General features: G+C 41.8%; 9 protein-coding genes across 15 annotated transcripts in view; 3 read left to right on the forward strand and 6 right to left on the reverse strand.

Annotated features, from left to right (window-relative positions):
* The window catches only part of st6galnac5a (ST6 (alpha-N-acetyl-neuraminyl-2,3-beta-galactosyl-1,3)-N-acetylgalactosaminide alpha-2,6-sialyltransferase 5a), a 39,116-nt gene extending 22,824 nt beyond the window's left edge, over window positions 1-16,292 (forward strand). The window contains exons 3-5 of the mRNA XM_080440049.1: window positions 877-1,289; window positions 12,054-12,161; window positions 15,022-16,292. Of these exons, the coding sequence (XP_080296175.1) occupies window positions 877-1,289; window positions 12,054-12,161; window positions 15,022-15,289 (789 nt within the window). The 3' untranslated portion in view covers window positions 15,290-16,292. The remainder of the gene's footprint in view (window positions 1-876; window positions 1,290-12,053; window positions 12,162-15,021) is intronic.
* Window positions 16,293-19,861: 3,569 nt separating this feature from the next.
* On the reverse strand, window positions 19,862-58,454 carry pigk (phosphatidylinositol glycan anchor biosynthesis, class K). Its single transcript, XM_080441179.1, has 11 exons — window positions 58,329-58,454; window positions 58,035-58,088; window positions 55,293-55,384; window positions 54,675-54,810; window positions 54,010-54,121; window positions 53,046-53,142; window positions 51,924-52,041; window positions 48,690-48,800; window positions 45,559-45,731; window positions 39,719-39,800; window positions 19,862-21,656 (listed from the first exon to the last, which is right to left on the reverse strand). Exons 1-11 carry the CDS (start codon window positions 58,392-58,394, stop codon window positions 21,540-21,542), a joined length of 1,158 nt encoding a protein of 385 aa, XP_080297305.1. The 5' UTR covers window positions 58,395-58,454; the 3' UTR covers window positions 19,862-21,539.
* A 2,762-nt stretch (window positions 58,455-61,216) lies between these two features.
* Window positions 61,217-136,236, forward strand: ak5 (adenylate kinase 5). The gene is made up of 14 exons (XM_080441012.1): window positions 61,217-61,508; window positions 63,343-63,529; window positions 65,338-65,505; window positions 68,768-68,940; window positions 75,163-75,276; window positions 95,342-95,533; window positions 100,565-100,655; window positions 105,287-105,366; window positions 108,269-108,314; window positions 109,603-109,647; window positions 125,750-125,913; window positions 133,483-133,599; window positions 134,680-134,880; window positions 135,085-136,236. The coding sequence occupies exons 1-14, from the start codon at window positions 61,449-61,451 to the stop codon at window positions 135,148-135,150; spliced, it is 1,704 nt and encodes a 567-aa protein (XP_080297138.1). The 5' UTR covers window positions 61,217-61,448; the 3' UTR covers window positions 135,151-136,236.
* On the reverse strand, window positions 128,262-128,762 carry LOC308092784 (riboflavin kinase-like; the record flags this gene model as incomplete). Its single annotated transcript, XM_080438884.1, has 1 exon — window positions 128,262-128,762. One exon carries the CDS (start codon window positions 128,760-128,762, stop codon window positions 128,262-128,264), a length of 501 nt encoding a protein of 166 aa, XP_080295010.1.
* A 1,946-nt stretch (window positions 136,237-138,182) lies between the features above and the next one.
* Window positions 138,183-160,043, reverse strand: zzz3 (zinc finger, ZZ-type containing 3). The gene is given in 13 exon segments (XM_080439425.1): window positions 138,183-139,957; window positions 140,140-140,240; window positions 141,641-141,775; window positions 143,251-143,400; window positions 143,571-143,666; window positions 144,354-144,455; window positions 145,289-145,360; window positions 146,227-146,339; window positions 146,461-146,608; window positions 146,863-147,001; window positions 152,619-153,277; window positions 153,279-154,390; window positions 160,022-160,043. Coding segments are annotated over 13 exon segments (2,985 nt in total). The 5' UTR covers window positions 160,035-160,043; the 3' UTR covers window positions 138,183-139,812.
* A 514-nt stretch (window positions 160,044-160,557) lies between these two features.
* Window positions 160,558-185,262, reverse strand: usp33 (ubiquitin specific peptidase 33). Of its 2 annotated transcripts, XM_080439017.1 has the most exons (24): window positions 185,098-185,262; window positions 181,590-181,688; window positions 181,282-181,335; window positions 181,014-181,076; window positions 177,117-177,266; window positions 176,666-176,774; window positions 176,220-176,289; window positions 174,502-174,615; window positions 174,057-174,135; window positions 172,245-172,686; window positions 171,575-171,715; window positions 170,573-170,688; window positions 169,846-170,018; window positions 169,432-169,502; window positions 169,278-169,311; window positions 169,113-169,158; window positions 168,802-168,982; window positions 167,230-167,356; window positions 166,864-167,033; window positions 164,286-164,367; window positions 163,696-163,804; window positions 162,861-162,963; window positions 162,438-162,506; window positions 160,558-161,792 (listed from the first exon to the last, which is right to left on the reverse strand). In XM_080439017.1, the coding sequence occupies exons 2-24, from the start codon at window positions 181,671-181,673 to the stop codon at window positions 161,635-161,637; spliced, it is 2,745 nt and encodes a 914-aa protein (XP_080295143.1). In that variant the 5' UTR covers window positions 181,674-181,688; window positions 185,098-185,262; the 3' UTR covers window positions 160,558-161,634. The 2 variants fall into 2 exon arrangements, with proteins under 2 accessions (XP_080295143.1, XP_080295144.1); XM_080439018.1 differs by lacking the exons at window positions 160,558-161,792; window positions 162,438-162,506; window positions 162,861-162,963; window positions 163,696-163,804 and adding an exon at window positions 165,909-166,021 and having other exon boundaries at window positions 164,291-164,367.
* Window positions 185,263-187,735: 2,473 nt separating this feature from the next.
* On the forward strand, window positions 187,736-204,141 carry miga1 (mitoguardin 1). Of its 2 annotated transcripts, none has more exons than XM_080440934.1 (16): window positions 187,736-187,849; window positions 189,367-189,529; window positions 191,610-191,778; window positions 192,740-192,864; window positions 194,184-194,316; window positions 194,518-194,672; window positions 197,272-197,398; window positions 198,240-198,340; window positions 200,540-200,658; window positions 200,887-200,959; window positions 201,104-201,190; window positions 201,308-201,406; window positions 202,485-202,619; window positions 202,864-202,917; window positions 203,077-203,193; window positions 203,589-204,141. In XM_080440934.1, the coding sequence occupies exons 2-16, from the start codon at window positions 189,431-189,433 to the stop codon at window positions 203,805-203,807; spliced, it is 1,812 nt and encodes a 603-aa protein (XP_080297060.1). In that variant the 5' UTR covers window positions 187,736-187,849; window positions 189,367-189,430; the 3' UTR covers window positions 203,808-204,141. The 2 variants fall into 2 exon arrangements, with proteins under 2 accessions (XP_080297060.1, XP_080297061.1); XM_080440935.1 differs by having other exon boundaries at window positions 194,518-194,654.
* Window positions 204,142-208,262: 4,121 nt separating this feature from the next.
* Window positions 208,263-217,212, reverse strand: fubp1 (far upstream element (FUSE) binding protein 1). Of its 5 annotated transcripts, XM_080440930.1 has the most exons (20): window positions 217,071-217,212; window positions 216,345-216,468; window positions 215,761-215,796; window positions 215,349-215,394; window positions 215,196-215,242; window positions 215,033-215,104; window positions 214,880-214,937; window positions 214,586-214,748; window positions 214,186-214,284; window positions 213,802-213,990; window positions 213,572-213,674; window positions 213,192-213,431; window positions 212,797-212,957; window positions 212,454-212,623; window positions 212,197-212,279; window positions 211,904-212,029; window positions 211,556-211,630; window positions 210,810-210,872; window positions 209,723-209,889; window positions 208,263-209,366 (listed from the first exon to the last, which is right to left on the reverse strand). In XM_080440930.1, exons 1-20 carry the CDS (start codon window positions 217,158-217,160, stop codon window positions 209,358-209,360), a joined length of 2,121 nt encoding a protein of 706 aa, XP_080297056.1. In that variant the 5' UTR covers window positions 217,161-217,212; the 3' UTR covers window positions 208,263-209,357. The 5 variants fall into 5 exon arrangements, with proteins under 5 accessions (XP_080297056.1, XP_080297059.1, XP_080297057.1 ...); XM_080440933.1 differs by lacking the exon at window positions 211,556-211,630 and having other exon boundaries at window positions 216,378-216,468; XM_080440931.1 differs by having other exon boundaries at window positions 208,263-209,889; window positions 216,378-216,468.
* Window positions 217,213-219,065: 1,853 nt separating this feature from the next.
* The window catches only part of slc25a24l (solute carrier family 25 member 24, like), a gene marked incomplete at both ends in the record, with an annotated part of 8,939 nt that continues 504 nt past the window's right edge, over window positions 219,066-227,500 (reverse strand). The window contains 8 exons of the mRNA XM_080439895.1: window positions 219,066-219,247; window positions 219,646-219,784; window positions 219,861-220,028; window positions 221,038-221,148; window positions 223,620-223,757; window positions 225,128-225,280; window positions 226,149-226,260; window positions 226,610-226,697. Coding sequence (XP_080296021.1) covers window positions 219,066-219,247; window positions 219,646-219,784; window positions 219,861-220,028; window positions 221,038-221,148; window positions 223,620-223,757; window positions 225,128-225,280; window positions 226,149-226,260; window positions 226,610-226,697 — 1,091 coding nt within the window. The remainder of the gene's footprint in view (window positions 219,248-219,645; window positions 219,785-219,860; window positions 220,029-221,037; window positions 221,149-223,619; window positions 223,758-225,127; window positions 225,281-226,148; window positions 226,261-226,609; window positions 226,698-227,500) is intronic.

A 227,500-nucleotide genomic window follows, 5' to 3' on the forward strand; every position in this document is an offset into this window, starting at 1 on the left:
GCACACACACACACACACACACACACACACACACACACACACACACACACACACACACACACACATACACACATACACACATACACACACACACACACACACACACACACACACACACACACACACACACACACACACACACACAGTAAATACAGTCTCTTTATTCTTTATCTGTCTTGGTCTTACATTAACTCTATGAATTACAATGGGCAGCATGGTACATGTGTGGAATAATTCATTAGCTGCAATGTGTGTGAACATACAGTACAGGCATGAGCGTATATGTGGGAGAGAGTTTCTGAGGCAAATCCTCAGTAAGACCCAAAAGCCATATCTCCCACCAGTGAGGGAATATGACAAGCCACATAAACCTGAGAGCCATAGCATCGCAGCAAATTTGTCAACAAAGCATTTTCCTCTTTACACACATTGTGAAGCATTCCCTCTCCCAAAGGTGTGCATTCTGTCTGCTCTGCATATTGTTGAATAAACCAAGGACAAAATAGAATTTTGAAAATAGATTGCTGCAAAGAAATTAATGGAATAATACATTTTTAAAAACACGTTTGAGACTCCCAAAGAAAACTAACATGAAAAGATGTATCCATTGGGGATGAGGAAAGCAATTATTTATGAATATAACGATATAAATATTTAATTTGTATTTTTACAGACACAATACTTTTTTGTGCCAAAAAGTTTTCGTTTTTCTCTCCTTTTGTTTGCCTCTCCCTCTAAACTTTTTCTGCCTCCTGGCCTCTCTTTGTCCATCTCTTTTTCTCTTTCATTTCCATTTCACATACTGTATCTATCCGTCTCTATGTGTCTGTCTGTCCGTCCGTGTTTCCAAACAACCATCCCATCTCTGCCTCTCAGCCCCTGAACATGCATTGTCAGACGTGTGCCCTGGTGACCAGCTCGGGCCACCTCATTGGTGGCGGGCGCGGGGCCGAGATCGACCGGGCCGAGTGCGTCATCCGCATGAACGACGCGCCGACGGCCCGCGGCTACGGCCGAGACATGGGCCAGCGCACCACGCTGCGGGTCATCGCCCACTCCAGCATGCAGCGGGTGCTGCGAAGCCGCCACGAGCTGCTCAACGCCAGCCAGGACACGGTGTTCGTCTTCTGGGGCCCGAGCAGCTACATGAGGCGCGATGGCAAAGGCCTGGTCTACAACAACCTGCGACTGATGAACCAGGTGCTGCCCAAGCTCAAGGTGTACATCATCTCCTGGCAGAAGATGCTGCAGTTCGACGACCTCTTCAAGAAGGAGACGGGCAAGGACAGGTGAGTCAGGGAGAGGGATAATGGGGCAATGGATCCCTTGCGGTGCATTATCACTGGATCATGCTCCGTGGACAGTGGCGGACAAAGTACTCAATTCTAGCACTTGGGTCAAAGTATAGATACTCTTGGTCAAATATGACTCAAATACAAGTGAAAGTTGCTCTGTCAAATTTGTTCTGCAATAAAGTACTGGAGTACATGCTTTTAAAAAAGCATGTACTCCAAAAGTTCTGTCTTCAAAAGTAGGAATTACAAAGTACCGTTTCTTTTTAGTATCAATGCATTACTGTATTGAAATTCCATACATTAAAAAAAACAAAACAATTGTGACAGCTTGTAGATCTGCTATTTTCACTGTACTTGAAATAGGACTGAAGTGGTTAATTGATAATGTACTTTTTCCATTCCTAAAAATATGGGGGAGTCAAAAGTACAACATTTGTCTTTGAAATGTAGTGTAGTGAAAGTCATAAGTATGCAAACATAATAAATCAAGTAAAGTAGAGATACCGGCGCTCGGGTGGCGTGGTTGTTGGTTCGAATCCACCGTGCTTCACCCCGGCTTTGTCAAGCATCTATACGAACACAATTGGCCTGTGTTCGGGGGGAGGGAAGCCGGGTGGGGAGGGTGATTAGTCACTATTCCTACAGGCTGGGGTGGTACCTGTCAGCAGGGAGCGTTGGGTGGGAGGCGTAGGACGAAGGCTCTACGTCCTCCCGGTGGAGGCTCCTCACTGGCAGGTGAGTCAGTAGGAAACAACAGCAGTGACAGCACTGCGGGGAGGAATCAATTGGCATGATGACTAAATTGGGGAGGAAAGGGGGAAAAAGAAAAGAAAAGAAAAAAGAAATGTAGTGGAGTGAAAGTCACAAATATGCAAACAAATACTCAAGAAAAGTATAGATACTCAAAAAATGGTACAGTACAGTACTCAAATAAATGTACTTTGTTACTGTCCACCACTGTCCGAGGACAATAAATATAGGGTGCACTGTCCCTGCAGTGTACACTTGTGCATTCTCTTTTAGTTGGTGAATGAATTGATTTCTGTGTGCAATGAACGTACGTACAGGAATAGGCCCGCGAGAAAGATTCCTGCATATTTACTGTGCTTGGTGAATAAAATGTTTCCGATATTCAGGCATCACAATGTGTCTGTGAGGAGTTAGTTTATTCATAAGCTTTGGTTCAGGCAGGTTATTTCATGCCCAGTGATAACATAGTGATTAGGGCCATGTTTCCTCATCCACTTGTACCCCCTCTGGTTATCTCCGCCTGGCAGAGATAATGCATTCACCCCTGTCTGTATGTCTCTTCATTGATCCCTGTGGGGAGATCCAGGTGTCATAGCAGCAACAGCAGTTATCATGAAACACAAGATAGGTACAGTACAGGTAGGAGCACAGAAATACAAAATATGAGTGTGTGTGTGTGTTTGTGTGAGTCAATCTGTCTGTCCACATCTAATCTCGTAAACTACTTGCCCGGTCAGCATCATATTTGTTGTGCGTACCGCCAGCAGGCCAAGGACCTCAATTCCCGGATAGTTTCCAAATTGTTCAAGGACAACTCACGTCATTTTTGTGAAATGATAATCACAGAGCAATCGTCCCTGCAGAATATGGATGAAGTGTCCCTCTACCTCATGGGATGTAGTGGAATTAGCCCATTGCAGAATTTGCAGACATTGAAGTCTGCCGGAGCAAGCCCACAATTGTGGTGTTTCATCCGATCTACAGGCTCACAAGTGTGAGCTTGTGAGTTTGTAGATCGGCTATTTTTGGAAAAGATTCGGTGTAGACAGAAAAAAAGCAGTCCAAGAAGAGAGCCAACTCAGGTCCGTTTTAGTAGTTCTAGAGAGGGTTCAAGTGGTTAAGATGAGAGGAGACTACCCACTCTACACTCATATAGCCACGGGGTAAGGGCACTTTTATTACATTACATTTCTAACAGAAGAATTTCTGAAGAGTCTCTGGTTCAGTATAAATAAATAAATGAATGAATGAATGAATGAATGAATGAATGAATGAATGAATGAATGAATGAATGAATGAATGAATGAATGAATGAATGAATGAATGAATGAATGAATGAATGAATGAATAAATAAATAAATAAATAAATAAATAAATAAATAAATAAATAAATAAATAAATAAATAAATAAATAAATAAATAAATAAATAAATAATCAATCAATCAGTTTCTTGTTGAGTTATGAGAGGTTGGAGGAGTGTAATTTAGAGAGTCAAGTTCTCACCCTAGTGGCCATTAATGCTTAATGAATACACTGCTATGTCAGAGTCTTCATTCAGGGATGTTAGTGAAGATTGAATCTGACTTCAGCCAAAGTAAGACGTCACAGGGGAAATTACTGGGGAGAGGATTTGGCGAATAACTTTGACATGCATCCTGCAGAATCTCAGCCTGTGATCAGCTGTTGTTTATAACAAAGCGAGGGCTGTGCTTCAGTGATGTGTGATACAGAACCTCCTCTTGTCAGTGTATCTCATCAGTCACAGTTCTAGGCCTATACTGCAGCAAAAAGTATATTTATGAATTTTGTTTTCTAGTTTTATTAGATAGCGGTGCTATCAGATTGAGCTATGTTTCAACCGTTTCAAATAAAGCGAGCCTCGAGCCACCAGGGTGCCCCTGTGGGCAGGTTTTCATTTATGGCGTGGCACTGTACATGACCAAGACAGGTCTGTTTGTCTGTGCATTACGTGTGTGTGTGTGTGTGTGTGTGTGTGTGCGTGCGTGCGTGCGTGCGTGCGTGCGTGCGTGCGTGCGTGCGTGCGTGCGTGCGTGCGTGCGTGCGTGCGTGCGTGCGTGCGTGCGTGCGTGTGTTTCTGTGTCGGCTAATCTCATAAACCGCTCAGCGCCAAATTGGTTGTGCACGCTGCCAGTTGGCAAAGGAAGTAAATCCCAGATTTTCACATAATGGTTTATACATTTTGAAATATTTAACTTTTTAAAACTTGAGTTTCCATACAGGAAGTCAATGGAGGTTGGATTTTGCTGAAAATTTGAGATTGTTCACTCATAGTGGTGAAACATTACTGTGGTGGAAGTTAATCTATTCTATCATTTAAAATAGACAGTATTTCAGCATCTTTATAATTAGACTGCAGCAATACAGGTAGGACCTGTGGACAGTGAGACAACAAACTGACAATATTTAGATAATCGCAAATTATCTGGCCTTAGCACACTATTGTATTTTTTATTTTACTTTAATAGTTTTTTTATTATTGTACTGCTTTGCACAACATTTGTGAGCTGCGTGATCCACTGAAACTTAGAGCCATTAAATACTTCTCAAAAGACTGCTTCTAGCGAGACCACGGACCAAAGCACTGGCTAAAGTTCAGCCGTCGTAGTCGAGAAAATGTAATGTTTTGCAAACAAGTCAAATTTATTTAATGTACCTCTGTATGAACGGCATTCAAACCAGAGTGTCTCATGTACAGCTTAGTGGCAGTTATGAGAACATAACTTTTGTAGGACTAAACTCAGACAGGAGGATATGCACAACGCAAGTGCACAACACACAAGCTCACAAGGGAAATGTATGAGATGCAAATGCAACAATTATTTAAAGTTAAAAAAAATTATAATTGATGAAATATTTGTATGCAGGATGTGCTACCTCTCTTTACCAGGCCCCCAAACAATAACACTTTGATCTCAACACTAAAATGAATCCTATTTACTTTGGAGATTTGGAAGGCGGTATGAGAAGACCCTGGTAATAAAGACTACGTGCTATCAGCGATGAGCACTACAGCGCTGTAATTCTGTAGCGGCCCATTATCAAGTGTGTCATTTCAGTAACGGTAATTAAGTGTGTGCGAAAATAACATCCAACCATTTTGATCACAGGAGCAATGAGAAACATGTGTCCCTCAGAAACCACTGTACACAATTACTAAGCTTGAATGAGCCTCCGGTGGTCCTTTAAAACAAACTAGATTTTGATTTAGGTTTATTCTTTCTTCTTCTTTATTGTGTTAGTTTTGACTGGCCTACCTTGTTGCTATGCAACCGTTCTTATGGTTAAACAGCACTTTTATAGGCCAATAGTTGTATTGTTTTGGTGGAATAAAGCTGAGCAGGTGGCGTGGTCTATAGTGCCTAGAGAAACAGTAATGCAAGTCTGTTTAGATGCCTGCGACAGTCATTGAGACCCTTTGCATTACAAGTGCTTACCCATTGTAAGCCATGAAAGGTAAACATGTTCAAACAAGAGTGTGTTCTCACTAGATGCACATGATGAATAACTAAAGAAAGGGCAGTAAATAAGTAAGAAAATACAATCAGTAGGTCTCAGACCTCTGCCAAGGAGGCAACTTGTTGGTTCCATGAACACTGCCATTTCCTATTTTTACAACAAAACACTTAATTAAGTTTTGTGTGTGTGTTTTTTTTGCTGGCCCACAATAACCTACCTGACCTGGCGGAGATCTTTTTCTAGCCATGCTAGCGATGGCTTTCTTGCAGTTTTCTAAGCAAAATGTACTCAGGGAATTTTTTTAGGCAACTAAGAAATTGCTGCACATGGCAAATCAAAAGCTCAAAATAGTATTATCTTTCAGTTACCATAGACAATTTAAACAATCCTAGGAAATGCTGGAAAGCCATCAAATATTTATCTGCCGGTAGAAACTATAATGAGTTATCTCCTTGCATTGCCACAGACTCTGGCACTATAGATCTACAATGTTGGAATTGTTTTAATGAGCATTTTGTGTACTGTGGCTCACTGTTTGATTCCGTCTCCATCTCTGCATCTGTAAACACCACGGTTTGTGATGAGGATCAAAATGGCATTCGTACTGTAGATCAACCTTTCAATTTCTCTCAATGTTCTGTATGTGAATTATGCCTTAGGCAAGTTAAAAATAAAAATAAAATAAAAAACCTGCTGGTCCAGACTTAGCACTGTTCTTCTTAAAGATAGCTGCAGATTGTATTAACCATATTCCTTCCTTACAAAATAATATATTCATGGAGGGCATGAAGGCCATGGCCGCCGTGGCCCCTCAGGTTGGCCTTCTGCCCTGAGTGGCCTTGATGCCCCACCCGCATTACCCTAGCTGATTGTACCATTCTCTCCTCTAACTCTTCCCTGTCAATGTGTTTTTTAGACACCACTGTTGAGATTCTTATCCTCCCCAACTTTTGACTCAGTGGTTTTTACAAATACTAGTAATTTGTAAATACCAATAAATAATAAAACTGCTTTTTTTTATTATCATAATGTTTTACTCATAGTTATACTATGTATGGATTTTATTTATTTATTGTTGTTTTGTATTGCTATTGTTTTTAATTAAATTCATTATTTCTGTGGACTTAAAATCATTGATTTATTTGATGACCTCCCTGCTTTGGTTATTAGTCCTTTGTGCCCTCAAATAATGTACAACACAAAAGGCCAAAATGTTGAAATTCCAGGCCTGGTGCATACAATCTGAAATTATTATTATTATTATTATTATTATTTTCAAACTCACCCTATAAGGTGATTCCCAAAATATGGAGGTCAGCACACTGTATTTTCTCGCAGAAGGGGGGTGAGTTAATTAAATAATTATAGGCCAATTTTTAAGTTGTCAGTCCTGGTTAAGATCCCTCAAAAGCGTGTAAGTGAACAAAGGAGTTCTTATGTAAAAATGAGAACGTTAATCTGTTCCTCCTTGCCCCATGAAAAACCTTTCAACAAAGTTTCATCCATTCACATTCAGACATTTTGAGATATCCTGTTAAAACTTAAATACAAACAATTCCGGTGAAAACATAGCGCCCTGGTCTGTCAAGCTACAGATCAGGGACACATGAATGATTCACCTTCACATCCATAGTTATTACCTTCCATAGCCTTCCATTCCTGTGGAGAAGGCCATAGTTACAAGAGTCTGACATTTCACACTACATTATTCATCAGCATGTCCATAAATAATTAAACGAGTAAGGGTTCATAAGTGAAATTATTCACGCTTTAAGATGAAAAGATCCCCATGTCCAGCTTCAAAGATTGCTTGATGTCAATATGTTGTTTCTTTGAAACTTTTCCAATTTACAAAAGGCCTGGAGGGGGGTAAAATACTGACATTTTGTTTGCATATTGCAACAAATCAACATGTTCCAGACAACCACAGGTGTCTTTTTAATTAAAACGACGACAAGCATTTCTAGTTCCCGGCAGTGATGGGATCAGATTGGGTTGACACGTGACAGTCTAATACATTGTTCTTATTTATCAGACTGAATGCGGACATTGTGGACTTGACTGATCCTGTGTGTGTTTAGAAATACTGTAGCAATGTTTGCTCCTTTGTTCCACACAACAGGAGTATGACAGTGATCATGTGTGGCAGCTATGTAGAAATGAAAACCCCTGGGAAAATATCACCAGTGGTGGACAAAGTACTCAACTACAGTACAAGTGAAAAGTTGCCCTGTCAAATTTGTACTTGAGTTAATGTACTGGAGTACTTGCTTTTAAAGTTTTTAGCTTAAGTACAGATTACAAAGTACATTCAGTTTTTAACATCAATGTATTAATGTATTTAAATTTAGGTTTCTGGAAGGTTTTCCAGAAATGTTCAAAAAATATCAATAATAGTGAAAATATCCGATCGACAAGCTCACATTGCAACGTGGCGCGTAGTGAGCTTGTCAATCTGATATTTTCACAATATTTTCATTTGGGCTTAAGTGGTTAATTTATAATGTACTTAAGTACACTTGAGTAAATGTACAGTACTTAGTTACTTTCCTCCACTGGGTGCAAGCAGGCACAGGGGTGACGAAGAGCATCACCCAATAGCTAACCTTAAATGACACAGCATGCCCTCCCATTTGCTCCATGTGTACAGGAACCCGTTACGCTCTCTGACACAGAGGACAAGTGCTGGGAACATTCTCTACCTCCCCTAAGGCGGGCAGTGGCGATGCTTCTGTATTCTGAGGAGAATAAGTATTCAAAATGCAAATGTTCATCAGGCGCTTTATTTCAGCATTTGTGCCGGACATTATCACCCCTACTCTGTTTGCTTTGAAAGAAAGAAAGAAAGAAAGAAAGAAAGAAAGAAAGAAAGAAAGAAAGAAAGAAAGAAAATAAAACGAGAGGGAGAAAAAGCGTTTTAAGAAAAATCCTCCCCTGAATCGGTCATCCCATCAAGCAGAACTGAGCAGTGCTTCAAGGTGAATGTCTGCTTGCTCTTGTCGAGGTAGGCTTTGCTACCTGCCTGTGTGCTGTTCTCCGTTTTACTGGGGACGAAAACACAGCTGCATTTTTTTATGTAGATTTGTGGCATGATAAAAGACTGAACTGTGATAAGAAGCACTGCTGTATTTGCAGTTTTATGACTATTGTTTTATGATTATTTTGCGATTCTTGCTATATTTTATATTTCTGTCCACACTGGTCAAAATCTTTTCTGGTCTAAATTACATTAGACTGTTATTAGATGTATATACATAATATATGTATATATAATATAATAAATACGTCTAAACCATATAGCTCAGTGTGTGGATTCTATCCTATCCTTGAAAATTATGTTCTGTTCTTAAGCCAGCACCCGCTGTCTACAGTATGAGCATAATAGTTAGCCCTTCATTACTGCCTGCAGTGTTGCCACAGCTGCTTACAGTATATTGAAAAGTACTTAAAATAAACAGAATACAAACATTGACAGCAGTATAAATTATTCAGCCATAAATAAGATTCTATATTGTAGATTAACTCCTATATGGCAGCGAATGCTGGACCCTGAAACCAACCCTGCAGAAGTCTCTAGACGGGTGCTACACCAGAATGTTGCATGCCGTACTTAACATCAGCAAGAGTGAATAAATACTTGTTGAATAAATACATAAGTGCTTCATGAAAAGTAATGGGTGGGCTCAATCAAGTTTCTCTACAGCTCAATCTGCGAATGAATGAAGTGTGTGTTATTTGGCTCCAGAGAGCCAGCTTCTCTTTGGACACCAGCAGCTAAAATCTTGGGTTGTGACTTGTAGTGATTATAGACACAGCAATAGACCGATCCACTGGAGTTATGAAGTTCCATATTGCTGCTGTTGCGAAAATTGCTGTTGATAATATTCCCTTATATTTATTCATGTATTTATTTGCTTGATTTCACTTGAAGGTTTAGACAGGGCTTGGAGAGACAGGGCATTTATTATTGCTTCAGGGCCCATGGAACCAATTCAGTATGAGATGGCAGAATGTCTTAAAATGTACGGTTGTTGGTGTGAATATTAAAGGCTGCTTCTCTAAATCCGTTGACATATTTCCTTTATGTCAGACATAAAGCTGACATATTATGAAAGAAGTGATTTTGATTGGAATGTAGTGCAGGACTCTGAACCGGTTCAGCAGCCAGGCTGTCTTTCTGTGATAAAGCCACAGATATTCCATCATTATCTGTTCACATTAACCCAAAGGAGGGTCTTATGTTTGTGGGACATCTAAATGAGTTGTAATTTTTTTTTATCTAAGAAAAAAATGGGCTGATGTATTTGAATATATTTTTTTCTTGCAAACGGTGCATTCAAGCTTATGGTACAGTATGCTGAGTTTGCATGCAAACATACAGCATACAGTACACTGCTGTATTCTAAAGAGGGTCACAGGATATGTCATGTATAAAAGAGCTTAATTATTATTAGTTACACCTCAACTACTACAGCACTGTGTGTGTGTGTGTGTGTGTGTGTGTGTGTGTGTGTGTGTGTGTGTGTGTGTGTGTGTGTGTGTGTGTGTGTGTGTGTGTGTGTGTGTGTGTGTGTGTGTGTGTGTGCGTGCGTGCGTGCGTGCGTGCGTGCGTGCGTGCGTGCGTGCGTGCGTGCGTGCGTGCGTGCGTGCGTGCGTGCGTGCGTGCGTGCGTGCGTGCGTGCGTGCGTGGTCTTGCTGCTTTACCTTTCCATGTTGATTTGCCTCGAATACGAAACATTTCCAAACAGCAGTCCTGCTGTTTTATTTTTCAATCAAAACCAGTCATGGAAGCAACACCGTGACAAAGCCCAAAAAGTATTATCAAGTGAAGTGAAGTGGAGTAGAGGGGTGGAGGAGAAGAGAGAGGAACACAGGAGGAGATGTATGTGCGTGCGTGCGTGCGTGCGTGCGTGCGTGCGTGCGTGCGTGCGTGCGTGCGTGCGTGCGTGCGTGCGTGCGTGCGTGCGTGCGTGCGTGCGTGCGTGCGTGCAGACAAATCATCGAATCGTTATATTGAACTGCTGAATCCGATTTGACTAAGAAAAGTCTGAGTCGGACACAGACGATTATTAATGATAGCATATTAAATTACATATAATTTAACTCCTCCAGTGGAACTGTACTTTGACCAATAAGACTGTTGATGTACTGGGCAGCTCCCAGGTATGAATGTGTATACTATGACTGTGAAGCAGCACGTTGCTGAATAAGAGCATTTGTTCTCAGTGAACCTACACAGGATAGATAACAAACAAACCCAAAAACAATATGGGGTCTAATAACAACGTGGCTTCCATGTCGATCTCGGACTTCATGTGCATGGTCAGTTGTCAATGATATGTCATACATGACATATGATATATAATTACATATAATTTAACTCCATATATCATATAATTTAACTCCATATGTCATTTTAACTCCATATGTCATACATGACATATGACTCCATATTTGGGCAAGGTTTCAGCCAGATCCTAGACCCACTGACTTCCATTATAAAATTTTAAATATTTCATATGTAAAATAAATGTGTGGAGGTTCTTCCTTGGCCTAATGGCAGCCCGCACAAAACGATTGTTAACTTATTCAACTTTCATTTCATGATGGAAGTCCCTGATCCACATTGGACTCCAGAGATGATTTATTATTATTATCATTACTACTACTACTTTTTGTTCTAACCTGTTTAGGGACGTTATGTTGGAGTGGAAAGAAAATAAAAGTTTAAATATTGGGTCTGTTCGGAACGAACTGACTGGATTTTTTAAAATTAGTTTCCAAGCCCTGTTAGTGAATAGCTTTTTACCCATCTTAACCTTCCATTCCTTTTTCATTATTACACATTTTCTGCCAACTTTCATTACTTCTCGCTGGCAAACCCTAAGGATCGGGCAGCCTTATAATAGATGGATCATTGAAGCGCTGAATCCAAGTCATTTGCCAGCTATCTGCACTGTATGCAGACCATGACTTCTCTCTGATTAAGACTTTGATTATTTGACAGGGTTCATTTGTATCCGTCGATATGTGCGATGGATTTGTATTTTAATGAAGACGTGAGGGGAACTTGAATGATCTTGCAGTCTGAAAAATCGACCTCTGGATTTAAATAAATCTTTATTCTGCCCATATTTATCTGACAAGATTTTTCATAAAATTTCATAATAATTATGCAAGAAATGGCAATTATGGCAAATGTGGCTTCTCAGGTTTCTCCTACTATAGCTGGACCCTGTAGTACTCTTTTTCATTCCTTCCTTATGTCTTTTCTTTCTTTCACCTTCTGGCTTTCTTCCTCTTCCTCCCTCCTTTTCTCCTATCCTCCCTCACCTTTTCTCTCTGCATTCCAATCCTTTCTCTCCTTCTCACCCTCTCCTCTACTCCACTTTGCCCTCCTATCTCTCTGTCCCTCTCTCCCCATGCTGTCCTCCTTCTATATGTTCGCTTCATACTGTACTGTACCTCCTCTTTCCACACCTCACCCCTGTCTCAACAATTCTCTCTGTCTCTGTCTCTCCTATGTGCAGGCGGGTGTCCAACTCATGGTTGAGCACAGGCTGGTTCACCATGACCATAGCCCTAGAGCTGTGCGATAGAATCAACGTCTACGGCATGGTCGCCCCCGACTTCTGCAGGTGAGACAATGTCATCATCAGCAAGCATAATTTAAAAAACGTATATTGTATGAATAGACAGACCGCAAAAAATTGCACTGTACTGTATTAATATTGCCCACTGCTCCTAATATAGTTGGGATGGGTAAATGCACAGAACAAACTTCACGCATGAGCAAATATACTGTGACAAAAATATCCCAAAGGAGTGGGAGACTAAATTATTTTTATCATTACTTACATGTGACTTGGCATCAGAAGAGCAGCAAGGAAGCAAGACAAATGGGGGTCACATCTAATAATTATAACAGTCCCATTTTGTTTAAAAAGTCAAACTCTTTTTAAACAAAATTAGGTGAATAGGTTGGTAAGACCTCCGCCCTGAGGGGAGCAAATTTCCAATAAGCTTTCTGAGCTTTCTGTGCGGCTCTAGTTTGGTACAGGTGAGGTAACAAAGATTGTTTCGATTTTCACCAGTGACCTTATGGAACACCTTCACAATTTTACCCAGCGTGTTTTTGATTGAGATTTCCAAACCAACAGATCATGACGATTGTTCAAACTGACTGCACAAAGTAAAAAACACTTATTGCTGAGACTCTGGGTTTGCCTTTTTACAAATAATATCAGTCTAATCAATCTGAATGAATAGAAAAGCCAGTGAAACACACCATTGATGAGATACCACAAATCTATTAAACACACATTAAACACGCTTTTTCAAGGTCAATGCAATGAGCGGAATATAAAATAGTGGTCAATATGGAATCTGAAACTGATAGGAGAAAAGGGGCTAAATATTGAATCTTTAAAGCTTTTTTTTTATTGATTGACGTTTGTTTTGACAAAAATGCATACGTGTACATACTGTATATTTGTACATATCTGTTAAAAGGATATAACATTTCCATTGTGGTCCCTTAAGTGCAAATCTGTGTGTGAACTGAGTGCCATGCCAAACATGTATTGTGGGGTGGGGGGGGGGGGGGTGTCTTTTAGGGTAGACAAACAAAAATGTAATCAATAATAAATACATTCATAAAACTTACTAAAATATCAACTCAACTGAGGGTTATAATTATTTCCAGCTGACATTCAGCCAGCCAGGAAAGAGGGGGAAAACTTAACTAATGATAAAAACAGGCTGACACAGTAAATGATATACTGCCAAGCAGACCTGTCGCTGATTCTGGTGGATCTCACCCTGACACCCCGGGTGCAAACCAAATACATATATATTTAGGGGTCCTTGACATGAAAACGTTTGAGAACCACTGGTTTGTAGCACCGCCAGGTGAGGTTCTCTTGGTCCCATGATTCAATTTAATTTGGTCTGCACATTCCTAACTAAATCAATCTATCATTCTAGCAGGCAGAATGACTCAGTAGCTTATAGGTCACTCAGACTCGGCAGGAGTCCAACAGCAAAAAATACAAGAGGGCTCTAAGAGAGAGAGAGAGAGAGAGAGAGAGAGAGTGAAATTTGGATGCAGTATGATTTTAACCTTCAACCAAAAGTGGAGGATCTGGTCATTTGCATATGGGCCTGTCTCATCCTACCTACCAGAGAGAGGGGCAGAGAAATAACACTGTGGACTGCCAACGTAAATTCAAATTTTCTATGAAATCAGATGCTTGTATTCAAATGTTCATAACTATCATATTAAATATACAGTATGATATATTTGTCAATTGTGACTTCAATGATGCCTGCAAACATAACATACAGTACACAAAATGTATTAAAGATTATTAGAACATACTTCGCCACTGACACCACATTCCTGATTAGGATATAAAGGAGAAGTCCCTATGTGTGGAGAGACTCATATGGTTGTAAATCTCAAGAAGGCTAATGTTGGACATTACTCCTTTCTGATATTGCCTGGTTCCTTGAGACTCAGGCAGTTTATCAGATAAGAGCAATAAACAACAAAAACAGAGATGGGCAGAGACAGTCAGGCGTCCTTGATGGGTTTTCATAGCGCAAAAAAGCACATCGTCTAGGTAGAGTCAATGGAGTTATTCAAAAGGTTGCAGAGGACTAGTAACTAACACAAGAGTCTTATGTTAAACTAAATACAGGATAACTGGTTAATTGCTTGGTGTTCAAACTACCCGGTAAATCGCTCAAATGCATGCTGATCGGATTTTCTGTGCCTGGATAATTAATTCCTTATTTTCTGAGCAAAGTTATTTTCCCTCATAACTCAGACTGTAGTCCTACTGTGCATCATGTTGTGCATGCCTTCTGTAAATGCAAAGAATTGTGGGATATATATGAATAATTGACCTTTCTTGTATTTTGCTCCTAGCAGCTAAATCAGCCAGCCTCATTAGTAGAGTTTTACCGAACGAACCACAGCCCACATCTGTTCCAACTCAGCCAACACTTACATTTTATTATGGGAAAAAAAGTAAACTCTTACATACTCTTTCCGTAATGTGAACTCACTGTAAAAAGAAGAAATCAATACAGCTTTGTTGCAGGCCATAATTGAGAGCATTATTTCACATTCATTGTTCAGGCAGGCAATAATTCAAGTGTGCATGATCATTATCAAGAAGGAATACCAGTTTATTCCTCCTGAATAAAATCATTAGTGAAAGTTCTCATAATAACCCGACATAATGACTACAACACGAAAATAGATATTAGCAGGCAAAACAAAACAGACAAGAGTCTGAGGTATAGCCTACTATAATAGTATAGACATTTACAACTGATGAGCTACATTATAGTCATCAGTCATCAGTTAAAATAAAAATAAGAAGCCGTTCAAAACTATCTAAACAATACAATTGCTCATTCTCTCCTTTCTCGTTCTTGTCTTGCTTTCTCTATCTGTCTGCCCTCTGTCCCCCCTCTGTCCCCCCCCAGAGAGGCCCAGCACCACTCTGTCCCGTACCACTACTACGAGCCCCGTGGGCCGGACGAGTGCGCCATGTACATCTCCCACGAGCGTGGGCGGCGTGGCAGCCATCATCGCTTCATCACGGAGAAGCGGGTCTTCGCCAACTGGGCACGGACGTTTGACATCCACTTCTACCAACCCGACTGGAGCCCCCCGCCCCTCCCTGCCAACTCCACCTCCCTGGAGGTGGGCAGGGTCACGGCGACATCCCCACTGGTACCCCGGCAGACGTGACCGACAGGAGGCACGACGGTGAACGCGGAAGAGGTTCTTCCTCGGAAGGGTCTGAGGATTGTTTGGGGATGGAAAGACCATGCTGGTCCTCTTGTGTTCAGAGCTGATCCTGTGTACGTACAGTATATAGGATGGGACGTGTGATGGCATTGGATGCGGAAAAGACTGGTTTGTGTGAAATTGTGGACCTGGATGATGTCAGAGGCGTCATTTCAGAAAAAAAATTAGGGTGGCAAAAAAAGTAACCACTTAAGCCCCATATAAAAAATAGCTAAAATAGCAGACCTGCAAGCTCACAACGTGTCACGATGCAACACGATGTGAGCTTGTAGATCTGCTATTTTTGAAGGATTTCTTTTTTTATGTTTTGAAAATGTTCGCCTAAAATGCATGGCCAAAATAGGGAAAGCAGGTTGAAAGTGGCTAATGAATGTATGATTACAGACAAGAAAACCTGTCTATAACATGTGTCACATGTAACAGGCAGACAGGTGTGGATTGAGATGCACTCAGTGCTATTCTAAGGTGGAGACAAAAGAACTGGATTTGAAGTTAAATGTGACAATTGCCATCCCCTGGGACCCCAAATGACGCCGCTGATATCATCATTATCATGGATGATGGGAACCTTGAGCCAAGTCTTGTTTTGTTCTGTTGAGCCGGAACTGGTTCGAAGTGAAATGTCCCTGTTTTGGACTGTTTGGACCGTCTTGAACTGGTGTGTTGTGAGTGATACCGTACAACCTGCATAAAACCATTGTACATTCCACACTTACTAAATGCATGTTACACTGTGGAAATCTTCAAGGTTGTGTCTGTGTGCCCTACAGATACAAGTACAGTACCGTGTGCTCATGTACAGTATGTGTCATGTACTGTACAGTTACCAGAGATACCACAGAGTGAACAAACTTTTAGTTTGGGCTCATCACAAAGCCTGTGACACAAAAGGATTCGGAACACGTAGCTACAAAGGGATTAATAAATAAATGCATTGCCATGCTGCAGTACACTGTAATTTAATTCAAACATGGTCTTATTTGACATCCTCCCATTGAGAATGTATGAATTATCCATGCTCATACATTATGTTGGTCGGAGGGCTTGAAGGAGAGGGTGAAAAGGACAGTCGAGTCCATGGACCCTGGTGTAGTGTGACACCAGTTCACACTTGTCAATGACGTAGACATGAATCATTTAGCCGTCCCTCTATAGCTGCCTGTCAAACATACATACTGTATGCTCGACACATTTCACATCACGAGTCAAACTCTGCCAGAGAGCGCTTGTATCATAACACAGGGACATGTCACGCACGTGCTACCGTGTGTGCGTGTATGAGACGGTGTCATCCTATCTGCACCTACAGAAGCTAGATGTATGTGCCGTGAGGCTTTTGTCAGATCCTGTCAACAGCTAATGGGGAAATTTATATAGCTACCAGCTGGATTGTCGTGGAAATGCAGCGCCATGTCACACAAGACAAGCAGGAGATTAAGATTGAGAGTGCGGACGCCGCAGGGGCATTTATCCAACTAAATTCAAGCCGCTGTCGTGTCAGTGCCTTGCAGGGGAAAGGCGTTCTCCTGCAAGGAGAACGCCATTTATTGCAGGACAGAATTGTGTTTCTTTCTTCTTTTTTTAGACGCTTAGATTGATGACGATTACAGGATCTGTGCACCCTCCTCACCTCTGTCCCTCTCATTCGTTCCTCGTATCTTGTCAGATGATGAGAATGCTATCTGTCTGCCCTCTCTCTCCATTTTCTCCATCTCTCTCCCCTTTTCTCACTCTCTGTGGATGTGTCATCTTCGAGCTCTACCCCGCCCCAACACCCCTTTTTTTCCCCTCTCTCTCCGAATAAGAATCAAGTGTCAGTCAGGAAAAGGGATGAGAAGCATCGTTATCTTAATGATATTTCCCAGTGCTCGGGCCCCATTGATTTTACTCTCATCTCTGTAATGTGAGTAACGCGAGGTGAGGTGCTTTGGGTCACACGCATCTGTGTTTACACGCAGGGAACATGATTTACGTTGTGATCCCATGCTTCACAACAGCACCATATTTCAGATCCAAGCTCGTCTTTTATTGGCACGGGAGTCTCAATTCATTACATTATGAAACATTTAGGGTGGGAGGTTGCTCATGTGAGATAAATCCACTTTCCAAAGAACAAAGGGGATTGTCGTTTGAAGGATATGTTTCCTGCTTCCTTTCCTTTCTTCTCTACTTTGAGATAGACATGCATCTCACGTAAGCTACTTCAGAACCTTATGACAGTAAACAAGTTTAGGATTTAATGCAACTCATAGATCACTAAGAACTGTGGGAGAATGCAGCCTTGCTTAGAGTCTCTTATTTCATCTCTGATTCAGTAAAGATTTTATCTCTTTCATAAACACAAAAGTTATGCAATGAGTTATATCGGCAAAGTGAAATAGCACTTGAGCATTCAAGGTTTCTACCTAAAATAAGTGAACAAGATCACAGTATTATCAAGGCAATTTGGTTAATCCTCCTCCTCCTCCTTGCACTCTGAACACTTTAGGAAACTGTGTCAACAGGTTAAATAAAATAAAAATGTTGAACCAAAGGATTGCAGTGGTTCATTGCTACAGTACACTGGTTTCAGAAAACAAGATGGGTCTAATAACGGCATGGCTTCCCTGTGGATCTCTGACATCATGTTGATGACTCCAGTCTTTCCCAAATATGGAGCTGTGGATGTATAGATACACAAACACTCTTCTAGATGGCTAGCCCCTGAGGCGCCAATCCATAAAATGTGGTAGAATATAAATATTTAGTTTAATGTAACGGTGGGTGCAGACCCTGCCCACACCAACATATCTTGTTCTGTCTCTTATTCCTGCCCGCCTTGACCTATTTGACCCATAAGTAACTTCGGATCATTAACACCTAGTTTCATGAAAATCCTCCCAATCCTTTGTGCGTTTTCACCTATTCCTCATTTTGACCTTGACCCTTGAGACCCAAAAGTGAATAATTTCTTTCCCTCCAAGCTTCATGAAAATATGCCCATTGAATCTCAAGTTATCACACACAGACACACACAGATAAGACCAATTACAATGCCCTGCCCCGCATTGATGTTGGCAAGGTAACACAGATTGATACTGTACAGCTTTAGTGAAATAGGAGGCCACTGACTCACCCTCACCTTCAATTGATGGCCGCACCTCCTGACATTTTTCCTCGGAGCATCTTTCTTCCTGTCTGGATGTAACAGCATGGTGCCTCACTGAAATAATAATGAAAGAGAGGCCAGGGCTTCTCATCAACCCCACAAGCTAAAAATAGACCTCCTACGGGTCTTACAATTGAATGAGTCTTCTAGCACCCTTTGAGCTCAGCAGAGGCTGCATTGGAAGCACCTCTCATCACCTGAAGAATATGCACATAATTTGTGGTAATGGTGTAAGCAGCTATGAGGGACACATTTTCTATTCTATAGGGGGAGTTCAATATCATGCCCACATAAATCACACATTGGCTTGATGTTTTCTTTCCTCCACATCAATAAAAAACATGACATATAGGTGCATTATTAACCACTTAAACCCTATAGCTGACCGAATTCTCAAGAGCTCTATACTAGCCACCCCCCCCTTTCGCTCTACCCTAAATATATTTTCCAGTGCATATCAGCGCAAATTGACCAATGGTTTCGGTTGTGATTGAATGACATCACAGGGTGATAAATTAAGATGCTTCTTAAATCTGGTGGCTTGCCACATGTGGGGCTAATGTCAGGTACAAAGTCATGTGTATCCTTTTCAAATAAACAAACAAATAAAGTGTTGGTCAGTCGTTAAGGGACATTGATAATTCTAGGCCGGCTCCACAGTCTGGCAATCTAGGCAAGGACCCAGTTCAAATTCAATTCTGTCTGAGGCCAGAAGCATAGAGGAGATGGGAGTCAATTCTGAAGTGGGGTTTAGAACAAACAAATCCATCTCTTATAAGGCTGTTTTCATTTTAGTATATCTGCTGTCAGGTATGCTGTACATGCACAGAGGGAGGCAATGCTGAGACTACAGTAGTTGCAAATGGGATAAGATTCTGCATTGGGTATACAATATACAGTAGTAACAGATAAACCGGTGAATTGAATTGAAATCTCATTAGACTGATGCAAATGTAACTGCGAAGCATGTGCACAAATGTAACCCAGTAGCCTTGTCTCTTTATGTTCTGAAGCAGGCTCATCATCAGCTTTGCCAGACGTACAGTACCTTCAAAAGGTTGGCCTTGTAAAAGCGGTTCCATCTTCAAAAAGCAGTCAGATAAGTAATTAATGCTCTGTGAAATCTCTTAAAAGAGATGAAAACCATGAAGTTCAGGAGTCAGAATACATCTCTTAGATCCAAACTTTCATCTTTAATAAGGACAACTGAAGCTCTATCAATTAAACAAACTATAAAGTAATATGTAGCTACTACCCCATACAAAAATAAAAGATTATAGCTGCGCAGCAATGGTTGTTGCCAGGCAATTTATTTGTGGAAAAAAATAGCAAGAGGAGGAATACAAAGGAGAAATACAGGAAGGTCCATTCAAACCATTTTGTTTACTGAGGGCATCACACCATACTAGTTATTGAATTTAATGAAAAGAAATTAAACCAAGCAAAAATGTATTGTTTAAGCCAGGGAAGCTTTTGCAGAGTTGTACTTTCACTTAATGTATAATTCCTACCAGCTCAAAGCATATTCTGCTCACTTGGGACTACAGTTTGGTGAAAGGTGCAAAGTGACAGCATTTGTTAAGAATTTTTAAATGTAGATGGCTGCTGTAGCACCACCATCAGGACTATTAGCCCACCCTGCCAGTTGTGGAAGTCTGGCATACAGCTGGACCTACAGATTTCCTACTAGAAGAAGAATCAGAATCAGAAATACAAGAGCCTCTAATAAAAGTTGCATAAATAATGTATAAGCAAGCATGGTGGCTGACACAGCAGCAGCTTTCCCTTACATATGGCTTCATATCCTGACTCCATGCATTTTCAGTGGCAGTGGAGCCCCGATGGGTGTCTACCTATACCAAATGTAGCAAAGATAAACTACCACAGGTTCAATCCGGATGATTTGACCATTATTCACTCCCTCTCTCCCAATAATGAGGCTAACTCAGAGTCGGTGATTTGAGGAGAGAGAAGGAGAAAGAGAGCAAGAAGAGAGAAGGAAAATGCATCCAACGCGTTGCATGAGTGACTCATTTGAGACGGGCTAACTGCTTTTCGTGTTATCACACATCACGAAGAAAGGCGCTGAAGGAAAATAGCTGCCCATCATGCGGGATATAATGGCAAAAGTGCTGGTCTTGAGAGATAATGGATGGTGCCATGGGGAGGGTGATTTAGCAAATGGAAATTTGAAGGGTCCATCACGCAAGATGGGGATTATGTGATTGTTGTCCATCAAAAGTCCGGACTGTAAGTGATGAGGGTCATGTGGTATAATGTATATGGCGGTGAGGGGGGCATTAACTTGCCACGCCGCTCTCATGACCCATGGCACGTTGTTGTGCCCACACTTTTGACCGCATCGCTGGCCTGAGTAGCACAAAACAAAAGTGCTGAAATATGTAGAATTGCATGCTCTCAGAAATAAATGTAATTCTTATCTGCCGTCTCAGTTCAGTGCATTTTCAGACAAATCAACTCAATTATAGTGCAGGCTGAAGAAACAGAAATAAAATAAATATACAGCATGACAAAGGCACTGACGAAAGGACCCAGGAAAGTAGCTTCAGGTCTAAAATACATTTTCCAAGTAACTGCCCTCGTCAAGATTCAGCCATTCATTGAGATGCATTCATTCACCAAGAAAAAACATGTATAAATTAAATATAAATGTATATAAAAACATCAGTTAGAGCCTGTCAGCACACCATAAAATCGTCAGTGTTCATTTAGCTCTGCCTGTCTATTTGGGTCTAAGTTTTTTTCACGTGTTTTGCTGTGTAGTTATCAATCTTTCACAAAGTTGTCAAAACTGTACCAGTGAGAGAGCGATGAGGGCTAACAACCATGGTACGTTATAGCTCTCTACTAGCCAGTCCTGTGTTCCCAGATCATGTTTGGCTCAAAGTGAAATACCCAGCAAATAAAAACTTCATTACTCATTCTGCGTAACTGAAACACATTCTGGTCTGCAGCGCTGGCTGGGGCCTTTATTATAAGTCCTTCTGATTTATCCGGAGGATGAGCGTGGCTGCGAGGTCTTCAGAAGATGTGTTTGAGGTGCTTGATGCCATAGGTCTTGAAGAAGACGAGGATGATGAGGGTCCAAAGGCCCAGGATGAAGCCATCTGGAGGGTGCCAGTCCTTCTGCTTGGGTTTCTGGACCAGAGGAGGGGAGAGACAAAATAAGGAGAGAGTGGAGGAACAAGAGGAGAGGAAGATGAGGAGAGGTTCAGAGATAAATGAGAGGAAGGAGAGAGTGAAGAAAATAAAGAGGGGAAGAAAATAATGTGATCCCTCAAATTATTTTCTTCCCCTTTCTTTTCTTCACTCTCTCCTTCCTCTAATTTATCTTAGAGATGACAGGAACAATAAGAGATGGGGGGTGTCATAATAGTGAGTACATTTCTGCTGCTCAGGCCTCTACTAGTGATGAGCGGGCCGACCCGTAACCCGCGGGTCCCACGGGTCAACCCGCTGCGCGGGTGGTCGAGTCAGGATTTCAGAGGCAATTATGCGGGCTGCGGGTGAGTGGGTCAGCCGCTCTCACACGCAAAAAGATTAAAATAAACCCTATTTTGAACAACATGCTTGTTTATTTAGTCCATGACAATGTTGTGCTATTGTAGACATTTAAAGCAACTTTGGGTACTTAAAAGAGCGCTATATAATATATATATATATATATTCCCACCGCGGGTCGCGGGGCAGGTTGAGCCATAGATTTATATATGGGTTCGCGGGGCGGGTTGGGTTCCGTGGCGGGGCGGGTCATGAAAAAACCCGACCCGCACATCACTAGCCTCTATAGATGTCACTCAACCAATCAGGCAGGGACAGCATTTCACATGTGCTGTACAATCAGTTTCAACATTCTACTGTGTGTGCACATATTCTTATCTATACTTTATATCTTGCTCACACACAATAGCTAATGTCTCTCTCTCTCACACACACACACTCAATACAGATACACAGGCGCACAGGGCCACAAGCTGTACTGTATGTGCCCGCGTGAGGACACAAACGTGTGCACGCACTCAGGGCAGCAAGTGTGCCGAAGCTCATCAGTATACTCCCCCTGTCCTGCATTTGCCCAACTCACTGCCACATCATCACTTTATGTATGATTAGACTTTTAAATCTCGGCGGTATTAAACATGCATCTCACAAGGAGCGCATTTATATGCTAATGCGCCAGGAATATTCCAGGGAGAGATGAGTTTTAACCTCTAGAAAAAATCTTCATAACTCCTCCGCAGGCGACAATGCCACAGAAAGCCTCTGAGGGATACACTTAAGAGATTTGTGTTATCTCTCATTATACAAGCTGCCATTATCCAGCCAGGACATCACAAGTCAGGGGAGGTGGCAACCAAGTTGTATGTTTAGACTAACTGAGTCATTTCCTTTCTTCGGCTGTTAATTAATAAAAACATGGCTGTTGTCTGCAGGCAGACATTTAATTGCCAATTAATCATCATTAATAAATACTACATTGGGCTGTGTCATGGCAAGCATGGATCAATAATTCTGAGCCATTGCTAAAACAGTTAGTGCTCCCCCGCCATACAGACACACACAGTCACACACACAGAGAGACACATACACGCACGCACGCGCGCACATACGTATGAGAGAAGAGGCAGGCTGACAGCAGATTGGCAGGTCCCTGAGGAGGAGCAGCCTGGTGTGAAAGCCAGCCCAGAGTCATTACTGGCAAACACAAACACCATCTCACTACTGCCAATAGAGGACTATGCTGCAGGATCATACAGGGGATGGAGCAGCAATTTCTGCCTTTATTAGGCATTGCCATTGTTGTAGCAAACTGATGGTTCAATGCCACTGTGTCATTATCATGATGAATGGCCATTCTATTTGTACTACTGTATAATAAAGTCATAAACGCAGTGCTCATCTCCTTTAGCTCCTTTCTGAAAAGTGCTGAACCTGTCTGTTGAGGTGGGAGTTTCGCGTGGAATTATCTCTTCTATAGAGACTAGGTCTATTTGGGGCCATGCATTTCGGGAACGATGCAAGTTGTTCCATTTATACTGCTGTGCGGCACAAATGTTGTGCGAATCTCGGCCAGTCAGTTAAGCCGACGGGTCGGGTTAGCCAATCAGGGACTGGTTTAGCGGCAAAAACGTGACGCTCCATCACTCCGCGAAGCCGGCGGTTTGGGTTGGCCAATCATGTGTTCTGCATACAATCTCCAGAACACATGGAGAATTTCTGCCTCTTTCTCAGTCCCACGGGCCGACAGATACAGATATTCATGGTTTTTCGGTTCTCGGAAAACGTTGGGTCTATCCGAATTGACATTTGGCTCTGCACACCTCTGGGTTATATGAGACACACACGCCAAGTTTCAGACCGGCCGGTCGGACGATGTCAGAGTTATGCCAGGGACACATTTTGTGTGACACACAGACACACACAAGAGATTCCGTGAATTATAGTACAGATGAAGGTGCGTGATGTACATAAGAGATGTCTACCCGCAAGATTTATGTCCAAAATCCAGGTAATGTGAGGACGCAATTAATTTTGAATGCAGAAAAACTGAGGCCAGCGCTAAAATTGGATTACGTCTGACTCCAAATGTATTTAACAGCTCAATCAAGCCAAATCAATAGAGAGCCCCAGCCATCCAGAATGCTAAAGCAGACACACAGTGAGCTGTGGGTCAAGCTGAGAGAGCTGCCCAACTCACTGCCACATCATCTAAAGAGCTAAAGTATATACAAATACAAAATACAAAATATCCCTGTTGACACATCAGTGCATTCACGGCAACGCTCCCTCATACCTCAAGGACCTAGTCTCCCTACAACCCTCGACCCGCAACCTCCGCTTTTCAAACACCAACCTCCTCAACACCCGCAAGGCCAATCTACGCACCATGGGCGACCAGGCTTTCTGCTCGGTCGCCCCCGAACTGTGGAACGCCCTCCCTGTCCACCTGAGAGCACCAGGTCGGTCGACTGCTTTAAGAGAGGATTAAAGACCTACCTTTTTAGCAAAGCATTTTTTTAGCTGGTTTTACCTCTAGGCTTTATGCCCCCATGTTTTAATTGTTTTGTTCAGTTTCTTAGTTGTTGTTTTCTTTTATTGGTGTGATGTTTCTGTTTTTATGTTTTGCCTTCTGTAAGCACTTTGAGATTTCTTGTAAATGTAAAGTGCGTTATAAATAAAATCCATTATTATTATTAAAGAGATAACAGTGTTTGTTTGAATCTGTATGTGAGTGTGTCATGTCTGTCATCATGTAAAATTGTATATTACAGTTTTAGTGTTCACAAATAACCCGACATTTGAGGACAAGTAATACTTTATGTAATTGAAAATATATATTTATAGAAGCCGGCTCCACTTTTGAAATAATTGAAAAAAACAGTTTTTGTGAGCCGGTTTTATTGTGATATATAATCGATTTATTTTAAGTAAGCCATTTGGTGTGATAAGCAAAATGTTACACAGTATGTATAATAAGCTAAATGTGTATGCATTAAGCATACAATTCTTTTGGACAGACTTGAGAACTGGGTTGGTCTTTCCGGCACAGTTTGAGCGGTTCAGATCGAACCTAACTGGTTGTGAGTTCCTAGTGGCATTTGGTGACTGAGTTGAGCTGACATGTGGTGTCCCTCAGGGCTCCACATCTAGGGCCCCATTCTCTTTAACTTATGCATGCTACCACTTGGCTCAATAATCAGAAAACACAATATAAACTTTCATAGCTTATGCTGATGACACCCAATTATACATATCCATATCCCACAGAGGATCTTAGTCCAATTGACACCCTAGTCAACTGCATTACCGATATAAAAACATGGATGTCAGAGATTTACTTAAATTAAATGAAGGAAAAATAATAATTCTTCTCATTGGGGCAAAGGACCAGAGGGAGAAATGTACAATCCAGGGCACTTAACACGATCAAGCATCAAGTTACTCTGATTTGAACATATCAGAAATGTCACAAAATTATACTTTTACGACCTAAAAAACATTGCCAAAGTCTGACCATTTCTCTCCCAGGATTACACTGAGAAATGAATACATTGTTTTATCACTAGCAGGCTTGATTACTGTAATGCTCTCCTGTCTGGTCTACCAAAGAAAAAATTGGTCGGTTACAACTTACGTTACATTACGCCTATTTCTAAGTCCCTGCATTTGTTGCCTGTCAGTTTTAGAATAGATTTTAAGATCCTTTAACTGGTTTCTAAATCATTCAATGGAAATGCACCTGGCTACTTGTCTGCAATGCTTCCTAAGTACGTGCTCGGCAGGGCCCTTAGATCCTCTGGCTCTGTTCTCTCCTAACTGTTACAGAGACTAGAACAAAAAAGTATGGAGAAGGAGCTTTTAGCAATTATGGTCCCAAGCTTTGGAACAGCCTGCCGGGGGATAAGCGGGTTTCTGAATCTGTGGACATTTTAAAAATAAATCTTAAGACATATTTTTAGCATTGCTTTTACTTAGATTGCTGTATTTCTCTTCCTGCTTTACTTGTTCTTTTAATTTATTTTTGAGCGGTGTAACCGCTCCTATAAGAGGGTTTAGGACCCATCCGTGGTGAAAGTTTTTCTTTCCGTCGTGAAAATTTGTCTTTCGCTGTGACGCCATGCTGTGGAAAACACGCCCATAGGCTAAGCTTTGCAGGACGTGCTGTGATTGGCTAGCGAGACGCATGATGAAATTAACTTCAAACTTCGCAGACTCGCTGTGATTGGCTAGCGAGACGCATGATGAAATTAATAATAATGTATAAAATGTAAGCACGTCACTTCGCAGGACGTGCTGTGATTGGCTACCGAGATGCATGATGAAATTAATAACTCATAAATAGCATCGCTCACATCACACTGGGTGTGATTATTATGTATTTGCATGCATCTCTGCGTTTTTTTACCCTCTCCTCGTTTTAAGTCCTTTCTTTAAAAATGTACTACTAGCCATAGCCGCTGGCTGCGCCCCCCCCATTGCGAAATGGCTGAAAAAAACGAAACAAAAAACCCCACCTGATTTACAAGTTCACAACACATCGCATTGCGACACATTGTTTTCTTTTCTTTTCATTCTCCTTTTCAATTGCCCCCCCCTGGCACCCCCTCACATCCCTCTTTGTCTCCACAGCGGCCCACTCTTTGAAAACCTGTGGTCTATCTAGTCTTGATATTCTATGAATCCACAATGCCCCAACCCTTTAATGAAAATGGCTATGCCGACTCCAAACAGCCCAAAAGACACGATGCCAGCACTATGATTCCGAAAATAGAAATTAAAGGAGGCGGACTGTTTTCGGCAATACAGATTTGCTTGCCAGGATGTGTCCTCCCCCCTTTTCTCAGACCAGGTGAGTGGTAAATTAAAACAAGATTCAACAAGAATCTTTGCAAATACAGTACATCCTAACTATGTCCAGATCAATATTTCTGGTTACTTCAAGATGCTCCGTGCTCGTATTCAAGGCTGAAAGAACATTCAGCCAAAGCTTTTTAAGGGCGCTTGTTTTCATTGTGACATAGGCTATTCTGTTGATACAGACACAAAATACTTAGTTATTTAAATAATGCTGTTATAATGTCAATATGCCAAATTTTCATTGTCTATTTTGCTTCTTTCCGCAAGCTTAGCGGAGCAGCGCAGAGAGCCACTTCTGGGCCGCTTCTCAAAATGTGTCTGGGGGAATCACAAGCATTGTCTAGAGCGGCTGCGATCAGTTCCAGTGGTCACGTCACAGCTGGAACGTAATGAAGCCACGCATGGCGAAATCCAGGGGTTAGAATTGTTTTTAGTGGGGCTAAAATGTACATAAAATACTGTTTACTGGGTCAGTCCGGGGACTAGTAATCTTTATCTCGACATCTAGCAAAACACTTTAGCGTTATCGTTTTAGCTGTGGCCATGCAGCCCAGGGCTTGTGCTGTAAGTGTACTGTATGTCAATGAGGGTTTGTGATAATGAATTGGTAGCTGGTAGGGCAGGTGGTGCCTGATGAAAAGGGATTGAGGATGTAGCTGTACCTAAGATAGTGGGTACCAAAGATAGGGGGTCTGAGATGACAACAGGCCAGGGGGGTGCTGATGGGAGTGGAATGGCAGCGTGTGGCTCTTGGGGAGGGTTGACCTTTGGTAGACGTGCACATTGGCTGGTGTGTGGGTGTTATGTGCGTGTGACTGAGAACCACCCCCTGGGTAAAGAGGGGTAGGAGCGATGGATCGATTGCGACAGTGGGCCACGTCAGCACACCGAGCACACAGGAGAGGAGCATATGTCAGTAGATTAGAGGAGAGACACACACACACTCACATGGAGAGGTAGAGTTGCAGAATGAGGAGACAGACTGAGGTTGACGACGGGGACAAATGCACGAGGGAGACAGGTTTTCCATGCATTTTTTGCTGATTGAATTCCAAGTGTTGTGATCGTGTGCTTTCAAGGTTTCTTTATTGTTACATCTTGTGTATGGGTACATAAGAGTACAATTTGTTTTGCTAGTTCCTCAGGCATTGTAGCAGCAATAATAAGAACTAGAAGTTATATACTATTACCCAAGCCAGCCACTTATTGCAACGGTGAAATGGCAGTATAAATGATGTGTGGGGCGCCTGTTAAAAGATCAGCCGGCCAGGGTGGCGGCTTGTGTTGGTAACCGGAATACTCGCCCCAAAACATGCTTGTCCCCATCGCTGACCAGCAGTTCTTGTATTCTTGTATTTGTTTTACTGAGGATAAGGTTAGAAATAAGTTTACGGTTAGCCATACTGTAGTTTCACTGAGGTTAAGTTTAGGAATAAGGTTAGGTTTTGGCACCGTTTTACTGAGGTTACGTTTAGGAAAACCAGGTGAAAACCGCCGGATTTGCCCCTGGGCGACCGTGTTTTGGGGCGAGCGTTTTGGTATTCCTTGTGTTGACAAAGACATTAAGTAAGTCGAGGCACCCACACATACACAGCAGAGGAAAAGTTATAAAGAGTTAATATATCGGGATAAAAACGTCCATACAGGCTTGTGCACACACACAATGTCTAGCATGTGACCCTAGTAACGGTAACTTTGCAAGTGAGACACACACACACACACACACACACACACAGCGAGAGATTGCACACACACACACACACACAACAGGCTGAATAAGCAAAGTAAGGAGTGCAATTTCTTAGCAAGTAGAGGAAATAAGGCGACACAATTAAATAATCAGCTGTTGCAGCTGCTCGAGGCATGCGTGGCGTCTCTTGTGCGAAAGTCCAGTAATGTTTTTTTGCGTGTGTCCCATGGCTGGTGTGTATAGAGAACAACAGAGTGCGGTGAAACCTTAAGTTGTGTCTGTGATGTTATTGTTCCATGTCCACCATATGTTTGCACATTAGTCCATAAACTGCCATTGAAGTCTGTCCGCATCCGGGTGTGTGTTGCTCTTGCTCTACAGTACGTGCGTGTGTGTGTTATCCTGTCCACTGTGTGTTATCCTATCCACTTATGGTTCTGTGGCTACAGAGCCACTTGACACTTGTCCTTGGTTGGAATGGCTAGGAGCTTTGCTGACAATGCTATCGTACAGTATGTGTCCTGGATTGACATAATAGGTGGACCGCCTCCGCATTGCTTTTCTGTTGAGGTCAGTATAATTCACATACCAGGCAGTGATGCAGCCAGTCATGATGCTCTCAGTGGTATGTAGAAGGCCCGCAGGACCTTGAGGCCGAATTTGAAGTCAGTGACCCTCTCCACTGAAAACTCCTGATACTGCACCATCGTCACGCACACGTGAATTAGCATCACCTGCTTCACCACTGGTTACCTCACGGACTGCTGGTGGCGTCACTCTCAGCGCGACTGAATATCGACGGAGGCAACTGTAGGTCGATGGGAGTGGGGAGGGTGATTTTGATTATGTCCGAAGTTTCAAATCGCCCAGACAAGTTGTAACTTGTCTGGGGGAGAGGACACTTTCACACTGCTTGTAGTGCGGGTTCAAAGTCAGTAACGGTGTGTAAGCTGTTCCAAAGACTTTTGCTGTCAATTTCCTAAGTGCATAACGAGCACTCTTTTTATCTTCCTCGTTCCCCGACGCAAAAGCAACATCTCGCCGCCTAAGCGCTTCTCGCATGGTGCAGTCTATCTATTTTTGTGGGGACTCTTGTCATCCAGGCACTTTTTAATAACTGATAAGATGCTATCAACATACTCATCTTCAGTACGCCCCCCTCAATTGTGGTAGGATTTTCCAAACGGTGCATGCAGGACTGATTTATAAGTGCTTCAGAAAGGTGTATTGCATTTTTAAGTATTAACGGTAATGTGCTCATACAATTTCTGCATACTTTCCCCAGAGATGCTTGATTAAAATTGGCAACAATATGTATGCATCCCTTTTTTTTTACTCTAATAAAATAAAAATACAAGGTTATAACAAAAACATCATAAATCGGCAACAATGACAAAAGCACCAATTATTATTGATGACATCTTGTATTATAAACCCTGTCAGTGAACCAAATTTCCCTTATGGGACCGTGACGATTTGACAAATCCATGACTGTTCCAAGTCCGACATAATGGTGCAATTTCTTCAAACACATGCGCTTTAGTACTGCGTTCATTAATGAAGTAGTGAGTGGTAGGTGTTCTTTCATGGCATCAGTGGTTGAGAATGTACAATTTATTAATTCAAAGACAGACACATAATAGGTAATGTTGGCCATCATGGAACAGTTATATTGTAGCTGATATTGTCTGTTCTTCTAAACAGCAGGTGTTGCCGTTAGTGTTAAAAACATGCTTGAGGTTGTTCTGAGGTCTTAACCTATGACCTATCTAACCTATCTTACCCATCATTGGCTAACAAGCCTGCTATAATCGTGTATTTCAGGGTAACAATGGGGAATATATGCCACAAAGGGAAACAATATAAATTATTTTCTACAGTCGTTTGTCAACTAATGAGTTTAGTCTTCAACGACAAACGTAATCTTCTTAAAAGAAATATGATGTATGTCCCCCTCCAACACAATTTTGCACAGTGGTGCTATTTTCACTAAAGCTATTTCAGTGTAAATCCATAGGCAATAAAGACAGAAAGTCCAGATATTCAGAGGCTAGTCGTGTCCCTTTGGTGTGTTATCTCCTCAGCATAGATAAGTGTCAACCCTTGTTGGAGGTTATTACACAGGACAAAGGATTATGATAACTGTTAATAGGTTTGCAATATTCCAGATTGGACACAATGCTGTGGTTGACAGATTAATGTATGGTCCAATAAGTGTGTATTTTCCAGTTTTAGCTGTGAATAGCTGTTCATATCTGGGTTGAAACAGAGAATATTGGCTGTCTTGTGCTTGTATTCTCAACTTCTTAATTACATGTTTTAATAATAATATAAAACACTTTTATAATGCGTATCTTTTGCATTAATGCACTTGTCTTATTGTTGAAATATGCAATACAAATAAACTTGGGTAGTAGTAATGCACTGCAGATATAAAAACAAATAATTGAAGGCCTATATGTCAAGTAATACATAAAAAGAAATAAATGACACTTGTGTCCGAAATAATAGGATGTTCCTAAATATAAAAAAACATGCATAAACATACACGCATGCATATCTCCTTGAGATAGAAGCAGAGAAAAAGTACGGTGGTGAGAGAGAGATGTAAAGAAAGGACACTGGCAAAGTAATACAGAGAAGAGAAAGAGTGAAGAAAGATGCTGTAAGAAAGCGATTGCTCACTGACCTTTCCTAACAATAGACATTCACATTTCATTGCCAAGGACAGGGACCTTGGCACAAAAAGTCTCTTCCCTTGCTTTACATGTGCTCTCTGTTGCATATTAAATTCCCAGGCAAAATCAATTTACGGCTACCCATCTGATTGATTGGAGCTAATTAACAGTGCCACGCAGGGTGCTAATGGTCGTTAAGGGAGGTCTGAAAAGCCCTGCCAAACACAACCCCTCCAAGGTCAAACACCACAGCAAATTGTTCTAGAGAGCCAGATGACAGAGTGGTCGTCATTGTGCAAAGCAAGGACCAGTAGGCAGACTTCGCCTTTTAAGCCCTCAGCAAAGTAGAAGTCAAGGTACTAATGTCCTTCTGCTTTCTTCACCCAACGGTTGTCAGTCGTAATGAATGAGCGTGGGCAATGCGGCAAAGCAAATTCTAATTGACATTTACAGACAAAAAAAGGGGGTTGCATGTTTGTTGGAGGTTGATTTGGCCTGTGAATCGGGCACATCCTCCCTGACACTGCAGCTGCGAGATGGAGGAGAGAAGAGTGTAGCACTGGGGTGGGGTGTTGGGGCGGGGGGGGGTTGGTTTGGGTTGCAGAAGGGCGGGACATTAATTTCTGCCGTTTCCATTTTCAATTCTCCAGAGCCATAATGTGTGGTGTCAAGCTGGCAGGAGAACAAATAACAATTTTACGCCAGAGACCAGGAAACGACCCGTCAAGGAACGCAAACAAAATACACAAGAAAAGATAGGGGGGGGGGGGGGCACTAATAAAAGAGCTCCAGTCTCTCATTTCCAGAACATACTATGATCAGGCATTGGCATGGGGATGTGTGATGAGAGGATGAGAACTGTCGCATGATGAAGGGGACTCACCCCATCTCCACCTCTGAGACAGCTGCCAAAGGTTGACAGGACATTAATCAACTCCCAGATTGTGCACAAGCACTCACTTTTCCGGCACTGGCTCACATGTGCACAGAAAAGTGACTGCACCCACCCACCCACCCCCTCTTTGTATAGCCTTTCCATGCAGAGTGCGCTGCCTTACATATTCATTGTCATCTCATATTGGAAGTGTTTGAAATAGGGATGACTAATTGCACTGGCATTTAAATGATGCCATTTAACTGACTACATGACTAGTCTAAATTTAAGCGAGCACTCAAAAAACAAAATTGAGCACATTTTGATCTATAAAGGTTGCAAATACAAAAGCCATTTGTTTTTAAGTAATGATTAATATAATATTAAAATAACCATATATTAAGTTAAATGCCACACAACTGTAGTGCATTTTGTGACCAAGTGTCATGGTCATCCTACCAAAAAAAAGCATGAAAAGAAATTAGTTTTTGATTTGTCAAAATGGTTTCATTTCAGACAAAAAATAGGAAATCAATGCATGTGAAATCCTAATGGAAAATGAAAAACCATGGTTCATATCATTATGCTCCAGTGAATTCTAATGTCCAGCGTCCATGCTGTTGTGATTTTATAGAAGAAGGTACTTTATAAAGTGTCAAACTACATGAATGCTGCCTTAAAGATGTGGGAAGGTAAATAAAGAACCTTGAGCACTAGAAGGATCAGCATGGACAAGCCATGACTGCAGTGGGAATTGTATTTTAAAACAATGTCTTTTCACAGAAGTGTTTTAAAATAAAATTACGATAATAAATCCAAAAAGAGAGAACTAGAACAGGAGAGAGGGAACGGTAAGTATGAGTTGGAACTTATGGGATTTGATAATTACTTGATATTACCTCTCTAAATCAGCCCATTTGATCAATAGAGTACAGAAGTCCTGACGTCACTCGTTCATCCCCTGGTTCGTAAAGTAATTTCTCTATGGAGAATAACATTGGGTCATCTTAGAATCGTCTTATATAAGAATTGTGGTCCAAAAATAAACAAACTGTCTCGTCAGGGAGGAGGTTCTGTATCGTTTATGATAGTCAGTCACTTATATTTGATAGTCTGTTTCTGGCGAAAATGTAACTAATTCGGCGGAAGTAACATTATCATTTTCTCACCGTCAGTTGATGCATAAGAGTCAAACCGCCGGGATAATTTTATTTTGGAACACAGTTTGACACAATATTAAAGACGTCTATGGGAATTCAGAACGTGGGTGGAAAACCGCGAACCAGGTAGGATGTATAAATTACGTCAGACTTCGGTGCTCTATGGCTGCAGAGAGAAAACTAGAAAAATTGCTCCGCGGAGCACAAGTCTCCGCCAGGTCAGGTAGGTTATTGTGGGCCAGCAATGTTCGGTATTCGCCAATCAGGATGGAATATGAAAAATCTAACAGATCATGTGGACCGATAAATTATGCGTGAAATTTGGAAAAAATCTGAAGGAGTAATATATCATCAAATGTGTTTTACATACAGTAAGTCAGCTTCCTGGTGGCGCTATAAAAGGCAGATGTGATAAATGCAGGGCAAACAGGTTTTTTTTGGCCTCTAGGGAGTGCGCATACAAGTTTTACACAGATCGGTGAAGTTATAGGTAAAAACACAAATTAGCCTGTTATAGCGCCGCCATGAGGCTGATTTGAAAAATATCAAGTGACAGTTATTCCTCATCCTAGTAGGAATGTGCGTGCAAGATTTCACGGAAATCGCACGCTATGTTCAAAACGGAGCACTCCTGCAAACTTTGGAAGCCAATCTTAGCCAATCAGGATGGAATATGAAAAATCTGAAAAATGGTTTTGTTTAACACATCCACCGCCAGAGGTTAATCTCATAATGTACTCACCAGTGCCAAGGTGTTTTTGTTGTTTTTGTTTTTTTCATGTCGCCATAGATCTTGTTAAAATCCTTAAGATTGAGCCGTGAACGGTCTGTTTACATCCGCGAGATCTCCCTGTATCTCCCAGTGAAGACCGCATGTCAAACGGACTTCCATGACTGTAGTTAGAGCGGATTACGTTAAACAGTGAAATGCGAGGAGAAAAAACTACAGGAAGAGAATTGAGTTTCAGTTTCGTCTGTAGAATGGGAGCGGGCGTGATCGTCGAAACCGGATCCCAAATAATTCTATTTCCTGTCATCAAACCGGAAACGGAAGTGGATCAAAAAAATTCCGAAAGTGCACCCGGACCGCGCATGCGCGAAAAGACCGCAGCCCGTAGGACTACGGGCTCGGCGCTTAACCGTTGGATTTAACGGCCCGTAGAACTACGGGCCCGGCGGTAAAGGTGTTAATGACACTAGAGATACTGTGTACCGATTTTTGTGACGTTTGGACAAAATATGTAGGAGTACCGTCAAAATGTGTTTCGCAAAAAGCGGCCTCCTGGTGGCACTATAATAGACCCATGTGAAAAGTTTGGGGCAGAGGTTCTGCATTGGCATCCAGGGAGTGTGTGTGCACAGTTTCGCTGCGATTAAGCCAACGGTGCCGGAGATTAGCTGTCCACATACTGACGGACACACGGACGGACGGAAGGACAGGGTGCAAAACAAAGATCAGTGCCACTGCAACAGCAGCACCAAACAAACACGTCTTGGAGTAGCACTCATATTCAGTGCTGCACATACCTAATGTGACAACTAATCAACAGGCACAGTAAGGCGACAACAGGCCTGATGGACACTGACCAGTCTGCTACTGCCATGGAGATGGACCGCTGAGGGTGACAGGGAGTGAGAGATGAGTCAGTCAGTCAAAGGTTACACACCCATCTTCACCCCAGCAGGACCATGAGGCGATAATCAAAATCTCTGCCAGCGGTCCCCAGGTTGATGACACACATGTACCTTATGTGCAGTTTGTGCACGTGTCTGTGCTGCCTGTGTGTTTAGAATGCTTTTTGAGACAGAAAGAGACAGAGGCAGTGAGAGAGAGAGAAAAGGAGAGAGAAAAAGAGAGAGAGAGAAGTCCACATGACACAGGGAAAAAGTTCCTGCCAACCACGTGGAGTAGACTAAAAGGCCATTATGCTCTATTTTTGGAGAAGGGAGAATGCAGGGAGAGACGGGAGGGATATCTAGCCCCCGGCAGGAGAAATTATCCATCCACATTAACACCAGACCTTAACTTAACATATGAACTGAGGCAAGATATAGCCTGGAAACCAGACGAATCTGCCAATGCAAAAAAAGAAGCCCTCGGCAGATTAGGTCTGGCCCCGCTCGGTTGTGCTTAGATTTTGCTGCCCCCGAAGTTGTGGGGCACCAATCAGGGCCCAGTATGCAAATATGGGGTGGGTTTATCACCAGAGGATTTTTTTAATCCGCCCATTGGAAATGCAGGTTCCATACAGAGATTCCAGACTAATATCTACGCAGTGATATTAGCCTGGCCATGCCAGAGTCAACTGTGGGGGCAGTAGTGATCCCCTACAAGATGGACACAGCAAACGATAGTACACAGCGAAGAAGAAACTAGAAAAGTGCACTCCTCTGAGCACAGATCCCCGCCAGGTCAGGTTGCCCACCCAGGGCCAGCAAAGTTTGGAAGACAGATGTCGCAGGTTCCATTCCAATTGGCTATGACTGACTGATACATCTGGATCACAAGACAGAAGTTGTAGTATTTGTAGTAGCAAAAAGAAAACGCATAATAGCTGAAAATGTAGTCTGGCACAAATGGCCCGGGGCCTGTGAGTGGAGTTGCTACATGATCCGAGGAATCCATGGAAAAAAAATATTTTGATTGTTCAAAGGTTTGGGGTGCCGGTATTAGCAGTGATAGGGACGACGATGTGTGGAGGAAATTGTGAAGTGGCATAACGACTACATTGGGAGAAAAAAAGGGAAAAAGAAAAACAGAGAAAAGAGAAAAGAGAGGCGAGAGGGAGCTAATCGAGACATCGTGTCAAGCATCAGGCTTAGGACTCTGCATAAAATGTGTGTGGGTGCATATACATGAGTCTGTGCTCAAGTGCAAGCACTCCTGTGCATTAAAGATTATGGCCATGGTTCACGGGGAAACTCTAGCACGAACAGTGTTCAGTGAATCTGAAACGAGCCCGTTTTGGTCCTGGAGGCAGGGCTTCTGTTGATTTCCCAGAGTGCTTCTGGATGCAGAGACTTGGCCCTGTTCCTGTCACATTGCTCAGCAGGCCTTTGGCAGGGATCAGGGCTATGTTCAGCCTCTGCTCTCTGGGGCCAACAGGCTGGAGCCAGAAAACAACAGCATTTGACCTGCCTAGGGCACAACAATATTCTTGTTCTTGTAGGCTTGCAAAGGCCCTTAAGGCCCTTGCAATTTTTGGGTGCTTGTACAGCATCAATAGCAATTGATGGGCAGTGTGTATGGGAAGCATAGTAGTTTTGCAAGCTACGAATTAATTCACACCGGAACAAATTGAACTACAGCAAAACTACCATAAAGAGAAATCTAGTTTAATTAACGAAAACTACTTAGAAATAGTTGATTAAATGCATGATGAATGCATTGCCTGGGCATGCCTTCAAATAGTCAGCTCAGATTAAATAAAAAGTGGGCGGGGCTGGTCAAAGGGGCTTCAATTACAGTAGAGAAGCAATGGTGTAAAAGAGAAAAAGAAAGAAAAGACACAAAAAGTAATTTCATGACCTGAATCACTATGAACACATGAATGCAGTTGAACTACGGCATGCTAACTGCAAAATATAGTTAAACTTCTAGTTTAATTAAATGTAGTTAACTACTTTGAGTGGGAAAAACTGTTTATGGGACACGCAGGTCCTTTCAATGGATATGAAACAAGCCTTTTGTTAGCCAGCCCATTGGCACATTCCTCTGTTGATTTCCCAGAGTGCTTTAGGGCGTGTGGAGCCTTCTCTTGGTTCCTGTCATGATGCTCTGTTAGACCTTTGATAGGGATCAAGCCTGTGCTCAGCCTCCGCTCTCTGGAACAACTGACTGGAGGCCTTCTGTCCATTGTCAATGTCAGGGGCAATGATACTGTAGCCCTACTGATTCAGCAAAGCCTGTCTGACTGTTGTTCCTTTGTTTATCCCAGTGTCACCGATGTTCACTGACATTTTCCTCAGAACTAAAAAGACATGCAATTTATGTCCTAGGCTTGAGGTCCAATGTCTAAAATTGCTTTCTGCAAAATCCTGAGTGTTAATTCAACTGAGAGTGTACACATTGACCCATTAGCTGCACACTATTATGTTTTCACTTTATATAGTCTTGACCAAAGGTTGTTGAGTTGCAACAAAAGTTGTTTGTTTTTCCAGTGATCCACAGTGGTAGCTCTAATGCAACAGTTTGGGGGTAATATCATGGTCAATTAAAAGCTACTATAATAATAATACAGAACTTGTTTTAATGAATAAAATGCCATTTTAACCAATCTGCATGGTAGACTATCTTAATACAATATGACTAGCACACCTGCATTGGTTGGAGGTGGCCTCCCTACTCGTCCATTGAGAAATGACACCCTGGTGTATTTGAAGCAGACTGGATTGGATACTTTCTGTGCCACCATCTTAATCATAGTTCAGATATTGTTGCAATTACTTCTCCGTCAGGAGATGGAGACAGCGGACATAAAATATACGGATTGTAGTTTTAACCACATGAACCCTAGCGTCCTTATTCTGGTGTGTCATAATAGAACACTTGGCAAAAATAGGTGAACATTCGGTGAACATTGCAGATCTACAACTTGTGATGCATTGTGAGCTCATACTGTAGATCGTTGTGAGCATGTAGATCATTTGAGCTTGCAGGTCGTCTATTTTTACTATTTGACATACAAAGAAGAATATAGGGTTTAAGGGGTTAAGCCCCTGATTGACTGAAGTAATAATTCCATCTGTAGGAAGACAATGCAAAGTTTTTTTGGGGGGGGCTGTGTCTCACAGCTTGCAATGAGCAGATTTACCTTTTGCTTCACTAAGGCACATCTGTAGCTGTAACCAGCTGTAGCTAACTAAACTAGAAATGCAATTTGCAACATTATGCTAATTGTTCCCAGTGTAAGGTCACAACAAGGGGAAATTCTCAACAGCTTGATCAATAACAACTCTGACAGCAGAACACAACCCAAGAAGACCAGACAAATCTTGTTTACCATAATACCCATTTAAAAAACAAAACAAAGTAGGCTCAAGGCGATGACTCAGATCCCTTGTTCCTAGTTTGAAATGGGTTCCCCTGGGAGATGGCATGAGGCACCATGGGAAACTATTAATGTCTACAAGAATCATTGCGTTCAAGTGCGTTCACTTCCTAATTTGTTTAACAAGCATTTAATTATATCCTATTTTGATTGGTTAATACAAAAAAAAAAGTGGCTTTGCCATATTCAAGGTTACACTTCAGGTGTCCAGAGACCACGGCTTAGCTTTTCAGGGAAGAATTAATACATTGCAGATTTACATGAAGGCAGCTTCACAACAGTGCTTAGGAGTTTAGTCAAACAAACAAAAAACATAAAATGACATTCAATTTGGTGGAAGCTTTTATCTACAGTGCCAATCCATATATTTTCTTTTTAGCATGGATGGGCCCAGTGGGACTGTAATGCCAGCAGAGATACATGTCCTAGCGATGTTTCTTGCTACCCATTGAACTATACACTCTACTCACAGCTACACACAAGGAACACTGACAGCTTTAGTGCCACAGCCAAACAAGCCCAAACATTAACAGACCAATATTTCCACTCACCCTGATAAAAACGAAGTGTGTTATGCTTCTGTAGCACAAATACTATTATGTGTAACTTTTATGGGTTGTAAATGTTTAGTTTTTTTAAATGTGATACAGGAGTATTCCATAAATGATACAGGACATCGGGTGCAGCGGTTTGAACGCAAAACACGAGTTTCAGAAGTGGAACGGTGATGGGCATTCTTTTACTGAAGGTCATTCTAACAAAGCCTCTATTGCGTTCAGCGGCTGTGGGAAACACAATTCCTCCCCTTAACCACTCCATTCTGTTGGATTTCATGGTGGCCTTTCCGCACAGCGGCCGGTACGTGCTTGCATTTCACACTCTCAGCTGTTGCTATAGAAACCGTACAAACACATCTGTTTGTGGACGCCACGCGCAACTTTTCTGCTCTGCTTTGAAATTAAGACTGACACGGACACGTCTCCGATGACAGAATTGGAGGAGGTGTATGAGGCGTCTTATGTACGCACGCACACACATACAGAGGCAATTGTCAGGGAAAATATGTCTCAGTGGAAATGTCATGATGATATACTAATTAGAGACTAATTTGTACAGAACTGTGCTATGAATCAGCAATGTCCTCCACTGACCTGTGTGTGTGTGTGTGTGTATGTATATGTGTGTGGGGGGGTGTGTGTGTGTGTGTGTGTGTGTGTGTGTGTGTGTGTGTGTGTGTGTGTGTGTGTGTGTGTGTGTGTGTGTGTGTGTGTGTGTGTGTGTGTGTGAGACTGCATGCATGCCTGAGGTGATGGATGTGTTCCGAGCTACGTGGTGAATGGGTAATGTCCTAGACTGATCCCTTTGTGAATGTATGTGTGATATACATACCTGATGAATGATCTCAGACACTGGGAGCTGGTCAATGTAAGACTGCCTTTCCCTCTTTCCCTGCAAATCTCCATGCATAGGCCTGTTGAGAAAGGAAACGTCTAACTTTAGAATCTATAGCAAGACATTTTTAATACATACTGTACAGGCTGAATCCTCTGAATTCTAAACGATGATCTTCAGACACACAGTCAACAACACATCATTAATTACCCATGTAAAGCCCCTTTCCCACTGGACAAAAAAAACACTAACACCCACTTACATGGGGCTTTTGTCTTTACTGGGAATGGCTTCAATCAGCAATCATTCCCGGGACAAATAACTCTAGGTCTGCCGTAGTAGTCAACAGAATTTATTGGCTCCAGCTCCCATCAGTAGTGATGGAAATGAATGACACGCGGGTATGAGTGCACATCTTCGACACTTTTCCGGCATGATGCTCTAAGAGAGCTTCACCTGATTTGAGGTGAAGAGAAAATAAGGAGACCATGGGCTCCACATTTGCCTTAGAAATAGATGTGTGCGAACCGGAAAAGTTGTTTATAAAGTAAAGATTACAACTTGCCTAATCTTTTTGATCCAAAGTTAAAGAGAATGTGTTCAAAGTAATTCAAACTTTTTTGTAATCAGAATCATCCATCATAACGTCCCCAGCCCCCAGCCTTTTCATAGTCGCAAGCAATAGTTGTAGAGCGTATTGCCTCAGGACAGCACGCACCGCCCGAGAAGAAGATAAAGAGAGGGCAAACTCATGGACTGGCAATGGGAAGGAGTCAATCGCCTATTTCTTGCGGGTTTAATAAACCTGCATATGTCACTCGTTTTGGTGGAAAAAGCATATTAAGTGAATTTTGCCCTGCCTACACTTTTTTCATGAGGGACACCATTATGCTGTAGTGAAGAAGGAAGCTGTCAAGGAGAGGATTCTACTCAAGAGTTTCTCTTGCCAGATGGTGAAGCCTTGTGACTGGCACATCATTTATGAACCAATACTTTTTTTTCCCCTCTCTTTTTTTCCCCCTTTTCACCGACTATAAATTACAGCGATTGGTTAACTAATGCGCACTTTCTGAAATCATGCTACAGACAATCACAATTAAGGCTGGTGTTGTGTCAAAGTTTGTTCCCCAATCAAGATGTGTTACCCTGTGCGAGATAAACAGATGGTAATAAAATGGCCATCTCCAGTGGATAATGCTAGGTTTACTTTGTTTTTCTATGACTTCAACATGGATTTGTTGTTCACAATGTAGCATTATCGGGGTAAAATTAAATAGGTTGCGTCCCCTGGACGCATCAATTAGTGAGTTTACTAATTTCATAATTTAATGCCTCAGGGATGCAGGACAAGTAACAAGTAACATCACTGTGGTGTGCCCAGTCTTGATAGATGTGGGACACTAGAATTTACCGATGGCTCTAGTTCAATGATCCATCCGTGATGGGAGGTGCTCTCTAGATAACTGCAACGACACAGCCACACTTTATCAACCTCCTATTCCGGGCCTTGTTATCAACCTCCTATCCCTCCAACATCCAAGCCAGTCTCTTACATACTGTATCATGTATTGATAAACAACACAGGGCAAGCGGAGTGTTGTGTAAGCTCTAAGTCACTGTTAACTCATTGACTGCCACTGACGAGTACACTCTTCTGGAGAACAGTAGACCCGGAAATAATGTGATCACAACAAACCCAGCCCTGTCCAATCAAATGTTAAAGGATTTAGAAAAATCTAATTTTCTCTGACACATTCACTCCAATTTTACTCAGGGTAATTGTCTAGGTCAACAGCCTCCAGCTCACTGTTGATTCAGCTGAATGCCTCTCTTGGTAACTGAATGGCCCTGCCAGTCTTATCACTGACAAGCATGTTGCTAGCATCTTATCCAAAAGAAAAGGACCACAGTTTGCAAAACTCTGTTAAGCTAGATAACTGATAGAGCCTCACAAATAGGCCTGTCTGAAAAGGCCCAAACAAATGATACTACAAAAAAACTATTGTAGAAATAGGTTCAGTGCAGTTACAAAATAAAATGTATTGTAATGACTTGAATGACAAAGCACTGTGTTAAATTGTGTGAACTTAAGTGCGCATCTTCACCAGGCAAAGACACGTATTATGGCAGTGTGGTGAATCACCACGCTGCCTGATGTACATCTTTGCCTCCAGGTTACTGTCGAGTGGAGGCTGAACTGAACATCTCTTTAAAAGATGCTCCTACCAGCCAGTAGCCTTGAACATGTTTTAGAGGATCTTTAAATTTCCATTGACCACTTTTGGGGGCATTTTGACATAACAAAACATATTTTTGGGGCTTTACTGCCTTTATTTATGGTGAAGATAAGAGAGGAATTGGGGAAAGAGTCAGGGAGTGACACGCAGAAAAGGTCTGTCAGGCTCGGGAATCGAATCTGCGACTCGCTGTCAGGCTGCAACAGAGCCTATATATGGTAAGCACCTTAACCACTAGGCCATCGGCGCCCCAGATTGACTATCTTCTATATAGACGGTAAGGCATCTCTCACCCTACAGAGCACTGGTGAATGACAGTAAACAGTAAAAGTGTTTGGCTCTCTGGCTGAAGAGAACCTTCACTGATTAGCCAGTGGACAGGGCTGTCGGTTCCTGCATGTCGGCTCACCACTGCGACCCTCCTCCATCCACCCCTTACTGAGTGAAGCAGTCTGTTCTCTCTGTCGCTCCCCATTCTCTCTTCCCTACCGCATGTGCATTTCTCCATCTCTCAACTTCCCTCTGTGTCAGACCCCCCCCCCCCTTCTTTGTCTTTACTACCCTGTAAGTTTGTATGTTGGCAAGTCCCTGTCTTCTCTTCCATCTCTCTGTCCGTCGTTTGTGTGCACGCACTAGAACACCAAGTTTCTTTGCCTGATAGGGGGGGAAGAAGACAGGAAAACAGACCTGACAGTCGGGAAGACAGTCTACCGCTGAACCTTTCGACATACTCTAACCTGCGTGGGCATATCACATATGTGAGAAACCGAGTGGCAGGGAGGTGAGAGTGAACAAGAGAGACATTGCCTGCACACAAATCTCTCCCTCTCTCACTTAGCAGGAGGATATGAACTCAAATTAAATTCGAACAGCTGTTTTACATAAAAGGATTTGCAGTGAGGATTTGTCAATCGACTTACTCCTCCAACCAATACTGGTGGTGCCCGTGACTCCAGCCATCTCAAGGTCAAACAAAATATTCATTTGAACACCTGTTCAGCTAATGGCCTGTTTAATTCCATATCGACCTAAGAACATGTTTCCCCCTTTCTTCCTGCAATCTCTCTCCAGTACCGCAGTGTGGCCACATGCGTCGCGTGTTATTTAATTACGTTTACTCTTTGATGCAATGAGGTATGAAATTCACTTCTAATTTGATAGCTTCACCTCTATTCCAAATTATCTCGGGTGCTGCGGCACGCCCTGTAGGAGCATGTATTTCAGCCAACAATAGGCAATGGCTCGAAGGGAACCAACTCATTGCAGCATAAGGTCCACAGGTCATGAAGGAGACCGGGGAGGTCCATTAAAGTAGCTTGTGCATCCCGGGTAATCCACTTAATGGAAGGCCCTGTGACTCCTCCAGGAAAAAACAGCTGTTTAGTAATGAGTGAGGAGGGGGTTGGAGATGCAAGTAAGACAGAGAGAGACCGAGGAACGTTGAGAAAGAAAGAGAGAGAGAGAGACACACAGGGCAAGTGACGTGTACACAGTGCCACTAAATCTCCACCTCCACTTGTCTGAATGGCTGGCTGAGCTTGCGAAAGTGAATTAAAACTGCACTATGTTTAATCACAATTTGTTTCAGAGGGCATCCGCAGTCCTCTCCGCGAACACCAGTGGCACTGGCGATAGCCCATTGTCAGGGCTTATAATGTAATGCTTACCAAGGGCTTTCGGACAGAGCTCTTACAGCCCTACCATTTCAGGCATTTTTCAGTAATGATTTGTCTTATAGTTGATAACAAAAAAAAGACTTCTGGATATCTTGCCATAACCACTTAACCCCTACGGGTATATACTTTAATGATCGAGTTCCCCCAGGGGTCTGTACTTATCTTGACTGAAAATAGCCAATCTACAAGCTCACAATGCATCACATTGAGATGCACTGTGAGCCTGTAGATCTGCTGTTTTTGCTGAATGTTCGCCTATTGGCAGTCTGCAGAATAGGGACACTAGGGTTACGGCTTCATTACAGCCACATTCCCCAAGTCTCATAGATGAAAACACATCACATCATAACATACGCAATTTCAGTCTTCACTGGACCTTTGAATGTTGGGAGCAGTCTTTTGTCCTTAATAAAATGTGTAAGATATGAGTCAATTCAGTGCATCAGCAAATCATGCCCCATTAAAAAAAGATCACATGAAAGGGATATTGCCACTTTCTTACATCATAATTGGTGAAAACGCCTCTAGAATTAGGGCAAAAGCCTGCTCAATTAAACTGATCACATCTTTTTTTTGTGTGTGCTGGCTGGAGGCTGGTTCGACCAGCCGTATTTGTTGCTAATCAATATCAAAGTAATGTGGGAAAGGTTGATGGAAGTAATGACTAACTAGCCCAAGGCAAAAGCAGCTAACTGGACAGCCGATAACTGAACCTCAATGTGTGCCAATTAGCTCCAATTGTGAATTAGCATTAGAATTGGATTCCTTTTTGCTATAACCACACAGTGGCTCAATTAATAGGCCTGCTTGATGAAATTAATAAATAGGTAAGTGGGAACCTAAGTTTTCATTTCCTTCGCATCTGTTTGTAGAGGAGAGCAATTTATTGCCAACGTGAGGCCTAATGAGCCAATCGTGTGATTGATTGTTTACACTTTGGTACATTAGCTATGGGTTTGCTAATGCTCTAAATGAGTGTCCTTATTAAGGGATTATAGTATTTGGGGAATGGCCAATATCAGTGAGCAGATGATGTTTACCCAAACACAAATGAGGTTACGCAGAAAAATCAACAATGATCGATTTGATGGGGACTGACAGCTCTCTACCCCCATCTAGTGGTCCAGCCAATTATTACACCTAGTTAGTATGTACTGTATGTAGGGGGGATTAATGTTGTGTGTGTGTTGTGTGAAGTGAGAACTGTCAAATTTACACACAGAAACAAAGAGGAGAAAATGAGTTAGTTGTTCTTTCCATAAAATAATACAGTATTTGCATGACATGCAGGGATCAATCACATCAAGTCTTCCATCATCCACGGGGTAAGCATAATGACCTGCAGTAGGCGTATACAGACCATATTCCATCCGCAGAGTTCACGGAGCAGATCATTAATAGAGGAATCAATGTAACTAATGAGGGGAGTTCCAAACGGCAACCAATGCCGTATTGTGTCTGTAACTAAACAACATCAGAGAATTTGTCCCATGGTACTGCCATTAAAGACAAAGGCAAAATGAGCTCAATCCGTGTTTGTTTTTTTTACCCCATCCAGCTAGACCTCGAAAGAGGACAAACTCACTACACTTGCACACTGTAATGTTGGTTCCGATTCAGAAAACGGCCTTTCCAAAGATTTGGGTTTGACAATAATAAGCCTCTAGTCTAGAGTATGGTGCTATGGTTTGATATATGCACTATAATAATAATAAATAAATGCTGAAAGGGTTTTAGTGGAGTTAGCAGAGTAATGTTTGATTCACAGATTTTTTTATATATATGTTTCTTATTTTTTATTTTGCAAGCATTTTATAACTCATCAAATGTACTGCCTTGTGGCTGTAGCAATATAATTTCACAATTGTGATTTCAACAATATCACTCTAATACCGTAAGTTATAATCAATAAATATCGGCTTACCTCTCCTCTACTGGCTTTTCGGTAATGGTCAAGTTGATGGTTTCTGTGGTGAGCTCCACTTTGCGGACACTGCCAAAGAAGTCGGTGATGAGGACACTCCCCGGGTCTCTCAGGAACAGGTCGGTGCGGTGGCCCGGAGTGGACACACACTGGCTCTTAGGGCATACCTTGAACTAGAAGAAGGCACAATCAATTAACGTCAGATATTCAGAAAAGTGTTTGCAGCGCACCCATCTGACACGGCTGCCGTGTTAAGTGGTCAGATGGGTGGGCTGCTTGTCTTTTCAGAGCATGTTTATTTGAATGATCAATCAATCTATGGTGTTACGGCTTGTATCAATGGAGCTAACAAAGTAAACTAAGTTCTTATTTATCAGTATCACAATGAAAACACATTTTTCATGGTTAGAAAACGTTTTACGTATTATAATTACTATATATTGAAGTTATAATAGCAATACAATTTTAGTGTTTTGCCAATTATTTGGCAAAACATCCTCACGGCCCACAGGTTGAGAACCACTGGTTTAAGTGGACTGGTATGGCTCAACTATACTCGAGACTCCCAGGGCTTGTGGTTCGGTTACCATTGGGACCAATGGTATGATTAAAGCATGCACCCCGTGGTACGGCAATGCACTTAAGAAACATCCATCACGCTGTGCATGGCTCTTTAAAGACCACAAAACTTGCAGCGGCTAATAAGCTGTCATGACTCGATGATGTGGATCAAAGGCCAAGAACACTGTTTTTATCCCTCATCTTACAGACTTACACAGTAAAATTCTGTGTTAATTTTTCCATTTGTAACTCCATGAGTGTACAAATGTTTGTACACTCATAGTTAAATTAACACTGAGGATTTTACTGTGTATTAATATCACAGCTTGCCAACAGTATCTGACATGGCCAGAGAAGTGTTCAAAGTGAGTACTTAACTATGGTGCACACTTGTCCTTCACATAATCAGTACTAATAGCATCGAACAACGTGTCGCAAAGATCACGTCTGCACAACTCATCTTCTGCATCAAAACTACTGTATCAAGAGGCAGAGCAACACTAGTCTCTCGAGATTCGAGACTGTATCACTAAGTTTTCAAATGCTTCCGCCATACAGTCTGTACAACGGAAGCGCTGAAAAGGTTCAAGGCTGTAAGTAAAGCAGATGTCTGCCCCCCTTTATCAGTACTAATCCATACCCACCGATGTCCATGCCTCAACTATGTGCAGACTGAAGACTTGGGACTACAGGTCCAATAGCCCACTAAGCTTCGTCAGTTGCTGCATGTGCCAATGGCCAATGCTCATGTGCAATTTCAGACTGATTGACCAACGCACTGAGGAGAAAAATGCATGAGAATGGCCACATAACGGTATGTAAATGTCCCAGAATGCCCATTGGTCATGATGTCACCCTCAGCCAGCCAATTATCATTAAAACCATGGCATGGCCGTCTGTCCTGCCTGTAGGACTGTGAGGTAGCCTGGTAAACCAAGAAAGAAAGACTGATCGTCAATCAACCAATTGAAAACAGAGCGGACAGCGGATTCTATCGACATCATCAGAGCACGAGTCTAAATGGGATGGGATTTAACAAAAAAACAAACAAAATTCTGGCACCAACAGGGAAATCCATATTATTGATCCTTAATGCTGCAAAAAGAAAAGAAGAAAAGCCTAGAACAAAGAGTGCATTTTCAGAAACAGGTAAATTGAAAAAGAATAATATGCATTAGTCGGAGTGTATTGATCGGACTAAGGCAACCGAGTCTAGGATTGAAGTCTTTGACTGAATGCCCTGGGAGAGTGGGTGGGGCCCCAGGTATGGGTGGGGGGGGTGGCCTGAGGTGGCAGTTTATCTCGGTAGGAGTGTGAGGCTCTGAGCAATAAAGGCAACAGGCCAGGTCACCAGAGCATAGTTTTCTCTCTCACACACACACACACACACACACACACACTTTCAGCGTGGGATTAGACAAGCTACTGCACAGCTTGAGGACTGGCTGGCAGCCCCTGACGCTTTCATCCGAGCCCTGTGGGTTCTTTTACGGACTAGCCAGTTTATATAAATTTTGATAATGCGAGAGAGAGAAACATAGTCTGCCTCACTATTTGAGTTGTAAGAGTCACAAAGTCCTTTTATAGAAGCCAAGTCATTGCCCCTATTGTTTACAACCATTAAAAAACAGGTCCTGCATTAGTACAGTTAAGCTTAACAAAGGCACTTTGTTGCCAAAGCATAAATCAGGCTTAACGTCTGGATCCACATAGGAAACTTTGTCCTAGAAACTCACACCACTGCTTCTCATAGGTTAGATGAGGATAAATCACTACTTGCAGTAAACCAGACAGTGGTGTAGTCTTGGTATGAAGTAAAGAGCATACTGTCAATTTACCATGCCCCCCTTCATCCCCACGCACCACGTCCCCTCCTATGCATGCACGTGGGTGCACATTTACACATGTACAAACATGACTAGATTTTATAACATATGGCAACATTAAGGTGTTGTGTTTTCAACCTATAGTCCTTTTTAACCCATTTAGACCTGAGGCCGATTCTAAAAACGGCTTCTAAATCCTGACCTAAGTTTTCTGAAAAACTTCAAATATGTATTCAAAAATCACATAAAATGTATGTTGCCACACTGTACTAAATAGGGGTTCCCGCCCAAAATGGGTTAAATAAACCATACTCAGTCTTCTTGAAGTGGACCAACAAAAAGGGTTATTCTTGCGTTCACATTATCAGTTTTGAAAGGAGAACTCAGTTTCTGGTCAACTTCTGCTCCGATTCGGCCTCAGTCCTGTTTCTGTTCAGTCACACTATAGTTCAATGTTAAAGCTGGCACAGGCGATCTGTCTACGCTCTACACAGCAACTTCAGAGGGCTCAAATATAATGGCAAAGGGCAGGATTTGTATGCTCAGGGTCTTGGAAGAATAGCCCAATAGAGCAAAAAGAGATCCATAATAAAAACAACAATCATCTCAGATAGGTGTCCCTGAGACTAAGTCTAATAATGTGTGGTGTATTACATTTTGAGGGTCCTCGACATGAAAAGATTTTGAGAAGCACCGGATACACCACTGTAGTAAACCCCAAAACACACACACACAGCTCCTCACCAAGTCATTCATGTTGGCAGTGCTGGCTGGGTGGATGTCTTCCAGGAACTCCAGCAGATAAAAGGTGTAGCGGTCCATCAGGTGAACACCTATAGCCAGGTCTGGCTGGTGCTGGAGATGGACAAAACAATTACTTATTATACTTACATAGCAGTTATAATTACATTACAGTTATGCTTTGGGGTAATTTTCATGCTTTGGTTTTAATATTTGCTCTTCACCCTTGGTGCAGTTCCAAGTCATCTTTTAATACAGGATCTTGCTATACTAAAAAGGTTTTAGAATCATGTTGATACTTCATCATAATAAAAACACTAATTAGTAACTCTGGGGCTGCAATTCTTCTTCCTTTAGAAGTAAATTAGGCTAAATTGCTGCACTGCCAAATGAATACAGGAGAGACGTTCTTCCTGACACATCACTGTTTGACATAACAATTTGCAGTGAAATCAAGTCCTCAGACTGAAGATGACTTTCTCACCAATTAGTGAGCACATGTACAGTATAAAGGCTTTGACAGACAGAAAGTGCCAGACGCTCGGCTTGTGTCAAGAAACAACCATTGTTTTCAACGGCTGTAGACAAACCGTAGGCATCGAGTGGGCGAGTCGAACTGGTTGACGCGTCTTTCAGAGCTCGATTCTATTATCGACACGGGGCACAAACCACCAGAACACAATGGGCCCCCTCATTTATCCAGCTTGCGTGCAACCAAAACGTGGGTGTCCGCTCATTTCAATGCAATGCTTGGCATTTATCAATCTGTCAATTTGGTAGCCGACAATCAAAGCTCACGTCAGCGTCAAGTCTCAGCTCATGTATGCACATGTTTGTCATGGCACTTGGGGTGCAGGGCAGGCAGCATAGTCGGAGAATCTGACAGGCATCTAAACATAGGTATTCCCTCAAAAATATATACTCTATGTCAAACTAGTCTATTTAGCAATGGACTGTATGAATCATATATCCCCAACATATACAGGCATTTCCAAATTGTTTAAAAAGGATTCGCACACACATCCAGAGGTGAAGAAGCAGGTCCCCACACTGTAGCTCCCTTTGAGTAACTTCATTTAGGTAACAAACCTAGAGTGATGTTTCAAACCAATGGTCTACTTCAGACACAGATGAAAAACAGTGCTGGGGTAAAGTTGGATTACTGGTTGCGATTAAGATTCGCTGCGGTGGTGTTCAATCAGCTGTGTCTGAAAAAGAGCATCGACTCAAAATGTCACTCTATGTTTCTTACCTAAATAAAGTTGCTCAAAAGGAATTTACAATCTGCAGACCTGCTTCTTTACCTTTGATCTCATTTCCAAATTGTTTACAAATTGTTTTTCCGTTTTTCCGTACGTCACAAAGAACCAGGAGATAACATTTTCCAAAAAGTTGCTGCTCCATTCACTTCAATGTTAAAAAATAAACTGACTAAAAAATAAAAATAAATCTAAGAACTAGCTTAGAAAAGTCTGGCTGTCTGTGAGGGTAAAAAAAAAAAACTCTGGCAGTTTAAGAGTTAAAACCATGTTTAGTCAAATATCTTTTATTTATGATGCACGTTTCAGGTTTTCATTTATGTCTGTCATTGATGGCTAAAAGTGAGCCGTATATCTCCGCCGCAGTTGACATCAGTGTTGTCGTTTTTACAGACCGCATTCTTCTGACATCCTTTGATGCTACATTTTGGTTTACCAAACAGGACAAATTGGTTAAAATATCTATCCCATGTCAGAGACGTTTCTGTTCTTGGCTGTATTCCGCCTCTGCATGTCAAACAAGTGGTATTTTAATGATGATTTTTGTTCAGTCTCCACATTTATCAACACCCGACCATTCTCGTAAATCTCAGGTGAACCCTGTCGTGAGATGATTTCTGTGGTCGGATCTGCACTGGTTTCTACAGTATTAGATTGATAAATGAGAGCCAAAATGTCATCAAGGCATTGCTGAGTTTAAACTTGTATTACAGTGTGTACAGTATGTACTATGTTTGTGTTTTCACTTGTTTGACCATTCTAAATTCTCTTTTGAGAAACATAAATCATTTTTTTAACTTTATTTGCACGTAATAGCTGGTGATGTTAGTGCTTTAAAAAGTCACATATATGACTAAGAGAAGCTCCTTAAAGATGTAGTAACCTCTTCTATATGACGGCAAACTAGCCAAGTACTGTATAAAGATAAGGATGGTTTGGCACTTCAAATTCACCTTCGATGTGAACAAGTGGCCTAACGTGATGCGCGTCATTGCCGCTCTCTATCAGAGCCTTTAGTAACAGCCTACTAGGTTCTCATTGTGAAATGAATGAAAGAAAGAAAATGTAACCCTAAGTAATGTTATCGCTTGAATAAGTCCCGAGCAGCCCAGAGTACAAAGGTAGTTATGCATTATGATTTATTGTAACTATGAATGACCAAGTTTGAATTGGCTTCACATTGAACTCCATTCCCAACTCAATACCTAATGATGATTGATTATAAACATGTTTTGTTGGCAAGGGATAACAATTGACACCTTCTGATGAATAACTATGTTTTCCCCCATTTTTTTTTAAAGCCAGTGGACTTACAGTTGTACCTTCAATCCATTTGTGTAAATGTCAAACATCAGCTGAAAGTACACTGCCTGTACCACGTTCAGCTATAAACCAATACACTGTCAAACTCGATGAGAATTGAAAACAGAAACCTCATCTGAAAATCTAAAACAAGACTTGTACAATTCTTTACTTTGCAGTGTCACTTCCTGGACACTGCAAATGTTGCATTGCTTATATTAAATATTAAATAACCAATATTATAATGATCTTTATGATTTTGTATGCCAGTATGGCGTAACAAATAACGAATTAATTCTGTATTTACAGGTGGAATGTTATTTTAAAACGATATTAAATTTTTTTTTGTCACTTCATTTCATGTCTGGCTGCACAACAGCAGCACAACAGCAGCATAGATTATTTAGGAGGCTGTCAGGAATGTGTCTCTCTGACAAACACAACTGCATCCTTTTGACCTTTGGAGCCTGCAGTGCACATTACAATCCTGAGTGTTCAATTAACTCTGAGAGGATCCATTTGGACACACACACGCTTAAGTTAACTCTCCGGAAATTAGCTGTGCGTACTTGCAGTATGCAGTAGTAATGTTGAGCTTCTGTGTTTTGTGCTTAAGCGAGCAACCCTTTATGTATTTATATTCATGTTGAGTGCAGGAAAACGTCAGGTGACTCACAGACAGCGAGTCCTCTCCGACTTGGCTGCTGGCCAGGGCCATGAGGTTAGGAGAATAGAACCTCTCGTACATGGAGGCTCCTTGGCAGGTGTCAATGATGAAGAGTAGTTCATTGTACCTGAGCACACACACATACGCGCACACACACACACACACACACACACACACACACACACACACACACACACACACACACACATAACAAATATCAGATCTATTCTCATTTCTTAATCAAGGTGATGGAACACAGCTGCCATAACACACATCCATCTGATTCTGTGGTAATCCTCTGATTCGAGTAACCAACATTTGAAATCAATCAACCCCCTAAAACACTGGTTCTCAATGTGTGGGGACCCCCAGGGTTCTTGAGGTGGTCCCCAGCTAAATAAATGATTTATAGTTAGAGACCAAATGGACTCATACAAGCCTGTAACTCAAAAGTGTGTACAAATGGAACCCTTACAACTACATTTGTTTTCATTTGGAATGCACACTACAGCGTTTTCAATCACTGTTGCGTCTCTGTGTAAACGCAAAATGAAAAGTGAGAACGCAACAGTGCTTCGTCGTTTTCGATTCTGATCGTTGCCGTGTAAACGTGGCCTAAGTAATACATCTTCGTCTGTCCTTCCTTCCTTGATAAAAAAGGGGAAGTTTCAAGGCAACTTCATGTCTGCCTGAGATCCTAACACTGGAGCCAGTTCACTGAAATGTGGAGGACAGGAGGAGAACTTTAAATGTCTATTAATGAACGGAATATAGTCTTGGAGGATACAAAGTTACTAAGGAAGCCACAATTTGGTGGCTCAAGCTTGCAATAATCACACCACGTCAAGGCTGGTGTCAAGCTTTTTATCAAGCAAGCCAGGGTCTCACTGGCAGCCAGATGATCTGTTCTGACAAGCGGGTCAAGGTCTGAAAGACAATAGGGACACTGCTCTCCAAGGACTGTTCTGCTTTGAGCACTTGGAAAAGTGCTATAAAAAAGCAATTCATTATTATTATTACTGTGTGTGCATCTAATTTGGTACTATAAAATTCACTTTCTGGTCTGGTCTTATCAAGTGATGTTAGCATGTGTCAGATATTTTGTAGTTGTTAAAACAGAAATTAGCGTACCGTCTTTTCTGCCACATCTGCTCAAAGGCGTCTGCCAGCTCTACGTTGCTGATCTCCTCAGAATCCTGGAATTTCAGAAAACCGTTCCCACCATGTCCTGTCAATACAATCATAAAAACACATAGATCCATCATCATGGATCATATCTAATCTTGACTCAAAGGAGAAGTTCAATTTCAAGGTGCTCTTTTTTTAACATATTTTTAGCATATGAACCAAGCACAAGTTCACAACATGTCACAATGTGACTCGTTGTGAGTTTGTAGATCATTTTCAGCAGAGATTTGGTGTAGAGGGAAATACTAGCAGACCTAGTATAGAGCCCTGGGGGAACCAAGTATAATAGGGTCTAAGTGGTTATGGGTTAACACATAGCATAGACAAAAATAATCTATATGATGTCAGTCCATATGTATTAATTAGTCCATAAACTGAAAGCTTTTTTAATCAGTTTTATTTTTCCAAGAGAAGGGTGCCTTGGATGTTTCTTTTTCAATTGAGACACCTAATTATATTTACTTATTTAATATTTGTATAAAATGCATTTATAATATAATTGTGCAAAATCATTATATTTGAAAACCAGACTCCTGCTCATGCGTTTTGGCATGGACTTTTCACATCCGCTCACATGCTATAGCGTGTAAAACTGAACAATCCCCAAGAACAACTTGTAAAATCTGAAATGATGCTTGACTGCACATTTTACGTCAACCTTCTGGACTCTATTAAAGGAAACCATAATAGATCTCTGGGGGACCAATGTACTTTTACTGTAGTAAATGTACTCCTCTTCACTACCTTTAAATAGGCTCAACTCACACACCTGCTGAAACAAAATTGTCCTGTTCTAAAATAGCTACAGGATTAGACTGCAATTGTATGGAGCCCTCTACTATGGTGTTAGTCAATGGTGGGACTAACGAGGGCTTATTAAAAGTATAGACAGGAGGTGGTGAGGTACCAGTAAGATATATAAGGATGTTGCTGTGGTCATCAGAGAGAAGGCGTTTGGAGCGTGGGGTGCTCGGTGGCATCCTGCCAGTCAGAACTCGCAGGAAGTTCTCCACAGTCACCTGAAACACAGATACAATTCAAAATGGTGACATTTAAACCACTTGAACCCCAGCACCCATATTCTGAGGGGAGCATTAGCCAAAAATAGACCACAAAGAAAGTTCACAGCACGCTGCGACGCGTCATTTTGGCATGAATAATTCCAAATGTTTTGCCTGTGCCATTAAAAGACTTCAGCATCTTCACAGAATGATGCCAAATATGCTTTTATGCATTACTGCATTCTGTATTCTTATTGTAACCAACTGAGTGATGAGAAAATACTGTAAAACAAACTGTGATAAAGCACAAAAAGAACGGGGTTTTTCCATTAGAAGCAAAGGGCCCCTCTATCTCAAGATGTATGAATAATATGAAGTCATTTCCTGGTAAACAGGATTGGTAATTATACTGAACAATCGGTGCAAGCGACAGCTACCCGCCCCCCCCCCCCCCCCCGCTCCACACACACACAACCTTGATTCACCCACACACGCCCTGCTGCCTCTCGGTGGGATGTCATTGTGCGTGTGATTGTGTGTGTTCCACGAGTCCACGACAACATGAGCTAACCTCGTATCCACGGTAATCCACCTCCACATCATCTCCATACACGTTCAGCTCCATGTTCTTGTGGCTAAACACTGTGGCAGGCTTGGGGTTCCTATGGTTACAGGCCATGTCATCCGCCAACATTAGAACTATGCGACTGTGAACACAAAACGGATTGGGGAGCATTATTGATTGAACTTTACTAAATGTTAAGGAATGGTGTTCAAATATGAGTTATGTACAAATTTGTATAGTCGAGTAAAGAAATATATATAATGAAAATTTACAAGCTCACACTATGTCGCAATGTGACACATTGTGATCTTGTAGATCTGCTATTTTAACAATTCTTTTCATTATTTGTAATTGAGGAAGAAAAAAATATATAATTGTGATATTGATTTGAAGCCAAATCACTCAGCCATAATCTGGACTCTTCTACCTGATACAACACAATAATGCGGTGCAATGCAATAACGTTTATGAGAGGACATCAGTAACTCAAATGCAATACAAAGGTCAAATCAAGACATATGAGAAACGGACAGAAAATCTAACTATCAGCCTCTAAAATCTACAAACGAGAATACAAAAATATTTAACGCAATATACTGCGAGGCACAGTTTTATGTGACTAACCTGTCTGGAATGCCCAGTCTCTTGACACTTCTGTACACAGACAGCGTATTGGCCACATGGCGATAGTTGAACCAAAATCTGGATGTGCATACCTAAGGAATATAGAGGACACCAGGGAAAATGTGTTATTGACATAAAAGGCAACGAATGTTTAATATGAATCTTTTGTTATATGTGGGTGGATGGAAGGATGGCTAGTTTTGAGACTGACTGCTTGTAAGTGTAAATGCGCTTGTCAGACACCTGCAATTCAACCAAGTCCAAATGGTTTTCTGCTTCTTTCCCTCATGTGATTTATTAGTTGTAATCTAAAGTTGTTGCAGACCGATCAAGTTTAATTTGATCAAGAGTATCTGCCTGTAGTCCCAATTAAATTTTTTGTTGTCTATATAATACAGCTGTGCGGTGCAAACTTCACATTAACAACTGTAATTTAGGTAAGCTTGATGCCCCATTGTAACACTGCCAGACTGCTGTCACTTTCGATCATTAAATTACCCAAAACATGTTACTATATTGTTCATGCTTGGTCTGCAATGCTACGTGCCTATATTTCAAGACATTCTGTCTTGTTATTTTGCATGCAAGCATTAAACTTGGTTGCACTGAATGCAATGGTAGGTTGTCAGCACTGTAAAATAAAGAATCAGATTACTATTATTATTATTATTTTGGTCAGAGACGATCGCTATGGTTAGAAAAGAAACATTAGGGTTGAAAATGAAATTGGACTGAAGCATCTACACTGCAAATAAAAGCAGCTGCTAGTAAATAAACAGTAAAACCTAATTTATACTCTGTACTACAGCAGGGTCCTTACAATGGGTTTCATCTTGATGTGTTTTTAGCTTGTAGTAGATCTGGTGTGACAGGGCAGGCATAGAAACTTTATGCAGTTGTTTAACAGCAGAATATAACTTTACTGCCCTGTTTTTAATACAGATACTCGCATAACTTCTATAGCTACAGAAGTTATCTCCAGTGAGTCAATGACAGCAGAGGAGGCGACAGACTAAAAAGATTGCTCCAAAGAGAAACCTTTTGGATCTTTAAAAGCCACATTGTTTCCAGGCTTAAATGATGAGGTCGATTACTTGCCGTTTCTCCGATGTCCGTTTTGATTACTGTGTGATCATGTTTTGGGTTTACAGTGTAAATATTTACTATACTGTGAATATATTTACTCTTGTTTTCCCAGTATGTTATTTTAATTGTTTATTTGGTGTTGTTTTATTTTTATTTTATTTGGGCATTTGTGCTCACTTGAACAGTTATTTAAATGTCATAATGACGTAATAACGTACGGACATGATTGGAACATCACCCAAGGCAACATCAACTATCCTGTTTGTGATAAGTATGGACAGGATTGCAAAGTGCAGTCATGGATAAGAGGGTCTACAGTTTGGTGAGTTGAGGATTGCATCACTGTTTTTTTGTAGTTGATGTGGTCCTGAAGGCATCATTGGTCTGTGACCTCCAGCTCTCACTGGATCGGTTCGTAATTGAGTGTGAAGCAGTTGGGATGAGGGCCAGCATCTCTAAATCTGAGGCCATGGTTCTGAGCAGGAAATCGGTGGGTTTCCCACTTCGGGTAGGGAATGACACCTTACACCAAGTGAAGGAGTACAAGTATATCAGGATTTGTTCACGATTGAGGGGAGGAGCGCTGTACCACAGTGTTGTGACGAAAAGAGAGGTGAGCCAGAAGACAAAGCTCTTGATATACCATGTGATATAAGTGTGACTGATTAGCCAAAACGTTAGACAGACCCTGATGAAGACCTTCTAGGTCGATACGCGTTGGTCATATTTTGTTGCCTTGCTCTAAATAAATCTATATATTTTTTCCTGAGTGCCTTGGAATTATTTTCTTTGCAAGTCTGCAGTTCACACCTTTTTGGAATCAAGCAGTACTTCTTTGAAAACCCTTTTTTGTTCACTCGCAGGAACATGTTAATACCTTCAAATTTGCTATACAACAAAATAGGTCAACAGTGCCCAGAAACCCCAGTCCTGAGCTACCGTGATGAGGGAGGTCACAAATGGGGCCGTACACACACTACTAGTGTAGTGAACACCCAATTGATCGATCGATCATTTAAATCAGGGGTTTTCAACTGGTGGTCAATGAAGGTTTTGCATGTGGTCCCTGACCATAATTATAATTGGGTCACCGCTCCTTTGGGGTTATTTTTTCACTGTAAATGTGCATATATGTCCTCTGCATTGACCCATCCTAACCATTAGGAGCATGGTTAGAACAGCGCTCGGGGAGGAGTTAGGTAGGGGTTAAGTGTCTTGCTCAGGTCTACACAGATCATCTTGTTTCCCAGAGGGTCTCTCTTCCCATTCAGCTATTGTTCATGCATCCAGTAATGTAGGAAAATTTGTAAGTGACATGTTTGTTTGTATTTTTATTTCTTCATTATTCCATTTAGGTGAAGCTTAGACCATAAATGTTGGTATAAGTGGGTGTTTATTTCTATTCCACCCTGAAATACCTGAAGAGGGTAGGGCAAGCAAGGTTTGAGCCAGAAAATGACATGAGCCTCTGCCTCTTTCCAACCATATCCCCACCGTGACCTGACACAAAAGTGGTCCCCAGGTTGATCACAATTGTCACATTGAATCAATGTGACAATGTGATCGCCGATTGTGACAACCAGGCTGTCACAATAATCCGTTGAAACCCCCTTGTTTAGACAGATATACAGATAGATATTCTCTTTGAATACTCACCAGCACAGCCCAGTTGTTGGTATGGCCACTGCTGAAGAACTGTGCTGCTTTAGTCTTAGTATCAGAGGAAGAGGGAAATAAATCAAATCATATGATGCAATATATCTAGTTGGGTGTACGTTTTCATATTTACAAAACGACTTTCCATTAACAAACCCATGTAAGATAGATACACAGGCAACACAGGTTGGTTAGCCAAGCTCGCTACATGATAGCATGTTGCTAGTGTAAAATGCAGCGTGACACATATAGTTTGAGCACAAGCAGGTGCGTATTATGACGACATGTACTCACCTCTATGTTATTGCTCCATACTACCAAGCAGACAGAAAATAAGCACATTAAACTTAGTAGTTTCATTGTGCAGTACCTAAGAATACTGGCCGAGGAAGTGTAAATATTAGCTGGCCCCGCCCAGTGCCAGACCGGACAGACACTTCCTGATCCACACATTTCAAAATAAAAGCTCGTACATTTTCTTGTGCTTTTTTTCATCAACATCAACAACAACAACAACAACAACACTTGAGTTCTTTGTTTTGGGTCAGTGGTGGAAAAAGTACTCACATTTTTGCTATTTTGAGCATCACAAGAGAAGGCTATATCTTATCTATCACATTTTTAAAGAGTGAGTTTATTCACATACACAAATCCTGACTAATGGAAATGGATTACATTTGTAACTTTTAAGGTGTGTATTTTGCCTTGAGGCTGAGTAGGCAGAAAAAAACATTGTGTTCTTCATATTCTTTGCATATTTTGGACACAGATCTCACTATTAGGACAGGTATGAGGCGTACCATGAAGACATTTCCACTTGGAAACAGAAGGTTAGATATAGGTTAATAGTCCCTCCAATCAGTTCTGATTCAGCAGCAGGGTTCCTATGTTGGTAGAAATAATATGAAAAGATATGAAAGAAAAAACAAAGATGAAAAATTACAGTAGGTCTATCAAGTGACATACTGTATGCATTTGACAACTTCTCCTCATACTCTGACACCCCTACCTGCCATTCATTTCTCACAATAATAATTGAAATGGGGCTGAAGTGAAATGTAGTGGAGTCAAAAGTACAATATTTGTCTTTGAAATGTAGTGGCGTGAAAGTCAAGTATCCTAAAATACAAATACTCAAGTAAATTTCTTACTGAAATGGACCTTGGACTGCTTTTTGAGGTCTACACCAAATATCCTCACCAAAAATAGCTGATCTACAGGCTCACAACGTGCTACTTTAGATCTGCTATTTTTGGCTTATGTTCCCCCCAGAATAAGGATGCTGGGGTTCAAGTGGTTAATAGCAGGGAGTAGTGTTAAGCAGCTGTTGGCCATCATGAATGAATGCTATTCTGCCAGACAGAATGAAAATCATTGTTTTTTTTAGCACAGATGGCTTAAGCTCTCAAGCTTTTTTGTGTTTTATTCTTTTGTTTTTTTTATCAATCAATCAATCAATCAATCAATCAATCAATCAATCAATCAATTGATGCAATAGCTCCATGTTTTAGAAATAAAGATTAAAAGGTAGTGTGATTTTTTTTGTTCAAACAAAAAGGGTTTTGGTAAAAGGTTAAAGTTATATTCTGATAGTAATCATTGCTAGTAATTATTGTGTTTGTTCAGTTCCAGCCTGAGTGTCCCTGTCTCTCCAGCTCTGAATTAATCAGAAAATACATTTTCAGGTGGGTTACCAATTTCAGCCAATCAAGACAGATTAGCCTACCAGCTAGTTCAGCTTCAATTGTATAGGTTTCAATTCCCAATTTTGTCTGCTCACTTTATGTCATCACTTCCAATGTAACTTAAAGGGGTAGTTCACCCCCAAAATAACTTTTTTTCTATTGATTACTCACCCCATGGAGCCTTGAATTCATAGATATTTTTTTGTTTTTCTCACATTCCTAAGCCAATAATTTGATTATAATAAATTTGTCCCCATTGATTCCGGTAGGAGACACAAATGCATTTGTGTCTCCTACCGGAATCAATGGGGCTAAATTTATTATAATCAAATAATAAAGGAAGGAATGCGACAAAAACTAAAAAATATCCATGAATTCAAGGCTCCATGGGGTGAGTAATCAAAAGAAAAAAAGTCATTTTGGGGGTGAACTACCCCTTTAATCCTGTATCCTGTATGAGCTCTCTCATACAGGATCCAATCTCTGATTGGATAAAATTGGTATCCCGACCTGAAATTTTATTTTCTGTTTACTAAAGAGCTGGAGAGAAATGGGGAGACTGTACACTATAGCAATGATGATTACAATCAAAATATTCAAAAATAAAAGCTATACACTTTTTTTTAAACTAACAACTAAACAAAATAAATACATACATACATACATAACGATACAAAAAAATCACCTAGGCTATTGCTTCTTTAACAATCTACAGTAGGCTGCCTATAAATTAGCTCTGGTCGAGAACTCCTTCTAACCAACGCTATGGACCAGAGCTCTGAGCTACCTATAAATCAAATGTATGAGTATGAATCAAAGATACCATTATTTCCATTCATTACAGCAGCGCCCACCACTTCAAAAATGCACAAGACAATGGATTCATCCTGTAATGTATCAAGTTTTCAAGGTTGTGTTCGTTGCTGTGCGCTGATACAGGAATCAGGATATTTCGGCACTTGGGACATCTGGGCACCTCGTAAAATGTCTATTTTGTCCAAAATGTTAAAAAATGATCTTAAGTAATGTAAACTAGTATACATGATTTGAACATGCACGGTACATCACAATCAGACTTAATTGTATCCTAACTTCTTGTTTATGCCTCAAAATGACTGGATATAGCTACAGGTTTTGTACCTATTTGTAGCAAATGTAGAAATATTAGACCTTAATTGTCGATTGTTTAAGCATGTTCTAATCATGTACATGGCAGGCTACTATACTTTTAAAACATTTTCCAAATATATATATATTTTTTAGCATTTTGGACAAAATAGCCAATTTTACATCGAGGTTGGCAGGTTCCAAGATGTCCCTAGTGCCCACCTATCCAGTGACCCTGTGCGCCATTTGGATACAGCGCGCAAACTCGGTGCCACTGACTGCCAACGTCAATCGCATGTCGCCTGATGGCTGCTCCATGCGCTAGAAGAGCAGACGGAGCAGGATGCTGTTGCTGGACGAAGGAAGATAGACAGACAGACAGACAGACAGACAGACAGACAGACCTCGCATCATCGCCGAGGCGAGGGTGGCTCGATCAGTGGCATTGCCTACAGGAATCCATTCATATAGGCTACCACAAGGAAACATGCGTTGATGATGGTTTGATCCACGTTACTATTGAAGTTCCCGTTGTTGCCAGATAATATCTTTAAGTGTAAAGTCTGCTTTTGGAAAACACTCTCTGGACAAGTTGTGATTATTTCAAAGAACATCTGGAGGGATGAATACCAGCGATGCCAAGGAGTATCTGGCAAGACGTGAGATACCACAACTATTTGAGGTGAGGCGATAGTGCACTTCGAGAGCTTGCTTGTGCGAAGTCTCATAAAGATGTATTGTAGACTAGTCAATGAAATAATGTGATCAGTGTGAAAATGCGCTAATTGTAGATGGCATTTGCGCGTAGTTATTTGATATGTGCATGTTTTTCTTTATGGCCCAACTAGTGTACAATTCTTCATATAAGAAATAAATAACTCACTAAATGTGTTCAATTTAATATTCTCAAAGGACTTCTTGCAGTGTTTAATTACATTTGAATATGAAAATAGATGTGAAAACAATCAAACACAGACATTTTCCCCGACCCCTCATACAGTATATTTCAAAGTATAACATCAGATGGTTCTCTAACATTAAATCAAATGGTTGTTTACCGCCACAAGGGAAGGACACACAGCAGCACTGAAGCTACACAGATCACATTACATTATCATTAGAAATGAAGACAATAAGCAGATGCATACTGCAACCAATCATATTTAATTAACCAATCTTATTCATTTGGCTGACTTCCAGAGACAGGTAATGTGTCAGCAATTACTGTGTCTGCCTATACTCAATTACAAGCAGCTATTTTCATTACAGCAAGTAAAGTGCAATTACAGTTAGATTGGAATTGATAACATCATTATGACCAGCACAATTTCTAAGTGAGCAATATTGTCCCTTGATACAAAAACACATTATGATCAAATTGTTGAATTATGCTATGTTTAATTTCATTATTCCCTACATACAAAATATCTAAATGCTACAGTAGTTACCATTTAGTTGGAAAGACAGTAAAACTTTGTTTTTGTGGGCGGTAAAGGTTGCTAATGAAGTGGGTGGATATGAAATTGGAAGGATGTCTTGGGTAAGACATCCTTCCCCATGGGGAATTCATTGTTTAAGAACATTCAGGGTCAGAGGGCCAGATCTCATAAACACTAGCCTGGTTTCTCTCTTGGCATAAAAACACAGTTCTCACATTTGTCATTCAGTTCCTTTTAAGCAAAACTGGTCATTTGACTTTCAAGTTCAGAGAAAAGCTGACTCTAAATTGATGGTTATCTGGCTTTGGCTTTTATTCACCCTTCCTGTTGTTGTTTTTTCACACAACACTGATACAGAACCAATACATCGTTACAAACGTAATGGTGAGACTACACACTATAATCAACATATGGTGGGACCACACACTCTGATCATCAGTGATACTTTAACTTTCAGTTATCACTTTGGATTTTATTGTGTATGGCAGGAACCTCTCTCTCGTTCTTTCTCTAGCTTAGTGGTTCTCAAAGTCGGTCTAGGGACCCCCAGGGGTCCTTGAGGAACAATTTAATTTCACTATTATTTCACTGGCTAACAGTTTGCCCAATGAGAGAATTATTATAATGAATATTTACAGCATAAGTTTCACTGTCTACACTGTTATCTCCCCATCTACAGTACAGAGACTATTCTGTAGGTTTAACTCTAGTCTATACTAGAGTCTATAGTATAGACTGTATACTAACCTACATACGGATTATATTTCATACATATATATATATGAAATCTAATCCGTAATCTAATTCTGTACTTAATCTTATCTGTAATCGAATTCTGTATTAAATCTAATCTAACAACAAAAATCCTTTCCGTGTCAGGGGATCCCTTGCACAAAACCTTTTCAAATGGCCTAATATGTATCAGTTTGGGGGTTTTGACATGAAAATGTTTGAGAACCACTGCTCCTATAGTCTCTCAGTGCCACGTGGATAAATCAATCTAATATTCGGTTATGTGCGGGAAGGAATTAGTACAATGGCCGTTCTCATTGTGGTGTTGTTGTTGTTGTTTTCCAGAGCCTGCTAACAGGGTTGATGTACTACCGGCCAGATGACCCTCTTGACTACTTGGAAGGCTGTCTTAAAAAGGTGAGGGAGATGGGAGGAACAGAGAAGGTGCGGTGGGACACATTTGTGGGTCAGGAGAAGAAGTCCCTCCCTCCCCTCAATGGGGGCCAATCACGAAGGTCCCTCTTCAGAAACGGTAAGCATTGAGGGTCAGGTGGTTGAGCGTCACAAGAAAAGTCTATTCAACAAAAATAAAATAAAATAATAATAAATATAAAAATATCCTCACTGTGGAATATATTGCCATTCTTTCCAAGCGGTATTCTGTTTTAGGATAACCCAGTGGCTGGTTTAGAATTACATTAATAATGGACTGTTCATGAATTTATATGCCACATATGAAAATGTGTTTGGAGCAACCCAATAACACACTGAAGAATATAAGAAGAACAGACAGAAATACATGGGAAACTAAAACTAGAATGTCCAGACAGCTATCGCAGCCGTTGAGGTAGATGCCGATAGATACAGTTGCGTTTCCTGAAGGAATGAATGATTCAAATGACTGGTACAGCTGATAATGATCCAGGTTTTACATACAGTAAGAATTGTTCTATGCACACATCAGTACACTCTAGTGGAGGCTAATGATCTCATCATTGGCCAATTTTACAACACTCTTGAGGTTTTATATATTTTGAATGTGCACGTGTAATCATTAACCTGGCACATAGTGCAGACATAAAAGGCTACCAGCGGTGGTGGCTTAAATTTTGTCTCAGCTCCAACAGATAAGGAAATACTGTAGGTGCAAAGTAGGGCTTTAGGATTTGCAAAACAAAGTAACAGATGACTAATATCAGTACCAATAATACCAATATTCTATTGCTATGTTGTTTGTGTACGTATGTTCCTTAGTTCACTGAACATCACATTCTTTTGATGATGTACCTCATGCAAATGTGCATATGAAATTAAATTCACGTTTGTGTAACTACACATTCATGGCTGAGTAAAATAGAATACCGTAGAATATTCTACAGTACTGTCTGCATGTGGAAAGCTGCTTACAATCACACACCACACAGTACAGACAATATTTAGAACAGACAATTCTTCATGTGTGGACTGAGCAAAATAAATTGGGTGTGGTCGGATGGTACTGTATACTGTCTTCTGTAAAACTAAAGACTCGTCACTCATCCATCTTGCTTGAGAATGTGTAAACTTTGCAGCTGCAGTAATTAGCTATAGGAAGTAAAACCTAATCAGGGATGGAGATTTCAGTGCCTGTGCACTGCAATTCCCCTCCTGGCTGACAGCGGAAGTTCAAATCTGTCATGTTTGTGTAATGTTGGCCAGATGGGAATGCCATCTCTCTGTCTGCTGACAGCTCCTACAGTGTACATCGTTTCTCTCTCAGCTGGCGTTTCTCTCTCAGTGCCAATCTCTCATTCCCCACTTGAATAGGGTGGAATTGTAGATGACAAAAGTTCAATATCCAGCCAATGCTCAGAATTGATTGATTCATGACCCTTTTGATTATGCTTGTTCTGTATCGTGGGTGTGTTAATTATGTTCTCAGTCTTGATGAATTATACTCATACATACATTTGATGAAATGGCAAGAATAGACTATCTTTGTAATTAATCACAAGAGAAAAATTGCTTCTAATTATAACTTTTGTTTATTTGTTTCTCTGTGTGTCTCTCTGTGTTAATCTGAGTTTGGTTCCTGTGTTTGTCTGTGCACAAACATACGTGTGTGTGTCTACGTGTGTGTGTCTGTGTGTTTGTGTGTGTGTGTGTGTGTGTGTGTGTGTGTGTGTGTGTGTGTGTGTGTGTGTGTGTGTGTGTGTGTGTGTGTGTGTGTGTGTGTGTGTGTGTGTGTGTGTGTTTGCGTGCGTGCGTGCGTGCGTGCGTGCGTGCGTGCGTGCGTGCGTGCGTGCGTGCGTGCGTGCGTGCGTGCATGCGTGCGTGCGTGTACTGTGTGTGTTACCCCAGTGTTGCCCGACAGTCCCAATTTCCCTTATAGACGGTATGAACGCCTACCACCCATCAGTCAGTTCTCCATCGAGAGTGACTCGGACCTGTCAGAGACTGCAGAACTCATAGAGGAGTATGAGGTGTTTGATCCGTCCAGACCTCGCCCCAAGGTCATCCTTGTCATCGGTAAATGCCACAAAGTTTACACCATAAAAAAGATGAGCATTAGTCAGTGGTGCTCTATGTGTTGTTGTTACTGTTGTGAGTGTTTTTTTTTTATGAAAGAGGGATAGACACGGACAGACAGATAGACAGACAGACAGGCTGAGCGACAGGTGCAAACATAAGAAAAAGAGCATAAACTCACCTCTCTTTTATCCTTGCTCACCTCCTTGTTTGTGGTTTTTAATTTGTTTTACTTCATAAATATTTACTATTTATTATACTTATTATACTTGTACTTTTTAAATCTCTTATGTCCATTAAATCTTCTGTGTTATTCTGAATTCCTGGATAAAGTCTTCACAATATGTGGTCTGGATGCAGCGGCCTGACAAATTAAATAATATTAATGATTGCAAATAGGCGTTTACATTTGGTTTGCAAAATGTTCTCCGGCCTGTGTATGTTTGATATTTGGGGGACTTGTTGTGCACTGGTATGGGAGGAGAGGTGCAGTAGGTGGTGTGTTATTTGCAAATCAGCAACAGCTACACTGCAGGTTCACTTTGTTATGAATCCTTCAAGCTGGAAAAATATTTTATTATGTTTTTTATGCATTCTAACCCACAAATGGTTAAATGCTAGCCTGATTATCCTACTGAAGCTGGCGATTACATGGGGGAGGGGATTCGAATTGCCCTAAACCAATCACAAGAGATCCACGGATCCGCCTACATCTGACGTCATCGCACAGCTTGATTTAGCAGATATTCGCTGATTGGCTTGTCGTTAGACCCACCCTCACCTCCGACTCTCATTGGACAATACATTTTTGTACCAAATAAATCCTAGGTTCACATTACAACACCAGACCAAGAGAGGCAGTTCACTCAGAGAGTGGGCGGGGTCTATGGTCTGGAACCAGGCTAGTTAAATGCTTGTGTCCAACAAAACAGTTGTGTGTCATAATGCACAATGAATATTTAAGATATTTACACATACAGTTCTGCCATTGAACCGTTTAAGATCCTTATGTAGTGTTTAAACAGGGAGCAGACAACGTACATGGATGGAGTCTAGTGGACTGTCCGTGGATTTTGTCCTTTCATAGTTTATTGTATCAGAGCGTACCAGACCCATTTTATGGACTGATGGATAGGTCACATGTGCAGATACAATTATTGCTGCACGAACCTCCTAGGGGGACATCTGCTCAGGGTCCGCTGTACAGTGTGTACATGGGGACCCAAAGTGGACCTGTTACAGATGATCGCCTAGGAGGTCCACGCAGCATTCATTTTACAGATGTCAGTCGACATAGTTTATTTGGCGAATAGCAATTGGGCTTAGGATTTGGCATTACACTAAGGATCAGTGTCAGACGTATTAACGGTATTTGCTCCATGACTCTGTGAAAATTATCACTCCGTCATTGGGCAGAGTGCAGCGCACTGCTCTTAAAAGTAATGAAAACCAATCATTTGATTGGTCATGATTGAATCCACCTGCAACATACCCACCCTCTTTAATTCCTGCCGGCTGCGGTTGACATTTTCACACATTTTCCAGTTTTACATGTTTCTTACCCCTTTCTGCACATCGTATCCAAAAAGCAAAGCAATTGCGCCACTCTCTCAGATGTTTTAAGCGGAACATAACAGCTTCCAACGTGTTGAAGAAAGTATTTAATTTGCCTCGGTTTTCATCCGGTTACATGTTTTTAAGACATTGCGCAAGAGTTGCGCCCGTTGAGATAACATTACTGATTACCCTACTGGTCAAATGTTGAATTGCATCTTCTAATGCAAAATATTATGGAACCGGATGAAAACCGAGGCAAATTAAATACTTTCTTCAACTCGTTGGAAGCTGTTATGTTCCGCTAGAACTTAAAACATCTGAGAGAGTGGCGCAATTGCTTTGCTTTTTGGATACGATGTGCAGAAAGGGGTAAGAAACATGTAAAACTGGAAAATGTGCGAAAATGTCAACCGCAGCCGGCAGGAATTAAAGAGGGACCTCATCTCGGAGCTACTTAGCGGAGGGAGAGGTTCCGTAGGGGCTAGCCTTGTTCAACAGTCTGATGGTAGCCGGGTAGAAACGGTTCAGAAATCGTGTGTTCGCACTGTATATGGCGTGAACAGATGGGGTGGTAATTTTCCTTGATGATATATTGAGCTTTGACCACGCACTGCCTCTCATACAATCCCTGGAGGGAGGGCAGCTCATCTCCCACTACTCGCTGCAGCAGTCCGCACCACCTAGGTTTTTCTGTAGGTTTGAAGAGTAGTTCCTGTCGTACACTGTGCCGTATATTTGAAAGAAAATTGAAAAACAGGATGGCATCAGCTTAGCTGTCATTTCTCCAAAGGATCATGGCAAACCTTTAAAGGAACCAGACAAAGGAAATTGTGTTATGAAGCCTGAGCCTGTAATGAGGCCTGTGAGTAGCCATGAAAATATCAGATGAAAGATAATGGATAGACGCCACATGTTCCGGTAGACCTCTCTCTGTTAGGCAAAGCTAAACTAACCTAGCATACAAATTTACAATACTACCCCAGCATCAACTAAAGTGTTGTTCCTTCGCTGTCAATCACCCCCTGAAACAGAACGAGGGAACAGCAGGACAAGAAAGCGAGAGGTGTTGTTTGTGTGTAGGAGGTATGTGAGAACACATACCTGTTTCTTTCATCTGGCACCCCACTCCTCTATGCATGTCAATTACAGTACATAATATCCACACACACTGAGACACACTGTATCACACGTCTGCGACCGATCTTTCCACATGAAAATCTGTTGTTAAGCACACTTTTACTCTACTGTACATTCACACATTCACACACACACAGATACCTAGTCCCACATCTATTCAGTTGCACACAAACAAACAAACACACACACACACACACACACACACACACACACACACACACACACACACACACACACACACACACACACACACACACACACACACACACACACACACACACACACACACACACACACACACACACACACGAGCGCACACGCACACACACGTCCTGTCCTAATACATTCTCCTAACAAATTCTCATGCCCTCAGGTACACTACACCTGCGGTAGTTGCATGCCTGCATACAGTACGTAGACTACTAACAGACACATTACCACATAGTCATACAGTACACTTGCACAGAGTTGAGTGCACTCACACACAGTATCACACATGCACTATCCTCCACCGCCTTGTCCATCCCACGCAGACAGAACAAACAACGGCTCTTCACCCTTTCCCCAGGTGGGCCCGGCAGTGGCAAGGGAACGCAGAGCCTGAAAATTGCGGAGCGCTACGGCTTCCAGTATGTGTCTGTGGGAGAGCTGCTGAGGAAGAAAATGATCCACAATGCCACCAGCAACAGGAAGTGGAGCCTCATTGCTAAAATCATCACCAATGGAGAACTGGCACCTCAGGTAGGATGGTCAGGGGAGTGATGGGGCGAGCAAAAGAGAGAGATAGAGAGTGTGTGTGTGTGTGTGTGTGTGTGTGTGTGTGTGTGTGTGTGTGTGTGTGTGTGTGTGTGTGAGTGTGAGTGTGAGTGTGTGTGTGTGTGTGTGTGTGTGTGTGTGTGTGTGTGTGTGTGTGTGTGTGGGTGTACTAGTGTGTGTACTAGTGTGTGTATGTGTTTTTCAGTTTTTTTGTGTCAAGGATCCACCGCATAGATGCATTTAAAGCTATGTGCCACCATTTTACAAGATGGTGTCTTGGGTCCCCAAAAAATTCAGACAGGATTTAGTATTGACTAACTTGACAAATGTTAGATGGGGAGAATATCGCCTGAGACCAGCTGAAACCGCCAAAAAAGACTCCTAGTGATCCGCTGAGAATTACCATGTAAGCCGGCAAGGAGGGACTGTGAGAGAGAGAGAGAGCTGTGCTTCACAAAAAAAAAGAACACTTACCTTAACACATATTTTTGAAGGTGTCATATTTGTTTCTGTTTTAAATCTGCTACAGCGCCAGTCTGGTGAAACTGAACCGGTACCTGGGACTATAGTTACATGTATAGCCAAACAGGATGCAGCAATGTTATCTACGGAGAGAGAGTGAGAGACTAATTATAGGTCAAAGTATATGCAAATCATAAGTAAGCCTTGCCAAGCCAAGTGGCCCATAGGGCAGGAGCCTATCTCCTGTTTCTGTAGCCTGAGGCAGCTTGATGTACAATAATATCCCCCAGCCATGATGTATAAGTGCACCCCCTGGACATGATGCTGGTATCGGGCAGGAACCTACCTCCAATCCAAACCTTACTGAGTGCCAAGCAGGGAGGCTTTGGGTCCCATTTTTATTGCATTTGGTATGACTCGGCCGGGTATTGAACCCCGACCTCCCAAGAAAAAAAAAAGAGGAGTTCTTTCAGAGAGTAGGCTCATAGAGACTAAATGCAAATTCACCCGATTTTTCATTTTTCAGCAACTACACCATTGAGAGTATTGTAGAGCGTAGTGCTCCTGTACAATCCTGTTTTGTATTGGGAGCTACATGAAGTATAGGAGTAATATGTTCAGGTTTTAATCAAAGGAAGGAAGAATAACTGCTTTAAGTGTGTTCACTTGGTCGTAGGATATTATCACGGCATAGATGTAACAAGAGACTAATTAGTAGAGTCCGTATCACAAGCGGGCTGGAGGAGCCAGTGATTGTAAAGACAGAGGCATGCCATGTCTCGGAGCTTTGTGGTTTAATCACCGTTTCTAATTAAGATCTTATCCTCGGTTTGAAGTTTTGTAATCTGTACTAAAGCCATTAGAAGTGACTTCTTCAAGGGTCATATTTACAGCGTTCCTCCATTCATAATTATAACTACAAGTGGCGACTAGGGGTTTCAGGCCAAATGGAAGATATCCCTCACTCAGACAGAAAGAGCGCAAACATTTAATATTATGAACTTAGAATCAACAAAACAGAGTTTTTTCAAAGAAAAAAATTAAAAGAAGTTGAACAATGTGGTTGTTCACAGTGAGATATCACTGCAGTTATCACAATAGCCTATGCCTTAATGAGTGCATGGCTTGAAAAAGTGGAGCATTTTAAAGCCTTTTTTGTGGTATTAATGTTGAAGAATATCTTTTTGACACTAAATTATAATTGACAGAGAAGTCTTCAAAGAACAGATATTGCAATTGATAAACAACATTTTTAGGCTTTCATCTGCATCAGCATTATATTATCTTATCTTGTTTGTTTGTGTGCTTTGGTTGTCAGGAGTCTTACAGCATGCAGACTTACAGCTTCCAAACTTGGCACAAATATCATTCATATGGTTATTGGGCAGACTTCTTTTGCCCTTTTTAATTTATATACAAATTGTGTAATTTGCTAAAATATGGGGGGGGGGGCTTTCAGGTAGGACAGGGCCAGACACCCTTTTTTCTAGTCTTTATAACTGTAAAACTCAGTCCTCAAACAAAGTCAGTGCATCTTCCCTGCCTGCTCTACAATAGACTTTGTGGTGTTGGGTTGCAGAAATGCTTTCAGTCAAGAGAAAATAAGAAGTGTACAGCTCACAATACCTTGGCAAGGTGTGTGTGTGTGTGTGTGTGTGTGTGTGTGTGTGTGTGTGTGTGTGTGTGTGTGTGTGTGTGTGTGTGTGTGTGTGTGTGTGTGTGTGTGTGTGTGTGTGTGTGTGTGTGTGTGTGTGTGTGTGTGTGTGTGTGTGTGTGTGTGTGTGTGTGTGCGCGCGGGGGAGAGGGGGCTTTCAGGGAGGATGGGGCCAAGCGCCTGAAGGCCGTTTTTTTCCACGGAACCGAGCGCCTTCCCTGCCTGCCCTTCTCTGCAATAGACTTAATGCGTTACAGAAATGCTTTCACAGTCAAGAAAAATTTGTTTCACGTCTAAAGATATTTCTGGAGAGAGATTATGTAGCTTGGTTGAACGCTGTCTGGATATTAACCCCTCTTTCATTTAGCTCACCTTTCCTTTAGCACACCTTGGCGAGCCGTGTTGTGTGTTTTGGTTGGGTCTTGTAGTGGAGAATTCATGTACTGTAAGTCACATCAACAGTCTTACAGCAGACCAGTAGTTCAACTGCTTCCAAACCTCATACTACTTTTCCCCTTTTAATTTGCATACAATTTGTATAATTTAGTTATTTTGTTAGTCAACAGGACTTTCTGGTAGGATGGGGGCCAAACACCCAAAGGGCACTAGGGGCATTAATACAATATGTGCTACAATGTACGGTTAAAAAGTTATGAAATGTATATGGACTATGAGGAGAAGGGATGGACGAAAGCTATACACTAAAAGAAGCTCCACATAGGAGCAGGCCTAAGTGACAACAATTCCCTTAACACCACTCCTGGGGGCCCACAACTGACCTTAATGTCCAACCAACTGAACAATCGTCATTGTCATCTCTAGAGCAGTTCTTCTCAAAGGTTTTCATGTTAAAGACCCCCAAATGAATATGTTTATTTGGCCACAGACCTCCACCTGAAAATATTTTGTGCCAGGGACCCCAATACAAGATTTGTGTATTTTTCAAAGGTAGCACCATTAGCTAATGCCATTTTTATTTTATATTATTTATTTATTTTCAAAGAAAAGCCCAGTGGACAGAGACTTACCCCTCACTTACTCACTAAGTGCTTCCAGCAACAGGTCTCCCTTCAGGCTTTTCGTCATAGCTGAGAGCTTTGATTCAAAGCTGAACAACAGTAGCCTACAGAGACAATGAGGAAAAGTCCCTATACTACCATGACTCAACAAGAGTGGTCAGAACAAAAGACAGATTCGATATTTTAAGATCAACTGTGGTATTAATACAATCATGTGCTGTTTTTAGGTATTTAATCCCAAACCATAATGCATTTAAATCTCAGTGGAGATTTCTCTCATGTTCTTGTTTTTGATGAGACTGAAGAATGTAAACACTTATTGATGGCCTCTGAGGAACCGTTTTAAGTGCTTGCCAGGGTTGGTGTTACTCCAGTTTTTAACACTGGCTTTGGGAAACACGTACTGGCAGAGCGTTTGTTCTTTGGTTTATGTATTTTATCGGTCCCTGGGTAGTCATTAATTATGATATATGTCTAATGATGTGGGGTATTATTATTATACATATTTTAAAGACAGTGGGCACTACACTGCCCCTGGTGTTCTTCATTTTATGGAGACGGACAGCAGGAAAGCTACAATTATAATTTTGGCATTTAACAGACACTCTTATCCAGAGAGACTTACAAAATGCAAGAATGGAGCAAAGCAGCCCCTTGCATAAAGAGTCCAGTTTGTTCGCACGATGAAAAAACGCATGACCAAGTAAACATCAGGTAAATATCAAACAATCAAAAATAAATAAAATATAGAACTTTGTGGACACGTAAACACTATACAGTATAGACAATTAGACATATTACAGTATGTCTATCTAAAATGTAATAATACACATTGCACATAACGAACAAACATCTGTATAGTATTACTAGCATCTATCCAAATAGGCAACAAGATGTCATAAAGAGTTAATAGTGCTAAGAGGTGTGACTGTGAAGTAGAGCCGGAAGAGGTGAGTTTTTAGGAGAAGAATCTAGGATGGCTGGAGTGTTGGCCAGGGTGTTGTAGGGAAGGGTAGGACAGACATCCAGCGAAGGAGGGACACAGGAGAGATATCTCTGTCTGGGATTCTGTCCTACGCATATAGGGGCACTTGTGGATTAATAGACGGGAATTAGAGGGTATTATTATCTCTAGGGCCCATGATGTGGCACGTGTTTGTGTGTACTTTCTTAAGGCTGAGAATGACTGATGCCTGGACTAGAGCTCAGACATACAGTCAGATGACTCAACAATCAAAGGGCTTTTCTTAGCTCAGCTTAGTTTGATTCATGAACATTCTGCTATTTCTACACATATACATTCGATTTTAATCTCCGTCTGGTCTGCCAATTGCCAGCAGAACATTCTGTAAGTAGTTGTGGAAAAGTACGTATAAGTTGGTCATTGTTGGACAGAACCATGGTCATAGTAGTTATTTTTAGATGCACACATTACACTCATACTCTATTTAGCTGATCTACAGAATGCATTGGCCTTAAGAAATGTGTTTGTATATGCTGACCTCCTCCGAGCCGTGTGGAAATAGATGATGCTAAGACAAGCTGGCATTCTGTGGCCCTGGAAGGCACACGGAGACATGCTGCAGCTCTCAGAAGTAATGCCAAAGTTTTATAATTATACTCTAGAATCCACCAGAATATAGAATTCACATTTGACCTTATGGTATATTCACAAAATTACCATGGGGACTATTAGAGTGTGGTTGCTTCAGCAGGTGTTCAATTATTGTGTAGCTGTTGTTTAGCTATTAAGCGATTAGTAAAAGAATTAAACAGTCCCCAGATTGAGCCCTTTTCCCCATGCAATGGCTTAGCCATTGATTAGTGTACAAAACTAGCACACCACTCAAAATAAGGCTACAGTGTATGAATCTCACCTTTACAATTCCACTAAAACTAGCCTACATACCAACTTTTCCTCATGGAATTACTAAAAGGTTGTCTTTCCTATCCAACTTTTAAATAAAAAGATTAAAATGTTATGGAGCAAAATATGTATGTGTGGTCCCCACTATGGGTAGAAACCAAAGCACCATTTGCTCTTCAATATGATATTCAAGTTTGGGGTTCATCGGACGATGCATTCAGTAATTATGCCAGTTTTGGTCAAATAGGTCCCTCTCACAAAATTTGGATGCCAATTGTAGCGAAACAGTTGAATATTTTTCACACTCATTATTACATAAGTCCAGAAATCACACATTTTGTGAAGTTTGGACAAAACCTGTAGGAGGAGCAAGTGGTTTTTAAAGACAGTTTTAAAAATGGAAAATCGTCGCATGTAGTATGGGCCGTTATTGTGCCACCATGAAGCAGATTGGTGTAATCTGGCCGAAAGTGTAGCCAAGATTATGTTTTCGCTCCCGTTCGTCCGTCCGTGTGTGTGTGTGCATGCGTTTATCCGTCCGTCAGTGTACAGCTAATCTCCACCAGGAGGCCGATTTTTGCTAAACACATTTTTTTATATTACTCCTACAGATTTTGTCCAAACATCACGCAAATCTGTACACATTATCTCTATAGTCATGTGATCAAGACGGATCAGGGAATTGCATGTCAGCTTTTGCATAGAGAAATTACGCATGTCTTTAGTCACATTAATTACACGTTATTTACAACCAGCTTAGCGAATCAGGCCCATTATCTCTATAGTCATGTCACCAAGACGGATCTGTCCTATTTTTCATTTTTCATCCTGATTGGCTAAGATTGACTTCTACCTGACCTGGCGGAGACCTTTCTAGTTATTTTTAACATGTACAGCTTGCTCTAGATGCTGTAAACCAATGTGGAAATCTAAGTGGGTGATGCGCATGGGTACTAGGGGCAAAATGTGCTCCTTGTGAGGAGTGGGACCCATGTACCATATTTCATGACTCTTGGTCAAACGGTGTACGGGGCATGAACTTTCAAAGCCTATGCAAGAAAACTGGAATGTTGTTGTTGAAATAACCAAACTAATAACAAATGTTTATGTCTGCTGTACCCCTAGATAGCAAATGCAATGTCTTATAATCTCATATTACTGTATGCAGGCAAAATCTGAAGTTTGCCCTCACTGTGGGTTTCTAGGAGACCACCATCACTGAGATAAAGCAGAAGATCATGAAGATCCCAGACGCTAATGGAATTGTCATAGATGGATTTCCCCGCGATGTTGGACAGGCCTTGTCTTTTGAAGACCAGGTGAGTTTCTGCCAAGAGTATAAAAGGGTTCTGTTACATAATTACATACCTAAGTCCATTTGGAGGAAATGAAACAAAACACTGCCCGATATTAATTTGTTTAAATTCAATTAGGGGACAAGAAACTGAGCAGATATAACATTAAGAAGCAACAAGTAAAGTAGTCAACCAAAAATAGTAAGTATACACATGAGTGTTCATTTGATCTTGAGAGTTAAATCAACACTCGGATTTTGCTGTGTACTATACTGTAGATACTGAGAATAAACATCACACGACAATCGTTCAAAGACAAGGACGATTCTGACCTCAAGAACTATTTTGTAAGACATTTAAGTAAGATGGCTGGTTTGATGTGGTTGGGGAGTGCATTCCCAAAGGGAGGAGGCAGTAACAGAAAAAGCCCCAGGGTTCGGTGCTTGGTCCTGGGGACCACCAGGAGGTTGGCGTCACCAGACCTGAGGGAGCGGGAGGGGACATGAGGGTGGTGAAGGTTGGAGATGTAGGGACCGGGGGGTGCCAGTTAAAGGAGTGCCTTGTAGGTGGTGAGTAGTATTTTGAAATGGATTCTTTGTTTGACAGGAAGCCAGTGTAGGTCATAGAGGACTGGTGTGATTATGGTCTCTCGAGCAGGTACTGGTGAGCAGACGGACAGCTGAGTTCTGAACATGTAGGACTTTGGAGGTGATGCCGTGGAGGATACTGTTTCAGTAATCGAGCCAAGATGCAATGAATATGTGGATATGTGTTTCACTGCAGAAAATGACAAAGTGTTTTGAAGGCCGTTTTGGAAGAAGGCTGTTTTGGTGACCTGGTTTACATACTTAAGTACCATACTTGAGTAAATATACTTAGTTATGGTACTTTACATCACTGAGTAAGGGTGCATTTATCTCTATAATGTGTAGTTAGGTACAGTATAGTACATTTGATTAGGTTTATATAAATGTACCGGTAATGTGAATACAAATGATTATACTTTAGTAATCAATGAGTTGTCATAAAGATCTTATAGGATACCATAGCCATTATGTTTCATGTTTCATTTTATAACCTTTCATGCTAAATGGGTAGACCGATAAAGAGCAATTGTGATAGTTTACCTTATTATAGCGTAACTTATAATGCCTTATGACTGTTGATATAAAACCTCCTAAGGCATTATGAAGGCTTATACCAACTGTAATAACATATTATAGCTGCTTTATAATAGCTGTATTATGAAGGTATTTCATATTTAATTTTAATTGTAGAATGGAAGTCTATGGGGTTTGGTCTGGACTGAAACTTTGCCCAAAAACAAAATGTTCTGGTCTGATAAAACCAAGATTGAACACTTGCCTGAATGCCAAGTGTTGTGTCTGGAGGGAACCAGACACTATGGGGATGTGGGACGGCCTCCCACTCTGTCTGCCAGCGCTTGTGATCTGGAGCACAGTCCAGTGCTCTGAGGGCTTTAAAAGCAGTCCTCTTCCTTTCAGATTTTCTCTCATTCTCCCCTTGCACATTTTTGATTGTTTGCATCCACCACCCAGCGCCATACTTTACATACATCCACTCACTTCACAGACTAACACACTCCATAACTAAGTTGTTTTTGTCATTATTTATCTATTTATTGTCTCCGCCAGGCCGAAGGCATGACGAGAGTATGTTTTACCCCCTGTCCGTCCGTCCGTCCGTCCGTCCGTCCGTCCGTCCGTCCGTCCGTCCGTCCGTCCGTCCGTCCGTCCGTGTGTCATTCTGTCATTCTGTGTACAGCTAATCTCCGGCACCATTGGCTTGATCGCAGCGAAACTGTGCACACACACTCCCTGGATGCCAGAGCAGAACCTCTGCCCCACATTTTTCACATGGGCCTGTTATAGCACCACCAGGAGACCGATTTGTGCAAAACCCATTTTTTAATATTACTCCTACAGATTTTATCCAACCATCACGAAAATCAGTACACAGTATCTCTATAGTCATGTGATCAACACGGATCTGTCCGATTTTCTATATTCCATTCTGATTGGCTACGGTTGGCTTCCAAAGTTTGCAGGATTGGTCCGTTTTGAACATAATGCCTCAAATCATGAACGCAGCTTGCGATTTCCGTGAAATTTCACACGCACATTCCCACTAGGCCGAGAAAGAAATGCCACTTGAAAAATGTTAAATCAGCCTCATGGTGGCGCTATAACAGGCCGATTTGCGTTTTTAACTATAACTGCACCGATCTGCGTGAAACACTCCCTAGAGGCCAAGGAAAAACATCTGCCCTGCATTTGCCTTTTATAGCGCCACCAGGAGGCCGACTTATGTAAAACACATTTTTTGATATTAAGCCTTCAGATTTTATCCAAATTTCACGCAAATCGGTACACATGATCTCTATAGGCGGAGACCTGTGCTCCAAGGAGCACTTTTTCTAGTTAAATCATGTTTTTAAGCTATCTGTGTATCCCTCTCTTTTGTCTGAACACTGAGCCAGGTTCATGACAAAATGGGGGCTCGTCTTGAAACATTTTAGCAAGCAGTTGGTTTGGTAAAATATGGACTTGGTTTGGGTAAGCATTTTACATTTTGTTTATGTTTACTTTATTTCTGGGTTTTGGTTTAGTTGTTTGTTTGGAGTGATACATGGGTAGAAGAAGTAATTGATTTTTGAGTAGGATGTATTTTTTCAGCAGCTGCAACTGGGAGACTAGTCAGGATTGAGGGAAATATGAATGCAGCAATGTACAGAGAGATCCTTGATGAGTGCTCTGGACCTCAGACTGGGGCAAAGGTTCACCTAACAGCAGTGATGGAAGAAGTACTCGCATGTTTTACTTAAGTAAAAGTATCAATACTGCATTGTACAGTAGATATACTCTGTTACAAGTAGATGTCCCGTATTCAAAATGTGCTTGTGTAAAAGTACAAAAGTATCGGCATCAAAATATACTTAAAGTACCAAAAGTAAAAGTATTCATTGTGCGGAAAGTCCCATTTCCCAAGTTCAAATTGTGTTAAATCTTTTGAAAATAGCGGATCTACAAGCTCACAATGCGTCGCATTGTGAGAAGGGCTGAAGTGGTTATGTTGTTTTGTAATAGTCAAAATCTGCAAAGTAACTAGTAAATTAAGTTTTCATATAATTGTGGTTCAGTGTAGTTCAAAAAGTACAATATTTTCCTCTGAGATGTAGAGGGGTAGAAGTAAAAGTATTGTAAATACTGAAGATACCTCAACATTGTACTTTAGTACAGTACTTGAGTACATGTACTTAGTTACTTACACCACTTACACCACTGCCTAACAGGACAACGACCCTAAGCACACAGCCAAGATAACAATGGTTTCCCTGTAACATTTTATTAAAAGCTCATTTGACTGTCTATCTCATCATCTCTTCAGCCACATCATGTAAATACCCCTGTAATGCTAGCAGCTTTGTCCAATCTGATGGCTGAATTGAGTCTGTCTGCTCTAGTCCCAAAAGTGAATGAGGGGTCGACAATGGCAATCTCTAAAGTAGTCACTGACTGAGGGGAATCAGACCTGTAAGACCTGCCCCTCCCTCCCCAACACCTTAAATAGGGTCTAGATGGTGTATGGAATTGGCTGTATAAATGAGTGTTTGTATATCTAAAGTATGTATATTTGAATGTGTGTTTATGGGTATATATCATCTAGATTTGTGTGTGCTTGTGTGTATATGTGTGCAAGTCTTGGATGTAAATGCGGAATATTTTTGAGTGTTCGTTCATTACGAACATTGTAACCGCTATATGAACTGAATGACCGGTATAAAGGATAGGCGTAAATAAGCTTTGAGCTTCAGCCTATGCCTTTTTGATCAACCAGAAAGAAATGTTAGATTACAGTGTGTGATGTTTTGTGATACTGTTGATGAGGATCACAATAATCTAAAAATAGATCGGAAATCAAAATTAAAACAGTTTTCTTGAGGAAGTAAACAAATACTATTTATAATATGTAATAACATTCATTACAAATTTCTCCCTGATATGTTGGCTATAACGATTTCTGTGGAGCATTTGAATGTTTTTAACACAAAATAAATACGGCTGGCCATAACATCTTGAATTTGTATTCACTGGAGGATCTAAGCGGTTCTGTTTTTGAATAGTGAAAGGGATGGACATTGGTCTTTATTAATTTTGAATGCTGGCGTTTTACTGACCTCCAGCGCTCCTCCACAATACTTGACTAGACATAAGGAGAAGTTCAAGTTTATATTTTTTGCATTTTAGATGATCATATCGAAAATGTACTTTACGCAATCTGTGATGATTTGATTTAACAACACACAGTGGGCGAGTTTCCCCTGTAGAACTGTGGAGGGCTGAGTCTGACTTGATACATTGTACGCAATATTTACAAGCTGTCAATAAGTCAGTTCTGACTTAATGGTGAATGATAGTTAATGAATTAATGAGTTAATTTAGCTCAGCAAATGTAAAAACAGACTTCACAGGTCTATATTCTTGCACTATCAGGAGTTGAATTATCGCTGAGGATTTTGCTGCACACAATCACACACCCACCAAACGTTTGAGCCATTACTATGGTGATTATCAGTGATTCCAGTCGTTTCGAACACTAAAGAGATTAGATGTGATTAGATGTACCTTTCCACTCTCTCCGCACAGAGCATCCATAAATACACAGCGAACTCTCGAGTGTTTAATTTAACTCTGAAAGACATTTTTACAAACCCAGAGCTAAATTAACACTGAGTATTTTGCTGTGCAGGGGGAATGAACCCAGGCGACTATCTGACCCACATACAGTACTGTGCCAGTTTCTATGAGATCACAAGCATGGGGAAACATATTCCCTGTCAAAGGATTAACAAGGGTCCTAATACAATTTCAACATTCAGTGAGCTTGGGCTATCTCTCACTGTATTATTTTGTTAAATGCAATTTCAAATTAAGCAATAATTTGATTCCTGTTGAGTCATTGAATTGCCATGTGAAGATGGGTTATCAGGCTTCTGTAAAAATGGAACCAAGCTTCAGGCATGAGGAAGTTCACTGGAGGTGAATCCCGAAGGTAGCAGCTATATTTTGTTGTGTTTACAACTGTGTCCGGCTAACCACTTTAGATATCGCTCATTCAGACTCACATGGTGCTTGATTTGCTGCTCACCTCAAAGCCAATAGGGAGAGGTTGCAGTATGTATTAATTAGGTGACAACTACAGTATTAAAGGGCTTTGGGTGCATGTTCACGAGCTAAATGGGGTAGCTCGTGGGATAACAGTTGTGTACATTTGGCTGGCTGCATACAGTATCATTCAGTCCATATCCGGAAAACACAGCATAGTTTGCCATTTATGCTTGCAGGAATAGAATTGTAGGTTAGATGCATTAGATCGGCAAGTGCAGCAGATTAGGATGATTAGGATGATTTACATAATGTTCTTGTCTCCAACAACTATTCCCCTTCCTTATTTATTGAGATTTACCCTAAAGAACACTAAGATGGAAAATGTATTGGAGAGCAAGAATGTCTTCTGTGGCGTTTTCACTCTATTTCTGTATTTATGACATGCTTAAGGACTTAATGGGGAGAGAGAGAGAGAGAGAGAGAGAGAGAGAGAGAGAGAGAGAGAGAGAGAGAGAGAGAGAGAGAGAGAGAGAGAGAGAGAGAGAGAGAGAGAGAGAGAGAGAGAGAGAGAGGAGAAAATGACAGAGCGCACGCTGCGATAGAAGATGAAGGGAAATGACAGATGGATGGTGATGAAAATTGGCAGTGATTGCACTCAAATACAAAAGCCTGACTGTGTTTGGTTGGTCTCGAAGGTTCCCACAGAGTGAATATAATGGATCTCCAACTGATTGACTGATTGATTGACTGACTGACTGACTGACAGACTGAGACCTTATGTCTGGTGCTGTTCACACCTCCAAGCAGCTGGCAGCAGTTCTCTTGTGGCCCTGCAGGATCCATTAACATCAGACCATACATGCTGCTGCTCTGCCCTTTAAAACATCACAGCATCTATTTGGTATGGGCCAGCCTCTGGGGACTTCAGAACATTTTTAACCCACGCACAGATGCCTCCAAGGAACCCGCTGTCCCTTCATCTTCCCTTCAATCCCTTTCACCTCCGCTTTCTACTGTCGAAGGCTGCGAGAGCTACTCCTATTTATCACATTTTTAGACTATGTGGCTGGCTGGCTGACTGGCCGGCTAGCTGGCCAGCTGGCTGATGGACTACCTGGATGTCTGCCTAGAGTATCTGTCTGTTTACTTGTCTTTATGTCTGTCTGGCTGCTATTGGATGTCTGCCTTCTTGACAGTCTGTCTATCTGTCTGTCTGTCTGTTTTCCAATCCATCCATCGTGGTCTGTCAGGCTATCAGAATCAGAATTATTTTCAATTCCAGGTTTGTTTTGTGCATACATGGAATTTGGTGCATTACATTGAAAAACAGTACAGAAACATTTTCAAATATTGTATTCTCAAAACGATTTACTATTTACTAAATTAGGCCTATAGATGAGCATAAAGAAGCAATAAACTATATGTGATTTGCAATATACACTGTACAGATGTATAGACGGTATAGCATGGTTTAGATTTATAAAGGTATATGAGATGAGACCTTTATAAAGGTGAGTGGTGAGAGAAGCTGGTAAACAGCTAAAAGACACGCACATCCCAGACCTACTATAGGCTGGGTGCTGGATCAAAAATATAAAATGCACACCAGTATTGCTGCTCCCAAATGCAAGTTTACTTTGGTAACATTTCGAGCCACCAGGCTCTATCTCAGACCTGGGCAGGTCATTTGGTAGCCCCTTTCGGGACCCTGTTTACCTTTTTTATATTTGGGAAGCGGTATCCAGGGTCCCTTGTCGCTCAAAACACTCTCTCTCGTACTGGCGGCTACCACTGTCTGGTCTCGGGCTAATAGCTCGTCGCTTAGAAGTTGCAGAGATTTCTCAAAGGTACCAACAAGAGCAATACTAACGCGCCAGAAAGATGCATTAATCCGCACGGATCGGCGATGCCGTTTAACATTTTTAATAATTTAGTAAAACTTAAGCTCCTCTCTCACACTCTGCTCTGACAAGCTGCGCGTCCTACGCATAACTCTATGGTCCTACGTTACTGCCTCTGATTGGCGAGCTCCTACATGCTTGCATGACAATCACAACGCGGGGAGGCGGGACATGGGCAGTGGAGCAGAGTGTGAGAGAGGAGCTTAAGTTTTACTAAATTATTAAAAATGTTAAACGGCATCGCCGATCCGTGCGGATTAATGCATCTTTCTGGCGCGTTAGTATTGCTCTTGTTGGTACCTTTGAGAAATCTCTGCAACTTCTAAGCGACGAGCTATTAGCCCGAGACCAGACAGTGGTAGCCGCCAGTACGAGAGAGAGTGTTTTGAGCGACAAGGGACCCTGGATACCGCCTTCCCAAATATAAAAAAGGTAAACAGGGTCCCGAAATGGGCTAGTCATTTGGGAGCAGCAATACTGGTGTGCGGATGTTTTATTCTTATATACTATTAGATGAGTGCACCACTGGACAATTGCCAGTTGGCGAAGGCTTTGCCCTATGTTTTCACTGGATTAAAAGTGCACTGCAGAGAGCCTTCAGTATAATTGGACATGCAAAGAAACTGCATTAGCTTCCTCCACCTCTGTGGCCAACTGTCAAAACCCCATAGTCTTATATTAGTAGGCAGGTAGAGTTGGCAAAAACATATTGTGCCTTGAGTAGAATTAATTGCTGAATCATTTGTTAGAATAGTGCTATGTGTACAGGGTTTTACTGTTGTGTTGAGGATGCTGTTATTTTATTATTTATTTCTGTTATGTATCCTAATCTAAAGTCTGTATGTCACAACAGGATGTACAGTATTTGCCTACAGGCTAATGAAGAATCAATCAATCAAAACTATCAAATGTCTTTCAAAGGCAACTTTCAAGTATTCCATATGCCTTAGGATTGTTTTTACTACTCCACAGATAATATGAAGAAGGGGATATATTATGCAGTCTTTTGAAAAAAATAAAGAATTCATAATGGGTGGACATTCTGTCAAATTAGGTGAACATTAGCCAAATACAGCAGATAGTGTCAGGAATGAGTAGCGGGTAGGGCCAAAAGCAGACAAGGTAGGCAGAAGTGTTCCAATCAAAGGATTTATAAAATAAACGGAGGTTTCCAAAAGCAGTTACAGTAAGCACTAAACATAAACTCACGTGACATAGGTCTATGGACCAACAAGGACAAAAACAGGACTTAACACAGGACTTAACTAGACAGGTGACTAACAGGATGCAGGTGACAGACAAATGAACACAGGATAGGCTAACAGGCAACGAGCACAGGTGACTATAGGGTTACAATAATTACAGGGAGGTGAGACAAGACAGGAAACAGTAAACAAGGCAGACAGGAAACAAACCTACAAAATAAGATATACAAGAACAAGACCAAGGCAAAGGCAGCAACAAAAATACAATTGGAACGATACAACAGAACAATGGCATAAACAGGCCTAAAAAACAGCCCTAAAGAGTCCAAAACCATATAAGGGCATTAAAGGGCTAAATAATAAAGTCAAAGTCCACGGCCCGTGACAGATAGGGGTTAAAGTGGTTATCTGTACTATAACAAATTACAGCAGTCTAATCTTGTGGCAATTCATCAAACATGAACTTGAACTCTTAAAACACATTTTAATCTAAGTGTTCAAACCAGCAAGTTTGTGTCAAACTTTAGACTCAGTCATAATAGGCCTGCAATTCTTCTGAAGTGAGCAGCTTCAAGCAGTTCAGAAGTTCATGAAACAGGCGCTCGGGTGGCACTGGCACAGTGGTGAAGTGCCTGCCCACCGCCGCGGAGGTTGTGGGTTCGAATCCACCGCGGTGCATCCGGCTTTGTCGAGCGACTACACAAACACAATTGGCCCGTGTTCGGGGGAGGGAAGCCAGGCGGGGAGGGTGATAATTGTCATTGTACGTAATCCTACGGGCTAGGGTGGCACCTGTCAGCAGAGAGTGTTGGGCGGGAAGAGTAGGACGAAGGCTCTAACATCCTCCCGGTGGGGTTTCCTCACTGGCAGGTGAGTCAGTAGGATACAACAGCAGTGACAACACAGAAATGTGTGTGGGGAGGAATCAATTGCCATAACGACTAAATTGGGGAGAAAAGGGGGTAAAATTAAAAAGAAAAAGTTCAGATTTCATGGTTTCTGGGTTAATTCTGGAGGTCCTTTTTCTATAGATATTTACTGTACTTGTCAGTTGTCACCCAAGGCAATAACATGAATATTGAGTAATACCCACATTAGCTGTTTGCAAGTGTCCCAGAAGGGTTGCTGACCTCACAACGAACCGAATAAACTGCCACATTTTTACACTTGATTGATTTTTAGAATGCTTCTTAACGCCTTGTTGTTTTGAGAGGGTGCAATTAATAACACACATTTCTAAAGGGTATTAGAGAGGAAGCTTTTCTCGCCCGACTCTGTGGTCAGGTCAACATCTGCTTGCTTGTGTGCGTGGCGTATTAAATATTACATTTCACTATAATGAGACTTTCAGCTCTCTTCCTGGCATTTATAGAGATGCTATCATTGCCATAATTCTATGCAGCCACTAGAATTGCCATAGTTTTTCTGAGAATAATTACCATGTTAGACTGAAAACGATCTGGAAAGACATTTATGGATACCTTTGATGACAATGATGGATGTGATAATATTGCATCGAACAAATGGTAGCCATGGAAACGGAAACTATGATTTGCAAGAAGCGACTATAAGAGTCCCAACACTGGGAGCATTATCTCAAGATGAAAATGCATTGCATGAGTCAGCATTCTTCTCTGTGTTTCTAATCTTAATCAAACATACAGACCAGTCTGTATGTTTCATTAAGACAAACAAAACATTTTAACCCATAGGATGAATTGTAATAAACCCCTCTGGTACTTTTTAAGTGTCAGCTGGTGGTTGCTCACGTTAAAAACAACTTTTAAACTCCTAATGTAGATGTTGTTCCCTTGGTGGCGATTCAAGTTTACCCATTTTTGACTTCATAAACAATAGGAGCGTGCACATCTAAGGTTTATAAGTTTATCCGCTTATAAACTTCAATCAGGCTTTAGAAAATCTTACTCAACCGACACATGTCTATGGCGAGCGTTTACAGGGCATCATACAAGTGGTTTAAATCCTACCTGACGGGCCGCGAACAAAGGGTAGAGGTAAATGATGTTTTGTCATGGAATGTGGAGTTCCTTGTACGCTGATGATTCTGCTCTGCTGATGTCCCTTAAGGAACAAGCCACACTGGAGAGTTCCCTGAGTGAGGAATTGGCTAATGTTAATTCCTGGCTTATTGATAATAAGTTATCTTTACACTCTAGGAAGACAGAATCAATTCTGTTTGGCTCCAAAATCAAATTTGGAAAGAGCCCTGAATTCAAGGTCAAATTAAATTCGGACTTCATTGCAGCAAAAGCATCGGTGAAATACCTGGGTTGTATATTGGAGGGTAACTTATATGGCCGAAATATGGCCAGCAAGGTCTCGGGACTGACAAAGTTTTTGGCAAGGACAGCAAGGTACTTAGATAGGGAGACTAAACAGGTGGTGGCCAACTCCCTTATTCTGTGCCATTTTGATTTTGCATGTTCGAGGGCTTAATGAAATGCCTCAAGACCAAGCTACAGTCAGCTCAGAATAGACTGATCAGGGTCATTCTAGGGCTCCCAGTAGAATCTCTACTGGCTCCCAGTAGAATCTTGAGGTTACGAAGGTAACCCCGGTTTGTTTAAATTCGGAGTAACATACTCACTATGGGATATCAGCGCCCCCCGGCGATGCACAGAGCTACATACAATAAACTCCTGGGCCATTCCATTGGCTGTTAAAGGAGAATTTTGGACTAAAGTTTTCTTACCTTTTCTATGACGTTATATCTTAGGATGAATGGTACAGTAGAACATTTTCATAACTCCACCCCTGAGCCGCCACAGCTTAAAAGGTGTGCGGATAGGCCTTTTTTTTTTTTTTTGTGAGATCTGACGTTCATAGTTACAGAACACTGTCCCAAAAAAAAAAAAAACAAGTCTCGCTAGACGAGATTGAAATCTTTTTTTTTTTTTTTTTTTTTTTTGGTTGCATAGTGTTCAGTCACTATGAACGTCAGATCTCACAAAAAAAAAAACGTGGACGGAAGGTATAAAGCCCTCCCGTGACTGTGGCTCCTCCTCTTTGACACCAGCTCTCTGCACGCAGATGCGCACAAAAAGGGGTGTAAGGTGAGTATGTTACTCCGAATTTAAACAAACCGGGGTTACCTTCGTAACCTCGAGTTTGTCTTCAATTCTCCGTAACATACTCACTGTGGGATTCATAAACCCCCCTGGGGCTATAAAAACCAATCAAAAACCCTCACAGCCCCGCACGCCCTTCAGCCCCAAGGCCCCGCCCCCCTGGGCGTGACCTCCGGCCTCACGGGTGCCCCAGCCCTCCGGGCCAGGGTGCGGGATATAGAAAGAAAGGTAGACCCTGACAGACCAAATTCTGCCTCATGCAACTAATGAACAGACACGAGTCTGTCCCATAAGTAAATACGAGGAAACAGAGCCTCCTCCCCTGGGACCCAACCTACTGGTGGTCCCGAGGGGACTCAGGAGAAGGAAGTTCGTAGAGAGAACAAGACACCAAGCTTGTCCATCTCCTCCCCTAACTAGAGACAGCCGCCACGCCCAGGACGGCGTGCGCCACTGAAGACGCCGCCACATCCAGGCTGTAGAAGGCCGCAAAGGTCGACGGAGACGACCAGTTAGCCGCTGCGCATATCTCCTGGACCGAAGCTCCCCTGGAGAGGGCCCAGGACGCAGCCACGCCTCTAGTAGAGTGGGCCTTCAGTCCTTCTGGAACTGGAGCGCCACCACTGACGTAGGCCAGCCTAATGGCATCCAAGATCCATCTAGAAAGCGTCGCCTTAGTCACTGCCTTCCTCTGACCACCCGGGCCATAGGAGACAAAAAGCTGAGACGACGACCGGCCGACCACAGTCCTCTGGCAGTATAGCTTTAAAGCCCTCACCGGACAGAGACAGTGCAACCGCCTATCCTCCGCCGAAGCGAAGGGAGGTGGATGGAAAGCCGCCAGCTTGACTGGAGCTTGGGCTACCACCCCATTCTTGGGAACAAACGCCATGTTAGGTTTAAGCAAAACCCTCCTGTCGTCACCCGAGAACCGCATGCATTCAGAACTCACCGAGAGTGCCTGCATGTCACTAACCCGTTTAGCCGTAGACAAGGCCACCAGAAGGACTGTCTTGAGACTAACGACCTTCAGGTCCGCAGACTCAAAAGGCTCGAACGGGGAACGGCAGAGTGCATCCAGCACCAATGCCAGGTCCCAGGCCGGGAACAGAGGCCTGTTGACCGGCCTAGCCCGCCTAGCTCCGTTCATAAAACGGCGCACCCAATGATGCTGGCCAACCGTCTTGTCATCGAAACCCCGGTGACAAGCTGAAATGGCCGCCAGGTACACCTTAACCGTTGAAAACGCCAGGCCTTGGTTTAACCTGTCCTGCAGGAAAATAAGGACGCTGCGCACCGGGGCTTGGAAAGCCACCACTGGCGGCGACTGTCCCAGACACCAAGACGCGAACATGTTCCACCTGCCTTCGTACGCATCTCTCGTGGAAGCGGCCCTCGCCCCCTGGATGGTAGCTACCACGTCAGGAGGCAGGCCACACGAGGACAAGTTCTCCCTCTCACGGGGCAAACTACCCGAGGTCAAGTCCGCCCTCTCACGGGCCAAACCCATAGGTCCAGGTCCTGCGGACGTTCGTGGAAAATCACATCCCCTCCCTGCCACAGCAGGTCTGTGTAAAGGGGAAGGGGCCAAGGCTCGTCGTAGAGGAGAGGAGTTATCTCCGACCTCCACACGCCCCACGCCGGTGCCACCAGTAGTACCGTCAGACCCTCGAGTCTGACTCTCTCCAGCGTCGGGGGAATCAGCTCCAGTGGCGGGAACGCATAAAGCAGTTCGTCCGGCCAACTGTGTGCCAAGGCATCCAGACCCAAGGATGGGTGCCCCCCCTTCACTGAGAAAAACCGAGAACACTTCGCGTTCTCTTTGGAGGCAAACAAGTCGACCTGAGCCCGGCCAAACCTGGCCCAAATCAGGTCCGCCACCCACGGTTTGAGAGACCATTCGCTGTACCACAGCTTGCCCCTGCACCGCCGTTCAGGAGGCCCGGTACATGAAAAGCTCGTATTGACGCCAGACGCGAGTCGCACCACAGCGTCAGTTCGCACGCCAGGCTGTCCAACACCGGGGAGGTCCCTCCCTGCTTGTTGATGTAGCACATGGTCGTGGTGTTGTCCGTCCTGAGTGTGACATGACAACCTCGGATGTGGGTCTCGAAGTGCTTGAGAGCGAGAAAAGCCGCTAACAACTCCAGGTAGTTGATGTGGGCCGACTGTAAACTGAGGTCCCACACCCCCCTGGCCGGACGGCCCTCGTGTACGGCTCCCCAGCCAGTGCGGCTGGCGTCCGTGGTGATGACCTTCCGTGACATCACAGTGCCTACCCTGACCCCTTCGGACAGAAAGGCTGCTTGTGACCACGGTCTGAGTGACTCCATGCATCGAGGAGACACCAGAACTTTCCGAGAACCCAAAGTGGGCGGGATCCTGAGAGCCCGCATCCACTTCTGAAACGGTCTCATGTGGAGCCTGCCCAAACGGATCAGGTGTATAGCCGAAGCCATGAGACCCGCCGCCTGCATGCAAAGCCTGTAATTGACTTGATGCCCCACGTGGAAAGACCTCACACAGGCCAAAAAGCTGTCTATCCTGTCTTGGGACAGACGCGCCATCAGCGTGTTTGAGTCCAGCGAGATCCCTATGAAGGTGGTCCGCTGGGACGGGACCAAAACGCTCTTCTGGGCGTTGATGGTGAAACCGAGCGACGATAGGTGAGAGATGGCCACATTCGTGTGTTGCATCACCTCTTCCCTCGAGCCCGCCGTCAAAAGCCAATCGTCGATGTAAGTCGACGATGCCGCCTCAGTGGAGCTATAGCCGCATCGGTGCACTTCACGAACACCCTGGGGCTCAGTGACATGCCGAAGGGAAGGACTGTGTACTCGTACACCTTCCCCTCGAAGCCGAAGCGTAGGAACTTCCTGTGCGGTGGGTAAATCGGGATGTGGAAGTAAGCATCTTTGAGATCGATGCTTGTCCACCAGTCCCCCAAACGCACCGTGCGTAAAAGCGCAGCGGTTGTCAACATTCGAAAATTGAAAACCCTCAGGTACTTGTTGAGACCCTTCAAATTCAGAATTGGTCGTACGCCCCCCCCTTTCTTTTTCACCAGAAAATATTTAGAATAGAACCCCAACCGGTTCTGATCCGGAGATATTTCTCTGACCGCACCCTTGCTCAGGAGAGAGACAACCTCTTCTCTCAACGTGCTGGCTGCTTGTCCCTTCGCATGAGAAAACAACACTTTGTCTGTCATGGGAGGTTTGGTGGAAAATTGGAGCCTGTAGCCCTTTTTATGGTGCGTAAAACCCAGGGATTTGGCTTGCATACTTTCCATTGCGTTAGGCACTGAGCGAGAGGGTTGGTGGGGGCTGCTGACGTCACCGTCCCCTCGGAGCGTGTGTCCGTTACCATGGGGATTACTGGCGCCGCTACTTGTACCAACGTAGTCATATGCGCGGCTAACGCTAGAGGCGGTGGAGGTAGCGATGGCTCGTGCGGGAGACATGGGGAAGTCACGTGATCGAACACTGAAAACTTTCGTGATGTTAACCATAGACATATAAAGGTAGACGCCTCCTCTGGCTCTGAAGCGTCGGCATCTCGGACGCACTTCCGCTTCCTCTATGCTTCTGGGGGGCAGCTGGAAATTTCCGTGTGCGTCACAGAAGGGGGCGTTCAGTAGGCCAATCAGACGCAGGTGGGGGCGGGACAACTAGATTCTGACAAGTCCTGGAAAAGACGTGCTGTGGTTGGCCAGTAGTCAACACGCTGTGATTGGCCAGTGCCCGTTCCCCCCGGAAATATGGTGGCCACCATACCAAGCATGTCGCTCCAATGAACTGCAGAGGCCAATGAGGTATCTAGGTTTCTATATCTGTGATGTTAACTCCCGTCTTACCTTGGTCGCCGCCATCTTGGCCCCCCTGGCCGCCGCCATCTTGTCCCCGTCCGCCGGTCGCGTTGGGAGTGACGACAGACAGGCCCTCCGCGGAGGAGGCGTTCTGTCGCTCTCTAGAGGCGAGCGTGGCATAATACACAAAGGGTTGTTGACACGACAAGGCCACTGGTCCGCCATTGTGGCGCAACTGTGGGCCTGAGCGGCCATTTTGTGCCGTGGGAGACAGTCCCTCCGCGGAGGAGGCGTTCTGCCGCCCTCTAGCGGCGAGCGTGGCATAATACACAAAGGGTTGATGACACGACAAGGCCTCTGGTCCGCCATTGTGGCGCAACTGTGGACCTGAGCGGCCATCTTGTGCCGATCGACCCAATGATGTCTCCTGTTGGACGGGAGACAAAACCGACGTGACCCCGGTACACCGGCGCTTAAGCGCCCGATGGATCGGGGTGGCACCGGTTTTATTACCTTTACTGTATTTAATACACTTGACAGAGTTGTCCCAGCAGTGTTCGGAAAGCCGTGAAGAGGACTTACCGAGCACTGTGGGCTCATGGTATTCAATACACTCAGCGGGGCTATTCCCATCGCATTTGGAATGTCGTGAACCGAACCTTCCAAATGCTGTGGGCTTATAGACATTGAGCGATGATGTAGGAGGGCCCGCTGCTCGGGGACCCTCCTGCACCGTGGCTCGCAGACAGGTGGAATAATGAGAGGTTTTGTAACATTCAACATGTTTATTACAGTAGACTGTACACACACATTTTCTGCAACACTCACTTTTTCTGTGACACTCAAAACTTTTTGTATTGCATTGGAAAACGGAACAACAAAAACTTTGTGTCTCTTGGCGCCCGAGGTTCTGTCCATCGGGGCTAACAAAGAACCTGTCCTTTTCCCTAACAACATTGTCTGGGGGCCCGTCCTCCACCCAGTCCCTCCGCGGGGATCTGAGTGCGGCTGCTGGACAAACAAGTGTTCTGGGGGCAAAGTGTCAATTACCCCGCCCGCGACGGGATGTTCCTCCGTCACGGCGTTGTGATTTGGAACCGGGGGGAGGTGGGTTACGGCGGGGAGCCTCCCTCCGGTCGCCCACCTCGTGCTTGAATTTGGCTAGCTCGAGCCATCTGGCCCGCTCAATCGCCGCACAGTCCGACATCGCCTTACCGTTCCACATGGTTGCGTGGCAGCAAAGTCGGATCGTGAGCTGCTGCAGTTGTTCCTACTCCGCTATGTCCTGTCCATATTTCTGGCGCAGCTCAGCCAGGCGAATGGCAGCAGAGCCCTGGAGCACGCCGGCTGCGTTGAGTGCACGCGCTGCTAGGGCGGATGATTTGTAGGACCTCTTCACCGCCGCGGAGATGGCCTTCTCCTTCGCGTTGGTGAAGTGAGGTTCGGGGGTTAGACCCACGGCGCCCTGGTGTTGGTCCGAGATGCCCTGGGCCAGCACCGGATCCATGGGGGGAAGGCTGCTGAGACCCACCTCACGAGCGCCCACCATGTCGATGGTGAAGTTGAGCCTGGGGGGCTCGTTGTGGGTTTCCCAGGTGAAGTGTAGAACCTCATCGAAGCTGCTACACATCGCTATCTTTCTGGACCTGGCTGGGCGTGGGACCTGCGGAGCCAGGCCCTGGTAGCCTGGGACGGGAGCCACGGAGGACGCTCGTTCCTCCGTTGGACGTTCGAGTCCGCACCTGGTGTGAGCCCGGTCGAAAATCACCGAAATGGGCTCGCCCTCTGGATCGGTGGTGTCGGGGCCCTCTCCCTCCGGTTCCCGGGAGGCGGGAGGACCTGCGGAAGCCCCAGGTGCGTTGTCGACGGGGCTGGACATCGCGGCTTCCCTAGACTCCGGTTGGAAAGATGTGATATCGTCCCCGTCCTCACCCTCCTCCATGCTGTCCGCGCTGGAGTAATCACTCCCATCCTGCGACGCACTCGAGTCTCTGAAGCGTCGTGGTGGTGGGGGTGCGGGAAGCGAGGAAGGGTGAGAGGTAGAGCAGCTAGCCTGCTGCATCTGGTGTGTTCCACCCGACACAGCCGCCGTGGCTGCTGGTGTGCTGTGTTCGCTCCGTAAGCGGTGTGTCCCGCCACTCAAGGTAGCCTGTGAAGATGCATCATGGCGCCGCGGAGAATTGGTTCCGCCATCCGGAGGTGCCATGGTTGTCGGGGGGCCCATAGTGAGAGGCTGCACGTGGTGTGAGCCGCCACGCACGTTCCCTGGGCCGGTCCCGTCCGTGCGATACGTCTCGGTCGCCCGGCCTGCTGCTGACGAAACCTCACCGCTCGACTGGGTGTTCCATCCGGCGAGAGCTCTGGCCCTGGCCAGACGGGCGTCGAGGTGTTTTCCTCCGAAAAACGTGCAGTCCACGCAGTAGTCCGCCTCGTTCGGATCGCTTCTCGCCGCTCTCAGAGCGTGCTGCAGTCCGAGGCAGGCTATGCAGACCTGGTGAGGATCGTCGCCGGCGATGTACTGTGGGCATCCTTCGAGACTGCACCGACGAGGAGCCTCCATCGTGAGGCTAGCTGCGGTTGTAGCTGAGCTAGGCTAAGCTAACAAACAATTGACAGCTAGCTTAAACACGAGGAAACTGTTGAAAATAAGTTTTAAGAAAAAAACAAAAAATAGCCGCGGGAGCGTGCTACTGAAGAGAAAAGAAAGAAAAACCTGTGGGGAATACAAGTATTCCAGCGGTGGGCTAAAGCTGGTTTTCTTAATCCTGATAGTAGATAATCTGTATGTTTAGTAATTTTTAGCCGTGTGCATCTGCGAGCAGAGAAGCTAAAAGAGAAGGAGCCACAGTCACGGGAGGGCTTTATACCTTCCGTCCACGTGACATACCCTTAACAGCCAATGGAATGGCCCGGGAGTTTATTGTATGTAGCTCTGTGCATCGCCGGGGGGCGCTGATATCCCATAGTGAGTATGTTACGGAGAATTGAAGACAAACCAGGGTAACCATGGCCAGACTGACCATGGTTCATAAGATCATATATGGCGAGGTCCACATCCTCCTATAACAAACCTCTGTGGTGGGTGGTGGTGAGACCAAAACTGTGTGCCCGGTTCTCCTCAGTGGCTGGAGCAATTGATCTGAATTTGCAAACAGCCATTGACCATTACAAAAAAAAATGGAACTGCGAAGATCACCAAATCTCAGCTGTTTATTAGTGTTTTTGGAACAGACTGTTGCCATGGCTACGGCTGCCCAGCAGTGGGATGGCCCCGTGAGCGATGGGATCCATAGACCCACTGTCTGCCACAAGCACACACAGAGAGTGTGTGTGTGTGTGTGTGTGTGTGTGTGTGTTTGCGACGGGACGCGCTGGGGGGTCTGCGACGGGACGCGCAGGGGGGTCCGCGGCGGGATGCGCAATGGGACGCGCGACGGGGGGACGCGCAATAACCCCACGTTTGCAACTACTTTCGCCTGCACACTTCACCTGTTCATTAGCGTTTTGGGGTAAAACACTGTCGCCATGGTTACGGGGCTGCCCAGCTATGGGACAAACTGCCTCCCGGGTTGCCAGATCATGTGCGCATATACCCCCACGGATGCGTCGACCGGGTATGGACTAGTATTTTTAAAGACATGTTTTACTCAGGTAAACGAAGTACACCATTATTTCACCAGAGCCAGTGTAGCAGATGTGAGCTATATGGCTTTTAAAAGTAAAGTGGGCAAGGAATCATTTACTTCCATAAGAGCCACACAGTGGAACGACCTCGAAACCAGTGTCAAACTGACAACCATCAACCAATCTAAGGTTTTTTCAGCAGCAGACAAAAGCTAACCTGACTCTGCCAAATGGAAGAAGCTTGCGACAAAAGCATGTCTATTAGAAAAGGTTCCCCTATAGACTAGAGAAAGATAAGGGAGCACTTCTTTGTAATTATGTATTGCATATGTTATTGTCATGTGTTTTGTATTGTAATGTGAGAGGACCTCAATGGAAATAAGTCTCAGGACTTTCTTGTGTAATCCTTGAACTGCTGTAAGGTTTTTGGCTTTTCAAATAAATCAAATCAAATCAAAAATAAGGTCAGTGGTGCATAAAAAAAATCATCTAAGGTCAATGGTGCATATCAAATCATATCTCCATCACTTAGTGGTCAGTGGTGTTGCTGTTGACCTTTTCCATCATATACTACGAGTGGCTTGGGTTCATTCCTCCTTCATGTTTTTCGGCAACAGGCCTAGGTCACATGGTGGCCTGAGAACTCTTTTGTTTGTTTTAATCTGCTGTGGGTATCAGGGGGAGCTGTGTAGTACCAGAGAATCCAGATAAGGTTAGTTGCCAATCATAGTTTCCTATACAGAGACTTTTAAAATACTCTCCTGTGATTGTCTGCACTTTCTGTTAATCATATTTCCCTATGTGGAAAACCCCACCCATCAAGTACCAAAGTAAGATAAAACAAGCCTTACCAAGCGCTGGTAATGTTATTTGATCCAGGTCTGTCTGGCAATTTTATGACTCTAGTTACAAATATACATCATCCGTTTTCATTGTATCCGTGACTATTGTATTTTATCATTGCATTACAGAGGAGCAACTGAAGCCACTACATCTGAATGATAGAATCTTGATTCTTTGCCTGGTTGGGCTCAATTGATTTCCCACTACATCCTAGAAGTGGGTTTTCTTCTAAATTAAAATACTTATAATGAAGTTTTTATCATCATAATTTTGTTATATCCGTTTGTCTTACTTTGTGAACAGAATTGAACTGACAGTAACCTGCACTCTAAGTGAACTAAATCCAACCCTGCCATTGCGCCTTCAATCTTGCTTGAGTTGCTCACATTGACACAGGTACACAGAAAACCCTAAGCCTGTAGACATACATGAATTATTGTTTCCAGTGGCGTTGTGCCTTTTAACATCAACATTATTTCTCTGCCCTTAGATCTGCACTCCAGACCTTGTGGTGTTTCTGGCCTGTGCCAGCCACCGCTTGAAGGAACGTCTAGAGAAGCGCGCCGAGCAGCAGGGGCGGCCAGATGACAACCCCAAGGCCACGGAGCGCCGTCTGACCAACTTCCAACAGAACACCATCCCCCTAGTCAAATACTTCCAGGAGAGGGGCCTAATTGTCACGGTAGGCTGACGGTTACCATCTTGTGTGTGTGTGTGTGTGTGTGTGTGTGTGTGTGTGTGTGTGTGTGTGTGTGTGTGTGTGTGTGTGTGTATGTGTGTGTGTGTGTGTGTGTGTGTGTGTGTGTGTGTGTGTGTGTGTGTGTGTGTGTGTGTGTGTGTGTGTGTGTGTGTGTGTGTGTGTGTGTGCCTGCGTGCATGCATGCGTGCATGTGTGTGCACGCATGCACACACATATGCCTAGAACGCCCCTGGGCACATGAGAGCATTAGGTTATCTCTTTGTGAGATACATGCTAATGCTGCTGTTCCTAGCCATCCCAATGTGATGGTGTGTGATATCCATTCTTGCTGTTGTGAAAGAAAGATGACTTCAAATGGTGGATATCTGATTTTGGAATAAATCTCTTATATTCATCTCACTTATCATGTGAGTTGTACATCCAAGACTTATCAGTCTTAGTTCCATGTGGTTCTTGCCATATTCCAGTCTATGACTTCTTTGTCTTACCACAGACTGTAGTCAGTTATTCTGAATGTAGGCCTATTGACCGACAGGAAAAGTCAAATGGTTGCCTGGTTAGAAGAATTTAGACTATTTATTTGTAGTATACAGACATGCAAAAGTGTCACTTTTCAGCTACAGTCACCTTTTTGAACCCAAATAGGGCAATTGTGTGACACCTGACCCGAAAGAAAACAACATGTTGTCACCTTTTTCACCTCAGGGCTGTTTGCATGCCTGAGTATACAGAAATCATCATGTTTTAAAGTGAAATACCCCTGTAAGTAAAGTCTGAAAATAGTCTGTTCAGTACACAAATGATTCTTGCCTGTCACCATGATGTTGGGGTTATTGATGTCAGTCTTTAACATATGACCACTTTTCTTTCCCCATTATTGAGTGATTTGACCACATGAAAGCTTATCTGCTGTGTGTGCGCTGTTCCACTTTTCATATTCCTCTAGCTTGGCCGCTTCTCAACAAAATTGTAACATTATTTCCCAGGAGAATACCCTGCTTGTCAAATTGTCTCTGCAATCACACATCACTTGACACCATGAAAATCGAAGGTGACCACATTCTGAAACACTCTTAAAAGCAATGCTTTGACAGATGACATCTGCATCGCACTCTTGGGAAGTTCTTAGACAAGAATGAAAGAAAAAAGACAACTCCCCAATTTAAGCATTTTTGTTGAGCCAATGTTTATACTGTGAGAGGATTGTCTTCAATTTGAATTATAGTTAATAGAAGATGAAAATATCTTTCTTGCATGCCTTTGACACTGCTAAAGGCAAGCAGGAATAATGTGACAGTATGTACGCTTGTGTGTAAAAAGTTGTGTGTCTGTGCGTGCGTTGTGACACCCATTTATTTATCCTCCAGCAGAAAATGTTTGCAAATCTTTGAATATATATATTTTTTTAAGCGAATTTTTTTTAACTCAAATCTTTGCTTCTGGGGGTCCCTGGAACGAAATATTTTGAGATGGGGGTCCGCGGCCAAATACATATAATTTTGGGGGTCCTTGACATGAAAAAGTACCACTGATATAGCAACATAAGCTTTTCAGAAAACTGTTAGGATTTAGAAGATTTTCTTTAGAATCTGCCTCAGGTCTTAATGGGTTAATGGTATGAAACAAACCATAACATGGTTTGTGAATGTTTTTCATGCCTTCATTTTGCATTCTACCCAATGGAAAGCTGAACATTTTCTTAAATGCTACAGTATAACCTTTATACCTTAATTGCTTTTTCTCAGTAAAGGTTTGGAATGAAAGAGTTCTATCCATTTAAAATATTGTTTGTCTATTTCTGACAAATTACAGAGCGGACATATATAATTGCTCACTTATTGAGACGTTGAAATGTGAAACAGCCTTACAAGTAATGTACAAATAATACAGTTGATATGTCAAGATATCACAGATCCTTCCCCCCATTTGATTGTCCTCCAACTTGCCTCATCTGCCATTTAAATAGCAGCGCACATACAGGTGCACCTGGCTCTCTTAAAAGCAATGGGAAACGACAACGATAAGTTTGATTTATACTAAACCCAAAACACACCCCCATGACTAATTCAGAGACTTACATCCACTTTGCGCCTTGCACCTTATTTGCGGCCAAATTATTCACTGTATACCTTGGAGTGGGACAAAGCGCTTTATTTAGACCAAGCGCCATACTGTAGATCATCTATATAGGGCCCAATGTGTAGCTTTGACAGACCAGCTACAGTATGTATGTAGGTTTGGATACATCGATCCCACATTGATCCCATCGACCTAAACTAGGCTTAGATCAACTCTAAAGGTCCTTACACACCGGGGCGATTTTTTTCATGCGAATAATACGTTTTTTTTAAAAACCTTATAAAGTCAATGCAAGCTTCCACACCAGTTTCGCGGAGCGAAAAAAGCGTCTTTTAATTATTCGGAACGAGTCCGAATTTTGCGTATATTCGCATATTCGCCGGTGTGTAACCGCCTTAAGGCTTAGATCAACTCTCCCTAAAACCGAACTATCACCCTTTAAGGTTAACCGTTATCAACAGGTTGCCTTGGCCAGCCCCTGAGGGCTAGGGACTCCCACGCAGGAGACATCAAACAACTATCCCTCTTTTGTTACCATAGTAACAGACTTAGAAAATGCTGGTGATGGGCGATCCCAACCACTTAATAAACCCTATATTCTTCCTTTTTTCATTCTACACAAAATCTCTACAGTATCTACAAACTCGATGCGTTGTGAGCTTGTAGATATCCAGAATAGGGACGCTAGGAGTTCATGTGGTTAAGTGCACTCTCCTCACACCCCACCGCCACATCACCATGGCTAACACTCCTGATTTTTTGCCTCATTTGTCGAGAAAGTATATCCCAGTCAAGTAACCGTGACATGCATGAAGAATGGTACCCCGCTGGGAAGGAGTGAGAGCAATTATCGACTGTCAACCTCTTATACGCAAACCACACGCCTGCCTTCGCCCATTATCCATGGTTGTCATTGGCGAGGATCGAGGTTTCCAAGGGGCGACATTGATGAGAACACTGTCTTTGAGGATTATGGAGGATGAGGGCTCTGTTTCATTCAACTTCTAGCTAAACTCTCCACATCCAGATAGTGCTCAGTTGGAGGCTGATTGATTGAAAGACCAAAAGATGTAAGTAAGAGCCCACTCGACGAGGAGTGAAACTAATGAATCTGGCATTATCAAAGGCTTCTGGTTGTCTGCTGAAAACCTCTCTCTTTAAGTCTCTTCATCCAACAGAAAAATAGAGTTTTTTCTCTCGGATGTGAGGATACATTACAATAGGAGCAGACTGGGGTCATCACATTTGTGCATGGGCGGTCACATTTGCACAAACCATTACGGAAGTTTGTTGTCCTCCCCAATACACATCGATCAAAAATAGGAAGGCTGTGTAAAAGGAATCACTTCTGTCTGCATGTTGATTTTGCCCTTTGCCACTGATCGCATCAAGTTGAAATTTGTTGAACTTTTCCGTCGTCCTGGTGAACGAAGAGAAGCCATTGGACAAGTTCAGATGTGATACTGTGGTACTTACTCTTAACCCATTAAGACCTGAGGCAGATTCTACAAATGTTTTCGAAATCCTAAGAGTTTTCTGAAAAACCTGTTTCTATAAGAGTGGTTCTCAAACTTTTTCATGTCAAGGACCCCCAAAATTGTATTTGTCCGAAAAAAAATATTTGGCCGAGGACCCCCATCTCAAAATATTTTGTTCCAGGGACCCCGAGAAGCAAGGATTTGAGTGATGATCGCTTTATAAAATATTTCAAAGATTCACACATATCTTCACGATTTTTCAAAAATAGCAAATCTACAGCAGATAGTGTGGCGCAACGTGACGTGCTATGAGCTTGTATATCTGCTATTTTTGAATAGCCAAGTATAAAATTATGGTTAAAGTGGTTCAAATCTAAAATGACACAGATGCTTTAATGAGTTAAAGGACCATACCAGTGGTTTGGCATATTTAGGGTTATTATTAGGGTTATACGACTCACTGTATAATTGATATTACTGCCGACCATTTTCCGAAGCACAGTGGTTTTGTTGGCCGGTAACAATGTATAAGGTCGGGTCTATAATGTATTATAAGTGCATTTATAATGCTTTATAATGTATTAATAATATGGCATTATAGGTGTTTAATCATGTATGACAATTTATAACAAGGTAACGTTAAAAAGCTGGCGAGCCGGCACTTATGATACATCATAAACGCTGTCAACGTTTATGACGTATTATAAGTGCCGGTCATAATGCATTACAAGTTCAGCGGAACAGCACATTATAACTACCTACGCACATTATTGTAACATAAAGGCACATATCTAATGTATCATATCAACTATTGTCACATTACAATAATGTCACATTAAAATGAATGTTTCAAAAATAAATTCCATTCCAACAATGAGGTTTTACTGTGAAGAAATGGTTTCAGAAGGATCTTTTAAGACAACTAAAGGCTCTTGCACACTGAGACGTATTATTCGTCAAAAACTGTCGCTCGTTACAGTATACCTCACATTGTGTCAATTCTGTTTACGCACTGCCTCTGAAACCTTTGCCCGTAATTCATTCAAGATTTTGGATCAGGTTTGATTTTCTGCGTTTTTCACATCATCTTGTATGTTTTGAGGCTGTACCCTGATGAGTGAGGTTCATTACGTACACTCTTCCGATGCGATGATACAATCCACTAATAGAATCCAACTAATAGAATATACATCAGACAGTGTGCGAGGTTTCTGTGCATAACAATTTCTTTCATTGGATAACGGATACAGAAAATACGGATTCAATGTGCAAGACCTTGAGTCTAAAAGTCCAGAGAAAAAGTCCTGAAGATGTAAAAGTGGATCCTTAAGGGTTAATTTTTACGTTAAACTAACAAGGTATTTCACTGTGTTGGAGAGACAAGATGAGGAAAAACAGTAGAGTTGCACTGACGTGATATAGAAATTAATCCCCAAGCATTTTTCATCCATCTCAGCTGGATGCCGACCGCGATGAAGAGGAGGTGTTCTGTGATATCAGCATGACGTTGGATAACAAGCTGTTTCCCTCCAACGAGCCTGTTGCTGGTGAGTCAGTTGGTAAAAAGAATGCTCATACTATCTAACTTTTCTTTTTTTCAGTTTTATATGAGTTGAAAAAAGATGGTATAAAAAAGGGGCGCTCGGTTGGCGCAGGGGTAAAGTTCCCGTTCACCACCACAGAGACTGGGGCTTTGAATCCTCAGTGGTGCATCCGGCTTGGCCGAGGGTCCATATGAGAACAATTGGCCATGTTCACAGGAAGGAAGCTGGCGAGGAGGGCAATCTTTGTCGCTGCACCAGCGACCCCCTACGGGGCTGGGGCAGCGCTTGCTCCCGTTGGGGGCAGTAGGGGCAGCACTGACAAGACACAGGAGATGGGGGAATTCATAAAAAATTGGCTGGTTTTTTTCAAACATTTTGTTTGAAAAACAACAACAAAATGAAATAAGATGGTACAAAAACATACAGTATCTGGGGTCTTTTCTGCGTGTCAAAGTTTCACAAACTGAAATGTGTGACCCATTACATCCTACACTGATGAAAAAAAAATACAGGTGCACAGTTTATCCCACTTGTTTTTGTCACTTAGTGCAAATGATAACAGAGAATGTGGGTGGAATCAACATTCTGTTGAGATGACAGACAACATGGCTCAGTTTAAAGTTTAACACATTCAAGATGAAATTTAGTTTTATTGTGTTTGTAACAGTGTGTCTATCCATCATACACACACACTCACACGTCTCTGTCCATCACTCTTCCTTGTTGCCATAGTTGGCCAGATCGGCAGCCTCGTTAGTGTCCATGACCTTTCCACTCAGATCATTCGCCACATTGTCCATGATGACCTCGTGCTTCAGGAAGACAGGTCGGATCACGCGCTTGTATAAAATCGTAGAGCCATTCCATGACGCTGGAGCCATGCACCACAGCAGGAACACACACTTGCCAGCATAGTAGAAGGTGACCCGCGAGAAGTCCATCAAGGTCTCAACAATGCTGAAGATGCTATAGACCACCCAGTAGGTCAGCCACTGACTGGTGTCATCCTTCTTGATGCTTTCAATGGCCTTGATTGAGAAACGGGCTGGATAGACAAAGCCAATTAGGTTGCAGAGGACGGAGGCTCCACTCCCAAACAGAAGATACAGCCCAATGACAACCAAAACAACTGATGCACTTATCCGTTTCTGAATCCCTGTTTTCTGCTCTATCTTTGACAACACAGTTGTCACTATGTTATTCCCATTCAGTGCTGCATCGTAGAAGTCTTTTAGTTTCTTAAACATCTTAGGCCCTCGTCAAGCCAAGCAATTAACTTGCCCGAAAGCGCAATTCTGGCTGCTGAGTTTGCCTTGTGGTCTGGGAGGCTTACTTTCAGTCTCTCAACTCAATATACACTGAAGGAATTGCAAGACAGGGTCTAATTAATGTGTAGCTTCCATGTCATTTCTATGGCGTCACATCCTTGGTGTAAGTATTGCCCAAATATGGAGACATACTGTATGGACAACGGACAGATGAGCTGAGATTATAAATTCATAAAACTAGTGTTGTATCAATTGTCTGAGTACTTGGAGGCCAGACATCTACTGTATGACATCAGTAGTCTGGTTCTCAACCTTTTAAGGCCGCGACCCGCCCAAAAAATCATATTTGAACTGGGTACCCACCACTCCGACATGCGCTTGGAATTGTAGGAGTTGAGGCATTAAATTTAGTTTGACTCGGGTCCACAGATAAATATTGTTAAAATAGCCGATCTACATGCTCACAACGCCTCGCGTTGCGAGCTTGTAGATTGGCCATGCACTCGGTCACTCAACAGTAAACAAACCAACATACAGTATAAGATATACAGATACCCTGTATATCTTATACTGTATGTTAGTTTGTTTACTGTTGAGTGAGAAAACAATGTTGCACATTAAGCAAGGCATCTGGGGACCCCCCAAAATAATCATTTGGCGACCCCCTGGGGGTCCCGACCCACTGGTCTATGACATCAGTACTATGGTGTCAATGCTTGTTGTCAGAGTACTTCATGGCCAGTCTATGTCAGTACTATGACGTCAGTACTGTGATGTCAGTGAACATACAATACATACATATGGGCAAACACTCTTGCCTCTTTAGACAAAGCTTTCCCCTTAGAGGTGACGTCTAAGCCTTACAAAGTCAGATGGCATTGCGATTCTTCTGACTTTTTATTGATGTTACTGCTGTCATTGGTCTTATAGATATTAATGGGCCGACCCCATCTTTAACGTGTTTCAGGTATGCCTTCCTCAGCGTGATCAAGCCGAGGAAGGCAGTGTGCTGAAACGTGTTTGTGTGCTGATGCTTGGCGTACCTAAATAAATGAAAAGTACCTGAAGGTCATTCCATGAGTGTTGGCGTTATTTGTTATTCTTTTAGTGAACACTTTGGAGCCATGTAGCCGGTAAATTGCTTTTATTGTCTGAGTTGTGCTTGCTTTCTTTCTTTCCCACCTCATCTCTAACACTTCTCTGGGACCAACTAGCTTTAAGTAAATGTGCAGGTATTATAAGCCATAGTTCTAAAGGAGGCTAGCATCTACAGTAGATTGCAGGAGATTGGGAACAGGATAGGATAGGATAGTTCAATCACTGCAATACCTTTGGATGGTGTAGTACTGAACAGTAGGACTGACATGTGTCATGTTATGATTCATGACTTTTAAATGAAGGAACTTGACGTTCGTGCACAAATCCTTCTAAAAGCGACAGCTCTGATCAAAAGTATTAAAACAAATAAATGCATTTAGAGTGATAATAAAGACAATAGGTAAAATATGATTACCCCAGCAGTCAACAGTACCCGTAGTTAAATATGTAAATACAGCATCTTGTGTTTGGCATAAATATTTCGTAGATATATTTTAGTAGATACAATACATTGTGATAAATTAATTCATACAATTCATGAGCTACATAAAGCAATGCAGAAGCAATTCCTGGCAGCTAAATTGCCAATGAATCCCCTCATTTCAGGCAACCATTAATAAATGATGAACACATTTCCCATGCTGCATTTTGCTGAGGTTATACATACATTTTAACGAACTGTAATACCTAACAGGAAATTGACCACATTCATTTTGCCCTCCAGTGACATAACCTAATCCTACACTGTCCATTTTTTCATCAGTATTCCAGAAGCCATTTCCTTGAAGCATTTATCAAAATTTTTACCTACATATTATTTATAAAGCAGGACAGGTTCTAACCTGTGTTGAGATGTTTTCGGACATAATCACAGAGATACCACTGACCTGTGTGCTAGGTTTTACATGTATTTGGCTGGCTGCAATTCATCACCACAGAGAAGGACACGATCCCAGTGATTACAATCTAAGCGTTGCCTTTAATTGCTTTCGTGTGACCTGTCCTTTATTGACTTTTAGCCTCTCTTCAAGCACCGACTTTCTGCAACAACTATATTGCCTAATTTTTCCTCCTTTTCGCCAGCTGAGGAAGCTGAACATCTCCCAGCCCCTCCTCACCTCCTCAGTCTCAAAAACCAAGCTGCAACATGTAGTCTGCTCTGCTTAACCCATTAAGACCGGGAAAGCATCTGTCATTTTAGATTTTCACCACTTTAACCATTATCTTATACTTTGGCTATTCAAAAATAGAATGAAAAATCACGAACAATTTTGTGCAAATCTTTGAATATATATTTTTTAAAGCAAATATTTGTTACTCAAATCTTTGCTTCTGGGGATTCTACAAATGTTTTCTAAATCCTTTTTGAAAAAACTTATGTTGCTATAATCAGTGGTTTTCAAGCTTTTTCATTTTGGGCCCCCATGTATTTGACCGTGGACCCCCATCTCAAAATATGTTGTTCCAGGGACCCCCAGAAGCAAATATTTGAGTTAAAATTTAATATATATATATATATATATATATATATATATATATATATAATATATATATATGCGGAACTCGGTGCCACGCTATGAGCTTGTATATCTGCTATTTTTGAATAGCCAAAGAAATCTAAAATGACGCAGGTGCTTTCGGATTGAATGGGTTAGAAGACTGTTTATGGTCTGCATTTCTATAGTGTCTTCGATCCAAATCGCTTCACAATGTCCATTACATTCACCTATACACACACACATTCACACACAGACAGTGGAGGCAACCATGCAAGGCACTAACCTGATTATCGGGAGCAGCTGCTCTACCTCCTGAGCCACTGCCACTCCTTGTTGGTGACAATGAATCAGTGACCTGCATACTGAACAGGTCATAGAAGAACAGTGGTTCTCAACCAGTGGTCCGGAGACCACCAGTGGCCCTTGAGGGGGTTCCAGGTGGATAAACGAGGCACATTTTACCTAAACATTAAAAAAAAGTAAAATGACTGGAATGTGAATACAAATGAACACACATAAATGACACCTGAAGTATAAAACACAGATGTAATTGTGCCTCTGTCTAATGTCTGACAAAGCTAAATTCTCTACAAACAAAACATGCTGCTTCCTGGAACAATACCAAATAGAATAAGGTCTGGTATTAATATTTCGATAGAAAAAGAGCCTGATTAGTGCTGAGAGTCAGAGTACAGTACTTTCCCAGCACCACATGCTGGCAGCTGAAAACACTTCTATTCAGCATTGTTCTATCTTTCCCTGTCCGCAGGGCCCAGTGAACTGGATCTGAGTCTGCTGGTGGAAACCAGCAGTATGGTAGATGTCGCTTGTTGCAAGTATGATGAGCAGGTAAGACTGTGGTTACAGTATGTATTACTACTTCCTAGCCTATGGGCTACTTGCACAAGAAATGTTTCACCTTCCTAACATTGTAACAATTTTGTGACATGGCAATGATCTGATGATGGTCTTATTAACTGGCAACACTGACATACTGATGCTGCTTTGAGCCCATGGCCATTACAGCAATCAGATTCTATTCTATTCTGGCTATTATTGCCTAGCATTACCACAGCGAAGCAAATAATTTCCTCTGTCCCATTCATATTTGCAAAAATGACTACCACAAGTCAAAATACATATCCAAATAGCCTTTTCTGAGGTGACAAAGTGAAGCTGTTTCAAATGCCTGATGAATCAGATCAGGGACATTTGCAGAGAGACAGAGACATTGTGTAACGTTCAATGGGGGATGAGGGGGCATTAGGCAGCGAACATGCAGACGAGCATCAATTCTCTACACTTCAATAGACTTCTAGGCCAAATTGGACCCTTGCTGCTGTCTGCTGTTATTTGTCCTCATGGAGTAATTTCAATCAGCTTACCACTGGACTTGCCAGCTGTACTGTCGTCACCCCAGAGACAACATCTCACCACTCATATTTCCTTTCCTTTCGTTACATGATTCATATTTTGTTTTTTTGTGACCGTATCGCTGGTCAACGTGTGGAGTGTATCTGGGTAGTGAGACTATCACTTCCTTCAGACACAGAAACAAGCCAGCAGGATTATGTGTTCCTTTTCAATTTGAGGCTATGCCCCTACAATACTTCTTTCTTCCTGTGCTGAACAGCAGTGTTCTTTTCTGCAAAGTGGGAGAGGATGTCTCCTGCCTGCCTCGTTTATGAGACAAAGAAAGCTATCATGCAGACAGTACTGTGACTTTGGCACTCTGATATAAATTCTAGACATTCTTGAGGCATCTTTCATTGCTTGCTTTCCTTTGATTGCTGGCTATTTGTCTATTTGCTTATTGTCTCCGCCAGGCCGAAGGCGTGGCCGAGACTATGTTTTGCCCCCTGTCTGTCCGTCCGTCCGTCCGTCCGTCCGTCCGTCCGTCCGTCCGTCCGTCCGTCCGTGTACAGCTAATCTCCAGCACCGTTGGCCTGATCGACGTAAAACTATGCACACACACTCCCTGGATGCCAGAGCAGAACCTCTGCCCCAAATTCTTCAGATCGGCCTGTTGTAGCTCCACCGGGGGGCAGATTTTTGCGAAAAGTTTTTTTTTTATATTAATCCTCCTGATTTTTCATATTCCATCCTGATTGGCTAAGATTGGCATCTAAAGTTTGCAGGCTGGCTCGTTTTGAACAAAATGCCTCAAATCATGAACGCACATTCCAACTAGGCCGAGGAATAAATGCCACCCTTTTCACATAGGCCTATTATAGCGCCACCAGCAGGTCAATTTTTGCAAAACATATTTTTTTGGGCGGTGAAACCGCCCCTATATGTGAGGTTTGGATATTTGCACACCAAATCCTGCGCTGTGATTGGCCACAAATGTACCCCCCTAACCCTGCACCGTGATTGGCCAATCACAGTCTATTCAGGACTGTGATTGGCTAGGGAAACATGACACATGTGCATAGCCCTATATAAGAAACCATAACTTGTGTTTTTTTTAAGTTATGGTTTCTTCCATCACTTCTTCCATCACTTCTTCCATCACTGTGATGACCACTGTGATGGCACCGCCCACTTCACACTGGGTGTGATTTTTATATTACTTCTACAGATTTTGTCTAAACATCACGCAAATCGGTACACATTATCTCTGTGGTCATGTGATTAAGACGGATCTGTCCGATTTTTCATATTCCATCCTGATTGGCTAAGATATGCATCTAAAGTTTGCAGGAGTGGTTCGCTTTGAAAAATGCCACCCTTTTCACATTGGCCTATTATAGCGCCACCAGGAGGCAGATTTTTGCAAAACAAATGTTTTTATATTACTCCTACACATTTTGTCCAAACATTGTCTATAGTCATGTAATCAAGACAAACCTGTCATATTTCATCCTGATTGACAATAACTTCATCAACATTAATCCCTCAACTTCTACAGATTCCACTCACCTCTATAATAACATTGCTGGCCCACAATTAACCTACCTGACCTAGCAGAGACCTGTGCTCCGAGGAGCACTTTTTCTAGTTTATCTGTTTGATACCCCCAAAGAAAAGGGGTTTATTCCATCTCAGCCAGTGGAAAACCTGGTCAGTCAGACAAAAGGAGAGGAAGTTCTGTTGCTGAGCTTTTTTCTGTGCAAATATGTTCAAGCCCACAAGAGAAATGACCCCAGGCAATTTCTTTGATTGACTGACAGTTAATACCCGGAGCAGTGAGGTTAAAATATAATAAGTTAGTTCAAACAGGTGCGTCATCATCACAGGAGCCTGATTTAAATGTATGTGTCATCATCAGAGCAGTGACACTGAAACACCTTGCACGGCGGGTGTTAACAATGTCAGGTTCATGTCTCATTAGCTTATTTTCGGACCGTTTTATGTGGGACCGATTTGTGGTTGTGCATACAGTAGTATGTTATAATATTACATGGTGTGTGTGTGTGTGTGTGTGTGTGTGTGTGTGTGTGTGTGTGTGTGTGTGTGTGTGTGTGTGTGTGTGTGTGTGTGTGTGTGTGTGTGTGTGTGTGTGTGTGTGTGTGTGTGTTCATTCATACCACCACAGCTGTACTAAGCTCATCATTTTGAACACACTATATTTCCTGTTTATCCATGGCAAAATTATCTCTCTCTCCAAGTCTTAACTTATGCTCTGTTTGCTCCAGGGAAAGTGGGGGTTTGCACAGGATTCACTCTCTCTAATACCCTCTCAATTTCTGTCAATCTCTCCCCCTCCTTTCGCTTTTTCTCTCTCTGTCTCTCTCTCCCCTTTGTGTAGGGAGAAGACAAGGAAGAAATCGACTATGCCGAAGGAGCCGTACAAAGTAAGAACATTAGTTTTATTTTCTCCCTCCCCTGGTGATACCCTGAATAACATCAGTTTTCCAACAGATTAAAACAGTAACAACCTGCTTCTTCTACTTCGAAAATGCTTCACACTCTCCTTTCACTCCAAACCAGTGCCTTTCAAGTTGAACATTATGCAGCACTAGTATGGGAGACCCCACACTTTCTCTTTCAGTAAATGCCACAGGTGTCATTTTACTCCCGAATGAGTTTTGTGGCACGCTTCCATGATGTGTGTGTGTGCCCAGGCGTTTATCTGTCCCTTTCCACATCAGCAGTTACAGCTGCTTAATACAACATGGCTGCTCTGTTGTTTCACCGTCCACCAGCAACCGCTAGACCTGATGTTTATCTCATCAGTGAGCTGTCGCTGCACTAACAACCACCTTCACAACAGGCGTTAAAACTGGCAGATGGAGGAAAGGAGGGGATGGGAATGTCTGCTTATGGAGCAGCTGTGCTTAGGAGGAGGAGGAGGAAATTGAAAAATGCCGCCTGTAGCGGAACAGTGGTGCAGCGGAACAACAGGTCAGGAAGTAGAGTGGCCGTTTGGGTCCGTCTCGGTTGGGTCCCCTGGTCCTCATGGCTTCGTGTCGAAGTGACGTTGAGCAAGACACCGAACCCCTGACCACTCCCGTTGACCAAGTTGCCTTGCATGGTTGTTGTGTGAATAGGTGAATGTAATGCACATTGTAAAGCACTTTGGATAAAGGCACTATGGAAATGCAGACCATTTTAGGCCATTTACCATTGGCAACAACAGTGTGTTCTCCATGCACACACATTAACACTGGAAAACAAAGCTTTCTGCAGTGACATCCTTTAGATAACTTAAAGCTACAAAAAGACTTTGGAAGAAAGACTTGTCTCTGGTACTGATGCAGGATAGATACCGCAGATGCACAACAAACACATGCAGGGGGCCATCTTCAATGTCCAACAGTGCAAAGAAAACATATTTACTATTTGTAACTATACCTTTTAGGACGGGATGGGGTTCTTGTTGCTATGTACAGTAAATAGCAACATACATTTGTTGTAATCTTTGAATAAATATTTGAAGTTTTTCAGAAAACTTAGGTCAGGATTTAGAAGGCGTTTTTAGAATCGGCCTCAGCTCTAAATGGGTTAATATTTTATGAAAAGTATTGTATATTTTCATGTGTATTATATATCAGTCTGAATCCAATCACTGTGATGTACTGTAGTTGTATAGTTGTGTGTGGTTTGTTAGTGTTGATATACCCCACCTTTCTCCTGTGACAGGTTACTGCACTGAACGGAAGAACCCAAAGGTATTCTTCATGATAGGTAAGTACAGTAACTGTAGTGGAGTGTGCACATTTTGAGTGCTTTATTTGAATTTACAGTTAGATGGATAAATAGATCTTCATTGATCCCCGGGGGGAAATTCAGTTGGATTAGGAAAAGATGACCAGTAGTTAAACAGGTAACACTGAAGTATTTAAATCATTTGATGTCTTAATTCAGTGGTTCTCAACCTGTGGGTCAGGAGGGGTCCCGAGATGACAGTGAAGTGACAATTTAAGGATTTTTAATTGTCACCTAAAAAAAATTAAACACTTGATTCTTTCGATTCAAACTTGTACATGAGAATGCATTAAACAGTGTGGCTCTAGACTGGCTGGGTACCAAATTCACATTTATTTAGTCGGACAGTGCCAGCTCCATTATCCGTAATTCACGGGTAATGGGTAGAAAATCACGGGTAATGGTTAACGGGTGTGGCTTTAGATTGGTCTGGAATAGAGCGGGAAAGGTCCTTTCCAATGGCAGCGTTGCTAAGCATAGAATGGGAAACTGAGTGATCAGTTGAGGTCAAACACCCCAACTTCCCCTGAAGCTTTAAACTAGTCCAATGGCTAGTTGAGCCAAAAGATTGTCTCTTAAGCTTTCTGTTGGAAACTGCTGTTCCATCAGAATCAATAGAAGGCTTTCTAGTCTTATGTAGACACATAGTTCATGATTAATAGGTCAGTGACAGTCACCGTTTCAACACCACGGACAGCGCCAGCACCGAGGACAGCGCTGCCATCAGTGCCTTGTGTCTACAAGAGTTCTGTTACATACTGTATGTCATTCAGATCTGGACAGTCTGTGTAAAGTTTCCTATTGGGTTTTGTCCTAAATCCCAGGAACTGAGCGGTGTTGCCCATTCACTAACGCAAACTTTTGCCTTCTCAAGTCCAAAAGGAGCGAGGCTCTGGCCAGCTCTCTCACAGCCGCATCGTCGTCGTTCAGCATTTTCGGCAGATGTGATAGCCTCGTTGTAATATATATGTAGACATTGGAACATCCAGACCTCCATGTTTGCAACACTGGAAAACCCGAGTAGAGTTAGTGTTCAGGCCGTTTTATTGTGCATGTTGTAAAGGCTGTGTTGTTGTATAAAAACATTGTCAAACAGCTGATGTATTTTTGTGAGAGCTACCTGTCAAAAAACAAAAATATTCACAGGAAGCAGCAGTGATCGCCCCATGTGCACACACATGCCCCACACCACCTTGTACAATTCAGCAGCAAAAGTCTAGGTGTCATGTCTTTGATATTTATTTTACTTCCTGACCGCTCCAGAATTGAGTCAGTCACTGTCTGGTTACTGACTCATGTCTTGCTGCTATTTGAACATTGACAATGCCTAAACTTAACCTTAAACCCTAATCTTAACCCCTAAACCTAACCATAAACCTAAACGTTGAAATGCAACGTACCTAAAATGTAACAGTTTTGTGGTCCAGAAACGTTGTCATTGAACTTTTCTGGAGAAATGTACAGTGACTACGTTTCCTCTGGTGATTGGGTTGAGTCAGAAGCATACCCCTGGATTGGGTTTTGTGAGATGGTGTTTGCTGGGGTCTGCTTAAGCCATCGATTAATTGCTAAAATTACATTTACAGTGCTCCACTTGCAGCCTGTTTTGATACCAGTAGAGGAATAGGGTCTGTGAGCTGTTTTTCACATATAACTTGCACAATTTTGTACACATCTTTGAGTCAATTTACACTTGGAGCAGATGTATTTCCTCTAAGGCATTGATCATAACATTACGCATGCAAGTGTGCCAAAGGCATCCCTAAAGTCTAAGAACACAGCATAACTTTGCGGATTCGTGTTTAAAATAATGAATCCCTGTCTCCACGCAGAAAACATATTCATTCATTCCTTGGTGGTCGATGTAAGCTTTTTGTTTTGTAGACAGTATGTTAGCGTGATAGTCTCCACAACCATGGTAAAATACGAGTCACAAAAATATAGTCCACCAACGCCTATTGTCCTGGTGGGGATTCTGTGGTTGAGAGCACCCTTTCATGAACCGGGCACTTTACCATTTACTAGTCAAACATTCAAAATGGCAAACGGCATGAAAGCATGACCATTGGTTTGTATTTTCTAAGGTTTCAGATACCGCTACCACTACCTTTACCGTTAGGCAAGTTATTCACAACCTTTTCAACCTCTTCCTCTGTGAATACTACAGTCTCTGGTAGACAATCAGATAAAAAATGCTCTGCCATGGTGTTATAGGCAACAGATCATCAATAGACATCCTTCCTTGACATTTACTGCTGTAACACGTTTGCACTAAACTAACAACGCTTGTACGCCCCCCTCCCCCCCACACACACACACACACACACACACACACACACACACACACACACACACACACACACACACACACACTCTCACACACACCACACAGAGTCTGAAATAGATATAGTAATGATGGGTTGCTGAGGCTCCAGGCTTTTCAGACAGGGACAATATTGAGGCCCTAAATCATAAGGGTGACCACACAATATAGTGGCATGCAAAACAAACAAACAAACAAAATAGATACAGCTGAGTATCACAATATTATTTCTGCACAGTAAACACTGTACTGATTATGTAGTCCCGCCCTCGTTTCGATACATACGCCGCTGACCGTTTTCTTTTCCAGTTTATCTGTCGCTCGCAGAGGTGGGACAAAGTCCCTATGTTGCAAGTCCAAGTCGAGTCTCAAGTCTTTGCTCTCAAGTCCCGAGTCAAGTCCAAGTCAACACAGCCAAGTCCCAAGTCAAGTCCAAGTTCTCAGCTTTTTGTTTCGAGTCCCACACAAGTCCTTAGCATTTTGGTTCGAGTCCCACACAAGTCCTAACCTTTTGTTTCAAGTCCCAAACAAGTCCTAACCTTTTGTTTCGAGTCCCACACAAGTCCTAACCTTTTGTTTCAAGTCCCAAACAAGTCAAAATGTTAATTCAAGATATGTAAAGATTTACATAAATCATGAGCATTTTTCACAATTTGCATTTGTTTTAAAACAAGGTTTCTTCCAGGCCAACAGAACGCAGATACTGTACTTTTAATTTCCTCCTTGAGAACAGGGTTTAAAAGGGCCCTTTTTAATGAATATAATGTAATTTTGTACAATCTGTATGGTAGAGTATGTTACTACAATATAACTTATACAATCAGGGTGGTTGTATTTTGTCTCCCTGCTCTTCTATTGAGACATTTAGATAATGTCAAAGGCCATGTCTCACCTAGACACAGGATCTGACACAAATTCAGTGTATCCTCTGATCAAGCAGGCAGGCTCTATTATCACAATGGTGAAATTTCAGCAATTGCACTGGAAACCGCGTTCAAATCCGGGGTAGAAGAGGAAATGTATATAGCGCTGAAGTGGTCAATGTATGTTTTGTATTAATAACCAAAATCTACAAAGTAACTGGTACCTAAAGTTTTCAAATAATTGTAGTGGAGTAAAAGTAGGCTAATATCTGCCTCTGATATGTATGTAGTTGAGTAGAAGTAGGTAGCTGATATATTGCACTTTTACCTTAGCGCTAGGTATACTCTTGGTTGCTTGTTTTTGCAGAAAATGCACTTAGGACTTCTGGTGATTAGTAGTTTCGTTCCCTACCTATGTTGAATGCAATTACTGTAAGTCGCTTTGGATAAAAGCGTCTGCTAAATGACTGTAATGTAGAAGTAAAGTACTGAAAATTGCAAATACTTCAGTAAAGTAAAAAATAAGTCAAAATTGTACTTAAGTAAAGTACTTGAGTAAATGTACTTAGTTACTTTCCACCACTGGTTATACTGTAGTTTGCTCTTAGCACGCCGTAATGTTAATGTGAAGTATAGGTCTTGCCTTGCATACTGCTTTTCTCGTCTTGTCTTCCACCTTGTAATCTTTAAAACCGAAAGCTATAACTGCTGGAGTTGACATTTTATTCCACCTGGCTTCAGTTCCAGCAGCGACGGCAGGAGTGAAGCCGGTGTGTTGTTTGTTTGGTAACGTGCAACATGTGGGCCAGTGTTGCCAAGTATCGGGAGAGAAACAAGCGAACCGACTTCCAAAAACAAGCCAAAAACAAGCCAAAGTTTGTCCAAAAGTTAGGGTAAATAAGCAGCTTTGGCAACACTATACTAGGTGTCACTGACGGCCGGGATTTCTGACTAATAACATTATAGTTGATGCACACTTTTTAAACATTTTTGGCTTGCTTAAGTGACTTGAAAGTGACTTGAAAAGACTTGAATTTTCAAGTCAAGAGGGCTCAAGTCAAGTCAAGTCTCAAGTCTTTAGTGTTCAAGTCAAGTCAAGTCTCAAGTCTTTGGCATTCAAGTCCCAAGCAATTCCAAGTCTATTTTTGATTTGGTCAAGCAAGTCTAAAGTCATCAAAATCGGGACTTCAAGTCAAGTCGAGTCTCGAGTCTCGAGTCCAAGTCCCCACCTCTGGTCGCTCGCGTAATATTGTTCCCATACCCCACAGGGATGGTTCTTCAAGCCTTTCCATACCAAGGCTTGAGCAATGAGCACTGACATCCCAAATGAGAACATACCTCACCTGTTTTCCCTTGTTTTCTACCTCAATTATTTTACTTTCTTGAAAAGTGCAAATGATGAGAGCTTGTACGACACCTGTAAACCTATGATGTGCCAATAAAGTTGAAGTTGGGTTGAAGTTGAAGTCCATGTAGCCTTTTGAAAAAACAACAAAAAATACGTTGGTATCTAATACTGTTAGACTGACTGAAGCCTGGGAAATTGTATAATGCAATATAACCTTATCTACACCAAAGTGTTCACTACTATCTTAAATAGGTCACTAAAATAGGCCAGGGGTTCCTGAATGTTTTAAATCAGCAGTGATTATCACAGTGACCAAAAACAGTACAGTGCAGTCCCTGCCTATTTCGGTTTGTTTATCACATGGGTCTATTCATTAGAGAGGGATCATTATCCTGCTCTGACCAGGCAGAAAGTCTCTCCATGGTGTCTGTCACTGTCACAGCATGGTAATTGGGACAGGCAGTGAGAGATGGAGGTTAATCAGAGGATAGTGTCTCCATTAACTACCGTTTAGTTCACCACCTAGGAAGACACTCCAGATCACACTCCTGTCTAGATTAATCATGCATTACTGCTAATGCATGAATATTGGGCTGCTGCAACTACTACTGATGATGATAATAGTATCATTTTTTATTTTACCTGTATTTTACCAGGAAAGATTCTTGTTCATGTTGTTCATTATAGCAATTAAAGTAAGAAAGTCAACGTACTACAGTATACTGTATACAATGCACAATGCATGTTACAGTATCTACTGTACCATCAGTATCCCCCCCCCCTTTTTTCCCTAGCAGCTGCCACAGTATTATATGTATAGCAGTTAGGGGAGAGGAACAGTCTAGCGCTTTAAGGTGCCAAAGGCACCAGTCTAGCGCTTAAAGGGATATTTCACTTTCAAAAAAACTTTGGGTCATTTTATCGTCTACTCAGGCTTTTGTGAGCCCCCCGACCGTTTTTAAGTTGTTTGATTTAGTATTTAGATATTTGATAATCATTTTATCAGACACGCCCCCTTCCTATACAAACCCATTATAACTTCAAACTCCATTTTTAACCCGTTAGATTCATCAAAAACACCCGTCCTTGGTTCTGCTGACTCACCCTGCCCTCCTAATTTGTGAGGGGGCCGTGGTTTTTCGATTACTTTTTTCATTTATTTTATTTTATTTTTTTATTGTATTTCATTTTTTTCATTTTCCAAAAAGAATATTAAAAATAAATGAAAAAAGTTATCGAAAAAACACGGCCCCCTCGCGTATTAGGAGGGCATGGTGAGTCACCAGAACCAAGGACGGGTGTTTTTGATGAATCTAACATGTTAAAAATGGAGTTTGAAGTTATAATGGGTTTGTATAGGAAGGGGGCGTGTCTGATAAAATGAATATCAAATATCTAAATACTGAATCAAGCAACTTAAAAACGGTATGGGGGGCTCACAAAAGCCTGAGTAGACGATAAAATGACCAAAAGTTTTTTTGAAAGTGAAATATCCCTTTAAAGGTGCCAAAAGGAACATAGTGAAACAAACAGCCAGGACAAGAATGATAAAACCTGCACACCTGCATAAAATCCAGTCTGTGTAGGAGGTATACGAGTGACTTTTGAAGAATTCTGGTGGGGATAATTATTGGCCTTATTATTATACTGCCAATGTAAAAGAAGCTTTAAAATGGAGGTCTTGTTATTGTTAGGAACTCTGCTGTATTATTGACATGATTTTTATGAAGAGTTGCAGACATTCCTATTCCAGGACACCAGAAGAGAGGAATGATTTGATCTGGGTTTATTTTCAGTGCAGGGATCATGTGTACACATGTAAACTCTCAGATACAATCTCAAAGATTGTGTATGAGTGTGTACATTGAGTGGGCGAGATCTTTGATACTATACTGTGTGTGCGTGCGTGCGTGCGTGCGTGCGTGCGTGCGTGCGTGCGTGCGTGCGTGCGTGCGTGCGTGCGTGCGTGCGTGCGTGCGTGCGTGCGTGCGTGCGTGCGTGCGTGCGTGCGTGCGTCACAACAAAGAATAATAACAAATAACAAAGAAATTGAATTGCAGATTTTGTTTTATTTTTCTCAAAACCTCCAGGGACAGTCCCATGCAGCAGATAACAGTGAAGGCCTTGAAATAAAAATAGGAAAAAATAGACTTAAAGCACAACTAAAACAACAAACCATACAGTACACTTCACAGGGGAAAAAAAGGCTATCTCTTAAATAAGGGCCCTGGCAGCTCTGTCTCAAGGCTGTTAACGCTTTGCCTGCCCAAGTTTAACTGACTGTCAGTCACGACTCACTTGCAGCCTCCCTAAAATAACCAAATTTGGGCGCCAATATAATCAAAATATTTTACCAACACAAACACGATTAAACACATGATACACACACCCCTTCTCCTCTACAGTACTTGGTGTGTGTGTGTGTGTGTGTGTGTGTGTGTGTGTGTGTGTGTGTGTGTGTGTGTGTGTGTGTGTGTGTGTGTGTGTGTGTGTGTGTGTGTGTGTGTGTGTGTGTGTGTGTGTGTGTGTGTGTGTGTGTGTGTGTGGTCCCTCTTATCGTGTCTGTGTTTAGGGCACGGCTGCCCCGTGACAGTATCTAAGAGCTACTCTCAAATCTGTGTCCTGGGCAAATCAAAATGTGTTTCTGCCAAGCCTATACAGATAAGTATCATCCATGATCATTAGATACCAAGTATTATTCAGAGGTATTTCTACTCTTTACAATCTGCTCTTTATTTCTGCGCGTAGACAATGCGACGTGTTGTGAGCTTGTAACTTACCTACTTTCAAGCAATCGGTGTGCGACACTGTGTTACGTACTGCCACTCGGCTCAACCCAAGCAACTTTATTGACCATATTCACACAGCAGACACTTTACTCTTACAGTACATCATACTCAGGGGTGAGGAATTGCCTCTGTCAAGTAGCATCAGCTCAGTTATATAGTCTCTTGTCTCACTCAAGTTATGAGATTATTAAAAAAAAGTGTATGAAGACACAGCAAAACAGAGTCAAGTATATAAAGCTCGCAGCATTAATGCTGCACTGGAGAGTTTTCAGATTTCATTTAGCCACAGACCATACCGACCACTAAAGCTCATCCCATAATATATAGCATTTTAATCTCTGCAATGGGCTGATTTTATACATTTTCAATCCATTATGTGATTTAGATTTGAAAACACAAAATACAAATGTCAAAACAAAAACAATACAGCCGTCAAGACTTAGTCTTACATCCGGTCTCCTTTTTGATCCTCAAGCATCCTCAAGTTACATACCACATTAAAATACTAAAACAATAAACAAAAACAAAGCATGAGCCAAAACATGAAAATAAATAAACAAATACCAGTACAATGCAAGAATAATACAATATTAAAAGAAACGGCAAAAAAAGCTAGACTAAAAAGGTATGTGTTACATTTTCTTTCAAAAATATCTACAGTGTCTGCCACCTGTCCTCTGGCATGCTGTTCTACAAGTGAGTGTCAAAGCCACTTTGATTCGTGCCATGTCTGCTGTGGAGTTTAGTCTACTGTACTGAATGTACTGTATGTTGGAATGTCCTAATTCACTTGAGTGCTTCATGATGGATTGTGAGTGCGCCACACGCCAAAGCAAATTGCTTGCACCCCATACTTGGCAGTCATGTTTTCTGATTCACTTTCTGAAAAGCTATAATTCCGATATCCAAAGAAACCTTTGTAAGAGATGTCAGAAGAAATTGATAGAGGTTCATGCAGAAAAAGCTAATGCCGTGCTCCGTAGAAGAACTAGATGGACAGGTAATATCTGCACAAGTTCATGCAGAGTTCTTGTGTTACTGTAGCGAGACGGAGTGCTGATGTCTGAGGGATATGCTAATGCAGGTTGCCATTTAAGCCTGTGTGTGTGTACACCTTTTTCATCTTATGTCATCATCTCTCTCTGTCTGTTTTTCTCTCTCTCTCTGTCTGTTTTTCTCTCTCTCTATCTCTCTCTCTCTCTCTCTTTCTCTCTTTCTCTCTCTCTCTCTCTCTCTCTCTCTCTCTCTCTCTGTCTGTCTGTCTGTCTGTCTGTCTGTCTGTCTGTCTGTCTGTCTGTCTGTCTGTCTGTCTGTCTGTCTGTCTGTCTGTCTGTCTGTCTGTCTGTCTGTCTGTCTCCGTGTCTGTCTGTCTGTCTGTCTGTCTCTCTCTCTCCATCTGTCTGTCTTTCTCTCTCTGTAGTGTCTCTACCACGTACACATATCGTTGCTGTCAGGCAGAAACATTGTATCTCCGTTTTATGTTTTGTTGTAAATTATATCATACAACAGTGTTGCACGAAAGTAGTGAAAATAGTGGATCTACAAGTTCACAACGCCTTGATGCGTTGCGAGCTTGTAGATGGGTTACTTTCACCATTTTAAATCATTTTTAAAATAATAATAAAATAGGAACGGTTTTGGAATGTCAAGGAAGGATGTTGGTTTTGGACAAGGTTTCCCCCCCCGACAGCATCGATATGGTTTCATGTTCCCCTCCACCACCACCCCTCTCTCTTCTCCGTCTCTTGCAGGCATTCTATATTCCCTCACAGCCCTTTTCTGTAATTGGCTGCAAAAAATGTTCTCTTTCGACCAGCCATTGCAATATCCTCACTGATATAGTCCAGGATAATAGGATAATTAAGAATATGAAACATTTTTGGAACAAGTTATATTGTGTCCCCTTAACTCTTTGACTGCCAGAGTATTTTCATAAAGTACTCCCCCAGTGCCAGCAATTTTCGTGTTTTTTTATTTTTTTATTTTGAATTTTTCTCATGAAAATAATTTAAGGACACATAATGTAAAGACCCAGCACAAATCCGCCACCAGAGAGCAGCACATGACAGCTAGATCATGTCGTTGGGTCTCTCTCACCCTTCTTCATAGATTAGACAAGGAAAAACATGAAAACGGATGTGACGTCACCCAGATTGTTTTGATCAGCGAAAATTACGTTGTGAGACACGACGGCGATGACTGATCGTCACCCAGACCATAGATTATAGAAGAGAAGCTGTCCGTTTGTCCGTTATACCGTGTGAAAACCCGTTTATTTACCTATTTTGGACGAAAATGACTGGGGAAAAAAATCAAAAACCGGAAACGGAATCCAGGCCATGAAACCGGATGCAGATGTCCGTGAAGTAAGTGGAACTCGAGAATAACATTGAATATTAAGCAGCATAGCGCAATCAGAGATTAAACAATGAACGCGCGTCCAGCGCGTCGAGCGCGTCGACGGCCAACTGGACAAAGTAGCACTTGACGCGTTATCGCGTCGTCCGCAGTCAAAGAGTTAATGACAGATTTTTCATTTGTTTTGAAGAAATGGGAATTTTTTATACTGAATACATGACTAAAATATGGACACTATTTTCTGTGTATATTTCAATTGAAAATCAAATTATACCAAGACCCTCTCCCCTCTTGTTCCATCTGTCTGTGTGTTCTTAAGCTAATCTAACAAACCACTGGAATGATAAGCGCCAAATTATTTGTGCCAGTAGGCCACAGAAGTACCTCCACAATTTTTTCCCCAAACATACTTTTTCAATATATATTTTCGATTGGAAGTCAAATGGACTCGAATCAGTAAGTAATTCACTCTATAACCCTAACCCTTTATGCTTGCGTCGAACAACGTGTCACACTTCATGTCTCACTAGGTTCTGAGATTTGAGCATTCAATCTCATACTCGCCACCAGTTTCACCAGAAAATGTAAACAAGGAAGTGAATGTGCTCTCACACATCTCCGTGGTAGCGGAGCTTACCCCGTATTCCTAGCCAATCAGCGTACGCGACATGTTATGAAAGCGTCTGCTCCCTCTCATCTTTCCACAGGTACACGACGTTCTCCATGAAACATTTTTGGGTTGTTTTGACCTCACTTTCACTCGAAACTTTGCTACAAGCATAAATTGGCCATAACCCTAACCCAAATTTGGGGTCATACTGTAGATATGTCATAGATGACTGGCGTCACAGATGACTGATGTCACAGGCTAGCTATATGAAGTCTGAGATCCACATTGGAGTCACGCTGTTCCCATGTGGGGTACCAAGATCCACATGATTCCATGTTTTACCTTCTCCCTCTGCCACTCCTCGTCTCTCTCGTCTCTCCCTCTTTCCTTGACTCATGTCCTATTCTATTCTCACTTTTCCATCTCCCCCTGATACATTCCATCTGTCACTTTGGCTCTCATCAAGAACACAGCTGTGATGGTTTAATTCACACTCACACCCACACAGGCACACACACACACACACACACACACACCCACCCACACACACACACACACACACACACACACACACACACACACACACACCCACACACACACGTAGTGTGTGTCTGTTACTTACTGACTGTATGTAATGTTTATGTGTGCATTACTGCATGTCTGTATAGTACCCCTTCACAAATGAGATGCTACATCTCTAGGGGCTATCCTTTCAATAAATTCTGAACTCAATACATTCTGAATATGCCCTGTACCTTGTGGTATTGTTAACTCAGCTTGTGAGAGTTACAATTAGTACTGTTAGCAATCAGACACAAACAAAAAAGCAGAGACCACCAAAAAACAAACAAATCAACAGTCACACGGGTGACACAAAAGGCCCCAACCACAATTCCCATAAGAAGAGACTATTGTATCAGTGAATTTTGTTCTATTGCAGTCCCTCTTTCAACACAGCTGCGTTCTACAAGAGGTTACAGGGTTGAAGCCAGTCTGACTTTGCGGTGGTGATATTGTTTCACCACGGTTGACCTTGATCATTATTTCACATACTGTTGAAGGACGTGAGGAAGGTTCAGTCTCGGATGGAAGTGATGTGTTTGAGAATAAATTCCGTCAGAGAAAATGCACTGAATGTACAATGAATCAATGAATCAATGCCGCGATAGGGTTGGGACCTCTTCCATCTTGACTGCCATGGCTGGTGAATATATGACCTTGCTGACTCTGAGAAATGGTGATGAGGCTGAATGTTTTGGGTGGCCGGCCCCCCAGGCCCCTGAACCCCCCCCCCCCCCCCTCCGTCGTAGACCGCAGAGAGAACATGACACCTACAGACTCAAGGAGAATATTAATGAATATGAGCCCCAAGTTCACTGTGAGTTTTATTACTGTGCTCCAGGCTGGCTGTGAAAAAGCACTGCGCCTTGCTAACACTAAGCCCATAGCAAGTGTACCAGCCGTATAATGAAATCACCTAGCAACAGCTACACTGGCCACAGCACAGTGGGGTGCCAATTACTTAAGATTGGAATTTGATTTGAAGTTTGAATTTCTCTTTGACTGGGGGATAGTGCTGTCTAGTGTCTAGTGCTGGTTAATGATGTGGGAGTGCATATATGCCAATACTTGCAAACCTACTAGACCAGGGGTTCCCAAACTTTTCCATGCCAAGGACCTCCAATTAGCCATAGCCACTGGCTGTGACCCCCTATTGTAAAATGGCTTAAAACTTGTTTTTCAGGCCAAGGACCCGTTAGCTGAGAGAGAGACAAAGCAGGGACCCCTGCTATATATTGTATGAAATTGTGCTGCAGATTAAACCTTTTCATAGATGTCATAAACTTAATTTGACAGCTCTATCATCAGGGTTGTGTAAATGTTTGTTTTTATTTCTTCGTGTACATCAAACATCTATCTTTTCTATGAATCCAATATGTTGGATTCATATGTATTTTCAGACATTTAACTACTTGGCTCTGCACTTGGTCTGCTATTTTTTCACTCTAGTCTATACCAAATCTCTTCGCCGATCTACAAGCTCACAATGCGCCGCACTGCAACGCGTTGTGAGCTTGTACATTGGCTATGAGTTCCCCCGAGAATTAAATAGGGATGCTAGGATTTAAGTGGTTAATTTGAAAACCGTAAATATGTGCCTCTCACACACAAACATTTTGTCAGCCCGCCCTGTAGTAACTCTGTGGACCTCTAGGGGTCCCGGACCCCCTGTTAAAGAAAACATAAGTAAGAAATTGTCCTACTTGGCGGCCCCCAGCCCCCTCTTTGAAAAACATGTGTGCTACAGCCACACTCTGCTAGAGAGAAGATCGCCATTGAGCCTCAGGCAGCACATCAGGCAGGCAGGCAGACACACACACACACACACACACACACACACACACACACACACACACACACACACACACACACACACACACACACACACACACACACACACACACACACACACACACACACACACACACACACACACACACACACACAGAGATTGAACTCTTTATCTCTCACACACACAATCATTCTCACTATCTAGGTCTTTCTCTATCTTGCTCTTACTTGCTTTCTTCCACTTCTGTTTGTTTTCCGTAGTCTCTCCATCCATCATGGGTTTTGTAAAGTTGCCCGAGTGGCCAAGGCTCCAAAAATCGGACCAGTCCAGGAATGCAGGTTTTATTAATATTTATGTACCGTCAGGTACACCAATAAAAGGGTGCAATAATTCACAGTGCGTCTAGGCTAACACGAGACAATAACTTGACAAAAAAAGAAACTGGCCAAAAATAAGGAATGAACACTTGAGAGCTAACTAAGGAAACACAACAAACCAAGAACTCAAGATAACTGAAAACAGGCTTTGCCTTCCATAAAGGCCTTGGCAGTACTCCCTTGGTGTTGTTACTTAGCCTCTAGCCCAAGCCCAACTAAAACCTTAAATCTGAAGCCTCCTTTTTATAACAGGTGGGACAAACCTAGTAAAAAAAAAAAGTAATTGGCAACTCATTAACTAAAGTTTGGCTAACTAAGGCCCATGAGTTATTTTACACATTTACCAAATCTTTTACCATCAAAATTCACTTTCTGGGTACCCATACATTCACAAGACAATCAAAAACCACATGTATCTTAACCCATGAAACCAAACACCCCACCTCCTCCACAGTACTTGGCACCTTCCAATTAACAGGATTGCCAGCACTGCAGAGGAGGAGGAACAGGTGACCTACAATCAATTGAACATGCCACAATTTCAATCATTAAGCATGTTTAAAATATTTCAACAATTAACGATGCATGTACCAATGATAATGTCTCTATAGGGCACGGGCGTGACGTGAAACCACTCTGCTCTTACTTGCTTTCTTCCACTTCTGTCTGTTTTCCGTAGTCTCTCCATCCTTCCATCCATCATGGTTTTTCTCCCCATCTTCTGTCATTCTGTGTTTTCTGCATGAGTGACTGACCCTCAGGCAGGGTGGCCCAGTGCAGTGGGTGTGTCGTGTGTGCATGTTTGTGTGCATGTTTGTGTTTGTGTGTGTGTGTGTGTGTGTGTGTGTGTGTGTGTGTGTGTGTGTGTGTGTGTGTGTGTGTGTGTGTGTGTGTGTGTGTGTGTGTGTGTGTGTGTGTGTGTGTGTGTGTGTGTGTGTGTGTGTGGGGGGGTGTGTGTGTGTGTGTGTGTATATTTCCATTCCAACAACATGGTTTTACTGAAAACATTGCACCTGGCTGCAGGAATATATACCACCAACTAATACAGTTTCTCACTGCTCCCCTTCCAAAATGCGATATGTAAATTCCTTTTGCAATATGTATATTGTGCATGTTGATATTGCGACAACAATACATTTTCAATATATTGTGCATGACAGTAGTAGGCATTTTCATAAATGTTTTTTTTTTTACATTGGATGACATAGTGTAGCAGCATGGCATTTTCTGTTTAACAGTTTTTTTATTTAGTCGTAAACATACACATTTGTAAGAATTTCTTTTTGTCATAAACATACACATTTGTAACAATAGAATAAAGAATACGATACAAAATACAAAATATACATTTATATGTTGTTGAAACAATGATCTTGTTATGTTATTTCACAAATATTTTGGAAAAGTAATAATAATAAGAGAAAAAGAGGGAAAGAGAGACAGTCTGACTAAATTAGTAAAGGAAAGGAAAAGAAAAGAAAGAGGAAGAAGAGAGGGAAGGGAAGGAGGGAAAGGGGATCCCTGCTGTCACGCCTAGTGCTCCATCCACTTAGGTCTCCTCATCAAGCGGCACCTGTAAACTTTCGTAATAGTCAAGGGGGTCCAAATCTCCTTGAATTTCTGAACAGACCCTTTAAGTGAGTATTTGATTTTCTCTAGTTTCAAGAAATACATAGTCTCTTTAATCCACCTGGTAAAACTGGGTGGGGAGTGTTGCTTCCATGAAAGGAGGATAAGTCTCCTTGCGAGCAGAGATGTAAAGGCTATGATTACATGTGCTTTGCCTTGTATAGAACGGGTCTCTGGTGTAAAGCCAAATAGTGCACAAATGGGGTTGGGAGTGATGACTTTTTTTAAACATCTTTGAGTAAGCGTTAGATATATCAGACCAGAACTTGGTGAGATTAGGGCAGGACCAGAACATATGTATATGGTCTGCTGGTTGTGCTTTACAGCGTGGACAAGGGTCTATAGTAGGGTAGATTCGGGCTAGTTTAGCATTAGTTAAGTGGACCCTCAGAACAACTTTAAGTTGTGTCAGGCCATGTCTGGCACAAGTAGAGGAGGAATGAATGTCCATTGGCTGTCGCGCAATTCCACCCCAAGGTCAGTCTCCCACTGTTCCTTTACCCCTCCCAACAAGCAAGGAGTAATGTTACAGATGGCATTATACAGAATAGAAATTAAGCTCCTACAGGGTGGGGTAAACAAAAGGATATGGTCGATTACATTATGAGGTGGTAAATTTGGAAAAAAGTCAATATTTGTCCGAACAAAGTCCATGATTTGGAGGTATCGGAAGAAGTGAGCTCTGGGTAGGCATTTTCTTAAATGGTTTTTACATTGGACGACATAGTGTATGTAGCATGGCATTTTTTGTGTTTTTTACATTGGACAACATAGTGTAGCATGGCATTTTTAAATGTTTTTTACATTGGACGCCATAGTGTAGCATGATATTTTTTATGGTTCTGACTATGGACAACATACTTTGCGGTCTGAAAATCCAGTTCCAAGTGATATCCATATATTTCTGTTACGTAACCCAAGACAAACAATTCACAACCGTTAGCATTGAAATGTGAAGGGGTCATGATGTAACATGTCACGTTTTGTGACAATTCATACCCATTGTGGGACATATGCCAAATTTTATATAGGATATAGATACAAGGTATCTTACACAAATGTGTTATGTTGATGTGACTACTGCTGTGACTACTAGTATAGTATAAAATACTAGGTGCTGTTTATATTGCTGCTATAGTACAAGTGTTTCTGCTAATATATACAAATGTTTTGTGCAGAAAATGGCATTGCCTATTGCAGATTATGTGCATTTATAGATAGAGCACTAGGCCGATGCCCGTTGGGAACGCATGCCCCTCCAGTTAGACAATACCACACTCATACCAACAACGACACCACCTTGTTCATCGTGTGTGTGTGTGTGTGTGTGTATGTGTGTGTGTGTGTGTGTGTGTGTGTGTGTGTGTGTGTGTGTGTGTGTGTGTGTGTGTGCGTGTGCGTGTGCGTGTGTGTGTGTGTGTGTGTTTTCAGGGGGTCCAGGCTCGGGGAAGGCTGTCCAGTGTGAGAAGTTGGAGGAGAAGTTTGGTCTGCGTCGGGTCACAGCAGGGGAGCTGCTGGGCTGTGAGCTGCAGTCCCACAGCGAGAGGGGCTGCTACCTGCGGGACGTCCTGGAGAGAGGGGAGCAGCTACCTGAGGTAGCGGAGTTCAGTTATTATGTTGTTGTAGGGTTGCTCACCAGAAAACAAAAGTATTTGGATAAAATAAGAATGTGTTATAATGTGATTTATACCACTGTTTCTCAACGTCTGGTCCGGGGCCCACCAGGGGTCCAAATGGACCAGGGCCACAAATGGACCAGTATCATGATACTGTCCGTCCGTCCGTCCGTCCGTCCATCCGTCCGTCCGTCCGTCCGTCCGTCCGTCCGTCTCCGTCCGTGTCCGTCCGTGAGCAGCTAATCTCCGGCACTGTTGACCCGGTTGCTGTGAAACTGAGCACACACTCCCTGGATGCCAGAGCAGAACCTCTGCTCTGAATTTTTCAGATCGGCCTGTTATAGTGCCACCATGAGGCCGATTTTTGCACAATTTCTTTTATATTACTCCTACAGATTTTGTCCAAAAATCATGCAAATCGGTACACAGTATCTCTATGGTCATGTGATCAACACGGATCTGTCCGATTTTCCATATTCCATCCTAATTGGCTAAGAATAGCTTCCAAAGATTGCAGGATTAGTCTGTTTTGAACAAAATGCCTCAAATCATGAACGCAGCATGCGATTTCCATGAAATTTTGCACGTACATTCCCACTAGGCCGAGGAAGAAATGGCACCCTTTTCACATTGGCCTATTATAGCGCCACCAGGAGGCCACAATAGCGTACCTGACCTGGCGGTAGCACTTTTTCTAGTTAGATTTTTACTTTGTTTTTATTTTTATTTAGTTTTGACTTTTTGATTTTAATTTCAGTTTACTTTTAGTTTTTTTTTTAAATTGGGTTTGATAGTTAATTTGTGTAAAAGGCTTAGTTTTTTTGTTTTAGTTTTTTCATGGTTATATGGGATATTTGAGGTGAAATTCAAAAAGTTCTGAAACATCTACAATTTACAAGAAAACAACTCGTCACACTCGTGTGAGCTTGTAGATCGTCTATTTCCGAAATTTTTAAAGATTTTGGAAAACTTGACAACAGAGCTAAAAACTGGCTAACTAAAATGTTGGAAGGTGAGATTTCACATCCACCCAAAAGTATTAGGCTTATGTATGAAATGTTGACACATTATCTATATTATTTTGGGTTGTTTTAGTAAGTTTTGTAAACACACAAAACAGTTTCAGTTAGTTATCATAAAGCCTTGTTTTTGTTTTTATTTCAATTGACTAAAATGTATTTCGTTATTTCATTAGTTTCGGTTAAAAAAAAAAACCTCCCAATTCTAGTTTTCGTTATTTCGTTAGTTTCAGTTAACTATAATAACGTTGCTTTACAGAAATGTTCAACCTCTCCCTGCTCCAGTCTATAGTCCCTGCATGATTTAAAAAGACCACCAATGTACCTGTCCCTAATAAAAACAAAAGCTCTCTGCCTGACAACCATCCTGTTGGACAGTTGTGACTATGAAGTGCTTTGAGCAGCTAGTCAGAGCCCATATCTCCTCCTCACTGCCCAACACTTGCAATGTACATTGTGGAATATAAGGCTGTGACTATCTGCTATCCTGTGCAGAAAGTCGTGCCTCTCCCCTGGTTAGGTTTGACATTTTCAGTTCTGAGGTCACAGTTTCTCCATCAGATTGTTTTTGGGCCTCTCTTGTTTCCTCTTTCCAGGTGGAGTCCATCTCAAGGCTACTTTACTGTAGGAATGCAGTCCTGGTTTTGGCAGTTTCTTGCAGCTTTCGTAGATAACTACCCAGCAAGCACAATGACGTCATGATGACGTTATGATGACGCCCGGTCATCACCCCTGTGACGTTCAGGACTAGGCCAGATCACAGCCCATATGGGGATGATCTTTACGTCATTTACAGGACGTCATCACCGGGACATCATATGGACATTTGGACAGCAATTTTGGGTGATGAGAAATGTGTTTAGATGACGTCCTGGAAGTGACGTTGTTGTGGTCAGGATTAATTTTGGTTGAAATCAGGTGATATTCTGGGCCAGATCTGACTTGTCTTGGTTTGACTTGATCTAGCCCCAATCGAGACGTCACTGATTGGTCCGGGTCCTGACTGTGCTTGCTGGGTAGTCAAATATCACCATAGAAACCCCAAAGCAAACACTGTCTGTGATTGGTCACAATTGACTCACTGCACTACACAAGTATAAAACAGTTTTGTCCTCAGAGACCTTTGTTTGTTTCGTCAAGAAAGGGCTGAAAGCATTTGATCTTGTTTTTAGTGTGCTGCAGGCTTAAGACAAAAGAAAGAAAAAAGCAGTTGATGCATTCATCATAGACAATAAGTCCAGGATGTGCATTGTGAGTATATAGTGTGTGCAAAGATCAGTGACCACTGATGATCGTCTGTAATGATTATTATGATGATGACAATGATGAAGCCGTGGGTGTGGTTGATGAAGTGTTTAGGGCTGTGGTAAAGAAGCTGTCCTCCTTCAACTTGAGGTGCTCTGGGAGTTCTAGCTTCACCATGGCCTCCTCTATGTCATTGTTTATCGCCACTTTTAGGGCTTCAAGTGAGTTGAAGTCCTTCTCAGGACGAAGGTAACCCACCATTACAACACGGAGAATCTGTCCATAAAAGTCCTCTTTGAACGTGTGAATCACATGTGTCTCCATGGACTTCTTTGTGTTTTTGTAGTAAGGGTTCCAACCGATGCTCATCACCATTTTGTGGATGTCCCCGTTTCCTACGCAAGCCCAGCCATAGTAGATTCCTGTGCCAATATCTGCAGGAAGATGTTCCACCACTGAGTCCGGGAAGTTTGCAGTAGGAATACCCAGTTCTTTACTTCCTCTCCCGAATCCTTTGACAACCTCCCCCTCGCAAAAGTACGGAAGACTCCTTATGTCTTCCATTATTAATGCTTCTTCTCTTGATTGATTTACATTGAAGGGAACAAAATGACCTCAATGTGCACAGTCATTCGAGTTGGCAAGTGTAGTCACAATTTGTTGTCCCTTATGTCTGGCTAGCGGACAACATTATTTTGGCTAGAGAGAAATGATGCTGACATAAGTACTCTGACAATGGGTACTGACGTCACACTTATGTCATATACTGTCATATATGACTGAGGTCATAGACTGGCCTCCAAGTATGCTGACAATATTACTGACATAATAAATAGTGTGTGGGCGCGTGTGTGTGTGCGTGCGTGCGTTTGTCTGGAGCTACTTTCTCAAACTATTGGACAGATCAGTGCCAGATTTAATTTTACGTAATTGTGTTTAGATATTTACATTTTTATAATGGAATAGGGCTCCGATCAGGCTGAAACCATAACTCTAAATAGTCATACATCTGATCATACATCATTGATGACTGAGATCCACAGAGAACCCACGCTGTTATTAGGACAAAAACGAGAACAAACCTCTTAAATTATTCACAAATCCGAACACACTGAGTGGTGAAATATTATTCGTGAAAATATTATGTGAAATAAACTTCAGCCGGCAGCCAAAACAACTGGTTGATTTATTCTTTGTTGTCTGATGCAGTTTATCAGGATCCACACGGTTTGCCTTTCTGAGAAGTGAAATCAATGGAATTGCTTTCAAACCCCCAAAATGAGGAATAATTTTTTTGAACCAATTAGCCTAAATGAGAAAATTCTGAAGTTGACTGGAGGCTCTCATAGTTAACATAGGTCTTCTTTGTCAGCATGTCACTCAATGTGGGTTCATCGCATGTACAGAATCATGTTCTTTAATATCTGCGCAGCTAGGGTCTGCCCTTGAGGGGTTCATAATGATACTGACATACTGACATAATACTGACATGATACTGACCATGATACTGACATGATACTGACCATGAGACTAACCATGATACTGACCATGGTACTGGCCATGATACTGGCCATGATACAATGTGTATTATTATGTCCACTTAATAAGAACTGCATATCTTTAGGCTCTGCCTCCTGGGGGGGTTGTGAGCTCAGAGACAAGTCTCCATGTGCAGATTTGTTTTGGAGCATCAAGGGAGCAAAGCCACCCCACCAAATACAAAGCATTATATCACAGCAATAAATTGTTTTATCTCAACGAGTGTCCTGACTGAAATATACCTTTTTACATTCAAGTGGCTTCCCACCCTCTTCTCTTGATATGTGGCCCTTTGGGAGCCATCTCTCCATTGTTTGTCTTGTACAGGGAGGGACGGTGAAACGGTTGTTTTCCACCCATAAACGGTGGTATTTCCCCAAGGCCATATTTCAGCTTTCAGAGCTTATAAATAGTCATGTATTTTCCAGTCATTAATCCGCAGCATCTTTCCAGAGGTTGTCAGGGCCACCTTCTATGTATTCTTCAGACCAACATGCTGCTACTAGCCTGTTTAATTGGAATGATTTGCCCTCGTGTCCTGACATTTCACATCAAAACGCATGGCTATCACAAACACACAACCTGCCTTCGCTTACTTGCATGTTCAAAGGGTTCTATTTATGTGTCTGTTTCGTGTATGAAGGTGATTGTGTGCCCGATGTGGGCATGCAAATGACTTTACAGTATAAGTGTGTGTGTGTGTGTGCTTGTGTAATTTGCCTGCTGTGCGTACGTGCGTGTCTTGTCATGCTCTGTCCTTTAAATTTTTAATGACAGAGATTGCCAATATGAATTCTCTTTCTAAAAATGCATGTTCTGCTATGTTTTGTGAAATATCAACTTGCCACAATTTAACCACAGACGGTTTGCCATTATGCATGGGTTGGTTTTGCATCAGCACTGCTTCACACTTCATGCTGTTCAACACATTCACATTAAATGGAATTTCCTGCACCCTGGAACGAATAGGGGCTGAAGTGCCAACAGTGGTTTTTCATCGCATACCCTTTTACTCATAGATGTCTGTCTCTAAATATGAACCCAAACAAAATTCCTGTGTCAATCTCTAGGGACACACGTGAAGATGAATAAGGATTAAGGATGCACACCATCTCGATCAATACAGTGGCAAGAACCTCCTCTGTCACTGATTAAGTTCCAACGCAAGGCATTTTGACCGATCTTATCTCCTTTTCCCAAACACCACCAAAATGGGGAGAATTTTGAGGGTGGAATTTGAAGGAGAGTTGATGTTGGCTGAGTTTCCCTTCAGTTGAGTGCAAATAAGAAGTAAACACTCAAGTAAATGCACTTAGTTACTGTCCAGTGTCCACCACTAGTACCAGCACAATGCATGTGAACTTGTGAAGCTTGATGTGCAAACACCTCCTCTGTTCTACTCTGTGTAAGGTTGTCAGCATGTTTGAGTTGAGCCGGAACAGGCAGTTCAAGCGGACATCTCTGCAGCGAGCTGCCCTTGTCTGATATGGAAGGAAGCCAGGTTAAAGGGGAAATCCACCCATTTTCAATATTTAACTATGTCATTAATATAGCATAAAGGAGTTGTGTGGAAATAAGAAAAAATTAAAAAAAAAATTAACATTGCAAAAAAATGTAACATTGCAAAAAAATTAACATTGCAAATTACACCATGATGAGTCATCACAGTGTAATTTGCAATGTTAATTTTTTTGCAATGTTACATTTTTTTGCAATGTTAATTTTTTTTTTAATTTTTTCTTATTTCCACACAACTCCTTTATGCTATATTAATGACATAGTTAAATATTGAAAATGGGTGGATTTCCCCTTTAATTCTTTTGGCTGCCTGAGCCCAGCATGACGGAGTTGAAAAAAGCTCTTCTGTCAATGTTTCTGTGAAGGGAGTGGAGTGAAGGCATCAGTAAGCCAACACAGATAGGACAAGAACTTAATAATTCAACTGCTCCAAGAACTAAAACTGTTAATAATTCATCATGCAACACTTGCACATTTCATGTCACCTGCTGAGATTAGATGTGGAGATACAGTACATTGACGAAAGAGATCGCTGGAGACCACATCACACTCAATTATTTTTAAACTGTCAGGGAAGCGTTTTTCATGTAATAATTTGCATAATATTTTAAGCAGTAGCCACAATATTTTACAGTAAATATCACTTATTTCTGAAAATGTATTATTACTCCACTTGAGTAGGAACATGCAGAGGTAAAACACCTAAAACACCTCCGGGCTATGGTCGATGCCTACACCCCTGCCCGACCACTTCGGTCTGCCACCTCGGGCGACTGATTGCCTCGTCACTCAAGGGTCCTTCTGGCCGATCCACACGGTCACGACTTTTTTCTGTTCTGGCCCCACAGTGGTGGAATGAACTTCCCACTGATGTCAGGACAGCAGAGTCACTGCCCATCTTTCGCCGCAGGCTGAAAACCCACCTCTTCAGGAAACACTACCCTTCCTCTCTGCCTGGCCTACTTGTTATTAACTAGTTGTACGAACGCTTGTTTTATTGTTGTATTGTTTTATTGGATCTTGTTTAGTCGATACACTTATTTGTTTTAGCTCCTGCTCATTTGATTTTGCTATTTTGTCTCATCTGTTTAAGGAAATAGGTAGCTGATATATTGCACTTTTATCTTAGCGCTAGGTATACTCTTGGTTGCTTGTTTTTGCAGAAAATGCACTTAAGACTTCTGGTGATTAGTAGTTTCGTTCCCTACCTATGTTGAATGCACTTATTGTAAGTCGCTTTGGATAAAAGCGTCTGCTAAATGACTGTAATGTAATGTAATGTAAATGGGGACAGAGCAGAAGCCAAGCAGAGCTCATCTCTGTCTTTCACACAGCCGATTGAGGCCACGTTTACACAATTACAAAACTAAGTTCACACACAAGCGCACCAAATGTAAAAGATGAAAATAGTTACAGTGCCGCTCCATAGAGGTCTACAGCACTGGTTCTCAACATCAGGTCCAGGGACCACCAGTGGGTCCAAGTGGACCCTTACGGATCCATTTGGTTCCATTTGTACACACACAGAGTTAAATGACCACTGTGGGTCCCAAAGACCCATAAGGGTCCATTCTGACGCCTGATGGGCCCTGGACCAGCCGTTGAGAAACAGAGGTCTACAGCTCGCCGGGCTGCATGTGTGAAGCTGGAGGGATGACACAGTGAGATTCTGACATGATCAAATATTACAGTATTGTTGCCTGGCAACAGAGCTGTGAAGTGCCACGTTAATATTCTCTTTGACTCTGTCAGTCCACTTCGTGTCATGTATTGACCTATGTACAGTCCACAGAGCCTCAAAGAGTTGTTTCAGTGGTTTTAGTTTATTATTCTATTAGGTAACGTTGGTGAATTAAATTCACTTGGGGTACGAGGTGTACTTTAGTCTTCAGAACAGACACACACACACACACACACACACACACACACACACACACACACACACACACACACACACACACACACACACACACACACACACACACACACACAAACGATCTCTTGTAAGTGATTATGAATAATAAATATCAATATGAATGAATTGCTTATGCATTGATATAGCATTTGCTTATGCATTGGACTTATCTAAAAGGTGTGTGTGTGTGTGTGTGTGTGTGTGTGTGTGTGTGTGTGTGTGTGTGTGTGTGTGTGTGTGTGTGTGTGTGTGTGTGTGTGTGTGTGTGTGTGTGTGTGTGTGTGTGTGTGTGTGTGTGTGTGTGGACTTCAGGACACACTGCTGGAGATGCTGTGTGAGGCGGTGGAGTCGTCCATGCGGCAGGGGAGGGATGTGGTGATCTGTGGATTCCCACGGAACCTGAGACAAGCTGAGGAGTACGAAGCCAAGGTCAGACCCCCGACCCCTTGGACAGAGGAGCAGAGGAGACCAGGAACATAATTAGAACGGCGAGGAAAAGTCACAGTTATCACCCCATTCGAAATTAATTTGATCTGAATTCTGAAAGATTTTATCCCCCAGAAGACAGCGAGAGACAGAGATAGACAGAGAGAGACAGAGACAGACAGAGAGAGACAGAGACAGACAGAGAGAGACAGAGAGAGAGAGAACATAAATGAATAAACGGAGGAACAGAACAGTTAAAGTGAGCAAAGAGGAAAAATTTGAATTCAGAAGAGAGAATAGATGGAAATGAAAGTGCTGCCTGACATAAGCTTGTATTGTTTCTTTGCTTGAAAGTCCGACTGTCATTCAACTGTATCTAAATTTGGCGTTAGGCAGTGCTCGACTCCTTCCATTTCTAAATGTGTTGTACATGCACAATGTCATGGCAAACAAAAAGAGTCACTAATCAAATATGACTCATGCTGTATATGCTGTACATGCCAGGGTGTAACCACGACAACACAAAAGGCCAGAAGGGGTAATGGGAGGCGAGTGGGAAAACAAGACCTACAGGAATTGATGGGAGTGAATGGCTTTATAGGCCAAGTACAATAAATCCACAGGAATTTGTCCTGGCAGCAGAGGCATGACGATAAGCCAGCATGTCGATAACAAGGCAGCATGTCAGACACAAGCATCTCTCATACAATGCCGGCCTGGGCTAGACTGGAGATATGGCACACACATACACATTAAGATCTGTGTTAAACTCGGCATGTTTCGATTTTTACTTAAATGAACTCAACTTTACATCCACTATTCAATCGGAACATACAGGCACAGGCCACTGTGCAGTAACTCCAAAAATGTGAAATCTTGACAATCAAAGCCTGACAATTCATGTCTATGAAAGTCTTATTAATAATAAACTATTAGTAATAATTTTTATTTTAAACTTAATTTGTATATCATCTTTTATACATAGAATGCAGTGGTGTTTTACAAAGGTGCTTAGATGGAACACAAGGTCAGATGAGACAGTTTACTGTGGTTGAAAGCATCTCTCTGCGTGCGTCTAACTAGATGGAGGAGCCCAGTGCCGTTCTCGTGCTGGACTGTTCGCCTGAGACCATGTCCGTCCGCCTGCAGTGTCGCAGACACCTCTCCCCCAACTCTCACTCAGACAAAGACCCAGACCCGGTCTTCGACAGGACGGTGGCCAACTTCAGCAGCTACACCCAGCCTCTGGTGGCTCTCTATGAAAGCAAGAGGCTTCTGTACAGGGTAGGGTTCTGTGTGCGTATGTGTGTGTGTGTGTGTGTGTGTGTGTGTGTTTGTGTGTGCGTTTGTGTGTGTGTGGGTGCATGTGTGCGTGCCATTACAGGTAGTGAGTTAATGTATTGAGTTAATGCAAGGCCATGAAGGCTGTTTTGACGACTCATTAGGTTGTGGTCTTATCTCAGCCTGTTTCCCTTCTTCTGCCCCCAGATCGATGGCGAGAGGTCACCGGAGGAAGTGTTTGCGCAGATCTGCCAGGTGGTGGATTCCTGTTAATAGGCTCAAAAGGCGCTAGAACCCCCCCCCCCCCCCCATGCAGGAGTCCAACGGCTGCAACCGGACGAACGTGTGGAAAAACTCCCCTCAACACCATTCCTATCAAGGGAAACACACCCACACAGCACACCAACATTTTAACTGTAAGCTTGATTTGTACTTAGCCGATCTACAAGATCAAACAAAGCATGAATCAGGCTTTGTTCTCCTATGACACAAAATACTACATGGTCATGAAACTCCATTTCCAACCCATGTCTTGTTCAAGGTCTTAAAACACTACCAGCGGTTGGTACCAGTATTTGTACTTGTACTTGTGACACTGATCAAGCATTCCGGCTGTCATAATAAAGGCTTCGTCCAACTGTGTTCTCTCTATTAGGTCTGTTTCTTTCTGTAAACACTAAACGGTATACCATCGCTGTCGGGCAGAAACCTTGTATCTCCATATTTCAACTGTTTTCTTTCTTCTATTAATGCCCTATACTTTGTCATTCTACAGTGTCACACAAAAGTTGCAAAAGTAGCAGATCTACAAGCTCTCAATGCGTCGCGATGAGATGCGTTGTGAGCTCAACATTTTTCTTTCAAGTTAAAGTGGTTTAGTGTGTCTGTTGGACATATGAAGTTTCCACCTGACAGCAATGATATGCTTCCAAGCTGCCTGTGCAGGGTAGATAAATGTATACAGATAAGAAACAGCACCGCCTGCTGTGACTGAGGGCATGTTTCTTGTCGAACACTCAAAGTGCTCTGCCAGCCCACACGGACAGGAGGTTCCTGCCATGCTAAGTGAAATGTCAAACAGCATGTGGTCAAGAAAAAAAGGCAAAGATTTTATGCGCGTGTTCATGCTCTCATGTACAGTATGCTTTAGTGTATATTGTAGCATGCAGATTACAATCAAGCTTTTTGCCTTTTGTGTATTTAATTGACAAGCATTAAGAGTTAAGAGTATTGCATTTACACTCACAAACACACACGTATACATTATTATTCTCATATGGGACAATCTCACATCAAAGTGCTTGTTGGGAATTCAATATTTAACATTCAATAAAAGACAATTAAATTGTTAAAAGGGTGTATTTTTGTATGTGTACATTGTTGTTCTGCACATTGCAACTCATTTATGGCAGTGGTTCTCGACATGGGGTCCAGGGACCCTGCCAGGGGTCCTTGTGGGGGTTCCCAGCTAAGTTACAGAATTTCAAAATCAGTCTAATTACTTTAACTCTACATACATCGGCTACTTGAAAATAGCCGATCTACTGTACAAGCTCACAATGCTTCATGATGCAACGCCTTGTGAGCTTGTAGATCGTCTATTTTCTAAAACAACCTTGATAAAATGTGAAACATTTGGAATATTTTTATACAATATTTTTATCTTGTATGGGGGGGTCCCTGGCACAAAATATTTTCTAATGGGGGTCCACAGCTAAATACATATTTAGGGAACATGAAAAAGTTTGAGGGTCCGCAGCTAAATACATATTTAGGGAACATGAAAAAGTTTGAGGGTCCGCAGCTAAATACATATTTAGGGAACATGAAAAAGTTTGAGAACCACTGATTTATAGGATCAAAGCTGATGTGGTGGCTCCACCTGGTGGTTGATAAGCCACAACAACGGCACTTCTGGACCGGGGGCCTATTTCACGAAACAGAATTAGGGGTTAAGCCTGGATTTAACACCTATCCCGGCACTGCAGATATATAAATAGATGGATTCCATGTAATCTCTACATTGCATGCATACCTGCCAATCTCAGACCGTCCAATAACAGGAGACAGGGGGGCGTCTGGCGTAGCTACCTGCGTGAAGTGGGCGGACGCCCACTTCAAGTTGGCCGCCCACTTCACGCAGAAAGCTACGCGAGACTATGCAGATACGGGAAGTAAACCGGAGATGGTGTGTCTTGCCAAATTATGTTGCACGAGTCTTGTTTTTTTTTGGTCGATCTGCTGTTTTTGCCATTTTAGAATGTTTATCTGAAAAGTAACAGTTTTGGCCATAATGAGGTTTCCGCCCGACAGACAATATATTCATATTTATATTGTACATGCAAAATTGCTGCTATACGAAAACGTATTGTTACTGCACTGTTTCTTATTTTTATTTTCATTTGTAATAAAATGTCACTGACATCACAAGGTATTCTTCATTTTACGTATGGTCCAGTATGATTAATTCATATCAGTCACTGTATTCCAGTGGGGCAAGGCAGCCTACTGTAAGTCTGGAGATTTGACTTAAATCCAGGCTTATTTAATTCTCCTTTCATGTGATAGGCCCCTGACACGAAAGCTTGTCACAGGCTGTGAGAGGTTTCAGATGAGATGGCTAGAGACACTTTCCCTAAAAGATTGTGGCGCTACTGCTGCTGAAGAATAGATATGCACATGATTTCTGTGTGCAACACTCACCCATATCTAAATCGGCCTCTGATCTGTTACTAAGGGATGGAGGTGGGATTCAACTTTGGTAGAGGTTTGTGTTGAGTAGATAGGCTGCCATGATGCAACTTCAACAACAAAGGTTAGGGTACTCAGTAGTAGCTCTGCAGATAAAATATTATGGTGAAACAGCTCTTACTTGAAATAATAACTTTGTTGATTTCACCTTTTGAATTATGAAGAAGATCCGGTATGCTTCCGAGACCGAATCACCTTATTGTAAGAAATGATAGTAGCTTTACCAATCATAACCAGATAGACTTATTTCATTATGCAATGCAAGTCAATGGGGTGCATATTTTGCATATATATTTGATCTACGGAAAATCTTGAGCAGATCTTGCCAGTATTTGTTAATAACACAACCCATGTTATTGTGCTTGTGGGATGCATTTTTGGAGAGGCATCCACCTTCAAATTGTCTACTACACTATGATTCTATACATTCTCGATGATCTCTAGAGGCAATGCATATTGGTAGGTAGTATCCATCTACAGTACCTATAATGGTCGGTAGTATCTATCTACAGTACCTATCCATCCATTCATGGAAGAATGAAACAGAACTAGTGCAGGGTGTAGAAACTCTTTTCACATACTTTTATTTCCACAGTTCTCCTCTAGCAGTTTTTTTTTTTCTTTTTACATTATTTTTTTTACATAAGAACATACTGTTATACACAGATATCGTAGCAGGGCAAAGGGGGTGAGGGAAGGAGACGAAACGAAAACCATACAAAATGGTGTCTACTCAAGCACAACAAAATTCTATGTGTATAAAATTGCGTGGGTTGTTCCACTGTGTGGAGGTAACGACCACTACCTCAATTAATTCTTATTTATTATTTTTTAAATAGATTAATAAAAATACAATCTTTTTATGGACTTTTGACCTGGACTGCGAAAATTAAAAATGGATCTAGAGCCATGGTGATCGGGTCAGTTTTTCTGATGTAGGTTCATGATACCACGCAGCAAGGGGGTTTGAGAAGAAGCTGTGGCCAAAAGGTGGTGTTCTCCTGACAGAAAACCAAACGAAAGAAATGGCATACAGCACCTAGCTCTGGCTACTTTTCACCATATAATTCTATACTCCACATGATCAACAACAGCACACATTGAAAAAAAGAAAAACAGGACAAACAAAAAAAACAGGCATCTCTACGTTTCCCCAAAACACCCACTGCTTTCCGTGCTGTAGTGCTTCACTAAAAGGGTTTAGTGGAGAGAGAGAGAGAGAGAGAGAGAGAAACAAAATAAAGGAAAACAAACAAAGATGACAGTGTGTTGTTTGTGTGTGTGAGTGAAAGGTGGTTAGTAGTAGTGAGGGGGTAGAGAGCAGCGTTGCGTGACTGGTAGGCAGGTCCATGTACTTGACATGATGCATGGTCCGTCTACACAAACAGGGTCTTTAGAATGTCATAATGTATCGGCAAAGCTCCTGTGATTGGCGACAAACCTGGTAAGAGGAATCAGAGACGCTCGTTTCTGCGCAAAGTTCCGTTGCCCGACACACTCACCCAATCATTTCATAACAGCCTCGGCTCTCACTGAGGAAGTTTGATTCATAAATACTTGGTTCTACTGACAACTAGCTAAGACATTTTTCACTCTCGCAAAACACAGAGACCACTTACGCACACAGTAACCATCCATGTGTATCTCAGTTGATTAGTTGAGGTCCACTATGACACTGGGCAACCACGCGTTACCATTAGGTGGCGCTATGCCAGACTGACCGTTAAACTCTCCAGTTTCAAAGCAGCACAGGGAGGTATCGGAGGGCAACGGAAGTGGGGTGGGGTCGGGGAGTCGCCCTCCTAGAGTCACAGAGCCTGGGAATGTCGGTGTGCCTTCTGTTTATTATTGTTTTTTTTTTTTAAATAGTGTAGCGTTTTTAAAGAGATCCATTGATTAACCTGGCCAAGAAGGACTGGGCCTCAATGTGAGGAACCAACATGGCCGCCCATGTTCAAGTCGAGGTGGCCAGCGGCCAGTAGCCCCCCCGCCACAAACAGCACAGTGATCTGCTCTGAGGGGGCCACCCCTGGTTGTCTGCTCGACTGCCTGCCTGTTGGCCTTCCTGCCTGGGCAGTGGGGTTAAGCAGGTTAACTTGGACTTGGAGTATGGAGCCATGCACAGAGTGGCCTGTGGGATTATGTGGAGAGAACAGCCTGGAGCGAGGGGTGCAGGGGCCCCCGTCATCTGTTGGCAGGGAAGTAGTTGGGGTCCAAATAGTTGTAGCCTGTGCTCTGAGGCAAGCAGTAGTCCCTGTCCAGGAAGGTGTCCGACTGATAAACTGGCTCCAAGTGGTGGTTCAGCTTGTGGGTCTCGGTCTTGAACAAGCTGTCAGGGTAATAAAAAGGAAAATATGGATACCCAATAGTGATACACATGACATTCTGTATGGTTTTCAACACCTAATTAACACAACCACTCTCTTTCTGTTCCGATGTTACATTTGAATTCCAGGATTGGGTAGCTACAACACATGAACCGAGTACTTGTTACTTGAGAAGGGTTCTTACCAGTCAGAACAGTTGGAGCAGAAGTCAACCGAGTTGTCCTGGGGACAGTCTTGACAGTGCCACCTCACCCCCTGAATGGGCTCCATGCCACACATGTCACACTACAACAACAATAGCAATAATTCATTTCATTAGTTGGCTGTTGGTTATCCAGAAAGTTAGTGACTCTAATTATATTTTTCATGTAATCATTTCATAGGCTTAAAGTTAGACTTATGTTACTGTATGTGCTGATATTACATAATGCTTTTTCTCAAAGAAATGCACACAGACACACACATGCTACTCAAGGGGCAGCCTTGACAAGGCTGTATTGTAGGGAGTGAAGATGTCATGTCCTATGGCTGGCGACGTGTTGACTTGATGCAAACTCAGATTCACAAACGTCTCTAATAATACACAATGACAACAGGATGCATTTGTTTCTGTGGTGAATCAGAGAATAGAGCTGCTTTAATTAGAATGTCCGTGGTCAAAGAATACAAAAAACACATTATATAAAGCATACAGCCACCCACTCAACACACACACACACCATAGCCCTGCAGAAATTAGCATCAACTCTCTGACAGACAGAAAGTGTCAGATGCTTGCGTCAAGAAACGCACCCATTGTTTTCAACGGCTGTAGACAAACTGGAGGCATCAAGTGGGCGTGTAAAACCTGCTGATGCGCCTTTCAGAGCTTGGTTCTATTTTTGAGCATCAACACAATGTACATAGCAACCCGGCACTGACTAATTCAAACTTGTATAAGCAGTGTGTAAGTATGTGTATATGTCTGTTTTTGCTTAGTTTTTGTTCCCCACATAATGCGAATCAATTAGTTTAGTCTCGCTACGAGTTAGAATAAAAGAGGGACATACCAAATTATTATTGTACCAAAAGAAACAAAACGATTATACCAAACTAAACACATTTTAAACTAGCCTGGGAATCATTTTGAAGATGCGCGTTCCGGTCGTGTGTTCCGGCCGCCTGATGGCGTAAAGTTATTTCCACTCCAGACCGGATCAGAAACCCGAAATGGTATTGATCCCAGGCTAACGTGGTCGTGGTCCTGCCTATATATGGGCCTATGGGGTTTGTTTATGGTTATGTCCGAGTCAGAGTGACGTGGTCCACAGGCCGGTCGGTCCTCCCAATTTTAATATAGGAAACCTTTTGTATAGTTGAATATATATATATTCAACTAGTATAGTATATATATTTGGACTTGTCTGATGGCACACGGTTTGGAAACCACTGCTTTATGAACATTAATATATTGCATCGCCACAGATCTGCCATTTTTGAAAAAAAATATATCGTTTTTTTAAGTGAAATGGTTACGTCTGTCTTTGGGTTCTGTAAAATATTAGACCAATGAAAAGTATTAACAAGAGCTAGTGACTATATAATAAATACAATAAATACATTAGAGACCCATTGGAACGTAACAGTTTTGGACACCCGACAGTGACGACATGCAGTGTGTATGCAAGGTTCCAAGAAGACTGCACCTTGAAGCCCAAATGCTGCACCATACTGCTCTCTTCCTGGATCTCCTGGAGCTTCTGCTTCTTTAGTCGCTTCAACTCCAGCAGCTCTTTGTACTCTGGCAAGTGTCTCAGCTCCACAGGCACACCTTCCTCGTCCTGGATGCGCGTGCACGAGGGAGAGAAGACCAGAGGGATCAGTGCATACCCTTGTAAACACATTCACACATTGTTTAACTCATTAAGACCGGGAACGCATCTGTGTGTCATTTTTAGATTTCTTTGGCTATTAAAAAATAGCAGATATACAAGCTCATAGTGCGGCACAGAGTGCCGCACTATGAACTTGTAGATCTGCTATTTTTGGGGGAATAAATCGAAATAATGTGTGCTGTAGTGCAAATCTTTGAATATATACATTTTTAACTCAAATCCATTGCTTCTGGGGGTCCCTGGAACAAAATATTTTGAGATGGGGGGTCCGTGGACAAATACATATTATTTTGGGTGGTCCTTGACATGAAAAAAGTTTGAGAACCACTGATATATAGCAACATAAGTAAAAAGAATTATAATAATAATGTTAGGATTTAGAAGACTAAGAAGCAAAGATTTGAGTTACAAATGTTTGCTTTAAAAAAAAATATATATATATATATATTCAAAGATTTGCACAAATGTTCACGATTAAAAAAAAATAGCAGATCTACAAGCTCATAGCGCAGCACTCGGTGCCGCGCTATGAGTTTGTATATCTGCTATTTTTGAATAGCCAAGGACATCTTAAAATCACACAGATGCGTTCCCGGTCTTAATGGGTTAACAGTCTATGTATGCCTGGGGATCCATCTTAATATGGCTAATCTCCAGTTGTTCTATATCCTTTTTAGAGCCTACGTAACCGGTATCGACCGGTGACAATCCAATGAAACAAGTCTGTAGTATTACATTTCTACTGCAACACTGTGTGTCAGACTTGAGCCATTAAAAGTCAGGGTGCTGTGTGGAGTGATGATGCTGACATTTGGCTGAACAGCCAACCCGTTAGTCCACTGCCATCCCATCTGTCATCCAGTGAACATTCTCTAGGCCAGTCCCGGCAACACATTCTGTGACCATGTTCTTGTACCTGTGGCGGCGTGAGTACATAGCCAACACACTACTGCTTGTGGCAGGTCTATGTTCTCCACAGGACACCGCAGCAACCCAGGCTTCTGTTAAAGGTTACTGGCATCAGAGGAAATGCCAGCGCCCGCGCGCTTGGGTAATGCATATGGTACTTCTGGCTTACTACCTGTAAGGAGTTTAACTTTCAAATTTAAACATGATATGGGCCTCCATTGACGTAGATCTCCGTCATTTCAAATCCACCCGTTCACCGCCATTGACGGAGATCTCCGTCATTTCAAATAAATAAATAAATAAATAAATAAATAAATAAATAAATAAATAAATAAATAAATAAAATGTCATGTACATAAACTAAATTAAGAGTTATCTATACCTCCAGATGACAACAGTGCTCATGTTTAACCTTTATGGTATTGAACTGCATGTGTACCGTTTTTAGAACGAATGGTACTTTCTCGCTTTGTTTCTGCAGAGTGGCTAGACTGGCTACGCTGAGGACTCACCGAGTCGTCAGCAGAGGGGTCCTGAACGCTGTTGTAGTAGGCAGCACGCTCTTCCTCCTCGTCCATGTAGACCGGGGGCTCGTAGGACGTCAGGAAGGTTGACGGTCGGTATAGGTGCTTGTTGAGGTGGTGCTGCCGCTTATTGGAGGCCTGGAGAAAGACGGACACCATCTATAAACTGTAGGCATGCCATGTGCGTAGAGCTTCCTTCCACACGTGACGTTATTTTTTTTTAAAACAATAACCGGACAAGCACAAAATCATAACTATTTAGTTTCAATTAGATAAATTAGTGGGTTGTGTGAATGAGTAATTGTTACCTTTTTAGTGTACATGCACAGATTGGGAGTCCTTCCGGGTACAGGGATCCCAGCTTTTGTCAGTTTGATGAAGTACTTTTGAACCCTACTGGCAACCTGGAATGTTTAAAGATGCAAGTGTTAAAATGTTTCTCAAAAGAGGAACTGACCTCTCTCAGGCTTTGTTTAGATATAGAATTCTGGATACATGCAAGGCACAGTTGAGCTAACACACTGCTACCAGGATATCTTTTTTTGTTAGCATTGTGAAGTTGTTAATTCTTACACATTTGTATTATGTGGACACTGACAGTGGAGCCAGTCAACCAAATAGATGGGACATACAGTTGAACAACCCCACAAGTTTGTCAAGTACACAATTCTGTGAATTTCTTTCTTCAGTAGTCAAACTTGTCAGAGAGACATAAGCGTAATTATAATGATGATAAATGTACATGTGGATGAAAGAGAAAGTTTGTTCAATTTGAAGATGGGTAGCTGCTTCAGATGTGCAACCAGTTCGGATCATTCCCAGCCACTTATGTTTCGTTACGTTTCTTCCAGATCACATAACTAAAAGATATGTGTCTTCTTCAGCAACATCCAACTGATTTCAGTAAAGCAGGTTATTTATATGACAGTTGGCTACCATAAGGTCTGTCTTAACAAACTAGTTATTAAATGCTTTGACCCATGGCCGACCTAAACAATAATGATAAAGAACGAAAAGTGGGATGTATTGGAATCTACCCATCGACTTATCCCCCTTCCTCTATGTGCATCAATAGCCAGTCGGGGAATCACCTGTTTTGCTGTCCTATTGCCTAGCTCATCAGCAACCTTCTGCCATCTTCTGGACTCCACCTCCTCGGGAGGAAACTTCAGGAGGAGTTGTTCCAGCTTTTTCTGTACAAACACACACAAAGGCCCACATGAAAACTGTAACTACACAGATAAACTCAAACCATTTCTATCCATCCACACCGTACTGAAATGTTCCTCTGCACTGTATGTAAGGTCAGACTGTCCTTGAACTGTATTTGTGTTTATGCTATTAATACATTTCTGCACCGCAGTACCAAAAAGTAATTCCTTTACTTTTAATGTGACAGACCAGAGAGCATCTCCACCCAAAATATGCGTTTTTTTAACAGTTGTTTTTTTCTCCAGCCACTGGGCCACTAGTAGCTGAAGACATTAAGGACGGTAGCCAATATTACACATCACATATCACTCATATATAGAAGAAAAAAACAGATTACAGTAACTGAATGACAGATGAACTGAATCATGACTAGATGAATTGCACTATGACTGCACTGGTTTTAGTTAGGACATGAAGTGGTTATTTATTTTATTTGTCTTTTTAAAGAGTATTATAGGATATATGTAGTATTGTAGGATGTATGTTCTGTCATGTCTGTACTTTTTGTCTTTTTAAATGCTGGCCCTGGGAGCTGCTCCAAGAGTTCCTATGCATTCGTGCAAATTGCAAATAAAGTCTCTTATCTTATCTAATGTGCTTGTGAGAATTACTGCAAATTGGTTAAAAGGTGATTCTGATTTAGATGACACAATAGGTCCCTCTGCCTGTCATTAATCGAACAACACAACTGAAAAGCTTTTTTTCAATAAATGTTTGACATACAACAGGCTGTTAGCATTTCGATCAAATGTATTATCTATTTAACTACATTTTTGATAGAATACAGTTCTCTCTACCAGCTTGGTGTTCATACCTGTTCCTCCACAGTCCACAGCTGGTTGAATGTGTCAGGCTTGTTAGTGTGACACAGTCTCCCTCTGATCATCTGGCAAGACACACAAGACATGTCAAATCAATGACAAGATGAAACAGAAACAGGGACTCCTCTGTCTGAGGACGTCTCTGTGCTCGCAACGACTGGCACATTGAGGCCGTCAGTTTGCCCAAGAATGCACTTCAACCCTACAGACTTTGTTGACAGAGGTCCCCCAGGGGTCTATACTTGATGCCCTCCTTTTTCCCCTCTACACAAAATGTTTTATAGAGAATAGCCGTGCGAGCTTGAAGATCTGCTATTTTTGCACAATGTTCACCTCTTCGACTAAAATAGCAGAACTACAAGTTTCACAAGACATTGCAACTAGACACATTGTGAGCTTGATAGATCTTCTGTTTTTGCCGAATGTTGCCTATTATGACATGCCCAGAATAGGGATTCTAGGGTTCATGTGGTTAATCTCTTACTAAAAGGCATAGTGTCCATTCAGTGAAAGAAGACAACACTACATAACTACAAATAAGCCTAAGAAAAGAGTGTGACTAAGAAGAGCAGAGTGGGAGGTGGGTGGATTGGTTCACGTTTCCATAGATACCAGCTTATACTCACATGCCCGCATGCTTAATTACTACTGGCAGGAGTGACACAAAGCAAAACATTTTTGGGGAAAAAAATCTCTATATATACACTATACTTATACAGTATATCTTTTTTAACATAGACATTTCAAAATGCATGAGGCGCAGTGTTTAACTCTAAAAATATTACAGGTGACAAACAACTCACTAGCCATGGCTATGAAATATTGACTATATTGACTCCTGACTTCATGGTCAATGCAAAATCCCCAGTCCCACTATGACAGATATTCTCTGTAGGACTGCAGATTCTCCGTGTGGGGAACTGAGGGGTACCTGTGATTGCTCGCCATTCTCTGGACCGTCACTAGTGGGCAGAGAAGAGTACATGGTGGAGGACTCGCCTTCCTTCTTGGGCTCCAAAGGGCTTTTTGGTCGATCAGGCAACCCTAATGAGAGAACATATGAACATTAGTAGTAGTACTGATGGGAGTAGCAGCAATAGTGTTATAAAAGGACATGTTCCACAATATAGTATGAAGTAAAACAAAAAACATGAGATATACATGCCCTTGTCGAAGATGAGCTTTAGCCGTCTAGTTTTGCGTTTCTTGTCGCAGAACTCTCTCTCAAATTCTCCCAATCCAGAGGTGTATTGGTCCCATGCAATGTCAGGAAGCTGGACGACTCGCTGGGGGCATGGCAAACCCAGGTTCGCCTGAGGATTAACACGGGCAAATTTCATTTAACAGTTGATCCTAGGACCCAACTTGCAAACCCTATTAACCTTACAAGAGACACAGGTCACAGGAACGAAATAAGGTGACAATCAGTCACTGCCTAAGGCCAGACACAGTGAACCCAGAGCCATTACGGACAAGGAGATAGGAGTGAAACACCAACAGACAGATCAGAAGCAAACACAGGGCCATTAAGAACAAGCAGATAAGAGTGAATGTAGATTATAGTTACCTGTTTCTGTAGCTGATCCACAAAACTAATGGGTTCAACGAGAGCCTGTCTCTGTTGCCGCGCCAGGGTCTCCAAGTCCAGGATGGCCTGCGTCCGCTGAGCCTCCAGCACTCCGATGGTCTGCAATAGCCTCTGGTAACTGGTACACACAGAAGGTAGCAGGATTAGCCAAGAGCTAGTAGAATGAACTATTTAGGCTGACACTTGCCCGTGCATTAACACATTAAACCTTTAGGCCCTATGACCATGCATGATTGAATCATGGAAGAGAGGATTTAAATAAGGGTAAAAAGTGTTAAGTGTTTTAATCTGTCCTGCAGATTTTCTGTGGAGAACACATAGGGTATTGATTATGCCTTGAGAAATACCACCAGCCACCAGATCCACTGGTAGTTCATTTTGACTGTGGCATAATGAGCTTGTCATTTCTACCTTGCCAACCTTCCTTTTCTATCCAGACCAACACCAAAATAACTCACTGGTAAGCGGAATAATAATGTACCGGCGGAATAAGCCGATACATTTTACCATTGTGGCTGCAGAATAGAAGTCCAACTTTTTCAAAACATAGCAACAATCACGAGTCTGATCTATGAGTTTGCATGTGTAGTCCATTTCATTGCCACTATTAATAACCTTCACACGACACTAGGCATTGTGGTGCTTCAGCTGCAAGACTTCAGCACTGGAGAAATCTGACCTTTTCACTTACATCCCCAGGGGACAAAGGGAGGAACTGCAAACGGAGCTATGAATGATGTGTGGTGTTGCAGTGCCAAGCAACAGTCGAGTAATCAAACGGGTATGTAACAGCATTCTATACATGATGAGCATTAACTAATGCAGGTGCACAGCGTAGCAGTGCAGATCAATCTCCCTTAGTAGGACATTAATGAAAATCAATTCACAAGACGAGGTTCATTCAGTGGCTGCCAGTTCTTTTTTTACATAACTGCCATGCAATGAAGCAAAACAATTCAGATGAATCATATTTGTTGAAAGGAACACCCTTCAATATATTCAACTAGGATTTAGAATTCATGTTTATTCATATTGTATGTGAAGTCCTAGACCTTGGACTGTGCATCAGTACAGAATACTGTGATGTGAAACACCAATGCCTTAATATTTATTGTATTCTTAAGTCATTCTGAATCTGATGACGCATCAACTTAGCAACAAAGAGAAACTGAACCCGTCCTAGTTTCCCTTATAAATTAATGATTTGTATAATAAACTGTCCTGAGGACATGAGGAGGCCATGACTATGCTGCTGGGTGACTTGGCAGCCCACCAAGAGTCCAGGCAACAGGCCTGATTTTCCATTGTCACTTAATTGTCCAAGGAGCTTGCGCTATTGCGCCAAAGGTCCAACATCAGTGCCAAACGAAAAACTAAGCAGGAAGAATAAAGGTGCGGAGCTGAAGCTGATTCATAATAGATTATTGAAAGATTAAACCGGTTTCTCCGGTCCTGGGGACCAAGAGTTTTCATTCTAGCCACCAAATCAGGGTCCAATTCTGACATGAGACATAAGGGGAAAGCAATTACAAGGGAAATTCCACTCTGGCTCTCTCTTGTATTTGTTAAAAGGTTGCTTACCTACAGGGTAAAATGAGCTCACAGCCAGTTCTCAACATAGTTATGTCTCGATTTGGCAATTAATTTAATGTTGCTTTGCAGATACATTTCCCACAAACGCAACGGATGTAATTTGGGTCTACAGAACAGGATTGAAAATCACTGCTTTAAAAATCAGTCTGGGCTCTACTAGAGCAGTTGGTTAGGGTGGGCATAAACCATTAAAAGAAAATGTGAATTGCACATTAACAGAGCCATATGAATCCTTTTTTCAATATCATCTATCCTTGTTGAATTGCAGAATATTTCCTACTGTTATGAGAGTTACTGGTCAAATAAGACAAACAAACAGTCTGACCCTCAATCAAGTCAGTGATTGATTGTGCACAACTTAAAGTACCCAGTTATGCTTTGCTAAAACCTGATCACTCAAAACTCTTCTCACTCAGCATAACCAGATCTTGGCATGGTAGAAAAACTTGATCACATGACACGCCAATATGATAGTAGCTCACAGCAGTCAATGAAATCCTTTTCTAAAGTCACTCTCCAAATCGCAACAATTCATCATTAAATGGATGACAAAAGGACACTTGACTAAGGATGTTTGAAAGACCTGGAGAGCCCCCTTCCCCCCTCGTCCGGGCACGATCACGCATACGCTTCATACACCTCACAGCCAACCCCAGACACTTCAGATGACACAATTTCACGTTATTTTGCAGGTTTTTCTAGTGTGTAGTTCGTTTGACTACATAGGAGGGGTTGGTTCACTGAAGAAAGAAAGAAAACTACAAGCGTCAACCACGGCACTTCTTTCCTATTGATTGATGCCTGGTAAAAGTTTACCTATGTTGAACTCCACGGTTCACGTGTGTTGTTGGACATCAAACACTTCAAAGCGATCAACGAGCCACAACGGGACGCTCCACCCCTTTGCCCCCATAGAGCGGAAATGAACGGGGAAGCTGACACTTCTGACGCGTATGAAGCACACGTGGGAGTGGGACAGTGCCCTTACAGACTTGCAGAGTCCGATTCAACACAACATGGGACCACCTGTCAACTAGCATTCAGCGTACATAATGCTACCAACATGCCCTGACACTAGGATATCTAGGGATAGGATTTATCTATTAAGACACGTTCCTTGTGATGTGACCTAACTGAGAAAAGAAAACACCAGCAGAGTATTCTTAGCATTCAATAACCACCACTACATGCAGCCTGATTGAGCACAACATGGTACAACCTATCTGCTAGTATAACCATACATACGTACAGATTTCTATTTGACTAGGGCTGCTATAGTGAGGTTCAAAAGGTGATTATAAAATTGAGTACCAGTCCTCGTCTCCTCGGTTATGATTGGCTGAGCCTCGTCAGAAGCCATTGTAAAGTGCACTATAAACACACACCCATAACCGCATGTATGAGTATTACTGCACTGCACCAAATTATTAGTTTCATGCCGTCCAATTTTGTTGGGAATTGTGATTTACAAAAACGGCTTCCAATATTTAACATCAATGTAAACCGTGGCCTCTTTTGGCATGTTGCCTTATATTTATGCCCACTGTAGTTAAGTGTCCCTTAACTGTAGTTAAGGGACACTTTACTGATTTTGAAGCAAAAATATGAGTTTGACTTTATTGTGGACATTTCCGCGTCTTGTGGTGGAAGACAGAATACATAGGGTATTATTTGCCACATCATTTCCTCATACAGAAACGATGGGATTTCGTTTCACAATTGGCAAAGTGTCCCTTCAGTACAGAACTGGAACGTAGAATGTTCTATATTAAATAACAATCATTGTTAATATTAATAATAAACAAATACCATTATATAAAAGCTCTATGATTACCAATTATTACAATATATAATTATTCAAGTTTAATTTTGTAGCCCTATGCATCAAGCACAAACTGTCATAACAAAACTATTCATCTATCCCAATGCCAATAATTCTATTTCCATGAAAACAGGCTTACTCCCAAGTGAAGGAATCAGCACAGCCGTTTTAACATTCAATCTCCAAGGTTACAGGAAAACCTAAATTTGGCATCTCATTTCACACAAACAGCAATAGATTGGAAGGCGGAAATTAGCAGCTTGACTGCAAACAACATCTTATTATCAGAAGGACAAAGTGGCAACAATTTGTATGTACTCAGATAATCCTTAGTACAGGGACACAAACATTCTGCTTAGATTGGCAGATGGCAGATTACATCCCAATTGTATCAGTGAATGTGATAATTGCCAATACGATATGCCAATATCATTCAGCTATCAGACCCATTATGCTGAATATTGTAGCCATGAAAACTTTGCTTTGTGTATACCACAATAAGAATACCGGTAATTGCTTTGCTTTAGACTCATTAGAGACTTATTGAACTGATTTATACTTAATTTATACTCTGTCATACAATGGTGTTGAAAGTCAAAAACAGCCAATCTACAAGCTCACAACTAAATGTAACCCAAAGTATGTTCCCCTTCCATGATTCAGACAATGAATCCATTAATCCACTCAGTCTCAAACATTTGATCCTTATCTTAATGGGCTGTGAGCTATATCCATTTTGATTAGCACTAAGGTGGCCCTCAGAACAGACGCCATGCATTTCTTTTATATTTTTTGAAATATTTTAAACCTTTAATTTTATCATTTTAAAAGTCAAGAAGTTGGTCGGATCAGGCTAAAACCTTGCCCAAATATGTTGTCATACATCACAGATACGATATAGATGACGGACATCATAGACTGGCCACATTAAGATGAAGCCACGTTGTTATTAGACCCCATATTGTTATGAATATCTAAAAGTCCAAACACCTTGCTTTAGAATACAGAGCACTTAACCTGGAAAAAAAAGAACTCAACTCTTGATACTTGATTAAAAAGGGGGGGATCCGCTAAGAACCACTCCACTTTCTATGTTAAACTTAAATGGGAAAAGGAGGCAGGCATAACCCTAACAGAGGATGAATGGCTGAATATATGTAATGTACTATCCACCACTACTAGCTCTGGCCTTTGGAGAGAGTTCTCGTGGAAGAACATGATTAGGTTCTTTATTACCCCAAGGAGAAAATACTTACAGAATGGTACACCAGAGTCAGGGAATTGTTGGAGAGATTGCAATAATACAATGGCTGTCCAGTAACCCAAACCTCCTGGCTAGAGATTGTATCAGATATCAACACAATAATGGGTTCCGAGCTTGAATGTACTTTTACCAATATTTACCTGAGTAAAATATCAAACAAATTTAGCACCTCGGATAAGTACCTTCTCAAAATACTATTGATAGCCAGCAAGAAGGCTATAACCAGGAAATGGCTGGACAAAAACCCACCAACGAGGGGGGAGTGGATAGCCATTGTACAGAACATATACGAAATGGAGAAATTCACATACTCTGTATGGATACATACTATAAATACTGGTTAAAATGGATATTATATATGAAAATGGATATTCTGTGAAGGATCTTTATATAAGATGTAGGTGTTTGAATATCTGTATGTAGGTACGAGTATGTGAATCTGTGTTATGTGTGGAGGTACATTGCTTGAATTATATTTTATATTATATACATTTTTGTATCTTTTATTTATTGTATTTTATTTCTCTATGCATGTATTTTTATTTATTTTCTGCAAATATTTGGAAACCAGTTCACCATGCTGTTAGAATTAGGAGTGAATCATTGGAATATCTACTGGCAAACTACCATGGACTTTACCATCAAGGAGAAACAAACTGAGATCTTTCTAAAAAAGGACTGAAGTTGCTTTAGATTCGGATCCCTCCCTCTGGACTGAATAGCCCACAACATAATGAGTGTTAAATATACTTGAAATGTACTAATTTAATGTAATGTGATGCCCAAAATGACCTGCCTGTTCTAAAAGGAAAAAGAATAAAAATAAGTTTGAAAAAAAGGGGGGGGGGGGGGGGTGCTTACAATAATACAATTTGTGGAGAACATAAACAGCACCTCCCAAAAGTATCCCAAAACAGCACCTCCTGTATTTTTCAAAGGCAAAGACTGTAATGAAATGGTCATAGAATAAATATATCACTCCGTGGTCAAAGGGAAAGAGCAACAGAATCTCAGCAGGAGGGAGGGGGTGGGGGGGGCTGTGGGGCTTCGACGTACTCTTTGTTATGTTTGAGAGCCAGGTGGTCTGACTCAAAGTAATACACGTCTGGTTCCTCCTCCTCCTCTTCCTCCGTGACCTGGCTGCATGCTGCCTCTTTACTGCTCCCTGCCTCCATGACCTCCACAGGCCCACTGTCCTCACCAGCTGCTGGGTCCCCGGGTCCCACCGAGGCCTGCCCCTCACTGGAGGGCCCCGCGCAGTCCATGGGGTCAGGCTCTTCCAGTTTGGGGTACGAGGCCTCCAGCTCCACCTCCGCCTCTCCCACCACCACTGTGGCTACCTCCTCCTCCTCCGCCGCCACCACCACCACCTCCCCCTCTTCCCTCAGAGGCCCGTTGTCTCTGGGAGGTGAGGTGGGTTTCGGGGAGGGGGTTTTCCCACTGCAGGCGGCCCTCCTGGGTGAAGTCCGCAGGGTGTATCTGTGTTCGTGGGGCTCTGTGAAAGAAGGGGGTGTGCTGGATGCTGAGGGGTTGCATCCTGGCTCGGTAGGGGAGTGGGAGGCTTCTAGCGGGGGTGTTGTTTCTCCTGAGTTGCTGTTGTTGATTGGGATATTGTTTATATTGTTAGCAGAGGTGGTGGATGGGGAGGGGGGGTAGGAGGTAGGCTCAGTGGGTTCCTGCACTGGCGTAAGAGGCTGGCCATTTGTTTCACCCTCCCTCTCCTCCTCCTCCTCCCCCCCCCTCCTCCGTCACCTGCTCCTCGTGGGCCAGGCACAGGGACCCACCAACAACGTCCACCTCCATCGCCTCCACCTCCTGCTCCTTGGCCACCATAAGCTCAGGGAGAGGCTCCTGGAGAGCAGCCTCAAGTGTGGCACCAGCAGGCGATGCTGGCGACTCCCCTGAGCCGCTGACCTCCGTCTGCCCAGGGACAGAGTTTCTACAAGGCACGATGGGCTCAGGGGATGAGGACGCCCCCACCTGGCTACCATTGAGCAATGAAGGGCTATTGGTGGCAGAAGCGGGATTTGCACAAGGCTCTCCGGTGGGCGCACATAGCTGTAGTTCCTTTGCTGTCATTTCTCGGAGTCCATTAGAGGCCTTGTGAGGGTTCGGGGGATCAGCGGCCTTGTCACACTTTATATGACATTCCTCTGTCATACCCTCCACTGCCAGCCTGGCCTCGCCTTCCTCTTTACAGAGGATCGGTGAAGCAGGGGTGGAGTTAGCCGAGTTCTGGTCAGCCGAATCCTCCTCGTCGTTATCCTCTGTGGGCTCTGGCACAGACACGGGGCTTTCTGACTTCGCAGGCTGCTGCGGGTCCTCCTCGGGTCCCTGAGACTCTCCAGAGCGGGAGCACCGCTTGGCCCTTTTGAGCTGAGGAGAGGCATCCCGTGTCACCTTCCCCTTCTCACAGTTTTCAGACTTCTCTGGGCCACTGTCCTTTTCCGAGCAGGACACACCTCGCTTCCTGGAACTGGCCCATTGCTCCCCCTCAGGCGGAGGTGCCTTACAGTCAGCTACCTTCCCCTGCGATGAGGCCTGCTGCTGTGCGTCCTGCTTTGAGTCGTGCTTGGCGTCTTGCTTGGCGTCCTGTTTTCCGTCCTGCTTCTTCTTAGGCGAGCGGGCCCTGGGCAGCGGAGACACAGAGGTCTCCTCTGGCTGGGCAATGCTGCGGTTCCTGAGGGTTCGACCACAAAAGTTCTCGTCCAATCCATTGATCCCCACTGATGACCGTGTGACGCGCGAGGAACGGGACGCGGCCATACTACGGCGGGTGCCTACAGTCTCATCCTGGTGCTCTCTCCTCTGCTGCAGAATGTGGGAACCTGGAAACGAATGAGACATACAGGTCATTAGGCCTTACAATGATTAAATACCGGTCCAATTCCCACTGGAGCCTCCTACACTAAAAATGTATGCAGTGAAGCTGTTTTGTGTAAAAGTGTCGACCAAATTTTAAAAACGACTTGGGTCATTTGAAGACTATTGATTACAAACATCTTTGTAACTAAGCAGCAACAACTGTCCACTGGCAAAATAAAGGTTTCAGCACTTATCTGTACAAAGAAAACAAATTCAAAGGCATGTGAAGTTCCACTAAGTAACAGATGATTTCATGGGACAAATACAGTCAATGCTTTGATGGATCCTAAATGCTGGTTCTAATCATAAAATCTTTTTGGACTTTTCAAATTTTGACAGAGCTTCGAGGTTGACATGCAATTAGTAAGGTGGTTACTTAATCAAAATGAACAGAAACACCCTGAAAATACCTTGTCATGTGTTGTGTGTTGACACTTACATGAGAAAGATGAGATGTTCATTAATAGCCTAAATCAATATAAGAAATAACTAAATAAGTCTGGTCTTGGATTTTCACAAATGTTCTGCAACTACCTCACAACCAAAGACAAATAAGCTGTGTGTGGTCAAACAGAATGGACAACAAAAGTATGTTACTGTCATAACTACATGTTAAGTATTGGTTATTACTGGTTAATAATTTCCAGCAAAAAACAAAACAAACTAGAAAAAGTGCTCCTCGGAGCACAGGTCTCCGCCAGGTCAGGTAGGTTATTGTGGCCTCCTGGTGGTAGCCTGGTATCCAGCCTGCTTCGCTACGTTCGGCGGACTTTTTTTTCTCTCTTCGCTTCTCAGTCTGGAAAGCCTCCCATTGGGAGGTCTTGCAGAACTACACTGGAACTACATATGTTACGTTGGGCAACGTCGTTACTGATTGGATGTTGTTCAAACGAATGACGAATCACAACGATCACACTGTTTTTTTGGTCCCGCCCCGCACCACAGACCAATCAGAAGCCCCAGGTTCGATTCGAAGCTTTTGGCATGTCCCGCCTCCCTTGGAGATAGGAGGCTTTCCAGACTGAGAAGCGAAGAGAGAAAAAAAAGTCCGCCAAACGTAGCGAAGCAGGCTGGATACCAGGCTATCCTGGTGGCGCTATAATAGGCCAATGTGAATAGGGTGCCATTTCTTCTTAGGCCTTTCACGGCAATCGGATACTGCATTCATGATTTGAGGCATTTTGTTCCAAAAATGTGTTTTGCTAAATATGACCTGCTGGTGGCGCTATAACAGGCCAATGTGAAAAGGGTGGGATTTCTTCCTCGGCCTAGTGGGAACAACAACATTTCAAATTGCATGCTGGGTTCATGATTTGAGGCATTTTGTTGAAAGCGAACCAATCCTGCAAACTGCAATCTTAGGCAATCAGAATGGAATATGGGAAATCGGACAGATCCGTGTTGATCACATGACTATAGAGATACTGTGTACCGATTTGAGTGATGTTTGGACAAAATCTGTAGAAGTATCAAAAAAATTGTTTTGCACAAATCTGCCTCCTGGTGGCGCTATAACAGGCCAATCTGAATTAACAGGCCAGAGGTTTTCAATTGGCATCCAGGGAGTGTGTGTGCACAGTTTCGCAGTGACCAGGCCAACGGTGCCGGAGATTAGCTGTACACAGACAGAATGACGCACGGACGCACGGACGGACGGACGGAAGGACGGACGGACAGGGTGCAAAACATACTCTCTCGCCAGGCCGAAACAAAAAACAGCTGGCCTCTCTGTTTATTGGTTCATGAACCTGCATCTACAGTGAAATAAGTAAATGCACATTTAAAAATTCTCACCACACACAAACAACTGTCAGCCTGCTTATCACGGTTTAACAGTTGGGCCAATGGGCCTACAGGTGGTATCCAAATTATCAGAATGTAGACTGTAATGCTATTAGAAAAAGAATCTGGACTTGCAGGGCCTACATTCTTGAACCAGCATGTAGACTCAGGATTGTCATGATTTAGTCTAACTTCCTGACTTGTTCTCAAGAAAAGCAAAGCTTGCTTAACTGCTCATTGTGCTGCTCAGATTTATTATGTTCATTTAAAAACTCAGATGTCCCCAATAGATGACAGGAGGACTATACCGTATAAATGAGAGTGGACAACAAAACCAATAGACTTATCATCAAACATTAAAGACTGAGAATCATCTCACTGCTGTCCTTCCACAACACTATAAGACATGCTAACCAATTCTAAAGGACAGACGCTATGCCAATTAGCATAGTGGACTAGTGCCCTTTTACATTCATCCGCAACCTAATCAGTGGGACTATATCTGTCACAAGCTATTTAAAACCTCTCTGGAGCAATTCCTCCATTTTCCTGACATTGTAAAACTACAGCTGGATAAAAGCATGAGCCTTGGCTTGCTGGCTAGCAGCGAGTACATTTAACATCCCTGTTGTGACCTACGGTTATAGTCACCTGGAACAAGTGCTACCACATGCATATCTCATTCACACCCCTATAAAAATTCAAGCTGAGAAAGCAAATGTGATTTGACCATGCATAAAATATGAGAGAAAGAAAAACAGAATGAGTAGACAGGGGCGGGTTATTCAGAGTGAGCGCTCATCCTCAACATGTCAAAAATAATTAGGCCTGCTCTTCAGTACTTCCATGAGAATGGTCATCATGGTAACAGTTTAGCCATGAAAAGTAAAGAAACATAACTCCTTGTGAAACATAAGTAAACGGTGGTGGAATGGTTTCACACAACAGGATTTGTAAAGAGACAGATTAACCTCATGTCTCATAGGTTCACCAGCTGGAGTGTGTGCTTCATTATATTTCAAAATAGCAGCTTGTATGCCAGCCTGTCTGCTAGAAACGCCAATTATTTATCCAAGTTCCTTGCGACAAGACAATGCATGCAATTAAATAGACACCTTTTTTAGAGGATCATTGGCTGCACCAAATAAATCAACACTGTATTTGTACATACAAATTAACCCAGACACTAAAACACAAACACCTTGTTTAACATTTACTAGTTTGAACGCCGAGCAAAAGAAATGTCATGCAAGGAGGCATTGTTATGCGGAGTAGAGGAGGCAATAACTGTAACCACATTTTTAAGCTTTAAAGCCCAAATAAGCAACCAATCATTGCATGAGTGAATACACCCTGCTAGGTGGAGCTGCGTTTTCCAAATCAAGCAACTTCCTTTTCTCAGAGGCGCATGTTTTAGTAGTGAACTTGTGTTGATTTGACACGTGTTGGGCACACTATCTCATGAAGCATGTTTGAGCCAAAACACCAGCCGTTTGTCCCATCCAACTTCCAACGATGTTCGCGTGAGAAAAACAACGTGTGCCCCAATATTTAGGACGTCTGGGTTGAGCACAACAACATCCACACCCAGTGGTTTGCGTTGATACTATATGAAAGCAAAGTTAAGTCGAATAATACGTAGTCTAACGGGACAAGTGACCCCTTGCACTGGCAGTGTGCTAAATGTTTTAAATAGTGGAGATCTTTCACTTCCACGACTGAAATACGTCTTTATGGGGGGGGGGTGTAGTTAAAACACATTGAATTTGGGCCTAGTGGCAAGACCAGATCCCCGAATTGTGTTAAAACACACCGGTGATAAAGCTGCTGGTCCAGAGCCCAGCGACCACAAAGTTAAAAACAAACTATACTTTGCAAACTATGCAGTCTGGTAAATAAATACATGACGCAATGTTCTTAATTCACGACACGTTACGTTGTAGCAGGTGTTGTCAACTATAGGGTCACTGGAAGAAATGCACACACAAGAGCAACATGCCCTAAGCTAATTGTTAGCACGATCACAACTAGGTTTGCCCGATTGTGCGACAGAAATAAGCAACCAGGTCTATGAAAACAAGCTCAAAATAAGCCACCATAGGCCACATGAGCACTTTGAACCTATTTAGATCTAAGAAAAATCTTGGGGGAAAAAGGGTTTTAAAGACGTTTTAAAAACGCAAATCTTGTATGGGGGTCCCTGACCCTGGCACAAATTATCTTCCGATCTGTGGCCATGAAGTGCATATTCATTTGGGGGTGCTTGACATGAAAACGTTTGAGAAACACTGGTTTAACAACATTGGGAGGAAGCAAGTCCAAAATAGGCAACAAAACTTTACAAACTAGCCAAAAAACGCAACTTTCAATATTTAAAAGCGACTACAGAAAAACAAGCCCAAAGTGGCATATAATAAGCGGACATGGCAACGCTGAACACAACCAACTTCAGGACGAGCATTACTTGACCTAAGCTAACGTGCTGCTAGTTAGCGGGCTAACTTTAGCAAAAACTAGCTAACTGGACTGAATGGCTGAAAGACACACAGTTGACGTTCACGCTGTTGCATGAGAGCCGCTTTTTGAAATATTATCAATATGTTCAATTCCCATTTCTAACGACACATTATTTAGTGCCACAGCTGTTACAAGGACCTAGTTTTGTTTCAGTTTTCACCCATACATTACTAGCTAGCCAAGTTGATTAGCATAGCTGCTGGCGTAGGCTACATTACTTGTTATAAATAAAGGCTCAACACTTCCTCGCGCGAGCGACCAAAATGACGCGTTTTTCCAAAGAAATGACGCACTTACAGCTGGTAAAAGTGTAGGAGCTTAGTCGCGTCGACACTTTTTCCAGTTGAAAATACGATATTTGTGTCAAATGACACGATATCCACCAACGAAGTAACGTTATACGTTCAATTGAGCATTCACGTCATTTAAGTAGATAATTATGGTGTGCTAGCTACAGCTGCATAAATACTATTCTACGTTTCAGTAGCGTTACTGATAAAAACCCAAGCAAAATTAACATGGATAACGACAAATGTTATTACTCGCAGGTGTGTTTGGTGTGGCTAACGTCTATGCACCACAAGTTAGCATATAGCATCCAGACAGTGTTGCCATATTGTGAGAGAAATAAGCAGCCAGGTCTAGGGAAAACGAGCCCAAAAGAAGCAACTTAAGCCACATGAGCAAGTTTAAACCTATATGCATCGGCTATTTGAAAATAGCCTACAAGCTCACAACGCGTCGCATAGATCTATTTTCAAAAACTCTTGCAATAAAATGTGGAACATTTTTCGAAACATTCTAACAACACAAATGCTCCCTGTGGCACAAAACGTAAGAACATTTGAGAACCATTTGTTGATATACTTTTTTGGGGGGGGAAGCAAGCCTAAATAAGCAAGTACACTTTATAAACAAGCCCAAACAAACCGCAACCCACAACAAGCAATATTTACAAGCAACTTTACTGAAAAAGAAGCCCAAAGCCGCTTATAATAAGCCGACATGGCAACATTGCATCCAGGGCGCACGGCACAACGGAGACAGTTAGCTAGTTAGCCGCTACGGCTAACCGCAGGAGGCTAATGCTAACCTAGCCGATTGTTCCGCGCACAACTTTGCCGACGGATTTGCGTGGCCGCTAATAATAATGGCGACTGCACACCTTTCCGCTACACAAAATAACGTGACGTTTTAATCATTGGCTATATTATATACACAGTTAACCTTAATGTTCTTACTTCAAATGTGTGCTTTTGAAGCTGGAGAATAACACACATACCTCACTTCCGTACATTTGCTGCACATTCGGCAGCAGCCATGTTTTCAACCCCAGTCAACTAGTCGGGTGTGTGCGTGTGTGTGTGTACACGATATACACCCGCGCTCATCAAAACGCAACACTATACTGTAGTCTGTACATATTGGTCTCTGGCCAAGGGTGTATTATTGTGTCAGAGACCTGTCGAGGTCATCCAATTTAGACCATTGTTAGTTTATGTTCACTTTATAAACTTGGTGGTATCCGATTAAATTGAGCTTTCATGTCTGAATACCCCCCCCCCATATAATCTTGCACCCACATACAGTAGCACTACATACTACGTACAGTAGGTCAGTGGATTCCAGGGACTCTCTGGGTTCCTTTAGGGGGGACTAAATAGACCCTTACAAGTCTGACAGTATACAAATGGAACCAAATGGCCATTTGTATACTCATACTGTCAGAGTTAAAGGGAGACCTTGAAATTGCAATACCATTGCTGTAGGCTATTCCATAGTCAATGAGTAGGTCACAACAATCAAAACTATTGACGGAAATATATTTTCATTTCGTTTTAATAGTATCAGCCAGCAGAAACCAGGACAGATTTTCTTTTTGTCAGGAGATATCCATAATGCAATATGGATTTCTAGTAGTACAGCATATGCTCCCACACATTCATCAACACAGTATAAGCAACACCATGCCCTTACACATAAGTTAATGCCTTCGATTAATTGTTGATGACAACAATGCCGATTACATGAAATGCCATTTATGCATCTCTACATGTTAAAGTTTTGATAGTCGCAGAATGTGATTGTGTATACATTTTGAGCAGCTTTGCATTATTGCATGCAATTAAATGTGATGTTCAGCTGGGTTTTCAGTTGCTGTGTGACTAAGTTTCATCAAAGCATGCAGTCTCATAAGAATCTGTCTGCCACATATTTTCTACAAAAACAAAATAAAAATAATAACCTATTAACATCATAGTAAGTCACACCCTTTAGGGATAAATAACCAAGTGCTGGGGCCACAGACCCATGTACTATAATGGTACATTCAAATACAAAACCATTCATTTGTGTGAGCATGCCACTTAGCCAGTCAACAGTACAGTGCAAAACACAAAACTCGTTCCTGAGACTACTTAGTTATTAGTCCCTTGATAACCTTATGATTTTTGTCACTTAAAGTTGCCAGAATTCCTGCTAATCTAACCATTCATTTGGACAGTATTCTTTCACAACAGGAAAATCATGTCAATATCTACAACAAGATGCATTGTGATTCATCACGAATAGCAAGACACATGGACACATTTGTTCATTTGGTCAAGAGAAAAAGAAAATGTGGCATTCAGTGAAATCATTAGCTGCACATTAATTTTAATGCTCGGTTCTGGAAACATCCCAAAATGTATACTACAGTGCTAATAGAAATGTAAGAGGTCTTTATACAGATATGTACAACATGACAAACCTTTTTCAGACATGTTATTTCCCTCAGGCGTTAAAGGCTGCCATATAGCAGTAAAGATGAGTCCTTTACTCGAATGCTTTTGAAATAAAAGTCAAGTGCAAAAAAAGGCATTTTTTCTTAAATGTTTTTTGTGTTGTCGTTTTCTCTTGGGGCGTGTCGCTACACAGAGCGGGTCTCCACCTCTATCTTCTCTTCAGACTGCGAAGTTTCTGTTTCCTGGTGACTGACATTAGGGCGTAGTGTTACCACCGGGCCTCCGCCGTGGATGGAGTGAAGGAAGTTCCACGTCTCCTCAGAAATCTGCCCAGAGTCAGCTCCTGTGAGCACAATACGGTACAGTTCAATATGATTAATATTTACACTTCTAAAGCTCCAACACAGCATAGCCTATCCAGCTTCACCATTAATTGTTCTTTTCCTGCTCTCTTAACATGCATTTCTGTTTGTTCCTGTTTACGTCTTTGACCAAGTTTCTGCTGTAGCTTGGAAGTATATCTTTCTTAGTGTTGCTTAAGCCATTTAGCCTTTTCTCCCCTGGCCTTCAGACACAGATTCATATTATTTTGCAATTTGAATCAGAATCAAAATTAGTTTTATTGTCACATCACAGGTTTACAAGTGTAAATCAGTGGGTGAAATCACATGCTTTTTCACAAGCACCATCATTTTGTTGTTTTCAGGAAAGGAAGAAAAATCTAAAGATATCTACATATATACACAGTTAGTACACAGGTAGTTATGTTGCTTGCCCAACCAAAAATCTGGTAAATTCATGTGTAGCCTGCCAGTGTCAGAAAGAGACACAATCATCCACTACCCAGGCTAAAAACACAATCACAGCCTCTGTTGCTGGCAAACATGACCAATTCTAATCCAATCACTCCAGAAAACACAATCATTCCTTGAATACACCATCCAGAAAGTAAACACCAGAAAAAAATCAAAAGCCTGCGTTACAGTACCTTGTTTGAGTGTTATGTGGCCATTCTTGTTGATTGCGATCTTGGAGTTATCAATTGACCCTGGTGGATCTTCAACAAAACAAAAAGAGAATGAAAGAACGGGTCAATATCGCACATTATGCACACCTGATGTAGAGTTCTATTCCTAACAATAATTGTAACTGAATGCAATTAGCCCAAACGTCAAACGTTTCAGTCTTTTCGATTTCTGCTCCCTTGTCACTACAGAGAGATGTTGATATTAAAGGAGCAGACATTACAGAAAGCAGTTTGTGGACACAGGATTTAAACTCAATACAGATATGACAGTACGAAGCAATAGAAGTAAAAGTTGGGGACATGTGAGAGAAAATGTCATACATTTTGACAGCAGAAGCAGTAGGTACTTATTTAGGGGCAGAGACAAGACCTCCGTCCACTCACCATTGTCCTTTCCTTTAACAAAACCCTCCCACTCCCGAAACCACTGCATGCTGATGCAGTATATGACCACTGGAGACTCCTCCTCCTGGAACGCCTTGTTCAGCTGTGGGGAGATGAGGGAGAGAAGAGAGAGGAACGAGGGGGAGGGAGGAGTTGAGTGGAGGAGAAAAGGGAGGTATTGGTGTGGGTTGGGAACAAAAGTGTGTGAGGGTGAAGGGATCAAGAGGGGAGGTGAGGAGATGGAAGACCAAAATAAATTCTCTCTTAGTTGTTACAATTATAAGACATGCTCTACCACGTTCATTCTGTCTCTGCCTGTCTCTCTTATAAACTCACTCTACAGACATTGTGTAATATAGACATTAAATGTGTGTGTGTGTGTGTGTGTGTGTGTGTGTGTGTGTGTGTGTGTGTGTGTGTGTGTGTGTGTGTGTGTGTGTGTGTGTGTGTGTGTGTGTGTGTGTGTGTGTGTGTGTGTGTGTGTGTGTGTGTGTACGTGTACGTGTGTGTGTGTGTGTGTGCGCACATGCATGTGGACAGCCGGACAACAGCTCCCTGCTGCATCAGCCCCTATACATTAATGATGAGGGTTTCATCAGGATCACACCTCTCATCTCCGCTGTGATGGAGAGTGCCAACGCAGACAGCAGCCTATCAACTGGTATAGCTGTAATGGGGTGACTCAAGACCACTGTGAGTGCGAGGACCCAGGTTTGAATCCGACCCCTATCTTTGTGTCTCTCTACACTGATCTATCTGTAATAAAACATATAAATGCCTACAAAAAAAGATGCCAAAAGATATTTTGTGTGTGTTTTTAGCCAGGAGTCTGTACCCGGACAAACATGTCTAGCTCTGTCTTTCGTCGTTTCTCCAGTTTATCTATCTCCGTCTGGCATGTGTGGCAAACATACAGGTGGTTGACAGCCGGTCCACCTCCATATCTGCAGAGAGAAGGGAACAATTACACTCACAGCCCAGTTCAAAGCCAAAGAATGTCTAACTCTGAGAATTATAGGCAAGGCAAGTTTATTTGTACAACACATTTCAACAGAAGGCAATTCAAAGTCTTTATACACAAAAGCGTAAGCATTAAAACAACAACATTAAAACAAGACAGCGAAATAATACCAGACCCCTAGCCGGGAGCTAGGAAATTCAACTCTACCAGCTAATTGGGCCCAGCCATTACTTGTATGTTCTATTGTTTTGTTGTTGTTGTTTGTTTGTTTGTTTGTTTGTTGTTGTTGTTGTTGTTGTTGGGGGGGTGGGGGGAATATCAAAGCTGGTGAAATTTGGGATTGACCACCTACATGTAACAAAAGGGTAAAAAAATTGTCAAGATCACATGGAAAATCAATTATTTTAATTGAAATTACGATCTGGAGATGTCTTAAAGTTAGAAGAGCATGTGGCATCAGCTACCTGCTGTAAAGATGATCCCACACATTCTGAGGCAGCATCACAGCCAGATCATCGATGAACGCTGCTTTGTTGGGAGGCACACCTGATAAATTAGAGAAGAGTTTCAATAAGATGCACGAGAGCTGCACAAGATGGGTAGAGCAGTTGGACAAAAAAAAACTCTATTACAGATATTTGGCTCAGACTTTGATCTCATGTCTGATGCCATTATTGAGATTTCAACATTGCATGGCAAATTATTTCCAGTTTTCATAATTGGCTCCACTTGCCCAATGCCTATTTTATGCTTCAATGTGTTGTGCAACATGCTAGTATTTACTTGTAATTGTATTATGTTATTCTTATTATCTTGTTTTTATTTTTACTTTCTTTTTCATATCTTATCCAGTATTATCGTTGCCACACTAGCATTTCACTGCTTGTACATGTATGAGCACAGCAGTGACAAATAAACCCTCACAGTTTCTTGCTTGTAAAAATAACATTTCCAACTGAAAAAGTGCAAAAAAATTGTCATTCTCACTTGTCTAATTAAGACTTTGGCTCCAATAACTTGATTTTGATCCAATTAGCATTTTTCCAGCCACAACTTTTTCTCCACCTCCATTCCTATCCATTATATTCCTAGCCATGGTAGTAGCTGATAAATTAATACAAACAGATCAGCCCTGCTGAAGCAAAACCTCAATAAGTTCCCTATCACTGTACAGCTGTATAGTACTATACAGACCCGCTAGAGGGTCGGGCCCCCACATCGGAGACAGAGACAGTAGAGCGTGTAGACGTTCATTGCAACACTGGTGCTTGTTTCTCGCACATGATTTGGCAACACCAGAGCCCATGATGGTCCGCTTGGTTTTTCATGGATGTGGCAACACCCGGAGATGAAACCGAAACCTAACCTTAACTTTTTGAAGACCAAACAGACAAACACACAGCCACACTTGCCACTTGCATATATAGATATAGATATATAGATATAGAGGATTGGTGTCGTCTCTCATTATGTCTACTCTTTCATGCTTGAAAGCTGCTCATTCAATCTGTAGATGAGATGTGCCATTGCAGAAATGCCATTGTTTTTTATTCTGCAAAGTGTAACCATGGAAACTAGTCATTCATTTTTAGCCTTGCAACCGGCAGGGCTCTAAAGATGGCAATGTCAATCGGTCTATCCATTTCCATCCATTTTGTGAACATTTGGGAACACCTTAGGATGGCTTCTCTTTATTTTGCGGACCCAATGGCCTATCCTCTAGCACCACCATTAGGCCAAAAGTTTAATTTGCCCAACTGCTCCTAATGAGCACCGTCGGTGTGTGAATCTGTGAATGTAATGCACATTGTAAAGCACTTTGGATAAAGGGACTATAGAAACGCAGACCATTTAGCATTTAGAAACTTTTTATAACAGTACACAAAGCCATTGGTCATATCAACCATGGTGTATCTGTCTGGGATTTGTTTCGTGTTTTTATTGTGGCCCTTGCAGCAAATCGAGTTTCCATCGCAGGACAATAAAAAACTATGAACTGAACTGAATTGAATACTGAGACTTGATGAGTCAACATGATCTGTAGCCCACGCTGCCTATCTGACAGAACAAGTAATATAAATGTGTACCTATCACAAATTTCAGGACCTCCTGTATGCTGGGAGATTGAGTAGAGTAGTAATAGTCCATGATCTGCACAAAATCCCTTTAGACTCCACCCCTATTTGACTGAAAGCTTCATCTAGACACAGAAAGGCCAGGAGAAAGAGCAGGGTGTATTCTCCAGCCATTGGCATAGATACAAATCCTCAGCAGAGATCAGTGTGTAGTGGAGATGTCTTGCAGTCTCCACATAGGGCTGGAACAAAAGCCGTATTACTGCGGTTGTGTGATGCATACCGCTGGGGTTTAGCTCATTACAGTAATTATGTTTAATTTTGTTTTATTAATTCATTACCGTAATTAATTACCTACAAAAGCACTTTTACTTCTGCCCATAGTGGGCACCACAAATGTGAAAAGTATGATGTATGAATGCTATTTCCCCCGCACTTTCCTCAGGTCCTGCCGGCCATAGATACAGTATATGTAGACACCGCATTGGCCGCTGCTGTTCATTGGAGTGATGCGTCAATGCGGCTGCCATATGGGAAGGGGCAAGCTGTGCCTCCTAATCCATGTATTCGCCATGTATGTCTATTGAAGCAGGGGGTCACTGCAAAATTACTGTAAAGTAATCATAACTCGCTGAATTCACAACCAATTTTCAAACAGTTTGGTTTGTTACAAATGTCAGACACGTAGTTATGATATAGGAATAGGATACTTGGTTGAATGAAAAATGTGGGGTTTCAACACTGTATCTTACATAGATAGTAGCAGTAATGGTCATAAAACATAAAAAGTTTTGCAGTAGAGTTATGGCAAGTGTCCCATGTGACGTGGATGTACGACTCTTGTGACCAATGCAGTGTCTATGTATTTACAGTCAATGCTACTGGCTGCAACCCACAGCGCCTTTGTAGTTAATTTTGCAATTTCAATATTTTCCAGGCGAATAACTGCACGGCCCCAACCATGTACCTCCGTGAGAGCAGAGGAAGTCATCATTGGAGATGGGCCCTGGCTCGGCGAAGGTCTTGAACTTGTTGATCCACTGGCGCGAAACGTAAAACTGCAGTAGACTGGGCTCCATCATGTTGAGTAGGCCTGTCACTCTCCTGCGTTCCTTCAGCGCATCCTCACTGCTCTTCCTGAAACAGGACAGGACAAGAAACCTTGAACTGAGGGCTCAAATGGATGTCTTAAGCTGTATCAAAGGTCAAACATTTCTAGGGATAAAGCACGGTGCATCATCTAAAATGCTGTGAAATAAGGTTTAAGTTAAATATTGTTAAATTAATTTGTTTAATAAATTACAATGAACGAATTATGAGTACAGTGTCTTACTTGTAGAAGAGTACGTAGGCCTCAGAGTTTTGGACACATGACTCTGAAACCTCAGTCACACTCTGGTCGTCAAACTCGTACCACAATTTGTTGTGGTCGTTTCTGCTGTATGCTATGTAGTGGCCAGCTGGGGTTAGACCAGGAAAGGGAGTGAGGACAATACATTCATTAATTCAATACATTTGAAACCTGTCTAAAAGCTGGTGTAATTTCCCCCAACTTGACCCCAAAAAATGGGAAACAGTTTAAAAAAAGCTGAAGTTGTGTCAACACCACTAAATAGTCATATTACCTCCGCCAGGCCGGAACGGCTGGGGTCAGGGATTATGTTTTCATCCCAGTGAGTCTGTCTGTCGGTCTGACAGTGAGGAGCTAATCTCAGGCACCACTGGACCGATCGGCATGAAACCATGCACTCCCAGTAGGCCAAAAAAACTCTACCCATATACTTTTAATTGACCTCGGGTTGGCGCTATAACAGGCTGATTCACATTTTGGCCTATATCTCTTCAATCACAGGCTGTACACTCAAACCTTTACACAACTTTCCATATAGGCCACGCCCATTTTAACCAACAGGATTTTCAACTTTTTGCGTTTTCTTCAAAACACACTTTTAACTATTACAACAGATTTTGGCCAAAACATACTAATCGGTACTGGGCTGGGCCTATTTTTTACAAAAAAATGACAAATTGTCACAGCAAACCTCTCCAAAACCACTTTCACTTCTGCCCATAGAGGGCGCCACAAATGCAGACAGTTGCACCGTCCGTCGCACAAACTCAATTTTACCCCACAGCTTCCTCATGTCAGCGGCTGCACCCCATGACTCATACAGCTCTCTGGGTAGTCAACCCGGCCTGGCGGAGATCTGCGCTCCAAGGAGTGCACTTGTGTAGTTTGAATTGTGTTTGAGTTTATTTTTGGCCCTTGTTCAGTAGGTTGCCTGTAACCTGAGCAAGCAGCCAAGTTTTCGTCCACCGGCCACAGTGGCAGATGGATCACAAGATTAACCAGCCGCTTACACTATTATGGGCCAAACATGTTTTTTTAATTAGAACACAACCCTTGATGATTCATTATCTCTCAAAGCGGTTGTTGTTTCAGACTACAACAAATGAAATTTACCGGCATTTGGCTAGTCTCGCTTCACCAGACGATCAGAGAGCTCCTGCTACCGATATGTCTGTCTGATGACATCTAAATTCAATGTATTGGTCCAACAGCAGAGAAAATGACCGCAGACAAACCTACGCCCAATGCTTTTAAAATAAATCATATCACTATCCTAATATGAAGGACCACCCTGAAGTCTTATTTAAAAGTTATTTCTTTTTAAATCTCAGAATTGTTTCCACACAGTTTTAGTCACTACATTGAATAGAGATGTATAACCAGGTATATCGTCTGGCTACGCGAGACAAGCATTTGGCTTGTGTAAACTTCCCACCCTGCTTGTAAATCTGGTGAACTAGGAACTGAAGCTTACTCTACACTTGCACGTGTATATCACTCTGGTTAAAAAGCATTAGCCTTGCATGTAAAATATTCGTGGCTTTGCCCACTTACTGCTGGGAGTGCCATGGTGACATATGACAGACAGCAGGTCATAGGTGGTGGTCTGGGAAGAGCTGTCCTTAGCCAGGAAGGGCTGCAGATCCAAGCCCTCCAGGGGGAACGAGACGTGGGTTCCTATCTTGGTAGAGAACATCAGCTCATGTCGGAAACGCTTCAAATGGACACACAGGATCTGGGACAGGGGAACAGAGGTTTTATTTCATATATGTCTGGTGTAAGTCATATAAAACGTCCCATAAAAAGTCTGCTTCATTGAACTGCTACAAGTGCAATCCAATGCTGGATGTGTCTGCATGCTGTACCTCTGGTAAATTTTGCACTTTGCAGAATTTGACTCCATTTCGTAATCTAGACGTGGGAATAAAAGAAAATCAGCAATTGTTAAGAACCATATCGATACAAGTTAGCGCTTTCAGATGATAAAATATTACTCATGATTCAATACTCAAAACGGACACTTTACTCACTTCTTGCATTTTTCACAGCTATACATGTTGTCTCCTGAAAAACACAACATATTTGTTCAAACATTTATTCTGAATAATTTGTTTAGAATCGATACATTGGCCACATAGCTTTGCACACACAGGGCATAACACAAAGTGAGGTCCACTCGCTCACCTTTTAGCTCGTCTCTGGCAAAGAAGGCTGCCAAACAGTCTTGTAATGTGACCACTGGACCCCAGAACCAGCTGAAATAGCAGACACACGACAGACATGGAGGCGGATTGGTCAGACAGAGGGAAGATCAGAAAGGACCATGGCCCCAGAAGCAAGAACAAAGTAGGCTAAGGCCTGAGAATGACTGTGGGTGCTTCATGGTACAGGAACTAAATGCAGGAACCTAGCGAAAATAGGGACTATGTGGCCCAGAGGAGATCGAGGGCCATGCCTGACATCTTAAGCTCCTAAAACAAGGTCATTGTAAATGTTTTAAACAAAATATACTTTAGAACACTTTATAAAGGGAGCCATATGCTAAGCACTGTCTCCCATGACTTATCAATGTGGTGTAAACAAGTGTAATAAACAAACCTCTTAATGTATTCCATGACAAATGAGATCCAGCCCTGTGGTGCGTAGGCCTCTCCACATGAGCCAGCTTTGACCAGGGAGTTCGGGTGGGTGGCAGAGTGGAGCTTGGCCAGGTCCTCTTTCCCTGGGATAGGCAGTGAGATGTCCTGGAAGTTCTCCAAGGTCACTGACACCTGAGATGCATGGGGCACACAGGTAGTTAGTTAGCGTTTGACTTACTGGAAGAATGGTGCCCATAGATGGCTTACTGTAGTGGTGAAAGGGGACGGTATCTGGTATTTAACCTACATCCTATCGTTTTATTCCAAGGAGTACATGTGAATAGCAGAAACTACACTTTCCAGTGCGTTCTACATGCCAATGCTGTGGGCCAGGAAAAGCTACCCCAGCCAATGTAAAATGACGCATTTTCAACAAATTTTACATACAAGATTTTCCAGGGTATGCACTCAGCACATAAGACACAGTCAAGTTTTGAGTCTTGATTTTTACACTTCATACTCCTCACAACAGAACAATAGAATTTAAGTTAAATATGACAAAGTTCCCCCTTTAAGAGAAGCCTGTCCTTGTAGCTGTTGTGTAATAATGTAGTAATTCTAATGGCCTAATACACTGTCCTGTACCTCTACTACATGGTGTCACTCTTCATGTTTCTGTCATCTCACAACAACAATTCTGCCCTAAACCTAACCCTAATCTATTGTTAGTTAATGTCTACACTTACCCGATCACAGGTGAGGCACTGAACCGAGCTGACAATGGTGCCGTCAAATACGTCTGAGATGACACTGCGGTACTTCTTCTGGCGTTTACTCTTTGGCGGATTGTAGGTGGTCATTGCTACGGAGAGGCAGAGAAGGGAGAGTGATTCAAGCAATTTAATGCAACACTTCACACATCACTCAAGGCTGCGACTTGACTGTGTGTTTTGTGCCCCTTAGATCACAAGGAACAGTAAAGCTTGACGATGCGTTATGGGAAACACATTAATCTAATCCTGAATCCACCTGACTTATGTTTAATGTATATCATGACTCATCCTACTATATATCCGGTGTTGTTTCCTTGCACAGAATGTTAAGTCCAATTGTGTCAGTATGGATCTCCAAAAACATTGCCGAAACACCCGGGGCATTTATAGTAAATATATAATAAAATAAAATAAATTATAAAGTGACTCATTCTGAACTAGGGCATTCACAACTAATGATTTGTGTGAGTCGACTGTTTTGACCAATTAGTAGTTGACTAGTCGACTAGTCGAAATTAACATTAAAAAAAAAATTTAAAAAAAAAAAAGTTTATTTTTTATTTTTTATTTTTAGGGGGGGCATTGTTTTAATGCCATCCTACTACTATATTACTATTATTATTATCCTCCTGCCCTTATTTTTATGGCGTTTTAAGGGAAGCGCTTCTGGCACAGCACCACAGCAGCGTCTCCAAGGATCCCCATTGCCCAATAATAGGCTTTTATTGGGCATACTTTTGACCCCCTTTTGATAAAAAATAAAGTCAGGAGGATAATAATAATAGTAAGACGGGCCATTACTATGGCATTAAAAAAAAAAAAAAAAAAAAACCTTTTTTTTTTTTTTTTCTCCAACTATTCGACTAGTACCAACAGAGTCGACTAGTGGTTATACTAGTCGACTAGTCGACTAGTCGGTGAAAGCCCTATTCTGAACTCTCATTTACTTCCCATATGCTGCCTGATGCTCAGTACCTTTCTTGTGAGCAGAGCTGAGGCTAGGCCAGCCGGAGGAAGCTTTCGGAGGGCTGCAGGACATTTTTGGATGGTGTCCATCCATGGGGACCGGGCTCTGCGGTCGGATCGTGCTGGACACCTGGATGTCTGGGAATGAGTCTAGTGGAAAGCAGACAAAAAGGCCTGGGTGAGACAGGAAGTAGCTTGGAGGGATAATATGGAGTGGAAGACAGAACAAAGACATCCGTTTAAGTTCTGGGACAACTTGAATGTAGTCTCACATAGCCAGACAATTGAAGATCTTTGCTTACCGATACATCTGGGTCCCAGACTCGGGGGAAATCTATTCAATTCACAGGCTAGAAGAGCGGAGAAAACCGCTAACAAATCTATGCCTACTGCTTTGGAAACCAGTCCCGATACTGTCCCAATATGAAAAAACGCCCTAAAGTCTCTGAATTGTTTCTACACAGTTTCAGCCACTACACTGAATTTACATGTCACCATACGTATCAGTAGGCGGAGATCTCCAACCGCCTGGCCAAGTCAGATAAACTTGAATGGGCTTTTTCATGGCACATTATAAGCATACACATTTTGATAAGAGATTCTCAAAAAAGGACAGATGTATGACATCCACTTGTCTTCAAGGTTAGAGATATGTGATGTGGTAAACAAAGCCATTTACCTGTGGTCCTGCCCTGGACCTTGATCGCCCCCTGGCTACTGATAATGGGTGTGGTCTCATTGGTGGTGTCGACATCTTTGTCCAAGTCTCCCCCAGAGCTCCCGCCAGCTCCCCCGCAGCGGTACAGGTCATTAATCATATTCTTATCCTTCTGCCACTCGCGGTTGGCCTGAATGTCCTGATCAGGAATGAACATCTCTGCCTCATTGGTCTCGCCCTTCGCCCTCCCTTCCCCGCCGCCACAGCGCACCTCATTGTCAGCTCGGTCGCTGCTGCCACAGGACTCGCACGACTGAAAGTCGTTGTCCGACTGGCTGCGGTTGTCATCATCGTGGACTTCCTCCATGGTGATGCTGTTCGATTGGTCTTCGGGCTCATGCTGCAGCTCCTTGAGTTCCTCGTGCAGCTGGTCCATCAGACAGCGCAGGAACTCCTGCGAGTCCTGGGAGCCACAGGGGAAAATTTACGTTCGTTAGCAGCTATACTGAGGAGGGTTGGGGATGAAGTCTAGCCAAATGCTGCTACATTTTAACTTCAACTCCATTGTCACATCACAAGCTTACAATAGGTATAAAGGACTGGGTGAAATTATTTTGTGCACGCTTCCTCCAAATGCAGTTTATTTATCGTTGACCACTTTAAATCCTATATTCTTCATTGACTGGAGTCCCCCAGGGGTCTATACTTGGTCTGCTCCTTTTCCCCTCTACACAAAAAAGGGTCGAAAATAGCCGTTCTACAAGCTTACAACATTGTCACGCGTTGTGAACTTGTAGATTGGCTATTTTAGCCACATGATGTTAGGGTTCATGTGAGGAAAAGCAAAAGTAAGAAAATATGCATAAAGCATTAATTCTACAAGGCACAAGAATTGTACTGTTACTGTATATACGTGATAAAGGTCAAATTATATACAGCTCAGAATCTATTGATCAAAATACACATAACATGTATAAGGATTCATCTACTGTACTGTACTAGTGTAATTAAAAGTATACAGGTCAAATATAGTTATTTCAGTTGTAGCTGGTTAATATTGTCTAACCTATCAGCCACTTTGGCAGGTAACTCAGCCATCATTGAGTTCCTATTCTAGTGTAAAGATGTTGTCTGATTGGTAGAATAGTGAAAGTGACAGTGGCAAGTTTAAATCTAACAACCACTATCGCCAGTGGGCAAAAACCTTTTATTTAACCACCCTGAATGTATTTCCATATCATAAATAACATCCACTTTGCCTTTGTTTAGTCCACATTGACACCATACAATGTGTGAAACCCAATGCTTGTGAAAGTATAATCAAAATTCAGGAACGTTAGACACCTAATCAGCCGGTCTAGCCAAGTGAACTTCCCTCTCCCAGGATTTTCAGTGTTACTTCATTCATGAAGATGCTAATTCCAAGGCTGTGCAGCCTACCGTGGTGTAACGAATGAATATTCCCCAGTTAAGTCCTTTGCACAAACACTGGCAAGCAGAGAGAAAATTGGGCCCCTTTATCGTGTCTGTTCAGGCTTGTAAGTATGAGATTTACTGACATTGAAGGTAGACCGGGCTTGCTTCTGTGTAGCAGCTTAAAAAATCCTTTATACTATGTACCATGTATATGTTATTTATAAAACACTGCTTACACGTCACAGCCAAAATCAAATTGAGCAATTTACCTTTACTTTCCGTGAGTGAATTAATTATGTGTGAAAGGTTGTGTGAGAGGCAATGACTGTGAAAAAGAAGTGTGCCTTGAATCTGCTACAATCTCTGGTGACACAAGCACTTTTTGTGTATTTACTTCACCATGCTGATAAAACCCACCTGCTGGGAATATCCTCGGAACATGGGGTTGACAGACTTGATCCCCTGGAACAGGTTGGTGGGGACCACATAGGAGGGCCTGCAACACCACACAAGAGCTTGCTCAAACAGCACCACTAACACTGCTGTTGCTTGAAAACACAATTCAAAAGTTTTTTGAAAACCAGACAAAACATTTGATTATGATAATTATACTTACAAAAATAATACTATTGTTTAAAGGACATAGGCTCTAGGGCATTTCCTTAAAACCTTACTCTACATATAAAAGATAATACATGTACATCTTCAAACCAAGTAAAAACTAGATTTTTTCTATGGCAACTGCAATATGCATCACCCCTATAATTTGTTTTCCAGTTTACGGACATGAATCATTGAAGGTCGTAAAGCAGACAAAATTCATGGGCTGAGTCTGGAAGACAGATGAGAAAAGGCAGCCAACCTGTTCTTGTGCCAGAGGTCTGACACTAGTTTCTGGTAACTCTTGCAGAGTGCAGGCTTCTTGTCCGTCCTCACCAGGCCACCACATTCAAGAAAGAACTGTGTTAAGGGCGGGCTGTACAGGACAGGAAAGGACAGAACAGAACAGAGAAGTAAACAAATTGATGAAATGTCTGCACCAAATAAGTTCCCTCCCTGGTTAGTCCAGGAGTTTTGTGCTATGTAGTGACTGGCTCTGAAAATTTTCCCCATCAAAAGAGGCAGTGATTGTGATTGTGTTTTTATGGTCAAAGTGACCTGCTTTTCGTACATGACACATCGCCTTCCCAAAATGTATATGGGGTATGCTCCGGACAACACCTCGGACAGACAGAGAACAAATCTACTGTATAGCAAAAAGACTAATAAACTCACTGGTAAACAAAGTCTGTCGACAGAAAAGAATTGTAATTCAAAAGCCAAGTTATAAATATGGGCTTTGAAGTCATGATGGCAAAACAAATAGCATGCTTTGGGATATTTGTGGTCAAAGAAAAAGAAGAGCCAAATAAAGCCAAATCCCTGCTTTCTGGAGGGACTGACTAAAGTAATGAGGACTCCACTGTGAGAAGAAAATTAGGGGATTTGGCTAAGCGTACGAAAAGAGAAATTGCTGTGGGGATTTAATTTGAGATAGAGCCTCTGTCTCAAAAGATATAGAGTAGAAATCACTTTGCTAAAAAGAACATACAAAATTAATGAGGCATGGAATTTTCCCTTGCATGGAGAAACTGTGCTCTAGCTGCCTGCATAATAATCCAGCGCTCCCAGGAACAACTTAACAAGCATACATAAAAAAGGTCTCTCCTTCTGCAGTTTCATGACTCAGTTCTCTTTTATTTTGGGAACTTGATTTAGATTGCAAATTTTGACCCACATCCCTGACTTTTTTTTCATTATTTTTTTCTTTTCATCTATGTAAATATTTCTGGAAAACAGTGAATGTGAATATGAAGGAATGAGTTCTTAAACAGTTAAATAAATTTTTAATTAAACTCATTACAGATCAGAAATTGATCTGTAATGGTCAACTATACTGAGGATTTAACTGTTCAGATCCATAATGAAAACGAAGAATAAATACATAAAAATAAGAAATTGAGGAACAGTGCTCGGCCCAGGCTGAAATAATATCATAATAGAGGTGAGAGAGCAGCTCTGCAGAAGGAACCAATAAAAGAGGCCACACGGATGCCCCAATCATAAAGAATGAATCAAAAGGCAAGGTAATCTAATGACAATAATGAGAAAAAAAATAAGAAGAAAAAACACCCAGTGGCCTGGGACTAAAACAGTAAAGAAAGGGGGCAGGGGTAGAGGGGTGTAACAGTCAGAGACAGCAAGGAGAAAGAGGATCTAATGAAGCACAAAGGGAAAAGAAGAAAAGGCTGAAGATCAACTGCAACAAGGAGCCTACAGGGATATACAAAGGGCCATTTCTGTCATCTCAGATGGTGTAGTGCAGCCATTTGTACTCAGCCTTTGCTCTCCCGCATGAGCTCAGCGGTGGTCATTTTTCACAGGCGAGAACGAGGGAGGCCAAGTGGCCATTGAAATGAGGGGAAACAGAGGAGCAAGTCATGGTGGTGCAAGTGTGAGAGAGGAACCATTGAGGAAGAGGTGCAGGCGCAAGGGGAGAAGACGGGACATGAGCTGACAGGAGGCAGAGATGTGTCTCACCAGTTGGACAGGGCCTGGAGAGCAGCGTTCATGTAACAGGTGTTGCCTATGTTCTTCAACCCCGTCAGGCCTGAGGAAGAGGACAGGAGAGAACAAGCTCTCAGATACAGACATGGCATCAGCATCACGGTGTGGATGCATAGCATTCTGCAAGTACAACAAACAATTCATTCTAAAGGCCAGACTATTCCTCTAACTATAAACTGACAACATTCATTCATCAACATTAAGAGACTGGTGCAGGACAGGTGCACATAAATATTAAACTATTGACAGTGGAAATGCTAGCATTACTGTCCATCCATTGATCTACTGTACCAAGGACTCTATTAGACACAGCCTTTGAACAACTCATTCAATGCATGTCTCCATCATACAAACATTACTTTTGAACAACGGAAGACAACCCAGACATAAGACTGGCGCACAGATGCTTTTCTGCTGACCTCTGGTACGCAGTTCATCCTCCTCCTCTGTCTCCATGTCCAGGTCCTCACAGCTGCCATTAGGGGGCACTCTCAGAGACGTCGGGCTCCCTGGGGTCCTGCTGTTGTCCTACAAGAACACACCCAACACACACCTTATCAGACGCACCTTATCAACTCGAGACACGTGAAGATATGACGATTCATATGACAATTCAAAACAATGACTCAGCACATAGCCGTGGCATTCCTTATCAGGCAGCTTTGCAATTGAGTGAGAGAAAACAAAGTTATGTAACTGAGCGACTGCAAACATGCAGCATGAAAAGGTGTGTGTTGTGCATTTACAAATGCACCGGATCTTGCACGGTTATCCCTTGTGCTAGAGAGCTGGCTTTTGAACACTGGCCATGAAAACAAAAGACAATAACGAGTACGTAACCAAATATATGTATACAAGCTAAATGCTTACTTGACAGTTGTTCTGTGGAGAGGGGAGGGACTTGCTGTTGGCGAGGGGTGAGCGAGGGCCCAGTTTACGCTCCAGGAATACTTCCTTGCCACAGGCGTAGCACCACACCCGCAGCGTGGTCAAGTTCACCGTCAGGTTGTGCCGCGTGTCCTGTACACAGGGTTGGAAAGACGTTTGCTGATTAGACTGGATATACAGTACAACCTGAACCCCATTAAAAAGGCAGTTTTTATCAATTTATTCAAATGAATTAGTATAAATAATTTTAATGATGCATGGTTTTCTTCTGTAAACAACGCTGTGCTCTCAATTGTTTACGCATTCAGTATAAACACCCTACCAACACCTTACCCCACGTACGAAGAACAAAGTCTAAAACAAATCTCAGCGTAATATTATTTCACGCAACATGAAAACACATCTGCCGGAAAAACAGAACGAAACCACAACCAGGCGACAGGCCACTGCATTCGGAGCCATGCAGCTCTGATTACACATGACAGGGGAGGAGGAAGAGTGTGTGGATGGACGGTAATACCATGGGAAACGTGCCGTGTGTGTTCTGCTTCTGCTGACCCACCGCTGCTCAGACAGACACCAGCAGCCTGGCAGGCAGGCAGGAGAGCGAACATGAGCAGTAGCAGCAGAACAGCGGGCCCTGCATTATTCATCAGGGGGGCTGGATGCATTAGCCTTTTGCACAGTTGGGCAGGGCAGAGCCAAGCAATGTGGAGCGAAGCTGGGGGACACACCAGACCATGAAAAGCCATGAAAAGTCCTCTGCTTAAATTATTTATGGAGGCCCCTTTTACCCGCCAGGAGACTAATATTAGTTTGTTTTTTGTGTGTTTCATTTTACTCCAATAAAGCTGTCTCGCATGGCAGCTTGTGTAAAATGAAATCACGACGTTGAGTCACATTTTCAAATGGAGTCAACTTTGTCGTTTTCCCAAAGGAATGGTGTTTCCAATGACTACCTAATAATGGTTTTCTGGTGTTGTAAACTATCCTTGACCAACAATTCAAGTGACACATCAGATAATATCATTATAGACTCAGTTCTAAACATTAGCTTATTTTTTTCCCATACAATAAAAAAATATATTAGGCAGAAAAATCTCTTCACAATTAAAGTATTCAGCATTACAAAATACTTTGTTTTCTCATGTAGTCCTACTGTATATCCAACATCTATTCTAGTTTGATATATTTTTTTTTTAAACAGCCGTAATTGTGACAGCCGTAATTTTCTTTAGGTTGAATGCAAAGTCAAAAGCTACTCTGTGTAATTTTAGAAATGTCAACCAGGTTTATGGGATCTTTAAGAATTCTCTGGGACACTGATTGAAGCAAGAGAGTAGCAGTTTAGCACAATGTTGAAACAAAGTTTCAGATTTTGACAGCATGAATATAAAAATAGCAATATTGGTATTGGCCTTCAAGAGCCCATATCAGTCAAACCCTAGATGCATCTTGTAGGTTTATGGGTGTGTTATTATCTGTCTAGGTCTTATCTTTGAGCCATGTAATGTTGTTCTGCTTTTTTGTTAATAATTAAAGCTCTATTAAGTTTTGTGTATAACTTATACAACTGGGGTGGTTGTATTTGGTCTCCCTGCTCTTCTATTGAAACATTAGATTCTGTGTCTAGGTTGGACACGACCTTTGAGACAATCCCGTTTCTGGCTTGACACATTCAATTTCTCCCCTGAGCAAGCAGGCAGGCTCTATTAACTCAGTAGTAACATTTTCCCGGGTTCAAATCCGGGGTTAGAACAGGACAGTTACATAGTGCATCTTTAATTATTGTGAATGATTCTTTTAAAGTGTCAATTGTTTCCAACCAAAACTACAGCAGGTTTAGGATCTGAAATTAGCCGATCCACCCTCATCTCCATCGAGTTGAAGACTATAAAATATTCTGTTCATTAGCCTGACTATCTGAAGCCCATTTTCTCATTTTATCTCTCACAGATATGTCCCAGAAGCAGTCTTTTCTTCATTACATAGTCAAGAGATTCAAACATTTCCCCTACCCTCAGGGTTCTGGAGCGCTAACTAAGCATTGCCTCCTGCCTTTAAAGGGTTACATCCTGAAAAATAGAAAAGTGTTGCTGCCTGCTCTAGGAACATTGGTATAGAGAATTGAGGATGAACAGGTGCAATATTGATGGACTCTGGTCTGGTCTGAAACCTTACTGTACCAACCATCCTTAAAGGAGTAGTTCACCCCAAAAAAGTATTTTGCTTTTGTCGCATTCCTAAGCCAATAATTTGATGACTGGAGACTCAAAGAGTCGCTTACTGAGTCTCCTATTGAATAAGAGACTCAAAGAGACTCAAAGAGTCTCCTATTGACCGATGACCCGGTCATCAAATAAATTGGCTTAGGAATGCGACAAAAACTAAACATCTACGTGAAATCAGGCTTCATGGGGTGTGTAATTGATAGAAATGAAGTCATTTTTGGGTGAACTACTCCTTTAAAAAAAATTACCAGTGCTAAGGTCCATCATTGTTTCAAATGAATACACGATTAAAACTGCCTTATTATTGATAGTGGTTTGGACTGTGAACATTTTGTTTCTCAGCAGAGTGAAAAAAATAATGTTGCTTTCACTGCGTTTATTCAGCTTGTAATTTTCTTTTTCTAATGTGGTCATACTGCACATTGTGTCACTATATATATTGTTCAGGGATATACTGTATGTATTATGTGTACGTAATGCCCTTTGATTATCCTGAGCACATGGACACAAATGGCAAGCAATTTGTATGGTATGACAAATACATATTTAACTTTAATTCACTCTTCTCATCTTTCACTTTTTCACTGAACCCTCTTCAGCCCTTTTGGGGTCAACGGCATTAATCCCAGAGGCTGAATAAAAGATTGAGTGAAAAGAGGAGGGGTTGATACTGCATTGAGCCGAGAGTAGTACTGACCCCCCCACCTCCCTCTGGAATACAGGAATAGGGATTAATTATGAATGATCCAAAACTGAAGTTCAACTGGATTTTTAGATGGCTAGTAGGGTGTACTTTCCACAACACGTGCACTGCACCGGCTAAAAGCCTGCTATGGCACTACTGTTTGATCCTGGAGAAAGGGATGAAAAAAAATCAACCTACTGTAACACTGAGGGAGATAATGTTATTCCTATTTACAGCCACGGGGCTTTCCTTCGTTCTTCATCTGTGTCTCCCGCTGCCTCCGTTAAATAACGACATGCCCCTCTCTAGTCCATCTTTTAACCCATTAAGACCGGGAAAGCATGTGCCACTTTAGATTTTAACCACTTTAACCATTATCTTATACTTTGGCTATTCAAAAATGCAAATCTTTGAATATATATTTTTTCAAGCGAACTCAAATTTTTTCTTTTGGGGATTCTACAAATGTCTTCTAAATCCTAACAGTTTAAAAAAAGACCCCCACAAGAAGCAAAGATTTGATTTTAAAATGTTCGCTTTAAAAAGTTTATATTCAAAGATTTGCACACATTTTCACGATTTTTCAAAAAAATTGCAGATCTACAAGCTTGTATGAGCTTGTATATCTGCTATTTTTGAATAGGCAAAGAAATCTAAAATGACACAGATGCGTTCCCGGATTGAATGGGTTAAACCACATTCATCTTCACGAAATGAAAATATCACAAGAACACACTTGCATGTCTTAAGTTGCAAGGAATGAGAACATAATGCCATGCCAATACAAACTTTGCAAGTTTATTTAATCAAATACTATGTACAATAATTGTCCATTTGCCAACACCAAAGGTATTAAATAAAGTAATTGTAAACCCATACACCTCCTCTCTGTCCTGTCATGTGTGTTATCATCTGCATATTGAGTTTGTTTTCACTACATTACTACGGTAAGGCATCTCTTACCTGTGAGTGGACAGTGCTGTGGTCAGTGTGAGATTCTCCACAACCTACGTACGGACAGCCATTCTGGAGAGAGACAGACAGGAAAGACACACAGACAACGGGGCTGTTAAAACAATCTTTCCTACAACACCAAGAATCAGGAGCCAGTATTTCAAACTGTTTCCCTGTCTCCCAGTTCATTCATCTTGTAGCATGTACAAGTTGTTTCCCTGACCAGCAAAGCTGTGCTTAGTCCTCCATTATATTGTGATGAGCCCTGCCTTCTCACCTCTAGACACGCCCATAGATTCGGTCCTCCGACTTTGCAATCCTGGCACTGGCCCTAGAAAACAAACATTCTTAAGTTAAATCACAGCCATGATTCTCAAAAATAAATAAACTGAAGAGACTGCAGTCAGTGTGGTTAAGAGAAACGTGATCAAGGGAGGGTATGAGCATAATCACTTTTATAGATTATGTTGGCATATCTTCCTTGGTTACATTTAGTGTTGGTGAACTGATTGTCCTTACCAGATGTAAACAAAGAAATGTGCGATAAGTAGTCCAATTAACAGGCCCATGGCAACGGACACTTACATGGGATTTCTGAATGAGTTCGTCCTTGGTGATCTCCCCTACACACTCCAGGTGGGGACAGTCACAGCTGGACCCCGATGGCATCGCTCACTGGCAGGTCTATAAGACAGACAGACAGGCAGAGAGAGAGAGAGACAGAGAGAGACAAAGATTTAAAAAAAGATATTTAGTACACAGGAAATCAACAGTGCTGCTTTTCATTGTCAAACAAATGAGGAACATGAAATACAGCACTTCTCTTCATTGCCCATCAAAGGAGGAAATGGCAAATATAGCCCAGTGCCACATCCGATACAGGATATATTCTGTCAGAAGAGTTCCAAGGAACAGACCAGACAAGCAAAATTATCAGGCTGCTGCAACCTGAGACTCCACCAGATTCTATACGTTTTAAGTTTTTCACATCTGTCTAGTGACAACTTCCTCCCTTTACAGCCAATAGATAAGCCAAGCATCACATCATGAGCAAATGATCTGGATCAAGCAATAAGCATATATGCTGAGGCTTATTTGACTGACATGCATAATAGCAGCATGTCTCTCAGAAAGCATATTTGAGTGGAAATCAGACCTATGTGAGGCTCTGGGATCTGGGAGAATGTTCGAGTGTGATGCGGAGGAAGTTGTTCAAAACCGTTACACTTACTAACAAGAATATTTTATAGAAGTCCCTCAACAAATGAAATAACACTGAAAATGTATGACGATACAATTTATAACACACTCACAACACACTTACAAGAAAAGGAAAAATATTCAATTACTGTACATTTGCTAAATGGTTAACATGTGCACATCTCAAATTAATCATACAATACTGTCAAGTCAGGTCCACCATTCTCCAATAACTAATCATCTGTTCATTGGCCACCATACATGATTGGTATCATTAATTTGATATCACCACTAACTGATACTTTCTGTTTGAATACGTTTTTCTTGTGACTGGAATGGTCCTTAGACTTGTAACTTGTGATAAGCTATTGGTCCTTTTATCTTGAACTAACTCTCTCCAAGGCTGCAGTGATGTCTTGCCATTGACATTGTGCTTGTCATTGGGTGATTCAGTGTCAAGGCCATGATGACAACAACCTCCTTGTTAGATTGTATCATTCTTTAGTGTTCCATTACTTCCATGTGATTCAGGGAGTTACCAAGCCACCTGTCAACAAAAAGCCCTTCCCTGAATGTCATCGAATAAACCTTCCTTGTTTGGGCCTAGACTAGCAAGGATTTCCCTTTACAGCGAACTGGAGCTTATCGAATATTTTGCCTACTCGAGTCAATGCCAAACTCTGTTCACAAGTGCATATTCTTCAGATGTTGACATTAGTGCTCTGTCATAATTTGGAGAATATTGTACATACAGCTTACCTTATACCTGTTTATTAACAGGTCATTTGGGAGAACGATATTAAGAGGAAAATAAACCTCAGCTCAGTTACAGGTCATGTCCAGTCCTGTACAAATCAATAAACCTGTTTCCTCAACTCAGCGAAGCTATCTGTAGCCCCATCGATTAACCAACACTGTCTGTCTGATTACTGCAGTTGCCTACACATGCATTACAGCAAGCACATGCATGTACACACACACACACACACACACACACACACACACGCACACGCACACACGACAAATCAACTCCTGGACAAATCAATGTCCTTAGCAAAAAAGCCAAGACACAGCCTTCCATAATCGTCTCTGAATTGTAGAGGGGTGCATCTATCTATCTCAGACCATGATATTCTCGTCAGCAGTATCCATTACAATAATAGTCCCACTAATATAGCCACTCTGAAAGCTAACACTGCTTTTCAACAGTGGAAAAGCAGTGTTAACATACAGGATACAGCTTGTACAAGGCAGGGGAATCTCAATCACTACGAGTGTTAAGAAGAAGCCAGTCTTGGCTCGGGAAGAACAAGAGAACCATTTCACTTTCTTCTACGTTTGATAACAAAGACCTCCAGTTATGTTAGAAGCTATTATTCCAAGCTATGATTTCACACACCGCTTTCTCTCTTCTTACAAAATAAACTGATCCACTGATGGTCAGTGGTGTAAAGTACATTTACTCAAGTACTGTACTCAAGTCCAATTTTGAGGTAATTTTTACTTTCTTCAGTATTTCCAATTTTCAATACTTGTACTTCTACTCCACTTCATCTCAAAGGCAAATATTATACTTTTTACTCCACTACAATTATTTGACAGCTTTGGTTACCTTGCAGATTTAGATTATTATCACAAAACATACATTGATGAACCAGTTCAGCCCTAGATATAATTCGGCCATTTGAAAATAGCCTATCTACAAGCTCAGTAGAGCTTATAGATCTGCTATTTCCAATAATTGTTTATACATTTTTAACTTGTGAAATGGGACATCCTGCATAATGAGTACTTTTACTTCTGTACTTTAAGTATATTTTGATACCAACACTTTTGTACTTTTACTCAAGTAAATTTTGAATTCCGGACTTTTACTTAACAGTAACAGAGTATGTCTACATTGCAGTATTGATACTTGTGAGAAAAATGTGAGTACTTTTCCCACCACTGCTGATGGTGGTGGTGGGGCGTTGACCCAGACAGACCCAGCAGCAGGGCTGTGTTGTATCACACTCATGTCCATCATTATTAGTCTTACAGTGTCAACTGCTACGATCAGATGTGTTTAAAGAAGCATTCTGCAGTTCAGCTTGACTTGGAAATAATAAGCTTGCAAAAATGCTGTACATAACATTAGCCCCAACGGTTACTATAGTAGCACGCGTTAGTTAATGATGCAATTATGACTACAGACCGTAAAGATAACACCGGTTGGTTGTTGAATAGCTCAAGAAGCACCAGCTTGTGTTAGCCTTCCGCTTATTCACTACTAGATGATCTATCAATCGACTGAATCAATGGCTTTGCTTTGGTCTCTTTTCAAGTGCTAAAATGCTAACGTGCTAACGAGCTGTCAGTCGTCTGACAGCTCGTTAGCACGGTGGACGCAGCGTTGCCATGTCCGTTTATTATAAGCCACTTTGGACTTCTTTTTCTGTAAAGTTGCTTGTAAATATTGGTGGTTGCGGTTTTTTGGGCTTGTTTCTAAAGTGTAGTTGCTTATTTGGGCTTGTTTCCTAATGTTGTTTAAACCAGTGGTTCCCAAACATTGTCATGTCAAGGACCCCCATATTAATATGTATTTGTCCACAGACCCCGCAACTTAAAATATGTTGTGCCAAGGAATTGTGTTAAAAAGTTAAAAAAAAATGCTCCGAAATTACCTTCTTAATAACTCTATTGAAAATGGCATATCTACAAGCTCGTGACGCGTTGTGAACTTGTAGATCGGCTATTTTAGCTTCTTTTGAGCTTGTTTTCATAGACCTGATTGCTTATTTCTCTCGCATAATCTGGCAACACTGGGTGGACGTTAGCAACTCGCTAGCCAAGAAGCTAATAACGTTAGCTATCGCCTGCAGTCCGCAGCTTTTAGTTGAAATAAAACCCTTACCTGCACAGTAGGAAGAAATATAAGCCTTGTCCAACTTGTTCGCGGTGACTGGAAACACACATGCAAGGCGTTATTATTTAATACACGTTATTATTATATTATTATTTTTTATTTAAAGAGCGCACAGTCACATAATCCGTTCATTTCGTTCAACTTCCTTCCAGGTGGTCACTGGTCTGGTCTGGTTGCCACATCTTGCGAGAGAAACAAGCAACCAGGTCTATGAAAACAAGACCAAAAGTAGCAACTATGGGCCACATGAGCACTTTCAACATCTATAGCCGATCTACAAGTTCACAACGTCTCGCGATGCGACTCTTTGTGAGTTTGTAGATCTGCTATTTTCAAAGAAGAATGTAAGAAAAATGTGAAACATTTGGAATATTTTTGAAACATTATAACACAAATCTTGTATGGGGGTCCCTGGAGCAAATACATATTAATTTGGGGGGTCCTTGACATGACAATGTTTGAGAACCACTGGTTTAAACAACATTAGGAAACAAGCTCAAATAAGCAACTACACTTTAGAAACAAGCCCAAAAAAACGAAACTAACCAATTATTTACAAGCAACTTTACTGAAAAACAAGCCTAAAGTCGCTTATAATAAAAAGACATGGCAACACTGGTGGTTACTACAGTTGCCCCGCCCTCATATATATATATATATATATATATATATATATATATATATATATATATATATACACACACACTGTAGATAAATAGTACTATAATTTATTAATTAATTTATTGTAAGTCGCTTTGGATAAAAGCGTCTGCTAAATGACTGTAATGTAATGTAATGTAATGTATAATAACATTAATCAAATTATAATTTTTATAATATATATCATAATAATTATATTATATATATATATATATATATATATATATATATATATATATATATATATATATATATATATATATATATATATATCATTTTAATTTAGAGTAGACTGTGGGGTCCGGGGGCCGACACCTAGGAATCCTTGAGGGGCTTCCACTCAGGCTATGGTTCCAGTTTCCTCGCCCCTCCCGTTTGTATGCGAGAGCTGGCGAAAACTTCTGGGAACTCAGATTATGGTTCCAGGGGTTCCATGTAGCATCAAAATCAGTTTAACTATTTAAACCTTGTGCGGGGTCCTTAGAACAAGATCTATTTGGATGGGGTCCGTGGCCAAATCATGGGGCCAAATCCATAGGGGTCCCGGTCATTAACATAGCAATCTGGGAACCCATCGCCAAATGAAAAGGAAAAACAGCGTCCTCTGCTGTTGAATCCTCTGCTGTTGGTCTCGCTGACAACCAACTAGCCAATCACAACGCATTGGTACCTCCGGCTATGGGATGCAATCTGTTTGGTTCATTATTAACTCTATGGTTTGGTTTGGTTAGTAAACTGACGAGTTAATAATCGTCAACAGTAACACATTAGCTAATGCTTGTCATTTTATGTTGTTGTTGTTATATTGTTTCAAATTAAAGAAGAAAACAAACAAACAGATAAACGGCCAATCAGTGCCCGATACATTAACCATTACCCAGCATGCTATGCGTGCATTAACTCTAACAGATTTATCTCTTTACCAGCTCCTGTACTACTTTTATAGTTATTTCATTAATACAATTGGAAAAAACTGTACCAATAACGCTAACTATTTATTATAATAATAAAGCCTGAAAAAAAGTATAGGCCTATAAAACTTATTTCCACCGTCACCTCGAGTGGTAGCGCAGTGAACCATTAAGTCAACGAAAATTAGGTTCGGTAGTACACTCTTGGTTCTCTTCAGATCGTATAAATCTTTCGCCTTTTACTAAAGATTTCCGTGGGGAGGACCATTATGAGTATCAACTAATTTTTTGATGCCCTGCTCACGCGGGGCTTCCTAATTTGTCAAATATAAACTTTAAAATAGTTAAATATTTAACTCAATACTAAGGTGCATTTTTATCGGAATGGGTGATGTCTAATGCCCTGAGTACAATTGCCTTCTTCGACGTTAGTGATATACAGAGTATAACAGCTTTGTGTGTGTGTGTGTGTGTGTGTGTGTGTGTGTGTGTGTGTGTGTGTGTGTGTGTGTGTGTGTGTGTCTGCAACTCCCCGTGACATACACAGTTTTAGCACTGCCACTCAGTCAGTCAGTAGTAAACATTTATTTACACCAAACTTTTTCGCGCGTGTTTTATCTATCTTACCTATCTATCTATCTTATGTATGTACACATATGTATTCCTGTATTACGCAGAATCATGTCACAAGCTTGTAGATCGGCTATTTTCACTACTTAAACATTTGTTTTCTAATTAATGGAATTTCTTAGATTTTAAAAAATGTATTTATTACATTATTTAGACAAATCATTGAATGGGTGCGTTCGGAAATTACGCACCGGAGCACACTCGCCTATTAGTTTGTATTGGCCAGTGCGCTCAGTGCTGTATTTTCGAACGCGCCCAATGTTGAGTTTGTTTTTAATTCAGGAAGATTGTTGCATTTTTTCATTTTTTGCTTAAAAATTATAATAATTAAAAAGAAAACATAGGAAACAAAAAATTGAGGAATATTCACTCGCGACCCATAAAAATGGATCCGCGACCCACAAATGGGTCCCGACTCACTGGTTGGGAAACAGTGCTCCAGGCAGCGTCACCTCGACGCGGAGAAACGCTGTCGCCCGATTCGCCACCATCTACAGCAGGACAGTGAGCAGAGGAAGTGGACAACAAGCACGGAACATGTAATGACTTTGCCCTTTTAATGTGTATAATATATCGTTTAGAAAGCGCCAGACAGCTGGTGGTTTGTATGTATGCTTGTAATGTTTTGGAATGGATGGCCTGTTTCGTTAAACAAGCAAACCCAATAGAGCTAAGAGCTATAGTTAATAGCATCAGCCAAGCTGTCAGTTATTATCCAGGTGGTGTTAATATGCTAATCTGTTTAACCTATCTGTCTGGTTAGGGGCTGCGAGTAAGGATTGACGCTGTTCGGGTTTATTGACCAAAATCCACAACCCTTTTAGACCTTTACTTAGAATATTTGATGCATGTTTTTCCATGATACATGTTATAAGCATAGTGTTACAAAAGCAAGAGCATCTTTGTTGCAGAGTAATGTTCAGTAACATACTGGGTGATTGAATGTTATTGTACCTGTGCTGTGCAACAACACAAATACAGTGAGTAGGCCTACACTACACAGTGTGTGATGTTGCCTATTATAGTATAGTGTGTAATAGTTGCCTATTACCCAACAAAATGTATATTATATATTAATATTGTCCACTTCCCAGTTGCTGATTGTTGCAGCCACATTATCTCGAGGTTGAATAGATTTGTTTTCAATTATTAGAGATTATGTATCAAGCAGTTTTGATCTAGAATTTGTTGCTGTGTTATTTTTTATTAAAGGTAGTGTAAGTGATATATTTTGTGAACAAGTTATAGCTCTATATATTCCGATAGTAATCATGCTATAGAGTGTTTGTTCAGTAACAGGGGTCTCGGCCCTCCATCTCTTTAGTAAACAGAAAATACATTTTCAGGTGGGGTTGCCAATTTCTTCCAATCAATAGAGGGTACCCATTTATCACCTTCAATTTAGAATGTTACAGTTTCAATATTGTCTGCTCATTTCTTTGTGTCATCACCTCCAATAACACTTGATTATCCTGTTTATCCTATACCTGTAAAACCCTGCCATCCTGACCTGAAAATGCATTTTCTCATTACTAAAGAACTGGAAAGACAGGGAGACCCCTGAACTGAACTTTCCTGTCATTCATAATTCCATCCTGATGGATGCTTCAATATTTTACATTTTTTTAGATTATGCACTTATAAGGCATGACATGCTGCTAGCGATCAGATAGTTAGCTAATCGTTGCTGCAGTTATTCTGGAGACCAAGGTACATTTATTGGTCAGATGGCGAGGCAACTTCAAATAGGATAATCAATCATGATTTGCTACAACAAGCACTCTGTCATGTCAACTTAACTCGTGTTACTTGTTGTCATTCAGGGCATATCACATGGGTTATATGACATGGCCCTATATGACGGTGCTTTGATGGCCTAGAACAGGCTCCTTGTTTGTAGAATGATCAATTGAGCAGCCCTGCCATACTCAGGTGTGCTTTTGCACGTACAGTATGCCACTGTTGCCACAGACCTTATTATATAAGCTAGTCCCTGCCCGTCCTTACCCCCAAGGTTAAGCCCTCACATGTCAATCATCCTTGCCATCCTGTACAGCTCCAGATCAGGATGGCGACAAAAACAGGCTAGCTAGCTGCCAAGTCATGGACATGCTGCAACAATGACACATGAGACACTTGCTAGTTCCCAGTTGTCCATCAAGGTGGCTGCCCTGCGAGCGCTGGACCTACCACTGTCTGTCTACAACTCCCTCACACAGGTAAGGAGGAGGCAGCTTGGTTGGATTGTGTGAGAATGGGAAGTGTGACGGCAGAATGTCTCCTGGGTTTTGTATTTAAGTCTACAGAAAGCAGAGTCAATTTAGTGAGTTTTGTAAGTGCAAGGTTCTCAGTTGTAGACAAAACACCATGACAGTCTCCTTCTACAATTTCTTCACGCAGATGAGATGTAGGCTACATGGTTGTTTTACAACAACAACAACAAAATAATTGTGTAATTCTCTCGCAGATAACCTGTTTTGAAGGCTTCAATCTTACAAAAGGGGAAAATCTCAAGTTGACCCGAGGTGTGCCAAATATGTTGTTTCTTTAGAAATGGCAGTATGGTCAGAAAGCAATGCAAAGCGACGTAATAAGGTCTGATTCAGTCAAACCTGGTACAGGGCATGCAGACCACATATCCCCTGGCCGCTCAAATATTGGAATCTGGCAGAATTGATTGATCGTGCGTGCGTGCGTCTGCTAATACACCAGATGTTGTTGTTGTCAATGAAGGCTCCAGATCAGTTTCCATTCTTGAAATGGCCTGCACCTTTGACTCTAGCTTAGAGGAAGCTTTTATGACCAAAGTCATTAAATACCAACAGCTCCTCCATACCATCACAGAGCTAGGCTATAGGTGCAATCTACTTGTGCTTATCTTTGGCAGCCTAGGACATGTACATAGGTTGGTTGTAAGAGAACAACTTTGGATGCCAAAAGAGCTAAACGGCTTGCAAAATTCTGTGGAATCTCTTCTACTATCGGTAGCCGCCAAATATGGCGAAGACGCTGTTATTTGTACCCCTGAAGGGTGTGGGGGTATTTGTCCATGATTTGCTGACTGTACATTTTTTGTCCTTGTATTGTATCTCTTATGTGGACAATCTGGACATAAATAAATGATTGTGTGTGTGTGTGTGTGTGTGTGTGTGTGTGTGTGTGTGTGTGTGTGTGTGTGTGTGTGTGTGTGTGTACACATGTTTGTATGACATAGTTCAAAAAAAGAAAAAGGCTAATGACAAAATAATATCAAATATAGTATGAAAAGTGTAAAAATTAGAATAGAAATAAGGCAGAGTGCCATCTCTTGTGCAAGTAAGATAAATCACTTAGCAGCAGATAACAAGTATTATTACATGTGTGTGAATAGAGTATATTGAGTCATACAGTATACACAATTTGACAGTGGCAGTGAGATGGCAAAGGAATATATTCACATTAACCATATACAGAAAGTGACAGTGCCAATATGATAGCCTGTGTGTGTCACCAACATGGCGACAGGGTTCAGCGCCAGTTCAGTGCCTTTTTGTTTATGTAATCAATATTCTGTCTCATGTAGTATACACTCAGTCAATATTATTGCTGTTGTCATAGCTCTTCATCCCTTCCTCCTTTTTATATAATCTTCAGTTGGTGGAAATGTGTGGCAGCATAGTCGTATGTAATGCCCATCACCATCGAATGAAGCTATCTATAGCTGTTGAATTTGGCTTAGTGAGCTGTGTGAAATTGATACTTTGAACTCTAGACAGTACACTGTCTCCCAGTCCTCTGTGCATTTGATAGCTGTGCGTTCAGACTGTCACGTCCCCACATAAACTCTCTGGTATCTGACCAAGTTTCTGCATCGTGTTGCACACACAAGGTAGACAGTCATAGGAGGATTTACTCCACATTTTGCACAGTTCACCCTGGACGTTTTGGCTTTTGAATGGCCTACTCTGCAGGTAGACAAATATCCTTGTGGGGTCTTATACTGCATATGTACTGTATATACAGCATATATATACTGTGTGTGTGTGTGTGTGTGTGTGTGTGTGTGTGTGTGTGTGTGTGTGTGTGTGTGTGTGTGTGTGTGTACATATACATATACATATACATATACATATACATATACACATACACATACATATACATATACACACACACACACACACACACACACACACACACACACACACACACACACACACACACACACACACACACACACACACACACACACAGTATAATAGCATGCTATACATATATGTTATGCGTTATCCTAACTCTGTCTCTTTACGTCTCTCCTCCTAGGTGAGCCTCAGCACAGATGCCAAGAAGCTAGTGGCTGCCGCCGCTCTCGGTGGCGTTTCACTTCTCTTCCTCGCACGCCACTTCCAGAGGCGGAAGGGAAAGAAGAAGTGCCAGTCACCCGAGTGGGAACAGGCCAGCTTTGAATTCCCTTCCGTCATAACAGGGAAAGGTAAGGGACTATAGGCCTGGGCAGTGTTACAAATGGAAGAGGTTTTTAATCATGTAAAGAGGTTTCAGAGTATCACATTTTGTAGTGCAATTGCCATATTCAGCAATAAAAAATGTTTGCCACTGTACTTACAAGTTAAGCCTCTACCGATAAATGGGAATAACAAGCTGACCTTGGATCTTGATTTTATATCGTAGACTAGTGGTTAGTGTATAATTTAATCACAATTACAGCCTACTAAGCAGTCCTCTACTAAGCTACCATGTTTAATACAGATCAGGGTACAGATAAACACTTTAACTTACTTAGTATTTAGTGATACGAGTCATATTGAAAAATTGTATTACATTAAATGGCCTAAAAACTAGTTAAGCTGATGATGAGGAAGTAGTTTTATGGTTCTTAGCATTTGTTCAAACCTGCATTTGTCACATAGAGTATACAATGATTTTCAGAGAGATCAGACAATCACAATAAATTATTTAGGCGTGAGGATTACTTTCTACGTATCGTGTGATCCAACTATATCTGACTTTTTCAGACATATCCTAATGTACAGTAGTAGTAACATTGTCCCACCAAGATGTCCACCGCTACCAATTGACACTTGTTGACGCCCCCTTCAGGATTTTTTGCTACGCACTATAGCAATATCAGTCATTCAAGCAGAAGCAGCAAGAGAATTACTTACACAGCTTTGCTAGTGGGCTGATCAGGGCTGCTCATCACAGGGGAGCCAGTTGCACCACCTCACACTAAGTTCAAACTTAGCCTAGTTATAGCTTAAATGGCTTTTTAAAAGCCACTTAAGCTATAACTATAGGCTAAGTTTGAACTTTGTGTGAGGTGGTGCAACTGGCTCCTGTGTTGTGTAGTCCTGACCCATGCTTGTGTAATGGGACAGTAAACATGAACTCCTGTGTGCTGTCACTGTGTTCATCTCTCTGTCTCTCTCTCTAAGGCAACAACAACAACCAACACAGCGTCACTCTCTCCCTCAACTCCAAGAATGGTGATTCCTGTGTTCAGCTCCCCAACAGAGGACCCTACAGCAAACTGTCTGGGTCTCTGCAGAGTCTGACCTCGGTAAGATACAGTATGAGCACACGTGCAAAGTGGTTGGAGGCTGGGGGAACCAAAACATAGTATATAGTTGCACTTGTGGTAAACCCGCTCTGTATTAGACGTGAGCTAAATGCCTATATTGTAAGCTAGATGTGATCAATCATGGGTACTGGGGTATGTTTTGACTCAATATTCTAGTCAGGAGTCAAGATGGGATCACAGGAAAAATAGCTTCAACTAATACTTTTCATAGTTCATTTTGATCCACGTGTCCAGTGCGTGAGGTTGCATCATAGGGCACAATGATGATAAGTGCCTGATAGTTTGGCTTTGGAAATGGTGTTTTAAGGACATTTGAGTGTTTCTACGCTAACACTATCTGAGTTTTCCTGACACAGTAAACCACACTAATGTGGTACACTGCAAAGGTTAAATCAAGTGCAAACAAATATCACTTGACTCGAGTTTGACTAGATTGTGTTAATACACTCATTAGCATTTAGCTACTCAGTTTGGAATATGAAACTGATGACATGCTTTTTGCCTGCTGCCTGTTGCTGCTGCTGTTCTGTCAAGCCTTACCTAGGCCTGTCACAATTATTACATAATCTTCTAATCCTATAAAAAAATCACACCCTGTGTGAAGTGGGCGGTGTCTTGTTAGCTAATCACAATACTGAATGGAGTCGATCAATCATGTACAAAAGATAAAAGATAAATACATTTATTGAAACACTATTTATGATGGACAAAACCATAACTTAAAAAAAACAAAGTTATGTTTTTTTTGAAGTTATGGTTGCTTATATAGGGCTATGCACATGTGTCATGTGACACTGGCCAATCACAGTCCTGAATAGATTGTGATTGGCCAATCACAGCGCAGGATAATTGTACAAATTTCCAAACCTCACTTTTAGGGGCGGTTTCACTGCCCAAGATATTTGTACATTTTTCCAAATCTCACTTATAGGGGCGGTTTCACCGCCCAAAAATTATTATAAAAAAATTAGCAGAAATTGCATATCTACAAGCTTTGTGAGCTTGTAGATCGGCTATTTCCACTGTTTAACAAAAAAATGTAAGTATACAATTATTAAATGTCAGTCATTTCTCAGTTTGTATATTTAAAGTATTTGTCATATCTGCCCTGTGCAATTTTTGTTTATGTTTATTTATTTATTTATATGTTCCAATGTTCAATGCCAAAATCACAATAAATAAATTGTTAATCGCTAATTATTTGTATGACAATTAATCATCATGTAAAATGTCATGATCGGGACATGCCTAGCCTTACCTTGTACCTCTGTCTGCCATCCTCCCTCATCTCCTCCCAGGTGAAGAGCATTAACTCAGCCAGTAGCTGCACGTGCGCTAATGAATCCAGTTGTTGGGACAGATCACTGGACGATGACATCTGCAATGTGGTCAGCATACCTGTGACCACACCAGAAAACCTGTACCTTATGGGTGAGGAAAGAAAACATACCATCAGTGAAACATACATATGAATGGATGACATGTGGAATGACATTTTCTTCAGCACAGGACTCATAGAAAGGTGTGTGTGTGTGTGTGTGTGTGTGTGTGTGTGTGTGTGTGCGTGTGTGCGTGTGCGTGTGCGTGTGCGTGTGTGTGTGTGTGTGTGTGTGTGTGCGCGTGTGCATGCAGGTATGGAGCTGTTTGAGGAGGCTCTGAGGCGATGGGAGCAAGCATTGACGTTCAGGAGCAAACAGGCTGACGATGACGCCACTTGTGCTTCAGTCAAAATGGCAGCTGGAGACGCCATTGCCGAGCAGAGCATGGAGGTTGGCACATACGCATACGTATGTAAATCAAAAGATCTTAAAGTCACACTGTGTAACCTTTTCAATTAAACGAAAATGTATAGTTTTCACATGAGCCATTCGATATATGAATGTGTTTTTGACAACTTCTCTAAACACAAATGAAATGAAATTTATTTTCACGAGTGTGTACTCACGTGAAAATAACGCAGGCACCTGAAATGCATTTAGTTATGTATTTTGAAGTTAATCCATACGGTTTCTGAAAACGTTGTTGTTGCTTTCCAAAAGAACCTCGGACGGTAATCCGATTTCGTTTACGATTCCATTTTCTTTCAAACTGAATTCTTGGAATTGCCATTCTAACAGACAACGGAGCTACCAGATGTGTTTGATGTTACACAGTGTGACTTTAACCAATTAAATGAATTGTATAAATTGAGTGTTTATTCACACGTATTATTTTTTACAGTACTCGCATGACAATTATTCCATTTAGATTTTGACATTATACGTATATATACAGGTCAAGCTGAACTCGTATTAATCTTATATACATAAATGAAACAGAGGCACCCTGACTTATGATAATTATGATGAGTTTTAAATAATGATTTATTAGTCTGTATCTAGTACTGGCTGTATATTGCCACACTGTCAAAGCAAGCACCATTTCACGTCTTTAGAAATGTCCAGTTATGATCTATAAGATGAGTCGGACCTAGAGGCATTTAGATGCATTTTAATAACTTACATCTCACACAATTGTTGCATTTCAACATATAAATGAAAAGCAGATGTATTTTTGCTTGGAAACGGTCTAAAATGGAGACCTATGAATACAGTAGCTATCACTCAACGCTTCATGTCACTGGGTTCAGTTCAGTGACTCTTAGGATTAGTACAAAGGTTTTTAGATTAGTTCAAGTTAGATACTTAAGCTCTTCCACCCAAACACATGTCCTGTCTGGTGCTTGCTCTTCTGAGGAGGATAATTTAAACATTCACAACATTTTAAGTACATTGCAGTATTATTAGTGCATGCTGTACATACGTTCTTTACAGGGTTGAACCGATTAGGATTTAGGAACACCTTTGAAATAGTGGCGTCAGTTCAGAAAAAGCTAAGGTATGGCAAGGTTAGGGTTGCCAACTCCCAGAGATGAAAATAAGGGACACCTATCCTGGGGGAATTCTTTTTGGGGGGTTAACCACCCCCAAAAACCCAGAAATGCATAGAAAACTATGCAATATACCTATAACACAATACAAACACCATGGCCTTACACCTGCATTAGGCTACTATTCTACTATAGTTGTTTTTTTAGCCAAGGTATGGCACCTGCTATACCGTGCCATACCCAATTGACGCCCCTGCTTTGAAACCAATGTGTGGAATTGTTGCAAACTGTACCTCTGCAGCCATAACAATTCATAAAAAGTTTGATTGACAGTATCTTGGTACTCTATTGTTTTCTTAATACAAAGTAATAGTCTACTATACTCCGTGGAACCAAATCTGAGAAGATCGAAACCATGTTTATTAAAGAATGAAAAGGACTTATATAATGTACTAAAGTACAAAAATGTTCTCATTTGAAGTACTGAGGTGTTGAAAAGTGTAGATTTATTAATAGACCTCACTTGAAACACCTAAAACTAGAGCATATTGAATGCACGAGTAGGCTAGAGCATGACTGTATCGAAGTGGAGAATTACAGCATATGCTGAAAGATCCTGAGTATTAATTTAACTCTGAGAATGTACAAATAATGGACCAAATAATGGATAATTCTGACCACTGTAAGGATCCACTGCACATTGAACCTCTTTGCAAGAAACAAAAGTCAAGAAAGTATTAACAAGAGTGATGCCTACAGTATCTCTTCAATGGAAATGGATTGTTTTATAGATGTGTTACTGTATATGGATGTCTGTTTGGGTCAGATATTGGAAAAAACGGACCAGAGAGGACTTGGCACACAAAAAAGGACAACTGTTGGCAGCCGCGCCAATGGCTCAAGTACACAAAACTAGTGAGCTGACTCTATGAAGTGATGTGAGGTGCAAACTCAAAGCACATTGAGAGTCTGTGAAAAGGTCACTGGGCTAAAGTCTCAATGAAGGGTGAATTGATATTCCTGACCCTGCTTCTATTTGCTATAGTGTTTCTCAACCAGTGGGTCGGAACAAAAATTTGGCAATGAGGTGGCATTTAAAGAGCAATATATATTAATACATCGGGTCCTGACACAAATGTAATAATTGGAAAATTGGCATACCATCTTGACAATGAACTGAAGTGTAATTTTATCATATAAAGAAACATGTGAAATAGTCATGGGATGGATGTGTTTACTGTAGGTACGAATAGATATTGGTGAGCAACCTGTCTCTGTTTTAAACTCAATATGAGTGGTTCTCAACTTAAGTGTACAAATGGAACCAAATGGACATGGGTCTATTTGGTTCCATCTGTACACACTCACAGTTAAAGTAAGACTTTTCTTAATTCACAGTAGATTCTTGGGGTCCAGGGGTATCAAATGGGTGCCTGTGGCCTAATGCATATCAAACTGGGGGTCAATGAAATGATAAAGTTTGAGAATCACTTAGAACATGGCTGCTCTTTTTCTAGGACATGATCAGTTCTGAGTTCGTCCACAAGCTGGAGTCTCTGCTGGAGAAGGCCTACCGTCTCCAGGAGGACTTTGAAGAAGCACTGGACACCTCAGAGTCCTCCTCATCACACAGCAACCGACAGGGTCAGTCAGTATATGTTATCTTCACTGTTGGAAATATTTCATCTTTTTATGTTATTTTTTTTTATACTTCCTCGTATGACAGTGTCGCCCAAAAGTAGCGAAAATAGCCGATCTACAAGCTCAGAAGCCGCAATGCGACATGTTGTAAGCTTGTAGATCTGAAAAGAAGGTGTCTAATTTTGGAATAAATGTTTGTGCAGTTGCATGAATTTTACCAACTGGCTTCTCTGTAACAATTCAAGGGTAAGTTGAAAGTTAACGGGCCATAGTAGAAGGAGTCTGGTTTCTAATACAATTCCACAGTTTGTCCTGCTCTTCCACCATCTGTTGTCCTTTTGACCTGATGGAGAACGGGAGTGTTACGTACTGTATGTACCTACAATTCTATTCCTCACTGTCAAGGGCAGTGCTTAACACTGGATGTTATGCTTCTTGTGCACGCAAGACGGATAACATCCAGTTTTAAGGACTGTCAGGAAGAATGCAATAAAACTATTGTTTCTTCAATGTCACTCCTGTTTGCATCACACAAACCTGCTGGCTATTGAATAGACAAGCCCGGTAGACTTTTATCAATGTGTTTCAAAGGTCCACACAGCATAGACATGATGCAACATAGAAGAATAAATGCATTACAATAAGTAGAAGGTTGTAACCAGTAGGTCTACAGCATGTACAGTACATGTATTAAACAAAACCCAAGGTGTTAAATGGTCTTAATGCATGTATCTCTTGAAATGTATTCCAACTTCAGCGGATGTTACCAGATAGAGAGGACCTAGAGGACACCTGCCTGAGAGACAGCTTCTGTAACGATGTTATTTGTTGTTCCCTCTACCAGATAACATGACAGATATGTCAGCCAGAGAGGACCGAGAGGACACCTGCATGAGAGACAGCATGAGCATCGCCTCCAATGACTCTTTTGTGTCTGCTGCTGAGGTAAGACAATCATCTGCCACACACATTTGTGGTAAGTTTGTGAGTGAAATATCCACATTATTATTATGTTCATTATTTTAAGAACTGGGGATGAATAAAAAAAGATTGTTCATCTTTTTAATTTAACCACTAATATACTTAAAAATGGAAATGTTTCTTTTCTTTAAAAAAAATATATAATTTTGACAAATCTTTGCTTGACAAAATGATGAAATGAGAAAATTAAATTACGATACAACTGCTTGACCATGCCATGTTCCCTAGTTCTGTGTATGTGCATTAGTTGTTATAGGCTGGTCTTAACTGTAGATCTGAGGTTCAGCTGGGAGTGTAGTCCATTTGAACAGTAAGCACACAAATGGAGCACTTACAGTAGTAATTTGAAGGCAGCATGGCATAATAATAATAATATATCAGACTTATATAGCGCTTTTCTTAGTACCCAAAGTCGCTTTACAAAACAGCTTAAAAATTGTATTTAGGAGGGGAAAAAATAAGTTAAAAGGCTAAAATAAAATTAAGCTAAGACTAAGGAGCAGAAAGGGAGATTTGGTTTGAGTTACAGTAGGTGGGGAAAGCAAGTATAGGCTGCCTACGTAATCTCAGCTGGTTTGAGCTGTAGGAACTGAAGCTTGGTAACAGCAGGGGGGCTTGATACAGATGGCCTAGTTCTACCTGAGCTATTTTCTCATTTACTCACAACGTCCCTACGTCCCTACTCCCCAACATTTGGCAAAAATAACAGATCTGCAAGCTCACAAAGTGTCACAACTCGTGACTCGTTCTGAGCTTGTACATCGGCTATGTTCGTCAACTAAGTACATGAGAGGTCCGTCTGTGTAACCAGTGCTATGGTGTTAAATGAAGGATTAATGGGTTTTGATTTTACAAGGACATATTTATTTAAGATTGATTTGCCATTTTGTGGAGACTAAAAACTTGATTTCAAAACTGCCGCATCTTTTTCTCCCAACAAGCTTTTTCTATCCAAACAATGAATGATTTATTGAGAATGAAGGTTGGATCAAATGAACCCCAACTGTGTGCTCTCTGTATGTTGTAGCACTGAGGGGGCAGGGTAAGATCTTGCCAGTAGAACTGGGTCAGTGATCTATAATTAGACCGTTTAACATTCCTCCATCATTGTACTGTATATACATCTTGTCACTCTGGAGACTACTGCTGTGTTTCCTCCAAGGTTAAGACAACGTTGAGAGAACTCAGCCTGGTTTGGGATGGTATAACGAATAAGAAGAAGAAACTTTATTTGTATAACACAGCGGTACAAACTGCTTTATACGTAGACAGTAAATCAATCATAAATGAAAGCAAGATCTCAAAACATTAAGATTATTCAAAATTGGAAGGGAGAAGTCTCAAGGACATTTAGCGAGAGTGATTGTCGGTACAGCCTGCAGGGTTAATCAAAGCAAGACTGCTCAAGGTTGTAAAAGCCTGGTGATGCGAGGTTAGCTCAAGGCGACGAAGGGTTTAATTGAGTCAGAGCTCTGTGGAACAGGACGTCTCAGGTTTAGACACAAGGACTTGTGACCTGCTTAATATGCTTAACCATGATTACGACTTACTTTATTAACTTGACACGGGGTATTCACAGAAGATATCTACCTACCTAACTACTTACCTAATCCATCACCAGAAAACCAATGCCTCCTCAGTGAAAGCACAAACAACACAGGACGAGTTATGTACAGACAGTGATTAATAAAATAATATCATGTCTATATTAGTGGTTCCCAAAGTGGGGTCCGGGGTCCTTGAGGGGGTTCCAGGGAGTCCCCAGCTAAATTGGTTATACAGTAGCATCAAAATAAGTTTAACCACTTTAATCCTATTTTATACTTTGGCTATTCATAAATAGTAGATCTACAAGCTCACACAACACGATGCGACGCATTGTGAGCTTGTAGATCTGCTATTTTTGAAACATTATGAAAAATGGTTAAAAGTTTGGAAACATTTTGAAAAATGGTTAAAAGTTTGGAAACATTTTGAATCATTTTGAAATTATGTACACAAATCTTCTCTTATGGGGTTCCCTCGCACCAAATCTTTTCAGATGGGGTTCCATGGCCAAATACATTTGTGGGTCCTTGACGTGAAAATGCTTGAGAACCACTGGTCTATTACTGCATGGCACTCAGTTTCCTACCTACAGCATGCTGTCCTTTTGTGTCACAGCTATCAGAGCACAGAGAGCTAAGGAGTTCCTGTGCTGTGGGCACACTCTGCCGTTACCCCTTCTACGAAGAGGCACTGCAGATGGCAGAGGACGGTAACATCTCCTGTAGGGTGATACGGTACGATTACCTGCTTCATCTGATTGAGTGTGACAGTATGTTTATGCACCAGTGCCACCTAGCCAAATTCCCTTACATTTATTCAGCTTTTGTGCTTCTAATTCTTATGTCGATGAATATCTTTTCCAAAGCCTAGTTGGAATGGGCCTTAAATTGGATGACGCAGAGAGCTTAGATCATGTAAATTATTTATTATCATTGTTTTTTTATATACCTTTTCAATGACAGAACGGAGATGCTTGAGTGTGTTGGGGACACAGACTTCTTGGCCAAGTTGCATTGTGTGCGGCAGGCGTGTCAGGTATGGCTCATGCCTCAGCATGTGGAGTAAAGATAAACAAGAACTCAGCCTTTGCTTTGGCATTAAGTGTCAAGAAAGAGACACTTTTTCTCCGAAGCATAAATAAGACTTAAGGCTATAAAACACGTCTTGTTTTTTCTCCAGCTCATTTTATGCGAGACGGCGACCAGGACGTTTCTGGCTGACACCGGAAAGAAAATCTTGTCCTCTATAATTGTTAAAGCAAGAAAGGCAAGACCGAACCCGCAATAGTCCTACATTCATTTCACACACACCAAATTTAACTTAAACCTCAAACAAATTAGTGATTGTTTTCACCACATTTTCTTTTTCTTTTTTGTCTGCCAGAACCCGACGAGATTTGAGGAAGTGTTTGAAGAGATGATTTCCTTCCTGGATCAAACGGAACACTGGGAAAACACTGAAGTGGAACTCGCCACACGCGGGGTGAGATTCCTTGTGTTATAGATATGGTGCACACGATAATAACACAAACATTGTGCACACATAAACACTGTTAACTGGCTTGTAAGAACTTGTAAGAAGGATGAACACTCAAGCGTGTCTGAATATTTTTTCCATTTGTTCATAATTCACAGAGCTCAGTAGAGTTGCAAAGATGCAACTGAGTTTGTATCTTTCATCATAAACATACCACAGAAAACACTACACAAGAGAAACACAAGACATTTCATCTGATAATTATGTCATGTAATATTCACAATTTCGAGCTGGAGGGAATATGTAGCAAAGATGCTTGACTTTTACATTTCATAATTAATTCCCCTCACATAGTGTACATACACACACTATGGGCAGGCAAATAATGAAAACAACTATCTTAGACATAGCCTCGACAATTTGAAATCTAACTTCTGGGGCACAACTATTGAAAAGTGGTTAAGGAGTGACTCGTAGACAAAAACAAAATGCCTGATAGACGTATAAATTGACCCAACACAGACTTCTACAGCCCAACCAATCAGAGGCTTACCTGACTTTTTCTGTGGCAAAACCCAAGACATGCTGACTTGAGATTCAGTCCCTCTGTCGCTGGAATTGATGAGATACAACAACAGTGGGTTTGCCCACGTGAGACTATCACAGTCATAGCTTTGAGAAAAGCACTTAACCGCCAGTGGAAGAATGTGACAGTACTAAGCAGCTGTAGGGCGGCAGTGGCTCAGGAGGTAGAGCGGACGTTTTGGAATCCGAAGGTTTCGGGTTCGATCCGAGGCTCCTCCTGGCTACGTGTCGAAGTGTCCTTTAAGCGAGACACTGGACCGCTAACTGCTCCCGATGAGCAGGTTGGTGCCTTGCATGGTTTCCTCCGCCATCGGTGTGTGAATGGGTGAATGTGAAATACATTGTAAAGCACTAGCAAAGTCCATTTACCATAGCTCTAAAGTACAGTTGTACTAAGAAGATCTGTGTGCATGCATTACTCACCCTAGGCCCTAGGGGGTTCTCAGTCATGTTAAGAAAGGGTCCATTTCAACTCAACCTGGGTATTCCTCCTGGCTAGGTTAAGCACCTCAACTTCTACGACATCGTGCTGGACTTCATCCTGATGGACTCGTTTGAGGACCTGGAGAACCCTCCCATGTCCATCCAGAATGTTCTCAACAATCGCTGGCTCAACAGCTCCTTCAAGGAGACGGTGAGTGTAGTTTAATGCATGATGGGTATCAAACGTTTTCATGTCAAGCCTGGCCGCAGACCCCCATCTGAAAAGAGTTTGTATCAGAGACCCCCATAAGAAAATAACAGATCTACGATCTCACAGCACATTCCATTGCAACGTGTTGTGAGCTTATAGATTGGCTATTTTCGAATAGCTGGTTTAAAGTGGTTAAACTGAATACATCCACTTGTTCTTTTAATCTGACTCAAATATTTCACAGGCAGTGGCATCTAGTTGCTGGTCAGTGCTGAAGCAGAAGAGACAGCACATGAAGGTATTGTACAAGACTGAAATAGATATTCATGTAATCATGTAATTCCAAATTCTGTATTATAATAATGGTGTGTAACAGGTGAAAATATAGTCGTACAATCCTAATGTGTAACAGCTTGCTAACTCCCTGCATGCCACTTATGGTATGGTTTCACCTCAGGTGTCTGATGGGTTCATAGCCCATTTCTATGCTGTGTGTGAACATATCAGCCCAGTCCTGGCCTGGGGCTTCCTCGGACCCAAGAGCTCCTTGCATGACTTCTGCTGTTTCTTCAAGGTCAGTTAACCTTTGATAATAATGAAATGGACTTTGCCTGTTAGTTCTTTTTGTGTATAAGATTGTTTCTCCACACGAACGATTAGAAATGAAATATCATTGCCTCACCTCTATGGAGGTGAGGTGTATTGCAATCTCTAATTGTTGAAATCACTTGGCTCAAGTTTCCTTGTTTGTGAATGAATCAAATAGCAGAGAAAACATAATTTTGTGCTGTGTCACATTATTGGATGTATTATTGTATGTCCAGTTCCGGATATTCAAGTAGTAGACATTCAGTGTTGAAGTGTCTCCAATTAAAGTTTAATAACTATTGCGATATGACACACCTAAAGTAATTGCTTTGCTTCATGGTGCATGTATGACTTCTTTTATCCGTGTCTCTGGCCCCGCAGGATCAGGTATTGTTCTTCCTGAAGGACATCTTTGACATGGAAAAAGTTCGATACTCCACAGTGGAGAGCCTGGCAGAGGACATGCTCCACCTACTCCACAGGCGCTCTGAGCTGCTGCTAGCCTACCTGGGGACGGACTCCCTCCGACACCTCAACGGATGTGCCTCTCCACAGGTACACCTGGTGCCCAACGCCCTCCTGGAGGCAAAGACACAGTGAGACTGAGAGATACAACAGATCTGGGGTCAAACTTGTGACTACCAAATGGATGGGGTTCGCCCCGTTAGGATTCTGTGAATGTGAAGATAATCACTGACTTTGAATTCAACATACAGTTGCGTTGAAGCGGAAACCTTGTATATCCATGTTTCAACATTCTATGTTTTTTTCATGAATTACTACCCTACTTCATAGTCTCATGCAAAAATAAACATTTGTGTCACGGGGGAAAAAGCAAGCATTGCATTGCAAGTTAAGTAAAGTAACTTAGATCTGCTTTTTTTATTACCGTAGAACAGGCTTAAGGGCACACACATCCAAATAAATCAAGTGATTTCAAACAAACACTTTTGGGTCTGGAGCTAAAAAGAAAAGAAAAACATTACACCATTTAGGCCTATTAGACCAATTAGAAAGAAGAACTTTAAGCAAGCAAATATGTTATGTATTGGCAGTGTGGGAAATATCTTAATTTTGAAAGTGGTTCTGTTTATGGGTTTTATAAACATTTAACCAATGAGAAGTATTATCAAGCTTGTAGGTCTGCTATTTTTAAAGAATTCTGAAAGTTTGTGGGCTTTATAAATATTTAACCAATGAAAAATATTAACAAGCTTGTAACAAAATAACTGCATTGCATCCTTTGGAACAGAGGTTACGTTCTTTTTCCATTTCTTGAAAAGTAACAGTTTTGGACTTACAAGGTTTTCTTGCAACGATACTTTTATGAAACTTGACAAATTATGTAACACCATCTGAATAATACTGAATCTGCGAACCCCTTCCACCTGGTGCTTCAAGCAGGTTAAAACAGAGTCACCTGCAACTACTATTTCACCCTGGTCTGCTTCTACAGGAGCTACGAATCGATATCAGCCCGTCATCTCTCATATTGTTCCCATGTTGGAGGGACCAATTGAACCTTACGAGCCCTTGTCCTGTTTGAGTGTCTCTCATCTGCCTTTCGCTACATATTATCCTATAAGGTGTGACCTCCTCCGCAGTACATGTTTTCTCGTGGTGCCATGGCAACTCCTGCTCAATGTTAAGTAACACTTTATAGTGGTCTCATTGTAGTGTAAGTAAAGGATGCTTTTATATAGCGCCTTTATCTAAAGCGCTTTTATGTGTCATACATTAACACACACGATAGAACCGGAAACCTTCCAGTTCCCAAATGAATATATATTAAATATACTACAATGGCCAATATAAAGTGATACTGGTGCGTCTTTTTTGTTAACGTTTTCTTATTACATCTTTTTTCTTATACATTTTCTTTTTATCATGTCATAATTTTATAATTTCTTTGATGTGAGCTTTGACTTTTTTGGGGACGTTTTTGCTATACGTATTGTAAATAGTTAGATCAAGTGCTGTTTAGAGTTGTGTGGTTTGAGGGGAAACTATTTATTTTAAATAGTAACGTAATATATACGTATAAATATATTTCTAGACGTTCAAATTGTACCCTTGTATGTAATTGCAATAGAAGTTTAGCTTTGATTGTGGAGGATCTTGCTAGGACCTTAAGGATTCAGGGAGATGTGATTTCAGAATTGTTAATGTAGCATGTAGCTACATGTGATCTTGAGAAACCACAGTATATATAAAAAGACTTGTGATTTGAGTGATCAACAGCATAATGTCTTTTAATTAATAACCACCATATATATCCCAATACCAGAGGTTTGGCAATTCCCTTGATATTGGCCGTCACTGTAATCCAGCCCACTTGCATGGATTCCCACATTCAGAGCTGCTAATTATGCCTCGTATTTAAGTTATGAGGAAATCCTAAATCAATGTGATTAACTATGCTTGTATTATAACCTCAGAAACGAGGCATGTGTATCGTTCAGTGGGCAAGTACTTTGCCATAGGCCTAACACAAATCGGTACATAAGTCAAGTCTTTATTGAATTATGTCAGTTTGACTGGTTGCAAGGATCCCCTATCTAAACTGGTTCATCTGTATTCTTGATGACCATTGCCAAACACATGAGCAATAAATGGTGTCTAAACTCACTTGTTTCCCCTAATGTATTTTAACGACTCTTCCCACAAATGCTTGATTCTGAAAAACTGAAAATAAGCAACGCTATATATTAATATTGATTACTCTCAGCTAGAAAAACATTGAAGACCCCAGCTCTAGGCTATTCTCCTGCCACTTTAAGGAGCAGTGTCAGGTACTTTGTAGGTGGTGTATATTAGTGAAATGAAAGAGTTAACAAGTATAAGTTATTTGTTACAATTTTATTAATGGACATGGCAACAATGGAAAAACCGGTCAAAACAGATAAAAAATAAAACAAATACATTCTTTATTATACACAGCACATGAAACCTTTGTTTACCTCTAAGGCATGCTCCTTATCTGTCTCACTTCTGTTTTGTCTTCTACACCTCTCAATGCGGTCTTTGTCGAAACACTTAGTTCAGAGGGAAAGAACATCTCACACGCAGAGATAATCGCCAGCTTCAAAACAGTATATGTGACCTTTCAAAGTAAAATTTGGATTCAAATAAAACAGTTTCCATTTACTGACAAAGGAACTAGGAGTTCTCACATTTAAACCCACAAAGCCCAACAGTACCTGGTCCTCATCCAACTCTCTAAAGCATTGGTTCTATGCAAAAGTCCTAATGACAGTGAGTGGTGAAGGCATTCAAGAGATTCATGAAAAATGAAAAGACAGTCCATCAGACAACTATCAACACTATGGCATGGTTAAGAAACAGTCAATCCAAGCTGAAAAACACCCATCTGACCAACACTTTGCGATCATCACAAAATTTGTCATTTGATTGCATTGCTTGGTTTTACCTTAATCACTGGAGCGCTCGAATGGTCTACGTTCACAGCGGAGGGACAGACTCAAAGGATTCCTCCTTTTGGGGACAAACTACCACAGGGCCTGATTTCTATGACCTAAGCTTGCAGCATCCTCCAACACTGTGTGAGAAGTGAAGGCAGCAGTGTTTGAGTAGTAGATTTGCACTGCACTTTAGGGTATATTCACAGGTCTTCACACCATCACAGAAAAGAGCATGTATTTCAATGCTGGGACTTGAATAATTGAGCACATTGCTAACCTATGGCAAAAAAGGCTTGCATTGCATGCAGTTTGTTTTACCAAAGTCAAAACAGGAGATCGGTAGAGTACTCTAAAGCATCATTGATATAAACCGACTGTAAAACTTACCATATAAAATACGACTTATATTGAAAACACTAAGCACATACTAGTGACTAAAATGAGCTTAATTAACCAAGGCAACAAAGTAACAGGTTAACTTATGCAGGTGACGTTCTGAAAACATTGCAATACCTAGTCGAGCGTGGTGTAAAGACAAGTCATAACTCATGTCATACCATGCAATAAATTCATGATCAGAGCACATTGTCAGGGGTTCTGTTTAAATCCTGAACATCGCCGACAACTCTAAGCACAGATGCAGCATTGAACTTACAAAGAAAACTAAGCATCTTTTTGTGTATGGATATTTGTCATGTCACAGGTCAAACACTTTTGTTTCCTTAGGTTTTGCTTACCTGTGTTACTGCAGCAGAACCTAAGGTGCAAGATCTGGGATGACACTGCAAAGATCAGATATTTCACTGTTTGCCATGAGTTAACAATGCAGCCAGATAATTGACTTCAACTTTGAACAGTGCTCATTCAAATGGCATGTCAGGTAAAAGTTAGTTCTCCCATCACTGAGCTAAATCAGAATCACGTCCAACTAACATTCCACATGCTCATAAGACATCTGAGAACAGGAGAAATCTATACATGCTACAATGGTGCTTGAGATATTAATGCAGTACGGCTTTTTCTCTGAGCAACTTCAGTTATTCTGGGGATTAAACAACATTCTGAAAACATGGTCATCACATCTTAACTGAATGGCACATGGCAAGTCATATGTTCAAACGCGGGGGAAAACATGTACAGACACCTTAGATGGGGTCTACCAAGTGTTAAGAGTATTCTTACACATCAGGGGCCCTTAGTTCAGAGTTCACAGAAGAACAATCAAACTGGCACCGAATTCCTACCTACAACAAGCTACAAATGAAAACTCTAAATTCTATACGAGTCGAATACTGAGCCAGAATGCACAATAATTCAGTCAAATGAATGGGGAGGGGGTGATTGCAACAATCTCAGAAACACATCAAAGCACTTTGCCTCTCCTTTCAAAATGTTATACTTACCCAAAACATAAGGGGGGAAATTGCAATACCGTTTTTGGCAAGAAATTCTACATTTTGTATATGCAAGTTCTCAAACATGAAAAAAATTCTCTCAAAGTCACAGTATTGTACTTACAGTATAGGAGGGCTCAACGGGATGGAAGGACTTGCTTAGCCACCCCCGAACCCTACAAACTTTAACTTCTTACGTTGCATAAACACTAACAGAATGGGCAATAAGAGCAAAAATATTGATTTTTGTAATTGTTTTTTATAGTATCAAAAATGTTTAAAAAGTCCAGCAAATTTATACAATTGGGTTCACTTTCAGACACTTGGACATGGGGGAAGAGAACAGTACTTTTCAATGCAATGAATATTTCTGTACAGTGGTGTCTTTACATTACTGTCCTGAAAAAGAACAGCACAAAAAAAGCTAGAAGTATGCATCATTTCTTGCAGCCAGGAGGAACAAGTAATGGAAAAAATATATACTTTGCTTACCGCTTTTCTAAACTTTCCTGTGAAGGAGGCAGTATCTATCAAGGCAAATACACAGTGCATACTACCTCAAAGACAGCAAACCAGGCGAGATTAAAAAGAACGCCACATCTCCGCAGTTAATGCGCGCGCTTCACACATAAGACCACCTCTAAGCTTTCTTACAACACCACATCTGCCTGTTGCTACAGTCAAAGAGCAATGATCAATAAACAGCACATTGATAAATAGGTATCAGGGAATCCATTGGTCTGAACCACTCAGAATCATTGCACGCATATAACGCATGTATCTAACACATAACCAGGAGCTGTATAGACAGTTGGAGAGAGAGACAGGACAGCGCAACTTTGAGTCAGTAAATTTTCACGTAACTAAAACAATGAGAGAGGCCTGCATTTGAAACTTTCAAAACATCCCATGGTAAAAAACAAAAAAACGAAACAAAAAACATGTCATTTCAACCCCTTTTCTACCACCCCAACTTACCAACACAGGAGGTTTCATTTTGTTTTATTGCAAAAACACAACAGGCAATATTCATTTTAAAAACTGAGATGATTTACATGATAATGACTACAGTTAATAAACATGAGTACTAACCACAGTGCATGTAGATACAGGGCTGGAATGACCATATGTATAATTACCTCACTAAAAACAAAGCATTTTGTACAAGGAAAAAAAAAAGAAAAAAAGAGGACGTGTTCGCTGGGTAATTCGCCATCTATGTGAAACACTTTCAAACCAAGGAAATTAAGATCTTCATCAAGGCGTCTGCATCCATACATTAAACAAAGGATTTTGTTTCGACAATGTAGCATTTACTTTATGTCCACTTCACATTACTGGCCCTGTGCAGAAGAAATACATAGAAGATACATTGCATGTTAACAGCGGAAACAGTGGACGCAGCTTCCCAAATTTTTAAATAAAAGCCTGCGTGAAAAAGGGGAGGAAACAATGTTATTAAATTTGCTTTGCTGCTGTTGCTTTGCCTCTGCCGCCCTGCAAAACCTGAGGACAGAAGGGTTAAGGCAATGACAAGACGACGTACAGCACGTTTCATTTAAAAAAAAACAACACCGGGAGTTTGAAGCGGGGTGGGGGGGTGGGGGGTTAGAAGGGAGAACATCAACAAAAAAAAAACGTACAGAAGAGGAGACAGAAAGATGGATGCAGGGAGGACAGGTTCTTAGCAGGGGTGTACCTGGGGTGCTTGCGGTTGGCCGCCCATGGCTTGAGGGCTGCCTGTGCCGTAGTAAGCAGCCTGCTGGCGGTAGTACTCTGCCCAGGCAGCGCTGTAGTCTGGCTGGGCTCCAGGCTGGGTGGCAGTCGCTGCTGCTGCTGCTGCAGTGGCCTGAGGGGCAGCTTGTCCTGAAAACACCAAATGTATTGTTTATTTATTGTTCCCTAGGCATATGCCTCGCTTTATGCTGGCTAGTGGGTTAATATATTCATTAACAAACTATTTACTTAACATATTATACTGCCCTAAAAAAGTATTTAATTTTGTTATTACAGTCGAGTTGTTAATTGATGCATTTACTTAACATATTATACTGCCCTAAAAAAGTATTTAATTTTGTTATTACAGTCGAGTTGTTAATTGATGTTAGTAGTACAGTTGAGCAACTTAATTACTATTTAGGACAGTTGGAAGAGACTATCAAAACGAATGAACTTCTTGAATGTGAGAGGGTGAACGAACCAGCCACTAATCCTTTAGGTGGCAGGACAGAATCCTTCTGCTTTGCTTTGGGGCAGCTGTGAGTGCAGACTACTCTACGGTAAAAAGAGCTGCAAGGAGAACAGCTGCCCATATAACAGCATTAACCTCAGTTGCTGGCCATAATACCATTAATCTCAGTTGCTGATGCCCATAACGGTTGTTCTCAAGTGGCTTTGCAATGGAGACCTAAATTGCATCGATTGCTTAGCTGGGACCATTCTGTGAAACATTAGTGCCCAAATAAAAATGCTGTCTGATGACACCACTCCAGTCATAGGGAAAATTGGGGAAACAGCAGTAGTTAGTGGCGGTAAACAGAACTGCATCTTGTTTTCCCACATCACTACAGACGGTAAACCTTGTTCTTTTCTTTTAGTGTGGGTATATTACCAACAAAACTGAAGCACATTTCCATTCTGTTATTAATTATTAAGTAGAAGTCAATGTTATTGTTTAAATGATCCTTTCATCCTATTAAAACTATTTCACAACAAAAGCTACTAAGAATGTCCCTAAAGAACTTAAGAAATGTCTACAAGGCAAGTCACTACGTTTTAGGACCCACCTTGTTTCTTATAATACTCCTCCCAGGCTTTAGTGTAGTCCTGGGGCTGCTGGCTCTGTTGACCTAGAAAGATAAGGAGACTTTATTTAACCAACAGACCGCCGATACTCATCATCCTCCTACTCTAATTTTGCATACAAAACACAATTCAACAGACCTTTGCATTTCATATTACTACACCCTTCATTTTTACAAATATAATTAAATTCGAATCATGTACAATAACAGTAGTTAACCCGTGTCCACCTGGAACCTCTTTTAGCTAGCAGTGCTAAAATCATCCATGAGAGAAAAAGGTTGGTTAGGGTTCTTATTGGTAAATAGTTTCTTAAAATAGAGTTACATTCAGAGCCTTATTAGACACTCAATAGCGTGTTCTCATCATACAGAACAAAAATCATTACTAGGCAGCCAAGAGAAGTTCCTGTTGGACATGCAACCTAACACAAATATCACATCATCAAGTGGTGATACTCTGCCATAAGTGAGGACAGAGTCATAAGGTAGTCTATTCGATAAGCTACTCTTTGACTGAAAAAAGGTGATCGTCTTGTTTCTTTATAGCTCTGTGTTGAGTTGAACAGTATAAACAGTATGGGCTGAAATGCCGAACAACGTAACAGGGGAAGTCACTGCATCCAGCTAACGACACCTCCACTTTTCTCCCAGAAAACGTTATGTGGCCCATAGCTGTTTAAACTGCCTATTGGTAATAAGTATAGTACGCTTAAGCTACATAGATATACCCGTTTTCTTGTAATATTCCTCCCAAGCCTTGGTGTAATCTGCCTGTCCACTCTGGCCTGGAGCCTGCGGGTCACCTGTTAAAAATGGTACAGTATGATTGGTATCCATTCTCGTAAAAAAAAAAAAGAAAAAAAAGACCACCTGCCAGGGATAGCTACAGGGGAAAACTGACCACCAAAGAAAATAAAAATATAAAGACACCCCTCTTTCTAAGGAGACGCTAAAAAAGGATGAATCCAATTCACCACAACTTTTCACCTACACTGCTCTATGCTCACTAAAGAGACTTTGTTTCCTCAAGGAAACTAGTAAAGATATGTTGCCTGTTGTGTAAACCGGAGATTTACCTTGGCCGTTAGTCTGCTGCGTTGTGCCAGGGGCTCCAGTGGGCGTCATGGGAGCCTGAGGCTGCCCACCGTACTGAGAATAGTAGGCAGCCCAAGCCGCTGCGTTGGCATCAGCTGCCGCTTTATCTGGAGACAAAATAAAGCTTAATTACAGAGACAAGGGGGAAATGGACATGGTCATATAGCTCTGCCCTGCAGAATATTGACCAAATGTGGTGACCATTTCCTTTTTAGGGTTATGACCAAATTACATAATTTAGCACTATAGCACAGTGCATGAAGCGGTAACTCACTGGGATCTGGCTGGCCTTGCTGCCAGTGTCCAGGGAAGCCATTGCCCCATCCCTGAGGCTGATAGGGTGCAGGTCCCGGACCACTGAAGGACAAGACAGTAGGGTTTATGATTTGAACCAAAAAAATAAACTGCAACATATTTAATTTCAAGGCTTCATATGACAACCTCATAGTTTCAATTATTTAAAATATCAACGCATTAAACTAGAGATAAGGCCTAAATATCAGTATCTTCTGATGGCAAAGTTGTACTTACTGTGGTCCAGGAGGTCCTCCCTGGTTGTATGGACCAGGGTTGTATGGGCCCATGGGGGCCCCAGGTGGTCCAGGACCACCTGGTCCTGGACCACCTGGACCATGGGGTCCTGGACCTCCATGGGGGCCGCCGGGGGGGCCGTGTGGGCCTCCCATTGGAGAGACGGGACCCTAAGAGGAAGAATACCATACATCGTATTACAGAATAAATCTATCTGTAATATTTTCTGCATTGGTTTACTTCATAATTTAGCAAAAGAAGCTGCCAATACATGACTGCTGCGTCATTTAAAAAAAGCATATTGTAGACCAATAGACAGATCTATGGTTTAAACAACCCTCACCCCAATTTTCTCCTCCACCAGTTGCCTGGCATAGTCGATCTGTTGTGGGGAGCCACGCACAGTGAACATCTTGATGTTGGGGTCCGCATTGGGGGGTGGGTTTCTCTGCAGTTCAATCCTGGCCCCAGACTGCTGGCTGATTCCTTTGATTGTCTCACCACCTGGATGGAATTAAAAACGGAACATTAGAAAATGCACACAACACACCTGCCCACCTAATAAAATGGATTATTAACAGAGTCAATGACGACAGTTCTGTGGTCTGGAATTATGAATAATCTTGATGCTGGGCAACTAGTTTTATATTTTTACAAAATGTTCTACGCGTTGGAAAAACATTATCTTCTACACAGACGATAAGGAGAAACAAGGCGTGTGAGATAGCAGCCACATGCCTTTTCCAATGATGAGGCCGGTCTTCATGGTTGGGACGGTGAAGGTGAACTCTTGCAGACCACCAGGAGGCCCCATGTTCCAGTTGCCCTGTCCGCGACCCCTGCCTCTGCCGCCCCCGTGGCCCGGAGGTCCACCTTGTTGGACGCTCCTCAACAGGTCAGTGATGATCTCTGCTGCATGCTGGGCCTGTTCTGGAGGACCCATGATCTGGGCTATCCTCTCTGGTGTGCTGCCATCGTCTGCGTTAAGGGAATAGGAGGATTAATTGTCACCCCTTACCTCTCTGAATGCATTAGAAACATATCAGGGTATCAAGCATTTTAGCTCCAATTATGCAGATGCAGGAAGGCACTTGCAACAGTCAGCATTCAACACTCACCCTGCTTGAACTGGATTCTAACACCTGTATCACTTTGAATTTTCTTGATCATCTCTCCATTCCTGCCGATTACAATTCCCACTGCAAACCTAGGGACAGGAACCTGGAAGGGGGGGGGGTGCAATCAGTCTCTCGCTGGAAATAAATATATCTGCTGATGGAAATGTATTAAGATGAGATAAACCTTTAAATTCAGGTGTCCCTCAGAATAAAAAAAAGATTGTACTTACTTCCACTCTACTTACATCTAAGCCATCTCCTCCTCCTCCTCCACCTCCACCTCCTCCGCCTCCACCTCCTCCGCCTCCACCTCCTCCGCCTCCACCTCCTCCGCCTCCTCCCATCCTGGAGCCGTACTCGCCCCTCTGCTCCCTGAAGCCCTGGTCTCTGATCAACTCCATCACCATGTCTTTGGCTTGCTGGATGGACAAGGGCCAAAACGGGTTAATGACACTAGGGCTAATTATAGCGAGTAATCACAGCAGTGTTTCAGGTTTAGTCCAAGGGTATGGTAAACACAAGAAAACTATGTCTACTAATATAAAAACACATGGAAACATAAGACCAGAGGACAACACTCTACAGAAATGTATTATCAGGGTGAAGACCCCTACCTGAACTTTAAAGGGTTCGCCTGAAATCCGGAGAGGTTTGTCTGCGCCTGTGTTCTGCGGCCCTTCTTGGATCATGACCATCTTCACTCCAGCTCGTTCCTGGTGGTTCAAGTTAGTGAAAAATCATCAATACAACGAACGTCCACTGACAAGTGGACCAGAGAGACTGCATGCAAGTGAAAAACAGAATTAACATTTTCAAGACCCCTCAAACACAACCAGATATGATCTGTGAGATTTGGTGAAACGCTGGAACACTCTAAAGGATTAAGTAATAGTGTACGGTAATTGTGAATTTCCGTTGTCCCGGCTCATTCACATAGTTCACAATATTGCAAGAGTGTCTCTGCAACAAAAATAATGCCTGGTCTCTACTCTCTAAGGCAGACGGTGTGCTCACCTGAAGGCTTTTAATGGTCTCCCCTCCCTTGCCAATGACCAGACCCGCTTTGGACGCAGGGACCATGACCTCCTGGACAGACATGCCTGGGCCATCATTGTGGTGGAACGCTGGTGACGGCCGTCCCTTCTCAACAATCTCTGAAAGCAGCCTCTTTGCGGCCCTATTTAGGATTTAAAGCAAAATAAAAGCTCAGCAAACCCAATTGCAGCTTGTCAATCTGTAACTTTGATGCTAAATCTGCATCATTTATAGAGAGAGAGAAATGAAAAATATAAGTGGCTTATAACTTACAGGATGGCGTCTTGATTTCCTGTTAACGTAACCGACCGGTCTGGCATGCCTCCGCTATCTAAATAACAAAAACAGAATAGTTGATATACATGCCTTGTTGTATAGATTTCCAAAGTTATAATGGTGTCCAACAGTTAAAACTTCAACACTTACCTGGGGCAATCTGTATTTTGCATCCAGACTCCTGCTGCATGCGGGATATCTGCTCACCCCCTCTTCCAATAACTGAAGCAAAAACACAGGTCCATTGTATACACAATAAAATAAAATAACCACTTGGTCCATATGCGTTTAAAGAACAGGAGAGTCAACTCACTAAATCCAACCATTCCGTCGGGGACCTTGAACTCCTCCGATATTGACCTAAAAAAACAAGTAATGATTTATTAATGATTTGATATTAGATTTTTCTAGCCGTATGTTGTCTCACAACAATGCCATCTCATGACATGGGAATTAGAACACCTACCTTGGCGCACCACCCATTCCTCCTCCTCCCATGGCAGCTGAAAAAGCTGAAAATAAAGAAAATCCACATGAATAAAGCAATAGTCCCAGGAATTCAAAGCAATGGTTCACTACTACACTTACAATCTTACCATAGTAAAAATGTGGCTATTTGTTTCATAAGAGGGTGGATAAGTCGTGCATAGGTCTACGGTAATACTAAGGGGGAAATGGGCATCGTTTTCTGATGAACACCATTTCTTCTCTAAATTATGCTGCAGTTTTTGCTATTTCTCATGCATTTGTTTACTTGCACCAAGAAGGTTAATCAAGGTGAGTTATGGCTATGCAAATGTCAGGGCCATCAACATTCAACGCAACTTGGCCTAGATTTAAACAATACTAATTAATAATAACTCGTTTTTAATACTCACGGTCACTAGGAGCTACTTTCTTAGTCTCTGGTTGGTCTGAAAAGATGAGAAATAGACTTCATAAACACCAGTTCTAATAGTACCCATTACATTACTGACCTGCCACAGCGGTCTCATACCAGGGGTCCCAATCTAAAACATGCTATTTTCATCGACTACAATGGTTAAGGCAAAGCAACACGGTTGTTTGCAATGTGATCGCAGCACAGAATGGCATTTTTAAACACCATTGTATCACAAACACTTGAATCCAGTCAGACACAGCACCACACTGTACATAACACAAGCACTATTTGTGTACAAAAATAAACATTTCTACACAGTAAAATCCCCAGTGGTTTATCCGCTTGCAAACCTGATTATGGACCCTTAAGGATCCATTTGGTTCCTAGTAAAGTTAACATTAATGACTTTACTGTAAGAAGTGCAGACATAGCAAATTAAATAATCCATAATATGCATTCGTTTTAAAACGTTGTAAAGAGATACATACTCGTAGTCAAATACACTACCTCGGATGTTAACATATATAGTTAGGTATAATGGATGGGGGCTTTGCAATGGATGGATTTCGGGCCACTGACCTATATTGTGGTTAGGCATGGGAAAATACCCACCAGCATCTTCCAGAGGCCTCTTCTGGCCTCCAAATCCAAACTCGTTCTGGTTCGGTGCTGGCGCGCCATCGCCTCCAATCTTGGCTGCGATCTAGAAAACAAAAATAATATAAGATGATCCATGTGAAAAATAAAAAGAAGAAGATCTAAAAAATATATATATTTATATAAAAATGATCCTTGTGGGGAATAAAGAATCTAGAAAATACCCAATGACACTTAAAAAAACCCGTGCCTGATTGTTTTAATATATAGTATAATAATCCATCACACGACGCATAGCTGTGGCCTAAACGCCTAGGCCCGGAAGTGTGACTGTGAGCCAACAAAGGAACCTCAAGATTAGCCACCAGGCTAGCTCACATACGTTCGTAGATGTGCATTTAACTCGCACAAAAAGCCCAATTAAGGCTCGTACCTTCGTTCTAACTTGTTAACCAATAACCTCGCGTGCATTTTCAAACAAAAGCGCCCAAGAATAAACGTGCGTTTCCCCGCATAAACCGTGTCAGAGCGGTTATTATAGCATTGTCACTGTGTGGCGTAGAGTCGCTGGTTAAGATGGAGCAGGCTCGGTTATTTAAGGACATTTAGCAAAAGCAAAAAAAAAACATGAACAAAACGCACCCTTGATTTCATTCCGTTCCCATATTAATACCGCCAGTGAAAGCAAGTTATAAAACGCGTTTTTACCTGTCGTGCCCGTTGCAAAGCGTCTTTAAAAGCGTCGTTCATTCCACCGGCTGAGTTCGACGGGGGAGCCACGTTCGAGTAGTCGGCCATATCTGTGCTCTGCCTCTGTGCGGTGGATCAGCTCGTGTCCGGAGGAACAAGATGGCTGATTTCATTCATGTGGGAATCTCGCGCGCGCACACAGACATACACAGCCAGCGTTGCCAGGTTTTGCGAGAGAAACAAGCAACCAGGTCTATGAAAACAAGCTAAAAAGGTGCGAGCCCTTCTACATCGGCGTTGTGAGCTTGTAGATTCAGCTATTTTTGATGGGGGATTGTAAAACTGCCATTTCCCCAAAAAATCTTGAAGAAATTTGTAAAAATGTGCAATATCTTTTAAACATTTTAACAACACACATCTTGTATGGCATTTCAGATGGGGGTTCGGTTCGCAGACAAATACATATTAATTTGGGGGTCATTGACTTGTAAAATGTTTGAGAAACACTGCTTTAAACAACATTAGGAAGAAAAACCAAATAATCAACTACACTTTAGAAGCAACCCCAAAAAAACACAACCCGCAACTGCCAATATTTAAGCAATGTTACAGAAAAACAAGCCCAAAGTTGCTTATAATAAGCAGACATGGCAACACTGCACACAGCACGAGCACGTCTCGCGATATCTGAATGCAACGTACGTCCGGTACGTGCCGGTTGGTTGGCGGGAAGACTGCTGACGTCAGAATGTAGGCTGGTGGTTCTCAAAGCAGAAGAATCTGTGATGAATATATTGCCTAAAGTCTATAACCTCGAGCTTAACTATTTAATTTTTTCTTTCTTTCTTTTATTTTTCCAGTATTGTAACTGCATTTTGTCCTGTTATTTTTAATTGCAATGTTGATATTTTTCTAAATAAAGAAAATGTTTAAAAAAACCTTTTCATGTCAAGACCCCCATCTTAAAATGTGTTGTGCCAGGGGCACAATATTTCTGTTGTTGAAATGCGCAGACCTACTAAGCTCACAGCGCATCACATTGTGAGCTTGTAGATCTGCTATCTTCAAACAGCCTATGTTAAAGTGGTTAGACTGCTTTTGATGCTATATTAACTCATTTTGCTGGGGACCCTCTGGAACCCGCTCATCGCTCAAGGACCCCTTTGCGAACCACTGCTCTAACCATCCATGCTATTGAGAGAGTTCATAATAACTGCAGTCTGAATACTATTTAGAGATTTGGTTAATAATTGGACTGTAAAATGCTATAATTTATTTTCATATTCTACACTTCTATAGCCCATATCGAGAGTACAGACAGACAGACAGACAAACCTTTAGGTCTACTGATCCCAAAGATAATTCAATTGTAATCTATCTGCATATATACTGTCTCATATTGTATATGCACACTAAAAGAAAAATAGAAAAGCATAATTCATAACAGCCTTTAATGATGAATGGGGGGGGGGATAATTACGGCAGACTGGCATAATTCAACTTAACAAGATTTTGTACATTGTATTGCATGAACTGGATGCATCAACCCCACTGTGTCATTCCATGCTCTTGGTTATCAGCATTTGTTTGATATACTATATTGTATATTAATACTAATATCACTAATACAATTGTTTAGTTTCGGTTGTACAGTTTTTGCAGTAATGGACAAGTGTGGCTTCCCAACTCAGTTAGTCTCACTCAGGGAATTGTCCTGCATCTACTAAACCCACTAAAGTTGTTGCTGTGCGCATGTGTTATTGGTCAAAACTACTGGTTGCACTACACAGTTTTCAACAGAGGAATTAAATTGGAAATGTGAGGCAAGCCCACACGTGACTATTTTCCCTCTGAAGAAGATTTGTGCCCTGAATTTCATTTCAATCTGTTAGACGTTACAATTTAACATCTGGCAATCTTAATATGTATCTGACAACCTTGAAAGTTAATATTAGACTGACCCATGAGCAGTTACAGATTTTCATCATGATGCGGTGAGTTGTTAGCTTAGGCTTAAGTTGAAGAAAGTGTCATTTCTAGTTTTCTGGCCAAAGTGAGGTTCAGGAGGGCACATGGAACCGCCCTGACAAAGCTTGCGCCCATTCCGTTATAATATCCTCGAATTCCATGCCTTTCATAGATTCCAATAAATCCTTGAAGTAAACTTGTGGTGGGAGGTGAAACTGAGCAGAAAGCTGAAAAACAAGTAAATTAAGATAGTAAAACACATAGAATTGTTCATCATTATAATGAAGAATAATGTGTTGCCGCCTTGCATGTTAACATTAACATAAGAAGCAACTTGTTGAGGTGGTGGCCAGACTGGGGGGGTCTATTGTTTTTTAAGTAGCCTACTCCCAACAAGCCGGGCAGCAAGGGAGGGAGAGATTCATAGCAGTAAAGAATGGCCAGAGAGTGGCTGTCCTAGTGATATATAATAAAGGGAATAATTTCACACCCCTGCAGTATAGACTACAATAAACTAGACTACATCACTGCTTTAATTTGAATCACTATGATACAATTCAACTATCGTAGTTGTACCTATACAGTTATAACAGATGTAATCCTATACAAATAATAGGGATGTTACCCTGGGATTGTTGCTGAGTCCGAATCACTGCTAGCGGATAACTGGTCATCTGCCCACAGGCAAAGGCCACAAAACTGAAGAAAAAGAGTTTGGAGTCACTGCTGTAGGCCGGATCGCTCTTGGCCCAGTTCATGATAGACTGCAGACACATGTAATCAGTTAGTATCTTTGTTGATTTCATCAAGTGAATGTGATGTTGTGAAATTCGTCCTCACCTGATGAACGGCACATTCCACGCCTGCATAGGGGATCATACAGAGAATGCTAGGTTTGAACCCCCGGTAAAAGGAGGCTATAGACTCATGTTTGTAAATTGATCGAGCAAACCCAACGACACCCATATAAATGCCAGCTGGCTGCAGGTTAAGCCTCACCTTCAACACCTGTGAAAAAAGGTGAGAAAAAAAACGTTTAAATGTACTTTAAAGATTATTTACAGGATAACAAAATAAGTGATTCTTTGCACTATCAGTAAACGCTGCGTGTCCAGCTACGGGTCCACAGGGCCACGGTGACTCTGCGACACCAACTTCATCCACCATTTTAGAGGGTTGAAGATAGCGTTAAGCAAATATCAGTGGGATTGGTAATGTATTTAAGATACTCAGAGGATCGGTGCCCACATACCTGTCTAACTACTTCTCCAAAGTGAGTGACCATAGGCATAACACCAGAGAGAGCGCCTCAGATCTGGTACCCCCCAAATGTAGCACAAACATGGGCAAAAAAATATTCTACGACTCTGCAAACATAATGTGGAATGCCCTGACATAATCCATTAAACGATGTGAATCACAGGCTTCTTTCAAAACTGGCCTGAAAAAGCAACTGACAACAAACGGCAAAAAAGTGGAGATAGATATTAAATCCCTTTTAAATGAGGGGACATACAGTACACTACCGCCGTTTTCCCCTTTCCTTTTTTTCTCCTGTAAATATAACTATTTGTTTATTTTTTATGACATGGATTAATGTGTTAATATTTTATGCTCTGTTGATTAATTGAATTCACAAGACCACAATGGAAACAAGTCCCCAGGACGTTTTTGTGTTATCATTTTAGCCCAAGTGTTTCACTTTACTACCGTGCTATTTACATTTTTGACTAATAAAGTATTCAAAGACATGTGACACCTGCTGTAAACAAGTGGCCAAACAAGTGGCCTATCATCAAATTACAACTGACCATAGAGTTTCACCTAGATAACATTTGACATGGTGCAATCGGTTGTATGCCTGACATATGAAACGATGTGCACCATTTCACCCCAAGATGAATGTAAAGCATTTTAAAATGAAAGACTTCAAATGTGTTTCATTGTTGTTAGTCAGCCCGTGGTCAACAAATGATGTGGAACAAATGAAGTCAGACCTGCTAATGTGCTCTGATACCTCTAAAGGGTAGAAGACAGAATGGGCCACTGCACCAGAGACACATCCGAGGCCAAAACGCTGCTGCACTGACAAGCTCTCCTTGGTGCCCTTCTGTGTGTATACCTTCATCTGGAGACAGCGATAATAATAACAACAACAATAATCGTTAATACATTTGTTATGTATTCAGCCCTTCATACAACACAGTTACAAAATGCTTTTAACCACTTAAGCCATATATATGTTTTCTTATGATGAATAGTGAAAATAGCCAGCGCCGTGAGCTTGTAGATCGCTATTTTCCCTTCTTTTTTCGAAATTTATATAATGACATATAGGGACGCTAGGGTGAAAGTGGTTAAAGAACAGACAATACTGATGCAGTCTTCCCAAGCTCACCAAAGTCGATAAGCAGGACCATGGTGGCAAAATTCCTATTCTCTTGAGGGTAGAGGGTAGAGAGCAAGCCTGTCTATCCAGAACATTTACTATTAATAAACAGTAATTGTTGGGAGGTTTTCTGGTTTGGTTCCACGTCCGTCTCTGTTTTGGTCTAATTTAGAGATTTGGAATGTGATGTGTGGGGTAGTATTGGGGGTGCCGCCACGTGGGAATCAGTCACCATAAATGTGGAAACGGCAGATGAAAACAAGTTCCACACGGTACATGCTGTTAAAGGGATAGTTCACCCAAAAAAATACTTTTTTTCCCCCATGAATTCAAGTCTACATAGGGTGACTAAAAAGTCTATCCCTTTAAGTGTTTCTTACTCAGCTGGCTATCTTATTGTTATTTAACAATGTGCAAACTTGAACTGAAGCAGTGAACTCTATGTTATTTTGACAATTTATTTTGTATTTATTCATAATTACTTAGATGGATATTTTTATTGAAGTTTGGTTGGGGATGCTGTGATGAAATAAAATGTTAAAGCAAGTGCTGGGAGTCAAACGTTACAGTCTAAAAATCATAATTTTGAAATGAAAATGTATACAATGCCCTAAAAGGTGCAAGTGAAAAGAAACATACAAAAAAGACAACAACAAAATGTAAATAAATGTCTTTGTCCAAACCCAGAGGACAGAGGTCTTTTCGACCGACCAAGCAATTACCATTCACACCGTCCAAACAAAAACAATCACACTCAGATTTGGTGATTTGAATATGAAAAGGTTTCACTGAAACCCAAGGCATCATAGGGGAGTGGTCTAGCACAAATTAACATCAATGGCCATGACTACTCAATGTCTAATGGAAAATGTGTCATTGTCAATTTGTGTTTTGATGGAAACATTGCTAAACTAGAAAAAGTGCTCCTCGGAGCACAGGTCTCCGCCAGGTCAGGTAGGTTATTGTGGGCCAGCAATGTTCAGAATTTGCCAGTCAGGATGGAATATAAAAAATCGTATGGAACCATCTTGATCACTTGCCTAAAGAGATAATGTGTACTGATTTGCATGATGTTTGGACAAAATTTGTAGGAGTAATATAAAAAAGAAAAATCGGCCTCCTGGTGGCGCTATAATAGGGCAATGTTAAAAGGGTGGCGTTTGTTCTTCAACGTAGTGCGAATGTACGTGCAAAGTTCCACCGCAATTGGACGCTGCGTTCATGATTTGCGGCATTTTGTTCAAAACGGGCCACTCCTGCAAACTTTAGATGTCAATGTTAGCCAATCAGGATGGAATATGAAAAATCAAACAGATCCATCTTGATCACATGACTATAGAGATCATGTGTACCGATTTGCGTGACATTTGGATAAAATCTGAAGGCTTAATCTCAAAATATGTATTTTACATAAGTCGGCCTCCTGGTGGCGCTATAAAAGGCTAATGTGAAAAATGCAGGGCATATGTTTTTCCTTGGCCTCTAGGGAGTATGCGTGCAAAGTTTCACACAGATCGGTGCAGTTACAGTTAAAAACGCAATTTGGCCTTTTATAGCACCACCATGAGGCTGATTTGAAAATGTTCAAGTGGCATTTATTCCTCGGCCTAGTGGGAATGTGCGTGTGAAATTTCACGGAAATCGCAAGCTGCGTTCATGATTTGAGGCATTTAGTTCAAAATGGACCAATCCTGCAAACTTTGGAAGCCAACCTTAGCCAATCAGGATGGAATATGGAAAATCAGACAGATCCGTGTTGATCACATGACTACAGAGATACTGTGTAATGATTTGCGTGATGTTTGGATAAAATCTGTAGGAGTAATATCAAAAAATGGATTTTGCACAAATAGGCCTCCTGGTGGCGCTATAACAGGCCAATCTGAAAAATTTGGGCCAGAGGTTCTGAATTGGCATCCAGGGAGTATGTGTGCACAGTTTCGCAGCGGCCGGGCCAACGGTGCCGGAGATTAGTCGCTCGCAGACAGATGGACGGACGGACGGACGGACACACGGACGGACGGACGGACAGGGGGTAAAACATACTCTCTCGCCATGCCTTTCGGCCTGGCAGAGACAATAAAATAAATTTAAAAATAAAACCACACAGTACGCTACTGTACTATATTCTTTAGATATGTGGTGGCATTTCATATAGTGTGGTGGCTATAGAATACATACGGCACACCGGCATCACTGTCAGGTCTCACCTGGGCATAGATAAGACACTGTAGTGTTGACTGAGGAGTCCCCTTTAATACATTGACAGCATTCCCATGCCACATAGCTCGCACGCCACCCGCCTTCAGTTCTTGAATCCCCTGGAGCAATGCCTTAGATCCACGAACCTACAGAAAAGACATAACAGACTAAAAGAGTGTGCTCCTCGAAGGGCATATCTTCACAAGGCTGGGTTGCCTTAGCCTCGCGTAGCCAGACTATATCACTGCGTGGATATGAGTCCCAAGGGGCGGGATCAAAACAATGGCTCTGGACGCAATTGGTTAGACCTACAACCAACTACCAATTACAGTCTCCCATATTTGAATACTGGGCCCTGATTGGTCATCCCAGACTTCGGGAGCAGGAAATGGATTCACAACGGAGCGGTGCCAGACCCAAATCGCAGAGGGCAATTTGTTTTTGCACTGGCAGATTTGTCTGGTCCCAGGCTAGGGTTGCCTAGCCAGGGCTGTGTGTCGTGGGTGCGTAAATACAATTCTGCATCTGGGTTACGAAAAGACCCGCCCCTGCCTGCCTCTGATTGGCCAGAGCTCGTGCCTTGTCAACAACTTGGCACCGCCCCCTTCTGTGACTCACGACGAACTGCCTCTCACGAATCGAACCCAGGACCTTCTAGCTGTGAGGCGACAGCACTACCGACTGTGCCACCGTGCCCCTCTCTCACATGAGCCTTAAATAACTCCCAAAACCCTGCGATACCAGATGTGTCCGTGGTGTGCTCCGTTAAGCATTAGATTTCCAATCCCAGCACCATGGAATCGAATTCCACTCCCACCGTTGATCTCAAATGCATCGCAAATTATTTTATTAGGATTAAGGTTAGTTTTAGGTATAGTTTTTAGCGCCCCCAGCGAGGCGGACCACTTTTCCACCACGGAGGAAAGCCGGGCAACGCTATCCCCCTGGAATGTGACACAGTGACTAGGGGGCGAAGAAGTTCCGTGTGCGGTAGGCCAATCAGAGGCAGGCGGGTCTTTTCGTAACCCAGATGCAGAATGTATAAACGCGTCGTGGGTTGTAGCCATGAGGGTGCAAGAAAGCTGGGGGCGTAGCATTTGTATGACATATGGTGCAACTTTACACATTTGTGGTGCCCCCTATGGGCAGAAGTGAAAGTGCTTTTGAGGTGCGCTTTTGTAAGAAATATGCCACAGCCCACAACCAATAATATTTTAAGCCAGGCAAACAGTATGGAATATAAAAACCTGTTTGATATAGTATCAGCAGATTCACTTTAATTTATGGACAGTCAGACAGTGGGACTATGGTAAATAAAAAAGCAACACCAATTTACAGTGGTTGCCAGATACAGCATCAAGCACATACACAGTAAAACCCTCTTAATTCTGAGAGTTAAAATCCCTTAGAGATTTTACTGCGTACCATTCCAGAGCCCTAAGTCAAGTTATGTTTATGCCAGCATTACATTACATTATCTGACATTGATGAAAGGGCATCTGATTATGGATCTGACCTGTAGCTGGATTTTAAGGCGGTCGATAGGAGCTGTGATAGTTCGGGACACGGCATCTGACAATCCTGCAGCCAAGACAAACCTCCTCCACATCCCTGAGCCCTCCTCAGCAAACTCTATGGGCATGGAGCGGCTCTCGCCAACATCAAAAACCTGCAGCCAAAAAAGCATTTTTAAATATAAATGGCTAGTAAATTATGGGTCGCACTTGTGCTCATGACCTGTTTGTTGGTCAATTTCATGTTTCAATTGTAATTGGTTTTATGTATTGTCTTGTCTCGAATGTATGCATTGACCTGAGCAAAACGATTTTCCCTTGTGGATAATAAAACATCTAATCTAAAGCATCTAATCCAATCCAATTTCTCCAATACCTGCTACAAGAGATTATCAGCGATTATTCTATTGATTACTTTTTTGAATAATCGAAAAGTATAACATACTTTTTACATTTATATATCAACGTATCGATATACCACTTTAGCGCTATTTTATACACTGTCGCACAACAGTGCCGTGCAAAAAATTGCTGTCTACAAGCTTACAATATATTTTATCGCGATGCATTGTAAGCTTGTAGATTCTCACTATTTCTTTAATTTCTTGACATTTTGTGAAACTTCACTTCACTTGACATGCCCAAAATAGGGATCGATTATTAATCAATAATTTCATTAACCCATTAAAACCGGGAAAGCATTTTTGATTTTAGCGTTGGCTATTCAAAAATAGCAGATATACAAGCTCACAGCGAGCTTGTACATCTGCTATTTTTGAACATGCACAAAACATTTTCAAATGGAGGGTCCCCGGCACAAAACATTTTCAGATGGGGGTCCACGGTCGTATGCATATAAATTTGGGGGTCCTTGGCAAGAAAAGGTTTGAGAACTACTGATTTAGAAGGCATTTGTAGAATCGGCCTCAGGTCTTAATGGGTTAAATGATCAATTATTACTTTTTATAATCGACTAAATTGATTAGTTTGATTAACTGTTACACCTCTACCAGCCATACTTACCAGATTGTGTTTCCACGAGGACACCAGCTCTCCAATGTTCTCTGCAGGGTTGAGGATGACATGATGCAGGAACTCTCCCCAGTCCACTGTCATGGAACTGTCCTGATCCATCCTAACAGTAAGAAACATAACAACACTTCCTTACATGCTGGGCTCACTGGTGTTGAAAATAGTAAAGTATGAAAAAGGAACATTCAAATTGCAGACCTGTATCTTAGTCTGTGATATTTAGTCATGGGGATGGGAACAGTGTGTGATGACAGTGTATTTTATACAAAATGAAAAATGTATTGTAGAAAGCACTCATGTGATTAGTGTGGTGCTGTGTGATATGCGTTGCAATGTCAGGGTCCAATAAGCAACTACACATACAGCAACTACACTGTTATTACTACTTCACATTTTTTATTTATAGCAATTATTTTATGAAGGAAGGGTGGTGGCGGGCAAGAAAATCTTACATTTGTATTATTCTTTTTGCATTGGGCCTGGATAAGACAACTCCTAACTCCTTAAACAAACAAATGATCTCCTCCAGATCAATCGACCCTGATCAGAGAAGAGATGATAGGATTACACATAGATATTATTTGATGTGATAGCTGTCTAGAGAATTACTGAATGCATAATATGCATTGAGTATGAATGCTGCATACAGTATTTATGCAGCACTGATTGGAGTATTCTCTGTTCCTATTAGAAGTGAGAGGAAGTGAAGGTTGTTTATATGATTATGGATTAACAACCTTCTGGATTATGGATTATGGATTACCAGTCCATAAACAAATTTCAAATGTGTCTCATTTTTCTAGGCCACAAACCTTGAGACAATATCTACAATTAGGCTATAAAACGTAGGCCTATTTGACGTTTCTACTATAGCAGCATTGCTCTCAGTGTACATTTACATAATAGCCTAACACTCACTTGACAATGTGTTTGAAGGACACCACCAAAGTGAGAGCAGTGGTGGAATACGTTGTTTTACTTAAGTAAAAGTATCAATACTGCAATATAGAAATACTCTGTTACAATTAAAAGTACTCATCATCCTTGAATGTTGCATTTCAAGTTTTCAAATGTATACAAATCTTTTGAAATTGCATCGTGAGCTTGTAGATCTGCTATTTTCAAATGGCGAAAATGTATAGGTCTGAAGTAGTTAATGTATGTTTTGTAATAATTATCAAAATCTACGAAGTAACTATAACTAAAGTTTTCAAATAAATGCAGTGGAGTAAAAGTACAATATTTGTCTCTGAGATGTATGTGGGGTAGAAGTAAAAGTACTGAAAATTGGGAATACTCCAGTTAAGTAAAAAATACCTCAATATTGTACTTAAGTACAGTAC

Source organism: Gymnoscopelus braueri (assembly GCF_963280865.1).
Source record: "Gymnoscopelus braueri genome assembly, chromosome: 10".
NCBI classification, from domain to species: Eukaryota; Metazoa; Chordata; class Actinopteri; order Myctophiformes; family Myctophidae; genus Gymnoscopelus; species Gymnoscopelus braueri.

Bases quoted from the DNA above. Each gene is read 5' to 3' on its own strand.
- fubp1 (XM_080440929.1), bottom strand. From the start codon at position 217,160: ATGGCCGACTACTCGAACGTGGCTCCCCCGTCGAACTCAGCCGGTGGA. The intron at 213,432-213,571 runs GTGAGTGTTGAA...CCCTTAACGCAG, and splicing joins TAGAATCCAGTTCAAGCAGG to ACGATGGCAGCACACCAGAG. The intron at 209,890-210,809 runs GTGGGTCCTAAA...TGGTGTTTTCAG, and splicing joins GGAGTATTATAAGAAACAAG to GACAAGCTGCCCCTCAGGCC.
- pigk (XM_080441179.1), bottom strand. From the start codon at position 58,394: ATGAAACTACTAAGTTTAATGTGCTTATTTTCTGTCTGCTTGGTAGTA. The intron at 55,385-58,034 runs GTGAGTATTCAA...TATATTCCTTAG, and splicing joins CCAACAACTGGGCTGTGCTG to GTATGCACATCCAGATTTTG. The intron at 52,042-53,045 runs GTACGCTAATTT...GTGTGTGCTCAG, and splicing joins CAGATGTGGCAGAAAAGACG to GTACAATGAACTACTCTTCA.
- ak5 (XM_080441012.1), top strand. From the start codon at position 61,449: ATGAATACCAGCGATGCCAAGGAGTATCTGGCAAGACGTGAGATACCA. The intron at 75,277-95,341 runs GTGAGTTTCTGC...CTCTGCCCTTAG, and splicing joins CCTTGTCTTTTGAAGACCAG to ATCTGCACTCCAGACCTTGT. The intron at 125,914-133,482 runs GTAGCGGAGTTC...TGTGGACTTCAG, and splicing joins GAGGGGAGCAGCTACCTGAG to GACACACTGCTGGAGATGCT.
- usp33 (XM_080439017.1), bottom strand. From the start codon at position 181,673: ATGCCATCGGGGTCCAGCTGTGACTGTCCCCACCTGGAGTGTGTAGGG. The intron at 174,616-176,219 runs GTGAGACACATC...TGTCCTGTACAG, and splicing joins CTCCAGGCCCTGTCCAACTG to CCCGCCCTTAACACAGTTCT. The intron at 170,019-170,572 runs GTAAGTGTAGAC...CATGCATCTCAG, and splicing joins AGTGCCTCACCTGTGATCGG to GTGTCAGTGACCTTGGAGAA.
- miga1 (XM_080440934.1), top strand. From the start codon at position 189,431: ATGACACATGAGACACTTGCTAGTTCCCAGTTGTCCATCAAGGTGGCT. The intron at 200,659-200,886 runs GTACGATTACCT...TTTCAATGACAG, and splicing joins ATCTCCTGTAGGGTGATACG to AACGGAGATGCTTGAGTGTG. The intron at 202,620-202,863 runs GTGAGTGTAGTT...AATATTTCACAG, and splicing joins ACAGCTCCTTCAAGGAGACG to GCAGTGGCATCTAGTTGCTG.